General features: G+C 43.6%; 18 protein-coding genes and 4 long non-coding RNA genes across 41 annotated transcripts in view; 7 read left to right on the top strand and 15 right to left on the bottom strand.

The window, feature by feature from the left end:
* The first annotated feature begins 2,423 nt into the window (after positions 1-2,423).
* On the top strand, positions 2,424-3,706 carry LOC114138735 (hemicentin-2-like). Its single transcript, XM_028008131.1, has 3 exons — positions 2,424-2,459; positions 2,812-3,186; positions 3,259-3,706. Exons 1-3 carry the CDS (start codon positions 2,444-2,446, stop codon positions 3,540-3,542), a joined length of 675 nt encoding a protein of 224 aa, XP_027863932.1. The 5' UTR covers positions 2,424-2,443; the 3' UTR covers positions 3,543-3,706.
* A 1,182-nt stretch (positions 3,707-4,888) lies between these two features.
* On the bottom strand, positions 4,889-27,731 carry tg (thyroglobulin). 2 transcript variants are annotated; one of them, XM_028007898.1, is made up of 49 exons: positions 26,470-27,731; positions 25,748-25,856; positions 24,874-24,971; positions 24,258-24,410; positions 24,034-24,190; positions 23,307-23,413; positions 22,878-23,021; positions 22,521-22,706; positions 21,954-22,438; positions 20,298-20,679; positions 20,159-20,197; positions 19,806-20,039; positions 19,418-19,522; positions 18,732-18,806; positions 18,547-18,650; positions 17,485-17,596; positions 17,189-17,350; positions 16,905-17,096; positions 16,524-16,651; positions 16,285-16,432; positions 15,600-15,758; positions 15,380-15,523; positions 15,100-15,264; positions 14,929-15,033; positions 14,705-14,808; positions 14,527-14,632; positions 13,495-13,683; positions 13,254-13,424; positions 13,091-13,177; positions 12,956-13,021; positions 12,745-12,882; positions 11,936-12,112; positions 11,754-11,868; positions 10,861-10,940; positions 9,841-9,978; positions 9,690-9,755; positions 8,671-8,805; positions 8,414-8,596; positions 8,141-8,345; positions 7,966-8,053; positions 7,712-7,868; positions 7,401-7,585; positions 6,761-6,934; positions 6,553-6,687; positions 6,294-6,481; positions 5,648-5,752; positions 5,418-5,558; positions 5,168-5,346; positions 4,889-5,092 (listed from the first exon to the last, which is right to left on the bottom strand). In XM_028007898.1, the coding sequence occupies exons 1-49, from the start codon at positions 26,537-26,539 to the stop codon at positions 5,001-5,003; spliced, it is 7,167 nt and encodes a 2,388-aa protein (XP_027863699.1). In that variant the 5' UTR covers positions 26,540-27,731; the 3' UTR covers positions 4,889-5,000. The 2 variants fall into 2 exon arrangements, with proteins under 2 accessions (XP_027863699.1, XP_027863707.1); XM_028007906.1 differs by having other exon boundaries at positions 5,177-5,346.
* A 1,569-nt stretch (positions 27,732-29,300) lies between these two features.
* Positions 29,301-74,604, bottom strand: LOC114138521 (collagen alpha-6(VI) chain-like). 6 transcript variants are annotated; one of them, XM_028007840.1, is made up of 42 exons: positions 73,810-74,600; positions 73,279-73,771; positions 70,322-70,446; positions 69,450-70,037; positions 68,587-69,138; positions 65,451-66,056; positions 64,335-64,877; positions 62,989-63,546; positions 62,159-62,734; positions 59,658-60,281; positions 58,503-59,126; positions 57,348-57,971; positions 56,925-57,262; positions 56,234-56,312; positions 55,665-55,807; positions 54,087-54,179; positions 52,477-52,530; positions 52,300-52,371; positions 49,831-49,857; positions 49,670-49,714; positions 48,579-48,632; positions 48,394-48,456; positions 45,989-46,054; positions 44,559-44,612; positions 43,518-43,553; positions 43,384-43,446; positions 41,100-41,162; positions 40,882-40,944; positions 40,696-40,758; positions 39,568-39,618; positions 39,460-39,495; positions 39,329-39,391; positions 39,189-39,251; positions 39,075-39,110; positions 38,972-39,008; positions 38,882-38,893; positions 36,964-37,457; positions 34,896-34,980; positions 33,867-34,505; positions 33,717-33,795; positions 33,246-33,349; positions 29,301-30,299 (listed from the first exon to the last, which is right to left on the bottom strand). In XM_028007840.1, exons 3-42 carry the CDS (start codon positions 70,419-70,421, stop codon positions 30,127-30,129), a joined length of 8,643 nt encoding a protein of 2,880 aa, XP_027863641.1. In that variant the 5' UTR covers positions 70,422-70,446; positions 73,279-73,771; positions 73,810-74,600; the 3' UTR covers positions 29,301-30,126. The 6 variants fall into 6 exon arrangements, with proteins under 6 accessions (XP_027863641.1, XP_027863651.1, XP_027863677.1 ...); XM_028007859.1 differs by having other exon boundaries at positions 30,252-30,363; positions 73,810-74,601; XM_028007867.1 differs by having other exon boundaries at positions 30,272-30,360; positions 73,810-74,601.
* A 2,523-nt stretch (positions 74,605-77,127) lies between these two features.
* On the bottom strand, positions 77,128-79,009 carry LOC114138800 (uncharacterized). Of its 2 annotated transcripts, none has more exons than XR_003594307.1 (2): positions 78,382-79,009; positions 77,128-77,373 (listed from the first exon to the last, which is right to left on the bottom strand). It is a non-coding gene; the product is annotated as an uncharacterized LOC114138800 (long non-coding RNA). The 2 variants fall into 2 exon arrangements; XR_003594310.1 differs by having other exon boundaries at positions 78,363-78,457.
* Positions 78,085-81,824, top strand: rpp25l (ribonuclease P/MRP 25 subunit-like). Of its 4 annotated transcripts, none has more exons than XM_028008148.1 (3): positions 78,085-78,339; positions 79,030-79,145; positions 81,091-81,824. In XM_028008148.1, exon 3 carries the CDS (start codon positions 81,091-81,093, stop codon positions 81,703-81,705), a length of 615 nt encoding a protein of 204 aa, XP_027863949.1. In that variant the 5' UTR covers positions 78,085-78,339; positions 79,030-79,145; the 3' UTR covers positions 81,706-81,824. The 4 variants fall into 4 exon arrangements, with proteins under 4 accessions (XP_027863949.1, XP_027863964.1, XP_027863957.1 ...); XM_028008163.1 differs by having other exon boundaries at positions 79,016-79,145; XM_028008156.1 differs by lacking the exon at positions 78,085-78,339 and adding an exon at positions 78,413-78,492 and having other exon boundaries at positions 79,016-79,145.
* A 2,786-nt stretch (positions 81,825-84,610) lies between these two features.
* On the top strand, positions 84,611-95,139 carry LOC114138660 (gamma-aminobutyric acid type B receptor subunit 2-like). 2 transcript variants are annotated; one of them, XM_028008046.1, is made up of 18 exons: positions 84,611-85,111; positions 85,188-85,358; positions 85,677-85,778; positions 85,993-86,058; positions 87,111-87,299; positions 87,377-87,610; positions 89,402-89,462; positions 89,538-89,618; positions 91,060-91,210; positions 91,277-91,409; positions 92,149-92,247; positions 92,307-92,426; positions 92,905-93,015; positions 93,110-93,322; positions 93,982-94,131; positions 94,198-94,258; positions 94,330-94,399; positions 94,885-95,139. In XM_028008046.1, the coding sequence occupies exons 1-18, from the start codon at positions 85,028-85,030 to the stop codon at positions 95,030-95,032; spliced, it is 2,244 nt and encodes a 747-aa protein (XP_027863847.1). In that variant the 5' UTR covers positions 84,611-85,027; the 3' UTR covers positions 95,033-95,139. The 2 variants fall into 2 exon arrangements, with proteins under 2 accessions (XP_027863847.1, XP_027863854.1); XM_028008053.1 differs by lacking the exon at positions 92,149-92,247.
* LOC114138811 (uncharacterized) lies at positions 94,979-95,638 on the bottom strand. The gene is made up of 2 exons (XR_003594313.1): positions 95,240-95,638; positions 94,979-95,061 (listed from the first exon to the last, which is right to left on the bottom strand). It is a non-coding gene; the product is annotated as an uncharacterized LOC114138811 (long non-coding RNA).
* A 5,206-nt stretch (positions 95,639-100,844) lies between these two features.
* Positions 100,845-110,075, bottom strand: tmem116 (transmembrane protein 116). The gene is made up of 11 exons (XM_028008119.1): positions 109,286-110,075; positions 108,066-108,112; positions 106,830-106,890; positions 106,616-106,747; positions 104,497-104,601; positions 103,515-103,564; positions 103,356-103,439; positions 103,149-103,284; positions 102,265-102,409; positions 102,092-102,171; positions 100,845-101,307 (listed from the first exon to the last, which is right to left on the bottom strand). The coding sequence occupies exons 1-11, from the start codon at positions 109,358-109,360 to the stop codon at positions 101,152-101,154; spliced, it is 1,071 nt and encodes a 356-aa protein (XP_027863920.1). The 5' UTR covers positions 109,361-110,075; the 3' UTR covers positions 100,845-101,151.
* On the bottom strand, positions 107,694-155,920 carry LOC114138560 (sodium bicarbonate cotransporter 3-like). Of its 3 annotated transcripts, XR_003594233.1 has the most exons (26): positions 143,964-144,017; positions 142,559-142,640; positions 141,139-141,279; positions 140,927-141,065; positions 140,045-140,205; positions 139,469-139,657; positions 135,587-135,693; positions 133,969-134,126; positions 133,772-133,859; positions 133,538-133,684; positions 132,646-132,749; positions 132,389-132,563; positions 131,846-131,979; positions 131,311-131,556; positions 130,827-130,932; positions 130,581-130,742; positions 130,387-130,500; positions 129,718-129,879; positions 129,385-129,636; positions 129,236-129,304; positions 128,302-128,475; positions 128,099-128,227; positions 127,920-127,999; positions 127,722-127,829; positions 127,157-127,608; positions 107,694-107,711 (listed from the first exon to the last, which is right to left on the bottom strand). XR_003594233.1 is itself a non-coding variant. In XM_028007930.1 (25 exons), exons 1-25 carry the CDS (start codon positions 155,806-155,808, stop codon positions 127,527-127,529), a joined length of 3,351 nt encoding a protein of 1,116 aa, XP_027863731.1. In that variant the 5' UTR covers positions 155,809-155,920; the 3' UTR covers positions 127,072-127,526. The 3 variants fall into 3 exon arrangements, 2 of the variants coding, with proteins under 2 accessions (XP_027863731.1, XP_027863724.1); XM_028007930.1 differs by lacking the exons at positions 107,694-107,711; positions 143,964-144,017 and adding an exon at positions 155,767-155,920 and having other exon boundaries at positions 127,072-127,608; XM_028007923.1 differs by lacking the exon at positions 107,694-107,711 and having other exon boundaries at positions 127,072-127,608; positions 143,964-144,846.
* On the bottom strand, positions 110,767-117,167 carry LOC114138639 (endothelial zinc finger protein induced by tumor necrosis factor alpha-like). Of its 3 annotated transcripts, none has more exons than XM_028008035.1 (9): positions 116,896-117,167; positions 116,412-116,477; positions 115,113-115,786; positions 114,196-114,504; positions 113,512-113,593; positions 113,135-113,409; positions 112,504-112,572; positions 112,247-112,421; positions 110,767-111,564 (listed from the first exon to the last, which is right to left on the bottom strand). In XM_028008035.1, the coding sequence occupies exons 2-9, from the start codon at positions 116,467-116,469 to the stop codon at positions 110,966-110,968; spliced, it is 2,241 nt and encodes a 746-aa protein (XP_027863836.1). In that variant the 5' UTR covers positions 116,470-116,477; positions 116,896-117,167; the 3' UTR covers positions 110,767-110,965. The 3 variants fall into 3 exon arrangements, with proteins under 3 accessions (XP_027863836.1, XP_027863829.1, XP_027863821.1); XM_028008028.1 differs by having other exon boundaries at positions 110,767-111,567; positions 116,412-116,499; positions 116,896-117,166; XM_028008020.1 differs by having other exon boundaries at positions 110,767-111,567; positions 116,896-117,166.
* On the bottom strand, positions 118,187-119,496 carry mrps12 (mitochondrial ribosomal protein S12). 2 transcript variants are annotated; one of them, XM_028008198.1, is made up of 3 exons: positions 119,328-119,496; positions 118,788-118,841; positions 118,187-118,632 (listed from the first exon to the last, which is right to left on the bottom strand). In XM_028008198.1, the coding sequence occupies exons 2-3, from the start codon at positions 118,831-118,833 to the stop codon at positions 118,250-118,252; spliced, it is 429 nt and encodes a 142-aa protein (XP_027863999.1). In that variant the 5' UTR covers positions 118,834-118,841; positions 119,328-119,496; the 3' UTR covers positions 118,187-118,249. The 2 variants fall into 2 exon arrangements, with proteins under 2 accessions (XP_027863999.1, XP_027864005.1); XM_028008204.1 differs by having other exon boundaries at positions 119,274-119,492.
* LOC114138710 (ectonucleotide pyrophosphatase/phosphodiesterase family member 7) lies at positions 119,964-125,243 on the top strand. 2 transcript variants are annotated; one of them, XM_028008109.1, is made up of 5 exons: positions 119,968-120,267; positions 122,068-122,213; positions 122,293-122,916; positions 124,690-124,912; positions 124,984-125,243. In XM_028008109.1, the coding sequence occupies exons 1-5, from the start codon at positions 120,024-120,026 to the stop codon at positions 125,049-125,051; spliced, it is 1,305 nt and encodes a 434-aa protein (XP_027863910.1). In that variant the 5' UTR covers positions 119,968-120,023; the 3' UTR covers positions 125,052-125,243. The 2 variants fall into 2 exon arrangements, with proteins under 2 accessions (XP_027863905.1, XP_027863910.1); XM_028008104.1 differs by having other exon boundaries at positions 119,964-120,267; positions 124,690-125,243.
* A 9,480-nt stretch (positions 155,921-165,400) lies between the features above and the next one.
* On the top strand, positions 165,401-170,751 carry LOC114138694 (uncharacterized). 2 transcript variants are annotated; one of them, XM_028008092.1, is made up of 4 exons: positions 165,401-165,762; positions 166,122-166,177; positions 167,970-169,118; positions 169,380-170,751. In XM_028008092.1, the coding sequence occupies exons 2-4, from the start codon at positions 166,126-166,128 to the stop codon at positions 169,781-169,783; spliced, it is 1,605 nt and encodes a 534-aa protein (XP_027863893.1). In that variant the 5' UTR covers positions 165,401-165,762; positions 166,122-166,125; the 3' UTR covers positions 169,784-170,751. The 2 variants fall into 2 exon arrangements, with proteins under 2 accessions (XP_027863893.1, XP_027863886.1); XM_028008085.1 differs by lacking the exon at positions 165,401-165,762 and having other exon boundaries at positions 166,025-166,177.
* Positions 170,752-171,402: 651 nt separating this feature from the next.
* si:dkey-11p23.7 (V-set and Ig domain-containing protein) lies at positions 171,403-175,599 on the bottom strand. Its single transcript, XM_028009132.1, has 3 exons — positions 175,238-175,599; positions 174,151-174,555; positions 171,403-172,600 (listed from the first exon to the last, which is right to left on the bottom strand). Exons 1-3 carry the CDS (start codon positions 175,290-175,292, stop codon positions 172,182-172,184), a joined length of 879 nt encoding a protein of 292 aa, XP_027864933.1. The 5' UTR covers positions 175,293-175,599; the 3' UTR covers positions 171,403-172,181.
* Positions 175,600-175,850: 251 nt separating this feature from the next.
* LOC114138340 (uncharacterized) lies at positions 175,851-176,963 on the bottom strand. Its single transcript, XR_003594191.1, has 2 exons — positions 176,712-176,963; positions 175,851-176,054 (listed from the first exon to the last, which is right to left on the bottom strand). It is a non-coding gene; the product is annotated as an uncharacterized LOC114138340 (long non-coding RNA).
* A 94-nt stretch (positions 176,964-177,057) lies between these two features.
* On the bottom strand, positions 177,058-179,016 carry LOC114138346 (uncharacterized). Of its 2 annotated transcripts, XR_003594196.1 has the most exons (4): positions 178,820-179,016; positions 178,112-178,217; positions 177,302-177,371; positions 177,064-177,187 (listed from the first exon to the last, which is right to left on the bottom strand). It is a non-coding gene; the product is annotated as an uncharacterized LOC114138346 (long non-coding RNA). The 2 variants fall into 2 exon arrangements; XR_003594195.1 differs by lacking the exon at positions 178,820-179,016 and having other exon boundaries at positions 177,058-177,187; positions 178,112-178,315.
* Positions 179,017-185,288: 6,272 nt separating this feature from the next.
* Positions 185,289-188,018, top strand: LOC114142200 (uncharacterized; the record flags this gene model as incomplete). Its single annotated transcript, XM_028013343.1, has 2 exons — positions 185,289-185,487; positions 187,429-188,018. Coding segments are annotated over exons 1-2 (789 nt in total), but the record flags the coding sequence as incomplete, so codon positions are not given.
* Positions 188,019-191,044: 3,026 nt separating this feature from the next.
* LOC114142199 (uncharacterized protein K02A2.6-like) lies at positions 191,045-195,497 on the bottom strand. Its single transcript, XM_028013342.1, has one exon. It carries the CDS (start codon positions 195,291-195,293, stop codon positions 191,619-191,621), a length of 3,675 nt encoding a protein of 1,224 aa, XP_027869143.1. The 5' UTR covers positions 195,294-195,497; the 3' UTR covers positions 191,045-191,618.
* A 280-nt stretch (positions 195,498-195,777) lies between these two features.
* On the bottom strand, positions 195,778-198,005 carry LOC114139176 (uncharacterized). Its single transcript, XM_028008925.1, has 2 exons — positions 195,952-198,005; positions 195,778-195,820 (listed from the first exon to the last, which is right to left on the bottom strand). The coding sequence occupies exon 1, from the start codon at positions 197,903-197,905 to the stop codon at positions 196,193-196,195; it is 1,713 nt and encodes a 570-aa protein (XP_027864726.1). The 5' UTR covers positions 197,906-198,005; the 3' UTR covers positions 195,778-195,820; positions 195,952-196,192.
* Positions 198,006-199,337: 1,332 nt separating this feature from the next.
* LOC114142288 (uncharacterized) lies at positions 199,338-202,707 on the bottom strand. The gene is made up of 2 exons (XM_028013495.1): positions 200,039-202,707; positions 199,338-199,608 (listed from the first exon to the last, which is right to left on the bottom strand). Exons 1-2 carry the CDS (start codon positions 202,291-202,293, stop codon positions 199,575-199,577), a joined length of 2,289 nt encoding a protein of 762 aa, XP_027869296.1. The 5' UTR covers positions 202,294-202,707; the 3' UTR covers positions 199,338-199,574.
* Positions 202,708-205,628: 2,921 nt separating this feature from the next.
* On the bottom strand, positions 205,629-209,504 carry LOC114142287 (uncharacterized). Its single transcript, XM_028013494.1, has 2 exons — positions 206,836-209,504; positions 205,629-206,405 (listed from the first exon to the last, which is right to left on the bottom strand). The coding sequence occupies exons 1-2, from the start codon at positions 209,088-209,090 to the stop codon at positions 206,372-206,374; spliced, it is 2,289 nt and encodes a 762-aa protein (XP_027869295.1). The 5' UTR covers positions 209,091-209,504; the 3' UTR covers positions 205,629-206,371.
* A 5,272-nt stretch (positions 209,505-214,776) lies between these two features.
* Positions 214,777-215,449, top strand: part of cmtm7 (CKLF-like MARVEL transmembrane domain containing 7) — a 10,013-nt gene continuing 9,340 nt past the window's right edge. Inside the window, exon 1 of the mRNA XM_028013065.1 lies at positions 214,777-215,421. Within this exon, the coding sequence (XP_027868866.1) occupies positions 215,308-215,421 (114 nt within the window). The 5' untranslated portion in view covers positions 214,777-215,307. The remainder of the gene's footprint in view (positions 215,422-215,449) is intronic.

The raw sequence follows: 215,449 nt of genomic DNA, 5'->3' as shown, positions 1-215,449 counted from the left end.
AACGAAATTTCGTTGCCTACGGCTCAGGACAATGTTTTGAGCTTTCAATGTTGTGAGGTTACTCCAGAATAAAATAAAATACAGTATAAAATATGAATATAAATATGAATATAAAATATAAAGTGCAGGAATGACAGTAAAATATAAGTTATTTAGCTCTGTACATGTGCAAGGTATAAAGTGGAGACCAGATTTTGAGTGCAGTCCAGTTAAGAGTTCAGCAGTCTGATGGCAAGTGGGAAAAAGCTGTTTCGGAACCTGGTGGACCTGCACCGGATGCTGCAGAACCTCTTTCCAGAGGGCAGCAGGGAGAACAGTCCATGGTGGGGGTGTGAGGGGTCACTGACGATGTTTCGGCCTCGGGACACGCAGCGCTGGGATGAAATGTCCTGAATGGAGGGAAGGGGGGCCCCGATGATCCTCTCCGCTGTCCGCACCACTCTCCTCACGTTCTTCCAGTCGGAGGCGCTGCAGCTTCCACACCACACAGGGAGGCAGCTGGTCAGAATGCTCTCTATGGTGCTTCTGTAGAACGTCTTGAGGATGGGCGGGGGCAGGTGTGCTCTTCTCATCCTCCGCAGGAAATACAAACGTTTCTGTGCCCTCTTGGCCAGAGACGTGGTGTTCACAGTCCAGGTGAGGTCGTTAGTGATGTGCACCCCCAGGAATTTGGTGCTGCTGACCACCTCCACAGCCGAGCTGTTGATGAGCAGTGGAGCGTGGCTGGGCCGGTTCTTCCTGAAGTCGACGATCATCTCCTTGGTCTTGTCAACGTTCAGGATCAGGCTGTTGTCTCTGCACCAGTCCACCAGCTGCTCCACCTCCTCTCTGTAGTCCAGGTCGGTGTCGTCTCTGATGAGGCCCACCACCGTTGTGTCGTCCGCGAACTTCACAATGTGATTGGTGGCGAACCTGGGGACGCAGTCGTGTGTCATCATAGTGAACAGCAGAGGGCTCAGGACGCAGCCCTGAGGGGAGCCTGTGCTGAGGGTGATGACATCGGAGGTGTGTTGTCCGATCCGGACTGACTGAGGTCTGTCGGTGAGGAAGTCTAGCAGCCAGTTGCGCAGGGGGGTGCTGAAGCCCAGGTGTCCCAGTTTTCCTGCCAGATGCTGTGGGATGATTGTGTTGAACGCTGAGCTGAAGTCCAGGAACAACATCCGCACATGAGTGTTCTTCTCCTCCAGGTGAGCCAGGCTCAGGTGTAGGGCGGAGGAGATAGCGTCCTCAGTGGAGCGGTTTCGGCGGTAGGCAAACTGGAACGGGTCGAATGTGGAGGGGAGTCTGGAGACGATGTGTTCTTTTACCAGCCTTTCAAAGCACTTCATCATGATGGGAGTCAGTGCCACAGGCCGGTAATCGTTGAAAGAGGTGACTTGAGGTTTCTTTGGCACCGGAATGATGGAGGCAGTTTTGAGACAGGCTGGCACTGTGGCTTGGTCCAGTGAGGTGTTAAAAATGTCTGTTAGGACACCAGCCAGCTGACCTGCGCATTCCCTGAACACCCGCCCAGGTATGTTGTCGGGGCCTGGGGCCTTCCGTGGGTTGACTCTTTTCAGAGTCTTCAACACATCGGCTGTGTCCAGGCAGAGTGCCTCCTCTTCCTGGTGGGGAACAGTTTTCTTTGCCGGAGTACTGTTCAGTGCCTCGAACCTCCCAAAGAAGTTATTGAGTCCATTTAGAAAGTCGGCATCAACTTCACCCACTGGGGGGGAGGATGGATTGTAATCTGTGATCGCCTTTATGCCTTGCCACATACTTCTGGTGTTGCTGGTGTCGTGGAAGAACTCCTGTATTTTTCGACTGTGGGTTCGCTTTGCTAACCTGATAGCACGGTTCAAGTTGGCTCTCGCTGTCCTCAGTGCCTCCTTGTCGCCAGACTTGAAGGCTGAGTTCCGTGCTTTTAGCATTTCCCGTACCTCCTTAGTCATCCAGGGTTTTTGGTTGGCCCGGGTGATAATGTTCGTAGTGATGCTGACGTCCTCTGTGCACTTGTTCAGTTGTATAAATGCTCTGATCGTATTTTCATCATTAACAGAGGAGAATAATAATAATCATGGTTGTTTTCTGGACTTGTGTCTGTGGGTTTTAATCTACTTTGAACAATAAACTGATCTTATTGCTTTTGTTTGATAACAGATCAACAGGAAGGTGAATAAACTGAGACGATGGTTTTTAAAAAGCCTCAAGATGACATTTGAATGTGACTCTGCTGGAGTTAACAGGTCAGATCATTTAGTTTGTTTTTAAGATTTTAGATCATCTGATCTGATCTGAGGCTGGTTTAGTTCAAGATGTAGAGAGAAGCTACAAGAAAACTAAAAGAAAGGAGGAAGTGTGTGAACAGGAAGTTACATCATCACTGATCAGTTTTCTGACAGAACGATCAGCATTGAGAGTCTAAAAGCTCAGGATTTCTCCTTTAAAGGTTTCCTGGAGCTTCATGTTCCTGCTGACAGGTGAGAAGTTTGATCTTCATCAGGAAGAAAAAAAAACCTGGAAGCAGGAAATTCAATCTGTTTAATTTCTCTAGTTTTATTGACAGCAGTTTTTCTCCTTCATCTCTTTATTTCAACTTGTTGATTTTCTGACCTAATGATGTTTTTACTGATGCAGGATGAACTAAAACTAAATCAAAACTGTTTGGACCAGAAGTTACAAAGAGTTTAGATGTTTGTTTCTCAGTTTATGATAAAAATCTAAATTCATTTAGACCTGGTTTAACTGTTTCCTTTTTATGGATCGTCAGAAAACAAGATGGTTTCATCAGTTTTCACTAAGATAATCATTTTAAACTCTCTGTTTCTCCAGGAGCCGCGGCCCAAACCATCCGGTACCAGTTTGGATCGACCTGTGCAGTGAGAGGATCGACTGTCATCCTGCCCTGTTACTTCACTCCTCTGAAATCTTTCTCTCCTGAAGGAAGACAGATTCCTCTGAGGGTCGTCAGAGTTCGCTGGTGTAAGAATCATCCGATCTGTCAGGGAACGACTCCGTCTGTTTACGACAGCAACTCAACGGCCAGAGAGCCTCGGTTTCATTACCTGGGCAACATGGAGGCAAAGTGCACTCTGCAGATCAGAGACATTAAGATGGAGGACATGGGAACCTTTAGATTCAGGATGGAAGCAGATAATTCTGCTGGACATTTTACAAACCCGACTGGAGTCACAATCTCAGTGGCTGGTAAGATCAACATGTCACATTCAGACAATAATCACAGATATTAATGGAAACTAATGAGAATGTTTCACTTAGATCTGATCAAAATGGAGATAAAGAGCTCCAGCAACAAGTCAGAGGTCAGCAGAGGTCAAACTGTCTCCCTGCAGTGCATCACTTCAACCTGCACCTTCACTCACCTGGAGGTCACCTGGAGGAAAGATGGCCACGCCCTCCCAGGGAACGGCTCCGCCCTCCAGCTCGGCCCTCTGACCGCAAAGGATTCTGGGAACTACAGCTGTGCTCTGACGAGTAACATGGAGACCCAATCTAAAGAAGCAGAGGGAGGGAAAAATGTTAATGAACTGGATTTACTGTAACTCCTGAAAACAAATGAGACGTTTAGCCTGTTGAATGAACTGTGATGTGTTGTTTTCCCTCTTGTTGTGCTTCCTGCAGCGTCTTGTGATCATAAGAGAATCATTTTCATTTGAAGAAATGTCAGTCTGCTGTTTTCAGCTCCTCTCATAACGAGCTGTTTTAGGGTCTCTGTCACTTTAAATCCTAATATGCTGCTGCTGGCCACGCCCCCAACTCAATGTTTACACTCACTTAAGAAAATGGCTGCAAACAGAAGCACAATTATACGCCATACATGTTTGAAAAGCAGAAGAGGAGCCTCCTGTACAACCAACAAGAATGCAGAAAGTGTTTTTCGGATGGTTAGTCAACCACTAAACTTTTGTCTTTTCCAGCAGCCATTGTACAGCTGGGAAACCAGCTGACCAAACGTGCTGCAGCTCAGCTGTGGTTGCTAGGTAACGGTGCAGCGCTTATTAATTGGGAAATTTTTTAAATGGTTAATGTTTTAAAACAAAACATGGCTGAGTGTTTCTTTAAGTGCTTTGGTGGTTTTTAGTAGCAGGTAAGACCCAAATGTAAGGGTCCAGTTGCTTCAATGCAATTCCAGTCCATTTGCCTAGTCAAAGTCTGGTTCATTTAGTGAGGTGTGAGCGCTAATCGACCTCTGACCTCTGGTCCTTCAAACCTCGCCTGGTTTCACTTGAAGTGAACTCTGGTTTGGTTTGAATGTGAACGCCAAGCGGAGCGGGGACTGCTCCAAAATCAGGAAGTGGACTACAACGCAGAGCATTCTGGGTAAATACAGCCAAAGCTAATGTGCTAGCCTAGCGCTAGCAGCAAAAATGGCTCCTGGTCTTTAGATAGAGACTAAAGAGAAATCCTCCAACTCTAAAATCTGACGCCTCCATCTTGTTACCATCTGGTGAAACAGGAAGTTTTTGTGTCGTTTTCTTCAGTGGTTCTTGGTGCAGCGCCCCCACAGGCCAGGAGGGGAACAGGTTGGTTTGACTCAGAACCACAACAGCTGGAGGTGGAGCAGATGATGAGTTCTGGTTCCAGTAGAACCAGGTCAACTGGACTGAAGAGGAAAACATCCCGAGTATAAAAACCTGCAAAATGTTTGAATTTGAATAAGTGAGAACCAAAAACAGGAGGGAGAAGGTTGTAGGTTTGGTGTCGTTGTTTGCCCAGTGATCGGGTTCTGATGTTGTCCTGACCCGATCAGGAAGAGTCGGTTGACACTGAACCAACATATTATCAAAATATTAATAAATGTTTAATTTATATTCAGTGACTGGACACCAACCAGGGGACAGGATTTAATTTAACAGTTTATGGAAACAAATCACTCACTGAACTGCAGTCAGTTTTAGATGCTTTTATTGATTATTATGAACAAAATGATCAGCAGAAACTCATGAATCAAAGTGAATTATGGGAAATGTGGTGTGAGGGTTTCCATGTTGATGATGTCATCAGTTGTAGGCGTCCTTGTTGGTCTGTGACTGGCTGGGTGGTGCAGCCAATGGGAGCTCTGGGATCTGGACAGGCTCCGCCCCAAATTCACCTGGAGAGAGGATCAGAAAGCTAACAGCAGAAGAAGAAATGATCTGAACCCTGCAGACGTTCTCGCAGAACCGACCCGTCTTACTGGTCAGTCTGGTTCCCAGTTCCCTCCAGAAGGAGCAGGCGTTCTGCCTCAGGCCCTGCTGATGCTGCAGGGCGGGGCTTAGCTCCAAGTAGGTGGGCGGGGCCTCAGCGGTGACCGGCTGCCAGCGGGGCAGAACTGACTCCGCCCACACGCGGGACGGGTTTGGGTTCCTGAAACAGAACCAGGAAGAGTCAGAGAGCCCGTGAGCTGCTGGCGGACCCGATCCAGAAGTTGTCCTGACCCGGTCCGTATGAAGTTGGAGGCGTAGGTCATCACAGCCAATGAGAGGCGCCGATCAGACGAGGTAAAATGCTGGGAGCTCATTGGCTGGAGGGGAATCCCAAACAGGAACTGAACGTCGAGAGGAACCGAAACGTCGGCTCTGTGGAGAAGGAGCAGGAAAAGGTCCGGTTACATGACCCGCACACAGAACAGCTGTGATGTTCTGACCCGGTCCTCACTGCTCCCTACCTGTCCTGAGCGCTGGAGGCGGGCTGGTGGTACTGGAAGACGTTGGCGCCGCTGGCGGCCCAGTGGAGAGCCATCTGCACCGTGGGACAGACGATGAACAGATCTCTGCAGCCAGACACACAGACTGACGGTTATTAGTCCAGCTGGCTGGTTCTGCTCCCAGAACCCGGATCAGCCCGACTGAAGCTGCTTCCTCTGCAGGAACAGTTCTCTCTTCTCACCAGAACCGGTAACTAAAAAGCTAGCTGCGCTAACCCAGGAGCACTACCGCGTTAGTTCTGCTAATGCTAACGGGCTACAGCACATATTAACCAAGGAAGCTAATGCTAACGTGCTAATTTAAACCATGCTGATGTGTCACTGACACAAAATGAGAGGAAACAGAACTGCTGCGTAAACTCTTCAAAATAAGAGCATGAAGCTAAACAGCTAACTGCCTGACACATGTTGAACTTTATTCAACTGAAATTTTACTGAACAGAAACATTAAATGTGCTAAACATGCACAGAATTATCAAAATGCTAAGCTAAGAATTAGCTAAATTATTGGCACGTTAGTGGAATGCTCCCAACACTGACCTTTGACCTTTATTAACCTGACACTGTGAAACCCTGTTGTTGGTATTTTGTTTGGCCTGATGGTCACCTGGTGGCGTTGTTGAGCGCTCTGGAGAACAGGTTGTAGCCAGCAGCTGACGGTTCGTGGTCCAGAGTGTAGAACCAGGCCGCCGCGTCCTTCAGCAGCGCGTTTCCCGAGGCTCCGCCCAGAGAACGACTCAGAGCCTCGTAGAACGCCGTCTTCCCGTCGGCTCGACCCTGCAGAGCCTCGAAGTGCTGAGGACACAGTCATGAGACCACCGCTGAGTCATGAGACCATCTCTATAAAAACAACAGTGACCTCTGACCTTTATCCTGCGCGCTCTGCTGATCAGGCCGTCGTGTTCTGACGTGCCCAGCATCAGGTCCACTCTGTGGAAGGACTCGGACTCGAACCTGCGGACCGGAGCCCAGGACTGGAACGGACCGCTGACCGCCAGCAGCTGCACCACAAACAGACGGGTCAGACATGGAGGAGTCAGAGCGGCGGAACCGCCCGGATCTCAGAACTCTGACCTTTGTCTGAGCCACGTTCAGCTTGTGAACCGGAGTCGATCTGAGGCAAGCCACCATAGGGCCGTCATCAGAGGAGTCAGAGGTCATGCAGCCAAGCTCTCGAGCCAAATCCACTGCTTGACGTCTGCCGGCGGCAGCAGTTTGGACCAAAGATGGAGAGAAAACAGAACCTCCCTGCAGGACAACGAACAGATCACAGAAGTTCAGCAGCCGTCTGGTTTCACTCCAGATTAAAGAGACAGAACATTATTGAGAAAACAATAGGTTCATTTTTCAAAGTCATATTTCACCATGTTATTCATTCAACTAACGTCAGTTTCAAACTAAACATTTAATTTGGACATAAATCTTTAGCTTTAGGTACAAACCAATAATGATTTAGCTAACGCTTTAGCTTGCTAATTAAATATTTAGAAAGAAAGCTAAATGTTTGGTTTGGAGAAAATACTGACCTCTATGAATATTTGTTTTAAAACTTTCTAAATGAATGAATAAGGTGAAAATATGAACCCATTGTTTTCCTCCTGGAGGCTAAATAACCCAAATTATTGCTGTAATTGTCGGCAGTAGCTGTGCGAACGGCAGGAGGAAGTCGCTCTGCATTCACACACACCGTGTGTGTGTGTGTGATGCTACTCACCATCAGGATCATCCTGTGGAACGGCGGCGAAGAGGAGAGCAGAGTCAGGCTGCTGATGTCGGCGCCGCGCCGCTCCGCCCCCACCGTCACGCTCCCGCTGTCTCCGCCCACCAGGGAGATGTGGGCGTGGACCCAGCGCAGCGCCGCCTCCTGGTCCGACAGGCCGTAGTTACCATGGAGACCACCTGTAGTCACCATGGAGACGGTGGGATCAGACAGGTGTGTGTTTGGCTGCAGACCCATGTTGGTGTGTGTGTGTGTGTGTGTGTGTGTGTGTGTGTGTGTGTGTGTGTGTGTGTGTGTGTGTTCACCTGCAGTCAGAAATCCCAGCGCTGCCGTACGGTAGCTGGCCGTTACCACGACGACGTTCCCCAGAGCAGCGAGGGCGGAGCCGTCCAGCAGGTTCTGGTTCTGGTTCTGGTTGGCTGGAGGGTTGAAGAAGTAAACGAGGACCGGGACTCGCCCTCTCTGGTGGAGTAGAAGAAGAACATTTCCAGGAAACTCATCCATGTTTCTCTATAGTGGCCTGGTTCTGGTCGGACCCGGTCAGACGTTCAGGACTCACCTGGGCGGCGAGCGTGAAGATGTTCAGGTAGAGACAATCCTCGCTGGAAGCCGAGTCCTCATCGTCGCCGGGCTGAACACAGCTGGGCCTGAGAGCGAAACGGACCGGAGGGTCACTGACGGTTCTGATCTGAAGGTTCTGATGGTCCAGACAGGTCCTGGTTCTGATTGGCTACCTGGGCTTGGTGGCGTCCCAGGTCCCCGTCCAATCGGCAGGCTGCGCTGCCTCGAAGCGGAGCGCTCCTATTGGTGGACGGGCGAACGGGACTCCAAGGAACCGGATCACCGTCCTCCTGTCTGAGCCGACCGCAGTTTCCATGGCAACGCCCTGCAGCGTGCCATGACCGGGAACGGAGACGGACGCAGCCTGCGGCGATCGCTCTAAGGAAACGCTCGGGTCAGTGAGCCGCCACGCTCCGTTCTGCTCTGTGATTGGCTCATCAGCTCACCTGTCCTCAGGTAGACCTGGGGGGTGGGTTCTTTCACCACCAGGCGGCAGGAGGAGGCGGGGCTAATGGAGTCTGGGGCGGAGCTTAGCCCGCAGGTCGTGGTGTCAGGGTACAGGATGCAGCGGACCGCTGACTCCGCCTCCCTGAGCGACACGGCAACACAAGACTCCGCCTCCTGGCAGGCTGACAGGAAACACGCTTTTATTAACTTCACCTCTGACCTCTGCACCCTAACAGGTGATATCGCCTGCTGTTACCATGGAGACACCAGTCCCTGGTCCTTTCCCGGTCAGTGTCGATGTCACGGCTCACGTGGATGACATCATACGTAGAGAGAGACGCGTCAATCAGGAGCGAAGACTCTGAGAGGAGCCGCCAGTCGTCCATGGAGACTGAAACAGATTCAGGCTGTCAGGCTAAATCAGAGTCAGAGTTAGCAAAAGAAAACAACCATAAAACTGAAACCAGCAGCAAAACGTTTGTTCCTTACATAAAGTTTGTAAACTGCCAGAAAACGCTAAAGAAGAAGAAGAAGAATGTTTGTTTCACAGAATCTCTGGCAGGCGCTACGTTGTAGCACGTTTTGTTATTGAGACATGGTGGGTGTCAACATGATCGAATTGATCACCTTAGCACTGGCTTCTAGCAAATAACATGTTGACAGCGTGTTTTAGCGTTTAGCTTTTTAGCTTTTAGCGATCAGCTAGCCTTTCAGTTAACTGTGCTAACCCTCAAGTGCTAATCGAAACATAAGATGACTTAACACTGAAGTGCTATGCCAAAATGTTATTTAAAACTAGCGTTAGCGCTACGGCGCTAAATTTAATCATGGTGACACCACCATGTTGAAGTTGGTGCATTAGCTGGTATAGCGTTTTAGCATTAGTAGAGTTAATGTTCATTAGCCCTTTAGTGTCAGCGCAGCTAGCTTTTTAGTTAGCGGTGCCCATCAGTGATTGAGACGATCTGGATTTCTGAAGGATTTTTTGGCTCCAAAATGTAAAAAATGAGGCTGGATTGGATCGCACAGAATCTTTTTGTGGTACCAGACCAGACCCTGGTACCAGACCGTGGTACTGGACCGTGGTACCGGTCCCTGGTACCGGTCCCTGGTACCGGACTCTGGTACCGTTCCCTGGTACCGGACTGTGGTACCAGACCGTGGTACTGGTCCCTGGTACCGGACCCTGGTACTGTTCCCTGGTACCGGAGTGTGGTACCAGACCGTGGTACCGGACCCTGGTACCGGTCCCTGGTACCGGACGTAGAGTCTCACCGTTGTTCCTGCGGTCCCTCAGGCTGAACGGAGGACACAGGGCCGGGGACGACGTCCACTGATTGACTGAAAACACAAACATCCCATCATGACCTCGTCCTCCTGCAGGACATGTCTGAGCTAGCCTGTCTGTCTGTGGCGGGTTCGGTACCGGGTTTCTGGTACCAGCCGAACGGCTCCGGGGACGTCTCTGCTTCAGGAGGTGAACAGTCCTGAGTCGTCCAGGTGGAGGCGTCGTCTTCACTGCAGGTCAGAACGCCCAGACTGACCAGAGGCAGACAGAGCCGGCCTGAAACACACACCATCACCGCATCATCACACATCATGCAGGAGCAGCACCAGCAGCAGCAGACCAGGAAGCAGAGCAGCACCGCAGCAGCAGCAGCACCAGGAGCACCACCAGCAGCAGCACCAGCAGCAGCACCAGGAGCACCACCAGCAGCAGCACCAGAGCAGCACCAGCAGCAGGAGCAGCACCAGCAGCAGCACCAGCGCAGCAGCAGCAGAAGCAGCAGCAGCAGACGAGCACCCAGCAGCACCATCATCATCATCACCATCATCATCATTATCATCATCATCATCACTATCACCATCATCACCATCATCACCATCATCATCACCATCATCATCATCACCATCATCATCATCACCATCATCACCATCATCATCATCACCATCATCATCATCATCATCATCATCATCATCATTATCATCACCATCATCATCCTCACCTTCATCATCACCATCATCATTATCATCATCATCATCACCATCATCATCACCATCATCACCATCATCATCATCACCATCATCATCATCATCATCACCATCATCATCACCATCATCATCATCACCATTATCACCATCATCATCATCACCATTATCACCATCACCATCATCATCACCATCGCCATCATCATCATCACCATCATCACCATCATTATCATCATCATCATCATCACCATCATTATCATCATCATCACCATCATTATCATCACCATCATCATCATCATCACCATCAGAGGAAGGCCTGATTCTGCTCCTCTCCTAATTTTGACCTGGGTTTCATGGTTTGGTCAAACTGAACCTCCTCTGGTCCTTCAGTGCAGTTTGGGTCAGTTTAAAGTAAAACAGGATGGCAGTGCCCGGCCCCGACCTTAAACTGATTTACCCCTTGATTTGGTCTCGCGGACAAACCCGAAACCACGGCAACAGGGGTCCTCGTCGCAGCGGCGCTCGCACTCCATGAACCTGGAAACACGAACGGCTCGAGATGAAAACATGGCTGAAGGTTTGGAGGCAGACACCATGCTGAAACTGACAGAGACATTCTGGTTCTGACATTGTCTGTCTCTGGGTCTCATTTGTCCTCATTGTGTCTTATTGTGGAATGGGAAACATTGCTAAGAGTGATGCGGTTATAATAACCCCTAATGAAGTCCAACAGGCTGTAGCGTAATCGTGTGAGAACAAGGTAACAGGTTCTGATAGCATTGCAGCAGAACATCTGATATCTGCCAGTGAAAAGTGTCTGTGCTGCTTGCAATGTGTTTCTCTGGGTTCGTGATCCAGGGGCCGTTTCCTGATTCCTTACTATCTGTTCAAAGCTTATTGTACGTCTCTCTACACATCTCCTGTGTGTGTAAATTTAAAAAGCTAGCATGCAGAAGCTGAGGAAAGCAGGTCCAGCTGTGCAGTGAGATATTTAGTAACATGTCAGAATATTCCAGACACTCGTGAGAAATTTGATATACAAGTTTATGTGTCGTTTCAGCTCCAGTCTTATTGTAATGTTTTCACTTCCTTCTGTCGGCGCGCTAAGATCCCAGTCGGCTCTGTGGAAACATTGGTATGCAAATCTTTTCTAACATTTTATTTTATGTTGTGTGTTGTTGTGTATCATGTCTTTGTGGACCACGACTGTCTCACTTTGTCTCAGATTGTGTGAATGTGTTTTGTTGTGTCTGAATTTGTCTCATCTTGTCTCCTCATGTCCACCATGTTGTCCTGAATGTGCTGAGGTCAAACTGTCCCGACCCGTTGGTGTTCTGGTTCTGGTCTTACCCGTCAGGCAGCAGCTGGTTCTGTCCCAGCGTGGCCCGGTTCCTCACAGAGTATGAAACCATCTTCTGGAAGGGAACCCGCTCATAAAAACTCTGGACCGGTCCGTTCAGATCCACTAAAACAGAACCAGAACCGTCATTGTGTCCTTCATTCAGACTCGGATCCCAGAGCCTCATCCTCACCCTTCTTGCTGTAGGTGTTGTTGGTGGCTCTGTCCAGCAGGGGGCGACAGGAGCGTTTTATCGGCCGGTCGTAGCCGCCGCAGACTCTGGTGTCCGGATACAAAGAGCAGCGGAAGAAACGGTCCGACTCGGCGTCTCTGAGGTCGGCGACAGAACACCGCTCCTCTTCATCACAACCTGAAACACAAAACCATCACGGCTAGCTCAGACACGAAGGAAACAAACCTCTGCAGCTGGAGATGATTATTTTAGGAAATCTCTCCGACTCACCAGTTTCATTTCACAGAGCATCTACACAGCCAGAGGGCTCACTCTGTCCTTTTTCTACATCGTGATTAAAGAGTAGCTAAAGCCATTATATTTATGGTGCTATCTTTATGTCTCTGTGTAAATGTTAACCTTTTTGTGAAAACTTGTTTACTTCTGCAATATTTAGCCTAAAGCCGTCTCAGTGCTGCCCTCTTTGAGTTGACCGGCGGTACTGCAGTTGTATTTTACTAGTGGTTACAACGGTAATGGCATTCAGCGATAAAACCAGCTCACTGAAAGTCTAATATCACAAAAGGGTTACAAATCTGTTGATTGCCTTTTGGAAAATTCACTAATGGGTCTGAAAAGTTGCTAATTTGGCTACAGTCCCACCCTCCGCTAACCCCGCCCACTTTGACCTTGTTTGGGGGCGGGGCTAAGCTTTCACACAGCTGTTAGTTACGATTTAAAATCAAACATCCTGCAATCGAAGTGAAAGCTGGAATCAGTTCCCACAGAGGAGAGAAACCACACGTCTGTCAAAACAGAAAGCTGCATACGTGTGAGGCACCAGAGCAGGGCATTCTGGGAGCTGTAGTCGTTTTTGCTGAGCCAGAAGGAGAGAACGGGCTGCTTCCTCTGCGGGTCCACCAGGACATCGGCGCTGGACAGAGACTGGAACCTCAGCTGGACGGACGCTGCGGACAGAACCAGCGTCTTCATCACAACATTCATCAGGAAACCCATTGTCATCATCAGAGCGGATCGAACCGTTCAGAGGAGCCGGAACCTCTGCTGCACCGCAGGACGCTGATCCAGAACCACCGGCGGCTGCAGCTGAGACAACAGAACCCGGTGAGCCGAGCAGAACCAGAGCAAACGGGTCGGTCCAGGACCGAGGCGTACCTGTGTTCAGGTAGATGGCCTGGAAGCTGATGATGGTGGCCTGGTAGTCCTTCCTGGTCCTGCTGTCGCCAGGCAGAGCGCCGTCAGCTGAACAGAACCAGAACATTCAGTCTGGGTTTGGACCGGACCGGGCCGGTCAAACCGAGCTGCGTCGCTTTCTTACTGATGGTGAACTTTTCTCCGCCAAAGTCGAGCTCGAAGCTGCGCTGCTGCTCGCTGTAGCTAAGCCCCGCCCCACAGATCCTATTGGCCGGTCCCTGGCCAATCACGTCCCAGTCCTCGTCCTCACACATCAGAACCGACGGCGCTCTGAGCCAGCCACACAGCAGGGAGCCTTCATGGGTCACACAGCTGGTCAACATCCAGAAAGGCCCAGGTGAGGCTCCGTTTCCACGGCAACCCACCTCCATCCAGGACGTTCTGGTTGAGGATGAACCCGTGGCAGCAGGCGTCGCGGCTGCAGCCGTCCTGGCAGAACCGGCGCACATCGGACAGAGACGTGTTCCTGGAGGAGAACACATGAGTCCTGAACACACCTGAGACCGCCTTCCTCATCCTCATCCTCACAAAACTCTGCTGCTGAAGCTCCGCCCCTGGAACAGAGGACACGCCCAGGTAAACTCACAACAGGCTGAACCAATGGAGGCTGTTTGGAAAGATAGTCACAACTTAATCATTTCTATTAATCCGCCTGAAAACAAAAAATATTTTTACCGTGTTATTCATTCATTTATAAATGTCATAGTTTCAAAATCAATGTTTACCAAGCTAATTACTTAGCATGAGGCTAACCTTTTAGCAAGAAAGCTAGAAACTAAATAGTTAAATAGCAAGCTAACTACTTAGCATGAGGCTAACCTTTTAGCGAGAAAGCTAGAAACTAAATAGTTAAATAGCAAGCTAACTACTTAGCCTGAGGCTAACCTTTTAGCAAGAAAGCTAGAAACTAAATAGTTAAATAGCAAGCTAACTACTTAGCCTAAGGCTAACCTTTTAGCGAGAAAGTTAGAAACTAAATAGTTAAATAGCAAGCTAACTACTTAGCATGAGGCTAACCTTTTAGCGAGAAAGCTAGAAACTAAATAGTTAAATAGCAAACTAACTACTTAGCCTGAGGCTAACCTTTTAGCAAGAAAGCTAGAAACTAAATAGTTAAATAGCAAGCTAACTACTTAGCATGAGGCTAACCTTTTAGTGAGAAAGCTAGAAACTAAATAGTTAAATAGCAAGCTAACTACTTAGCATGAGGCTAACCTTTTAGTGAGAAAGCTAGAAACTAAATAGTTAAATAGCAAGCTAACTATTTAGCTCAGACATAAATATTCAGTTTACCAACTAAATATTTAGGTTGGAGGTAAATAAACAGCAAGCTAAGTACTTACCTCCAAACTAAATATTTAGTGGTCTGGTTGTCATGGTAACTGTTAGTTGCTCACCGTTCTTCCTGAGGACGAGCAGATCTGAAGCTCCGCCCCTCACGCTCAGAGAGCAGCGCAGCTTGTGGAACCGCTCGGCCCGAGGATTACCCAGAAACCCCCTGGCCTGCAGACACACACACAGCTGGAGCAACATTTGGGCTCTGATGGGCTGACCTTTGACCCGAAGCCTGCTTACCTGCTGGGAGGCGCTGCAGACAACGTTCAGAGAGCTGTACAGGTCACAGCGGGTCCGCCTGTCGAACAGCGCCACATGGTGGCAGGACGGCTCCGCTGCACATGCTGAGACAAACAGGACTTTCACAACCCAAACCAGAACCAAACCAAACCCCGACCCAAACCAGAACCAAGCCTGAAAATCAGGGGGAAAAAAGCTCAGAGGCAAAGTAAGTATATGGTTACCATGGAGACATGCAGAGAGGTCAGAGGTCATGGTCCTCAGTACATCCGTGTCTCCAGTCCCGACCATCAGGTCCGACCCGGGAACCGCCTGGAACAGGCTGAGTACTGAACGACAGAAACCAGGTCAGAACCTCGGAGAGCTGCGCTCTGATTGGCTGTCGGCCGCCTCACCTGAGCACTCCTCATCCGCCAGACGCTCTTCCCTGCTCGTCCACTCAAGCTCCGCCCCCTCGCTGCTGACACACCTCCAGCCCCCAGACAGGAAGTTGGGCTGAGCCGGCAGGAAGTCGCCTCGCTGTGTGCAGCGCAGGCCCCGCCTCTCGCAGTCCGTCTCACCTGAGAGGCAGACAGGTGAGGAAAGAGGTTACTGACTCACCTGAGAACAGGTGAATAACGCCGTAGCATCAATAAAACAGGAAACGAGTTTATAAGTTTTCCTTCAGAGACTCACACTGATTGGCTGCTGAAGCACCTGCAGGGGAGGAGCCTCTGACACACCTGGTGCAGAAGTCCCGCCCCTCTAGCTCCTGATAGGTTCCCTGAGGGCAGAGCAGACACGCCCCCTGCTGGTGGAAGCTGCCGGCGGGACAAATGACTGGAAACGAAACAATGGAGCCGTGAGTCTGCGGCCGGACAGACGGAGGCCCGCAGGGACAAACCGCCTCACTCACCGCAGCCTGCGCCGTCGCTGGACAGCCGGTAACCATGGGAACAGCCAAAGGTTGGCAGCGCCACCAAAACCAGTTCGGGGTCAGAGGTCAGCAAGGAGCGGAGATTACCCAGAATTCCCTGAACTCCTTCCAGAAGTCTGGATTCATTTAGGAATATTGCTGATGGAAAAAATAAAAACAGGATCATTTAATCAATAAATCAATAAATCCATTTTACATGAAATGAAGCTTTTCTGAGACACATTGCACATGTTCCAATGCAGCTGTCTTCTAAAAACCGTAACATTTAACACACCAGAATTATGAAAATAGATCTGCTAAATACAAACATTTCTAGAAAAAAGATTTGACTTTGAATCCATGGCATCTGCAAAGTCAGCAAAACGGAGAACAAATACGGAGCGATGTGAACAACATGATTCACATGTGACTTTAATTCAATTTATTATTTAATGGAAGTTTTTTCTACATTAGCAGAATATTGAAGTTTTGCTCTATAATAATTAAAGCAACCTTTACTTATTATAACTACTTTCAGTTTGGATTTAAATTTATGACATGATATTTGTTGCTCATCAGAAATCTGTCAATTTGAAGTTTTATTTAAAAATCTAGGAAGTTTCCACTGATATCTGCTTAGTGACAGAGAAGCTGAAATTTGAGTCTCTGTTTAGGGAATACTCGCCCATGTGATGGAGGTGAGGGAGGTCAGAGGTCGTGAGGTCAGAGAGGTCGGCGGTCCAGCGCAGCGTGAGCCTCACCGAGTCGCCGGCGTCGCACCGCAGACCCACCGCCGAGTCGCCGCACAGCGCCACGGACCGGCCCGACGGGAGCTGAGACAGGAAACGAGCCGGGTCAGAACCGGGTCAGAACCAACCGGGCCACCCAACTGCACCAGTTCCAACCCCTAACCCTCCAGCTCACCTGAGCGGAGCAGAGCCCCCTGCTGGCCAGGAGGCTGAACAGCAGAGACGACAAACTGCTGATCCGAGAGCAAGAGACGGAGAGAGACCAGATCTGAGAGGAAGAGAAAGACTGGAGGGGCTGGGAGACTGAGACACACACACACACACCCACACACACACACGCACCCACACCCACACACACACCCACACACACACACACACACACAGACACACACACACAGAGACACACACACACACACAGAGATTTCAGATTAAACCAAATTACACTAAATTATTCAGTTCATTTAAAATTAAACCAGATTAAATTTATATTGGTAAATATCACATTACCAAAAAAAGAAAACAACATAAAACCTGACTGACTGACTGACTGACTCACTCTGACAGGCTCCACTCAAAGGTCTGTCTTCTTCTTCCCATTGGCGACTCTCAACGCCACACAGGAAGCTGCTAACAGGAAGTGAGTTCTGGTAACCATGGTGACAGACAAGGTCACAGCTCTGCTGACCATCAGCTGCTGGACGGCACACCAGTGCACCATGGGTAATGTTGGGGGCGGGACAAAGAGGACCTGCAAACAAAGAGCAAACATTTGGACCAATCAGGAGCCGGAGCTGCAGTTCCACCCTCGTCCAGCAGGGGGCGGCCCTGGCTCAGACTCACGGTCACATGATGGCGTGCGTCCCGTTTGTCGTGGCGATCGGGTCCCGGCCACTTCCTGTCCGTCCTCGGAAACACACCAACAGGAAGTGACATCACACTGCAGTGGGTCGAAGGAGCCGTCGGGGCGACAGCGGAGCCGCTGCAGCTCGCACCAGCTGGGACCTGAAGGCAACGCCGAGTTTACAGAGCCACCCTGAACGCACCGCAGGCAGCACACTGCGCCTGTGTGTGTGTGTGTGTGTGTAGGTGTGTGTGTGTGTGTGCGTGTGTGTGTGTGTGTGTGTGTGTGTGTTTACAGGTCAGCTCTCCAGCGGCGCTCCTGGACGCCGACTGGAGCGTCTCTCCTGTCAGCGGGTTCACACACCAGCCTGCGGCGCCCCCTGTCTGCAGCACAGAGAAACGGCCATCCTGAAAACAGGAAAACAATTCAACCTTTATTAAAACAGGAGAGAAGAACAAAACAACGCATGGCAGCAAATACAGAAATGCAGGTTATAATACAGTTTGGAGAAAAATCAAAATACAGTTTAACTTTTGATTCCAGAGATCTGACAGCGGTTCATCTTCAGGTCACAGATTTTGTTTCTGCGCTATGATTTTCTGGATTTTTGTAAATCCCAAATTGTCTTTATTTAATCAATCATTTGTTCTTCAAAATATTGTCAAGATGCTTCCACTGCTGATGTTCATACAGACAAAGAAAAATGTGTCTTAGCTCCTTTCAGAGGAAGTCAGAGCAAATAGAAAAGAACCAATTTGGAAAACTTGGTTATGATTTTTAAAAATTAAGTAAAATGTAACAAAATAATTGGAACTAGTAAAATGTGAAAAAATAGTCAAACAACATATAAATGTTTTGTTTTTGAAAAAATAAAATGTAAAAAATAATAAGAAATAGTAAAATGTAAAATAAAATTATTTGAAAAGAATATAAAAACAATCGTTTGAAAAAACATTTTTAAAAATCACATTTGAAAAAATGAAATAAAGTCTTTGAATTGTATTTGAAAATAGAAAATGTGAAGAAAAATTGAAAAAATAAATCGATACAGTAAAATGTAAAAGCAATAATAGAAATGTATGAATGTAGGCTAAACACATTGTAACTCACTCAAAACATCTTTTGATTTTACAGAGCTTAATATTTGAAATGCATTTATTTTTTCACATTTTAATTTTTGAAGTGTTTTCTTTGGAAACTCTAATATTGGAAGAAATTTATTTGAAAGCCACAAAATCATCTTGAGGACTGCAAATGGCCCCTGGACCACAGTTTGGCCAACGCTGACCCACAGTGAGCTCTGTGTGTGTGTGTGTGTGTGTATGTGTGTGTGTGGGGGTGGGTGTGTGTGTGTTACCTGCTCACACTGTGGGTGGTAAGGCGAGGCGGTGGTGATGTCAGAGGCTTTCATCCAATCAGAGAGCAGAGAGTGAGCCTCCGCTCTCTGGCAGCGACTCCGACCTTCAGCAGGAAAAAGTTTTAATCAGGAAGAACCGACAGGAAGATGAACCAATCCACTTCCGGGTGTGAAAACCTTCTTACAGCGCGGCAGACGGAGCGAGCGGCTCAGAGACCCGGGGATGAACTCTCCTTCTTCATCCACACACCAGCACTGACCTGAACACACACACAGGTCACACACAAACATACACCGACGTTAACGACTCTGATTCCCAGGTCTGACCTCTGGGTGTGTGTGACCTCTGGGTGTGTGTGTGTGTGTGTGACCTCTGGGTGTGTGTGTGTGTGTGACCTCTGGGTGTGTGTGTGTGTGTGTGTGTGTGTGACCTCTGGGTGTGTGTGTGTGTGTGTGTGACCTCTGGGTGTGTGTGTGTGTGTGTGTGTGACCTCTGGGTGTGTGTGTGTGACCTCTGGGTGTGTGTGTGTGTGTGTGTGACCTCTGGGTGTGTGTGTGTGTGACCTCTGGGTGTGTGTGTGTGTGTGTGACCTCTGGGTGTGTGTGTGTGACCTCTGGGTGTGTGTGTGTGACCTCTGGGTGTGTGTGTGACCTCTGGGTGTGTGTGTGTGTGACCTCTGGGTGTGTGTGTGTGTGACCTCTGGGTGTGTGTGTGTGTGTGTGACCTCTGGGTGTGTGTGTGTGACCTGGTGTGTGTGTGTGACCTCTGGGTGTGTGTGTGTGACCTCTGGGTGTGTGTGTGTGTGACCTCTGGGTGTGTGTGTGTGACCTCTGGGTGTGTGTGTGTGTGACCTCTGGGTGTGTGTGTGACCTGTGCTGTGGTAACACTGCGTGAGCCTCCAGTTTCCGGCGGCGTCACACTGTGGAGTGAAGAGCTGGTAGGAGCGACGATGAGGAGGAAGCAGCATCAGAAGAGCTGAGGAAGAGCCGATGATGTCATCAGTGATGTCACTAATTCATATTCACTTCCGATGTGTGTTTGTTGTGGTAGTGATAAAGTTATTCCTTCAGTTTTTATTTTATCCTTTATTTAGGGTTTTTTCCTATAAACTATGGAACTATTCTTTTCTTTGTCTTGTTGTTTTTGTTGACAAACTGAATAAAACCATAAAATATTTCTCCAAACTGTTTCTCCAAAGGATCTCAAACTTTCTGCAGTTTAATCTGATATTTCAGGTTGAATTTTCTCCGAGACTCACTGGAGGAAGCAGCCAATCGCAGCGCAGATCTGGAGCGACTCAGAAACCTCTCCGACACCTTCAGCTCCTCTGATTGGCTGAGCCGCAGCTCCTCCTCTGATTGGCTCAGACTCAGACCTTCGGCCAATAGAAAGCCGTATCCCACAGGGAAGTGGGTGGAGTTAGAGAGGAAGACGAGGCTGTCCACTTCCTGTCTGAACGCTGTGACCTCAGCGAGAGCCTTGGAGCAGCGACCTGGAAGGTCAAAGGTGAAGGAGAGGTCACCTACATTCTGATGGAGCAGAATCTACAGGAAGTGAGGTGTGTTCAGACAGGAAGTGAGGTATTTCCAGGTTAAAAGTCTCTGCTCTCACCTGCAGACGACTGAAGCTCCAGCGTTTTATTCTCTGGACCTGAAACAACAGATTCGTTCATCTTCACTGATTCACTGAAGAAGAAATGAATGAATGAATGAAAGTTACTGTTCCTTCATGGTAAATAAACAGGTCTGACATGTGACAGCGCCCCCTGTTGGCCCCGCAGCCATCTTCCTCCCCTCGCCGTCCACGCAGAAGCAGCGATCTCCGATGCACTGAAGCGGCAGGAAGTCTCCGTCCTCTGAACACGCCGGAATGTGGATCTCGGCTCCGGCGGCCATGTTGGATTTCACCTTCATGGCCGTGGCTCTCGCCGTCTCGCAGCTGGTCGGGCAGTGCGCCGGCCGGCCTGCGGTCCGGGACCCCGGCGCCTCCTGACCCTGCGGGTCGACGCACCAGCACTCTGCATCCCGACACTGGACCGGCTGGTAGCCTCCGCTGGGCAAGCAGCGGGGGACGAAGAGGGACGAGGAGTCGTCCTCTTCCTCAGAGCAGGACCTCAGAACTTCATCCAGAACCTGAAACGGGACGGTTAGTTACTCCTGAAGTCTGCTCAGTGGAACCCGAGTTTAAGGTTCTGACCCAACTGCCCAACAAATCACACTGCCTGGCGTCTACTGTTGAGGAAAGGAGGGAATCGCCATGGCAACCAGTGATCAACACGCTTTGGGTCAGAGCTGATGTATTAGCTGTGCCTAACACTACGGCGCTAATCAGAACAGTTTCACTAACGCTAAAGAGCTAAAAAGCTAAAGAGCTACAGCAGCCTGGTAATTAGCTGAAGCTAATGCTAAATCGCTAGCTTAAACTACATTGATATCCACTATATGCAGATAACACAACATGAGAGAGGAAAGGAAGCGGAACTACTGATTAAACTCTTCAAAACAAGAGCATCAAAATAAACGTCTCACTACTTGAAAAACTCTCAACAGCCGATAACTTTAAAACTTCAACAAAGATGCTAAAATTTATGCTTACATTTTAATTTAGGGAAAGCTAAGAGCGCTAAACATTTTCAAAGTTAGCAAAAGCGCTCAGCTGAAAGTTAGCTCTGCTAGCAGCGGATTAGCAGATGTATGAACCTGTTGGAGAATTGAAAGGTGGCTAAACTCTTAAATATATAGATAAATATAAAGAAATAACGAACAGAGACGTGATTCTTGCTGCTGGCCACAAAGATTTCTTACATTCTTCCACGGATTCATCTTACAGCTTCATCAGTACAAAAACCAAAAATCTGCCATATTCTTAACATCACCTTTTTTATACAATCTCATCTGTACCGATGTGAGTGGGAAAGTTTCGACCAATAGCAAAACTGCCCTGGATTTACGGATCCTGGCCGCCACTGGACTGAGTGTTGGACTCCCTAGAAAATAATCTGGACCTCTTGACCTCAACATCTGCTCCACTTCAGAATTGCTGAATAAACCAAATCATCACAAATTGTTCTTATCTGTCCAAACAGCTTCCCTTCCCAAGTCCTATTTGGTCCAACTTTGTGCTTCGCATTAAAGGGAAGGTTGGGAGTCGGGTCCGTTTGACCCAGAGAGGCGCCAACAATCCTCTCGCAAAATCAACAAATAGTATTTCCTCTCTCACAAACCCAAAAGGGTCTGACCCGTTCTATATGATGTACTGTACCGAAAGGGGGAATCGCCATGGCAACCAGTGATCAGCACGCTTTGGGTCAGAGCTGATGTATTGGACTCATTGCGGTCAGAACTCTTTTTGTTAAATGTTGGTGTTTAGCGGCTTGTTTGGGTTTTAACAGGTTCTGATGTCAGACCTGCTGCAGGGACCCAGAGGGGGCGCCACTGAGACCCATCAGTGTTTGCCTCAGAACGGACAGGAAGGCGGGATCTTCCAGGGCCCGGCTCACGGACCGGACCAGGTCCCGGTTCTCCTGCAGGCTCTGAGCGGACAGCTGGTCCAAACCCACGGCTCCTCGAGGTCCCAGGACCCCGGTGTAGTTAAAGGCCGCCGCGTTCTGCAGGAACTTCCCTCCAAACAGGTTCTCCTGGAGGCGCCTGGCCGGGGAGCGGGTCAGCGCCTCCAGAGCTCCGCCCACCGAGGGGAAGAGACCCTGCAGAACTTCGACCAGCCGGGCCAGGAAGGAGGTCGGGTCCGAATACCCCAGAACTCTGAGAGGACGCAGGAGGGACACACAGGAAACTGCTGAACCAGAGGACGCCCGAGGGGGGCGGACCGGACCCGAGAACAGCCGGGACAGAGCCAGACGGCGCCGGGCGGGGCAGTCGGCTGGACCAGAACCTGGAGGCGGAGTTAGAGGAGAATCAGTTCTCCGTTTGGACCGAGAGCAGCAGCCGACCAAACCGACGCGGCTCATCCTCACCACAGACCAGGCCGTCTCCGGGCCGCCGCGGCCCAGTAAGCTGCCTCCCTGTGGGGTCCACGCACCAGCACAGCGCCCCCTGCTGGCACTGCTTCGGGCTGAACCGGCCGCCAGCTTCACAGGACGGGACGAAGACGCTGGACGAGTCCAGGGCCGCCCGGCGCTCCTCCTCACAGGGAGTCGGACCTGGTGGGGGCAGGACAGATCTGAGACCTGCTGGAACTGGGTCAGAACCAGTTCTGACAAGTAAAAACTGGTTCAAAACCAGTTCAAACTGGTTCACACTGGTTCAGACCAGTTCTAATAAAAAGTTAATTCCAGCACAAAGTTCATGTGGATATTTTTAAGTCTGTTTACATCTGAAGTGTCCGGTGAGGGCGAGACGAACTCCCAGCATCCTCCTCTGCAGGACTCTGTAGATGTTGGTCTGAGCGAAGGAGCGAGCCGAGCGGGAACCGGAGAACGCCGAGTCGTACACCTCAGACATGAGCAGCTCCACACCTGGACAGGAAGTCACACCTGCATCGTTACGTCCTCTAAACTTTTCCTATCTGGTCGACATGGAGCCACAGACGTCCTGCTGGAACATCCAACCGGGTCCAGGTTCCGCCCATCTGGGCCCCACAGACCCGCTCAGACGAACAGAAACTCCTGGAGAAACAGCGTCACTGTCCAGAGCAAATACTGAGCCTCCAGCTCAATACTTAGCTTGATAACCAAATATTGAAAATGGAAGGAGCTAAATGGTTGAACCTGGGTCCAGAACCAGAACCCGAGTCGGCTCACCTGTCCCCTGCAGCTCCCTGCCGCGGCCGTCTGAGCAGAAGCAGTACGAGGAGACGAGCGGGAAAAACTTCCTGAAATTCCTGAAGGTGTCGAACGCTTCTGGAGAGCTGGAGCAAAAAGCAGAAGATTGAACTCTGCAGACACTCAGGTGAGGACGGACAGGTAGGCAGGTAACCCAGAACTACTCTAAGCAGCAACAGGCTTTCACTCAGTAAAAGGAAAAAGTATCCGTCCCAGAAATTACTCAAGAGTAACAAAGTATTTGGTAAAAAGTCGACTGAGTACCGAGTTACTGATCCAATTATCAGTTACCATTTAATATTTAAAATAGATCATCAGATGAACCAAAATACAAAGTTAAGTGGAAAGTTATGTTTCTAAAAGGTGAAAATGACAATAACTCATAAAAGTAACGAAAAATAACAAAATCAGGCAAAATGAAATGTTTCCAGTAAAAAACTTGAACACAAACTGCAGGTGTGAATCTGAGTCTGGTGGATTTTCTGATTGTTTTTCATTCAGGGGAAAAAAATACAGAAATTTTACTCAAGTAAAAGTAAAAAGTACAGCGTAGCAAAAATAATCATAAAAGTACATTTTTCAAAAAAGTTACTCTGGTAAATGTAACTAGTTACTACAAACTCTGGGTGAGGACAGACAGGCAGGGTTGGGTAGTAACCAGGTGAGGACAGGGAGGACAGGTGAGGACGTCCAGGTGAGCCGTTACCTGCTGAAGGCCAGCAGCAGGTCCAGCTCCGTTCTGTCGGTCGTGTTGATGAATTTACACTGAACGGGCAGGAAGCTGCCGTCTGCGGCGCACTGAGGCGGCGAGGAGGCCGAGGAGTGAAGCAGTCGCCTGGACCTCACCTCGCAGCTGCTGGGACCTAAAGGTCAAAGGTTGCAGTGAGTCAGGGCCGCAGCAGGATGAAGGGTTCTGTTGCGGATACGCACAGCGGCGCGGCCTGCCGGCCTGTCTGGTGCCGTACAGCTCCATGCCGTCCTGGTCCACGCACCAACAGCGCCCCCTGGAGTCGCACTGCACCGGCTCAAACAGACCAGAGGGGGCGCACCGCAGCAGCGACTGCAGCTGGCAGGGGGTCGGACCTGGAACCGGACAGCTTCAGAATCTTCCTCCAGAAAGACAAACTAAAGAGCTAAGCGTCGCGTCATCAGATCAGACGGAGCAGCGCTACCTCAGGTTTAGCTCCTTTCCTGTTGCCATAGTAACAAAACCAAACCAGCTCAATCTTAGGATGTTTTTTATGAAATTCACAAAACTGAAGCCAGTTGTTTTGTTTCTGGATTATTGTTGTTTTGACGTGATATTTGGGGGCCTGTCCGGGATCGAACCCGCAACCTTTAATACCTTAAACATCAGACTTTAACCTTTTAAAGGCTTCGATCAGCTGTTGAGTCCATGTTTCATTTCATCTGGACTTTTATGTTAAAACATTTCAACCAAAGCTCAGATTCATTCTGCCTCTTGAACTAAGACTTTGAGTTTCCTGAAGTGAATCAAAATGCAACAAGAAACATTATAATTGTCATTTTGTGGGTTTTTACTCACAGTGAGGAATGGAGTTGTTGGTTCGAGTCCCGGTGACCTCCTGACCTTCAGAGTCAACACACCAGCACTCCTGACTCCGCCCACCGCACTGCACGGACCTGGAGGGAGGAAACCTCACACCGTTAAAACCAAACAGAAACTGGATGAAAGTTATTAAACATCGGAGCAGAATAAAAACTCAAATCTGTTTTTTAAATATGCAGAAGTTCTGCTTGGTGACGCCTGTAAAATTACCAGCAATAATTTGGGTCATTTAGCCTGAATAAGAGAAAAAAAGGATCATTTTCAGTCTAATTTTCTCCATGTTATTTAATTTATGGACGTGACAGTTTCTAGCTAAATATTTTGCTTTTTAGCTTGAAATATGCTGAATATGTAAATATGAAGTTAGCAAACTAAATCTTTACCTGATTAAACATTAACGACCAAGCTAAATGTTGAGTGCAGAAATGTAATATTTAACTTGATAGCTAAACATTTAGGCTAGAGCTAAATATTGAGTTAGCAAGCTAAATGTCTAGCTAAGAGGTAAATATTTAGTTCAACACAAAAATATGGAGCTAACAACTAAATATTTAGTTTGAAAGTGAAAATTTTAACTTTATGCTATTTTGTCAGCAAGCTAACTTTTGAATGTACAAGCTAAACATTTAGCTCGAAGCTACGTATTTAGCTTGCTAACTCAATTTTAATAATTGATTTAAAATTCGGTGACATTTATAAATGAATGACAAACTCACAGTGAGTTTGTGAGTTTATGGTGGAAATATGGGTGAAAATTAAAGCTGTTAACTTTAAACAATTTTTTAAAATGTCATCTCATGTATTTCACCCAGAGAAGCGGGAAGAGATGAAGATGTTGCGCTGCAGATACCTGAAGCTGCCGTCCTCCAAACAGTGAGGAACCTCTTCCTGTTTGGTTCCCACGGCAACGCTCCGCAGTATCTCACATCTGCTCAGCGCCTCCGACTCCAGCTGGTACTCTGACAGCGAAAAGCACCGACATGCTGGATCCACTCAACTTACTGATCATGACTGAACCCGAGTAGATAAACCAGAACCTGCGGCTGAAAACACAGTTTTGCGCTGAGCAAGCTCACTGGTACGGAGCTAAATTAGGGCCATAAAGTTTGGTCAAAAGGAAAAAAAAATAAAACTGAAACAAAAAAGATGTGAAACTGAAATATATATTTTTAAACGAAAATAAAGATTTGAAAGTGGAAAAAAGGATGTTAAACTGAAAAAATGTTCAAAACTACTTTTCAGGTTCACTGTTTTATTTTTTCAGTTTCTTTTTCTTGTTGTTTTGAACAAACTTTAAGGCTCTGATGTAGCTCCATACAATGACCGTCAATATTCCAGCCAATCAGAAGCTGAAGAAGCCGGTTTCTCTCTGAAATCAGGGATGTTTGGGTGAAAACTGGAGAGAGGATAAATATGTTGCTGCTGATCAGATAAAAAACATAAATATGATGGAAATTCAACTCATTTTTATAGATTAAAAAACTGTAATTTAAACACGATCATTCAACTGGTTTCTTTCTTTGCGAACAAACCAACCTGATGAACCAGAACCAGACAGACGGGTGTGCTCACCTGAAGCCCTCCCGTCCAGCAGGGCGGCGCCACAGAGCAGGATCCACACCGTGCAGAGCAGCCCGGCCATCGTCTCTGTGTGCTTCACCGCAGATCTGCTGCTTATAAACCCGAACACCTGCTGAGTCACCGAGCCAACGGGACATCTTCATCCCTCCTCCTCCTCCTCTTCCTCCTCCTCACCTGGCCGCTCAGGTGGAGCCGCAGCTCCTTGACCACGGCTGAGGGGGCGGGGTGACAGGCTGAGCAGCGCTCTGATTGGATGAAAGCCTCTCTGGAGCTCCTAGAGTTCAGGTTCACAGGCGGATCAAGAGTCTGAGTCAGCAGGTTTACGGAGATCCAGCGTCACGACCTGGAAGAGACGGAGAAAGAAAAACAACGTGCAGAAACTGCTGGAAAACAGGATCAGTCATTTATTCAGCTGCTCAAGATCAGAAACACATTTCAAACCAGATTCATTACTGCAGAGATCTGAAGTCCTCATAACTTTCAGTCATTAAATAAACATAATTAACTATAAAATACTAAACTGTTGCATCAGAAGCAGCTGCAGTTCAAAGTTCACAACTCAGACACAGAAACTGGGAAAGTTAAAGGAGATTGGATTTTTTTTACATCTCGACTTTTCAGGCATCCCGTAGAAGCAGCAGGCCTCAAACGCTGCAGCGTGTTTGACTTTCAGCCATTTGACTTTTCTAACTAAGGTCCATTTCTACGATGTGAGGAATAAATGCACCTTATGGGGCCCAAAGGTTGGGCCCCATACGTTTTTAACACAAGTTTCAGACCAAATGGGAAGATTTCTGAATTAAAAGCTCCATCAATTTTCTGCAGGTAAATCTATAAAGCCAATAACAAACTCATACGGTATTTTAAAACTCAAAATGTACATTTCACTTTAAACTGACAGAAGAAGAGCTGCTGAATAGTCGTTTCCGACTTTGAGCTCTCATTCATTTTGCAACATTTTTCTGTTGGATAATAAATTAAGGACAAACAACATCTGAAGATCCGACTCTTTTTAGTGATCGGAGCCCAAAGAGCCGGTTCTCTAGCGAGCCAGATTCCCCACGCTGCCCTGAGCCCGTCCGGTTCCCCAGCTCCGACCGGAACCAGAAAACCTCACCTGCACACAGAGACCCCACCTGCAGGAAAACAAAACTGAGCTTAGAGTTTTCGATTCGCAGATTGGCTAAAACAAAAACAACTGATTTATACTGAACTACAATGTTATGGAGAATTAGCTTTTTTTTTTTTACCCCTCCAGGGTCTTTTGTGGCTCTAGTGCCCCTTAAATGACAGCAGACTGACAGGAAACAGGGAAGACATGCGGCAAATGTCGTCGGGTCCAGGAGTCGAACCCGCAACGGCCGCGTCGAGGACTGAAGGCCTCCAAATACGGGTCGCGCTAACCGCTACGCCACCATGGCACGCCTGAGAATTAGCTTTTTATGTTTTTCTTGTTTATAGTCGCAGAAATTCTGTGTATACGACAGGAATTTTTAACTTTTGATATTATCGTCTTTAAATAAAGCTACAACCAAGAAATTAATTTTGTACTGAGGTTAGAAAACCTCTGCACAAAACAACAGTTTCTGATTTCCCCACATGTAGCATCATTTAACGTCCTTCATTAAATAAAACTGAACTGGACTGAAGCCCATTCTGTCCACACTGGAACTGAAACTGCTTCTCGTCTGATTTTCCTACCGTAGCACCGACAGATGTTACGTACGGAAGAGGATTAGGGCCACTAAAAATACAATTCTGTGTAGTCAGAGTATAATTTAAACAGAATAACAAAAAATAAAGATAAAAGGTTTTTTGCTAGACTGCCAATTAAAAACATCTAGTAAATGTGGCGTGTTCAGTAATGATGCCTGAGGAAAGAGCAGAATAAATAAATGTTTCCTACAGGGTAGAAATATTGTTCAGTCTAATAACACGTTTAATTAATCTAATCTAATCTGAGATGATTATAAAAACTACTTTTTTGTCCACCAGGGGGCAGATTGACTGTAGCTACTGGCTAACAGTCTAGTGCAGGGGGTCAAACTCCAGTCCTGGAGGCCCGCAGTCCTGAAACGTTTAGATGAGCCTCTGCTGAACCACCTGAACAGAATAATTAGGTCATCAAGGTTCTGGAGAACCGATCCACACCAGGAGGAGGTGATAAAGCCGTTTCATTCCAGTGTTTTGTACCTGTGGCTCATCTAAAACCTGCAGGACTGTGACTGGAGGACTGGAGTTTGAGACGCCTGAATTACACAATATTCTACTTATTTAGCTAAATTACAGCAATTACTCATTGAGAATTATAACATTGTTTATGAAAATAGGTCATCTGATCAAGTAGTATTTTAATCAAAAAAATAAAAATGTTAGACTGTTGATTTTATGAATAATCTGGACGCATGTGTAAAAGAGCATCAGTGACGGTTGGACTGGTTCTGATGTTCAGCCCGAATCTGGTTTTATATGCTGTCAAACCAATAAAGGACTCATTCAAATTCCATTTTGATTTGGATCAAATTATCTAAACATGTGACCCAGGTTCATGAGGCAGAATCTGGTGACATGTGGGCTGCAGGGGGCGCCGCAGAGCTTAACTGAGGTGAAAACAACACATGGATAAAATCTGCTTATTTGCTTTAATGTGTCTTCATGTTTCTATAAAACATTTTAACTCCAAACGACAACACAAAACTTTTAGAGTTTTTATTTATGAGCAGCAACTCACTGAAATGCCGTTCACCTGATTGGCTGCTGCTGGACTAATGACGGCACTCCACACTTTTCAGACTTTTAGAAATAAAAACACACTGAAAGCCTTGAGTTTTGTTCTTATTTTTTATTATTTCACAGTTAGCATTACGTTGTGTTGGTTATCATGTAAAACCTGCTGAATCTGGTTGCTTCAAAACAAAACGGAGGAAAGTTCAAGAGGTATGAAAACTTTTGGGACGTTATGTGCTTCAGATACAAAAAACTGAAACAGATCGATTTCCTGTTTCAGAAATATGGAAGAAACGTCTTTTAAAACCAAACTATGATCAACACAAACTGAACAGTCCAACAATCAACTCTGGCTGAAACAATGAATCGATTATTACCAACTCAGTAATCGATTTATCGTTAACAAACAGACTCTACAGAGGCAATTTGATGAAAAAAACCAACAAACCGTACAAAATACATAAAAACATTAAAAATTTAAGATAAAAACAACTGTGTCAAGATGTTTTACTCAATACTGGCATTTTTTAAAATTCACCCAACTCAAATTCACAACTACGTTTATTTTCTTTCTCAAAAACGAATCGAGTTGCTTATTTAATCTTTTAACGCTAAAATCGTTTAGCTGAATGGAAAATCTGCAGAATTTTAAACACAAGAAAAAAAAGAGGAAAAATTGATCGATTGCTAAAATAATTATTCCAGAAAACAGAAACAAAAATTCTTTGGGTCAAATTTTCTAGACATTAAAACGTGGACTTTAGGTATAGTTAAAGTATTTTATTACACAGGATGGAATCTGTAATGTTTGGAGCTGCAGTGAAAACAGAACCGCCTTCTTGTGGTTCTGGTCTGGTGATAACACCCAACCAGAACCTGATCACAACCTGTCCGGAACCTGACCGGAACCCGACCGGAACCTTAGCTCTTCGTCACGCACATTTCCTCGCACCGCTCGCGGGTCCGGAAGCGGTTCTGGTTGCCGCCGCAGCCGTTGTACAAGAAGAGGGCGCAGCGGCCGGTCCGGGCGTCGTGGTACCAGAGAACGGACGGCTTCCTGCAGCCGCCGCTGTTCTTAGCAAGGAGACAGACGTCTGCACAGAGGTCAGAGGTCAGCTTCTGGAGGGAACCCACTTTACAAACCAACAGGCAATGCTGCTAAACATGAAAAGAAATAATTTTTATACACTGTTTAATAATTATTACATCCATTCAGCAAAAATGTCTCATATCTACAGACTTGAGTTTTTTTTACTTCTATTCATGTAAGATGTTTATTAAAAGTTTCTGTTTTTAAAATTATTGATCTGCTTTGTGGGATTTTTTAAACTTTTCTGGGTAAAACTTTATTTGATGGGTTTTGAATAACACTGTCATAACACCGTCATAAACATGTCATAAATATTCATGAAGACTTACTCATGTTTATGACGGTGTTATGACAGTTTATGACATGTTTATGATGGTCTTATGACATGTTTATGACAGTTTATGACGGTGTTATGACATGTTTATGACAGTGTTATGACATGTTTATGACATGTTTATGATGGTCTTATGACATGTTTATGTCGGTGTTATGACATGTTTATGACATGTTTATGATGGTCTTATGACATGTTTATGACGGTGTTGTGACAGTTTATGACGGTGTTATGACGTGTTATGACATGTTATGACAGTTTATGACGGTGTTGTGACATGTTTATGACAGTTTATGACGGTGTTATGACATGTTTATGACGGTGTTGTGACATGTTTATGACGTGTTATGACGTGTTATGACATGTTATGACAGTTTATGACGGTGTTGTGACATGTTTATGACAGTTTATGACGGTGTTATGACATGTTTATGACGGTGTTGTGACATGTTTATGACGTGTTATGACATGTTATGACAGTTTATGACGGTGTTATGACATGTTTATGACATGTTTATGATGGTCTTATGACATGTTTATGACAGTGTTGTGACAGTTTATGACGGTGTTGTGACAGTTTATGACGGTGTTATGACATGTTATGACAGTTTATGACGGTGTTATGACATGTTTATGACATGTTTATGACAGTGTTGTGACAGTTTATGACGGTGTTATGACAGTTTATGACGGTGTTATGACATGTTATGACAGTTTATGACGGTGTTATGACATGTTTATGACATGTTTATGATGGTCTTATGACATGTTTATGACAGTGTTGTGACAGTTTATGACGGTGTTGTGACAGTTTATGACGTGTTATGACATGTTTATGACGTGTTATGACATGTTATGACGGTGTTGTGACATGTTTATGACAGTTTATGACGGTGTTATGACATGTTTATGACGGTGTTGTGACATGTTTATGACGTGTTATGACGTGTTATGACATGTTATGACAGTTTATGACGGTGTTATGACATGTTTATGACATGTTTATGATGGTCTTATGACATGTTTATGACAGTGTTGTGACAGTTTATGACGGTGTTGTGACAGTTTATGACAGTGTTGTGACAGTTTATGACGTGTTGTGACATGTTTATGACGTGTTATGACATGTTTATGATGTGTTATGATATGTTTATGACGGCGTTATGACATGTTTATGACGTGTTATGACATGTTTATGACGTGTTATGACATGTTTATGACGTGTTATGACATGTTATGACATGTTATGACATGTTATGACATGTTATGACGTGTTATGACATGTTTATGACGTGTTATGACATGTTTATGACGTGTTATGACATGTTATGACATGTTTATGACGTGTTATGACATGTTATGACATGTTATGACGTGTTATGACATGTTTATGACGTGTTATGACATGTTTATGACGTGTTATGACATGTTTATGACGTGTTATGACATGTTTATGACGTGTTATGACATGTTATGACGGTGTTGTGACATGTTTATGACAGTTTATGACGGTGTTATGACATGTTTATGACGGTGTTGTGACATGTTTATGACGTGTTATGACGTGTTATGACATGTTATGACAGTTTATGACGGTGTTATGACATGTTATGACAGTTTATGACGGTGTTATGACATGTTTATGACATGTTTATGATGGTCTTATGACATGTTTATGACAGTGTTGTGACAGTTTATGACGGTGTTGTGACAGTTTATGACAGTGTTGTGACAGTTTATGACGTGTTGTGACATGTTTATGACGTGTTATGACATGTTTATGATGTGTTATGATATGTTTATGACGGCGTTATGACATGTTTATGACGTGTTATGACATGTTTATGACGTGTTATGACATGTTTATGACGTGTTATGACATGTTATGACATGTTATGACATGTTTATGATGGTCTTATGACATGTTTATGACAGTGTTGTGACAGTTTATGACGGTGTTGTGACAGTTTATGACAGTGTTGTGACATGTTTATGACGTGTTGTGACATGTTTATGACGTGTTATGACATGTTTATGATGTGTTATGATATGTTTATGACGGCGTTATGACATGTTTATGACGTGTTATGACATGTTTATGACGTGTTATGACATGTTATGACGTGTTATGACATGTTTATGACGTGTTATGACATGTTATGACATGTTTATGACGTGTTATGACATGTTATGACATGTTTATGACGTGTTATGACATGTTATGACATGTTTATGACGTGTTATGACATGTTATGACATGTTTATGACGTGTTATGCCGTGTTATGACATGTTATGACATGTTTATGACGTGTTATGACATGTTTATGACGTGTTATGACATGTTTATGACGTGTTATGACATGTTATGACATGTTTATGACGTGTTATGACATGTTGTGACATGTTTATGACGTGTTATGACAGTCTTATTCACAACCCGTCAAATAACGTTTTATCTATTATTGTGTTTTCTATAGATAATGGAAAACTTTTTATCACTATTTGTTCAAATTTATTGTGATATTTTTAATTTAACTTTGGTTCCTAAATTATAATTTGTTTAAGATCAGAAATCGGTTCTGGACGGGTTCAGTGTTTCTGAGAATGCTCAGTACCTGCTGATCTTGAGGCTGAACTTTGACCTCTCCACGCAGCAGGGATGACCTCTTCCTGCTGACTTGACCTTCCAGCCTGGGGGTCATCAGCCAACGCCGTCTCTCTGGAGACAGACACACGAAGCTCACATTGGGAACACTGGGAGGACTGGGACCAGCTCATCAAAACCAAAGACTGGACAGCAGCAGCAGGAGGTGTCACTCTGACAGGAATCTGGTGGAGTCCTCATAAAGCCACAACTTTATTCTGTGATTATTATGATTTTATTCTCATGTTATTAAAACGTGTGATGTCATCCTGATGTCACTGTGACTTAATTCTCATATTAATTTAGTTTTCTATATCCTCCATCATGGATGTGGAAGCAGAAAACGTTTTCTAACTCTGAACATAAAAACAGGTTTTTGTTTTTCTGTCATGAACATGTTGGTGGTTCTTCATCCTGCTGCTGAGGATGAAGAGGAAGTTACCCAGTCAGCAGGTCGTCTGCCTCGGTCCGCTGGCTGCAGGTCTCTCTGAGAGACGGAGGAGGATAAACGTTCAAACCTCCTGGAACAGAGAAACCAGCGTTAAAGCGCCGGGCTCATCCTGACTCTTCTTCTGCTGTTTTTGGCTCTTACTGTTGAGGGCGGACAGGAAGACCCTGAAGAAGCGCAGGACGTAGCCGCGCTCCTCGGCCTGCAGCCGGCCGACATGGACCAGGTGCTGCCGGACCGGGAGGCCGGCCAGCTCCTCCACCTGCGTTCGGTCGTAGCGTCCGCCCACCGCCACCACGAACACGGCCACGCCGTTGCAGCGGGCCCTGAGGGCAGCACGGCGCAGCGCGGCGCCGTCCCGCCGGGCCGTCCGAGCCGCCACCACGGCCAGCAGCGCCCTCTTCCTGCGCGGCTGGCCGGCCTGCGGCGGCAGCGCCTCCTTCAGGGCCAAGTCCAGCATCAGGTCCAGCGCCGAGGAGCCGCTCCGCTGCCGCGCCGTCTGCAGGTGGGTCTTCATCCCGTCCCGGTTCTGGTAGGTCTGCGGGCCAAACTCCAGCATGTCGCCCTGCAGCGCCGCCACCCGGGCCTGGGCGCCGGGCCGGCGGGGCTGAGCGCTGACGGCCAGCTGCTCCACCACAGAGGCCAGCAGCAGCTGAGCGCCGGCGTACTGGTCCGCCTGGACCTCCCTGGAGCCGTCCAGAACCAGAGCCAGGTCCAGTTCGGCCTGCAGGGGGGCCGGCGGGTCCAGGATGAAGGAGCATTCTGAGGAGCGTCTGCAGGGGTCTGCAGGGACGGAGCGAACGCTTCAACAGGATGAAAGCTAACAGGCGGAGTCTGCGGCCCAAAATCTGACTTCAGTTTGTTCAGCTTAAAATGTCACCGACACGATAAAACATCTTTTACAAACACGAACATCTAAACTAAAGACTTAATCATAAATATTTGTCAGATTACTAAAGCTGCACAACGTTTCTGTTTTCAGTGACGCCGGCGCCATCTTGTGACGTAATGAGGGTAAAGCAAACCGTAGCTGAAGGCTGAGGACACAGAAGAGGAGGAAGATGAGAGGAGGAAGAAGGTGGAGTGATGAAGAGGAGGGAGCTGGTTCTACGGCGGCCATGTTTATTATCTGTAATAAAGCTGAAATGTGAGTTTCAGGCTGTGGCGTCTCACCGGAGCAGAGGACACACGTCCTGATCCGGTCCAGGTCCTGCTGTCTCCTCAGCAGAGCGAACACAGAGTTTCCCGAGTCGTCAGCCTGACAGGAGGAAACAGGAGCTGCAGTTATCTGCTGCTGACGTCTGAAACAAAACCCAAACTCTCCTAAACATCCAACGGCTTCAGACAGAAACAGGAAAAAGTTCAAGTGTTTAAACATCCACATTCATCAGCTCTGACATTAATGAGCTGCTGCGCAGAGGAAACCGTAAATCTGTTCAAACAGATTCTCTGATCCGCCAAGAAGAACCAAAGCAGAGCCCACAGAACGAAGAACGACAGAAAAAAGCAACAGCAGCTGGACTGGGCCGATTTCTCTCTTGATTTATTTGAGTAGGAAAATGAAGCAGATTTTACTGTTTAAAGCTGTAACTATAAACATGACATGTGAAGCAATGTGCAGATTAAAGAACAGATGTGAGATCATGTTAGCTTTAGCGAAGCTAACCATAAAACACAAACATCTGCAATAAAAACCTAGATCTGAGATTATAGACTTGATCTTGATTTATAGATCAGATTCCAGATTAAATGATGAATTCATTCACACAATAAAACGTTTTGATATAAATATTTCACAATTTAATGAATTATTTGTGTATTTATTTGTAGTTTAAAAAATACGACACATTTAGGTAATTATCCTATAGATTTTTTATTTTGGTAATTTGAGTTTGGGTCATTTAAAATGTTTCTTTTTTCATTAAAGCTGCTGGCTGAACATAAAGACACAGCGAGGAGAGGAAACAGAACTGCTGCGTAAACAGACTTCAAAATAAGAGCATGAATATAAACATCTAATTTATTAAAAAATCCTAAACGTCGACACAAAACAGACACGTGAATTAGCACTTTAGAAAAATTACTTTAGAGGAAGCTAAGTGTGCTAAACGTTTTCAAAGTTAGAAAAAGCTAAATTAGCTCAACTGCTAGCGGATTAGCAGAAGCTCAACAGATTCATCTCAGGTTTAATCTGGTTACTGGAGGAAACAAGTTTGTGTGAAAACACCAGGATGGAAACACATCAGCAGTGACCTGGGAAGGGTTCAAAGGTCATCGCTGAACCTGATCAGTTGCCAACCGTCCCGTTAAATATGGAAACGTTGCGTATTTGTTCCGTATTTCACACATATCAACAATAATGACCAAAATAAAACACAGGAAATATTACGGTCAGCTAAATTGTCGTGGCTACAGAACCGGACCGGACCGGACCGAAGCTGTTCTGGTTGCCTGGAGACGGACCTCAATCATCTCCGGAGGCTGAAATGGTCCAGAACATTTTATTACTGATTCAGTTTGAGCTTTTAGTACAATAATCAGTTTGATCATTTAATGTATAATAATATCAGCCAAAATAATACAAATGCTCATTTAAAAAACAAATCATACAAATAGATTAACACATAAATATTTCCTACTTTAATTCTTTATTTTGAAATGTTGATATATTTTATGAATTCAAATCTCTTATGTTGATACTCAGTGGTGGATTTTAATTTTACTTTAAGAATGAATTAAAAGTTATAGCGCTGTAAGGAAACAGAACCAAACTTTCCATCTGCCAGGGTTCTGCAACACGGACCTCTGCAAGTGGCTCTTTGGATCACTAATATCAAATGATGAAATATTGATGTGTTTTTGTTTCATTGTTTTCTAAGTGTTGCCATGGAAACACACTGACTTCCCTCTAAACCCAACTCCTTATTTCTATAAATATTTTGGTAAAACTCTTTATAACACCAGAATGTTCACATAACTTTCATACTCTCGGCTGTGTGAGGATACATAGTGAATATTAAATCAGGTGTTATGATAGTTACTCGGTAGTTTAAAGGTTAATTAAAGGTGTTTAAGGAGTTACTCTGACTAGACTAAAGTTTTGGATTCTCTAACCGACCTCTACGCCTGAACGCTGCTCACTTTTTAAAACCCTGCTGTAGAATAATGTCTCTGACTGCAGCGGACGTTTTGATTTGTTTTGATTTCTGAAAGGTGCCGACCCTACCAGAACCCGACCCACCTCCAGGGCCCGGTTGATCCTGGGCACGTTCCTCAGAGCGATGACGGCGGAAGCGACGTTCTGCGCCCGGAGCTCCATCACGGCGGTCAGAACGTCGTCGGGGTCCTGCGTCTGGCCGCCGGTGAAGAACACGGCCACCTTCCGGGTCGTCTTCCCGGGCCGGACCCGCTTGAAGACGTTCCGGCCCACGAACCGCATGGCGGCGCCGAGGTGGCGGCGCTCGGCGGTGCGCTCCCGGGCCAGGTTCTGCACCGCCTCCAGCAGCCGCGTCCTGCTGCGGCGCTCCTGCAGGCGGATCAGGTAGCGGCTGTGCCGGCTGAACGCCACCACCGACACCCGCGCGCCGGCCGGACAGTTGTTCTCCGCCATGTTGACGTCCTGCAGCAGGGAGAGGACGGCCCGCCGCTGGTCCTCGAAGTCCACCCCCGTCACGTCCTCAGACATGTCCAGGGCGAAGACCAGCTCAGTGGGGACGGCGGGGCAGCGGGGCGGATCTGAGGGAGGGAGACGAACCTTAGACCCAACAGAACCACACTGGAGGAACCGTCTGGAGGACCAGAACCACAGCAGAACATCCTGCGAAAGACGAACAAACGATGAGGAGAAAGACGGACCAGACGGGGTTCTGCCCCAGAAACCCAGAGAACTGACCAGTTCATTCACACCAGCCCTGTTCAGTCCGCTTTACCCTAACTCCAGTCCGTCTGTCTAGTCAAAGTCCGGTTCGGTTGATGAGGTGTGAACACTAACTGACCTCTGACCTCTGGTCCTCCAAACCTCGGTCTGGGTTCGGTTTGAATGTGAACGCCAAGCGGACTGGAGACCGCTCCAAAAGCAGGAAGTGGACTACAGCACAGGGCATTCTGGGTAAATCCAACCAAAGCTAACATGCTAGCCTAGCGCTAGCAGCAGAAATGGCTCCTGGTCTTTAGCCAAAGACTAAAGAGAAAAATCTGACGCCTCCATCTTGTTTCCATCTGGTGAAACAGGAAGTTGCTCTCAGTGTCTTCAGAGGTTTTTGTGTCGTTTCCTTCAGTGGTTCTTGGTGCAGCTCCCCCACAGGCCAGGAGGGGAACAGGTTGGTTTGACTCAGAACCACAGCAGCTGGAGGTGGAGCAGATGTTGGAGTTCTGGTTCTAACAGAACCGGGTCTACAGACCCGTTCACCTAGACTCACTGCACAGTATTCAGTGAGGATGTTGGAATGTTGGAATGTGTGTGTGGCTCGGTGTGTGTGGCGTCCACTTAGCTGGATAGCATTGTCCGGGCAGCTGTTGTTTAGCCATGTTTCGGTGAAAAACATGACATTTGAGTCCATAATCCGTCTGTCACTCCTGATGGATGGTCATAACTCATCCATTTTATTAGCCAGAGAACGGACATTGGCGAGGAAAATGCTGGGTAAAGGGAGCCGATGTGGTGTTAGCTTACGATTATATACGAATATACGATTATACCTAAAAATATTATAATATGCTTACTAACAAATACAAACCCTGGAAGGAGTGAAGGGATCAAAAAGGAATGAATGAATGAATGAATGAATGAATGAATGAATGAATGAATGAATGAAGGAAGGACATGGAGGAGGAATTGGGGAAAGATATAAATCAAAGCAGTAAGGACAGAAGGAAATGAGAAGTAAAAAGGAAGGAGGGAAAATGAAAATAATGAAGTGAAGAAGAGAGAGAAGCGAAATCGTAGAGGAAAATAGGAAAGAGAGGAAGGAGTTCTGGTTCTGGTTCTGGTTCACATGCAGCGACTCGCTGTTTCCTTCAATAGAAAAGACGGATTATTGTAGTTTTTCTGTTTTTGCCTTTAGATGAAAATAATGAAACCGAGAAGCTGAATTTCCTCAGAGGAGAAACGATTTTACTCACCGCTGCTGTTCTGGCTGACAACCAGCAGAGATACGTACCGTGGCAACAAGCTGTGGAGGAAGAAGAGGAGGTGAGAGAGGAAGGTTTTACAGGTTATCCTGGTTTTAGGTCCGTTCTGGTCCACCTACCACACTGGTCCCTGATGTAGGTGATCAACTCGCACTCCTGAAACGACACCAAGACGTTTAGATATCAGCCTGACAGCAGCTGCAGGATTTCAGGTGGATTTACAGTTTGTTCTGCGTTTCCAGGAACACCTGGCCGTCCCTGCAAACAGGAAGGTGAAAGGTAAGAGTTTGGTTTCCCACGGTAACGTCCAGACTGGCGAGGGAAGTTCGGACTCACTCTGCGTCCGGGGAATCCGGGCTCTCCGGGCTCGCCGAGCTCTCCGGTTCTGCCCGAGTTTCCCTGTGAAGCCAAACGGGTCGGCAGTTTTTAAAGCCAAATCTCAGGTTTCCTCTGAGAACGGTGGAGAACTCACTGACCTCGCGACCTCGGCTCCCTCTCCCACCCGGAAATCCTTTGGTTCCTTTCTCTCCCTTCGGACCCTGAACACACAGAACACTGTGACCCACCGGGCCTCCTGAACGGTACACCTGGTCGGGACCAGACTCACCGACGGACCGGGGTAACCAGGGAAACCATCAGACCCCTGAGGATTATAAAAGGTGAAATCAGCTGATCTGGTAGAAAACTTGAGGGTGACCTCTGAACTGGAGCTTACCTTTGCCCCTGCGGCTCCTGGGGGTCCTGCGCCGTCTCGCCCTTCCTCACCCTGAAAACACAGACAGGTGGAGCAGGAAACCCGCCCACTGCCACACCTGAACGCAGCAGAAACCCGGCAGGTTCTGCAGACCATCCCAGAGCACTTTAACTTCTCCTACATTTATTTCACTAACAGAAACCAGAAAAAGCTGCAGGTTTGAACTCTGCAGACTTCCCTCCTCGGGCGTCCGGTTCTGACCCAATCAGAACCCAGACAACCCGACGTCGATGTGAAAGATTACAAATAAGATTCCTGAAGAAAATGAGGCCAGAAATCATCGGGGTTCTGGTTGAACCGGACCCGGAATGGAGGCTGTTTGTGGAACTACAAAATAACAACAATCAGAGAAAAACAGGATCCAGTTTTCAGTCAATTAATTCAGTTGAACCACAGGAGTCAGTTTGTCACAGTTTCAAACTAAATGTTTAGTTAGCTAAGCATTTAGCCTCTAGCTAAATATTCAGCTAGCAAGCTAAATAACTCATTAGCAAAATAAATATTTAGTTAGCTAGCTATCTATTTGACCCCAAAATAAATATTTAGCTCTTAACTAAAGATTTAGTCAGCAGGCTAACTATTTAGCAATAAACTAAATATTTAGCTGGAAAGCTAAGTAATTAGCAAGGTAAATATTTTTGCTTCAAACTAAAAATTTAGCTGAAAGGTTAAATATTTCTTTAGCAAACTAAATATTGAGTAAGAAAGCTAATTATTTAGCCTCAAAAACCTAAAAAGCTAAATATTTAGTTTGAAAAGCTGGTTCTTCTGCATCAGGGAGTCAAACTCCAGTCGCTGTCCTGCAGGTTTTAGATGAGCCTCAGGTACAAAACCCTGGAATGAAACGGCTTCATGACCTTCTGGTGTGGTCCGGTTCTCCAGAACCTTAATGACCTGATCATTCTGTCCAGCTGCAGCAGCAGAGGCTCATCTAAAGGTTTCAGGGCTCCGGGCCTCCAGGACTGGAGTTTTACTGTTCTACATGGACTAAGTACTCAAACTAAATAATTTGGTTGCCAGCTAAATACGCAGCTTGGAGCTGAATGCTGCAGCTGCCTGAGTGACGCAGCTGCAGGCCTGGCTGCTTACCGGCGGCCCCAGGGGCCCCCGCGGCCCCGCTGCCCCCTGGGGGCCCGGCTCTCCTGGCTGGCCCTGAAACAGATCAGATCAGGAATTTATCCTCCTGTTGCCATGGGAACCGCAGCTAAAGCTCAGCTCAGGTCAAGACAGAACCAGAACCATCTGATGTTCTGACCCGGTCATGATGCTGCCTACCTTCTGTCCGTTGGCACCAAGTCGTCCGCCGTCTCCCGGTCCTCCAGCGCGTCCCGGGTCACCCTGTAGGGAATCACCAGAACCAGAACCTTAAATCTGACCCTGACAACCCAGGGTCAGAGGTCAGAGCCTGAAGCTCGGCCTCAGTTAGAAGGTTGAAGGTTAAAGGTCAGGAAACTGAACCAATGTGCGAACTATGAACATGAACTGATTCTTACCTGCCGTCCAGGAAACCCCGGCGTCCCTTTGGGTCCCTGCGGGCCTCTGTCCCCTCTGGGTCCCTGCAGAACCAGAACCAGAATCAAAACCAGAACCAGAACCAGAACCCTCCGTTTCTCTGCTCTGAGCCGTTCTACACGCTGCTGTTCTCCTGCTGGATTCAAACTGAACCTGAAACTCCAGAGTCGGCTGATTGTTCAATAACAAATGAAAACATTTGGGTTTTTTATTTTAGTCTTTTGCTGAGTTTTCGTTCTGACTACTGGTGAACCGATTGCAGTTTTCTGGCCGATCGCTGATTACCGATGTTTTAAAAAGCTTACTGATTCTGATTTCGGGCAAAACCATTTTTTTTGCTGAATTTGCAACAATGGGGCGACTATTAATAATGTTTATTTCTTCTTCCTGTTTCAGCCTAAAAACTCCACTTACGTTTTAAACCAGTCACAAGAATTAAGTTATTTCCAAATGATTCAGCTTTTTGATTTCTCAGTTTTTATCATTTCATGATTTGAGTTTTGTTCATTTTCTGTCTGTTTTCAGAGTGAACTCTAGAAACTGATGCTTTCTCAAACTTCAGGGATTTTTGCTAACCAAATGTTGCTGGTTGAACAGATTTCCCTGTCCAGGAATCATTTCTGCGTCAGACCGAAGCCACAGCTGAGACGTAAGCGTCGCTGCAGCAGGTTGGTGCTTTTCTTTAAACCCTCAGAGCTCAGGAATGTCCCCCTCCTCTGTTGGGATCCAGGTCAGATATTTCCACTGGTTCTGGAATCGCGCCTCCTGAACGGCAGCATGTGGAAACGTTTTAGTTTGAAGGGTCCCGAATGACCTGGATTCAGGCTACTGGTTTTAACTGGTTGCTTATCCAATGGGATTCTCTTGTTTGTACAGTTTACTGGTTATGATGCTAATTAGTTGCACCAGGAAAGAAACTTTATTGATGTGGATTTTACTGAAACTAGACTTTGAATTTGAGTCTGAACAGATGTTTCTGATCAGTCGCTGTGAAACTGAAAAGGTTTTGGCTGCAGTGGCTTCAGGATTAGGGTCCTAGTTTCTGAAGATACAACATGAAACATGAAATCTGTTATGAATCAAAAGTTTTTCAACATCAGTTTTTATCCTGCAGGGTTTAAAAAGCAGCAAAGTATTGAAACGTTCCTTTATTAAGCTGTGCTAGAATCTTTTAGCCCTGGATTAATTATAAATAATATGAAACTTATGAAAATAAATATTTATTCATCATTAGTTACATTTTATTTCTTTTACTCTAAGAATATACGATTATACCTAAAAATATATAAAAATAAATAAACGTTCAGACTCATGTCTGAACGTTTATTTATCTGTCGGTCACGCCTCTCTCCCAGGAGAAAAGAAAATCTCAGTGGTTGATTTTCAGACCTTTGCTGATGTTGATAACGTTGGTGGATAAGATCGGCTTCACATGTAAAATCGGCCGATCACCAATCAAAATGAAGGAAATCGGCACCAATAATCATGGCCCAATCGATGTAAACAGAATCACTTTTTGAATTCTGCACCTAAAAATAAACCAAAAAGGACTAACAAGAACCAAACGAGAACTGAATGATATCTAGCTAATGATAACTAATAATAACAAGCAAACACACTGTAAAAACTAAATAAAGCTAACTGAATTAGGCCAACAGAAAGTCTCCAAACAGCTGCTGGGAGCTGAGCGTTAGCACTGGCAGTTAGCAGGAAGTGTTAACAATTAGCAGGAAGCATTAGCAGTTAGCAGGAAGTGTTAGCAGTTAGCAGGAAGTGTTAGCAGTTAGCAGGAAGCGTTAGGAGTTAGCAGGAAGTGTTAGCAGGAAGTGTTAACAATTAGCAGGAAGCATTAGCAGTTAGCAGGAAGCATTAGCAGGAAGTGTTAGGAGTTAGCAGGAAGCGTTAGCAATTAGCAGGAAATGTTAGCAGTTAGCAGGAAGTGTTAACAATTAGCAGAAAGCATTAGCAGTTAGCAGGAAGTGTTAGCAGTTAGCAGGAAGCATTAGCAATTAGCAGGAAGTGTTAGGAGTTAGCAGGAAGTGTTAGCAGTTAGCAGGAAGCGTTAGGAGTTAGCAGGAAGCGTTAGGAGTTAGCAGGAAGCATTAGCAGTTAGCAGGAAGTGTTAACAGTTAGCAGGAAGCATTAGCAATTAGCAGGAAGTGTTAGGAGTTGGCAGGAAGTTTTAGCAGTTAGCAGGAAGTGTTAGCAGGAAGCGTTAGCAACTAGCAGCCTGGCAGGTAAAGATGAGATGGGGGCCGTTCCTACCTTTGGACCTGAAGCTCCAGGCACACCTGGTGATCCTCGTCTCCCTTTGTCTCCAGGTGCGCCCTGCAGAGAGCAGGTCACACGCTGAGCGCAGCTCAACAGTCGACATGGCGGCGGTTTGTTTGTTGTCCTACCGTGGAGCCGCTGGCGCCTCGCCTCCCGTCCCGACCCTGCGGCGCAGAGAGCAACTCGTCATCTACTGACGTAGCAACCTGAGACTTTACGGTTTCTGTTCGAACCGCTAGTCCCTCTGGTGCTGTGGTAACCATGGCAACAAGGTGTCGTTTTTACACTTGGGTGTGGCTAGCTTTAACATCTTTGAAAGCTCAAATAGCACCTGACCTCTGTCCCCAAATCCAGAGCAGTTGGGAAGGAGGTTTCATGGATGCAGAGAGAAGAGGAGGAAGGTGAACCTTCATCTCCCCTTTAGAGATTTAAAGAGGAGCAGCAAAAACAAAGGAGGTGGATTAGCAGAGACATGCTAACTGTTAGCATGTCACGATGGCTAATGAGAATGTTATGCAGCAACAGTCTTCAGTCAGAAGCTGCTTCAGATTCACTGAAACACTGACTGCTACTGGACATCTTTCCTGCTCACAGCATCGACTGATAAATTACTCTTTTAAGATACTAGCACTCAGAGGTTAGCACTGCCAAACAGTTAGCTCTGCTAATGCTAAAGCACTACACCAACATGGAATTTAATGGAAGCTAATGCTAACATGCTAAATTTAGCGTAAGACGATAAGTTGACTTCCTTTTGTTCCAAAATAAACACAACTTAATAAATACATCAATAAATGATTAAACAATTGTCATTAAATTAAATAATTTAAAACGGGAAACTAAATACTAAACAATAATTTGACACTTTTCTCTGTGTTGTGATGATTATCTGCAGTCAGACATGATTCCTCATGTGCAGTGGGCGGAGCTAACACTGCTCTGGTTGTTATGATTGGACTGAACCAGACTTGCTGTGCTGTCTAACCAATCAGAAGCTGAGAGGAAGTATTGAAGTGCTACAGTGATTGGTTAATGGATATCTGGCTGCACTGAAGAACATAATAATTAAATCAATATTTAATTAATAATGTAACTTTAACAGACACTCAGCCTAAGCGGGTCAGCGTTGGGTTCGGTTCCCGCCGTGTTCTGTGGCGTTAGAGACTCACTGGGTTCCCGTCCTCTCCGTCCGTCCCGGGACGTCCCTGCCGTCCAGGCGTTCCCTGGGGATGGAAACGTAGCCGGATGAGAACAACGACCAGATGTGTAAAACCTCTGGATCCGGACCAGAGGCCCAGCTGCTGGAAACCAGAACCCGGTAACGATGACCTGGTTCTGGTTCCTAATGTCCCTCCAGGAAACAGCGGAGACAGAAGCTCAGAGACGTTTCTGGAGTAAAGAGGACAACGTTCGCCTGAGAACGACTCGCCTTCAGATCCACTTCAGGCCTCAGATTAGATCATGATGTTAATCCAGGGAAACTCAATCCCTTCCAGCTGACCGGGGCAAACACATCTGCTCTGCTGAGAACGGTTAAAGATGGCCGACTTCATTATTAATAAGCAGGAAGTGTGTGTTTTAATAAAGAAGTCGTATCAACTCATGTTCTGCCAGTGAAACATAAAAGAGTTTGTTCAGTCCAAGCAGCTGAGGGACAGATTACAAACAGGATGTTAAATAATCTCTCCTCACGGAGGATCCTGATCGGCCAATAGGGATCCGTTACCGGGCAGGATGGGAAAATAAAACCAGATCGCTGCTCTCTGTCACACAGAAACAGCTTTCTTTATGTTTTCACTGCGGTGCCAACAGGCGCCACCAATCACAGGCTGATAGCGCTACGGTAAACGTTGCCACGGCAACAGGCGCCACCAATCACAGGCTGATAGCGCTACGGTAAACGTTGCCACGGCAACAGGCGCCACCAATCACAGGCTGATAGCGCTACGGTAAACGTTGCCATGGCAACAGGCGCCACCAATCACAGGCTGTTTCTAGATTTGATTCATTTTTATTCAGGTTTCAGCAAAACAATGAAAAACATAAAATTAGTCGATATTTGATGAACCGTTGCTGAACAGGCCGTCCGTCCGATTGGAGCCATTGTCCCAGATTTGGATCAGCTGATGTTTATCAGATCTTTATTTGTTTCTGTTTTGTTCCTGTGATTTTATGGGAGACTCTGTTATGTTTAACTGGGATCCATAAATAACCAGAATAAACTGTCCAGTGCCACTGAGGCCTGTGTGAGTCCAGTTTGCTTCCCGTTATGTCTGTAATGAGTTCCCTGAACCAGACAGTCCTCATTTCTCCAGTTTCACAGCAGCAGAACGTTTTCAGCCTGAGTCAGAATAATTGGCTGGGAAATTTACAGCTGCTCCAGGTTTCTGCAGGAAGTTTCCAGAAGATCGAGAGCCAAGCCCGACTGAAAACATGGCAACCCTTACAACACGCATTCAGACCAAACAGGATCTACCTGAAGGTTTCACAGATTCCTCTCCCCACAGAGCATCTCTGGCTTTCAGCAGAAGCTTTCAGAGGTTATCCTTCCACTGAACCTTTGACCTGAATGTTGGGCTGATAATGAGACGTTTCTTACCGGGTCCCCCTGGTTGCCACGTTCTCCTTTGGGTCCTGATGCCCTGTTGTTGCGCCCCGGCTCGCCCTGTTAAATAAAGCAAACGCTGCAGATGTTCAGTGACTCTGGATTCAGGAAGCATCCGCTCTGAAACATCTGGCACCCCTACATCTGAGATTCAGGTTTTGTTGATGTAAAGAATCAGTTTTCAGACTAATTCAGGCTTAAATCTCCCTTAGAGTCCAAACATTTACATTTGTCCAGAGAGGATTTACACATCTGAGCTCCTGAGTCGCTTCAGTCAGGATGAAATATGAATCTGTCAGGCAGTAAGAAGGAAAGCGTCCCGCCTGCGTTAGCCTCCTCAGCTGTGTTTATAAACCGTACTGTGGCGTTTTAATGAATGTTCCGCAACTATTTACTGTCTTGTCATATAAAGGCAGATAATATATATATTTTTAGCAGGAAGCAACAAGGAAAGTTTATTTTTGTGTGTTTTATAGATTTTCAGAGGGAATTTGACCTTGTGTAACGGGTTCCCGGGTTCTGGACCGTCAGCAGCAGATAAAGATGAAGAGCAGCATGGAGATGAGCAGTCTGCGTTACTCCAGCTTCTCTCTGCTTATTTATTAACAAACCAGCTCATCTAACTGTTAATACGACCCAATTTATAGTTCAGTAATATTATAGTTTGGGAAATGTTGCATTTACAGTTAAAAGCAGGAATTAATGAGAAACTTTAAACTCTGTTAAAGCTCTTTATTAAAATCCAGAATCTTGTGTTCACCATGTGCTGCCAGCTGAGGAAGGAACGACTGTATGCAGGTCACATCGAGAATCAACCTGATCTTCAGAAAATGGTAAATATGGCTCATTTCTGGTCGAACAAAATGAGGTTAAAGATAAATTGTGATAAAACTGAACTTATTCATTTACATTTTGCTTTGGGGCTTTTATTTGTCTATTACTAGAAAATAGAAATATTTGGGATTTATGGTGGATGAACATCTCACATTTGAAGAATGAATAAAAACACAATCAGCATTATAAACACATATAAACACATTTTGTCGTGTCAGCTTATAGATGAACAAAAAATATTTTCTGTTGGGAATTATCCAACAAATATACTTGGACTAGACACTTTGAGAGGTTATAAGAGGAAGTTGATTTTCAGTACGTTTATAGAGACAAGTTGAGATGTAATGTTGAACAAATTAAATGATTTCATTTTGAAGCTTATAAGTATAAACGGGTTAGTGGTATTTCAGGTAAACCAAAATTATATTTTTTGATTTTAACAAAAGGTGTTTATGGTACTGAGGTTTATGTGACAAGAAGTTTAACTGAAAACTTTGACTGTAGCTTTGGAAGCTGGCACAAAAGAAACAAACTAAATAAAACTGTCATTTAACTGTCACTGCATTAGCTCTGAAGAGGCTAGCAGCTAGCATGCCAATAATGGTCACCCATTGGATGGCCTACTTCCTCTGCTGTCCTTTAGCACAGATAGAGGAAGGCTAGTATTGAACAGGTTAGCATTAGCACTGGATAAGTTAGCAATAGCATTGGATAGTTTAGCATTAGCATACTTAGGCTGGTCACCCAGTGGATAGTTTCCTTCTACTGTTAATTAGCATGGAAAGGCTAATGTTAGCATTGGATAGACTGGCGCTAGGCTCGTATAAACTAACAGCTAGTATGCCTACACTGGTTATCCACTTTATCAGACTGACTCTTTTTCTTTAAATTAAACTTTATTAAGGAAAATGGTTGTCATACAATATCTGTGAATACATTAAATGCACTGACTTTACTGTAATAAAACATGACACCAAACATAAACATGCTGTACTACACGTGGCTGAATTGGCTTTTAAAAGCTAGATTTTGATTGTGACACTTTGATTTGATTTGTGAAAGTCAAAAACTCCTTTAAGTTCACAGCTCAAGTAAATAAATCACAACCTACGTTTCAAAAATTCTGATTTTAGTGTAGAATAATCTAGTCCAAGTTTGTAGAGCCTAAGTATTTAAATTTTTTAAATTAGAGCAAATTCATGTGAAAAATGAGATGGAATCGTCCTTTAGGGGGTGACCAGCCATGCTAGATGTTAGCCTAGCCAATACTAACACTAGTCTGCCTGTGCTAATGGACAGCAGAGGAAGAAGGCCAAGTGAAACACCTTTTCACTGATTTTGTTGGTGCAGTGAAGATCATGATGTTTAGTTTTAGTTTCAGGCCAAACATTTTCTGATTGCACTGCTGGACTCTGAGCTGGTTGTTGTGGCGCCGGATCAACTCCCACCGACAGAGTAAATGTCTGGGCTGCTGCTGACCCGGGTTGATAACAGCAACACGCTGGAAGCAGAGTGGGAATGTGGCTTCATATTTAACACCTTAAAGAAACCAGCAGGAAACTTACCGGATCTCCTCTCAGGCCTCGGTCTCCTTTCAGTCCTTCCTCGCCTCTGATCCCTGGGATTCCCTGAGGATGACAGGTTAGTCTGTAGAGCCCATAATCAACAAAAGGCTTCTCAGAATCTGAAGCCTGAAATGTCAGACTGGTTGGAGAATAAAAGCATTTAGATGGACATCATGGGTTTTTACCTGGCTTCCAGGATCTCCTTTCTGTCCTTTCATCCCATCCCCTCCCTCCTTTCCCTGAGAAGAAGAAGAAGAAGAAAAAGACAGCTCAGTTTACGGCAGTAAGATCTCCATCTTGCTGCTGCAGCTTCACATCAACAGTTTCTGGCTCTGCAGCAGCAGGAGTTCAGGACTGAGATAATATCTGAAATCATCTCCCTTTCAGGTCACACACAGCGCCACCTTCAGTTCACTGTGGTTTCAAAACAGAACAGCTAAAGAGTCATGCAAGTCTCTATCGTGACACTCATTATTTTAGGACAGGTTAACTTCGTGAGAGGATCGGGTTCTGTGGTGGTGCAGGGGCAAAGCATGACCCACGGATTGAGGTCTCAGTCCTTGTGGCGGTGTTCACAGGCTCGATTCCCGGCCTGGTGACATTTGCCGCATGTCGTCCCTCCCTCTCATTACCCTGTTTCCTGTCGAACTACTTTCAAACAAAGGCCACTAGAGCCAACAAAAACTTCATGAGAGGATTGGAAGTTTTAATCCAGGAAGCAGACGCTGCGTCTACTTTTAAGACGAAGTGGAAAACTTTCCTCTGTGATAAAGCTGACAGTTAGCTGATAGGTTATCCTGATCGCTCTCTGAAGTGAAGCTGCTATCGACACGTTGCAGCGTGACGACACACACCAAGATCCCGCCCCCAGCTTCCTGCTGGAGGCCAAAACTACTAGAGACAGTGCGTTACTGCTACTAAAAGGTGGAATAAACAACATTTGCCGATTGCCTTTTTCCCAGAGAAAAGTTTTTCTTCCACTAAACCTTCCATTATTATCCTTGGCACACTGTGAACAGCCAACGACTGAACCTTGTCCTCTGAGTGGAAGGTGTCAGTGGCACAAAGGTCTCATTTAGTCATTGGTCTGATGTCATATCCTGAATGCATAAGAAATTAAATTATGGATTTAAGTGAGATATAATCACCAAATTAACATAAATAAAAGCATGAAATATATCCCTGTGTGTTACACGACTTTAATTAGTAAAATAAGTTAATTTATGAATGAATAAACAAATAAAGTGTGAATTGATGGAGAAACATCAGTTCCTACCTGTTCTCCATCCACTCCATTCAGTCCATCTTCTCCATCTTCACCCTGCAGCAGAGAAACAGTCAGGCATCCTCAAATCCTACACTTTACATGCATTCTATGAATTATCATAAACGCTAAATGCATCATTTCACTCATTCCAGCAGAGTTCAGTGACTCGCCCTGTCTCCAGAGAAGCCGTGAGATCCCTGCCAAAGGAAACAAGACATCCATAAGAACCACGCTCGCTCAAAGTGCAATGAATAAACAGGAAACTGGGAGCAGCTGCATAAAGCTAAATGTTTAGCTCACATCTCCACATACCAGAAAATAGTTTAAATTAATACATTCCTGTCAGTAGGTTAACTCTGAAATACAGATGCAGCGCCGTTTGAACTGAATATGATAAATCTGTTACAGCAGATGGAATGAGAATTTGTTTTTGCAATTTAAAATGTAATACACATTTCATACAAAACCTAGTTTTAAGCAGACTAAAACAGACCGTTTACATTTTTACGACGGGCCTTGAACGCTGCCTAAATCTGTTTAGAGTGTAAATAAAATGGCGCACATCGCAGCAGAAGTGGGACAATAAGAGAGTAAATCTGTGTAATAAAGCGGTTAATGCTGAGTTATTAACCAGTAACAGACCTTAAGAAACATATAAAAGGTAAATCCCTTTGTATTTATGTTTTGAGCTGCTTCAGAACGATGCTAACTGCTGCTAGCGTAATAGCATGCTAGCGCGATGTAGCTAGCAGCCGCGCTAGCATTGATGCTGCTAAGGGATTGTTTTGATTAATTAATTGTTAATCTATTGAGTCAGTCATCAAATAATTTGTTAGCAACAATACAGAAACGTGACAAAACAGATCCAAAAACTAAATATTAGGATATGTAGGAAAGTATAAGTGGATAGTAAATTGCATCTAAATCCTTATAAATAAATACATTTATAGACTTAATGTCATTTCCTCATCAATTTCTTTTCAATTTCCACTTAGTTGATTTAACATCTAATAATAATCTGTTGATGTCAAGCCAGGTTTTCCCATTGTCTAATTTCATGCCAATATGAGGAAATGGCTCATTTATCAATATAATCTGTAAAAATAATAGATTTTAATAAGTTAGTGCTATTGTCGCCCCCATATAATCTATGAAATGGGGTTATGGGTTTGATGGGTTTGTGGGAAAATCTTTAAGCGATGGTTTTAGTTTAGCTGTTGGCTCAGTGAGCGAACAAGCTGCTTGTTTTTGGCTCCGTTACGTTTTTTCTTTCATCCAGCATTTTGTTGGCAGCCCAAGGAAAGGAGCTGGAGTCAGTTTTAGATTTCACAAACCACAGCCGAATCTATTCCACATTTAAACTTGTACAGTGCTGGCTCCTTCCTGCAGTGTCAACACCGCAGAGAGAGAAAAGTAATCAAAGTTCTCAGTATCTCAGCCTCAGGAAGGCTGTTAATATGAACACAGTTCACGTTTTGAAAAGCCTACAGTCTTGTTTAGTCAACAATTAGCTGTTGTTTTATGTCTGAAAGTTTTCAATTTTACGTCTGAAACTCCATAAAACTTCCAACTGAGGCTGAAACTTTAACACATCCATTTTGATTGGTTAATTCCACAGATTTTGACCCATTAATTCACGTTTTTTATTTGTTTTTTGCATGCAAAACTCCTGAGCCCTCATTGTTTCTGGAACGCCTGTAAATCTGACGCACAGCAACGCCTGCTGCTGTGGACGACAAAGACGTAAATTTCTGTTTCAAAAAAACAACGATCTGATTGGACGCTGGGAAAGTCTGTTCTTATGTTCAAGTTGTGCTAAAAACAGTTAGCCTATCAGCGAAGCTATTCGAGCCTAAAATGGGGTTAGGGTTAGGGTCTCAATGCTAAACCTGTAGCAGCAGCACAGAATAGTATTTTTCTTTTAACTCATTTTTCTAACTAAAATCTACGTTCAGTGTTTGGTTTATACATTATTTTAAGGTTTTATTGTTTCAGTTATTATAAGTTATTGGGACACAGTCAGTGGCTTTTGTCACTACGGAGAAAAAGTTAGATGTGTTCATCTGCTTTATGTGTGATGAGATCTGGATTCACAGTTCAGCTCTGTGAATATCAACTAAACCGAAAAATGCAGCTAAATAGTCTAATGTTAATATGATTATAATTTGACAGGTTAAAATAGTACCTGTCAAATTATAACGGGAATTAGTATACCCATTATAATAGTATAGACAGCATTTTTTTAATGCTGTCCCTCAAATGACAGAACAAAAAAGTGCAGCGTGGTGCTATATATATATATATATATATATATATATATATATGTATATCTCAAATGCTGTACATCGTTTTAACGTAAATAATAATTTTTTAAAAACTCGATCACAACATAGAGCATAGAACTAGACTGAATAGATCTGCCCTTATGAATCAGACTCATTGATACCCGATCTAGATTTTTTTTCAATATAAGAACCAACTGAGAGATTAATATCAGATCTCTAATTTAGTGTCAGTCCGTCACATAAAGTCCTGGAAGTCAACCTTGTAACGTGAGAAAGGGTGTGAATACTTTAGTAACTAAACCCTAAATCAGCAGAGAGAGTTTCCCAGGTTGCTGCAGCTTTTTCCCGCCGTACCTTCGATCCTCTGGTTCCCGGACATCCCTGGGTGCCCTGAGTCCCCGTCAGACCCGGAGGCCCTCGCCCGCCCTGCAGCAGCCAAACCAGGTGAGCCGTCAAACTGAACAGTTCATTTAAACCAAAAGAACAGCAGTATTTGAAAGCAGCATAGTGTCAGAGCAGATCCGTACTTACATGATAGCCTTCGTCTCCAGGATAGCCGCCGTGGCCCTTCAGACCAGGCGAGCCCTGTTGAGAAACACAGAGAAGCTCAGAGGCAGAAACTGCAGCGTTTTGATGTTGGGAACCCCTGAAGCAGTGAAACTCAGCTGCAGGTTCCTCGCAGTGGCAGTGGACGGAGTCAGACAGGCGTAACGTTCACCGTTCGGTCACAGACGGTGGGGTCAGTGTACTTCCTGTGTCTGAACTCCCGGTTCCCAAACCGCTGCTAAGATGCTGTAACGTGTTTTCCCGAGCCATCTTTAAACGCACTGTGAGCGCACGCGCGTGCTAATGGCGGTTTATACCTGTGGGTCAGCGACCAGCAACCAGCCAGCAAAAGGTAAAAAACATTTTCACACTTTCTTCCAATTAAATAAGTCAAGTAATATTGGTGGATCTAGATAATAACTAAGTTATGACTGGTTTATAATATGTCACATTAGGCTTGTTAAAAAGGTTACTAAAGTTGTTTTCTGTGTTCAGAGGTGAGTTGTAACTAGATCCAGTTACATTTGTGTAGTTTTCCTGCTCTGTGCTTTGAGTAATATTATTATAAACTATTCCTACTCTTACTTGAGTACAATTTCTGAATATTCTATCCAATAAAGTAACTTTGATGAAGAAAGAACAAACACATTTTAAATGTATTAGATTTGTTGTAGTGTCATTTTCTGTCCGTTGAGCCTTTTGTGTTGTTTGCAGATCAATGAGACAGAAAACATGACATGTTGTAATTACATTACCCTGTTCTGTCAGGTACACATGACCAAAGTATTATTTTATGGAAAGTTTGATATTGAAAACTTGTTTCTTCTGCCTAATAATCGTAGTATTTTTAGACTATTATATCTTATTTTTGTATTTTTATTTTAGTCTTTAGTTTTTATTTTAGGAGCCGAGTGGAAATATTTTCTGCAACCTGGAATAAAACCCTAAAAAACGAAAGGTAGGACTCTCTTTATGCTTTGGGCTTCATGAAATGAGCTTCGTCTTTCCTCTTCGCCAGCTGCTGGTTCAGCGAGTTTTGCATACAGACACTGATATTGTTGGAAAGAGCAAAGTTTGAGCTTTACATTCGAACGGTAGCTTCTTAAGAAGATGGAGCCTAGGTCTCTTGACTCTCATTGCTTTGTGTTTCTTTGGTTATCTGTGTTTAGCAAGCATGTATGTTTTTTCATCTAGCTGCTGAAATTGGGTGTTGTGATAGAAAATATTTTTTCTGTCATTTATATGAGCCTTTCCCCGTTACGTGGATTTGAAATATCCAAACCCTGGTTTATGTATATCATGTGTTTGGATTGATTTTGCTGGTGAAGGTGCTGCTGTTGGGGCTGACCCAGTGTTTCACTGTTTAACCCTGCCTCTCTCCTAGACACAGCTATCATCTGAACTACCACAAAGGTTTGCATCAGCTTTTCCCTACTTACCTAAAGTTACCGGACAAAGTTACTGCTGAGACCATTGTCCAAAACACAGGTAAGATGAGGAATGAGGTCGACTCAGTGAGCCTGTTGGACCTGACAGTGAACATGCAATCGAAACATTGCTGTAGTTCTGGAAACAGAGAAAGGTTTTCCTCTCACCTTTGTTCCAGGTTGCCCAGGAGGACCACGAGGGCCCGGAGGTCCCGAACATTTACACGAAACGTTGCAGCAAACCCGATCCGCTACAGAGCTCTGCAAGAAGTCAGACAGAAGATACAAACATCTAAATTCAACAATAGCAATCCAGCAAAGCTTTTATCTCAATCCTGTCCTGTGCAAAACAGTTTCCTGGTATAATGGTGTAAAGACATGTTAGCTTTTATGGTAGCAACGCCAGCTAACAGCATCTTTAGTTATTAATAAGACATAATGACCCTTTGCACGTGACGTCAGGCTCTTCAGAACGCCGCCCACTCCCCCATGATGGATGCCAAAACAACCCATGTGATCATGTGAAGCTTGTGAAAACCACACAGCTGGTCACCTGACGTCGCTTTTATTTAGTTCATTTTACTAAAATGCTCAGCTGGTGAGGGGGCTGCTCAAACAGGTAGGGGTGAAAACCAAACTTGTTATTTTATTTCTTTTAATGAGGGAAGATGCAGCGGTGATGGATAGCAGCCGTCAATCATAACGACTGTCAGCCTTTACAAGGTAAGAAGACTAACGTTCATATACTTTATAAGTGAGTATGATTAGAAAGATGCAATCAAATCTTGTATTATGGAGAAGGTACCGAGGTAGTAACCATGGAGACAATGCCTCACCGTCATGTAGCCTAGCATGTATGGAAAAAACATTCGTCCATTTTTGAATCTGCTCCAGTGTAAGGGAAAACGCCTCATGTGGTGGGAATTTAGGCCAAATCGGCAATTTGATCAACACTTCAGGAGGAAGGAGGGATGGGTTGGTTTCTAAGCTAGCTTTTTCCAACTTTTGTAAATACTGCTGTCTCTCAGCTCCAACCAGGTGTGTTACAATCACAGACACATTAGCTTGACTTGAACAAGAAGCCAGGAATAAGCTGGCAAAAACCATTAGGTAAAACAATCTCAGTCTCCGTTCCCAGAACCATGTTTTCCTCAAACAACACACAGACTCACCCGGCCATCCAAATGAAAGCAAGGAAAATATGATTATTAGTTAGCGGCAGGGACGTGGACAGGTCCGCAACCCCTTGAGGTGAAAAAGAGGTTGTGTATTCACAAACCTTTCTATCACAACCAGGATGTACATCAGCAGTTTGAGCTGCAGTCGTTTATGAGCTGGACTGGACCATCCTTCACTCCTCAGCTCCATGACTCTGCCGTTACAGATACTGACCAATGCTAACTAGCGTAGCTGCAGACATGGAGATGGTCCGACGCAGTCATGTAGTCCATCTTTATGTTTTTTAAACCATCATCTTTGGTGAGAAAATGACCAGCTGCTGCCGTACATATTCCACCTGCCGAACCGATCCACAACAGGGTAATGCTTCCCTGGTGCCGTCATTAAGCTGTCAACCTTAATAAGTTGGATCGTTGGGGACCGGTCTGTTGGAGCTAACTATTCCTTTGTCCAGTTTAGCAGAAGATTGGGAGGTAGACCTGTGACATCTCCCGTGACTAGACGTCTGGGTGCTTTCTCATTCACAAAACCTTTAAAATGGTTTAAAGAAGCTTTTTCTAAACTCACCATCTGTTGCAGGATGGTGCTACTGATGCTCAGGTCTCTGATTCTCAGAGGAGCCTGGTAGTAGTATCCCCGTCCGAACTCGACCATCTGGAGCTGTGCGGCAGTCGCATCCTTCAAGGCCACGGCGAACAGGGCGCTGACTCCTGCAGAAGACGAACAGCTAAGGCTTCAGTACTGATACTTTAAATCATGATTGTTCCTCACTTTGAAGTGTCAGTGAGTCAATCATTAGATGGAGCTCCACCTTCTGTTAAATAAGGTGATGATGTAACAATCTAAGGTCGTTTTTTAACTGCTGATGATGTCCTGAAAAGAAAAACATCAGTAGAAAAACCCAGACTACTGTTATCGGTGGAAAATGCTGCAGATCATAAGCAGCTCAATGGCTCTTCTTTATCTACAATTGATTAAATTACATGTCTTTCAATTCTTCATCATTTTCATATCAATATGATTGAATATATGATATTACCTATTATAACCATCACCCAAAGTTAAGAAGATGGAGAAAAGCGGCAGAAATCTGCAGCTGAAGTTCAAATGAAACTGGAAATATGTGGTGGTGTTACCAGAGGCTCTTAGCTGCTCAGATTCCTGCTTCAGTATCGCCACGTCTTCATCAAGTCCATCAGAGAAAATTAGCAGCACCTGATGGAAAATGTCCATCACATTAGAATAGTTAAGGTGTTAAGAACTCTGAAACCTGGATAAACAATACAGATCACTCCAAGTAAATGAAATGTCATTGGAACTGATTTTTATTTCAATAATTCAATTCAAACGATAGATATGGATCCATCCCACAGAGTAAAATATTTCACTAGTTATTTCTGTTTGGTTTGATGATTCCGGCTTTCAGCTTAGTAAAAATCCAACAGTTTCTAAAAAAATAAAATATGAAATTAGAGCAATATTTCTGGATTTTAATCCAGAAATATGGACCGACTTCACAGTGTGTCCAGGTGTCAGCCCAGCTTTTGCTATGCTTGCTGTGGAGGAGTCAGTGACTGTCTGCTGAACATCTGTCTAGTCAGTCCAGTCTTCTTCATGGTTGTCGGACATCTTATTACATAATTGCAAATTTGAAAAAAAAAATGCAATTATGTTCTAAGATGGAACTGTGTACCTTTGAAACAGATCACATCCTATATTTTCATTGCTAACAGTCATAGCTGCAACAGTGTCCTCAAGATATGATGCAGCTGATTGAACTCAATCTCAGATTTAGGAAGAACCGACCACATGAAGACATAACCTCACCTTGACCTTGGCTCTGGACTTGGACTGAAACTTGGCCCTGAAATATTTGAGCATGGCACGGTTGAGTGAAGTGGCCCGGGACCACGGAAAGTCCATGACGTTCCTCAGAACATCCTCCTTGAAAGCCTCAAAGTTTGTGTCGAACAAGGAGAGGCCATCGACACCTACGATACTGAAGGAGATCCGGGTCGGGACAGAAGCCGAGCAACACAGGTCGTTCACCGTAGCAACGCGATGGACGATTTCCTGGAGGGGCGTAACCAGTCTGAAAAGGGGCACATTGCTGGAACCTGCAGAAATATCAAACCCTACGGCGATGTCGATGGTGCACTTTTCAGCTAAAGGAAGAAAAGGAGGCAGCTTGAGTTCCATCAAGTAAACACAGATTGATCTGATGGACAGAAACACATTTTATCAACTTACCAGGGGGAGGAAAAGGAGAAACAGTAGAAATAACAGGAGGAGGAGAGGGAACAATAGTGGGAACAAGCTTCTCCTCCTTGCAGATGGCATCAACCACCTTGGTCTTGAAGTTTGGCAGGTTGTTTATGTCACCAACAGTGATAATTTTTCGTGGATCACCAGTGATCTGAAGGAGCTGCGTTCGAAAAACATCTCCAATTGCTACAGCAAATATATCAATGCCAAGTGCTCTGAGCTCATTGGCTGGCTTTTCCACATTGTCGTAAGAATTACCATCCGAAAGCACCACCAGAGTCTGGGGCACTTTTCTCTGGATGCGGCTGCCTCGCAACGGGCTGAAATAATCCTTGATAGAAGTCAGGGCTCTGCCGAGGTAGGTTTCTCCACCTGAATATGTTATGTCGTTTATGTGATCAACTATGTCCTTTTCAGAGTAGTAATTATTAAGGTAAAACTCATGTAGGAAATTTGCACTGAACTGCCCGAGTCCAACGTGTGTACGTTTATCACTGATTTCCCACTTGGTCACTAGTTCTGCTGTGAAGGTTTTCACAATATTGTGATTTGTGGAGGTGATGCTGCCAGAGTGATCAATCAGGAAGACCAGGTCCATCAGTTCACAAGCTGCCAAAGAAAAAACATCACATCCACAGTGAGAACAGCTGAGCAGAAGATTATCACAAAACATTGCTTTGACATTCACATACAAATATACATACTCTGGCCAGAAAAACCTAGAGATATTTGGCTTTCAGGTGAAATTTCAGAATGAACCAAGAATCCAATTGAACCTTTTAGGGTGAACTTAATGTGACCTTTCTTCTCTAAACGTCTGAATGCACACGTCTTACTGTTTACATCCTGACATCACGAGACCAAAGGTGCATCCACACCAGCCCCGTATCATCTGACTTCATCAAACTTGAGTTTGATGAAGTCAGTTTATCAAACTGGAGTTTCCAATGTGACATTGTCCCCAAACACACATCCCTGGTGTGTTTGGGAGGTGTGAATGTGGACCGAAAAATTGAACTCTGGTCCACCAATAAACCTTGGTCTCGTATTGGTAGAAGTGAACTCTGGCACGGTTTGAATACATTCCCATCTGTCCAATCAGATTGATCTGATGGACAGAAACACATTTTATCAACTTACCAGGGGGAGGAAAAGGAGAAACAGTAGAAATAACAGGAGGAGGAGAGGGAACAATAGTGGGAACAAGCTTCTCCTCCTTGCAGATGGCATCAACCACCTTGGTCTTGAAGTTTGGCAGGTTGTTTATGTCACCAACAGTGATAATTTTTCGTGGATCACCAGTGATCTGAAGGAGCTGCGTTCGAAAAACATCTCCAATTGCTACAGCAAATATATCAATGCCAAGTGCTCTGAGCTCATTGGCTGGCTTTTCCACATTGTCGTAAGAATTACCATCCGAAAGCACCACCAGAGTCTGGGGCACTTTTCTCTGGATGCGGCTGCCTCGCAACGGGCTGAAATAATCCTTGATAGAAGTCAGGGCTCTGCCGAGGTAGGTTTCTCCACCTGAATATGTTATGTCGTTTATGTGATCAACTATGTCCTTTTCAGAGTAGTAATTATTAAGGTAAAACTCATGTAGGAAATTTGCACTGAACTGCCCGAGTCCAACGTGTGTACGTTTATCACTGATTTCCCACTTGGTCACTAGTTCTGCTGTGAAGGTTTTCACAATATTGTGATTTGTGGAGGTGATGCTGCCAGAGTGATCAATCAGGAAGACCAGGTCCATCAGTTCACAAGCTGCCAAAGAAAAAACATCACATCCACAGTGAGAACAGCTGAGCAGAAGATTATCACAAAACATTGCTTTGACATTCACATACAAATATACATACTCTGGCCAGAAAAACCTAGAGATATTTGGCTTTCAGGTGAAATTTCAGAATGAACCAAGAATCCAATTGAACCTTTTAGGGTGAACTTAATGTGACCTTTCTTCTCTAAACGTCTGAATGCACACGTCTTACTGTTTACATCCTGACATCACGAGACCAAAGGTGCATCCACACCAGCCCCGTATCATCTGACTTCATCAAACTTGAGTTTGATGAAGTCAGTTTATCAAACTGGAGTTTCCAATGTGACATTGTCCCCAAACACACATCCCTGGTGTGTTTGGGAGGTGTGAATGTGGACCGAAAAATTGAACTCTGGTCCACCAATAAACCTTGGTCTCGTATTGGTAGAAGTGAACTCTGGCACGGTTTGAATACATTCCCATCTGTCCAATCAGATTGATCTGATGGACAGAAACACATTTTATCAACTTACCAGGGGGAGGAAAAGGAGAAACAGTAGAAATAACAGGAAGAGGAGAGGGAACAATAGTGGGAACAAGCTTCTCCTCCTTGCAGATGGCATCAACCACCTTGGTCTTGAAGTTTGGCAGGTTGTTTATGTCACCGACAGTGATAATTTTTCGTGGATCACCAGTGATCTGAAGGAGCTGCGTTCGAAAAACATCTCCAATTGCTACAGCAAATATATCAATGCCAAGTGCTCTGAGCTCATTGGCTGGCTTTTCCACATTGTCGTAAGAATTACCATCCGAAAGCACCACCAGAGTCTGGGGCACTTTTCTCTGGATGCGGCTGCCTCGCAACGGGCTGAAATAATCCTTGATAGAAGTCAGGGCTCTGCCGAGGTAGGTTTCTCCACCTGAATATGTTATGTCGTTTATGTGATCAACTATGCCCTTTTTAGTGTAGTAATTATTAAGGTAAAACTCATGTAGGAAATTTGCACTGAACTGCCCGAGTCCAACGTGTGTATGTTCATCACTGATTTCCAACCTGGTCACTAGTTCTGCTGTGAAGTTTTTCACAATATTGTGATTTGTGGAGGTGATGCTGCCAGAGCGATCAATCAGGAAGACCAGGTCCATCAGTTCACAAGCTGCCAAAGAAAAAACATCACATCCACAGTGAGAACAGCTGAGCAGAAGATTATCACAACACATTGCTTTGACATTCACATACAAATATACATACTCTGGCCAGAAAAACCTAGAGATATTTGGTTTTCAGGTGAAATTTCAGAATGAACCAAGAATCCAATTTAACCAGCCCCATATCATCAGACTGGTGTTTCCAATGTGACATTGTCCCCAAACACACATCCCTGGTGTGTTTGGGAGGTGTGAATGTGGACCGACAAAGTGAACTCTGGCACTGTTTGAATACATTTGTGAACACCAAGTGGACCGGAGACCGCTCCAAAAGCAGGAAGTGGACTTGAGAGGCTCAGACCATTCAGGACCATTTCCATTAGCGTGGTCTTCAGGCCAGGTGACCTGCAGGGGGAAGTGGACCACACCACCAGGACCAAGGAGCATTTACACTGGACCTGAGATCAATGGGCTTCAGTCGCTATATGCTAATAAAAGTTGATTGATGTTGAGCAGAAATGATGGCCACCAATGATGGGTGGAGATGGTGTCACCAGACCAGCCCTTAGTGATGGTGTTACAGGGAAGACAGTTATGTCTTGTCAATCCACCCTACATTTTGTGACATGCTACCTGAAAAACCTAATTTATCCGTCATTGAGCCCTTGTATGAGGAACACAGGCCTGATTTCATGTTCATGGACCACAGCTCTCCATCATGTTTCTTTTTGGGGGAGTTTTTCTGCCATAATTTGAGAGCACACATTTTTATTTTGAAAGCAGGACTTCATGTCTTTCTTCTCAAAACTTGTAATGCTTGTACTCAAAACTTCTGCTCTCTGTCAAATATTCTCTGTGCTTTCTCAAACCTTTCTCCTCACACTCAAAACTTGTCTCTGCTCAGATCAAATCTCTGCTTGCAAACCTCTCTACTGGCTTGCAAAACATTTTCTGCTCCTGCTTGGAACAGAAATGTACAGTTGCCTGGCAACCTCTCAGCCAATAGAATGAAAGTGTTGTACTTGGTAAGCTTGTTTTCTTCTAGTGGTTGTGCCTGTGTGACTGCTATCGATTGCAGCAACCTGCGCCACCCCAGATGGATAGATTAGCTAAAATAGGTTAAATTAGACAGACAGACAAATATCATGTTGTGACTATGTTGTAACACGGTTGATCAGAAGGCTGTTAGCAATCGGTAGCACACTGCTTTCAGATATTTATTGTAATTCGGAGCAGAAAGCTGAGGCCGTTGTTTCTCTCTCGATAGTAGCTACACAGGCTACTATCGAGAGAAGAAAGACATGAAGTCCTGCTTTCAAAATGAAAATGTGTGCTCTCGAATTATGGCTGAAAAACTCCCCATATCTCTTGGCTTCAGTACACCTAACTCAAATATTAGCTCATTAGCAAAGCTCCGTAGAACCTGACTGCATGCTAGTGAGATAGTTTCACCACTTATTTCAAGTGCAGGGACACATGTAAAAGTTGCAGGACTCTGCCCCTTGAGGAATGAAGTTTGAGGCCACTGCTGTAGAGGCTTGTAACGCTGGACCCCAAAACCTTAATGACCCAAGGTCTGTCTTTCAACAAGAGAGGGACGCCACGCCTCAGCAGACAATAAGACGAGTTGTGGACAGCAGGAGACGTCATTGTCAAACTGGAGTTGATGCTCAATGTCACATTAGACATTGACATGACCACCACTGCTGTAGGTTGCAGTGTTTGAGATAAAGGAACCACCACTATGTCAATACAGAGTGAACTTTTAATATTTTTCATCAATTTCACCTGAAAGTGGAATATCCAAAACCTTTTCTTAGTATGTATACATGTAGACAGCGTACGTTGTGTATCTGAACACCACACATTCATTCTCCATACTTACGATGTTTGGTGATACTGCAGACGACTCCAGATATCTGTCTGTACAGAGTCTCCAGCTGGTCAAATTTATCCACATAGAAGACATTGGATTGATTATTTCCCGCCATGATCAGCAGCTCATCCTTGTTTGCGTTCTCTACACCTATACTGAAGACAGTAACGTTATTGGCTCGCAGTGCATCCGAATTTTTTCCTAGGTTAGCAGGGTTTGTTGCTGCCCCATCTGTGATCACCATGAGAATCTGAGGAACGCGGAAACGTCTCCTGCCACCGTGTTCCTCGTTAAAGAACTGCAATGAATAGTCCAAAGCTTCGCTGGTGTATGTGTTATCTTTTGGCGGCACCAGAGCTCTTATAGCATTACGAATTTCTCCTTTGGAGTTGTAGGTTTCCAGAGTAAACTTGATTTTAGGTTCGTTGGAGAAAAGAATGGCTCCAAAACGGGTAGAGTCCCTACTGACTATGCTCCGGCTCACTACAGACTCCATAAACACTTGCATGCTTCCGAAGCGGTTTTCTATGCTTCCTGAGCCGTCCACCAGGAATATTATATCAGCCTTTTCAATCTTCTTACAATCTGTGAGTAGAAAAAGTGAAGACAACATCAACTTGTCTGACTGCTGTGAAACCCAAGCTGTCAACCTGATGGGGCTGATGACAGCAAGTCGTTCCTGGAAACATTTCATGACAGCTACGTCAAACAACAATGATTCAAACAGTGTAGTTGAAGAAGGATCCTCACCATCTTTTATTCTTTATCTAAGATAGAAAAAATTTATAAACAATAGAAAAAATAAAATACTTAAGCAGATAGTCATTGTTCAATCTCACCTCTGTGTGGATCGCAGAACTTCAAGGCCAACATGCCGTCCAGTTCACTTATTAGATCAACATTTGCTTCATTGATGACTTTATCTGAAGAGCTACTGATTTCGTACAGCTGGCTGTAGTTACTGTTCACCACTCCGATTGAAAAGATTAACACTCCTTTTTGCCTCAGAGCCTCTGCTGGACCTTTGAATTCATCGGTTGCTTTGTTGAAGGTGATCAGCACCAGGTTCTGCCTCAGTGTAGGACGTCCTCCTTCAGTCTCACTGAACAACTGTGAAACTTCAGTGAGGGCCTTTCCTGTTTCAACCCCGCCATTTTGCTGCTCCATGTTATCGATGGCTCCCAGTATTTCATCTTTCCTGAAGTACCGGTTCAGACGAAACTCTAGTTTTGTCTTAGTGCTGAATTGCATGACACCCACACGCATGTCATTCATGCCCACAATAGACTTGGTAACGACAGATTTCATAAATTCTTTCATTTTCCTAAAGTTTCCTGCAGAGATTCTCTCTGAGCTCTCGGTTAAGAAGATGACGTCGCTAGGAGCGTCCTCACAAACTGGAGACAGAACACAAGAACATCAGTTAGTACGATCCGGTCCAAATGTAACTGCAGAGTCCAGCTAAACAGTTCTCTGCTTCTCGCAACAGAAAACTCAATCAAGTTATCACATTCTCTGAAAGATTAGCTAGAAGTGCTCTTATGCATATACTCCCACACAAGATACCATTATATTTTTCCTCTTATGGTAAAAATTAACAAAGACAAAGATTTTAAAGTCTAATTAATTAAATGTAACAAGGGGGCGTGTAATCTAGAACTGAAACTCATCCTATAAAGTGCTGCTGGAATAAGTTTTAGTTTTGTTCTGTTTCACATGTTGCACTTAGATAACAAAATCTGACTTTACAGAGGAAACTGACCTACAGAGTCATGGCAGTTATTGTTCTCCTGAGTCATTAGACATTTTTCGTTTAAAGGAAAATATGAACACAAATCAGATTCTCTTATTTTTTATGGCAAAGAAAGCAATTTCTAAAAAGTATGGAAGCCTGTGCATTAAGACATATTAATCACGATAACAGAAATCTGCGTTGATTAGCATTGGTATTTACTCATCTTTGTCCAATATTAAAATTTTTTTAGGATTTGAAACATTTAAATATGACAGAAAAGGAAAAGGTAAATCAAAATGTTTGTTTAAGTCCTTTTTGAGACTTTATATTCCATAACAACTTGTACTGGAGATAAGCCACTAAAGTTATGTAATCTAACATGTTGATAAAAACAATGTGCCATATGTAGTGCATTTACTTTTAGAGAAATGTCTTTGCTAGTTTCCTCACCTGCTGGTCCACAGATTGGTCTTAGAATATCGTTTTTGATCCACTGAAGGAAATAGTAATCTCTGACTTTAAAGGTCCTGTCTGGATCACCAGAGATCTCCTGCAGTTGAGCTTTGTTTGACCTTTTTACTCCAACAGCAAAGACCATGACGCCTTGCGCCCTTATTTTCTCTGCTGGACGTGTGACGCTGTCTTCGGACTCTCCTGCAGTGATGACGATCAGATACGTCGAACCCTGACTGTAGGGTACCTTCTTGAAATATCTTTCCATGAATGTGAGCGCTCTCCCTGTGTTGGTCCGACCCCCCTCATGATTAACGTCATTCAGAGCTTTGCTCACGTCTGAGAGTGCCATCCGGTCAAACTTCAACTGAGCTAAGTTGGAGTATTTCACAAGCCCGATGCGAATATGATCAAGTCTGTCACGAAATTCTCCAAGAAAGTTAGTGATGAACTTCTTTGTGTCAGAGAGGTCAGAGGAATCGATGTTGTCTGAGTCGTCAATGAGGAAGATGATGTCTGCTTCATCCTTCTGATAGCATGCTGGAAACAGAAATGCTACAGGTTAGTGTTTGTGGTAAGCAGTGATGTTTGTCTGTCCTTCAGTCAGTGGACTGAGTTGTGTGACGCCACTAGATCGACCCTAACTCTACCTACAACTGACAGAACCTGACTAGAGGTATTTCTTTGGAGAAACTTAGCGCCCCATTTGCTAGAGAGATGTACAAATCTACAAAACATCTTCAACTGAAGAAAATTTACAATTTGGATGGGGGGACGCCTGATCTGATATAAGTCATAAAACTGTGGAGACAACTGCAGAGCGCGATGCCAAGGCTTGTCCGCTCAAACGGACTTGGAGAACCTCTGCAAGTCAGAGTGTGAAAATATTTACCAAAGAAAACTAAGTGATGAAATTAAATAAAAAGGTGCTTCAACAAAGTATTAATTTAAAGGACATGAACACAATTCAGTGAGGCTTTAGTAAGATACCATTAAAGGTAGAAAATATCATAAATTATTTATCATGGTCTAACTTTTTACTTCACAGACATTTCAACAGGAATCTACAGACTTTCCTGTAAGCTTGACCTTAAATATTGTGAAAGTTCCCACCTTCCTTGGTGTCGGCGCTGTTTTTAAAGGAGTTGACGGAGCCCTGAATGATGGCACTGCAGATACTCTTCTGCATGATTTTCCTCAAGGGTTTTAGTTGCATGAAATTGTCCACAGCAAAAACATGGCTGTTGATGGGATAAGATGCCATGTCGTACAGGTCTGGTGTCTTCTCATTTACTCCTATCGCAAAAACTCTGACTGGAAACCGATGTAGCTCTGCCACCGCTTCCTTCACGCTATCCTGGGATTTACTGTCTGTGACCACAATAGCTACCTTCTGCACATCCTTCCTTTTGCCCCTCCCTTTGAAGACTGACTCCAGAGTGAACCTCAGAGCAGCTCCAGTGTTGGAGCCACCGCCGCGGTAAGGGAGCAACTTGATGAACTGCTGAGCTTCTGTTCGGTCCTGGAAGCTGTTGAGATAAGCGTGGACTTTGGGAGCCTCATTGTAGGTAACAATTCCCACTCTGACTCCCGTCTGATTGACGTTCAGGCTGCCGATAAGTGACTGCACAAAGCTCCGGATGAGCTGGAAGTTGTTCCCGATGCCTCCTGACTCATCGATGATGAAGACGACGTCTGCAGTGTTGACTCTCTGACAGTCTGTGGAAACGATGCAGGAAGTTTATTAGATTGTCTTCTGTCAAGAAAATCCGAGCTCATCCCACTTCCCCATGCTGGAGATTTTAGTTTAACAGTAATAATAAATAAAGTTATCTTTAAAATGAATCACTCAAGTGACATCAAGGCCCAACAGTAGACTTAAGTGTCAATAAAATAAATCTAGTTGTGTGTGTTGTTTTTGTCTCATGCAAACTTTGCTTTAATTCTACTTTTTTCTATCTAATCATAAGAAATCATAGTCAGTCAGAGAGAGTCATTAAACAAGAAAAGCAGGTTTCCTGGAAAAAGAGGAAGTTTCCAGCCTGCAGATTTATAAAAATAGCTGAGACTATTTTAAAGCATGAAAGTTTAAAAAAATTAAATCTAAACATTTTGAGTAATTTGATAAGATTCAAAGTAAAATACTTATATTAATATTGATTTACTTGTAATAATACTTACACTTATATTTGTGAGAACACTTATAAGAAAAACAAGCAAATGTAACTTTGGTATCAAATAATTAGAATAATAGATTATTCTTGGTTTCTTTTCAGAAAAACATCTGTAATAACTCACATTAAGATCATAATAAGAGTAACTAATAAGTTATGGTTATAAAATCATAAATGAATGCTAAATCAGAGAAGCTAAAGAAAATAAATGTGATATAAATGTGATTTTGACATTGAACTTGAAATGGTGTAAAAGGTTGTAAAACTGCAATTAAACATCACTGATATGTTGGAGGTAGATGGTAGGTGAAAGGTGACAGGAAGGGAAAAAGGGGAACTAACAGGAGAGCAGAGATGATCAGCACCTTATATGGAAACAGGAGGTTGAGCAGCCCTGAGACATTGGCACAGACATCATGACATGATGTCTCTTAAGACAGTGACGGATATGAGATCATCTGTCTAAGCAGACAGATGAACCCTATATAAGGTGGGTGCAAAAGAGGAACCTTTTGTTGGATCCTCCGGGCAGCTTCGAGCCAAGATCGAGATGGACAAAGAACTCTGCAGCTGAAGAAGAGCCGGGGCCACGGAGCCGGAGACTGTCCTGCACATGGAGACCAACCCGTCTGGCCCACAATCTGTGGCTTCGAATCGCACTTCTCTCATCGGCTGGGTTCTGACCCCAAAGACAAAGATGAAGACAAAGACAAGGAAGAAGAACTGGTGCCTTTTTTCCTGCCAGCACCAAGTCCTGTGTGACCTCAGCATCCATGCAGAGAGGAGGCTCATCAGACCTGCGGAGATCCTGGCCTTCGTCGATCAACATCTTCCTCCTGTTGCAACACCTTCTTCATCATCAAGCCAGGTCTGGGGTTCGAGGCGCCAAACTCCGTCCGTCTCTCTCAAAGGTTCCCTTTTTTAGTTCTCAGTATCAGCAGTAGGGAAAGATAGACTAGATGATTGATTTTACTTATTTGATTATTTCTGCTACTGAATTAAGCTGTACTGACCCTTGCAAAAATGCCTTACTAATAAAATATTTAGCATAAAGAAAATCTAAAGATGTTGTGGACATTCAGTTAATGAGTCACCTTAAAGTTCTTTGATGGTTGTAAAATAGCTGTGATGTTTGATTCTGGAGAGGAAGAGGTGGAAAATGTTTTTAGGTTGCTGGTAGCCCATATTTAAAACCTCATCCTTGGGACTCGCCCGAGTCACTAAAACCTACCTGGTTCAATAACAAATGCAAGTTGCAAAATAGAGAACGAGCGACCGTTAACAGGTGTGCTCTGTGAAACTAGTTGGCTGTAGGCTGCTCAGTCTGGCTAATTCACAGGGGGAAGAAGGGTGGGACACCTGGATGTAGGCCGTCAGATAACCAGGCGAATCGTTTCTCGAAACCAGCTTAAACAGAGTTTACTTCAGTTCTGGATTAATCCCAGCAGATTTAGGAAACTCAACGGACCCGTTAGACGGAGAGCTGGTAGCACATCTCCCCTCTCAGAAGAGGAAGTACGAGAGTGAGAGAGTAGAGACAGAAAGGAGGGGGGGGGTGTTGCGCAACAACACTTCTTAAGATTCACAAAGTTTTAATCAACAGCTTGTTAAATTACCACAAACAGATCAACTAACATCAAATGGACATTGATTCATTGTAAATCCTGTAATTTACTCACATTACACCACAGAGATGTACATGTCAGTGAGACAAGCAGCGGATAGTCCAAAGGTAATTTTATCTATATGATGCTTGCGTGTCATTAGTGGAGGTGTTACAGAATGTGCAATTATACTCAAAATCATCAGTAAATCCTGCTTTGGTTCCACTCGTGTAGAGAATAAGTATATTGTTTTAAAGTCGTATACATGTGGCCAACTGATGTTAGCTAGCAAGATTAGCTTGCTTGTTTCTACAATTATAATGTAGAGACAAGTCAATGAACCATGACTTAAAAACTGAGTTTGCTTACAGCCCTAGTTATCAGTCTCTATTGTTGGAAGAGTTGGTGATCTGATTCAGTTCACTATTTCTGTTCAGCTGAGATACTTTGTTACAGGCCGATGGCTCCTACCTTCAATGGCTGTTTCCACTTCCTGGGTGGTGAAGAAATCCTTCAGCTGAGTGATCCTCAGAGTGTTAAAGGCACTGTCCGCAAAGCTTAGCATGTCACCCACCAGCACAGCCGAACTCATGCCTACAACAGATACCCCTTGGGATCTGACATCTTGACCGGCCAAATATAAGAGTTCCTTAGGCTTTTCTCCAAGAACAACAACCAAAAACTGTTGAGCTCCTTGGTTTGCACGGCCGCCATTTTCAGGCAGGAAAAAGTTTTGACCTGCGTACTTGAGAGCAGCTCCCAGGTTCGGTCCTTGGCCAGTTTGTGGCAGCTGTTGGATGCTTTTCAATGCTTTTGTGTACTGTTGTTTAGTTTTATGAGCGTTGAGATAGAACTCAGTCTGTACATCCTGGCGATACTGAGCCAAACCGACACGGTAGCTTGACTGTCCAGCGTCTATCTGGTCGATAAATCTGATCAACTCATTCCTGAAAAAGATGAACTGTCGCGGCCCTAAGGCACTGTCCATCAGGAGAAAGATGTCTGCAAATTTATTGGCCAAAGCTGGAAGAAGACAGAAAGAAAATCAGCTGAAAACCAAATCCAGAAAATTCAGTTCAAATTCCAAAATATTTCATTAATCCGAAAGGGAAATTAAATGGTTGTATATTCAGAAAAGTTCACTGCAAAAAATCATGTTGGTACAACCACAGTTCTATTAGGGTCCCAGCAACTGGGCTCAGAGGATGACCGGTCCGTTTTCATTAGGACAACTGATAGATTTCAAAGATGTGATGCTTTTCTTGTTCCAGTGTAGATATGGTGGAGGGAGAGGAGCTGAAATGAACCGAACCCTCAGATGGACGACACCTTACCTATTTTCTGGATCTCCAGGGAGGAGCACACGGTTTTCAGCAGAGTGTTTCTTAAACTCTGCAGAGTCTGGAAGCTGTCGGTGGTCAGGATGTAGTCTTCTGGTGGGTGGTTAGCGATGATCTTCAGCTGATCATAATTGTACTGAGACACTCCGATGACAAACATAAAGACATTGAGATCCCGGAGATGCTTGGCAGGTAAGGACACATCGTCGTTGGAGTTTCCATCAGTCAAGAGCACAGCGATCTGAGGAACATGCTTCCTGGCTCTGCTCCCGGCTTCAGGTGTGAAGTATTCCTCCCGGATGAAGTCCATGGCCTTGCCCGTTTTTGTGCCACCGCGAAGGAAAGCAATTTGCTCCACTGCGTCCAACACGGCCGTCTTGTCCATGTGGTCTTTCAGCAGGAACTCCTTTTGGGGACGGTCTCCGTACAGCGCCAAGCCGACTCGTACTTTATCAGGGCCAATGTCGAGGTTCTGGATGACATTTCTGAGAAAGGTGCGGACTATCCTAAAGTTTTCCTCGCCGATGCTAGTGGAGCTGTCGACTAGGAAGACGATGTCCCCCAATGTGGCGTTTTCACACTCTAGAAAGAAAGATCAATGTGATGAAAAATGGTTGATTTAAAGAAACAAAGCTCAACTCTAGGTTTATGTCTGTAATCAGCTTGGATTTCCGCTTTAGGAGCTGGAATATCGCGTACAACATCACCACGACCGGGAGGAGAATCTCCTCAGACATTTTTAAAATAGCAGCAGCTTCACAGAAAACTGACGGCGAGGAAAACCTCCGCCAGCCGGCACCGCTCCAGCAGGCCTTTCAGAGCAGCGCTGGAGGACAGTCGATCAGGTCAAAGGTCATCTTCCTCACCAGAAAGTTCTTTTTTAATTTCAAGTGTCGGCTGAGCAGAGACAGCCCAGAACCCGGCGGTGGCGGTGATGATGATGATGAGGACCACGGCCCCCTTCATGTTGGATGCTTGGTGGTTTCACTTCCTGCAGAAAACAGAGTTAGTGAGGATCTGGACTGAAGAACGGATCAACAGTTTCTATCAAAAACCAGAAAATAACTTCTGGTCAGATCTGAGATCTTCTGCTCATCGACCTTTAGACGACCCGGCTTTCAGTTTCCATTGTCTTCAATCCTCATTTCTTTGTTTTTAAACATCTATATAAATCATGGTGGTTGTGGTATTTTAATTCTGTTTCTAGTCGTAGCGTTTCCCGCTTCGCCTCAGCAGGATGTTTCTGTCCTGCAGGGAGCCTCAATGTTTCTGTTCAGGAGATTTCAGTGGGTGGTTTCTGGACACTGGTTCTGACGGGTCGGACAGCCAGCAGGTTGGTTTGACTCAGAGCAGAGAGAAAGAGAACCACAGCAGCTGAAGGTGGAGCAGATGTTCTGGTTCTAATAGAACCGGGTCGACCGGACCATCAGGAGGGAAACACCAGGTCACCTGGCCCAGGTGTTTGGTGTCTCCTGAACTGAGGTGTCCGCATCGTGTTGTTAATCATCTCTAATTTCGATCTTAAAGTTTCTATGAACTTGTTACCAAGTCAGGATTTATCAGACAGACAGGAAGCAAAGTTCAGTGAAAACATAAAATCTTTTCAAAATAAGAGCGATGAAGCAAACCACATCCATCATCAGGAAGAGAACTTCCTGAATCTCCGTTTAATCCTGGTGAAATTAAAATCAGCACTAAGAGGAACATTTACGCTAAATGTCTGCATCTGCCTCTCCATGCTGGGCTGCTCCACGTCTCCTGCAGCCAGAGCCTGGGAGGCAGGGCAGGCCCAAGGGATAAGTAAACCAAGCGGCCACTTAGGGCTCAGGGTCACTGGGGGGAACTGATTCTTATTTTTTTAGTAATGATTTCTTTCTGACTGTATTAACAAAAACACACGACTTCATTATAAAGTTTTGATTTTCTTACAATATATATTTGATAATGAAATCATTCTGTATATGGACAAAAATAAATTGTTCTTGGGTTCCCCCTGGTGGCCGTGGTAGGTCAGGCTTCCCTGTTCACATGAGCTGCATCCAAACCTCCAAAGCTCCGGTGGAAGAAAAGTTAGCAAAACGATGTCACACAAAGAACTTATTCTTCAGAGAGAGAGAAAGGGAGGAGTAAGACTTTAAAAGTCAAGATAAAGGTTTGTTTTCTCTTGCTAATGTTCATCAGAAAGATTATCGTGGAGCTGCTAACAGAAACTTAGCTTGGCAGCGACATGACCGGTCCGGTTCTTTGTGTTGATTCTCCCGGTCGGCCCGAAATGTTTCTGAGATTTTTTGGCTTCATGACGTTTGATAATAATTAAAACTTCTCAATGTTTGACATTGTAAGATGTTTTCCATCAGGCTGCATTAACACATCATGAGCGGCTCTAAGCTGCAGATAATTTGTGTCTAAAACAAACATTATTTTTACATCAACATCTAAGTTATGTGAAACTTCTTTTAAAATTATCTGAAGGCTCAGAATCAGCCCGGTACCGGTACCGGTCCACATTCTCAGGTGAGAAAGACTCACCTGGTATAAATACAATTTTTAGCTCTTGTAATTACACCTGAGAGAAATTAATTTAATAGAATGTCATGAATATGTGTGCATGTTTTCCCTCTGCAGTATGGCTGCACCGATCGCAGTTTTCTGGCCGATCTGTGAAAAGCCTGACCTGCCGATTCTGATTGGCAGATTTTTTAAATGTAGCAAGAAAGTTGCTGAGTTGGTAACATAATAATGGGAATAATGTTACCTGAAAACTTTCAGACCTGACCCGGTGGGTCGGTCCAACCTCTTAGGACAGCAGCTGACCTTTAACCCTTTGCAGAGGAAGATGAGATCAGTGGATGAGATCGGCTTCACATGGAAGCATCGACCGATCTCCGATCCCCCAAAGATCAGGAAATCAGCGCCGATAAATGTGTCCGATACGATGCAGGCATTCAGGATATGATGTAAGCAACGCTGCCAGAGAAGCAATAAGTTCATAGCAGGTGAGTGAAGGACCCGATCATCGGACTTCTGATTGCAGTCAGTCCACATTAGCAGAAATAAAACGCCCCAAAACCAAATACAGGAAACATTTCACTGTGACCAGCAGAGAGGAAGAACGACACGAAACGCTGATCTGACTGGTCATCAAATGAAACCTGCAAACCAATCAGTATCTGTCAGATGGAAGCAACTTTCTCCCTCAACAACAAACTCATCCTGCAGGTCAAAGGTCAGACTGTCATGAATTGCGGCGTGAGGTGGTGAGGACAATGCGATGAACCCAGGTTGTAGAGTGAAAATTATGATTTAATAAACCAAAAAAAAACAAATGGGAGGCAAATGCTCACACTGGTAGCAACAGGTAACATCAAAAGCAACACGAACAGAACTGACAGAACGGTACGACAAGAACCCGGCAGAGACACAGAGACACAGGTGGCATTAGATCAGGGTTTCTCAATTCCGGTCCTCAGGCCCCCCTGCCCTGCATGTTTTAGGTGTTTCCCTGCTGCCACACACCTGGTTTGAATCTTTGGGTGATTCACAGGCTTCTGCAGAACTTGGCGGCTGCAGAAGACGTCATGCAATAATTTGAATCAGCTGTTCTGGTATAGAGGCACATCTAAAACATGCAGAGCAGGGAGGCCTGAGGACTGGAAATGAGAAGCACTGCATTAGATACACAGAGGGTGATCAAGGAACGAGACACAGCTGGGAACAATCGAGGGGAAGACAGGAAACATGGAGACTCAAGACACAGAATCCCAAAAATAAACACACAGAAAACTCAAATCGACAGAAAAAACCCAATCCTGAAGTTACTCACAGTCGTGATGCTGCATCAGGACCAGCTGCTTTCCTCCTGCGCAGAGCTGCAGCACTGAGACTGGGTCACAGGAGGAGGAGGATGAAGGAGGCGCAGGGCCCAGGCTTCTGGGCGGGTCCAGGCTTCTGGGCCTAGGCTCCTTTCTGAACCCCCAGGGATCCTGCAGCGGTCAGCTGGGCCGCCTACGGTTAATGAGGCTGGACAGAAATGGCTCCAAACGTCCTGATTGGACGGCTCCGTAGCGAGGCGTCATGGCGGCTTCACCTCCTCTGATCAGTCGGTTCTGTCTGCAGGAGGTTTTGGATGTAAATCCCAGAGACGTTGATCAGGTTTCCTCCTGCACCCAGATGATTCTGCTTTCACTTTGTTGTAGTTGGAAACATCACAAGCAGTTTCTGGGCAGAGAGGCTGGATGCTGGCAGCCGCAGCACATCTGTGGTTTCTGGATAAAAGAAGTGAAAAGTGTGTTTGCTCACATGATGATGAGCAGAACCTCAGAGGAATGCTTCCCTGGAAATTCTGGAGAATAACCTCAGAGGAATGCTTCCCTGGAAATTCTGGAGAAAACTGAGTTGCATGATTCCAGATGAGCGCTGCCAGGATTTAACTGTTCCATCTTAATTCGCCATCGTGACAAACCGGAGGCCAAGTTCACCTGCAGGGTGGAACCACAGGGCTGGACGCAGCTGTCAGGATGACCAGCAGGGGGCAGAAGACTGAAGCCTTCATCTTACATCACCGCCTGAGAAAGTAATCAGATCTTTTAGCGAAGCAGAGGAGAGAGCAGACGGCGTCCATGTTTCAGTCTGAAGGGTTCACTGAGTCCGTCTGAGGAACAACTCGGATCATTTCTCCTGCTTGGGATTTGATATTTTTGTTTGTCTGAAATAAAATCTGAGGAGGGAAAAAGGCCCCAGTCATTAAATCTGAGAATATTCTGGGGGTCAAAGGTCAGAACGCCTGCATGGGAATAGAGATTTTTTTATAGCTAAATTTTTGGTTCATTTTCTCAACATACTCAGTCGTACTTCCATGTTCGCGCAAGGATCCATTTTTCCGACCGCGTCCTCGGTGTGGCACAGTAAACGTTCCCCTGGAAACAGTTTTCACATCGAACTGGTTTCATGTGACGCCGGGATGATAAGGGTTATACGAGTTCATGTTGCTCTAAAGTTGACATCAACATGATAAAAGTTGACAAAGTTTAGAAATGTAAGCAAAAATGCTTAACAGCAACAGGCTTTATGTCTTCAGGGGCGTCAAATCTCCAGTCCTCCAGTCGCTGTCCTGCAGGTTTTAGATGAGCCACAGGTACAAAACACTGGAATGAAATGGCTTCATTACCTCCTGGTGTGGATCAGTTCTCCAGAACCTTAATGACCTAATTATTCTGTTCAGGTGGTTCAGCAGAGGCTCATCTAAACGTTGCAGGACTGCGGCCCTCGAGGACTGGAGTTTGAGACCCCTGGTTCACACTAATATTGACACTGTGTCTAATGCAGAATTACAAGAACAAAAAACAGAACATCATCCCAGACAGCAGAGAGGAACGGATGAACTGATGAGCTCATTCTGGATTGCTGCACAAATTATCACACCGACTACAATTATGCTTTTGCAACATAATAAACTAAACTTATTGAATGGATCCCTGAATACAGCTGAAGCCAGAGCAGCCTGCTGCTGGACCTGCTGCTGGACCTGCTGCTGCAGCTGCTGCTGGACCTGCTGCTGGACCTGCTACTGGACCTGCTGCTGCAGCTGCTGCTGGACCTGCTGCTGGACCTGCTACTGGACCTGCTGCTGCAGCTGCTGCTGGACCTGCTGCTGGACCTGCTACTGGACCTGCTGCTGCAGCTGCTGCTGGACCTGCTGCTGGACCTGCTACTGGACCTGCTGCTGCAGCTGCTGCTGGACCTGCTGCTGGACCTGCTACTGGACCTGCTGCTGCAGCTGCTGCTGCTGGACCTGCTGCTGCTCTCTGACTGCAGGATGAACCGACATGATGCCGTTCTCTGTCCTGCACTGATGGAGAAACAGAGCTGGACGCCCACATAGTTGATCAAACTGCTAGTTCTCATTGGTCTGAAATAAAGGAATTTGTCAAAACAGAAGTTTAGGTAATCAGTCGAGTATGTGAGTTTTAATCTCTTATTTATCCATTTTTATCATTTCCAACTGCTTGTTTTGTTTTTGCTGTTTGAGATCTAAAGATATGAAGGAAAATATTAATAAAATCTATTATTAATATTAGAATGATGTCATATCTGCAGGTTGTTTGGGGAGGAGCTTAAAGAAGTCAGTGAAGAGTGTGAAAGCAAAGTGGGAGGAGCCAATATACAGCGAGGGGCGTGGTCAGGACGAGGAAACGCCCTGCTGCCAACTTAGTGACGTTTCCATTAGAAACGAAGAATCGTGGCTCGTTCTGCAGAACCGGCCCGTTAAACTCTGAGTCCATGTTCCTCATGAATCCCACATGATTACAGCTGAGTGAGGCTATCAATCAATGCTAACCACGCTAACTGTTCCTGCTCTGGACCCACCACCAGGGGGCGTGTCTGATTTAAACAGGGACAATATGAAACAAACATAAAGATCATTTGATGCTCTGATTATAGCACAAGCTAATTCCCATCTGCAGTCCTTTGACAAGTTAGAAAAAAGACAGAAAATACAACATCAGTTTTTCTAATCACAACACACACACACACACACACACAGTTAACGTTTACACAACTGGGCAGGTTTTAACTTTATTTTCAAGTGAGATTTGATGAATTGTGTCGTTGATGTAAGTTCATTTGTTCTCTTCACATATTTCTTCAAATAAAATTAATCTGCTGATGATTTTTTCCCTCCAAGAGTTTCAGGTTCAGTCAGTGAAGGAAACGTGAGGTTCTGGAACCGTTTTACAGATGGACTCGTTTTAAAAACTGCAGCCAGAAACATCAGTGTGTGGTCTAACGAGGGTTGAGACAAAGCGGTTCTGCTCCTGCTGGGACACAAACGCAGCACAAAATTCACTGGAAATTCAGAGGAAAAGTCAGCTCTCCCTCTGGTTAGTCATCACTGAACAATGATAGCTGTGTTTGAGCCAAACAGCGTTTTCAGGCCGGGACTGCTGCCTCAGGCTGAAATCATCCAAAAACCTTCAGAGGGGAAAACCAGAGCGATCAAAGCCCAAAACATCAATAATCACCACTGAGATCCATTAAGTTTATGAGCTTTTATCAGCAGATCCGTCTGAAACCCAACAGAACCACTTCAACGACCCGAAACGCCTCGTTAGATGCTTTCCTCACATCTGGCTTTCTGACTATTCGTGTCAGTAAAACATCGACGATCAGAACCGCATTAAATTTAAAACAGCTGGAAACGGATCCGGGTTTTTATACGAAAACAGAAAAACAAAAACTGAAGCAGAGAAAACATTTACACTAACTGAAGGAAATAAAACCTGCAACTAATGGGAAAAACTGGAACTGCATTGTGTTTGCAAAAACAAAATACTATTCAATCAATCAATCAATCAAATTATATTTGTATAGCACATTTCAGCAGCAGGCATTTCAAAGAGCTTTACATCATTACAAACACAGAATCACAAAGCAACATAGAATCAACAATCAAAACACGACATTAAGTGAAGTTACATCAATAAATTAGTAATTGATTACGTTTCAAATACAATCCTAAACAGGTGGGTTTTTAGTTGAGATTTAAAGGAAGTCAGTGTTTCAGCTGTTTTACAGTTTTCTGGAAGTTTGTTCCAAATTTGTGGTGCTGAATGCGGCTTCTCCTCGTTTGGTTATAACTATTATAACCCTAATATTAATCTCATTATGTTTATGTATTTTAATGCTGGGAAATATTCAATGTTAATATTGCAGGAGTTTTTTTGTAACTTTTTATCCGTCTACTGGTCCAAACGGACATCAGAACCACCATTAATGAAAACAATGAGCAAAGGAAACAAATCTAGGGATGAAAAAAGTGAGATTTATACTTTCTGATGATTTTACTCCCATGATGCTCCGTAAACGTCCACGAGTACGAAACAGGAAACGGCTCCAAGAGAGGTGGATTAATTCAAACCTAAAGGAGATAAAGACAGATAATACTGAAGCATCATAAAAGATTTTAAAACATCCGATCAATAAAACATAAAGTATTTAGATCAAGTGTCTGGATTATGATCACCTCAGATGTTACATTTCTTCTGTTTCATCGTCTGTATTTGTGTCTATTTACCTTTACTAGTGAATTTCATCAGAGGGACAATAAATTACATTTCTATCATTTCTATCTCTATAGTTTTCCAGTCACCAGCCAAACATTTGGACCAGGATGGAAAACCTGTTGTAAAACATTAAATTGCGCCCTCAAGCGGCGGCAAAGAGTCACTAGATCAGGAGAAGAAACCTTCAGTTTATAACCAGACTATTATTATTATGATTAGTAGTGGCAGTATTTTAATATTATTTACTTGTCTCTGTTCTTTCCTTCATCACAATAAGAAACATAAATAAAACTGAATGTTTAGGAGCCTTTTTTATTGTACTTTTTATTATTTTATTGTATTTGTTTTCTTTTTTATGAGGGCTGCACAGTGGCGCAGTTGGTTCGATTCCCGGTACGGAGTCTTTCTGCATGGAGTCTGCATGTTCTCCCTGTGCATGGTGGGTTCTCTCTGGTTCTCCGGGTTCCTCCCACAGTCCAGAAACATGATTGTCAGGTTAACTGGTCTCTCTAAATTCTCCCTAGGTGTGTGTGTGTGTGTGTGTGTGTGTGTGTGTGTGTGTGTGTGTGGTTGTTTGTCCTGTCTGTCACTGTGTTGCCCTGCGACAGACTGGTGACCTGTCCAGGTGACCTGTCCAGGCGACCCCGCCTTCCGCCCGGAACGTTAGATGGAGATAAACACCACCAGCCCTCCGTTTAGCTGCATTTCTGGCTCAAAACTACAAAAGCTAACGACAGTTTACGACAGCTACTGTCACCTTACGGCAGCGCCAACTGTCGCAACCGAAGTAAACATGTGGAGAGTCCAGTGAAACGTCACAGGTAAAAATATTAAGTTTTCTCACATTTCTTTGAGTAACTGACCGGAAGTCTGATGGTTTTTTTATGGCTCTTTGGAGAGAAGCAGGTTGATAACCCCGAACCGAACCCAGCTGCCGGTACCAGAACCAGGAGCTCAGGGAAACCGAGCCGCCGGTTGGTTTGAAGTCTTTTCAGCTGAATTTCTCCTGCAGGTTTCAGAAGGCGCCATGTCTTCCTGGAAAGCCTGTCGGTTCCGACTCGGTTCGGTCCGGTCCGAAGTTCAGAGAAAAATGAGTAGAATTTAAGGAAATCCCTGTAGAGTTCGATGAGCAGACAGAACCGGCTGGTTCCGGGCCAGTCCAGAGACAAAGAGGTTCGGGGCAGGTTTAGGTTCCCAAAGTACGGAGCGGGAACCACTGGGGGTCTCGAGACAAGTTTAAATGATTTTCAGAATAGTGATGTATGGAGGGCCAAAAGGGACAAAATTAATTACATAAATGTAGCATTAAAAAATTAGCATTAAAATTCATTTTCATCAAAGAAATTCATTTTAAAACTTGTATTATTTGACTTTGTATATTTAGTTTTACGTAAACAGAGGGAAATAATTATACGAGGTATCTGGCACCTTCATTTATTTCAGTCAGGTCTGGACTTTGACTAGGCCTCTTCAGCACCTTGGTTCTAATGTTTTCAGCCGTTCTGCTGTAGATCAGCTGCTGTTTGGATCCCGGTTCTGTTGACGACCCAGATGGAACCAGAACCACTCAGACTGGAAGTTGATCACGTTTGGACCTGAAGCGGATCATTTTGTTATTTTGTTTGAGGTGAGTACCGGGTCAGAACCGGGTCGGTCTGTAACTGGGCCAGGGTCCAATATGCCAACACCAGATGATTCATCATCATTAAGCTCCTCTGTGTGTCACATAGATGCTAGCATTAGCATAATTTGTGGTTAGCTTACATCCTAACAGCCATAGTTGTTTTTAACCATGGAGAAACAAACCAAACAAAATCAGAGCTGAATTTAGGTCGTATTATTTTAACTCGTTTAAAGTCACATCACCTGATAAATAGTTTGATATCTTATATTTCTCAGCAGAGACGTGTAGCCTCTGTGTGGCTACGTGTAGTGACGGTTCCAGTCAGCAGAACCTTGTTGCTCACTATGTCGGTTCTCCATGAATCCGTTTAAACGTTGATCGTCTGCATCAACATGGATTCAGGTGGAGGAACTCTTCCTGTTCTCCAGGTGGTGAGGGTTGGGGTTAGGTGAGCGACAGCTGGCGGTCAGAGCAGCTCGTTTCCTCTATGTCTCGTACGGTCGATCCCCACGGCAGCCATTTTGTTCTTGTATCTTTTTCTGCATTTCCTACCAAGATGGCATGTTTCATGTTATTTTAGGTGTACATACACTGCCTGGCCAAAAAAAAGTCGCCACCTGGATTTAACTAAGCAAATAGGTACAAGCCTCCTATTGGATAAGTGCTGCATAGGCGATTATCTTTCAGCTGGCAACAAGTTATTTAACCCCAGCTGATGCAATGAGTAACTCCTCATTTCTTAAACAACCATGGCAAAAGACACTTCCTGTGGTCGTGGAAAAGACGTTAGTCTGTTTAAGAAGGGTCAAATCATTGGCATGCATCAAGCAGAGAAAACATCTAAGGAGATTACAGAAACTACTAGAATTGGGTTAAGAACTGTCCAACGCATCATTAAAAACTGGAAGGATGGTGGGGAACCATCGTCTTCCAGGAAGAAATGTGGTCAGAAAAAAATCCTGAATGATCGTGATCGGCGATTACTTAAAAGTTTGGTCAAATCAAATCGAAGAAAAACAACAGCAGAACTCAGGAGTATGTTTAATTGTGAACGTAAAAGCATTTCCACACGCACAATGCGAAGGGAACTCAAGGGGTTGGGATTGAACAGCTGTGTAGCCGTAAGAAAACCTCTAATCAGTAAGGCTAACCAGAAAAAAAGGCTTCAGTTTGCTAGGGAGCATAAAGATTGGACTCTGGAGGAATGGAAGAGGGTCATGTGGTCTGATGAGTCCAGATTTACCCTGTTCCAGAGTGATGGGCGCATCAGGGTAAGAAGAGAGGCAGGTGAAGTGATGCACCCATCATGCCTAGTGCCTACTGTACAAGCCTGTGGGGGCAGTGCTATGATCTGGGGTTGCTGCAGTTGGTCAGGTCAAGGTTCAGCAACATTGTGGCCCAAAGAATGAGGTCAGCTGACTACCTGAATATACTGAATGACCAGGTTATTCCATCAATGGATTTTGTCTTCCCAAATGGAACGGGCATATTCCAAGATGACAATGCCAGGATTCATCAGGCTCACATTGTGAAAGAGTGGTTCAGGGAGCATGAGACATCTTTTTCATACATGGATTGGCCACCACAGAGTCCAGACCTTAACCCCATTGAGAATCTTTGGGATGTGCTGGAGAAGGCTTGGTGCAGTGGTCAGACTCTCCCATCATCAATACAAGATCTTGATGAAAGATTAATGCAACACTGGATGGAAATAAATCTTGTGACACTGCAGAAGCTTATTGAAACAATGCCATAGCGAATGCGGGCTGTAATCAAAGCTAAAGGCAGTCCAAGAAAATATTAGAGAGTGTGACCATTTTTTGGTGGCGACTTTTGTTTTGGCCAGGCAGTGTATTTGTCCTCATGCCAGCTTGGTGCTCTGGGGGGCCCCCTGGTGGTGCGAGCTTGACTTTACTCTGAATGGACCTTGGTTTGGTTCTGGTTCCAGATGGAGAACTACAGCCGGGCCCGGGTCGTGGAGCAGCCGTGCGTCTCTCCGTTCGCCGATCTTCCCGACACGCCGGAGGTCCGGGTCAGAGACGGCAGCAAGATCCGGAACCTGCTGCGCTTTGCCCTGAGCCGGCTGGAGGCTGGGCCGGGCCGGGCCCAGAAGGAAGGGGAAGAGGCCGGTTCTGGTCCTGGTCCCAGCCCCGCTCCGCCCTGCGGTCGGCTGCTGTTCAGCGCCAGCGGCCGGGCCGTTTCCAAGGCAATCACCTGCGCGGAGGTGGTGAAGCGGCGCCTGACGGGGCTTCACCAGCTGACCCGGCTGGCCCAGTCCACGGTTCTGGAGGTGTGGGAGCCTCTGGAGGCCGGCTCCGGCCTGGACAGCCTGACCGTCAGCAGGAAGCTGCCGGCCGTCTGGATCCTGCTCTCCCGGGAGCCGCTGGACCCGGAGCAGCCCGGCTACCAGGCGCCGGGGCACTACGACGCCCTGTGGGCCCCGGAGGGCGCCGGCGGGCCGGGCGCCGGGCTCCGCAGGAGGAGAGGAGGAGGAGGAGGAGGAAGAGGGAAGGGCTCCGGCCGACACACCGGCCGCTCCAGAGAGCCTGGCAAAGGACAGTAGAGGTTTCCATAACAACTGGACAGGAAGTGACTCCATGTTTGCGTTGACGTCCAGTTTGATGTTTTGACTTAATAAAGTTTAGCAGGAGAAAGTATTCACACCCCGCTAACTTCAAACCAGCCTGATTTTTACTGGGAAACTTTGTGACAAACTGGAGCTACAAATCTGAAAAGTGTGGCCTGCTTCTCCATTTTTTTATTTATTTCAAGTCCAGTTTCATGTTTTCTGTTCCATCATGATTTAATAAAGATTTACAGAAATCTATGAGAAAGTATTCACAGCAGTTGAACGACTCATCATGATAATAGTCGCGGTGACATCATAGTGACATCACTATGACATCACTATGACGCAAAATGCTTCACAACATCTTAGAGGCTTCACCAGCAATATTCACAGCAAACATTGACCCCCCTTCACTAAGTCTATTATGCAGAATTAAAAGAGCAATAAATCGATCATTCTTGGTGAGCAGCAGAGAAAAGTCTTTTTTTTTTTTTTCCCAATCACCGGCTGATGCTGATGATCTCTGGAGAGCTGCAGTATCACACAGTCAAATTATCACACTGACCACCATGGTGCCTTTGGAGCATCACAGACCAAACTTATTATGACCGGATCCCGTTTGGTTACAGCTCCGCCCGACGCGCAGCAGGACGCCCCGCTGATCAGGTGTCCTGGACAAATAAATCTGAAATTCATGATGTTTGATCCATAAAATCAGAATCTGAAAGGTTAAAGTCAGATTGGGTCAGTCGGATTTCATCCACCAGAACCTGAGGCAGAAACGGGTCAGGAGGTCAGGAGGAGAAAAGGAGGTTTGGTTTATGAGGAGCCCAAGATTAGATATTTATTTGCTAACTAATTATTTAGGTTTCTAGCTTCATATTTACCTAATATGAAAATTAGCTTGCTGATGAGCAGAAGTGGAAGTTCTGCTTCAGTTCTGTTGGGTTCTGCTTCAGTTCTGTTGGGTTCTGCCGGGCCATCTGGACCTGCAGCTGATCCGTTTATCTCCCAGCGTCTCAGAGGATTACTCTCAGGAGGATCAGCGCTCTGCGGCAGCATGGCTCGGTTTGGACCGCTGCTGCTCCTGGTCGGCCCGGCGCTGGTTCTGGCCGGGGTCCGGCAGCCGCTGCCCGTCCTGTTCATGGTGCCGGTCGGGTCCGGTGGGGAGAACCTGACAGCCAGCCTGCTTCCAGCCATCAGTCTGGCTCTGCAGGACCTGGAGAGACAAACGGAGCCGCTGGGGAAGTACCGGGTCCAACTGCAGCTGCTGGACTCACAGGTCGGTTCTGGACCGGTCAGTTCTGGGCTCACAGGTCGGTTCTGACTGGGTTCAGCTGAGCAGCTCTCTGTGATTATCTTTATCTGCTTTTGTTCCTGGTAGGTGAACGATATATCGGCATCAACATCGGAATTGGTCCGAAAAAATCAACCGGGCCGAACTCGGCTGATGTTTGTCTCCGTCTCGGTTCTGTTCCAGTTATTTGGACTTTATTGATGAAGAACTATGGCTGCTGAACTGAAGCAGAGGAGAAACACCAGCTGTGTGCTGAAATGTAGCCAACAGCTATAGTATTAGCAGTGGTTAGCTCAGTTCAGCTAATTAGTGGTTTAGCTAACTTTGAAAATGTTTAGCATATTTCCTCCAAGTTCAATTTATGGATGAATTCTAAAGGAATCATTTTTGTGTTATGTTGGTAGAGCACTTAGCACTAGCCTCCACTAATTGCTTTGTTCACATAGAGCTTTAGCATTACTGGAACTAATGGTTTAGTTAGTGTGTTAGCATTACTGGAACTACTGGTTTAGTTAGCGCATAGCATTACTGGAACTAATGGTTTAGTTAGCGCATAGCATTACTGGAACTAATGGTTTAGTTAGTGTGTTAGCATTACTGGAACTACTGGTTTAGTTAGCGCATAGCATTACTGGAACTACTGGTTTAGTTAACGCATAGCATTACTGGAACTAATGGTTTAGTTAGCGCATAGCATTACTGGAACTAATGGTTTAGTTAGTGTGTTAGCATTACTGGAACTAATGGTTTAGTTAGCGCATAGCATTACTGGAACTACTGGTTTAGTTAACGCATAGTATTACTGGAACTAATGGTTTAGTTAGCGCATAGCATTACTGGAACTACTGGTTTAGTTAACGCATAGCATTACTGGAACTAATGGTTTAGTTAGTGTGTTAGCATTACTGGAACTACTGGTTTAGTTAGTGTGTTAGCATTACTGGAACTACTGGTTTAGTTAGTGTGTTAGCATTACTGGAACTACTGGTTTAGTTAGCGCATAGCATTACTGGAACTACTGGTTTAGTTAACGCATAGCATTACTGGAACTAATGGTTTAGTTAGCGCATAGCATTACTGGAACTAATGGTTTAGTTAGTGTGTTAGCATTACTGGAACTAATGGTTTAGTTAGCGCATAGCATTACTGGAACTACTGGTTTAGTTAACGCATAGTATTACTGGAACTAATGGTTTAGTTAACGCATAGCATTACTGGAACTAATGGTTTAGTTAGCGCATAGCATTACTGGAACTAATGGTTTAGTTAGTGTGTTAGCATTACTGGAACTAATGGTTTAGTTAGCGCATAGCATTACTGGAACTACTGGTTTAGTTAACGCATAGTATTACTGGAACTAATGGTTTAGTTAGCGCATAGCATTACTGGAACTAATGGTTTAGTTAGCGCATAGCATTACTGGAACTAATGGTTTAGTTAGCGCATAGCATTACTGGAACTACTGGTTTAGTTAACGCATAGCATTACTGGAACTAATGGTTTAGTTAGCACATAGCATTACTGGAACTAATGGTTTAGTTAACGCATAGCATTACTGGAACTAATGGTTTAGTTAACGCATAGTATTACTGGAACTAATGGTTTAGTTAGCACATAGCATTACTGGAACTAATGGTTTAGTTAACGCATAGTATTACTGGAACTAATGGTTTAGTTAGCGCTTTAGCATTAGTTAAACTAATAGTTTAGTTAGCGCTTTAGCATTAGTTAAACTAATAGTTTAGTTAGCGCTTTAGCATTAGTTCAGTGAAGTTTTCAGCCAGCTTTGCTCCCTACTGAATGTTGATTATCAGCCATATCATATTGGATTAGTTATAAACGGTCAAAATTCTCAGTATTTTTGTTCCATTTTCAGACCGTTTTCATCCAGAAAAGCCTCAGCAGCTTTTCGGTGTCATTTTGTTCCAACTCTTCATCCTCCGGTGTGTTTACCCTGTTTTCCAGTGTGACCCAGCCAAAGCCCTGAAAGCGCTGTTTGATGCCTTGTGGGCGGGGCCTATGTACCTGCTGATGCTGGGGGGGGCTTGTCCATCTGTGACATCACTCATCGCTCGCGCTCTGCCGGCGCTCGGCCTCCTGCAGGTGCGCCGCGCCTCCTCATCGTCATCCTGTCGTGTTTCTGTATCGTCACCTGGTTTCCTGCTGTTCTGGGTCTCAGGTGTCCTTCGAGGCTCCGCCCCCCAGCCTGTCCAACAGGAAGTGGTACCGGCACCTGGTCAGCACGGCGCCGCCGGTCCGCGCCGTGAACCTGGCCACGGTGAAGCTGCTGCAGCGCTACAGGTGGAGGAGGGTCGGGCTGCTGACCCAGGACCGGCCAGGACTCGCTGAGGTGATCATGTGACTGATCACATGACCTGCTGACAAATTTACACTTCCTGTCAAAACAGTCTGGTTTTTCATTACAGTTCAGTTTTATTTTGATGTGAATTTCTGTCAAATTCAATTAGTTTTATTTAGTTTTATGGTATTTAGTTTTTATTTGTTATCACTAGAAATGAATCCATTTAAAAACAAAAACCTGAACATTTAAAAAACTGATGGATTGTAATGAAAACTGAAGGAGTTGCTGCGAACGTCCCTGTAGGAAACAGAACTAACCTGAGACCCAGCAGAACCTGACCCAGAGTCCGACCCGTTCTGTCTGCAGATGACCAGAGATCTGATCCGGCAGCTTCTGAGGGCCGACGTCCAGCTGGCCGCCGCCGAGCGCTTCTCTGGAGACGCCTGCAGCGGCCTGAGGAGGCTGCAGGTAGAACCGGGCCGGTCCAGGATGGAACCGGGCTGGGTCCGGGACAGTTCTGGGTCCAGGACGGAACCGGGCTGGGTCCAGGACAGTTCTGGGTCCAGGACGGAACCGGGCCGGGTCCAGGGCCACAGAACCAGGATGGCTCCAGGTCCAGGACGGTTCTGGTCCCGGTCCGGGTTCTGCGGCTCTTCACTTCCTTTCTGCTCCCGCTTCACAGGATGAAGATGTCCGCATCATCGTCGGACATTTTGAAGATGGTTCTGTGACGGACGTGTTCTGCTGTGTGAGTGAACTCCGAGTCCAGGTTCTGGTTCTGAATGTTTCACATGCTAACAGGGCCCGGCTATAAAAGACTGAAAGATTCAAGATGGCGGCCATTTATCAATGCACCAGAACTGCCAATATTTACCAAAGATGGAAACTTCTGGTGTCAGATCATTCACATTTGGACCATAGAAAACATATTTACTGATAATCTGATTATTTTTCAAGATGGCCGCCACGGTTGTGATGGATATTATTTTTTTGCGGTAAAATCTCCAATCAGATGAATGTGCTGGTGTCAAATCGCAGCATACATATTTTGAACCATAGAAATCAAACATTTCTAATTGGTCTTGCATTTCCTTTTTCTGTTGGACAAGTTTCAAAATGGCCGCCGTGGTTGTAATGGAGAATATATGTTTGCACTAAAATCCACAGTAGTTATTGCCAGTGGAGGACACAGCTAACCAAAAAGATAAATTCACTCTTTCATTAAACAAACGTCTTAGCTCATATGTTTAGCTAAACTGCTAAATGCAAAAGAATTAGCTCTGCTAATGCTAAATACATGCAATTAGTGTAAGCTATTGCTAAATCGCTAATCACGTTTAAAAAAATTTGTGTAAGCTAATGATAAACCGCAAAAGACAAAAAATGTGAGGATGCTAAACCTCAACTGCTAAACGCATAAAAATGTTAGTGCAAGCTAATGCTAAATGGCTAAATAGAATTTTTTTTTTTCAGAAATAGCTAAAGCTAACCGTTAAGATGACTGTCCTTCCAGATGACGGCTGGTGAGACTCGCTAACAGCAAAGTTCCCAGTTTCTGATTATTTTAAAGTTGTATTAACAGGAAGAGCAAAGTTGAAAACATAAGATGAGACAAAGTTTATCCAAGCTATAAAATGGGGAACCTTTTAAAATGGGGAAGTAATTGGTAAAAAAAAGCTCAAAGACGGCGTCCATCTTGAAATTCAGCAGGCTAAAATGTCTGAGGCTAATTCTTATCTAACCTCAAAGCAACATGCTGCCTGTAACCAGAACATTTGGACCCTGGTGACCTCTGTTCAGGCATTCAGACTGGGCCTGTTCGGACCTCGGTACCAGTGGATTCTGGCCGCTGGACGACCTTCTGGGTGGAGGCTGGGATGGCAGCCCTCCAGCTGCTCTGCTAGCAGCCTGCTAACGGCGGCGGACGGATCCTTCAGGCTGCAGGTCAGACAGCTCAGCAGCACCGACACGCCTGGAGTCTCCGGACGGGTCAGAACCTTTCTGCAGTGTGCTACCTGGCCCGGCTGGGATGCTGGCTAAAGGTTAAAGGTTTATCCCGTCCACAGACTCCTCAGGAGTACCTGGAGTTGTACCTGAAACAGCTGAACCAGGAAGGGTCAGAGGTCAACCCCCTCCATGCCTTCGCCTACGATGCGGTTTGGGTCGCCGCCCGGGTTCTGGTTCAGGTGAAGGAGACGGCGAGAAAGTTCGGCTCTCTGAGGAACGTCTCTGTTGGCGAGGAAGAAGAGGGGAAGATGCTGCTGGAGGCCGTGAAGAGCACACATTTTGAAGGAGTAACAGTAAGGACACACACACCTGAAACACACACCTACGACAGTGACAGGCTCCCATCTGCTTCCTTCATCGTCCACCTGTACCAGTTCTGCAGTGGTGGGCACCGCTAACTAAACAGCTAGCTTTAACGAAAGCTAATGCTAAAGCACTAACCCCACGTCGCAATTAGAACTTTACCCACATACTCATTAAAAAAGCAAAAGTTAAGAAAAAGCTACCTACGTAGTAATTAGCATAAGCTAAAGTGTTTAGCATAGGATAACAGTAAAGCACCACAGGTTGATTTTATACAGCGTTGTTCTTTACAAAAATAGCTCAACAGAAGGCACTGCTAAATGTTACATCAGAGTAATTAGCAGAAATGCTAAAGAGCAACACCAACAACTAAGTAATTAGCAGGAGCTAACACCAACACAGTAATTAGCAGGAGCTAACACCAACAAAGTAATTAGCGGGAGCTAACACCAACACAGTAATTAGCAGAAGCTAACACCAACACAGTAATTAGCAGGAGCTAACACCAACAAAGTAATTAGCGGGAGCTAACACCAACACAGTAATTAGCAGAAGCTAACACCAACAAAGTAATTAGCAGAAGCTAACACCAACACAGTAATTAGCAGGAGCTAACACCAACACAGTAATTAGCAGGAGCTAACACCAACACAGTAATTAGCAGAAGCTAACACCAACACAGTAATTAGCGGGAGCTAACACCAACACAGTAATTAGCGGGAGCTAACAGCAACACAGTAATTAGCAGGAGCTAACACCAACACAGTAATTAGCGGAAGCTAACACCAACAAAGTAATTAGCAGGAGCTAACACCAACACAGTAATTAGCAGAAGCTAACACCAACACAGTAATTAGCGGGAGCTAACACCAACACAGTAATTAGCGGGAGCTAACACCAACACAGTAATTAGCAGGAGCTAACACCAACACAGTAATTAGCGGAAGCTAACACCAACAAAGTAATTAGCGGGAGCTAACACCAACACAGTAATTAGCAGAAGCTAACACCAACACAGTAATTAGCGGGAGCTAACACCAACACAGTAATTAGCGGAAGCTAACACCAACACAGTAATTAGCGGGAGCTAACACCAACACAGTAATTAGCGGGAGCTAACACCAACACAGTAATTAGCGGGAGCTAACACCAACACAGTAATTAGCAGGAGCTAACACCAACACAGTAATTAGCGGAAGCTAACACCAACAAAGTAATTAGCGGGAGCTAACACCAACACAGTAATTAGCAGAAGCTAACACCAACACAGTAATTAGCGGGAGCTAACACCAACACAGTAATTAGCGGAAGCTAACACCAACACAGTAATTAGCGGAAGCTAACACCAACACAGTAATTAGCGGAAGCTAACACCAACACAGTAATTAGCAGGAGCTAACACCAACACAGTAATTAGCGGAAGCTAACACCAACACAGTAATTAGCGGAAGCTAACACCAACACAGTAATTAGCAGGAGCTAACACCAACACAGTAATTAGCGGAAGCTAACACCAACACAGTAATTAGCGGAAGCTAACACCAACACAGTAATTAGCGGAAGCTAACACCAACAAGATAAATGTTGCTGTTGGTGTTACTCAACTGAAAGTTTACCAAATAACAATTAAATTAACGTTTAGAATTTATCTGGAATATAATTTTGCTAAACATTTTCAAAGTTAGCAGAACGGCTAAATATCTAAATGTTTTTACCTTAAAGAACATGGTGATCTGACCAGAACCGGTCCAACGGGCCTTCTCCTGTCTGTCTCTGCCCAGGGTCCGGTTTCCTTCCGGAACGGCGAGAGAATGACGGTGATCGAGCTGATCCAGTTTCAGTGTGAGGAGAGCCGACCCGGTGCCGGTTCCGGTTCTGGCGCCGCACCGATGCTCAGCTCTGCCTGTTTGTCCTCAGGGGACAGCGGAGTTCTTGTGGGCGAGTTCAACACAAGTCACCAGCAGGTCCGAGTCCTGAACCAGCTGCTCAGGTTCAAAGGTCAGGACGGCTCCTCTATGCCTCCATAGCTCAGCTTCTGATCTATGGAGAGAAAATAGTCCCAAAATTATTACAGGCGAAGAACGCCTTTCAAAAATGTATGAACTTCTGGATCTAAAAATACTTTTTGCAGTAGCTGAACTCACAGTTCGCTTTATTTTCTCCAGATTTTATTTTTTAAAAATTTGACACGTTGCATTTGTTAAACACCGGCCAGCAGAAATGCTGCTGCTAACATCCGTTCATAGTGTCTGTGCAGCACCCATATAATTATTTTCAAAAAATTATTTGATTTTTTTTTCAAAATTATTTGGAAATAAAATAGTTTCAAGAAGAATTTTAAAAGGAACATCTATGTTTGCATACATGTTTGTGATAATTATGCAAACCTCATAAATGTTACTTCAACTTCTGTATAAACTTATTTTTTGATTGAAAAGTTTTTCAAAGTTTCACTTATGAAATGCATTTCTTACAAATTTAAATTATGAAACATTTTCTTTGCTTGTCATAAAGTTTATTTTGTAAATCCTTCCTGCCTCTCGGCCTGGAAAAGACGAGTTTCATCTGTTTCTCCTGGTTAAATAAATTTATTAGAATTGGTTTATTTCCACTGACTCAGTTCATCATAAGACAAGAGACACAACCAACATATTGTTATTATGATTATCATTGTTATTATTACTTAGTATGATTACTATTATTATCATTATTATTTTTATTATTATTATTATTATTATCATTATTATTATTACGTATTATGATTACTATTATTATTATTATCATTGTTATTATTATTATCATTATTATCATTATTATTACGTATTATGATTACTATTATTATTATTATCATTATTATTATCATTGTTATTATTACTTAGTATGATTACTATTATTATTATTATCATTATTATTTTTATTATTATTATTATTATTATCATTATTATTATTACGTATTATGATTACTATTATTATTATTATCATTGTTATTATTATTATCATTATTATCATTATTATTACGTATTATGATTACTATTATTATTATTATCATTATTATTATCATTGTTATTATTACTTAGTATGATTACTATTATTATTATTATCATTATTATTATTATTATCATTATTATCATTATTATTATTACGTATTATGATTACTATTATTATTATTATCATTATTATTATCATTGTTATTATTACTTAGTATGATTACTATTATTATCATTATCATTATCATTAATATTATCATTATCATTATTATTATCATTGTTATTATTACTATTATTATTATTATTATTACAGGTAAAATAAAACAAAAATAGCTGAATTCTGCTCTACATTCAGATGAATGTTTCCGGGTCGTTCCTGGTTCCCCGTCCCATTGATGGATGAGCAGGTCCAGAGGTCACTGTGTCCAAACTGACCCGGTTCTGTTCTGCAGGTCCGGGTCCGGCCAGAGACCAGACTCTGGTCCGGCAGCAGCCCCTCCGGGTCGGCCTCCTCCTCTACTGCGTCCTATCGGCAGCTGCTGTTGGAACCATCTTCATCACCCTGACGGTCCTCTGCATCATCATCATCGGCCGCTGGCGCTGGTGGGTCCAGGTCCGGTTCTGGGTCCAGTAGAACCTCCCAGAACTCAGCGGTCTGTCTGGTTCCAGGCCCCAGCGGCCCGGAGCTTCTCCCCAGGATGAGCTGCTCCTGCTGGGCCTCCTGCTGTCCTCCGCCTCGGTCCTGTTCTCCGGACTGGACCGGACCTCGCTGCCGGACCCGACGCTGGAGATATTCTGCTCTGTGAGTCCAGAACCAGAACCAGGTTATTCAAGTTATTATTAGTTATTCAACTAAAACAGATTGATAAAACATTTTAAGTGAAATACAGGAACCAAATAGTTTCTAAAGCGAAACCAAAACTGATTCTAGATAATTAACCTTCATTTGAGTTCATCAATCTTTTTATCGATCTTTTTGATCGATCTTTTTATCAGCCTTTCAAACTAACATCAAATAGTTTCTTTTTCACACAAACCGTTCACGGCAGCTGTCGGCTAATTACAGCTTATGCTAATTGCTAATGACATTATGGCATAATTATTGGTTGTCCAGCAATAATTGAATCTATTTTGTGAAAATGTTTCATCTGCTGAATATTCATTAATCACAATATTTTGACCTTTCTGAATTCTGCAGGTAAAAATTAACCAGAACATAAAAAACTACTAAAGCTAATCAATATAATACTGATCAGTAATAATAAAATAAAAACATTTTAATGACTTTTTATTTTTTACATTATCTGTTTTGTAGTTTCCTTGTTTTGTATTTATTGTTTAATTTGTTTGTTTAACTTTATTTTTATCCAGACAGATGAAAAAAAGCATTTGAGCAAAATGTGACACATTTATAGAAATATTAAATATTGAAAAACAAAGTAAATGAAACAAGAAGTTCAATTAAACCAGAAACTACAATGTAAAACCCAGACTGTTACAGTCCAGAACCAGAACCAGAACTCCTGGTTGCTGTGCTGCAGGTCCGTCTGTGGACTCTGTCGCTGGGTCACACTGTGGGCTTGGCGGCGCTGCTCACCAGAACCTGGAGGGTCTACTTCGTCTGCAGCGTCCGGCTGAAGGTAGGACCAGTCCGGGTCCAGCGGGTCCAGAGGGAATGCTGACATCTCTGTGTTTCCAGAACCAGCTGCAGGAAACGGGCCGCGTTCAGCTCTGGATCCTCCTTTTGGACCTGCTGGTTCTGACCTCCTGGCAGATCCTGGATCCGCTCAGATGGGAGGTTCTGCAGCACCGGCTGGAGGTGAGGAGCCTCCGGACCGGGCCAGAACCAGACCGGAGGCTCCAGAACGTCTGGACGTCTTCAGACGTTTAAAACGTTTTAACCTGAAAATAGAGAAACAGGAAAGTTTAGTTTTCAAAGTTGATTCATTCATTTAGAAATGTTAGTTTAAATATTTCATTAGAAAACTAAATATTTAGTTTGAAGTTAAATATTGAGTTAATTGTCTACCTCAATATTTATATTTAGGATACTAAATATTTAGTTTCTAAGCTAAATATTTCAGATTAAATATTCAGTTTCAGTCTAAAAATCTAGATTCTAAACTAAATATTTAACTAAATATGTACTGTAGCTTACCGAGTAAATATTTAGTTTGAATACTGAGTTAGTAAGCTGCTCAGTATGCTGTAAGCAAACTAAATATTCATCTAAACAGTAGTGATATTTAGTTAGTAAACTAAATACTCTGACATCCTGTCTGTGAGTTTTTCCTCAGGACTCGGCGGCTGATCAGGACGTCGTCATTCAGTCGTTCTCTGAACGCTGCAGCAGCGCCAACATGGAGCTGTGGCTCACTGCCGTCTGCGGATTCAAAGCTCCTCTGCTGGTCAGAACCTCATGAAACCATGACAGCACACAGGAAGGAGGCCCACGCCGTTTCCATGGCAACAGATCAAACTAACCCGCTGGTTCCTCCTCAGGGTCTGGGCTGCTTCCTGGCCTGGAACATCCGGGCCGCGGCGGTCAGCGGTCGGCTCCTGGCCGTCAGCATGTTCTCCCTCACCGGGTTCAGCGCCTCCGCAGCGGCGGGGTCGCTGCTGACCTCCAGTGACCCCGCCGCCCAGTTCTGTCTGTGCAGCATCCTCATCCTCAGCTGCAACCTCTTCATCCTCATGGGCCTGTTCGCTCCTCAGGTGACTACAGCTAGCTGGGTTAGCCCAACGCGCTAATCATGGACAGCTAACGCTACTGCTAAACCGCTACACCAACGCGGTATTTAGCTGAAGCTAATGCTAAATGCTAACCATACATAATAGTTCCACTAATGCTAAACCAGTACTGAAAGCTAATGCTAAACCAGTACTGAAAGCTAATGCTAAACCAGTACTGAAAGCTAATGCTAAACCAGTACTGAAAGCTAATGCTAAACCACTACTGAAAGCTAACGCTAAACCACTACTGAAAGCTAACGCTAAACCACTACTGAAAGCTAATGCTAAACCAGTACTGAAAGCTAATCCTAAACCAGTACTGAAAGCTAATGCTAAACCACTACTGAAAGCTAATGCTAAACCACTACTGAAAGCTAACGCTAAACCACTACTGAAAGCTAACGCTAAACCACTACCGAAAGCTAATGCTAAACCACTACCGAAAGCTAATGCTAAACCACTACTGAAAGCTAATGCTAAACCACTACTGAAAGCTAATGCTAAACCACTACTGAAAGCTAATGCTAAACCACTACTGAAAGCTAATGCTAAACCACTACTGAAAGCTAACGCTAAACGCTCCTGGTTGTTGAGCTTCGGCTTCATCCTGCTGCCACATTTTCTGAACCTTTTGTTTCCAGGTTTTCTGCTTGCTGAGCAGCAGCTGCAGCAACAGCAGCTGCAGCAGCGGGGAGCTGCAGCAGGTGGAGCTGCAGGCTGACGCTGCAGAAGAAGCGGGTGTTGAGCGTCTGAGGAGGAGAAACCAGGAGCTGCGGAGTCAAAGCGGCCAGGTGAGGGCGCTGCAGGTGACCAGCTGAAGGCTCCAGGTGTAACTTCGTCTCCTCTGGTTTCCGCAGCTGGACGTCCAGATGGAAACCATCGCCATGGAGCTTTCTGCCACGCTGCAGCAGGAAACGGGTACCAGCTTCGCACTCGCCCACAGGAAGCCACGTTTCTGCTGCTAACCCGAGTTTCTTCCGTTTCTTCAGGATGTGGAGCAGCGCCTCAGCTCTGCACGGCGAGAACTCCAGCTGAGGAGAACATCAACTCCCCAGAGCGGTGAGTGGAGCATCATCATCGTCATGACAACGCTCACTCTTTTATCACAGAGCCGCCATTTTGTTCCAGTTGCTTGGAGCTGGTGTTCCTCAGGGTGGCGCGCTCGGACCACTTCTGTTCCCAGAAATACATTTCTTCAAAACGTTTCTCAGCTCCTGATAACTGTTTCCTATTTCCTGTTTCTGAAAATACAAACGATGTTCTCAACCTTCAGCTCTCCTAAAATAAATCTTTTCCATACGACTAAAACTGACTGAATTTGACCAACAGCTTAAAACAGATCAAATAAACCAAAAATGTTTTCACTTTCAATTAAACAAACACAAATTTTATCCCAAAACCAAATTAAAATTGTGACCAATCAGTGAACGATGTTTCAGAAGAGCAGCAAATCAGACAGACTGTGCAGCAAGCACAGGGCGACAGTGGAGAACAGGTTCTGATTGGTTCCATTTGACCCGGTTTGGTTCTGTTTGGTTCTGCAGTGTCCGGCGCCGGCTCTCCATGCAGCTGCCCATCCTCCATCACTCCTACCTCCCTGTCGTCGGCGGCGTCCGCTCCAGCAGCTCCAGCCTCTTCGGTGAACAGGAAGTGGTCGCTCCCCGCCATCAGGACCACTTCCTGTATAGCTGAGGACAGGAAGCTGAGCAACCAGGAACTTCCTGTGGGACAATAACAGGATGAATATGAACTGTTGTTGAAATATTTAGACAGAATAAATTATTTTCCTTTGATTGTCATTATTTTGTAGAAATCAGTTTTCACTTCATCATGAAAGGTTTTGCCAAAAGAAACAAATTTAGTTAATGAAGAATTAATAAAAGCAACAAAAGGTCAAACCTGGATGTTTCTTTCATAAACTTGTTTACCTGAGAAAATAAAGTCTGGAAACGACCTTTGATGTTAAAGACGAGAGTAAATGTTGTTCCAGGCTGAAGGTCTCAGTTCTGATCGTTTCGTCTCTTTGCTTTGGCAGCAAATCAGGAACTTCTGGACTTATAACATCCAACCAAAGTTTAACTCTGAAAACTGCTCAGAACAGGAACCAGAGCAGAACCGGACCAAAACCAGAACCAGAGCAGAACCGGACCAAAACCCTCTAGCGGACAGGAGTGGAACTGCAACCCAAACCTACAGCAGATTTATGCTAAACTAGTTTAAAATGAAATAATCTGGATTATTCAGCCTGACATGACAGAAAAACAGATTCATTTAACAAAGTCGTGTTATTCATTCATTTATAAATACGAATTTAAAACCAAATAAGTGTTTCATATACAAATCAAATATTTAGTTAAGCTAAATATTTAACTCCATACTAAATGTTTAGTTTCCTAACTGTTAGCAGAGTCACCCTTCAGCACAGCGTTCAACGTGACAACATGAGACTCACACAGGTTATGGCTTTCGTGTTGAACCCTCTTTGCATGAAGGACACACCTTTTATTGTACACGAGTGTTTTCAATTAGACAGGTCACGTGATGTGACTCACAATAATCCAATAATGATAAAAACAACAAATGAGAGCACAAAAACATTCATACTGTCAACACTAACTAAATAGTTAGCTAGTAAAAGCTAAATATTTAGCCAAACGTTAAAGTTAAGAAGCTAGATCTTTTAACTAAATATTTAGTTTGTAAATAAAATGTAGTTAAAACGCTACATATTTAGCTTAACTGAATCTTGGTTAGCATGCGAAATATTTATTTTCCAATCAAATATTTAATTCATAAGTTAAATTTAGCTTCTGATGTAAATATTTAATTTAAAGAGAAAAATTTGGTTTGGAAAATAAAATTGTAGTTAGCATGCTAAATTAGGGTGACCATATGTTACTTTGGGAAAACCCGGACAACCTGCAGCGGGGGGGGGGCTGGACAGAAAGTCTAAAAGCGGGAAAACTCCATACATTTGCACTTTCGCATGTTGTTGGCGTACTGACAGCCATCTTCTGATTAAGAACAGGGCTGCCCGCACTGACGCGGCTCAGGGATGACGTCACACGCAGCGCCGTGCGCAGCGCCCTACGATGCACTGTAAGCTATGTAATGTGTTTGAGGCAGTTGACCAAAATCCCGGACGATTTTGAAATTTCCCCCGGACATCTTTTTAGGTCTGAAAAGTAGGACATGTCCGGGAAAAAGAGGACGTCTGGTCACCCTACATAAATATTTAGCTCGTAGCTAAAACAGTTTTAGTCACAAACTAGTTTTCAAACTAAAAAATTTGTTTGAACATGACATTAATAAATGAGTGAAGAACATGAAACTGAAAGATGAACCATTTTTCCTCTCATGGCTGAACGATCCAACAGGCTGCAGTTCGTTCCATAGAGGTGGTTCTGGTTCTGGAGAACCAGGTCGTGTTTTTCTGCCAGTTGGACTTTCAGCCTCTGCTGCTGTGATGAAATCTGCAGTGGAAAAGCCCAGCATGTGAGTGGGAGGAGGTTCTGGACTCCTTATAAGCTGGGCCGGACCTCCGGCCACAGACCCGTCCACCATGAAGTTCTGTAAAGTTCTGCTGTGTTCAGCCGCTCTGGTTCTGCTGGCCGGTTCTGTGGAGTCGTCGTCTGGAGGTGAGGCGCCTTCAGAGCCGCTCCGCCGTTTGCAGCCTGACTGACTGACTGTTTTCCCCCGACAGGATCCACTGGTCCCTTGAGCTACGACCTGTCCGGTTCCGACCTGACCAAACTCTACAACAAGCGGGTCCACCTGGCGGAGGCGATGCGGCGGCCGCTGGAAAACTTTCCTTTCAGACTTGGATACATCAGCCACTGTGGAGTTCGGTGAGAGAAACTGAAATCTGCTGATAAATGGAAACATTAGCAGAGAGGCTAGAGAACCGTCTGAACCGGGCCGAAACTCCAGAACTTATCAAAGTACCGCCAAAAGCATCAACATGTTCTCAACGTTCCACTGGTTATGGTTCTGCAGCAGCTCCAACCAGCCGCTTTTAGCTTTAAAGGAACTCAGTGTTTCGGCTGTTTTGCAGTTTTCTGAAAATTTGTTCCAGATCTGTGGAGAATAGAAGCTGAACGCTGCTTTGGTTCTGGTTCTAGATGCACAGCAGAACCAGAACCAGGAGCAGCAGATCTTTAATCCTGGAAAAGTTCTTCAGCTGATAGAACGTCTTTATGTGGCTCTGAAGGTCAGAGGTCATCCTGATTTCTAGTTTCCAGCTGGAAGAACTGAAGCTGACTCCAGATCTATAACTCCAGATCTATAAATCTAGAATCTAGATCCACAGCTTTAGATCTATATCTCTAGATCTATAACTTTAGAGCTATAAATGTAGAATCTATAAATCTAGAACCTACAACTACATCCATAACTCTAGATCTATAACTCTAGATCCATACATCTAGAACCTATAACTCTAGATATACAACTCTAGATCTATAAATCTAGAACCTACAACTCTAGATATACAACTCTAGATCTATAAATCTAGAACCTGTAACTCTAGATATAAAACTCTAGATCCATACATCTAGAACCTATAACTCTAGATATACAACTCTAGATCTATAAATTTAGAACCTACAACTCTAGATATACAACTCTAGATCTATAAATCTAGAACCTGTAACTCTAGATATAAAACTCTAGATCTATAACTCTAGATCGTTCCTCTTACCTTCAGTTTTGTTTCTGTTCAGGACGTTGTGACCCATCCACACATGTATCTGTCCTAACGTGGGTTCAAAGGTCAGCTGGTGACATTGTAATGTAGGGATGAGCATCATCTGTGTCGTCATGGTAACTGATCCTGAGAGCTCCTGGTTCCTCCTGGTCTGTTTCTCAGATCTGTCATTTAAACCCGGTTTGAGTCGTTGGATCCGGTTCTGATTTGTTCGGGTCAGAACTGATCCAAACAGCTGATCCGTTTTCTCTCTGGTGTCGTTTCAATGTTTCAGGAGTTAAAGGGCCGGTATCGAGTAAGTACCGCCATCTTGTGGTGAAGTTAGTCATAGCAATCAGAGGTAAATTAAACATTAAAGAGAATTTAGGCATTTTTACCATAAACCCAAACTCATGGTTCTGTTTGATCGCCAGTGTACTTCTCTGAGAAGGTCCTAGCGGATAGCTAGCAAACAAAATGGCGGCTGTGTAACCTTGAGAGGTGCTGTGGTTCCTCTGCAGAGTGACTCTGGCTGACGGATCTCGGTGGTTGATCCATAAAGGAGGCGGATACGGGATTTCCTCCCAGACGGTGGCGACCGACGCTGGACACATGAGCTCCAACTGGGAGGTGAGCAGCAAACACACCAAACATCTGAGGTACAACAGCGCCACCAAGTGTTCGGTGGTGGCTAAAGACCACACACCGTCAACAAGCAGCAGGACTGGTAAACGCTGTTTAGACTGGTTGGGTTTCTGGGATCCAACTGTTAACTGACGTTGAGGTCGGAGCTTCTGGAAGAACGTTCTAGAAGCCTGACTTTCCCCAGTCCAGAACCAGTTTGGACTGGTTTTTGAGACCAGTGACTGTGGACAAGCTGCATGTTTCTGCATGAGCGCTGCTCACCGTGGCAGGACAGGAGATCCAATCGAGTCACAGATTTTTCTCAAGTGATACTTAACTGGAAAAATTAACTGTAAACCATTAATGAATCAATGTTTAACCAACACCGAGGCGATTTCTGAGCCGAGCGGGAACTTGGTAACGTAGGCCCAGATAAGTTAGTGTTAGCTAGAAAGAGAAAAGCTTTCTTTGAACCAACGCTGCCTTCTTTCCGCTCACTTTGAGTCCTCTGCCTTCAACCATCGTTTAAGTTTGTCCTCACTGAGCTTCTGTATCGGAGAATCTTGAAAGGAAGCTCCAGAGACGTCCTCATGGCGCCATGCTGTTGGTGCTTCGTTTGTCCGAACATCTGGGTAACCATGACGTCATTAATTGATGGACCCGCTTCCTGTCTGCAGGTCATCAAGTCCAAGAACTTCAGGGGAACCAAAACGGTGTCGGACCTGGTTGGAGCCGGAGGCCCGAACTACCGGCTGTTCGGGGATAACTGCCACAATGCCTGTACCAACATCATGAATCAGTGAATTTTCATCATTTCTCATAATAAAACTGAAGCCTGAACGTGTTGTGTCATTTTTATTCCACTAGAGGGCGCAAAGCAGCAGAAATTGATTGGCTCAGAACCAAAACATGTTCCGGTTCTAAACACCTTATGTTCTGGAAAATACTTAGTACCTGGTCCAAGAGGGGCCAACTGGGGCTAACTGGGGCCTGTGACTCCAGCTACAGTCATGTTTCCATCCTCTGACTCAACTTTCAACTGAAATTCACTTTAAAAACAAATATTTTGTTTTTGTTGAATTTTCTCTGATCCACACAAACCTGAGCTCAGAAGTATTCATACCCCTGTAAGATTTAGATTTAAATTATTTTCAATCAACCGAGAATTTTCTCAAAATAAAACAGTTAGAAAATAAATATATCAGACCAACAAACCGCATCTTGAAAAGAATTTCCAGCAGAATGTGACACGCAGAGTGTCCAGCAGGGGGCGCCGCAGAGCTCTGCTGGTCCGCAGCCAGACCCGAGAGGGCCAGGTGTGTCTCACCTGTCCGGCAGGTAGAGGGAAGGAACTCTGGTTCCGGTCGGCCCGGTCCAGACGAACAGAACCAACAGAGATGGTTGAGAAGCTGCAGGCTGCGGGTCTCTGAGGTTCGTTTCATGATTTAGGTCAAAATGTCTGAATTTTGCTTCAGGATGGTGAGCAGAGGAAGTGAAGAGCCGCTGCTCTCTGATGGAAACAGGCTGGGGAGGGGCAGCCGGCTCTGAGCATGAACACGTTTTCAGTTTAATTTACGATATCTATAAAGTTTCAGTTTTCAGATATTATCTGTCTTCGACGTTTATGCAACAATAAGCATCTGAACTGCATCTGATTTTTTCATCTTTAACCAACGACCGACCAGTTTGACGTTTTACAGTTCATTTGATTTTTTTAATCTGTTTCCATCAATAATTTTTATTAGTTCTGAAACATAAAAATGACAAGATGTAAAGAAAAGGTGAAAAATAAATGCAACAATTAACAAGTCCAAACTTTTCTTCAAATTACAAAAATAAAGTGATAATTTCATAATGAGAGAATAAAGATAAATAAAATAAAATAATACAAGAAAGCCGGAACAGTAAAATAAAATGAGTCATAAAAACACAAGAATGAAATTGTAATACAAGTTGAAAGAGTGAAAATAAAATCAGAATAAATTTTATATTTAGTAGATTGTTGGGATTTTTACATTTTCAAATAGTTTGATTTTTTTCCAGTTCACATTTTTTTCTTGTGTTGCATCAATAATTTATTTAAAACTTAATAATTGTCATTTTTATTTATTCTGCCAACTTCCAGAAAGAAAATCTGCAAAATAAATGAAACAATTAAAAATGTAAATTTAAAGCAGTTTGTAAAAACCTTTCAGGTGATTTCTGGTCACTGAAGCAACTTTATTAGCTTAAAAACTACAAAATAAAAGCATTTCAGCCCAAACTGATGATTTCACTTCCTGAGGTCAGAGGTCGCTGACAGAGCTCGACTGAGCAACCATTCTCAACCCCCTTCGCTCTTCCTCTTCCTCTTTCCTCGCCTCGGTGGTTCAGGACCAGAGGTGGAAGATGCAGCCGCGGAGTTTTTCCTCCGGTGGAAAGCGAAAGTTAACGCCTCGAGCCTCTGTGGCAGAAAGCAGCAGAAAAGCCCCCACCCCCACCCGCTGCTGAGCCGCTCGCCCCCTCAGGTGAGATAGTTCCTGGTCTGCTGGGAGCGCAGCAGCGGCGTCTGCGTGTCCACGTCTCTGCAGAAGAAGGACAGGCCGGCGCGGCGGAGGTGCAGGCGCGTCCAGCCGTACACCAGACAGTTGAGGAAACCCTGAGAGGCCGAAGTGAAGGCCTGGAAAATACACACCGTCACTTTAAGAACAGAAACGGGAACAAAAATAACACAAAGTGACCTTAAAGAGGCAGCATCAGGTGTTTTCACTTTCTGACTATGTCACCTTCAGCTGCTATAAAAATTACTTCTTGAAATTGGATCTCTGTCCCTTTAAGAAGCTCCAGCTGACAACGTTCAGTTTTCTGTTCCAATCATTATTTACAGTGCAGATGAGCAACATTTCTTTGTTTTTTGAACTTTTCTTCCTGAACCAAACATCTGGATTTTACCAACAATTCATTTAAACTTTGCAGTTTTATGTTTTTCAAGCAACTGTTACCTTCAGTTGTCATAGAAATGTTATTAAATATGACTTAAAGGAAAACTGACTTCCTGATTTAGCGCCTTGAATTTGGGCCTCTGTCCCTTTAAGAAGCTCCGCCTCCAGGAAGTCATCCAACATGGCTCCTCTATTAACCCTTTAATGTTTTTACCAGCGTTGCTCCTATAAGGAGCTCAGCAGCTGTTTGCTAATTGCTGCTGGCTAGTCTGAAGGAGCTGAGTGGGGGAGGAGCTGCGCCTCAGAGGCGGGGTTAGGCCCACCCAGCTGAATGGTTGCCATGGAGATCAGAGGACTAACTGTATGTTTCTGATGAGCAATAAATATAACATGATGGAAAATCTGAAACTGGCCCTTTAAAAATCACAAAACATCCCTGGATTAAAAAGTGAAGCCTGATCAGTCGGAGCTCCAGGTATCGGCCCGGAGCGACCCGATCGGCGCAGAGCGCGGCGCACTGACCTCAGATATGTAGAGGCAGACGCCCGCCACACCGTGACCTGTCGACGGCTTCGCCACCCGCAGGACCGCCAGCGCCACGGCTGAAACAGAACGCACAGAGTGAATGAGGCGCCGTCGCCCCTAGCAACCACCACACCGAGCGGCGAGTGTCACGGGTCAGAACCGGAACACACCTGGACCCCAGCAGAACACGAACACCAGTGGGTACAGCAGCATCCGCAGGTCCATCACCCGGAACAAGGCCCACTGCTCGTTGCCTAGGTAACCGCTGGAAGTCACCGCCCGCCGGTAGACGCACCGCGCCTTGACTACCAGAACCTGGAACCGGAACCAGAACCGGCCTTTATCGTCATCGTACAGAAGCACAATGAAACTCGTTTCAGTACAGCCAATCCAAAACAAACATCATAAGACCTGAGTGGACGGGTCAGGAACCGGGTCAGAGGTCAGTTCCTTTCATTAATGAAGCCTTGAAACCCGATCCTGTCCCTGGAGACAGGATTTTACCCCTCTACGCCCAGGATTTACCCCTCTACACCCAGGATTTACCCCTCTACGCCCAGGATTTACCCCTCTACGCCCAGGATTTTACCCCTCTACGCCCAGGATTTTACCCCTCTACGCTCAGGATTTTACCCCTCTACGCTCAGGATTTTACCCCTCTACGCTCAGGATTTTACCCCTCTACGCTCAGGATTTTACCCCTCTACGCTCAGGATTTTACCCCTCTACGCCCAGGATTTACCCCTCTACGCCCAGGATTTACCCCTCTACGCCCAGGAGTTTACCCCTCTACGCCCAGGAGTTTACCCCTCTACGCCCAGGAGTTTACCCCTCTACGCCCAGGAGTTTACCCCTGTACACCCAGGATTTTACCCCTCTACACCCAGGATTTTACCCCTCTACACTCAGGATTTACCCCTCTACACCTAGGATTTACCCCTCTACACTCAGGATTTACCCCTCTACACTCAGGATTTACCCCTCTACACTCAGGATTTACCCCTCTACACTCAGGATTTACCCCTCTACACCCAGGATTTACCCCTCAGCTCACCGTGATGCCCAGCAGGGTGAGGAGGAAGCTGCTGAGGAAGACTCCGATCTGGTAGGTGTGCAGGAAGCTGCAGCTGCGGCTGAGCTGCTGCCGACCCGGCAGCAGGAACAGCGCTCCGGTGTGCATCAGCAGGCACCTGCTCCACAAGCACAACGTCAGTCCAAACAGCGGCGCCGCCGTGCTAACCTGTCTCAGGTGAGGCCTCACCTGTACGGCTCACTGAAGTTGACCTGGCAGTGGCCGAGGTTCCCTTGAACGAAGACCGGGACCATGAGCAGCGCCGGAACCAGACTGAAACGGGAGAAACGGGTCAGCGGGCTGAGAACGGTCCCGGTTCACCTGTTGCTGCTCTCAGCCTGCACTCACCTTGACAACACTGCAATCATTTTAGCTTTCAGCGACACCGTGTTGGAAAACTGAGGAAAGAAAAGATGCCAAGAATCAGAACCTGATCCAGGAACCAACAGATGTTTAACGGTCGGCTGGTTTTACAGCAAAATATGGAGATAAACATTTTAAAGACTGTTTGCTTCTTTAATAATAATTCTTCTTAGGAAGATTTTAGCTTTAGATTTTCTCTTCCTAAAGGCTAAACCAAGCTAAGTTGAAACATTTACAACCTTTTCTTTTAATATTATTTAAGAAACAGAAAGACAACTTAACATAAAGCTACTCTATGTCAATATGAATGAGTTGAACAGAGCAAAGCCAACATAATGTTTAGATAAAACGTGTTAAATTAAACTGTTATGATATTTCCAGCATCTCACAGTTACAACTTCAAATTATGACGTCCTGTTGGACTCTCATTTTTTCTTTCATGGCAGAAATGGCCTTCCATAGAAAGCAGATAGTAATGATGTCACTTCAAACAGAAGAAGATGGAAAACAGTTTAAGATTTACAGAAACAATAAAATAAAAGTTTTGTTGAATCTGATTAAAGCTTCTGGGTTCAGCTGCTTAATGGATGTTTAATGATGGTTCTGTGGAGCTACCATTCAACATGGCTACCGTTCAACATGGCTACCGTTCAACATGGCTACCGCTCCACATGGCTACCGTTCAACATGGCTACCGTTCAACATGGCTACCGTTCAACATGGCTACCGTTCCACATGGCTACCGTTCCACATGGCTACCGCTCCACATGGCTACCGTTCCACATGGCTACCGCTCCACATGGCTACCGTTCAACATGGCTACCGCTCCACATGGCTACCGCTCAACATGTCTACCGCTCAACATGTCTACCGTTCAACATGGCTACTGCTCCACATGGCTACCGCTCAACTTGTCTACAGTTCAACATGGCTACCGTTCAACATGGCTACCGCTCCACATGGCTACCTGTACGGAGTAGCCACTCAAGCAGCTGTTGAACTTCTCTCTGGTCAGCGTGTAAAGGTTCCACACGTAGTTCAGCGTGAAGAAGAAGGACGCCATGTACAGAATCTGAAACAGAACAAAACGGTCAGTCTGGTTCTGACAATATCGGGTTAAACCAGCAGCTCAAACAGACAATAATGTAGGTCAGGCGTGTTTTTGTGTCCTGGTTCTGCTGCTCCATTTCCTCCTCAGTGACCCAGTTCAGGATGAGTTCTGGTTGTTTGAGCCAAACGGGCCGGATCAGATCAGAACTTTCCCACCTGCTTCCTGTCCTAAAGGTCCAGTTCAGGTTCTGTTGTCCTGCTTGCTTTCTAACTTGGAAATGCATCACGTGATGTGAAAATGACGTCATGGCTTTGAAAGAGCTCTGGGTTTCACATCAGCATCCAGACCCAAACCGCGAAATACCGGAGCGGAAAGAGGAACCGCCGGTCCCAGACTCAGATCAAACCCGGTTTTACCAACAAGCAACAAATCAGGACAAAATGGAGGAAGAAGCCAACAAATAAAGGCCAAATGGACTCAGCATGACAGCTTCTTATAACAGGACCGAGTCGAAACGACCTACATACTACACGCAAAACATAACTGTATTTATATATTTAAAGTGATAAGCTTTTGTCTTCTTACTTGGTCCGTCTCCCGTACTTATTTTTATTCCCTTTTTAAGTTTAAGAGAAAAACCGAGGGTTAGAAATGGGAGAAAACTCCTTATCTAGCTAGCTTTGCTGCGCTTAGCGCCGTTGTTCACGCATGCGCAGTGATCTGTTAGACTTCTTCTTCTTTGTTATAATGACGGTTGGCAAACAAGTAAAGGGAACGTTACCGCCACCAACTGGTAAGGCCAACCAGTACATCATCAAGTGACAGATACTTTATTTTTAAATGACGGACTGACGTGTTTTTCATGTCATGTGATTTACCCACGCTGCCTTTGTGACTGACTATTGACCTCACAGGATTTAACTGCTGGGTTTGAGCCAGATGTAAAACTCAAACCTGCTGCTGCTGGGGTGGGAAAACCCCCAGACAGCAGCTTCCAGTTCAGCTCCTGGTGTCAAAAATAAAACCTGAAAACAGAAGACACTAAACTTTACTTTCAGAGGAACTTTTTAAAGCTAAAAGCATCTAAACCAGCCTGAATCTGAATCCTGAATCCAGCCTGAACAAACTGAATCTGAATCAATTTTATTCACTTTAAACTTTATTTTTACACCTGGTTGAACTGATCATTTCTCATCCTGCTACTTTCTCCTACTACTCTCCTATTTGCATTATTTGCTGACATTTCAACTTAGGGATGAGAATCTGTCGTACCATTTATAATTTATTTTGTTATAAATTATCAATTTTGATCTACTGTTAGGATAAATTTCAGTTACTGATGATAAATAATAAATAAATGTTATTTTTACAGTTTTTTCACTGTTTGTTCCATGAGGGCATCAATAAATTTCATCTTAGTTTTAGTTTTATGTAAGTGGAGTCTTGAAGGATCCTGTTTCATATGGAAATGTTTTTCCAAGAACAATATTTGTGTTTTTGGTTCACTTACCTAAAAAATAAGTAATATAGTTTTGTTTTTTTCTCTTAATCTTTATCATTATCACAATAATAGCAAAAAATAATAGCCTTAATTTAACATCACGATTTCTCAGTTTGTTTTCTCTCCATGTTGTGAATAATAAAATGAATAAAGAAATAAACTGAATTCAATTGGTTTTAAAATTGTCTGGTTCCTTTGCACGTTTCCATGTTTTATTCACAGATGAAGTTTTCTCCTCGTCTTCCATTGGAACCAAACAGAATTGAATCGGCTGAAAGTTTCCGTGTCGGTGTTTGTGTCCCAGGATGAGCCGGGTGTTTCTGCAGAAACACCCGGCGGGGCTCATCCTGTGCTTCTGATGCTGTTCGTGTCCAGGCTGCGGTTTCTCTCCGCCATTTGAGGAAGCTGAGATTTTCTAACAGTGAAGGCTTTGAGGAGGAAAAAGGAGCCACTTCCTGATAAAACTCATAGAAATCCCTCAAACTTCCCCAGAAATCCCGTCAGAGTCCCACAGAGCGGCGGCGCGGCCGTTACCTGCTCCACGGTGTGCAGGTTGTAGCAGAGCGCGCTCAGGTGGTCGCAGCGCTGAGAGTAGAGGACGGCGCCGATCAGCCAGCAGGTGGCGAGCAGCAGGTCGGCCACGCTCAGCTGGAACAGAGGCTGCAGCTGCAAACAGGACAGCAGAGGTCAGACACATGACCTCTGACCCCTGAGGCACAGCCGGACGCGCCTGTACGAAGGGACTGACCTCGGGCGTCTGACCGAGTCTGGGAATAATCAGGGAGATGATGGAGCCGGAACCAACAATGCTGCAAATATTCAGAGAACACGTTTAAAAGTGACTGAATTATTATCAGAGCATTAAAACATATTTTAATATTTCTCAACCAGGCTGGAACACAGGGTTAGGGTTTAGTATTGGACCCTAACCCTAACGGTACAGGCGCTGCTGAATCATTTTGGCCAAATTACCTAATAAATAGCTAATAAAGTTGTAAAATGGAAATGTCATTTAAAAGGCCAGTTGTAGGTTTTCCTGTTTTCATGCGTAAAATGTACAAAAACTGAAATAAATGTCTAAGAAATTAGCAAAGATCTTAAGATTCTTTTCAAATATTTTCTAAGGTAAAAACAAGCAAAGTTCAGATAAACGGAGATAAATTAAATGAAACTAAGATAAACTAAACTAACGTAGCTTTCTGCATGGAGGAACTTTGTCTTTTTTGTCAGTAGGTTACACATTTTGTGCTTTTTTAAGTTAATTTACTATAAACTTTCAATCTTTAAATAAAATATACAAAATATAAAACAAAAATAAAGTTTTATTTAAAAATATTTTAAAGACCTTTGCTTCTCATCTACTTCTGCACTAAGGCGGCATTTCATCTAAACTGTGTTCATCGCCATGGAAACGTCACCTTGGCCCAAAACCAGAACCAGATCAAAAAGTCCATCCATCCATCCATTGTCTGTTCACCCTTGTCCCTAATGGGGTCGGGAGGGTTGCTGGTGTCCATCTCCAGCTACGTTCCGGGCGAGAGGCGGGGTTCACCCTGGACAGGTCGCCAGTCTGTCGCAGGGCAACACAGAGACACACAGGACAAACAACCATGCACACACACACTCACACCTAGGGAGAATTTAGAGAAACCAATTGACCTGACAGTCATGTTTTTGGACTGTGGGAGGAAGCCGGAGTACCCGGAGAGAACCCACGCACGCACAGGGAGAACATGCAAACTCCATGCAGAAAGACCCCGGCCGGGAATCGAACCCAGGACCTTCTTGCTGCAAGGCAACAGTGCTACCAACTGCGCCACTGTGCAGCCCCAGATCAAAAAGTCCAGAACTAAAATTAGCTGGGGTTTTTAAAACAATATTTTCCTCAGTTTTAGCCTAAAGTCTCTTCCTTCCTGAAATGTTTTTAATGCAGAAACAAATAAAAGTCATTTAAAACTGAACAGAGAACGAAGCCGGAACCAACCTGAACGAGGCCATGACGAGCTGGACCCACCGGACGGCTTCGTACACCTGCAGGGGAAAACAACACAATCAACCCGCCGCTGCAACCCGACCAGAACCGAGCAGAACCGAGGCTGACACGAAGCTTCTCTTCACCTCCCAAACCGTTCATCTCACACGAATATTAACATAAACTAAATATAACGCTGGCAAAGTAAATAAATTTAATGATCAAAATATTTAAATAGAGCTAAATAAATAAATATTACGTGAGATAAACTTTTAGTTACATATTTAATTCGATAATTAAACTACAGCTAGCTTGCTAACTAAATATTTAGCTAGCTCACAAACTAGTTTCATCACTAGCTTTATATTTAAGATGCTAATTATTTAGTTAGCTTATCAATAATTTGATCACTAACTAAATATTCAGTTTGCCAACTAAAGTTAAATATTTACTTAGCTAGCTGTATGTTTACTTTCACACTAAATATGCAGATAGCAAATTAAATATATAAATTTGCTATTAAATTTAGCTCCTTTGCTAATTTTAGGATTTTGTTTTTGAGCAAAAATATTTAGTAACATTTCTAAATGAAGGAATAACAGTGAAAATATGACTGAAGAATGAACTATAATTTTTTCCTGTGACAAGTTTAATCATCCAAATGACTGCTGTTCATTTCTGACTATAACTTTACAAACGGCAGCACATACAGCTTCATTCTATGTCAGAGATCCAAGTTACTAAATCCAGTTTCTGGATCCACCAGGAAACTGAAGTTTCTGAGGAAAATCTGCTGGCGGTGCAGTGGTTCAGCGGTCCCGGTTCGATTCCCTGGGACTCCTGATAACTTGATCAGGATTCAGAGCCTGTCAGTCTGCGCGGAGGGAATAATGACCCACACGCCCCACAGCGTTAAAACTATTAAAATAAACGAAAAGAAATAAAGAACCAGGAACATTTCATTACATGTTTATTGGGTTTCGATACAAATGATAGAAAGATATGAAAAAAATCAACAATTTAAGAAAATAAAATGACTGAATTTTCAAGTTAAACTTTTATGTTCCAATAATCAAATGGAAAAACTTCCTTTTTCCAGATGCAACTAAAATAATGAGCGTTTTTGCTCCTTTTTCAGATTATTTCGCAGCTTTTAGAGCAGAAGTGATTGAATGAGGGAGTGAAAACGGACCGATAAGATGAAATCTCCTGATTAAATCAGCCGAACTCACCTGGGTCCAGTCCACGGCCGCCGTGGTGTTGGCCTCCGGGCTGCGGGGCAGGTTCAGCGTCAGCTGGGGGAACATGCTGGCAGGATGGGGTCTCTGGAGGAGCAGAACCAGGAACTGGAGCGAGGGGTTCAGCCGCAGGTTTTATCCTGCGGGGGGCGGGGCTTGGCCGCATTAACTCCGCCCACCTGGCGGAGCTGCAGGTTGGTCTCCGGTGTCAGGAGGTAGAGACTGGTTTTCTTATCAGCTCTCTGATTGGATCAGAGCCGTGCTTCAGCTCCCATCAGGAGGTTCTGACCTCTTCTGGAAACAAACCCGAACCACAGAGTTACTGTGAAAACGGATCATTTAATGAACCGAAACATCTCTGCTGGCGCCCCCTGCTGGAGGAAATTCCGACCAACTTCTGCCCTCATCAGTTCCTGTTTCCATCTCTTCTCAGTGAGTCTGAATTCAGCCTGGTGATGGCTTCCACTGGAGTCCTTCCATATTGTTGTTGTTTTTCTAATATTCATCACATTGGGGTTTAAAAATGAGTTTCTAGTCAAAGAACAGAAACTAGTGAAGCTTGGTGAGAAACTAAACGTTTCAGAGACTTTAGCTGCTTTTCTGCCTGGAGGTTAACTATGGATAGTTATGGAAGATCCAAACGTTACCAGATCTGAAATCAGCCGCCATCTGACGTCATTTACATTAATAATGATTTAGGATGTCTTTCCCTCTTGATGGTCCGGTCGACCCGGTCCTACTGGAACATCTGCTCCACCTCCAGCTGTTGTGGTTCTGAGTCAAACCAACCTGTTCCCCTCCTGGCCTGTGGGGGCGCTGCACCAAGAACCACTGAAGGAAACCACACAAAAACCTGTGAAGACACTGAGAGCAACTTCCTTCCTCACCAGATGGAAACAAGATGGAGGCGTCAGATTTTAGAGCTGGAGGATTTCTCTTTAGTCTTTGGCTAAAGACCAGGAGCCATTTCTGCTGCTAGCGCTAAGCTAGCATGTTAGCTTTGGCTGTATTTACCCAGAATGCCCTGCGCTGTAGTCCACTTCCTGCTTTTGGAGCGGTCTGCGGCCCGCTTGGCGTTCAGATATGAAACTGAATCAGAGTTCACTTCAACCAAACCCAGACGGAGGTTTGGAGGACCAGAGGTCAGAGGTCAGAGAGCGTTCACACCTCACCAACCCAACCGGACTTTGAGTAGACAAACGGACTGGAGTTGGATCAAAGCGAATGATGCAGCCTTAGGGAACCAGATTTGGGTCCAACTGGGAGAAAAGTTTCCACCTTCAGGAACCTGGAAATAGAGAATGTAGCACTGCGCCACCTGGTGGACGCCTCAGCACAACAGAACCAGCCTGGACTGTATTGGATTTGGTAGAACCAGCAGGGAAGAGCTTTTACGCCCTGATCTGGGAGTTGTAGGTAATTAAACGACCTCTGACCTCTGTGGATAAATGAGATTCAAACTCTTCATCAGAAACTTTCATTTGGATCAAATTTTTATTGTGGAGAATCTGATTATTTCGTGTTGAACGTCTTGGTCCGGCTCTCGTCGTGCCCTTGAGCAAGGCATCGATGAATCGGGTTGCTAGCTGGAGTCTCTGCTTTGTTTGGCCCTTCTGAGCTCCTGTAGGAAGTTTAGCAGCGAATCTCTCGGGTCACGTGATTCTGAGGTGACCTTCATTGGTTTTTTATCGGCTCCGCCGCCGCCGGGTCGAGCTTCGGCTCGTCGGACTCGTGCTTCCTCATGTGCTTCCTGAAGATGCGGGCGCCGCTCAGGTTCTTCTTGCAGACGCTGCAGTAGTAGGGTTGCGCGTCAGAGTGCACGTCGATGTGGTAGGTGAGCTCCAGTGCGCGGCTGAAGCTCTTGCTGCACAGCGGGCATTGGTAGCGGACGCCCGAGTGCGTCAGCTGGTGGTTCTTCAGGACGCACAGCTGCTTGAAGGTCTTGGGGCAGACGGCGCAGCGGAAGGGCCTGGCGTCGGTGTGGACGCGCTGGTGGCGGCGCAGGGCGCTGGAGAAGGTGAAGCTCTTGCTGCAGACGCCGCAGGTGAAGGGCTTCTCGCCGGTGTGGATGCGCTGATGCTCTGTCATGTGGACGTGCTGCACAAAGCTCTTCCTGCAGGTGGGGCACTGGAAGGGCCGCTCGCCGGAGTGGATGCGCAGGTGCTTCTGCAGCGCCGAGGCCTTGAAGCAGTCGCGGCCGCACACCGGGCAGCAGCTCTTGGATTTTCCCGTGGAGCGGCCGTCTGCCGGCGGGTCGGAGCGGATCTTTGGACCTGCTGGAAACACGAATGGTCAGTCAGGAGCTGCTGGAGTTCGACACGCCGCCGCCAGGAAGCTCTGCTGACGCATTTCGGAAAGATTTCAGTGACCTCTGACCTCTGGTAATGTTCTGATCCGGTCCCGATTCAATTTATTCCTAAACAAAAGCCTCTCAGTACTAAAATGATCCTACAGAAGGCTATCGGCAGCTTACACAAAGCTAATGCTAGAAAATGTAATGCTAACAGCAACCTATACTATCCTAAAGTTAGCCTATCCAAGGCTAACGGCAGCTTACACAAAGCTAATGCTAGCCTATCATGGCTAATAGCTGCAGATGAAGTAGCCAATCCAGTGGGTGACCAGGGTAGCCATGCTAGTCACTAGCTCCTCCAAAGCTAACGCTAACTGACTTTCTGCTCAGTTAGCAGTGCTGCTCCATTAGATCGGCAGCTTCAGAGTGGAGGTAGCCTCCTGCTACCAGGAAGTAGCCACAGCTGGGAGGAGAATCGTCTTAATTTTGGCCCTGATCTTGTGCCGTACGTATTTATCTGATGCAACTGGAACCTCAGAACTAATGAACAAACGGACCGGATCAGAACCGACCCAGCCCGCTTTACCAGTCTACTGGGAAATCTGGACCTCAGGCAGAACCATGTGAACCGGGTCGGAACTGGGTCAGAACCGTGGTCGTACCGCGGCGCTCCGGTTCCCAGCGCTCTTCCTCTCCATCAGAGTTGATCAAACCGCTGACATCCTCTTCCTCTTGCTGTTCGCTTTGGTTCTCACCCTGGTCGCCATGGTTACCGGCAGGCAGCCCGGCATCAGGGACGAGGGCGGGGTCAGAGGTGGAGGGGTCACCAGGTCGGCGCTGGAGGAAACAGGAGGAGGAGTTTCAGGCTCAACCAGAACCTTAAACCAGTTGGAGACTGGTGAGTAAACTGGTTCCTAACCTCTTCCTCCTTCATCATTATCACGGTTTTCTTCTTCTGGCCGCCGGTCCGCATGTGGAGCCAGAACACCTGGAACAGAACCCAGGTCAGTCCAGAACCCGGGTTGGTGTGGGACCCGGGTAGGTCCAGATCAGTACGGAGAGAAATCTGGTCCAATACTAAAACTTATAACCCACATTTATGCAGTTTGTTTTCTGTCAGATTTTTTTAGACACTGATTTGCTCCACACTGACCAATAGAAACGCAGCTGCTAACGTCGACAAATAGGAATGCACCTTCCTGCCACGCATCAGAGGAAGTCCCGCCCCCTAACAAAATATGCCAAATGTGATTTGAAAACAATACAATTTGTAAATCTGAAAAATTAAGGTTAAACTATTGCAAACATGTCATAAATTGCTCTCTAAATGTATTTTTGATAGAAATGCATTTTTTCAAATTGTAATTTTTGAAACATTTTCTTCTCTTTCAATAATTTTGAAACCAATTTCTCTCCGTAGATCAACAGAGAACTGTTGATGTTTTGGCTCATTGTTCTTCCGTCAAACCATCTGGAGGTCAAAGGTGAACAACTGAAAGGTGGATCAGATAGAAACTGTAAACCTGGACAGTTCTGATGGTTCTGGTCACCTTGTCGGCCGGGTCCGGCAGCCGGCCCTCCCTGATATGGACCCTCATGTGTTCCCGTAGCAGGCAGGGCTTCAGGAAGCTCTTGGAGCAGATGCTGCAGCTGTGGTTCCTCTTCTTCCTCGCCGCCGGACTCTTGCAGGTCGTCTGGGTCTCTGGACCCGGTGGTTCCGGTGGACCCGGCGGTTCCAGTGGACCCGGCGGTTCCGTTTGCAGGTTTTCTGAGACCTCCTGGGCCTCCAGGTTCTTCTCTGGCTCTGTCCTGGCAGGGATCGGGTCTGCAGAACCAAAAACACAAAGCGGAAGAGTCATAAACCCAACAGAACCAGCAGACCTCTGGACCCAGACGCTCCCTGAAGCCAAAGTTCTGATTTTCTCACCAGTCAGTGAAGGCACCGACTCGTCGCTGTGGGTCTCCACCTGCAGGGCGGCGCTGGTTCCGTCCAGAAGCTCGTCTGGGTTCTGGAACCAACAGAAGGTAAAATGTTTCAACCAGATCCAGCAGTTCAGATCCAAACTCATAGGAACTGTTATGGTCCATGTTTGTGACTTTTAAAGGGCCGGTATCATATAAAATTTAATTATTATTCCCTGCAGTGTTGCTTTGATTCTTCCATGTTTCAGAAATACTTTAATCTCCATGGCAACCATTCAGCTGTGAAAAATGCCTGGGTGGACCTAGCCCCGCCTCCTAGGCGCAGCTCCTCCCCCACTCAGCTCCTTCAGACTAGCCAGGAGCAATTAGCAAACAGCAGCTGAGCTCGTTACAGGAGCCATTGCTCAGGGCGATGCTGGTAAAAACATTAAAGGGTTAATAGGGAAGCCATGTTGGGACGACTTCCTGGAGGCGGAGCTTCAGGAAGAGGAGGAGCTTCTTAAAGAGACAGAGGCGCAGTTTCAAAGCGGTAAATCAGGAATAACTTTTTTTTTGTCATATTTAATACATTCAGCATTTTCATAACTACTGAAGGTAACAGAGTCCTGATTGTGCTATAAAATAGAAAACACATAACATTGCCCCTTTAAAGTTTAACGTTCAAACCCTCCAGTTTCTCTCTCCTCACCAGTTCTGGCGGATCCGGACCTCCAGGCGGCGCTGTGTGGGCCCGGCGGTCCGGCCGGCTGTGGATCTCCTGGTGCTTCCTCAGCGCTCTCAGCACGGTGAAGCGCGTCTTGCAGACGTCGCACTGGAACGGCCGCTCCCCCGTGTGGGAGCGCAGGTGGTCCTTCAGCCGGGACGAGCGAGTGAACGAGCGGCTGCAGATGTCACAGGAGAACCGGGTCACGGCGTGGTGCTGCCGCTCGTGATCCTTGGCCTCTTTGACGGAGGAGAAATGCTCCTGACACAGGAAGCAGCAGAGAGCAGCTTCTTCCTGCAGGATCAGAGAAGTTTTAGCTTAGCGCTTCAGCACGTTTGCTAACTTTAGCACACTTAGCTTCTACTCCATTTTTCTAGATACATTTGAAGGAGCTAATTTCCTTGGCTATAAGGGAAACTTTAACTTCAATCAAGTTTGACGTCTGTGTTCAGGTTTTGGTTATTAGTGGTTAGGATTTCAGAGCAGTAGTTTATATTCATGCATGCTCTTATTTTGAAGTATGGTTACATATCAACTCTAGTTCCTCTTCCCACATTCCCACTGATGCAGCAAATGATGTCATTCTCTACCCAGAATGCATCGCAGTACGTTCACAGTAAACGGTCTAAAATCTCCCGATGCTTTCTGACTGGATGCTGCTGCGGCTAGTTAGCAACAGAGTTAACAAAACTCAACAGGTCGGCGCGCAATGACAGATTTGACACACCTGCAGTCACACTAAGCACCATGTTGATATAACGCATTAGCAAAATTAATATTTATGTTAGCCGTACAGCATTGATTTTCAATAGTTATATATCGGCATGGTGCATTAGTGGAATGGTTCACACTTTACCGTTAGCTTCCACTGATTCATTTAATTGACCTAATTGACCTCTGACCTTCTCCAGGGTTCCATCTGCGTGTTTCTGCAGGTGTTTCTTCAGGAGACTCGGCCGGTTGAAGCTCCTCCCACACAGTGAGCAGGGGTGGAGTTTGCGTCCCGTGTGGTTCCTCACATGATCCCGGAACGACGACGCGGAGGAGAAGGTTTTCCCGCAGAGCGAGCAGGAATGCTGCTTCTGCTCCTGGTGGGTCTTCAGGTGGTCGGACAGGCCGCTGCGGGAGGCGAAGCGTTTGGGGCAGAGCGAGCAGGAGAACGGTTTCTCCCCGGTGTGGGTGCGCTCGTGCTGGACCAGGTAGCGGCGCTGGACGAAGCCACGCCCACACAGGGAGCAGCTGAAGGGTTTCTCTGGGGAGTGGATGAGGAGGTGGCGGCGCAGGCAGCCGCGCTGAGCGTAGCTGACGCCGCAGTCGGGGCAGGAGTACGGCTTCTCCCCGGTGTGGACCCGCTGGTGCACCAACACGTTCACCTTCTTGGTGAAGCGCTTCCCGCAGACGGAGCAGCTGTGTGGCTTGTAGCCGTAGTGCGTGGCAACGTGGTCGGCCAAACGGGCCGGGCCGGCGAACTCCCGGCCGCACAGCGAGCAGCGGTGGCGCCGTTTGGGTTTGTGTTGGTCCGAGGCCGGTTCTGGAGTAGAGCAGAAACTCTGGGGGTCAGGAGGCATCGGCGGGCCTGAAAGAACCAGAACCCGATCAGAACTTTCACGCTCCAGATAAGAAATTCTGATCATGTCTAAACAGAACTGGACCAGGTTCTGATCCAGTTCTGATCAACACTGAAGGTTCTTGTGGACTTTCACATTTCTAGCATTCATCTTTTTAAAATGTTCTGATTGAACAAAGTAAAACTAACATCTTAACTCCATTTTTTTGAAGAAAATTGTCGTTTTAAGTAATAATCTGCTTCACTGATGCTTTTTATTTTCAGTTGCTGCGTTTTACTTTAATGTTTAAAATGTCTTCCAGTTTAATGTTTCAGTTTAATTAAAGTTTATTTGTCTTGCACTTTCACTTTATGCCGTTATCAATATTTTAGCTGGAAATGGCCGCCTTCTTCTCCTGCAGCTCTACTCTTCCTCTGCGCCTGGAACCTGAGCAGCTCCACCAATCAGGAGCCGCGTCAGAGCAGATCCCACCTGTTTCTCCTACCTCTCATCCACCTGCGGTTATTCCAGTTAAGCTAATTTCTCCTGACTTAGTGTCTACAAAACATAATAATAGTAGAAACTACTAAGAGTGTCCCAGATGTGCTGCTGTTAGTGATTTTCCTGCATGTTTGGGCTGAATGCAGCTCTGACCTTCGTCTGCTCCTTCCTCCTCCTCTTCCACCTTCACTTCATTCATCTCTTCTCTCATCTAGGCCTCTGGAAAAACACACACATGTCTCTGAAGGGTAAAGAAACAAAAATCCACAGCTTGATCTCAAACATGTGATTTTAAATAACTCAAATGAAAAGGTGCTTTACAGCGATAACATCTAATAAAGAAACAATACTAACTGAGGTTTTTAATCAGATTAACGCGTATACATCTTTATTGAACCACATTAACCATTATTTAAACATCTGGCAACAAATAGAGCTTCAGCCAATCAGAGAACACAATAGAGATCATTTCAGCCAATCAGAGAGCATTAACAGCTATCACTATTACACCGCCAGCTAATTAGCGAATAAAAGCTGATTTATCTTAATTAAACCTCAGCGCAAAATCAGAAGCAAACCACAGCAGTAGAATGCAAAGTAATTATAGCCGAAAAATATCCACAACTGCCTCTTTTACCGTCAGAAATCCGGTCCACCCCGGCCCGAGCAGCTAGCGTGGAGCTAATAGGAACAGTTCGGATGGCTCCGACCGTTAAAGGTCCAGTTTGTTCCGTTTAAAGACGTAAACCGTCAGTTAAAGAGTTTCAGAGATCCGTGGCTTCATGTTGGAGGTTTTCTATAAACGACAGCAGAGAAGAAAGAAACCAGAAACGAAACAACTGCAAGTAAAAAAGTAGATGTTGGAGCTCATGGGCTCAGTGCTGCCACCACTGGCAGGAGGGCGGTACTACAACAACAAAAGTAGCGGTATAATCAGTAAAACTAAGTTCCTTTTACCAGTGAATGGAAATTTCATTTTTTATTACGAATAACGAAATAAGAACAATTATTTACAAATATTTTGGACGGTATAGTTACATAGTTTACATTCAGGTATAGTTTGATGATTTACCTAAGAGGAGATATATGGCGAGGTTTTTGAGACAAATATTTAAATGAACTAAACACTTTAGTGACACATTTAGTCTGGCGTTGCCTACAGACTCTGGAACTGTTTCATACTGAAGAAAGTTAAAAGAAGTTAAAAAGCAGAAGTGGTTGTGTGTTTGTTGTTCTCTTCATGTCAGATCTGCTCAGAATATGGATCAGTTTAAGAAATTCTTCACTAGCTTTTGATTGAGTTGTTTTATGCTACAACTTCAATATTATTCTTATTTTGTTTGCATTTTGCACTTTGGAGCAGATCTGTTGTTATAAAGTTCAGAATGAATAAAAGTGACATTGACTATTGTTGCTGTGGTATTTCTGGAACACAAGTCAGTTCTGACCTCAGTCTAGTCAAAGTAAATCCTGTTTGACTTTGATGCTGTTCATATTTATACTGTTTTCAGCCGGTTGGAGGGACTGGCTGCTCTTCATGTTCACATAAATAATGATTTCAATAATTATGAACCAATTATTAAAATAATTGTCAGCTAGTTTAGTAATCAATTAATTAACTGGAGCGTAAAGTCTCAAAGATCATTTTCTGAAAGAACACCCAGAACATTAAATCAAAACAGTAGAAATAAATGTCAATTTTACATGCAAGATGAAAAAACATTGTGATATATATATATATATGTATCACAATGTTTTTCATTGTGATACATGAAACACATTTACATTTCATATAAATGTGTTTGTGTGTTTCTGTGTAGTCAAATGCATAAAGGTGAGAGCAAATTAAGTCTGAATCCTTCCAGCCGACTCGCGTCTTTCATTATTAATAGCAGATTAATTCTTGTTCAGTTTCAGGCAAAATCAACTCAAGTTTGGAACCAAACAGTTTTTATTGATCATCTATAATCAAACAGCAGTGTGAGCCTCAGCTACTGCTTCTTCTTCACCACATGAGCGCAGTCATATTTTCCTCGAACCACAGTGAGTTTGACTCCGGGCAGGTCCTGGGTCCTGCCCCCCTGCACCAGAACCACGTTGTGCTCCTGCAGGTTGTGTCCCTCCCCGGGGATGAACACCACCGCCTCCTTCCCGTTGGACAGCCGCACGCGGGCGCACTTCCTGTTGGCCGAGTTGGGCTTCTTGGGCTTCCGGATCATCGTCTTCAGGACGACGGCTTTGAGCTGCGGCCGGCCGAACGTGGCGCCCAGAGTTTTAGGGGGAACCTTGGGCTTCCCCTGGCGGTGCATCTGGTTGAGAGTGGCCATGGTTCTGGAGAGGAGCGGCCCGGTCCAGGAGGAGGAGAGCCGGGTCGCTGCAGACACACAGAGCAGAACGAGAGCTGTTCATGTTTAACCCAGAAGAATTCTTCATCACAAACACCTCAGGGAAAATTGTTTCAGTTTCCTGGGATGTTTCTGTCCAGAGCAGAAAAACTTTTTCACCTTCAGCCTGCAGGAGGAAACTCACCGTGGATCAGCAGCTCCAGCGCCGGTCTGAGGCTCCAGAGGGACATTCCTGAAACTAAAACCATCATAAACTCAGAACCGGGATCAAATCAAAGACAAATCCAAACAACACAGGATTAAATCATCTGCGCGTATCCTAGTTATCCTTCATTCCTAATATCCTGACATTCCTCATCTCAAATTCTCGCTCCAGAAATATTTATCCAGAATAGAGTAAATCTGACGGATATAATTATTTCAGATTTGACCAAAGCTCATTTCAATTCCGGTACAGAACCAGAACCATAAGCGGTGGAGTCAGATTATTCCTGCTTGGACTCATTGGCTCATGTCATGTCTATATATCTCAAAATTAATTTCAGTTCACACATGCCGAATTATGAAGAAACACCGACAGAATTTAAATCAAGTTATTTTCTAAAGTTTCCTCTGGAGCATTTTGTCAGGTAAAGACGCATTTCTCTTCCTGGAGTCTGGTTAAGCTAACCTGTTAGCTTTCCGGTGCGGAACTCCGATGTTTTCTTCGTCTAAAGCTACAAACCTGCTCAGATGATCCGGAACAACCCGTCCGAACCGAACACTACTTAGACTCCAGAACCTGATAAAAACATTTCATTTAACACTTAAATGACGGACATCACGCTGCAGCGCGAATGACACGATGTCCTTCATAGGGTAAAGAAGCGCTTCCGGTGCGTTTAACGACAAAATAAAAGACGCAATTTCAAAATAAAGGGCTAATTTTCTTAAAAGGCTCGTGAGATCAATTCAAGTTAATATCAAAGCTGTTAATGCTGATGAAAATCTGTTTTGAGTACAAATAGAGCAAATTAAGAGTTACTGGCGTGATATTTGAGATTAAACGGATGAAATATTGTTTTATAAAAACTTGAAGTGGAAAATTTACTGCAAGAAATTTGAATTCTCTCTGTTTTTCCTCATCTGACTGGAGACAGGTCAGTACATCACAGGACAGAACTTCAGGTTATCTGGTCTTATTATTGATCAGATTATCAGCTTTAAGAATCTGATTGGTCCAGACTTATAAACACCAAGGACCAGCTTTCAAAGTCCATCTAATCATTAAAGTCTGTCCCGATAAGACCTATTAGTTCACAGTCAAAGGTCTGCCCCTCCATCAGCAGATCTGTATCAGGAACTGATGTTACTCATTAACCAGGGTCTCCTGCACAGGTGAGCACCAGCCAGATGGCAGGCAGTCGCAGTGAGTCTGAAGATGAGGCTGGAGATTTTCCTCGTGCTGATGGCGGCGAGCGGCGTCGGCGGGAAGCCGGTGAGCAGCAGGGAGGAGAAGAAGACCAAGCTGCTGCTGGTGTCGTTCGACGGGTTCAGGTGGGACTACGACCAGGACGTGGACACGCCGCACCTGGACCGCATGGCCTGGGACGGGGTCAAGGCCAAATACGTCACCCCCCCCATGATGACCATGACTTCGCCGTCACACTTCACCACCATCACAGGTCTGGAGCGCCGCTGGACGGCCTTAAACCAAACAGTCCTGCAGGTTAATTAGATTACTAGCAGCTCTGCAGTAAAGTCAGGAACAATTAGTTATGAAGAAGAAGAAGAGCTTCGTCAGTCCTCCAGGGGGGAAACCGACATTTCAGCTCAGAGCTACAGAAACCAAACATCTTAAGTTCTGGGTAGACAAGCAGCGAGGCTGCAGCACGCAGAACGCTTCGGAGAAAATCCCGTTAAGGAACCACATGTTGGTTCAAGTCATTTCTTCTGTCAGTCAAACTTTTTATTTGGGATGTTTTTAATTAAAATCAATAAATAAATTGCGCTTTTGTCATCGAGTCTTGAACCCAGAAATCCTCCTGAGGGCAGCTGGCGCTTCACCTTCTACTAATCTACAAAAATTGGCATCAAGCGTTTTGGTTTGTGCAGCACAAATTTTAAAGATATTAATAAAAACGTTTCCAGAGGTCATGAAAGGTCAACCTCCCTCAAACTTCTTCAAATCGGACAAAATTGGTGTCAAACGACTCGACTATGTTTCAGCAGCAAAAGTTTTGTTTGTGCTGCTTTTTATTAGCATCTTTAAAATGCTAATAAAAAATGAACATTTTTGCTGCACAAATGTTTGACACTGAATTTATTAGATTTAGAGAAGGAGACCAGCTGGACTCTGAAAATGTTCCGGTTCTGAAGCTCTGCAGATCAGAACCAGCTTACAGGATAAGAAATATAATCTAATCATGCATTCCTAGATTATTTCTGGATTATTGAGCACTGTCAGCTGGTCTGGGTTGTGTTGATCTTCCTGTCAGTAAGTGGAGGTTTATGGCCGCATTAGATACGATCAGATGTTTGCAAATTCCTGGCTGATCAAACAGGAAGTGAAGGTTTTCTTCTAAATGCGACTCTTTGTTTCCTCCAGGAGACGTGAGAAGCATCTGAGCCTGAATCACTCAGGAAAAACCTGGATTTTCACCTCAGGAGACTCGAAAATGTTTAAATCAAGAAACTTTCTGGCTTTATAAGAGTCATACAATTCCAACTCTTTAAAAAAATTATTTCTGTGCAGAAACATTTGCTGAAGTATCTGTTTTTGTTTAATGTCGCCCCTTATTTTAAAAAAGGCCATAAGCAGCAGATCAACATGAAATCCATCCTTCTGAAAACGGATTTGATATTGTTTAAAATCGTTTTATTCACGCCGTCCAACAGAGAGAATAAGTTTAGCTGTGATGAACTTTGAACTCACTGCTACAGACACAACATTGTAAACATGAATCAACTGAACTCCAGCAGGGGGCGCCGTTTGCTGGCTAAAACCTCCATCACACCCATTAAAGCAGCCCTGACTCACTGAACTGGTTTGACTGGGACTGAACTGCTGCGTTAACTGGGTTGTGTGTCGTTAAGTTGTACACAAGTCAAATTTTACATGATCACTCTTGAGATAGACAGCAATTATCATGATGATTCCTTCAGGGGCAGTGAAAGAAGCATAATGTTTGGTTTCAATCCCGGACGAGCCCCCAGTTAGAGATTATGCTGAGTCACGGTGAAAAATGGAGACTGAACACCGAACAATGATGCAACTAAATATTTAGTAAGCAAATGAATATTTAAACTAAGTATAAAAAATATGACACCTGGTAAATCCTTAAATGTCCCAATTTACCTGAATTCGATCTGATCACCACTGCTTCACTGAACAGCCAAATCTAACCACCAGATGGCAGCATAACAGTGGACCATACGGACGTTTCTTTTTCTCCTGAATCACAGAGCTAAATGTCTCCTCTCAGGTAGATGGATAGAAGACCACGAAGTTGTCCACAACTTAATGTTCAACGAAACAACAAACCTGAAAGTTTCCTTCAAAGAGACCCTGAAGAGGTCGGAGTGGTGGGACAACGGAGTGCTGCCGTTATGGATCACGGCTCAGAACCAGGCGAGTCGAGGCGAGCCGGCCTGCAGGAGCTCCAAATGTGACGATAAACCAGTAAATCAAACTGATCTCCTTCTTTCAGGGTCTGAAAACCGCTTCGTTCTTCTTCCCGGGAGGCGCCGCCGCCTACGGGGGTCAAAGGGTCAACAGAGTTCAGCTGGCAGAGCCCGGCCACCCTTACACCAATGAGACAGAATGGCGTGAGAACATAGACACGGTTCTGAGCTGGTTCGCGGAGGAGGACTTCGACCTGGTGACCCTGTACTACGGCGAGCCGGACTTCGTGGGCCACAACAAGGGGCCGGACCACCCGGACAGGAAGACCGTCATCCAGCAGATCGACCGCACCGTCGGTTACCTGCGAGACGCCATCAGCCGGCACGGCCTGGACGACAGCCTGGACGTCATCATCACCTCGGATCACGGCATGACCACCGTCAAGAAGCGGCCGCTGGTGGACGAGATCGTCCTCAACAAGTACCTGAACCTGATGGAGCTCGCCAGCTTCGAGATCCTGGACTACGGCGGCTTCGGCATCGTGACGCCGCGGCCGGGGAAGGACCAGGAGGTTTACGACGCTCTGTCCAACGCTCCCAATCTGACCGTCTACAAGAAACAGGAGATCCCGGAGAGTTTCCATCTGGGGAGAAGCAAGCGGCTGCCTCCCATCGTGGTCGTGGCGGACCTGGGGTTCAACCTGAACTCGGTAAGGCTCGCCTCAGGTTTGGTTCTTCACCAAAGAATCGGTGCTAGGAACGTCCGTGTGGGAACAGTCCTGGCCCCGGTGGTGTTGAAGAATTGTTTTATTATTAATAGAATAGAATAGAATTCAACTTTATTGTCATTGCACTGTCACAAGTACAAGCAACGAGATGTAGTTTGCATCTATCCAGCTGTGCTCTACGAGATATAAATATTTATTTACAGATGTACAAGACTATGTATGTATGGACTATAAGGGGTTATAGCAAGAGATATAGATATTGTGTATAAATATAAATATAGGAGCTATATGCACAGATTATACAGATTATACAGAATATACAAGAATGTTAGGGAATGGATTATATATGTATATAACATAATATAATATATATATATAATTAATACGTTGCTCCTTGGCTTCAGAAACATTCAGTTATCGTCTCCGTTCCTTGAACGACTTCCGGTTTATTGCGCTAATATCGCTAGTGACGAAGTCATCTACAAGACCATCGAGATGATTCTTTTAGCTAAAGTCCAATACTCATATTGAAGTATTTCATTATCTACTTTCAGCAACCTTTAAATCTGAAGAGGCAGTGGGAAAACTTCTGCTAATCTGCTAAAAGTAGAGCTAATTTCTGGTTATTTTACAACAGATTACAAATCAATAGTGTTCCTAAAGGCTACTTAAGACTATTTAAGACCATTATGAAGGAAATTTAAGACAATTACAGTAATGTACAAAAGTGGATTTTTGTATTTAATTACAAATAAAATGTGCAATTTAGCCGTAAGGTCCATAGTGCCAATCCTTTCAGCCCAGAATGAACGCAGCATCAAACGAGCTAGAACAGAAGTGAGCCAATGGGAGAGACGATCTTTCTTCTTCAAACTGGTGATTAGTCTGCACTTAACTCATTAAATATGAAAAAAACAACAAAAGAAACAAAACGCCAGCTAACTAGCTAGCAAGGGTTTATTAGCAGGTAGTTAGCGGTAGCCTCAACCACTACAGGCGCAGAACAAAATGAAACGTCTGCAAATGACTCAAATGTTGAAAAATAAAATTGCTACAACAAAATTTAAGACCGGTGATTAACGTGTTTAATTTGCATTTTAAATGAATTCAAGACATTTTAATTTCTTACTTTTACACAAATTAAGACTTAATGTGTGGACACCCTGTCAAAGTAAAATCAGATTTATACAAAATAATGAGAAACAGATTTAACTAGCTAGCTGGTTAAGGGATTATTTTATTCAAAGTAAAATAATTAAAGCTAGAGGGACTTTTAAACGAGTGACTGCATAAATATTCACTCAGTATTTAAAGCGCAGATGGATCTTTGGTTCAGTCATAGCGTCAAACTTCTGCTAAATTTTAGCTTAGCTAAAAACATTTAGCTAACTTTGGAAACGTTTAGCGCAATTAGCTTCCACTAAGATAATTTTTCCAGCTCAACTCTGAAGCACTAATTTACAGTTTTAGAAACTTTCAGTTGAATAAAGTTAAACATCTGTGTTTTGGTTTTAAACTATTAAGAATCATTCATGCTCTTATTTTGAAGTCCATTTCCTGACCTCACAGAAACAAAAACAGAAATTCAGTCGTTCAGGTCCAGATCTCATTTTAAGGACTTTCTGTTGCGTTTGACGTTTAATTAAAGATAAAATCAGGAAATCAGTTTTTTTAGGTGTAAAATTGTTCAAATGGAGTTTCTGGTTCCAGAGCAGCAGGTGAGGTCAAAGGTCACCCTGCCTCTCTGTTTCTCAGAGGTTCATCGTCTACGTGAACAAAGGCGACCATGGCTTCCATAACGGGGAGATGGACATGAAGACCATCTTCCGGGCCGTCGGACCGAGCTTCAAGCAGAACTTTGTGTCCGACCCGTTTGACAGCATCCACGTCTACCCGCTGCTCTGCAGGCTGCTGCGCATCCAGCCGGCGCCGCACAACGGGTCGCTGGGGGTCACCGAGGTCATGCTGCGGGCCGCAGGTGAGTCCGCTCCGGCCCACCAGAACCACAACCGGAACCAGAACCACAGATTAACCCGGGTTTGTCTGCAGGGGAATCCCAAAGGTCCGGTCTGTCTGCCGCTCTGCTGCTGACCGTCCTGCTGGCCAGAGTCCTCTGACCGGGCCAGAACCGCTCACCTGCAGAACCACAGAAGACATCAAAACGGACCAGAGGTTCTGGTACCAGAACGCTCCGTCAGGATTCTGCATGAAGCTTCTCCATTTTTCTTTAAAATCTGATGTTTGATTAATCAAAGCATTTGGACCAGAACCGAACCAAACAGAACCAAACTGACCAGAACCGAACAGAACCAAACTGACCAGAACAGAACAGAACCAAACTGACCAGAACCGAACAGAACCAAACAGAACCAAACTGACCAGAACAGAACCGAACCGACCAGAACCGGCCTGTCAGCTCATCTGGATTCAATAGTTTACAGTTTTTACACTAAAACATGAAACTGATGAATAAATAATAATTTCAAACATTCGTTGTTTATTATTAATTTTGTTTCATTAAAACCTTTGATGCTCTTCTAACAGAGAAAGTTCTGGTTCTGGTTTCTTCCTGTTAAAGCGAAGTGGTTCCTGTCCACCGTCACCCCCTGCTGGTCCAGAAGTGAACGACTCAAACAGAAATATTTATGATCAACAAGAAATTATTTTTCATGAATTCTGCTTTTAATAATGACCAGCTTTAAAAGTAACTTCAAACTATAATTCTTCATTTTCCATATTTATACAAACGACTGGCTTCATCCTACAAAATCTATTTTCTCTTGTGATTAATTTTATTTTAAAATATGAACATTAAAATAAATTTTTGTGTAAATTGTTAGCTTTCATAATAAAACATTTTGCGTTCAATTTAGAAGATTGTTTTGTGTTTCTAGGACTTTTATTTTGGAAAACATTGCTGAAATAAACTGAACTTGAGGCAGAAATTAGTTTTTAAAGTGCGTCGCAGTTTTAGTTTTAAAGTGCGTACATCTGCAGCCGCTTCACCAGGACGCGACGCAGGCAACCCGCCGCCATCACCAGACTCAACCAGAGCGGCGGCAGGGGCCACGGCGGGTCCGGGTCAGGTAGGGTCGGGTCCGGTCGGATCGGGTCGGGTCCGGTCCAGAGCGTTACCTGCTGGCCGTTTCTGAACACAGAAATAAAATCAGTTTCCTGAGGCAAGTCGGCTCCAGACCTGCAAATCAGACAAAATTGGTGTCAAACGTTTGTGCAGCAAAATGTTTTATATCATTTTAAAGACATAAAAAAATGTTTCTAGAGGTCATCAAAGGTCAACCAGCCCCCCCCCCCCTTCTTCAAATCAGACGAAATCAATTAACTCGACTCCAGTTGTGTAGCTTTCATTTTGAAGATATTAATTACAATGTTTCTAGAGGTCAAAGGTCAGTGAACATCAGTTCATGCCGGATCTGTGAATTTCATTTGAAATTGTTAAGTGCTAACCTACAAACATGAATAATTTAATGTTAACGTGGATGAAATTCGCTTGGTCTCATTTAGAATGAACTGGAAGAAAATAAACCTGTATTTTAGTTTCTGATCACCAGAGGGCGCTGTTGGACAAACTGTACTGTTGAAATATGAACAGTAGGACTAGAGCAAAACATGTCTAATCAGCTGTTTCCAGCTCAATTTCCTGATCAACAGTCATCATCAACACGACTTCAAATCAGTGCACAAACTAGCAGAAACTGTTTATAAAAGAAGGCGGGCTGGTTGACCTTTTGACCCCTAAACTTTAATTAATATCTTCAAAGCCAAAGCAGCACAAATGAAAAACAATTAAATTAAATCAATAACTTTAAATGTGAGCAGGGCCAGGAGAGTGGTTGACCTCTGATGACCCCTAGAGATCATTTTTCTTAATATCTTTAGAATGATGGCGGCACAAACAAAAATCTTTGCTGCACAAACGGAGCAAAAAAGTTTGACACTAATTTCGTCTGACTTGAAGAAGGAGGGGGCCAACTTCACTCAGGTGTGTCACCTACTGTGTTTACGTCACAAATCTACTTCACCAAGGTAAAAAAAAAACTACTTCCTGTCTTCGTCTTCTTCGTGGTTTCCTCCAGGAATCACTTCCTGTTGGTCATGTGACTCATGATGTGGAAAATGTTTCCTCTCAACTGATTTATTTTAAAAAATTACAAAGAAACTACAAAACATCTGCTGAGGTTTAACCTACAGGCAACATGGTGACACACACACACACACACACACACACACACACACACACACACACACACTCTGAAGTGAAATCAGCATGATAGATTAAATAAAACGTCCGTTCCGCGTTGGATCATGGAGGAGAAGCAGACACTGAAGGAGAAATAAATATTCGTCCTCTGAGTTCGCTGGCCGTCGGCCAATCAGAACGTAGCGCCAGGCAGCCGGCCAATCAGAGCACAGCGGTGGTCTGGCAGTAAAAACAAAGTAACCTGAGGATTGTCCATGTGAAACGATGAGGAAATAAAAGTCATGTCATCAGAGAAATGCAGCACAGCCAGGTGGAAGCTGATTGGTCCTCCGCCTCGTTCAGGCCCCGCCCACCTCGCCGTCCCGGTGGGGGATCATAACGCCGTCTCAGCGTCCACAAACCTCCGTCCGTCCTCGCTCTCCATGCTGATCTGGATGCTGGGAAGTTTCTCCTGACTGGACAGCAGAACCATTTCAGACCAGTTAGATCTGAGTTTATTGATTATTGATCAGGAATTGATACCAGAACCTGCCGGACCAATAGGGGCGGCCGCAGGCGGTGATGTCACCTCTTGCAGCGTTTCAGAGCCTTTCCTCCCTCAGAGTTCTTGGAAACGGATTTCCAGATTCCACTTTTGGCCATTTCATCAGAGATGTTGACTTCAGACGGGTCAGACCTGCAGGACCAACAGAACCAAAACCAGAACCAGGTCAGCGCCTGCAGCAGAGCGCACTCAGAGGGGGCGGGGCCACCGTGTTCGACTCACCTGTCCTTCAGCGACTTGATAGGGAACTTCAGGATGCTCTGAGGCTCGTCCTCCGCTTCCTCCATCATCCGCTGGGCGTCCTGCAGACAGCCAATCAGAACGCAGAGAAAATCAGAACCAAAGGACCAATCAGAGCTACAGGACCAATCAGATCTAAAGGACCAATCAGAGAGCCTCACCTCCTCCTTCTTCTTCTTGTCGTCGTCCTTCTTCTTCTTGCTCTCGGGGATCAGGTCGTCCAGCCAGCTCAGCTCTCTCTTGGTGAAGCAAAAGTCCAGAAGCTTCCGGATGAAGACGAGCGCCAGAACCTGCAGAGAGAGGCGGGACGGCGGTGAGCGGCGCTGTTCAGGCGAGGAGACGGGCGGGGGGGACGCGGCCTCACCATCATGGGGAAGATGACGGCGGCTCCCGACGCCTTGATGGCCCAGAGGATGATGAGGCAGGACAGCTGGACGGCGGTGAAGACGTGGACCTTCCAGAGCGGGACGTAGCGCAGGTAGATGAGGTCCGGCTGGTGCTTGGCCGGCATGCCGAACAGCTTGATCCGGTCAAAGAGCTGCAGGACCAGGAAATGTTCAGAGGAATGCAGGATTCACTCAACTTTACTTTATTAATGTGACACAGCAAAAACGTCTGGCTTCAGTATTATTATTAACATTTCTTTGCACTACTCACCAAGTAACTTCAGAATGAAAATATTTGATTATAAAATATCTTAATTTGCATGTAACTTTATAATATATGGCAGACAATATCATATAAAAATATTAAATCAGTTATTGGTTACCAAGAACTTTAACATTTCCACCAAATCCTGCTTTACTTTGACTGTTACATGCAGTGGTGGCTGCATGTGGGATTCCTCCCAGTTCGGGTTGCTGCTGAGCTCCGGCGGGTTAAGCTGGCCCAGCTGGTTTCACTCTGTCTCTTGATGAGCAGAGTATAAAACTAGCTGGGAAACTGACTTTCGGTGCCTCTTGGCCAATTGGGCAGCATGTGTGCTGCAAATGAGGATTTTGGTCTACTAGAAACCCTGGTTTTCATTGTTATTCTCCCTTTTCTTTTCTTGTAGGTTTTCATTTTCATCTTTGAGTTTTCTCTGGATCCCCCAGAATAAACCCTTTAATTTTACCCTCCTGGTTTTTGTCTCTTAATTTTTCCTGGCTTATCTATTGTTACAGCCCCCCCCCCTCCAAAACCTCTAGACTGCCTTGGGGATGTAACATTGACCAACAGCAAAAGTATGTTTTAGAGGTTCGACTCCCAGAGGACAAATCTGGAAATAAATTAAAAAGACAAAAAAACAAGAAACAAACCTGGATGCCTTTGAGTGACGACACTCCCATGTAGAGGAAGACTCCATAGAGGACGGGCATCGGGATCAGCTGGGGACCAACAGGACACGTTTGTTACTGAGTCCACCAGAACGTCCAGCAGAACGTCCCATGTCCAACCAGATGTCCACCTTGAGCGCGGACGTCATGAAGACGGAGCAGCCCATCAGGATGAAGATCATGAATCCCGTCACTCGTTGCTCCCGGATGCCCAGAAACTTGGGTTGCTCTCCCGGCGCGGCGCAGCCCGACTCCACCTTCAGGCTGTTGACGTGGGAGATGGAGAGGACGGTGGCTGCCACGAACCAGGGCAGGCCCAGGATGGAGCAGACCCCCAGCATGACTGCCACCACCAGCAGGTCCAGGTGGTACCCACAGCCCTTCTGCAGGGAGGCACACACCAGGTCAGAGCCACAGAGACCCGTACCGAGACCCAGACCGCGGCCACGAGCCGCCCCACCCACCTTCAGCTTGTTCTCCTTCCTGTTGATAATGATGGCGGTGATCTGCTGGTCCATGAAGATCAGGATGGTGCAGAGCAGAGCGGGGACGGCGGCCGCCAGCAGTGTCCACCAGGGGTTGGCGCCGAGTGGCGAAACCAGCCAGGACCGGTTGCTGGTGGTGGGCTGCAGACAACCCAACAGACGCCATTACAACCCAGTGGACCCTCTTAGAGGAAGGCGGCCGACGCCAACAGAGGGCGACCGACGAAACGAAGAGCCACAGACGCCAGAGGAGGGCGACCAAAGCAAATAGAACCCTATAATGGTACCTAGAACCAGATCCTCATCCAGATTATTCAGGAGGGAAGAAGACGCTAAAATGTACAAATAAAATTCGCAGCTTATTGCTCATCATACTGGAAATGGCTCTTTACAGTCGTAATCCCCTTAGTGGCTAGCGTTTTAGCACAGAGTGCATGTAGCATCGCAACAGAAGTCAGCCAACTGGAGACACATTTGCATTTAACCTATGATAGATGCAAAAGTGCTAAATAGCTAGCTAGCATACAGTAGCCTCAACTGCCACTAAGTAATATATTAAAGGCCAACGTACATTTTTCCAATCAATTTAAAACTTTTTAAAGACTTTAAGGAAGTGCGGACACGCCTCTGAACCTGAAGGTGGATCACCTCGAATCGCTCCGGGACTTCCAGCTTGGGAGAAGGAATTCCCACCAGGTAATCCAGCAGCACCATGACCATGATGGTCAGGAAGACGGCAAAGTCACTGATGGTCGACCGCACCTGTAGACAGAACCAGCGGGTCCGTGAAGCAGAACCAGCAGGTCTGTGAAGCAGAACCAGCAGAACACAGAGGTACTGACCTTGGTGGGGAAGTATCTCTTGGTCTTGAACTTTTTGAGGAACGAGGAGAGGAAGAAAGTGGCGAAGAAGAGGATGACGGACCAGAAGAGGACGTCTGGGACAAAGGGTCCTTTTTCACTGCAAGCCGACCCGATAAACTGTCCCTTCAAGTCCCGACAAGCCTGCAGACACGGACAGGAGGGTTACAGGCCGCAGTCCCTCCGGCCGCCACCGGGGGCCGCTGGTTGTGGACCAGCAAGCCGTACCGTCACGTTCAGCTGCTCCCACTCGATGCTTCCTGCTGTCAGGTTCCTGCTGCTCCAGATGTGCTGGACGTCGGCCGAGGCGTTGGAGGGAGAAGAACACCGACATCTGGAAGAGATGCAGACCGGATCAGAACCACCGGGCCGCTCCAGAACCATCGGACAGAAGGCATAAATCGTTTAAATAAGTACATTTAAAAATATTTATGTAAAGAAAACAGAAAAGAAAAAATTTTAAGAAAAAACTAAAAACGTTTTAAAAATTAAAGAAATATTTTTAGCAATAATTTTTTTATTTTAATTTAAGAAATTAAATAAGAAAAAACAGAGAAAACGAATAAAGTAAAAACTAAAATCAGTAAAAAAAAAATTATAAAAATACAATAAGAAATTAAGGGAAAAAAATTGATTAATTTTATTTATTTAAAAGTAAAAGAAAAAGTTAAAGGAAACAAATGCATTAAAGAGTGAAGGCCCGCCCCCTCACGTGGAGAAGGTGAGGTTGTTGAGCTGGTTGTGCAGGTTGACGGGGAACTTCTTCCCCATGTTGACCAGCTTGGCCAGAGCCTCGTAGATGAAGATGATGCAGATGAGGGCGGCGAAGGCTTCCTCGGTGAAGCGGGTGATGTAGCAGACCAGAGAGCTGGCGTCCGTGGCGACCAGCAGGACGCACAGGAAGGCCGTCCACAGCCCGATGCTCGTCCGCAGGGACAGGTAGGACAGACCGTGATTCCTGGGGACAGACAAAGAGACATCACACCTCACCAGGACGCCATCTTGGTTCTTATGGGTTCAGAACCAGAGCAGCCAACAAACCAGGGGTTTATGTAAGAGTTATGAAACAGATTTAAACCTCAAACAAAAGGATTAAAAGTCTAAAAGCTCCAGAAAATAAACAACAGAAGAATTAAATCCTAAAAGTTCTGATAATCTGTGACCCGTTTGGCTCTGCGGCTCTTATCCAACAGCCTGAAGGCTCAGAAATGAAGCAGCCAGCAGGGGGCACTGCGGTTTGGACTCACTCGCAGAAATGGAAGAGGATCTTCTCAAACACCAGAACCGGGCCGGTGCTGCCCAGGATGGTGAGTGGCTGGCCGGCGAACAGGGAGTAGGTCACGCCCGTCATGGACGCCCCAAACAAAGACTCCATGGTGCCCTGCAGAACCGAGAGGAGATGTTACTGCTGAGCACACCGCGGGAAAAACATCAGCAGGTCCCACAGAGCTCACTAATTCTGTTCAAACATTTTATAACTTATCTTTTTCCACTTTATTATTATTACTACTATTTATTTAATTGATCACTATCTGTTAGCTCAGTGTTTTTCAAAGTGGGCGCCACCGGAGGGCGCTGTGGGAGCCTCAGAAAACCATAATGTTTTATCTAATACTAAACTTTTCTACCACAGAACTCATGGCCATCTAAAGCCAGAAGGTTAGCATTTATGCTAAATGGATGTAAAAATAATGGATTAGTGAATATAAAACATTCTGACGTTTACATATGTTGTCGCATTGACTGTGGGTTTGCTGTGGGGGTCACAGGTCAGAGTTTGGGAACCTTACTATGCTGCCCTGGGTGGCCTCCCCCAGCAGACCGCCGAAGGTGACGACAGGCGACATGCAGGCGCAGTACAGGAAGAGGACAGATGCCAGACACTGCAGACTCAGCGCGTCTTTGATGTCACTCCAGTAGAACGGCGCTTTCCTCCGAACGTCGTTCACCAGGCCTCCGAAGATCCTGTTGGATTAGATCAGCGTCACCTGAGCATCACACACACACACACACACACACACACACACACACACACACACACACACACCTGCCCGTCCGCTGCAGCTCTGGGCCCGTGTGATGCTCCGTCTCCTTCACAGCCTCTGAGCAGTGGGCGGAGCCATTAGGCTGCGCCGCCGTCTTCCTCTTCTCCTGCAGACACAGATGGACGGTTGAAAACACGGATGTTGCTGCTCTTAAACAGAAATATGCTAAATTGGAAGTTATAACCTTTCTAGCTTAGCGCCGTTTTAGCATAAAACAGAATTATGCTACAAAAATGTAATTTCTTCTAAAATGGAAGTTTTGCTACAACAGACATAATGCTAGCATTCCGCTTTAGCATATTTCAGTTTAATGCTGAAACATAAATTTAGGATGAACTTGCTAGCATAATTTCCGTTTTAGTCCAACTTCCAATGTGTTAAAGCTGCAGTATGTAACTTTAATAAAAATATGATTTTTATGTATTTGTTTAATCTGTCACCATGTCATTAGTTTGTTATGAGTCAGGAATCTGTGAAAAGATCGATCTCCACGTAGACAGACTCAACAGTTTTATTCTACTGAAGCTTTTTTTTTTCTACCCCTCCAGGGTCTTTTGTGGCTCTAGTGTCCCTTATATGACAGCAGGCTGACAGGAAACGGGGAAGGAGAGGAGGGAAGACATGCGGCAAATGTCGTCGGGTCCGGGAGTCGAACCCGCGACGGCCGCGTCGAGGACTCAAGGCCTCCAAATACGGGTCGCGCCAACCGCTACGCCACCACGGCACGCCCTTACTGAAGCTTTAAATGGAAGTTATGTTAGCAGGTTTATAGTTTCTTAATTTTGTTGTAGCATAATTTCACATAATGCTAAAACACAACTTCTGCTAATTCATCATAACTTTACAGGGCGAGTTTCTGCCGACCCTCCTGGGCCTCGCTGGGCCGGTTCTCACCTGAGACGGGACGTTTTTCGGAGGTTCGATCCGGATGCTGGGGTCCCACTCGCCTGGCGGCAGAACCGTGACCTGGTCCAGGAATTCATCGATGCCGGACAGCAGGTCGTTCCGGTCCTTGGCCTTGTACGCCACATCATGGAAGACCTGCGGCAGAACCGGGAGGATAGAGAAGGTTCCTCTGTTTGGGTCGCACCTGAACCAGACCAGAACCTCCTGCGTCACTCAGCTCACCTCGTCGGTCATCAGCGTGGCGATGGAGCGTCCGATCTCATGGTACTGCAGGCCTTTCCCGAACGGACCGAGCAGCAGGAACAGAAACCTGAAACAGAACCGGAGAGACGCTTCAGAAGCAGCTTCTGGTTTCACTGTGTGGGTTTGAAATGGACCGGAGTTGCCATGGGAACCAAGCCAGCAGGTTCTGAGCTCACCTGGTCGGTACCGGAACCTCAGTGAGGCCCGTCAGCAGCACGGCCGGCGCCAGGCGGACGAAGGCGATGATGGGCCGCTCCAGGAAGTCCACCTCTCCCACCAGGACGTTGGAGGCTTCGGCGCCAGGCGGGATCTTCTTCATAAAGTTCATGTCCACCTGGAACAGAACCAGAACTCAGACTGCTGGACCGGATCCTGGTACTGCTGAATCATTACTCCTGTTCCAGTCAGAACCATGAGCCCCTTCAGAACCGGAGGAACTCAGCTGGACTTTACGTCCGCTGAAATCATTTTGACTAAATAACATCTGAAACAGGAGGAACATGCCAGGGACTACTTTCAGAGGCGGACTGATACGGCTTCAGATGGAGTTCTGTTGGGTCCAATCCGTCCCAACACCTCAGATGTAAAAACACAATGTTTGATTGGTGACATCAAAATCACAGCCGACAACAATCACTGAAACGACAGCGAGCATCGACCAATCACAGAGCACCAACCACGACACAGGCCTCTGATTGGGCGACGGCTGACTTACTGCGGGCTTCCTGTCGGCCGCCGGCAGCAAACACACACAGTTACAGTCCTGCAGAGAGACGAGCCATCACCCTCTGACACACACACATATTCTGATTGGACCAGCCCTGGAAGGTCCCAGGTTCTGATTGGACCTGCAATGGAAGGTCCCGCCCCCCAGAACCACCCTTCAGAGTTTAAATACAGAAAGTTGGACTTTGTCCGACCCAGATATCGTTCTCATTCCATCTGCAGTTTTTCCACCATCCCAGTTTAACTGAGGATTTTTTCAGCTGATGGTTCTGACCCGATGGAATAACCAGAACCTTTTGGATTTAACCAGTCTCTCTGTCCAATCGTAGGTTTTTCTGTCTCCCACAGCTGGAGAATTTCCTGTTTTCTGTCCAATGAGAGCCCAGAGAGCAGAGAGCCACGCCCACTCTCCTTCCCTCCTGTCAGATTTCAGCTCTGGTTGGTTCTGGAGAACCCGGACCTGAAGGCAGTGTTAATCTGTCCCTTTCTGGACCCAGAAGGTTCGGATGATTGAGCTTCAGGATTCGGTTCCATTTGGGTTTCTGGTTCTGATTCCAGAAGAAGCGGGAATCGCCATGGCAAACAGTGACTTAGCAACTTTTTCTTTCTTATTTTAAAATGTTTGCAATGACATCAAGAATCAAGAGTAACCATGGCGACAAATGCAGAACGACTGGTGAAAGTGAGTCTACAAAAAAACAAAACAAAGCTAACATCGGGTCTGTCCTTAAAAATAAAACTAAATGGAGAACAGAATTATGATTCTACTTCAGAGTTGGTACAAAATGCCCGAAAATGCATTAAAAAAAATAAAAACCCAATCCGCCGTCAGTCGGCAGTACGAAACGTTGCCATGGAGACGGGACGAGCACAGAAAGCACTAAAACAGAGGAAGCCACGAAAATGAAGGATTCATTTGGTTTTCACCAACAAAACATGAATAATTATGTTACTAATATAAATATATAAAACAATTTTCAAACTAATTTTCCCCAAAACTCAGAATTGAATCAAAGATTCCCACTAGCTACGGAACTGGGCCGCCAGAACCGGGCCTGTGCTGCTCACCTTGCTGAAGTCCACGGTGCTGTTCTCTCGGCTGCCGGCGCTGATCCGGCTCTCGCTGATCTTGTTGTCCAGGTTTCCTGGAGCCGACTGCGGCGACGCCAGCAGCCCTGCAGAAAACCCACAGTCTATTTCACCGGGCCAGAACCAGAACCTCTTTCAGTCCACTCTGGAGACACTTCAGTATTTATTCATTAAATCTATTCTACATGTGCAGAGGCCTCATGAATAAAACACTGCACAGTTTTCACACTAAAACTTGGCGAAGGGAAAAATGTATTAAAGTTCGGCAAACAAAAAAACTCGGAAGCATAAAGCCGTGGCCGCGCACGTGGCCGCGCACGTTTCCTTTATTAATTTCTTTATTCTGTGTGTGTGTGTGTGTGTGTGTTAGCTTATTGTCTGAGGATAAATGTCATGGTTTAAACACTAAAATATTAAAATCATAAAATCATGGGGTTTGATGCTTCCTGGTCTAAATAACGGAATCAGATTTCAGTGGATTTAGTGAGTTTTGACTCTTTCTAGCTTATTATTGTCCACAGAAAAAGTTTCCTGGCTGCTGCACATTTTCACACCACTGAAAAAGTTTACGTATATTTACTCAAACTTTGATGCAAAGTTAGTTTTTATACATGCCGACTTGTGCATAAGATATGGCTGCACATTATTTGTGCGCAGGCTTTATGCATGAGGCTCCTGATGATTTATCATCATTTCATCTTTTCACCAGAACCAGTTTGAGTTGAACCTCATCTGAAGGTTTGGCTCTCAAAGAATGACCTTTGACCTGATCAGGTCGGATGTTCACTTTACACACTAGTTAAAACTTTTTAACTTTATTCTCTTAACATTAAATTATATTAGAATGATTTCAACTCTACTGCTCCGATACTTCGCCTGATCCGACAGCCGACATCTGAACATGAAGCTCACAGGGCATGCAGTCTCACACACACACCCCAACACACGCACACACGGCCCAGAGTCCGGTTACAGCTCAGTGGACTCCATGTCAGGGCGCTGGAACGCTCGCTCCACCTGACTCCTGAACTTTAAACCAGAGCAGAGGGACCGGACCGGACCGGACCAACGGGGTTTGGGCTGAGTAAGGGGAACCGGTCCAGGAAGCTGCTGACTCTGCTGGCTGTCACGCTCTGACTACTTCCTGTTCGCTTCAGAGCGACCTCAGAGATGACGAGTCAGCGCTCCGATCGGTTAACAGACCAGTTCTGGTCGATACTGAGCAACTCCAGCGGCTCATTAATGGACCGGTTCTGGTTCGTCTTGTGACAGTTGCAGCTCTGAAGTTTAATTTGGCGGGTCAGGCAGTAGTACGGTCTCTTTAAAAGCTGCAGAGCCCTGCGGTTTGTGAGGGAAACCCCGTCAGCTCCACTGCGGTGTTCCTCAGGGCTCGGTTGTTGGACCCGTTTGTTCCTGCTGGACTCCACCTTCAGAACCGACACTCAGACTTCCTGCTACATTTACACCAGCGTTCACACACAAACAGAGTTATTAGCCACAAACCCGAGTTCTAGCAGAGGTCAGTGGTCCAGCTGGCAGCTTTCCTTGCTATGAAATTATTTTTGCCTTTTCATAAATTTTCATGCAGAACCGATGAAGAGTCAGCCTGGTTCTGGTCTTCATCAGTCCCATAGTCGGAACCACAGAACCACCAGAACTGTAGTCCTCTATCCATCCAGTCACTGGACCTGAATCAGAACCGGGTTGGGTTTAGCAGAACCAGGCTGCTTTTCCAGACCAGCTCTTTAAATTTTAACGAGGGCTGAAAAACTGAGTGACAGGTTGTTGCTAGGTAACCAAAGAGAGACAGAGTGAGCTGATGCTACCCAGTTAGCTCGGCTCGATGCGAGAGGTTTAGCGGCTGAAGCCTTTCCTCCCAGAATGCCGTGCGGTTCTGGAGTTCAGTAAATATTCTATAAATATTCTATCAGGTGTATTATCGCTTCATGCTGATCATGTGTCAGTTATTGATTTACTGCCCAGCCCTCAGCTGATCCCAATCAGTGAAGGAGGTTCGTTGGTCCCCAGATGACCTCTGACCCCAGGCCTGGTGTTAGTAGCAGCAGCTTCATGCCTCTTATTGCCTGTTTGGCTCTCAGGAGTGCCATCATCCATGTGAAGGTGCTGCTCCTCCTCCGGAGGGAAAACCACCACCTGGATCCCGGCTCCGCCCTCCAGCGTCTCCGGCGCCGAGCGGCGGCGCAGCGCTCCTCCTGAGGGGGCAGGGTCCAGAAGGGGCGGGGCCAGACCGGGTGGGCGGGGCTCCGACAGGTGGCGCTCCTGGCGGTACAGGGTGGGCGTGTTGGGAGGCAAGGAGGCGGGGCCAGAGAGGAGGCGACCAAACAGGAAGGACGCCCGAGGGGAGGGGGGAAGGGTGGCGGCGTCGAAGGAGAACTGAGAGGAGCGGCGGAGGAGGGAGAGGCGAGAGGAGGACACGCCCTCCCCTGGAGAGAGGAGGGACAGGAAGAGATGCTGACATCAACAGAGTCACGCTAACCAGCAGGAGGCTCTGGGTTTCCATGGAAACCACCTCACTTCCCATTACTGGGATAGAAGCAGCGGGTTTGGACGTCAGTCAGAGATGGAAAGCGTTTCTACACGTCGGCATAATCAGGAATTATGACTTTATCCCAAAATTATCACGACTTTCTTGCACTTTATGACTATTCTCTTATTACAATTGTTCTCATGAACAACTTTATTCTCGTATTGTAGACGATGTTGCTGTAATATTAATTATTCTCATATTACGACTTCTCACAGAACTTTATTCTTGAGATGAAAGAACGGTTTTTTAGCCTGAACCTTACATGCGCAAAAACGTCTTGCTGGTATTTCTAAAGCAGCGCCACAAAAAAATGATTTCTTTGCAAAACATCCAAAATCAATGGAGCAGGATGACAGTTTTTGCTTTTAATTATATTTATAAATGACATAAAAACCGTTTAATGCTAAAAATGTTCATATAAACAGGAAAACTAAATTATTTGACTGCTTGCGTGTAAAAATCGAGGTTCTGATTGAGTCCAAACCCATGAAGCTCCAACTCAGCTCCGTCAGCAGCTGATTATTAACCCGTCCAATCAGCACACTGGTTAGTGCTGACCAATCAGAAAGCAGCTTCTGCTGATCATTAAACACTCGGTTAGTGAATTAGAGACCAACACGTGTGTTCATGCAACACGCCACACCAGAGGCCCGACACCGCGTCATCCCATTACCTCCACCAATCAGATTGCACGGACTGAACCGAACTCTGCCCGGTGACTCGCAGATCTCAGGGAGAAAACAGAACGTCAGAACCAGGAAACCAAAGGTTTGGGTCAGAACCAGAGGAAACTAAACGGCCTGTCACCATAACAGATGCTGCTGGACGATAAACTGCCCCAGAATTATCGCGATAAACGATAATATTGAGAATGTTCCCAATATTGAGACCATTTTCAAATAATTTAATGGGAATAGCATTATATTGCAAGAACACATTCTAAAACCTTAAATTCAAATAAACATTTAACATTGGAACAGGAAAACCTTTTAAATATAACAACTGATTAAACAATGAACAAATTGAATGGATTACGAAGCCCAAAACTGTCCGTCCAAAAAAGGTCCAGTTGAGGCCAAAACACCAGATTAACATCTTCGATCATCCAGCTAAATCAAGAAAATGTTTTAATTTATAATGCCATTAACTGATTTATTGCGACAGGCCTAATGGATAAATAAAGACGGCGAAGTGTGAAGACCTTTGGGATTAAATGGGACCAGAACCGGATGGTGGTTCTAAACCCGACTGGTTTCTGTTGGTGGACCTGCGAGGTTTGACGTTCAGGGATGGCAGCAGCACCGCAGCCTCACCGTTGCGCTCCAGCAGCGTTGAGTCGGAATGCTTCTTGCCTATGTCTGCGAAGGAGCGGACCAGCGGGATGCGGTTGCTCAGCTTCTTCTCGTTCTGATGATGGTGGCGCTTCAGCAGAGCCTCCCTCACCTTGTCCTGCTGCTCCGCCTCCAGCTGGCCGGTCGCCAGCATGCTGTCGATCACCATGTCTGGGAGGGGGGAGCCGCAGGGCGTTAGCATGTCGTTAGCACATCGTCAGAACGTTGCAAACATATTTTTAGCGCGTTGTTAGCATGCTAGGATGTTGTTAGCACATTGTAAACATGCGGTTAGCATGTGATTATGTATTTAGCGGGTGGTTAGCACATTGTTAGCGCCATGTTAGCATGCCATTAGCAGGTCGTCAGGGCGTTGCTAGCCTGTTGGAACATTGTTAGCGCTTGGTTAGCATCTTAGGCTGTCGTTAGCATGTTGTCAGGACATTCTTAGCATGTCAGTAGCATGTCTTCAGCGCATCATTGGCCTGTCGTTATCGTGCCGTTAGCATGTTGTTGGTGTGTCCCCAGCCTGTCGTCAGCGTGTGGTTAGCGTCTAACCTGCGATCTCGTCGATGGCGGCGGCCCTCATGTCCAGCAGCACGGTGCCGTTCATTATGCAGGAGCGAAGCTCAAACAGGCTGTGCAGCGACAGCGTGGCGACGTACGGCTTGCTCCAGCGCTCGCCGCCGTCCTCCACGTCTTCCTCGAACTTCAGCCACCTGGACACAAACATGACATCATCACCAACTTCCTGTCTGCTCCTCCTCAGCCCGACTGGTAGGGGAACCCGACCGGTTCTGCAGGTTCTGTTTGGGTCCAACGTCTCGTGACCCGGTTACCTGAAGCGAGACTAAAACCAGAACCCAGAAGACTTTAACCGCCACAGCTGGAAAATAAATTCAGGAGCTCGTGATGATGAGAAGCAAAACAAGAAAAGTTTGTCGTTGAAATAAGTTTTACATCTCGTTTTAAATCTCATTGAACTTAGAGGAACTAATTTGAACACGTTCAGCGTCTGTCTTAACCTGAAACTCTGGTTTCTTTTGCATCTCATTTTAACAGGTTTAGAATCTGGTTTTAATGACGACAGCATCAGGTTTCTCTTTTTAACAAGCTTTGCATCTTTTTAATATAATCTGGTTTTGCTGCTGATTTTAGAGCTGTGGCAGTTTAACATTTCCTTAAGTTTGAACCAGAACCCAGCAGGAGCCCCGCCCTCTTTCATTCTTCTTCTTCTCTCCAGAACATCGTCTGACCCGGTCAGCTTCAGGAGTTGATCCCAGATCCCTGCTGCCGCACACCTCACCGCCGACCCCCTGCCCTCCTTCCTGTCCTGCTCATCGTCCCCCTGCCCTCCTTCCTGTCCTGCTCATCGTCATCAATCTACAGCAGAATCACCGAGTTCTGTGATCGGACCGATTTACCCGATCAGAACCTCACCTGGCCGTTTCCTTCCACACCTGGACCTCTCCGTCCCTAAAGGCGAGCTCGTCCAGCTCGGTGAACAGGTCGTGGGGGATGTGCTCCTCGTCGTCGTCTTCGGTGCCGAGGAGGAACTGGACCCTCTGGGACGGCGTGTCTGCGGCAGGAAGTCAGACTCTTCATCATCATCATCAGATGTGTCCTGGCGCAAGAATCGGATTGGTACTGACCGTACGCCGGAGACTCACGGCCGTCCTCGCAGTCGTCCCGGTCCCGCCGCCTGCGGTGATGGCGGTGTCCGCGGTGCCGGTGCCGCCTGCGGCTCTGCCGGCCCAGCGGGACGTGAACGCCGACATACACGGCTCTGTGGCCTGGCAGGAACACACACACACAGAGGAAGTGATTCACACCTTCACAGGATCAACAAATATCCACAAATACTAACAACATGAAACCCATCAGAACCAGAGTTCTGATCGGGTCCAACAGGACCGACGCGTTTCCTCCAAACTTCTACAACATTTTATTTCTCAATGAAGCTGATTGAATATTTGGGTGAATTTTAATTTTTTTATGTAAAATCCCATCTGCTGTTTCTTTATGACTGATGATTAATTCTGTTTGATGCTTTTTGTTTGTAATCGTAATTTTAAATCAGAATAACTTTATTGGCAAAGACCGAGGCGCAAACTTCAGTTTCAATATAAATATTTAAATTTACAGGAAATAAAATATATAGATGCATTTTCAGCCATTTTTTAAACATAATAAATAGTTTTGCATCTTTTTATTAAGATGCTTTTTTTTTAGCATCTTCATACATTTTCCACCTAGTTTGTACAAGTTTTGCATTTTTATTACAGTTAGAAAGAAATAATGGACTGTAAGTCCAACAATTTGTGTAAATGGGAGAAGAAAAAAAGAAATAATGAATTTTGACGCCTCCACCTAAAAACATGGACGCATTTAATGGATGGAAAAACTGCATTTAAATGACAAACTGGCCTTTATTTACACAAATTAAAGAATATCATATAGAGCAACATGTACGAGGAGAGATATGCAAATAATATTTATTAGGTTTTACTGATTCATTTCTATGGCAAAACAGGATTTTTAGGTTCCAGTCACCAACCATTAGAACAGAAAGCTTAAAAAACATAAATGAAAATAGGCCTTCGCAGCGCTTTGCTGCTCGGGCCTAATTAATTTTAATTAAACTCATTGTAGACTCCCAGAATCTAATAATAACTGACAGAATAAAATCCGCCATAAAATCCAACTGTGATGCTTAAACTCATAAAATCAGCAGGTAAGTGTTAATTCAGAAAACTTGGAGAAAACTGATGATTTATGATTGAATAATAAAATAAACCACGAAACTGTGACTTTTAGTGAAAGTGGAGCAGAAAATTAAGCTCCAGGAAACAGTGAGGTCCCTGATTAAAGTAAATTAAATCAAAGTTTCCAGAAGAAAAAGTAAAAGAGTTAAAAGTTTTTCATGGTATTTAATGTAACGACCCAAAAAGAAACGTTTTGTTTAAACCCAAACAGTGGAAATACGGGCGGAACGATTCGCTACTTTCTGTTTTGGCTGCAAATAAAGGCTGCTGGTGTGTGTGTGTGTGTGTGTGTGTGGGTGTCACTCACTCTCCAGTTCCTCTTTCTCAAAGTTTGTGTGCAGGGAGGTGCTGGTCTTGCCCTGGTCCAGAACGGCCTCCTCATCGTTTCCCTGCAGAGAAACAAAACCTTTGAAACATGGAGGATGAACGACGTCTAATTTCGCCTTCAGCCTCTTCGCTCCAACTCACTGAGACAAACGAAACCAAACGGAGAAAACGGGGCGGAGTTAACGGGAACACATCACAACATCCATGTGTAAACACGGTGGAGACAGCATCATGCTGTGGGCTTGTCCAGCAGCCTAACGGAGCTGCAGTCTCAGAACCTCCAGTTCTTTAGCTACGAAAGCTGGACCAATCACAGCCCTCCGTTTGCTGCTGAGCCACAGGAAGACAGGGCAAGGGGCGGGCTCAAGGGGCTCAGCAGCCAATCAAAACGCTGTCATTTTTAAACTGACAAATTTAAATTTAAACTGAATAAATGAATAAAAATAAACAAACGATAAAAATAAAGGTAAATAAACCAGCCAGTAAAACCAGTAAAACCAGGGCGCTTTGATGAGAATAAAACATGACCAAATAAAATTAGAAACAACCTGAGAGTGAAAACTAGAACAGCTTCAAAGAGGCTCGATTCCAGTTCTGGATCAGAACCAGAACCTCGTCCAGCAGATTAGCTGCTCCTACATGGTTCTGATCCGAACCAGACAACCAGAACCTGACGGACCTCTGAAGATTCTGGAAAATTTCTCCTCAATAATCACCATAAACCTGAATCTGACTGAAACAAACCCAACAGAACCGAACGGTACCGGGTCAGATCCCTGGTAAGCCAAACAGACCCAGGAGGTTCTGGTTCTGTTTCCATCTCCATGTCTGTTGGACTCCAGCTTCCTGGTTCTGGTTGCATGAACCGGGTTCATTTCATTTTTTATTTTATTCTCCATAATAAAAATGAAAACCAGCAGAAAGAAATTTAAGATCCATTGAAACCAATAAAACATCGGGTCGCTCGGCGCCACGTCGCTTCACTTCAGATTCAGACCTTCGGGTCGTTTCCTTCGTTCTGATCGTTTCTCTTTCACATGTTTTTGTTTTACCGATCTGCTCTGAATATTCAGTTTCTCCCTGGAACCGACAGAAAACCGGATCGGAACCAGAACCGGTTCTGGACCTGATAAGGTCGGTTTGATTTAAGATACGATGCAGCCTGGAGGAACCGTGGTTCTCTGCAGGCCTGACCTCTGACCTCTGCCCCCGCCGTGCAAAACACCTGGATGTTTTTCTGAGCCGGTCCAGCAGCAGCAGCAGCAGCAGCGTTTCTGGCAGATCTAGACGTTCCGTCTCTACGCTCAGCAGGATGTTCGCTCCTCTCTGCTCTCACTTCCTCAAACGCTGCAACATGAAACTGGAGACGCAGCACAGATACGTACCAAGAGTCCTCTGGCCACGCGCTGAGAGGCCGCGTCTGCCCAGAAGTCTCCCATATCGGACCGGAATCAGAACCTCGCAGGACCGGACCCAGAGCAGAACTGTCTGCTGTAGCTGCGGTTCAGATATTTATAGCAGAGAGAGTTTCCTCGTCAGCAGCAGAGCCTGACGCTCTGCAGACAGACAGCAGGGGGCGGGGCTTCAGGGCGCCGCCCTCCTGGACAGGAAGGGGGCAAACAGAGCGGACCAGCTGAACTCCTGACCCGGTCCGGTTCACCTGCTGCAGCTCGACTCACAAACAGTTCACTGGGAAACGAGGCAAAGAATGACACAGGAAGCTGAGAAACCAGGCTGACCTCTGACCTCTGAGGAGCCGACTCAGTTAAACTGACCCTGCTTTAAGATGATCAATCAGAATAACCAGAGGAGACGTCACACTGGGTGGAAGAGGAGCCGTTTATTTAGCCCAAACAGGAACTAAAACCCAAACTGAGCAGCAGGACCGGCTGAGGCAGAACCGTTTGCTCCGAGACTCGGCGTCTGCAGAGTTTGGGAAATGTGTCTCATCCTGCGTTAGCCCCTCCCCTCGTCCTAAGCATTGGCCACGCCCCTCGGTGTACCTTGGCTCCACCTGCTTTTGGGAAATGTTTTGTTCTACATTTATCCGAGGGCGGGGCTTGGCTTTGAGGGGCGGGGCTTGGCTTTGAGGGGCGGGGCTTTGCTTTCAGGGGTTTTAACTCATTCAAACAGAGCTGCTCTTCAGCGTTCACTGATCGCACAGGATTTATCAGCAACCGGTCGGACCAACCGCTGAGCTGCTGAGTCCACAAGAAACACCAGAACCAGAACCAGGACCTCACAGGAACGGACCCAAAACCAGAACCAGAGGGTGAGTCGGGAAGAACCCGGCCTTCCCTCCAGCTGGACCTTCCCCAGTAAATGGTGTCTTTGTTCCTTTAAGCCGGCCCAAATCTCTGCTGTAATTCAATCCAACGGGGCCCATTGTCTCCTGACCTCTGACCCCTGCAGAAGCCTTTTAATCTGTCCCGACTCCCTGTGGGAAAAAACCTCCAAGAAATCCAATTAGTTGAAGTGGAGACGGAACCTCTTGGCTTTCTCTGCATCTTATTGGCTCCTGATTGGCTGCTGCGCCGCCTCCCGGCTCCTGATTGGCTGCTGCGCCGCCTCCCGGCTCCTGATTGGAAGCCTCTCTGTAAACTGCCCCAGTTCTTCGTCTCCCTGGCTGCTGGAGCCTCCTGGCTCCCAGTTTGTCCTCCGCTGGCTCAGGAATTCTGATGAGGAACAACGAGCCCGGACCGGATCGGAACCTCGTGACCCAGAAGGTTCTCCTCACACAGACTCCCTGATGATGAAGCCGACATGGCGTCAGATACCAGTCAGCCCACATCTGAGAAAATTGTTAATTTTATGCTTTGGCTTTTCATTCACACTAAAACTCACTAAAATTATTTTTCTTTAAGTTCAGAACAAACTGGAGATTTGAGAAAATTTATATTTGTGTTTCAAACATGGAGATTTAGAGTTTCTCGCATTTCAGTCTGCGATGAATAAACCGCCAATAAATTTACAGATTTGTTTTGACATGATTCCCAATAAACATCGTTTTTAATAACTTTATATTCTAATACAGTTTAAAGCAGCTTAACCTATAAATGAACCTCATGGCGCCATGTTTGATTGCCAACAGGAAGTGCTGACTGTTTTGAAGCAACGTGATTGGCTGACAGGTTTAGCTTAGCGCTACACTGCCCCCTGTGGGTCTGGTATGTTGACCAGTGGATCAGACAGACAGGAAGTCAGCTGTTCTTCATTTTCCATCTGATTTCTGTTGTTCACCTTTTCCTGATTATTGTAGGATTTTTCCAGACAGAACTGTCAGCTTACATTTTTTATTTATTGAAAATGTCCAAAAGGGTAAAACATCTATTTAAAAGATATTTCATGTCATCTGGAATATTAACACACTCAGAAAGAAATTAATGTGATAAAAACAAACGACTCGGCTGGATATGAATCACAGCAGCTGGATTCCACAGAGACGCATCTCCAGCCTGATCTGCTGCTTCCATATTAGGAAAACTCGGCGGGAGGATAACGTCTGGCCTGCAGCAGAGTGCAGCAAGCCCAGCAGGAAGTGTGGGAAAGTTCACACCAGGCAGCAGAAAAACTAAAACATGGGGCAGAAAAACTGAAACATGCAGCATCAGGCAGACATGTGCAGATGCACCGCAGAGCGAAAACCAGATCCTTACCCACAAACAGCTGCATGATTGACTGCCAGATACAGGAAATAACCAGAGCTGCACTGACTGCAGTTTTCTGTCCGATCGCAGATTTCCGATTTTTAAAAAGCCCAACCAGCAAATTTAAATTTTGGCCAAAACCAATTTTTTGTCCGATTGTTGCTGAATAAAGCAAGAAAGTTGCTGAGTTGCCAACAGTGAGGTGACCATTAACTGCAAACATGCAGACATGACCGCCATCGGACCGGTACCGCTGTGTTAAACGCCGACAGAGATCGGTCCGGTACCGCTGCATCCTGCATCCCAATGTGAACGCATCTGGTTTTTAATAAACTCAAAGCCAATAATATGTTTTCCAGCGTCTGTCTGCAGACGGTCCGTCAAACGGAGCAAAACTCCGGCAGCTGAAGCTTTCTGGAGTTTCCATGGCCTGGTGATCAGGTTTGGTCCTGGATGTTTGGAGGAATGCTTCAGGTCGTGAAGTTTCTTTCAGGTTTTCTCTGAATGATCCCCAGTATCAGAACATTGAGATTCATGTTGGAACCATTTTCAGGTTCTCAGTAATTCGTTAATTTTGTTTTTAGAAGCAGACGTTTCATCCAACGTGAAGGTTTCTTCTTTCATGCAGCTGATCAGTTCTGACTCAGTGAGGTTTAGAAATCTGTCTGTTTGCTCCAGGAGGGCTTTTATTTTGGCAGGTCAAAAGGGAGACGTTGCAGAGGAGTTACCTCGTTACAGGGCCCGTTGCCGGGGGAAACGGATTCCTCATCCAGACCCGTTCTCAGAGTCTGACAGAAATCAGCCTGTTTTGGTTATCGTTTCCTCTAAACCTCGTCCAATCAGAGCCTGGCTGGGCTGTGACATCACCATGAGTCATCGGGCCAGTGAACAGTTCAGGCTTTGTTCATGGAGTCAGTCCAACAGTCATGAGGAAGAAGAGCTGATTCTGGTCACATTACGACCAATCAGAGCAGAGCTGGATTTTTAACCTTCTGCTGGTTTCAACCAGTAACTGGAATAAACTGGAAACTAAACTGGTGACTAATGATGCTAAAAGCACCGAAGCTTTTAATTATTTAGAGAGACTTGATTAAAATGTTTCATGAAGTTCATATTAGAGTCAGGATTTAAGCACAATTGATTTAAAATGTGTATTGACAAAAAAGCAACATTTTCAATTCAAATTACTGAATAAATAGACAAATTAAACAAATATATTTTAGTTTTTAATCAGTTCATCAGGTCGGAGTAAAATATTATTCTGGTCATTCAACTTTCCAGAGTTCAGGCAGACCTGATGAGGCCAGTCCGATCAACCGATCAATCAATCAATCAATCAATCAATCAATCAATCAATCAATCAATCATTTCACATTTCCATTTAGATCTTCAGTCTCAACTAAACTTCTCTTTTGTTGAAGGACAGTTTTGTTTGCAGAATCTTCATAATTCATTTTATTTTTTGTTTTATTTATTTTGGATGTTTAAAACGGCTTCCAGTTCCACAGTTAAACATTCATTTGAATTTAAAGTTTGAGAATCAAAACAACAATATTATCGTTTATTGCAATAACTTCTGGGACGATTTATCAGATCATTCACTGAGCCTCTTTACAGGTCTGGACTGCGAACGCTGACATTAGAGCTAGATTTTACATGTTAGCACTGCTAGCATAGCTCTGCTGACAGGCTAACTCCTATTAGCACAACAACAGTGTTTTCCAGCGTCCAATCAGATTGCGTAGAAGCAGAAATTAAGCCCTGGTTGGTCGATGGGAGCAGCTGGTTGAGGTTAGCAGAAACACGGTTCCAGACGGATGTTTTGAAAAACTGACTAGTTGTGTTGAAGTTTTAAAATCGATGTAAATAATGAGTCAAGATAATGAATCAAATTACTATTATAATCCTGAGTCCGGATCATCTGCAGCTGTGGAGAAACGGATGGTAGAAAACGAGGCTGAACGTCGCTTCAGGCAAAATATTCAGACTTTCTTCATTTTCTCAGTGGAGAAATTTGTGTGAGTGAAGTCGGCCTGCTGCCGTCTTCACATCTAAGAATGTCAGGCATTTCGGGTGCATTCAGACCGGATAGTCCGGTAGACTCGGTCTGATTGGGGACTAAAATTGCAACATTTGTTACATTTTCAGAACTCTAGTTCTCATTCACACTGCACTGAGTCAAACGACTAAAACTGAAAAACCTGTTCCCCCCGTCGCCTGTGGGGGCGCTGCACCAAGAACTACTGAAGGAATCGACACAAAACCTCTGAAGAAGAGCAGCAACTTCCTTCTTCACAAAAAGCAAACAAAAAGGAGCAGTGTCAGATTTTAGCGGTTGTAGGATTTCTTCATTGATCTACATTACTAGTCTGGACATCGCCTGTTAGCCGCTAATGCTAGCGGCCTGTTAGCCGCTAATGCTAGCGGCGCTCCTGTCCACTAAACCAGGCTGTTCCAACGCGGGATGAGCAGGAATCACAAAATGATCTCAGCGCCTTTATTTCTTACCCGATTTCTATAAATATGGCTTAAATTAAAGCAGAGAAATTTGCTGATGTTTGTAAGTTTTCTCCCTGGATATAAATCTATAAACAGTTTGGTTTCTGTCAAGATGCAAGAGAAGACTAAGCAAATTCCTCCATCCTATTCGATGATTATGTTTAAACAAACGAGGCAATTAGTTCAGTTTTTGTCATTTATTACAGGTTTAAAAATAACAGCAGCTGCAGAGCGCCACGGCAACGGGACAATAAGCTGATAAAAAGTTGTAAAACAACTTAAACCATTTATATTCTGCTTTTCCTTGTTTAGTGTCGGCATGCAAACCCGTTGATATGACAACCGACAACATCTGCGTTAACCAGCCGCACAGAGAGCAATAAATGACCAGAATGCCCTGCACTGTAGCCAACTTCCTGCTTTTGAAACGGTTTCTAGCCAGGTTGCATTCAGACAGGTTTTCTACCGTTTTAGAGTCCACTTCAACCGGATCCACACCGAGGTTTATAGGAGGATCAGAGTTCGGTTTTTAAGTCCGTTTTGGAATTCAAATTTGCTTTCAGAACTCCCCAAAAACTCGGACTTTCTAGAAAAGGGATTAGTCTGATTCAGGAATCTAATCCTGGTTGGTCTGAATGCACCATTAGTTTGTGCTGCGTTTGTTTTGAAGAAATTAATGAAAGTTTGAAGGTCAAAAGGTCAACCCCACATACCCATATTTAACTACATTGGTGTCAAATATTTGTGCCACGTTAGTGCCGCTATCATTTTAAAGATATTAAAGTTTCCAGAGGTCGGAGGTCAACCCCATCCCTCCCATCACGCTTTCAGAATCAAACTAATTTAATGTCAGTCACCTCGGCTGCGTTTGTGCTGTAAAAACTTTCATTTGTGCTGCTTTTGCTTTGAAGATATTGACGATGAAACCAGAAGTCGGGACGAATATTAAAAACAATTCAGGAGTGGAATAAAAAGTTTAAAATGCTTTTCACTCTTACAATAAAAAAATCATGAGCTAAACAAATTCAATAAGGTTTGATTATTTTATTTTACAGATTTGTTTACCGACTCAGCAGAAATTCCACCAATATACAGAAAATAACCTGATTTGTTTTTGATGATGCTTATGAATAACACAGTGAAGCCATCATAAGCTAAACTTTTATTCGGTCCACTTTGTGTTTTTGCTTCTGATAGACATTTAAATATTGTTTATCTGTTTCTGCACTAATTTCATCTTGTTTTTTCCTCAGTCGTTGAAAGTATTTTTTACTTTAATTTTGACTTGTGTATGGAAAAAATGACTGATGTAATTGATGGCGGCTCAAACGTTTGACACCAACTGTGTTTGATTTGCAGGAGGCATCAGCTGGAGAACCAGCATCAGCCAATGGGAGACTGAGTTAGCCGAAGCTACGTATTTCCTGTTTTCCTTCAGCTGTGAAGGAAAGTCAAAAGATTCACTCGATGGAAAAGTGGAAGGAGAGAGCGAGCAGTCGGCCGATAAAACTGACTTATTAAATATGCTGTGATCAGAAGAAAAGCAGGAAGGGAAGAGAGAAAATGTAGAACATAAATATGAAATCAGCAGAAAAGAAGAAACTGTACAGCGTTACATAAAATCCATTTTTATTCAGTTTTCCATCATGTCATTATAATATTCCCTCACCACAAACATACCTGCAGCAGAGCGGGCCGATAATGAATTTTATCACCATAACCTATTGTTAGGATAAAAACCAAACATATGGTTCAGATTGAACCAGAACCAGACGACCCAAACGGATCGGCTGAGGAGTCGGATTGTTTGGCTTCAGGTTAGCATGTTGATGCTTCCTGTCATTCCCCTCGGAGACAAACGGGACGGCCGACCCGACCCGGCAGCAGCGTTCAGGGTGTTGTTGACCTGAGGGGTCGGATCCGACTCATCGCCTCTCAGCATGTTTTACCACTGATGTAACATCATTACAGAGCAACTCAAAGCTGTGCATGAAGGAAAGGGATTCCCACTCTGTCCGTCTGACGCATCAAACACCAAGAGAAAAACCTCAGAAGACCTCCAGGCCTGCAGGGGGCGCTGGAAGGCCAGAACAAACCGTCTCACGATCACTGATGGACAACATGGTTGAACAATGCATCACGACATAACAGTTTCATATCAGCGATACGTAATTATTGATTGTTTTTTTTTTTTTATATTTGAAATCCTGTCAAACTGAAAGGAAAACATTTCCTGTTTTATCTTCATGTTTTTCATTTTAAAGCAGTTATAAGGAAAGAATGCTGGTCAACAGGCTGTTGCTAGGCAACCAAAGGGTGACTGAGTTAGCAGAAGCTACGCAGCTAGCTGGTTGAGCAATTAAAGCGTTTTACTCTGCCTACGTCTCCCAGAATGCTGTGAGGTTCTGGACCAGAGTTCAGTGAAATTATTGAACATTTTTTTGAATGTATTTTTTTATTGATTGCCTCTTGTGATATACATCATATTTTTATATTATGTTATTATTGCCCTGCTCTACGCGGTGCCCAAAATAAAAATTGTGATTGACTTGAATTCTCATTCACTACGATTCAGAATTGATTTAAAACGTCCCAAAATCAATAAAATGTAAAAAGAAATCAGCCGCCTGTCGCCATCCATTTTGTAGCTAAGCATGACGTCCTGACGTCGCCATGGAGACGGTACTGACTGGAGACATAGTGGAGCGGCACAACACGGAGGAAACCGTAAAGATCAAAGCCAGGTTGAAGCAGCCATCTTGGTTGAAGGAAAACATTTGGACTGCTTTTGGTTTTTACTGAATTCCCGGGAAGAAAACGTGGATCTGAGCCTCACCATGTTCACGGTTCACCAGGCTGAGAACTTCAGGAGCGCCGTGAATTAAAAGCTTGAGCTCATACTTACACTGCCTTTCCTCCTCTGTCTTTTTATTCTATGGTGTTTGTTGTGTGGTAGTTTATCCACTTGGTTTCTGTTTGTGTCCTAAAATGCTTCATCATTTCGTTCAGCAGTACGTCTCTGACGTTGATATTTTTCCAATGTGTGAATCTAAAATCTGAGACCTGCCTTCACTTTGCTGCTGGTGAACCTGAAACTCCCTCCGAGAAAAAAAAACTTTTTCTTCCTCACATCTGAAACTGGAACTTTTCTGCTGTGATGTCATACTTTAATTTTTCATACTTTATATTTTTCACTTTGGTGCCGTTTCAACCTCTTAAAGAAACAGATACGTTGCAGCGTGACATCAAGCCCTTCAGCTCCCTCTGAAGTCAAAACAGTAGCATTAGTTTTAGCTATCAGGTTATCAACAAAACACGCTAAATCTTAAATGTACGCCTGATATGAAAGAAAAAGGGATGCAGTGCTTTGCTACACTATGACAAGTAGATAACAAGGACAAGAAAAAGTTTTAATTATGAATAAACTAGCAAGGGAGAGGGCGGTAGTTCAGTTATGCTAGCTTGACTATGACAAACGTAGCATGTAGACGTGCTGTGGGATTCTGTCTGTTACGCTTCAGTTAGAAAACAAAAAAGGCAACCTAATTACCGACTCTGGCAGATCATCAGTCTATAATAGCCAATCAACCGCCGCTGTGTTAGCTTAGCTAATAGCAGCAGTCGCTAATCTACCACAGCGATCACTTACTAGTAATGGAAAAATAGACCTGAAACTGTAACGGACTGAATGTTGTGGTCTCTGTGTGGGAAATGTCTGAGTGTTTTTGGTGTTGAATCCTGAAACATGCCGTGGCGTTGTTGGCATTTACAACGGCGCAAAATGTCAGAATGTAAACAATGACATGTACAAAAATAAAACTGACATTCTGTTTTCTGTTACATTATTGGCACCCTGCAGTTTAGAGATCTTCACCTGCTGCGTCTGCAGCGTAGAACAATCTAATCAATTGATTTTACTAATCAATCAACGATTCAACAATTTATTGGATAAAAGAATTGGAACATTCTGCAGATAAAAGCTTTTTTACACATTATAAATACAGTAAAAGATGCAGATTAATAACTTGATTCATTTTTTAAAATAAGACAACATTTTACTGCCTAAAATGTAACAACTGGATCCGTTTACTAAACGTTTGATTATTGGTAGCAAAGATGAAGCTGAAAAACTTCTTTTTTTTTTTTACAGTTTTGGCTTCATAACTGATCTAAGTGTGTTGTTCTTTCAGCTAATGGCATTTTCACAGTCTGAACACTGCAGCTGACAATTTATAAGTTAGTTAACAATTATTTCAATAATCAATTAATCCGATTAATCATTTCAGCTTTTTCCACCGTTTTATCTGAATTGATCCCAGTTTCTTGCTGCTTCAGCATCAGGTTTGCTTCTAAACGTTGTTGTCTGGACAGACAGTCCGACTCTCAGGAAAGCACGGTGGTGGAGGCATGATGGTCCGGGCAGCAGCCATGGGTTAGCTGGCTCTGCTAAAGCCTGATCAGAACCTCAGGGTTAACACAGAGTGTGTGTGTGTGTGTGTGTGTGTGTGGGAGTGTGTGTGTGTGTGGCTCCGTTTGGGCCCAATTAAAAAGCCCCAGTAGGATTGTTGTTCCCAGTGGTTCCTGTAACTAAAGCCACAGTCTGAGCTGCTTCATCACTGCAACAATCTCCAACCAGATCAGGAAGCATTTCATCTGTTCAGCTAAAAAATGCTTCAATTTTACAGAAAACTGGGAAAAGTTTCCAAACTCAAAGCTACCTCCAGCAGATATAATCACATATATTCCCAATAATCAATCAGCTGCATGAGTTAATTTACGAAAAACACCAAATTGACTCAACATGTCCGCCTCGGTTCACACCAAAGTCAAACTGTTTCAGGCTATCAGAGCAAATTAAACATCCAATCTGACAACGACTAAAATAATTAGAAACATACGAGTTAAAAATACAAATAAAAATTAAATATTGACCAGAGGTCAACAAAAGATTTAGAAATTCACAGAAAATCAAAAACTAAAACAAATACATGAACATTGAACAGCTTCAGTAAAACTGATAAAGTTCAGAAACTGTACATTTTCTGAACTTATGTTCAGAAAATTAATATAATCAATTATAAAATACAATATAATTTATTATATTAAAATAATATAATTTATTATAATTATAATGTAATTATATTAGAATTAATAATATTAATTTATAAATATAAACAAAGTAAATTAAAATTACTGTAGTCCTAAAAATTAACCCAAAAAGAAAAGTAATTAATTTTGATAAAACTTAAATAATAAAATTTGAATAATTTAAATTAAATATTAAAATTCTGACAAAACAAAAAACAAGACAATTTCGATATTTAAAAGGCTTCATCTTGGGTTTCCTGTGAAAATATTTCCCCATTTCAGACTGGCGTTCTGAACTGAAAAACCAGTCAGTAACTGAACGCCTGACCAACGTTAACCAGCCAAGAAGAAACCCGTCTAGTCGGGTCGCATCCATGCAGCCTGAGCATCAGACCGGCACCAACAGAACACAAAACTATTTTAATTATTACGACACAAGTTTCTCCTCTGGATTAAACATGGCTGACCTGCTTCATATTCAGATGGCAACCAGAGTCGCTCAGCTGGTCCGACCGCAGAAACGCTTCCCGCACAGACCTCAACAAAACCTTCAAACGTTATCCAATCATCCCACAAAACACGGACAGGTGGAACTCTGAGAGTTATATCACCTGGTCACTATGGCAACAGACCTGCCAGGTCTTTCCCATCACCTCTGCTGAAGTTTCATCCAGCTGACCCCCAGCAGGATGACCTCCAGGCTCCATGTGGATCAGAACCACGAGGTCACAAAACGTTTCCTCCAGAAGAGCCTCAACAACTCAGAGCCACCAGCAGCGACCTGCAGGTCAAACCAGGCAGAAACCAGGCTGGAAACAAAGCTGGAAACCAGGTTGAAAATCAGGCAGAAATCAGGCTGGAAACCAGGTTGAAAATCAGGCTGGAAACCAGGCTGGAAATCAGGCTGAAAACCAGGTTGGTAACCAGGCTAGAAATCAGGCTGGAAACCAGGCTGGAAATCAGGCTGGAAACAGGTTGAAAATCAGGTTGGTAACCAGGCTAGAAATCAGGCTGGAAACCAGGTTGGTAACCAGGCTAGAAATCAGGCTGGAAACCAGGTTGAAAATCAGGCTGGAAACAAAGCTGGAAACGAGGTTGGAAACAGGCTGAAAATCAGGCTCGAAATCAGGCTGGTAACAGGTTTAAAACAGGCTGGAAATCAGGCTGGAAACCAGGTTGGTAACCAGGCTAGAAATCAGGCTGGAAACCAGGCTGGAAATCAGGCTGGAAACAGGTTGAAAATCAGGTTGGTAACCAGGCTAGAAATCAGGCTGGAAACCAGGTTGAAAATCAGGCTCGAAATCAGGCTGGTAACAGGTTTAAAACAGGCTGGAAATCAGGCTGGAAACCAGGTTGAAAATCAGGCTAGAAACTAAGCTGGAAACCAGGTTGGTAACCAGGCTGAAAACCAGCCTGGTTTCCACAGAACCAGACTTGAGGTTCTGTGGAAAATTTCTGCCTCACCTGAAAGAAGAGTTGGTAGTGATCTGGGAATGACAAGCAAGCCGGAAGGAAACAGGAGCTGTTTCAAGACAAACAGCTAATCAAAGTGGAGACATTATATGCCGATTATAAGTTTTGTGTAATGAGAGTCTGACTTGTTTTTGATATCATTTTCTCCCGCTCCCAGAGGAAGCAGAGAGCATTTGAATCTAAAATCGGGCTTTTTTTGACCGGAGTTCGCGGAGCTCTCCACTTCCTGCCATCAACGTGCTCCTTTAAAAACAAAGCGCTCCGCTGGCAGCCTTTGCTTCCCCTCGGTCAGAACATCTCCGCCTTTAACCAACACACACCACCAAGTCCTCTGAACTTTCTGGACTTTCCCGAACTCAAACTCTGTACCGGGTCCGGACCTGCCGGTTCTGTTCGGCTCTCCGGACCCCAGAGGGCTGAGGGGGCGCTAGCCTCCAGCTAACAGGTTCCCCAGAGAGGAGAGAAAGAGGGGGGAACTTACAGATGTGAGGAGCGGTCTCATCTGCTCCATGTTGTCCTCCATCACCAGGAAAACCGGGAAAATCTCTACTCAGCTTCTCCGGGATCCTCCAAGTTCAGCTCCCAGCCCCCGCCGCCTCCTCAGCCGTTTCTCTCCGCCACGATTACGCGGCTGCCCGGAATATATTAACTCTGGTAGTAAGCCCCGCCCTTTCCCGAGCGGCAGCTCACTCAGCCAATGACGTTTCAGACAGTTTTTCAGTTCCACCAATGACGGAGTTGATATGTAAAATGGGCGTGGCTTTACCGGTAACAAAGCACGGGAGCTTCTCATCAGTTGTTCCAGACTGATGGTTCCAGTTGCCGGTTAGACATGAGGTTTTCCAGGCTGCGAAAGACAAACCAGTAACTCCTGTTATAAAGTTACTGAAACACATTCACAGAAACATTTTTAATTAATGGCTGTGGTTACTTCTATAAAAAACGTGCGATCTTCATGAAATGTTGGTTAACTTCCTGGATCTACAGACAGACCATATGGATAAAGTTACACAGTCAGAAATGAACAGCAGTAATTTGGGTTATTTAGCCCGTTTTAGTAGAAAAACTGGGAGTTTATTTTTCACCAGGATGTTCATACATTCATAAATGTCCCAGTGCCAAACTAAATAGGTAGTTTGTAAGCTACATATTTACAAACAAATTTAAAAAAATAATAACATTTAGGTTACAAACTAAATATTTAGTTTTCTAATTTAGCTCCAACTTATTTAGTCTGAAACTGACTTTTCTGAAAGAATGAATAACATGGTGAAAATATGACCTAGAAAAATCAACACCCATTTCTGTCAGGGTACACTGAAAAAAAGAGACTGAAGCTCCAACTTAAAAAAACTGAATTCATTTGTTACATAAAGTTTCTCAAACTTTATTTCAGTTTGTTTAACTTAAAATAAACTTACTATATTTACTTGGATAAACTTAATTTGATTATTTCTAACAATTTACATTCTAAGTTGGATCACCTATTTTTTTCTTAATGTAAATAAATCAAAACGTTGACTGTCACTTTACAAACGGCCCTTTTAGCACAGACCTGTCTGTTAAGAACTTATTAAGTTTGCTCCAAACTAAATATTTACTTTACAAATAAAATATTTAGCTCCAAATTAAACTTCATTTGTAATCTGTTTAGTTCAGGATGAAATATTTATATTGCAAACCGAACTGCCATACAAATGTTTCTGAGTTTTCCTGAGATTTCTGAAAATGAAATCTGGAGTCTCTACCAGCTTTGCTGCTCAAACATCTGTGAACATCAGTTTTCTCAAATAGACTCAGGTCTGGACTTTGACTAGGCCACTTTAACACATGGATCCACTCCATGATGCTGGTTGTTCTCTAAAGACCCAGATCAGCTGCTCTTAGCTTGGCTGACACTGGATGTATTTTGGGGTTTCAGAGTAAAAAAGGTTTGAGAAACAAAGGTACGCCACACTTTTCAGATTTTATTTGAAAAGTTTGTGTTGTTCTGTCCAATCAAAGCCAGTAAGACTGAAGGTTAATTCAGAACGAGACAAAATGAGGAAACGGTGGAGGGAGTACAAACTTTTTCAATCCGTCTGGAGAAATGAAGCAAAACCTGAAGCAGAAAGAAGGCAGCTTCTTCATCCAACCATCATCCAACCATCATCCATCATCCAACCATCATCCAACCATCATCCATCATCCAACCATCATCCATCATCCAACCATCATCCACCCATCATCCATCATCCAACCATCATCCACCCATCATCCATCATCCAACCATCATCCATCATCCAACCATCATCCATCATCTGTCCATCATCCAACAATCATCCAACCACCATCCAACCATCATCCATCACCCAATCATCACCCAACCATCATCCAACCATCACCCAACCATCATCCAACCATCATCCATCCATCATCTATCCATCATCCATCCACCCTCATCCTTATCGGGTCAGGAGGTTCTGGTGCGAGAGTCGGGGTCTCCAGTCCATCACAGCTGTTTGGTGTCCAGGAGCCATTTTTACTGATTTCACTATGCTGCAGTTACCCAGAGAACGAACTGGACCCAGAAGGCCCGGTTCTGTCTGAGGGAGGCCTCAGCGCTTGGCTTCCAGCCGCTCTAAGCCCTCCGATTATTTCATGATCAAAGTCCTTGTTGTTCCCCTTTGGCCGACCCGCAGCGTTCTCCAGGTTTCCTTTCAGAAAAAACACGAGGAAAATGTTCTGACTCACTTTACTCCATCATCTGAGGAAAAACGACCAGAACCGGGCCGCTCCAGATGAGTCCAGGTGAGTCCAGGTGAGTCCAGTGAGCATATGTGAGTCTATGTGAGTCCAGGAGAGTCCAGGTGAGTCCAGGTGCATTCAGGTGAGTCCGGGTGTGTCCAGGTGCGACCAGGTGAGCGCAGTGCATCCGGTGGAGGACCAGGCTTTGACTAGGCCTTTGATTCCTGCTGCGTATCGTTGCTGTGTTTGGGTTGTTGTACTGCTCCATATTTCAGGAAATGGGAAACTTTTTTTAAAACCATCAAATACAACAAACATGGTATCAGCATCAGATGTAAACAAACCTGAAAAACGTGAAGAAGCCGAACCAGGCTGGTTCCTTACAGACAGGAAGGACGAGAGGAAAGAACCAAACAAAGCAAAACAACAAAACAAACTAACAAAAAAAAAACATCAGGGGTTTTCTATCAGTTTCAAATAGTTTATCATATTTTCCAGATCTGCATCTTGTTCTTTGTCCATGAATTGTAGAGATAAGAAGAGGAGGCAGAGTTCCTTATGAGAAGTTGGGAAAGATGGTTTAGCTTTAAGAAAACCACATTTGTGAATGAAAAACATCATAATTATTACATTTAGTAGCCTTTCAAATTTCTTTTCTTTTCTCAGAGTCCCAAAAATAATGTTTCTTAGAAAATTCAGGTAAGTTTGGAGTTTTAGGGAAAAGCCAGTGATGAACATCATAACAGAAAACGTTGCTATAAACACATTCATAGAAAAGATGTTCAGTCGACTCGATGTCACCGTTACAAACAGGAAACTTTCGGTTATTTCCTGTCCTCTGATGATGACTCAGCGTTCAGCAACGATGGAACAATAAAGTTTCAACAACTCTTCTCATGATGAGTCAGAGTCACCAAACCCTGGAGAGTTTTCCTGAGAGCAGAAAAAACCAGGTCCGGTTTGGACCGCCATCAGAACCATCACAACCGGTCTAACCGGGTCACAGGAAGCTGGACTTGTCCTGACCCAGTTATCTTTCTGAACTCTTTCCCAGTTTTTCCATAATCCCAGTTTAACTCTGAGGATTTTCCCAGGATTAGCTCGGCGTGGTGATGGTTCTGACCCGGTTAAACCTTCAGAACCTTTTGGTTCCAAACATGTTCTCCATCCAGCAGTTCCTGTCTCCCACTGCTGGATGACTTCCTGTTTTCTGTCCAATCAGAGGCCAGACGCTCCTCAGGTCACATGTGTTTCATATTTCCCATCATCCACTTAAATTTCAAGATGTTTCCAGATGGCTGCCATTTATTTGAGCCTCTCAAACTAATTCTTGCCATGAAATGTTCCCCATTTTTATGACTCATGAACTTTATGCCACATCATCTGTCCAAACAATACTAAAGTGATCAAATGTAACAGAATCAGAAAAGGAGAATGTTTCTGTTAGCGAGTCTCAGAGCAGGAGAAGAAGAGAGATCAATGTTTTAGCGTTAGCGTTAGCTTCTGCTAAGTATAAAATGTGTATCAGTTTGGCATTAGCATTTGCTATTTTTGAATGTGCTTAGCAGTATAGCATTAGCTTCTGCTAACTGTTTAACTGATTCTCTGCAAACATTTATTCTTCATTTGACCTTTGACCTGGTGGGAGCTCCATAACTCCATCTGCTCTACTTTAGGTCATGGCAGCCACCTGCAAAACTGCACAATCCAGAGCAAAAACTGGATTCTTCCAGTTTAGGAGCCAGATCAGGTTTCTGGGTGGAGCTTCAAACGGAAATATTCTCAAAATGTGATTAAAAACATGTTAAAGAATCATTTAAAACCATTTATTTGAATTAAAAACATGTTAAAAATAATTTAAAACCATTTATTTTAATTAAAAACATGTTAAAAATAATTTTAAATAATTTAAAATCATTTCCTCATGAAAACGTCGTGATTTCAGCTCCTTTGAGTTCTGGATCTGATCACAGAAACAAAATAAAGCAAAATGAAGAGCAGCAGAAATATTTATTCACTTTACATCAAGCAACTACATTTCCCATGATGCAACTGCAGTTTTCTCTAGAACCATAAAAACAGAAACAAATGGACAATATTAATTTCTGATATTTAAGAAATATCTTACATTACACATTTTATTTCCAGTAATTATTTCAAATTTTACTATAAAATATGATAAAAACATCTTTCTAACTTTGCTCCAGTTTTCCAGTCAGACTGAAGTGAGATTATCCTGAATAAATGTTTTATTTTAAACAAACTCATGTAGAATCAGGTAACAAATAAAACGTGAAAAGTAAATCTGCTCCTGTTTATTTTATAAATATCATATTTTTAATCATCCTAAACATTACATTAAACATTTATTATAATATTTGATCTCCGTCTACAAGTTTCCATGTTGACCTTTGACCCTGAAGATCCTCCCTCCTGAGGAGGTTCTGGCTCTCAGGTCCAGATCGGGTCAGAGTTTCCTGGCAGTCTGTGGCGCCCCCTGGTGGCCAGCTCAACACCAGCCGCTGTACGTGGCAGGTCAAAGGTCAACAGGGTGGCTGGAGGCCACTCTCCCCCCGGTGGGCGGGGCCAACCATCAGCAGCCGGCCCAGGTGAGTCAGAACCAGGTGCTTCACGCCGCCGGGTGGCTTCGCCCGGGTTGCAGCGATGCATGCTGGGAGATCCGGCCTGGAGGAAGGAGAAGTCAGACCGGAACCAGGACCAGAACTGGAACCAGAACAGGAACCGGAACCGGAACCTGGTTCTGGTTCTGATGTTGGGAACTGAAAAATAAAATCTGAATCTAAAACGTCGCTCTGAACTTTTTTGCTGTTTTAAATATTTTTAAAATTTCAAATATTTTTTTCTGTTTAATTTTTTATTCCATATTTTCCGGTCAGCTGGTCTCTGGATCCGGGGAGGTTCTGGGATCAGAACCAGAATCCTGAGGAGGATAAAAACCCGGATTTCTTGCTGAGAGGTCTTCAGCAGGAGAGCCAATCAGAAGGCATCAGGAAGCAGAGTTGGGGTTACCTGGCCACCCTGTGGAGGTGGGCAGGAATGCGGCGGCCCCCCAGGGCCTCGGGCCCCTCCGGTCCCCCGGGGCGCCGCAGCCTCCTGGACAGCATGGACAGAGAGTCTGTGTAGACGAGGCGACGGCGGCTGGACCTGATGGGACAGAGGGGACAGGTGGCCAGCTGGGGACAGAGACACGAAGAGGAGACGCATCAAACCCAAGCAGGCTAATGATGCTAATGATGCTAACAGAGCAACAGCAGAAACCTGGTAAACATGCTATTCATTCACAGCTTCCCAGCAGATATTCAGATATCAGAGAAATTTCTGGAAACAGAGAAGCTAACTGAATATTAAGATCAGCTAAATACACAAATATGAAGCTGATCTACAAACATTTAGCATGCTAAATAGACAATTAGCTGAGCTAGAGATTTAGCTCAGCTAAATAGACAATTAGCTGAGCTAGAGATTTAGCTTTGAAGCTAAATATTTAGTTTGAAGCTAAATATTTGGCTAATCAGCTAAATAATGAAATATTTATTCTGAATTGAGTTTCCTTATATTGCTCATGTGAGCTGTGATTGGACCAACCACAGGACATCAAGTCTGGGTTCAGATCCGATCTCCGTTTATTGAACCTGACAATCAGGAGACATTAGCATTAGCACATAGCATGTGCTTCAGCTCTCCAGCCTGTTCTATACAAAATAATAGTGTTAGCATCCATCAAATGTTATAAAGGTGTAATAGCAACTCAAATGAAACTATTCAAACGCCTATCATTAAGGAAAATTTAACATTTGAACAATATAAATGAAGGGATTCCAGTGGATTCTAAAACTTGCTTCTCCGCAATGGAACGAATAACAAAAGGGAAGAGAAAATGAATAACTTGATATTAATGATCCTGGAGGATCCTGAACAAAAGAAGAAGAAAATGAGGCGGAGCTGGAGGACCAAACCCAGAGGAAGAGAAGAACAAATACATTAAAGAAAACGTTTATTCTTACAGACCTTCTTATTCCTACATTAATTCTACATTAAAATCATTAATGTAGTCATTAAATAGATTTATATTAATAAACTATTTAGCTACAGATTTATAGCTAAATGTTTAGCTAAAACCAAAGCTAAATATTTAGTGTGAATTTAGTTTTCTTTGTTTTCTGCTTACTTTTCATTTGCTGTTTTATTAAAATAACTAAGCTGCTTAAAGTAGTGCTGTATTTATTTCCTGACCTGCTGTAATCATTTTATTATTTTTGTTATCGTTTATCTCCCTCATTAGTTGTGTAAAATACATCAGTGGATAAATACAAATTGCATATTTGGTCATTTAATTTTAATTAAATGTATTTTTTTTTAATCTCAACCTGAATTTCTTAAACACAGAAAGTTTTGTGTTTGACTTTTGTCACCATTTTTATTTCAAAATGTTCTTACTGGTTTTTGTTAATAAAAAAGCTGGACTGCATTAAAAATGAATGACATATTTTAGCAGATTTTAAACGACGTTCATAGAATCAGAAACTCATCAATGCGCCTCATGTCGCTGCAGCTCCACCGCCCGCCGCTGGGGGGCAGCACCGAGCCGGAGCCTGTTTCCGGTCACAGAGGCTGTAAATCGGGCCGTGTGGCCCCCAGGGCCCCGCCGCAGCCTCAGACCTACTTCTGCTTTAATTGGACCGTTCCTCAGCTCCAGAACTTTCTCTGATCTGTTTTATTTGGCTCTGATTTTATGTTGTTGCTTTTCGCCTGCAGCTTTATTACTGTAGAAACATTTTATATATACTGTATATTTAATGTAACTTTAGTTTTCATTTTAATGCAAAGTAGAGTTTAATTCATAAAATAGATTTTAATTACAAAAGATTGGCAGGGTGGCATAAATAAATCAATTAACTTAGAAAACAGAGTAAAAATCAATCAATCAATAACAAATACATTCAGACCAAAATATTCTCAGGATTCTTATGTTCTTATGCAGGAAATTCAAAAAACGCCGAGCCAGTTTATTATAAATAGCATCGGTGACCATAATATATTCTTTATTAGGATGTTTTTGTGAAATGTGTAAATTATTTTGTGACTTTCAGAAAAAAACATCCTGTTCTCCACAAAACCTAAACTTTCTTTCATAAAATTGTTTTGTTTGTGTTGAAATAAAAACAACATTTCATTGATCATAAAAATTGATTACTCACCAAGACGAAGGTTGCCATGGCGACGCTGCTGCAGCTGCTCTCCTGATGCTGCGGAGGAGAAAAGTGATGAGGAGGACGGACGCAACCCCTGGTTGCTGGTGCTGCGCTGACGTCATCGGGGGCGGGGCTAAACACAATGATGTAATCATGTGAAAACTTCCTCGGATTAAGGATTACAGTCATAATCCCGCATATCTACACTGTAAAACAGACAGAAACACTTTGCTTTGTCCGTCCTGCAGCTCAGTACATTATATCTCCATAAGATTATTTTACCAGTAAATATTGTTGGACATTTGAAGAACTTTGACATTTTATTGCTGAATTTCAAACCTTCCCAAACATGGAGACACATTTTAAAAATCTCTGCAACTTTAATTCTCTTCCCAATTTCCATAAATATCCCAACTTTCTTCACAAATACTTTTACAAAGTATGAACAAAATAAACATCCTCATATTATCCCTTTACCTTGTTAGCAACACACCACACTTTTCAGTAAGCAGCCCCACATTCAAAATAATGTTTCTTTTCAGATATTTCTGTACAAAATGTGTACAACACATTTCTGGAAAATGTAAAAGTTTCAGTGGGAAGAAATGAAACTTCATTTCTAATAAAACGATGTTTCTGAAACGGCAGTAAAGCTTTGCGGTTTATGAAGCTCCATGTTTCTTCTTCTTCGGGTCCGTTTGTGTTTATATGATCATTTTTACCAGAAATGTTTCTCCATATCATGACGTGTCTGTTTTTGTTCCGCTACAGGAAGCAGAGCAGCAGATTGACAACGGAAAGGAAACCAGAACCGGCCCGCCGGTTATTTTGTTCTGTGGGGTTGAAGTTTCAGGCCAACCGACTCGATCCGTCGTGGCTAAAATAAAAAACTTCACCGTTTCTCTGTAAGGTGAAACGCTGCGTCCTGGCTGCCGTCCAATCAGGTCAGAGCGTTGTCACTTCCTCTCCTGCAGCTGGACTTTGGTTCTGTTGATTGGTGGAGCCACTGACAGCTGAACACAGCATGATGCTGCCACTACCATGCCTGACCAGTCCAGCTGCTTGGTGTCTGTTTTATCGCAGCAGCTTCTTCCTTTATCTGGGAATAATAACATTAATAATAACATTAATAACAATAATAATAACGATAATAATAACGATAACAATGATAATAATAATAATAATGATAATAATAATAATCTCTTGACGGATAAAATAGATCCTTAAAGGTCTTAAATGAAGGCAGGTTTGATGTGTTCATGATGAGTTTCCAGCAGATTTAAATTTGTTTTGGTTACATTTGTCCCCCCCCGTGTTAGAAAGTGGATGGATGTTAATATGCTCGTTCTGCCCCCTGCTGGCAGTCTGAGGAACCAGCAGCTGCTACTTTGACTCTCAAAGCAGCAGCTGCTTTCAGCCGACGCCCCGCTCAGCTTCCTGCTGCTCCTGCTCCACAGAAACCACAGAAGAAGAACTCCAGCAGGGACGAACTCCGCACGCAGAACCAGGAAGCATCAAACCCGATCATAAACCTTCATCAGAGATTAGAATCTGGATTAATCATTTCCAAGTTTAATGAGACTGAGAGGAAAAAGTCAAACAGCTTTTATTCCCTGTAACATCTATTCTACCTACATCTAGATCCACAGATTCCTCTCAGCCTGGCCCGGCAGAGGTCAGAGGTCACACGGATACGGAGAGAAATTTGCTCCAATATTATTTTAATTAAAGAACATGTTTCAGAAATTTAAATTAAAAAAAAGAAATGATTTAAAAAGTTAAACTTTATCAAACCTCTTAATCAAAACATACATTTTTATGCTATAGTTGAACTCATTTATGCAGTTTAGTATTAATTTTTTCAGATTTTATTTGTTCAAAAGTTTTTTGAGACTTTCTCCAAACTGACCGGTAGAAATATGTCACCTAGAGCAGAGGAGCAGAATCTGAAAAGACTGCAGTTCTATCATAAACAATGTTTAAAATTATTACAAAATTAAAATTAATTAAATTCTTAATTTAAAAAAAACTTATTTAAAGATAATTAGAAAAAACAAAAATAGAAAAAAATTAAATCTGAAATTCTTTATTTGAATAAATTAAATCAGAATTTTTTAAAAATCAAACTTGATTTTTTTTTCATTTTGAACATTTTGTTTGCTTTTACAATAATATTGGAACGATTTCTCTGATGCTGCGTTCACGCTGAAAAAAATCCAAAACGCTCCAGGTGGGAGGAGCTTCGAGTCAGACATTTTCCTCCAGACGAATATTTAACATATTTTAAATATTATTCCAGAGAATCGCAGCAAATTCTACAAATGTCGAGTTTTATCCAAAGATTTTAAAAGCTGAAGATGTTCTGCTGTTTCACCAGGAAGGAACGTCTTCAGGCGCCGTCACGTGACCTCTGACCTCAGCTCCTCATGCAAACTTCTTCCAAATCAGCTGCTGACTTTGACTGACAAATGTTTCATTTCCATAAGAGAAGAAGAAGGAAGCGTCTGGAGGACAGACCGCCAGCGGCCGCACAGCAGGTCAGAACATTTCCTCCTCAGGAATATTTTTGTTCTTATTCTACGGGATTCATTTTTATCATCTGATTTTCTGAGTTTATTTCACAGGTTGAAGATATTTAAAAGTAGATAAATATTCCATCATTATTTGTTTAGATGAGAGTTTATTCAGCTGACGTTTGGTGGAAAATTCAAAAAAGATTTTTACATTTTAATTAAAAAATTACTAATCAAATGAAACACTAATAAAAAAGGTTGATCCAGTCAAACTACGTCAAAACAAACTAAATCCGTCATTGTTTTTATATTAATGAGAAGTTTAACGTTTCCTGAAACTTTAATTGTTGTTAACATTGTTGTTTTTATTTCTGATTTTCCAGAGCCATGAGTCCGGCGCCGCGCCTCGTCGTCCTGCTGCTGGTGGCTCGGATCGCAGGTAAAACATGAAATCTGCTTTTCGGACGGTTTCTCTTCATTCAGCGGTTCGTCCTGGACAATCACTGACTGACCAAACATTTCCTCTGGAAATAATCTCATATTATTATTGATCAGGTATTTCAGCCTGTCGGCTGAAGGGCTGCTTCCATACGGAGGTAAATTGGGGCCAAAAGGTTTGTTCAAAAGAAAAAAAAATCAAACTGAAAAAGAGAATTTCCCAAATTAATTTTCAGATTCAAGTTTTTATTTTTGATTTGCAAAACTTTTTTTTTTTCGGATAAAAATAGTTTCTCAGTTTTTTTTTAAAGGTTTTATTGGCTCTAGTGACCTTTATTTGACAGGAAAGAGTACGAAGCCGTTATTTCACTGGATATTTCTTCATAGACTGACACAAAAATGCTAAGGCGCTAATTTATTTGGCTGCTTTGTAAACTTTCAGTTAACCATTGTTTATATCATGCTCTTATTTTGAAATCCGTTTACACAGCAGCTGCGTTTTCTTTCTTTACTGAGCAAATGGAAAATATTTAACAGACGAATGAGGAAAAGAAAAACTCAACACCGAAAAAACAAAAAGGCAGGAAGTTCATTAGACAAACATGAAAAAACTCATCAGAAGTCATAGAGCCTCGAATGTCGCTAAGAGCTTTAGCATTAGCTTCTGCTAAATACTGTTTTTTATAGCATTTAGCATTAGCTTCTGCTAAATACTGCTTTGGCATAGCATTTAGCATTAGCGTCTTCTAAACACCATTTTGGCATAGCATTTAGCATTAGCTTCTGCTAAATACTGTTTTTTCATAGCATTTAGCATTAGCTTCTGCTAAATACCATTTTTTATAGCATTTAGCATTGGCTTCTGCTAAATACTGCTTTGGCATAGCATTTAGCATTAGCATCTTCTAAACACCATTTTGGCATAGCATTTAGCATTAGCTTCTGCTAAATACCGCTTTGGCATAGCATTTAGCTCTAGCTTCTTCTAAATACCGCTTTCTCATAGTGTTTAGCTCTAGCTTCTGTTAAATACAGTTTTTTCATCGCATTTAGCATTAGCTTCTGCTAAATACCGTTTTGGCATAGCATTTAGCATTAGCTTCTGCTAAATACCGCTTTGGCATAGCATTTAGCTCTAGCTTCTGTTAAATACAGTTTTTTCATAGCATTTAGCATTAGCTTCTTCTAAACACCGTTTTGGCATAGCATTTAGCTCTAGCTTCTGCTAAATACCATTTTGGCATAGCATTTAGCATTAGCTTCTGCTAAATACCACTTTGGCATAGCATAGCATTTAGCATTAGCTTCTGCTAAATACTGCTTTCTCATAGCATTTTAGCATTAGCAGAACAATTGTCTTTGAGTATTGCTATAGTGTTAGCCCAGCTAATGTTCAGCTAGCAGTGCCCACTTGTTGGGAATCGACCTGCGGAGGTTTGAGCACGATTCCTGTGGAACGTTTTAAAAATTCAAACTGTAGTTAGCATTATAAAACAGACAGTTGGTTCTGAACACATTCACCGGTTACAAAGTTTTCATCCTGAAGGTTCAGGGTCGTTTCAGAACCGCTGCCTCGGTTCTAAGAACCTCCTGGAATCCATTTAAACCAGCTACAACCCAGTTACACACAGTCAGGTTCAGTTAACTTCCTCTGATGACGAAGACTGAAGGAAAAGACACCAACCGATCACCAACCAGTCCTGACGGTTCTCTGACTTTCAGAAAACCGTAAACTGGATGAACATTTCTGATGCTTTGAGTTTTAACTGCAGCAAATCTTTTCTCCTTTACAGCATCTCAAACTCTCAGCAATGCTGGCCGGAATTTCACAGTCGTTTTTCCAGAAAACATCGCCTACTACTACCCTTCTGATGCCCGAAACAAGATCTGGGTCACCGCTCTGCATAACGACACATCCGTCATGGTGTCATCAGCCAACAGTCAACTGAACGCTGGTCAAACTAAAAGTTTTACTGTGACCCAAGAACTCGGCAGGCTAACGATTAATGAGACGAACGCTTCTGATCCGTTCAAGGTTTTCAACATCTCTGACAAAACCGTTCATATTACCAGCAACAAGGACATCATCGTCCAAGCCATCAGCAGCAAAGGAAGAAGCACGCAGTCGGTTCTGGTAATACCAACGACCAAACTCAGTAACAAGTACTTCATCCCACCGGTACCTGAGATTGAAGGAACCACTAGTGGAGCGTCTCCTGTGGCAAATGTTACAGAGAGAGCCCCGTTCAGACTCATCATCGTCAACCCTAATGAACTCAAAGCATCTGTGACCATTAAAGGCGGAGAGGAAATCTCCATAGACATAGAGTCAGGCAGTGCTGCTCAAATCTGGGTGAAAAATGACAACAAGACTTGGTATGTTGAAGCAAATAAAGGCGTGGCGGTCTTCTTCAGCCACCCCTGTGCCGTTCAGCACCAATGCACCTGCGGCCTACTGCATGCCATGGTGCCTCCGGCCAAGAACAACACCATGAGGTTCCCCATTCCTCCGGTTCTGGACCAGCCAGTGTCCATTCTGCGGTCCGATAAAGAAACCAGAGAACGGATTACTTTCGGTTCTTCCTCGGCGGTTGTTGAATCGGCAGGCACGGCCATCGTCTACTGGCCCGGCCTACTCCTCACACTGGTCCCAGTAGAAGAGTTCGGCAGCTGTTTTGTGGTCCAATTCATCGAGGGCAAGGAAAACATTCTCATCATCGTGGTCAACAAGAATCACCAGCAGGGAATTCACATCGGGAACGATCCTCTGGAGGGTGCAGAATGGCAGGAGCTGAAGGGAACCGAATACTCCTCAACCAATCGCAGCATTTCATCCACAACTGTGGTCTGGCACGCTGCCGCCAACATGACCGTCTACCAGATCTACAAGCAGAACGACACCTGGTTTGGGAACCCAGCAGCTGTTATCAGTGCAAACCCAGGTGAGGATGAACACCGCGGCCCAGTTCCTCCAATCAGATCAGAATCACCTAGAACTCCTTCCCTCCCTCCCTCCCTCCATCCCTCCATCCATCCATCCATCCATCAGGATGACTCTCCCAGTCCTTCTGGAAGAAGTTCTCCATTTTCCAGTAGTAAAGATGGCCGCCGCGGTGGCCATCTTACGCCCTTGGGATGGATGTTAGTCCTAGTTAAAGCCTGAACAAACACTGGACCTTCTCTAACTTCTGTGTTCATGTCAGATTTCAGGGGCTGCGTTTCGACTCCAGAGGTGACGAAGATCCTCCAAGAAGCAGAGAGCTGGCAGGAATCGATCCGATCCTGTAAGAACCAAACCCTGGATCTCATCAGCCTCCCCAGCGAAGCTCTCCAAAAACAAACCTGCCAAAATCTGCGTGGAAACGACGCCAAGCAAGTGTGGATTGGCACGCGTCGCAGCTCGCTGACCGGAGACTGGTACTGGCTGGACGAAAGCGACTTCAACAACACCAACTGGGCCGGCAGCGAACCCGGGGACGTCAGCGAAGGCCAGTGCGCCGTCATGAGTCTGGAGGGCGACGGCGACTGCGGCTGGAAGGACCGCAACTGCTGCGAGGATGCCCGACCTCTCTGCTACGCCGCTCCACAAATCCTGCAGATAAACTGAATTAGAGGCTTCCTGCTCCCGGTTCTGGTTAGGTCAGAACCGAGCCACTGATACCATCATTAAAGGCATCAGAAAACTCTGGCATAGATAGTTAAACCGGTTTATTTGGGTCTACAGAGGCAGGCAGAACACAGACGAGCCGTTATTGTATGGAGGGCTGAGCGTGACGTAAAATATAAATATATGAACAGCTATGATACACAATAAACTACATCAAGCAAGCCTTAGCTCACAAGCTACATATGTAGCTAGTAAGCTACATATTTAGCTCCAAACATAGCATTTTGCAAGCTAAATATTTAGATTGGAAGCTACATAATTAGCCAGCAAGCTAAATAGTTTGCTTCACACTAAATATGTAGGTTCAAGCTACATATGTAACTAGCAAGATTTAGCTTTCAAGTTGTATACTTAACTTGGAAGCTAAATACTTAGTTTTGCAAAACTATTTAGCTTGGAAGCTGCATAGTTAGCTTTCAAGCTAAATATTTAGCTCCAAGGTAAATAAGTAATATCAGCACATGCTGATAATGAAACATAAAGAAAATACAGAGATGGACCAGAACCAGATTTTATTTTTAAAATCATGATGTCAAAACTAACTCAAAGTTCTGAGTTAAATATTTAATTAGCATGCTAAATATTTAGCTTGCTAAATGAATTATTAGCTCCATACTTTAACTGTGCTGTATGTAAATTATATCGATATTTTCCCATAACGTTTGTCATTCCTATTAAAAGATCTATGGAAGACCAGATTTTAGATTAAATTTAAAGTTCAAATTATCTTAACGGGTGTAAAGGAAGTGACATCAGACACTGATCTGGAAACTGGTCAATTAAAATTAAGATGAAAATCTGATCAACAGTTTTCCGATTTTGTTTCAACGTTTTTCGCTCGAGTCAGATTTAATATTTTATCCCATTTAAATAAGAAATTATAAAGCAATAAATTATATATTCTAGCATAAATGCAGCTTTTAGATTTAAAAATCTCATAAATGGTTTAATCATTTTATTTATTGATTTTAGGGTTTTATTGATCTTTTATGGTTTAAGATTTAATCTAGCAAACAATTAATGTATTTAGTGTGATTTGCTGTGAATGTATCATGTAAACTGTATACATAAAATTATGTATACATTTATGCCAATAAATCATTTATGCCAATAAATCTGTTTTCATGTGTGAAACTAAACTTTTTATTTTCTTTCTTTCAACAAAATTTGATTAAAAAAATGAAAATAATTAGAATTTTGAACAAGAAACAAGAGATTGTTTTGTTTCTTTATTACACAGGAAGCTGCAGATTTCAGTAGATCAACGCACTGATGCTCAAAGTGTGGGGTGTGGACCCTGGGAGGCCGCCAGGGGGCGCTGTGGCGGCCTCAGAAAATTACAGAGAAGATGAGGAAAAAAAGCAAAACAAAAAAAAAAAAAACAAATCTTATAAATCATTTAATGTTAAAATTTTCATCCTAATTTTTCTGTTATTCAATCATTTTTATGTGTTTTGAACAAATCTAAGCTCAAATAATTTAAATGTTATTTGCTTTGCTCCTGAAGCTAGCAGCTAGCAAGAAACAGAAAAGCTTCTGACAAAAACAAAAACCAGAAGAACTGTGGGAATAAAATAACATTTAATATTAAATATTACATATTTTCTTATAATCAAAGGAGAGGATTGGAGTGAAATAATGTATCATCTGGTAATAAAGTCATAATAACTCATCTGATATCATTTTCTGAACTCCTGGCTATTTAAAACCAGAAGCTTTGAGATTAGCATTAATGCTAACTGAATGTAATAACGTAAAAATTACTGAATAATACAATAACATTCCAAAAGTTCATGTTTCTTTATATATTTTGTAGCAATGTCTGGGGTTAGCAAACGGGGTCAAAGGTCAAATCTGTTTGGGGTCATGAGTGGAAACGTTTTTTCCTGACACACAGGTCCATTTTATACATAATCTACTAACTATAAAAATACTGCATGTATCAGATTCCTGATTTATCACCTTGAATTTGGGCGTCTGTCTCTTTAAAAGAGACAGACGCCCACAGCTTCAGCTCTTTCTGAAGCTCCGCCTCCAGGAAGTCAACATGGCTCCTCTGTTTAACAACGTTTTCACCAGCAGTAGCTGCTATCATGAGCTCAGCAGCTGTTTGCTAATTGCTGCTGGCTAGTCTGAAGGAGCTGCTCCTCGGAGGCGGGGCTAGGTCCAGCAGCTGAGAGGTTGCCATGGAGATGAAAGGATTTATGAAAGAATCAAAGTGAGCCTGCAGGGAAAACCATGATGGAATGGTGAATAAAGAATTTAGATGCTGCCGGCCCTTTAAATCAGATCAGATCAGTAATGAGAACAACAAGTGGTCTGATCGGGAAGTGTGAGGTCACTTCCTCCAGCAGCCGACGCCCCGCAGAGCCCCTCCCTGCACCATCCACGCCCCGACGCCCACCAGCAGAACCAGCTTGGTGCCCAGAGTCGCCGCCAGCAGCAGCAGCAGCGGCGGCGACCCGGCTGCCGGCGGCGACGGGCGGGGCCGCAGGACGAATAGGGCGGCCTGCTCCCGGCCCAGCGGGTTGGAGGCGCTGCAGATGTAGCGCTGACCTGGCTGGACGTCCCTCAGCTGGCTGACGGTTCGGTACCGGCCCGTTGAGCCCAGAACCGGCGCCGGCGAGGAGCCCTCTAGCGGGTCGTCCGGGCCGAGCCACTGGATGTCCGGCAGCGGCGAGCCCTGGACCTGGCACACGGCGGTAAACCCGGCCGGACCGCCGCCCTCCACCGACACGGCCAGGATCTTTGGAGGAGCTGCAGGGACAGACAGCAAGGGTTAGTCTGACCTTTGACCCCAACAACCAGAGGAAAGATGGCTGTCACACCCACAGCATGATGCTGCCAGGCCGTAAAACCATAACTGATACTGGACGATAAAGAAGTTCTTGCAATAAACATAAAATAATTATAAATATTATATTAATAAATTCTGATGAACATTTAAAACTGGAAGACAAATTCTAAACAAACAAAACAAAAATAAAAACAAATTATAAGATTCTGTAAACAAAATCATCCTCCATAAAAATGTTTAGTTGAGAAAAAACCTCCAGAAACTTTATCGTCTGGTTTTGTCTTAAAGCTGATCTGATCTTCATCAGCAAAGGTTTAAAAATCATCTCTGTCCTCTTCTGCTCTGCAGTGAGACGTTTAACTGACAGACCGACCCACCAGGTCTGAACGTTTACAGCTAACAATATTCACCTCATTGTTACCAACTCAGTGACTTTCTTGCTACATTTCAGACAAAAAAAAAATCATATCAGCCAAAATCAGCAGGTCAGGCTTTTAAAGATCGGTAACCAGGGATCGGCCAGAAAACTGCAATCGGTGCAGCTCTACACATATTCATGACGTTCTTTGATTAAATTCATTTCTCTTAAGTGTTACTCCAACAGCTAAAATGTTATTTACACCAGGTGAGTCTTTCTCCTCTGAGAATATGGACCGGTACCGGTACCGGACTGATTCTGAGCCTTGATTTTAACAGAAGTTTCTCATAACTTAGAAGTTGATGTAAAAATAATGTTTTAGCCACTAAATGATTTTGCTCAGCAGCAAACAACATAGAGCAGCTCATCATGTAGCAGCTTGTAGCCTGACGGACAAACATTTAGCTAACAATGTCAAACATTGACAAGTTTTAATTATTCTTATTAAAGATGGTTTGAAGCCAAAATAGCTCAGAAATATCCAGAGCCACCATGAGAATCAACTCATTTAAAGTTTAAACTCTAGCATAAATGTTTACTGCTGAACTGGACCGGTCCAGGTTGCTATCAAGCTAATGTTCTGTTAGCAGCTTTACTAATCTTTTAATTACATTTCATTAGCAAGGCTCATTAAAACCTTTATCTTGGCTTTTTCTATTCTTCCTCTTTCTTTTCTCCCTCCCTGAAGGATCAGTCCTTTTCTGAGACATACTGTAGTTTTACTAACTTAACTTCTGACCGGAGCTTTGGACCTTTGGATGTTCTGCTCGGCAGCTCGGTACCGGCGAAGCGTGCGGTACCTACCGCGGCCACCAGGGGGCCCAAGAGAATTTATTTATTTTTCTTTTTATCCATAAAATAATAATTTCTACATAGATTATCAAATATATATTATTGTAAAAACAAATCACTTCATATTGAAATTGTGTGTTTTTGATATTATAATGACATAGAAATTATTATTATAAATAAATAAATCAGCTCCTCTGAGGGCCCCGTAGTGGCCCTGCATGGGGCCCTAAGCGGCTGCTTAGTTTGCTCATGCCTTGGGCCGGCCCTGACCGTACCGTTTCGTACCGTGTCGTCTCCTACCTTCCACTCGCAGCCTGGTCCCCATTTTATTCTCAAAGCTGACGTGTTCTCGCCCCTGAACCTCCACTCTGCAGTAGTACCGGCCGTTGTCCTGCAGGGTGGCGCCGTTGATGCGCAACGACAGGTCGTGCTCCCTCGGGTTGCCTTCCAGGCGGTACCGCTGGTCCTGCTGCGGGTCGGGTTCGCAGGCCGCGGCGCCGGGCCGGCTGGTGCAGCGGTACAGGACGGCGGCGGCCGACCCGTGGCCCAGCCGCCACATCACCTGCAGCAAGGAATGCTGGGAATGCTGCGGGTGGCTGAAGGTGCAGGGCAGCACCACCGGGTAGCCGTCCATCCCCCGGACCTCCGCCTGGACCTCCATGGACCAGCCGTCGTCCCCGGAGCCGCCAGCTGCAGCGGAGAAACCTTCACACAGAGTCAAGATGAGGCTCCAATAAAATATGAGATATTAAATAAAAACAGCAACTATGACCCCAAACAGTGTTGACCTTTGATGATCATCGTTTAAACAATAAAATCATCGGATTTGCTGATTCTTGGTCTTAATAACTGAATGTCGTCAGATTTCAGTGGATTTATCTCTGTAGTTTGATATTGTTCACATATTTAGGCAAAATTAATTTTTATACCTGCCGACTTGAGCATAAAATAATCGCCGCACATTTTTTATTCAAACGGCGCTTTAGACATGAGGCTCCTGGTCTGTTAGCTGCAAACAAAAACTAAATCTCTAACTAAAATGTTAATTTAGCTAAACATTCAGCTAGCAACCTAACTACTAACTTAGATATTTAGCTAACTGCATATTTGGTTTGGAAATTAAATAGGAAAATACATTCTTAGTTTTTCACTAAATGTTTAGTTAGCAAAATAAATGTTTAACTCAGATTTAAATATTTAGATACAAACTAATTTTTTAGCTTTCAAATGAAACATTTAGTTTGGAACTCTGACATTTATAAATAACACCAGATGTTTTTCCCTCCATGACAGACTAAATCAACCAAAGTGCTGCAGTTGGGTTTTTACAGTGTAGATCAGCAGGAAGCTCGTCATCCTGATTTAACAGGACCAGAAACTTTCTCACCTGCGGCGGCCGCCAGCAGCAGAACCAGAAAGCGTCCGACCCACGGAGCGTCCATGAGGAGAGCAGAGCAGCGGCGAACCCAGAAGCCGACTGGTTCGGTCCGGTCCGGTGACTCAGAACCTCCCAGACGGGTCCGCGTGTTTCCGTCCCTTTCTGGACACTTCAGCTATTCCTGCTGCGTTAATCATCAGCTGGTTGGAAAAACTCAGCCGGTTCTGATCCAAACTTCCAACAGATTTATTTTCAGTTCTCTAAAAGTAGAACAATAAAACGCCACAGGCAGCCGCTAGGGGGCGCCGTTTAACAGCGTGTTATGTTTTACAGTGTGTTGTAATGTTTTACAGTGTGTTGTACACTGTTAGACCTTTTATTGTAATTACCATTCTACAGTACCTTTACTGTTATGATATTTCACAGTTAATTTTTACTGTGAGTGTGCTTTACAGTTATAACTGCTTTACTGTAAATGTATTTTATAGGAAAGCTGGTCTACTGTAAACTTGTTTCACAACATAATGTCAGAGTTTTACTGTAAATTAAAGTTTACATTTTTTTAAGATAAGAATATTTTACCATAAACCGAAAAATTTCATAAAAGAAATTTTAGTCCAAGTACTGTGAATAACAGGTATTTATTTTCAGCAGATTTGTAGAAATAAAATCCATTTACATATTCGCAATGTCATAAAGAACAATGTCACAATACAATATAATGTGCTGTAAAACAACAAAACCATAGAACACATTTCCTACATCAGAAGAACTTTTATTCCATTCGTCAAACAAAATCAGTGGGATCCATCTTGTGGAAGCTGAACTGTAAAGAATAAGACAGACAATGTGGGAGGTCATGAGAGGGTCAGGAAGTTATCTACATTTTCAAATCGACAGGAAGGTTGACAAATTAAGCTGAAGTGACAATGTTCACATGCATAAAATCTTTGTCATAAAGCAGCATTAAGTTGATAATTTGTTTTAAAAAAATCAATTGGACTGAAGTGATAATAGAAGCTGCATAAAGAATGAGCAGGACTGGCTTCACTTCAGGTTTTTGGATTGTTTATGGCAAAAGCAGTCAGTCAGTCTTCAGTAATTCAAAAGATTGTGTCCTACAAATGTCCCCAAGGGGACGATGAAGTACAACAATCTTTTTAGTCATTTTGTTGGTGCTGACGGATTACTGCAAAGGTGTGCCTAATAAACTGAAAACTGCATAGTATAAAAATACACCACACTTAAACGACTACACACTTATATATTTCTGTGATTTATTAAGAGATGCAGCAACATCCACTTTTTACCACGGACACAGAAAAGATGCAGGCTACTCTAAAGGGCTATTGTGTAGGAATCACATGTCATTTATAAATAATCATTAAAATCAGATTAAAAAGGCTAAAGTAAAGTCAGAGCATGCAAGATAGGAGGAAAAGACAACAAAATAATAAACATTTACATTTGGTAAAATACTTACCTAGTTGGAAGTCCTCCATTCAAATTCAGCAAGTTGTTGGAAGAAGGTGGTGATCTGGGAGTTGACACTGACTACTTTCCTCTTGACAAGACTTCCCGTCTTGCAGCTTGTATCGACTTTGGCTGTGCATTTGGTACCAACATCTGGATTGATCCTCACAAAGAATCTTTTAACAGAAATAAAATATATTAATTGTATTTTTTAATGAAGACGTACAATACAGCAATCAGCTATGGTTCTTCATCATCAGTCAAACTGTCATTAAATTGAATTCATAAATGGCTTGGTGTAGAGTACTTGCCATTGTATCATCTCCAGCGTGGTGGATGCTGGATCCTGATACTCCAGATTGAAGACATAATATGACCCAAAAAAGACAGCAAGGACGCTGGCAAAGTCATGTAGTTGGTCTGGCTGGAAAAATACCTTCTCCTCCATACTGACCATCCACCGGGTTGCAGACATCAAGCTATTTCCTAAAATAGACAAACCCTTGTCAGGCTAACGCTAGTGAGTAAAAGTACAGACTACCATAACAATTACATACATTGCTACAAAAAAATTATAGTGATAGAAAATATTCCTCTTACCAAGCATGATTACCCTTGGTGTAGTGGGCAAGGTCATTTCCATTTCAACAGACATCTTGGTGGAAGATACCTTTAAAACATAAACTCTCTTAAATATGAATTACTGGTAGTAATTTATATTTAAAGGGCCAGTTCACCCAGATTACAACAGGTTTTTGAGAACCTCATCCCGGAGACTATACTAGACTTTACCCCTACATCCTGCTACCACTCTGAAACAGCGGATGTGAATGACAGTTTGTGGGGCTAAATGCATTTTTTAAAGCATTACATTCCACAAGTGTTCAGTCTGACTTCTGCAATGGCGGTGACTCCTGTGCATGTGGGACCTGAATGCAGAAAATGTTCTGAAGGAAGCAGGACATTGCTCTATTCCACATGCAAACCGATAATTAGCTGTGTGTTGATGTTTCTTCACATGACTACAAAATTCTGTAAATTCTGAAGTACAAATGCTGCAGAATTTACACATGTACATAGTTGCACCTGTTAGTACTGACTTAACTTTAAATTTGCAGGAGCATGGTTTAAACATGTGAACAGTCCTTATATGTAACCAGGGTTGGAAATTAACTTTTTTTGTCCACCTGCCACTGTGGCTGAACAAACTCAAAAAATAACAGAAACTACTTTAATGTTTTTCACCTTGTCCTGATTTACAGACTCTTATACACTATGTTGGAGATGTAATGGTACTTTAGCAGGCTAACCAGCTGTAGCAAGCTCAAAGTTATAGATTAGGTTAGCTGCTCCTCTACATTTCCAGACTATTTTGTGGCTTCAAATATGTTTGAAGAGTTGTCTTTTTACCTGTTGTCTTGTCTTTTGAAGAGATGAAGCTATGTTAGCAGTCAGCAGGACAGAACTGCACAGCCACTTGGAGGGAAAAAGCTTGGGAGTTAAAACAAAAAGTCATCTGAAGAAAAGAAAAAAAAAAGAACAACGTTAGAAATTCATCCTTGCTGACCTACGTAGCTAATCTGCACTTTTAACGTTTGCAAGGTCATGGTTTAAACAAATGAACAGTCATTAGATGTAAAAAAAACAAAAAAAAGAAAAGGGGGGGGGATCAATTATCAGTTAAGGTTATATAAATACAAAGGATGTAACACCAATGCTAACAGACACTCAGCACTGAGCTCATCTCAACCCAAAGCCGCCCGAGGAAGATTAAGCGGCAAAAGTCAAGCTAAAACCTTCAACGGTAAAATTAGCACCTTAGCTAATGTTAATTCCGAACCAGCTCAAAAAATAACACCATCATATTTTCCTTTCTTTCACCTCATTTACAGACACGTAACTTATAACGTTGCAATATGCCAGTTATATAAAACACCAGAGTTAATAACGTAAAGGTAACGTTATGTTACCAGGCTAACCAGCACAAACCAGCTCATGCTATCATGCTAAGTTATAGCATGATAGCTTGATGCTATAAGCTACGTTAACTCCATCTAAAATGTACATTTCCAGACTAGGTTTTGGCTTCAAACAGTTTTCTAAGACGTGTTTTTTTACCTGTCTTGAAGAGCTGAAGCAGTGTGAGCCCACAGCACGGAGACAGAGCTGCACTTGGAGGGAAAAAGCTTCGGAGTTTAAAACAAACGTCATCAGAAAACAGTTGGAAGCGAAGCCACGCTTGATGACGTAGCTAGATAAACTGCATATTAATGTTAGCTAGGATGTGAAAAAAACAAAAGTACATGCTCTCTTTCTGCCTTCTTCTTCTTCTTCTTCTTCTTGTTTTATGGCGGTTGGCAAACAACTTACAGGTGCATTACCGCCACCTTCCAGGTTGGAGTATGGATCACACGCTTATAACCTCCCCATAATACCCGTCCTTCTTAGAAATCTAAAAACACTCTCAAATATTATATCTCCTGACGATTTCTGAAATATTTCTTCTATATCTAATTTACAATTATTCATCTCATTAACCAACATCTCTCTCTCCCTTACATACTTATTGCATTCTAAAAATACATGCTGTATTGTTTCCATCTCTCCACAATACTCACAACAACCTGTACTGTGTTTATTAATTAACTTAAGAGTACTAATTAACCTTGTGTGCCCAAATCTGATTCTAGAAATAATATCTTCTTCCCTTCTATTCCTATTACCTTTTCTATACCCCCCAACTCTTTTTTGAAGTTTATAATAAAATCTCCCTTTTTCTCCTCTATCCCACTGCTCTTGCCATTTTTCCTTCATATACTCCTTTACAACACTCTTTATCTCATTTCTACTCATTTTAATATTTAATTCAACAATGTCTTTAATAGAAGCTCTCTTAGCAAAATTATCTGCCAATTCATTTCCTACAATACCAATATGAGCAGGAATCCAAATTAATTTAATCTGAGATCCTTTCTTCTTAATCCTGAAAATTACCTGAAGTATATCCTCTATAATATCTTGTCTAACTTCCGATTTCATTCCTTCTATACTAATTAATGCACTACTAGAATCTGAACAAATTACAAACTTTCCTTGTCCTATTCCCTCTATCCATTCTAAGGCTATTAAAATTGCCATTAATTCACCTGTATACACTGTTAGTTTATCACTAATTCTTTTATTTTCCATAACATTTAAATCTGGAGCAATAAATGCTATCCCTACTTGATTATTTGACTTTTTTGAAGCGTCTGTATAAACTTGGATATACTTTGAATATTCTTTATTTATATAATTTTCCACTTCATTCTTTTCCATCTCTCTTCCCTTTTCCAATAATTTTAAGTCAACTTCAGCCTGTTCTAAAACCCATGGTGGGATGGCAGGAGAGACAACTACTGAACTAACTTGAACTTTATCAATCCCAATTTCTTCTATTTTACTTAAAATTACCCATCCAAAACTATTTGTATTCTTCTTTTCTTTTTCCTGACATGGTTTTAGTGTTAAATATGGAGGATAATTTTTGCTATGACCTTTAATATTCGCCCAATATGTTACTGCTATTTGTTCTCTTCTAATCTTCATTGGCATCTCACCCATCTCAACCTGTAGAGCCGAGACTGGAGTTGTTTTCATCGCTCCGCAGCATAACCTTAACGCTTGATATTGTATTTTGTCTATCTTTTCCAATAACTTATTGGAAGCTGAATTATATAAAATACATCCATAATCAAAAATAGATCGAATTAGACCAATATAAAACGTTCTTAATGCTTTCCTATCAGCTCCCCATTCTCTGCCTACTAGACATCTTAAAATATTTAAAATTCTTTTACTCTTTACCACTATCTTATCTATGTGTGTTTTCCATGTGAGTTTTTTATCAAACCATATCCCTAAATATTTAAATTCATCTCTCCTTTCTATTATACTCCCATAAAATTTAAGTTCCACATTACTACTCACTCTCTTATTTGAAAAAACAACAAATTTAGATTTAGATGTTGAGAACCTAAATCCCCATTCTAACGCCCATGCTTCTACATTATTTAATGCTTCCTGCACTTTCTGTGTTATATATTCAATGTTCCTTCCCCTTTTCCAAATGACACCATCATCTGCAAATAGTGAAACACCTAAGGATTTATCTATATTACTAAAAATATCATTAATCATTATATTAAATAACATAGGACTTATAATACTCCCTTGGGGAGTTCCATTTTCCACTTGATACTCTGAACTAATTTCCCCTTCTATTTTCACTCTTAACTTTCTGTCAGTTAAGAAATTTCTAATCCATCTATACATTTGACCCTTTATACCTGTTAGCTTTAATTTAATCAGCAACCCTTCTTTCCACAACATATCATAAGCCTTTTCCACATCCAAGAACACTGCTATCACACTCTCTTTATTAACTTGAGCTCGTCTAACTTCATGTTCCAAACATATTGCTGGATCAATCGTACTTCTTCCTTTTCTAAATCCAAACTGGTATTCCTTTAACTTCCCCTTGGATTCTAAGAAATATACTAACCTATTATTTACCATTTTCTCCATAATTTTACATAAACACGACGTTAGGGCTATTGGTCTATAACTTTCAGTTAAACATGGATCTTTCCCAGGTTTGCATATAGGAATAATAATAGCTTCCTTCCAGTTATCAGGCAAAACTCCTTCCTCCCAACTTTTATTAAACAGTTTTAAAATTTTTTCTTTACTCACAGCTCTAAGATTACTCATCATATTATACGTGATTTGATCATTACCAGGTGTCGATTTTCTAGAATTCCTCAACACTTTATCTAATTCAGCTAAGGAAAATTCCTTGTTACTATAATTATCATAATTCTCATCATTTTGAATTAATTCTATATTCCGCTGTTTGGTAGTTTCACGTCCTAATTTTTCCCTATTATTTAGATTCTCTGTACTATGTATCTTAGCAAACATCTTTCCTAATACCTCAGCCTTACTTTTATTATCTATAATATTATTCCCATTCTCTTTAATTATTGGGAAAAAAAATTCTTTTGAATTCCCTGACATTTTTTTAATAGTATTCCAGACTTTATCTAATGCTGAATTCTTCCCCAAAGATTCACAATACTTTCTCCAATAATTTCTTTTAGCACTTTTAATAACTCTTCTAACTTCTGCCTGTTTTCTTTTACAATTTATCAAATTCTGAAAGCTTATCATTCTTTTCAATATCTTAAACGCTTTGTTTCTCTGTTTAATAACTATTGAACATTCGATTGTCCACCAAGGAACTATTTTTTTCTTTATTCTATTCCCATTACTTTTGGGAATACTTAATTTGGCCGAATTTATTATACCCTTGCTAATTTCAGAATTAACCTCATTAATTGGATTATTTATATCTACCTTTTCCAAGCATTCTTCACTCATAACTCCAAACATACCCCAATTTGCTCTCCCAAACTTCCACCTTCCCTCAACTTTTAACTGTTCCTCCTTCATAACTACCCCTATATTAATGATTATTGGGTAATGATCACTCCCCATTGTATTTTCTTTGAGTATTTCCCATCCGCATACATCAGCCATAGATTGAGACACCAATGTCAAGTCAATAGCAGACTCTTTGCCTCTAACAATATCCACCCGAGTGCCTTCTCCATTATTTAAAACAATCAATCCTTTTTCTTCTATGAACTCTTCTACAATCTCTCCATTATAATTATCTTGATCACCCCATAATGTGCTATAAGCATTAAAATCCCCACACCACACTATTTTCCCTCTCCAATTTTTTAGGACTTCTATAAGTTTTGATTTTTCTAATTGCTTACACGGGTTATAGAAATTAATTATTTTAATACTCCCTTCATTTGTCCATACTTCAGCACCAATAATTTCTAAGTCTGACACCATTTGTATTGGTATTTGAATAAATTTTATGTTAGTTTTGATAAAAATAGCACACCCTCCTCCATTTTTATTTTCCCTGTCTTTACGTAGAACTGAATAACCGTTAATACTAAACTGTAATGATGACTTGAGCCAAGTTTCTTGAACACATACTATATCCGGTTTTGGATTTAAATTACTAATGAAACCTTTAAATTCTTGACCATTTGCTATTAAACTCCGAGCATTCCACTGTATTATTAAAATTATGAAATTGTTTGAGACGCTTCAAGATCAGCTGACCCTTCACCTTGTCTCAGCTCATCATGTATTTTTTCCCAAGACAAATCTTTTACCTTAAAAAATTTAGAAGCTGCTTTCACTATAATTTTAATCTTCTCAGTTTTATTTCTTGCTTGTTCTGAACAGTTAATAATATACGCAAGAAATGGAATTAATTTATCTAACGTAATATTTCCCTGATCATTTTTTGTCATTACTTTCCTTTCCTGACTTACATTCAAATTACTATCATCACTTCTCACCTGTTTCACTGCCTCATCATAAGTTACTCTCTTTTCAGTTCTAATTTTTTGAACTTTAGCTGCCTCTTTCCTTACATTGCATCCTCCATATGCTGCAGTATGATTTCCTCCGCAGTTGCAACATTTAACAGGATTATTTCCACATTCTCCATAAGGGTGTTCTCCTCCACATCTGCCACATCTCTGCTTCCCTCTACAAACATTTGCAACATGTCCATATCTTTGACATTTATAACATCTAACTGGTGATGGAACATATTGCCTTACATTGTAACTTAAATATCCAATCATTATCTTATCAGGCAGAACCCTATCTTTGAAGACCAATAGTACAGATGTACTATCCAATTTCTTTCCATCCCTAAAAGCTTGTAGTCTCTTAATTTCTGTAATTTCTCCTCCTTTAATCATTTTCTTCAACTCTTCCAAGTTTTCTCCTATAGGGATTCCTGAAATCACCCCTTTCACCCCTTTTACCTCTCCCACCACCTTTCTTTCTATCACTTCCTTTTTACACACCATTTGTAGCTTAAGAGCTTTATTTCTTTGTTCAGCATTTTTACATATAATTAGTAAACTCCCATCTCTTATCACCTTAGCCAGCTCTACCTCTCCAATAGCTTTCATAAGCCCATTCGACAAACTAATAGGACTTACCCCCATCAAATCCTGTCCAGTTTTAAACTTTAATATTACTTTAAATTCTTCCATCATTGCTTTCTTTCTTATTTCAGTTGTTTCTTCTTCATCTTCAAAAGATCTTTTCCCATTACCCAATCCTTTTTTCCCTTTATCTCTCCCCCCTCCCCCTCTTCTATTTTCTACCATTGACCAACCTGTATCCATATTATCCTCCTCCAAACTTCCCCCACTACTACTAGCCATCTGATCCACTCACAACCCAGATTATGCCACAAACCGCTTCTTTTTCCAAATATCAGCGTCTCTTCTCCAGAGCTCCTCCTTTCCGGTACAATCGTTGACAGCAGCGTCCCTAAGTCTCTTTCTGCCTTAAAAATATGTTAACCATTAAAGGAGTAAAAATACAGAAACAGGGAACCACGATGAAGCAGCTATGATGACCGTTGGACATCAAATATAATTCTTACTGTATATTATAAGTACAGTACCACTACTGCAATGTGTAAACAGTAAATTACTGCAAATTCAAAACATACAGTAAGTTACTGTAATACTATGTACTATACCCATAATGCAATGCAAATTACAGTAACTATTTGTAAAGATGTCTTATGGTAGTTTTACTGGGCATTTTGTGGTATTTAACTGTAAAAAATACAGCAAAGGCTAACGGTGTAATGTTTTACAGTGCGTTGTAATGTTTTACAGTGTGTGGCAATGTTTTACAGTGCGTTGTGATGTTTTACAGTGTGTGGCATGGGCGTAGGTTTGGGTATGGACGGTCGTGACATTCAAGGGATATAAAATAGTCCCGACCAATTTTTGCCATATTAATTAAAAAAAAAAAAACATATGTATTTTTTAACAAAAACAAAATAAATAAACGAAAATCTACACTGATTAGTTTAATATTTCAATATACTACGCAGTGGTAGCATTCATTTTAAAATTCGTTGTTATGAACTATGACGACCCGCCATTGGCTCACAGAACGTGGATCTACGTTCTTTGATTGGCTGCACCAGGCGGCGGCCAGCTGGCCACACGCGGACCGGAAGCTTGGTCCACGGTGCTGACAGTGAACGCGTCTCCTTCTGAGTTTCACATTTATTATGAGTCTCCATGTCGCCACCAAAAAAGAAAAGGACGACAGACATTAGAAGTTATTTCGCTGCCTCGGCTGTAAGTACAGTGAGGGGACCCATAAGTTAGATATCTATCACACAACGCATTTGTTGTAAAGTCCGGTGTTTAGTAAGGTCAGCACTGAATGTGAGGAAGATCGCTTCTCGGCCTTTTGGCTCAGACAGCGGCCCCCTCCTTTGGGTGGTGATAGCGGTAGTCTTTGTGACTTGGCTGTTGCCACAGATTTAGAGGTTCAGTAAATTTTGTCTCCGGTTGAGATATTGACCACTAAGTAGTGGAAAATATCTTTTACCTTTTATTTGTATTTATTGGTGACGGCTCTATGGCCTCTCGTATCGATTATTTCTTCATCAGGGATTGCGCCCTAACTGATGCTAGATTGTCACCGGCTTTCTTTTCCGATCACCTCCTTCTGTCCTCCTTCACTTACTTCAGGTGGTCTGTGGAAACTCAACCGCTCCCTGCTGGAAGACCAGGTTCTGGTCGGCCAGTACCGGGAGCGGTACCGTGAGTGGCAGACCCTCCAAGACCTGTACGAAACACGAGCACAGTGGTGGGAGATGGTGAAAGGTAGGACCCAGACTTTCTTTCGACAAGCAGGGAAAAATAAAAAGAGAAAAGAACAGAGATGCATGATGGGGCTGCAGAAAAGATTACAGAGATAAAACATTTTAAACCAACAGGGAATGGATTTTAATAAAGAAATAAGAGAAATAAAAAAAGAAATGAGCATTTTAGCAGAAATAAAGAGCAAGGGAGTGATTTTAAGAAGCAGAGAGAGAGAAATAGAAGGAGAAAAATGTACCAGATACTTTTTAAAGAAAATTATAAACAACCCAAGTTTTATTTCTGATTTAAAGTCAGAAAATGGAAACATTGTTTCTAACATAGAAGAAAAGAAAAAAAGTAATTGAAAAATACTATAGTGATTTGTACTCAGAAAAAATGGTAAAAGGAAAAAATATAAAAGAAATTTTGAATTTCCTTGAGAAAAGTATAGAAGACAGCAGTTTTTTAGAGCAGGATTTTACCCTTTTAGAGCTTTTACAGTCTTTGAAAAGTTTTAAAAGAGGAAAGTCTCCAGGCTCAGACGGTCTCCCTGTAGAATTTTATTTAACCTTTTACGATATTTTAGCACCGGATTTACTTACTGTTTTTACTGATTTTAGCAAACTAGACACACTCCCCGATAGTTTTAGAACAGGAATTGTTACACTTTTATATAAAGACAAAGACAAGACAGATCTTAAAAACTGGAGACCCATCACCCTTTTAAACGTTGATTGTAAGATTTTTAGTAAATGTTTAGATCTAGTGGATCTAATCCACCCGGATCAAGCCTGCGCCGTCCCGGGAAGGAGGATCACGGACAGCCTGGTACTGATCCGAGACACCATCTGTTTTGCGAGAGACAGAAACATTCGGCTGATAGTCCTAAATCTAGATTTCGAGAAAGCGTTTGATCGGGTCTCGCACCAGTACCTCTTCCAGGTACTGCAAAAAATGGGTTTTCCTGGGAGGTTCGTAGCGTGGGTGGGACTGCTGTACCGAAACATCTCCAGCAGATTCATGGTTAACGGGTTTCTGACAAAAGCAGTGAAAGTGAACTGCGGTGTCCGTCAGGGTTGTCCGTTATCCGCCCTTCTCTATGTGGCCTGCGTCGAGCCGCTGGCGCAGATCTTGAGAAGGGACCCACAGATTTTAGGTGTAACGATACCGGGGAGTGGAGGGCAGGTAGCGAAATGTCTTTTATACATGGATGATTTTAACATTTTATGTACAGATCTTTTATCAATAGATAGGATTTTTCAATTAACCGATTGGTTTGGGAAAGCATCAGGGTCAAAATTAAACAAAGAAAAAACAAAAGCACAATTTTATGGACCATGGAAGGAGAATGAAAAAGTAGGGTGTCAGTTTCAAGTAACGGAAGAAGAACAAAAAATACTGGGAGTAAAATTTGACAAACATGGAGAAGGAAAGACAAACTGGACTGAAATAACAAGAAGAGTAAAACAGCGACTGGGATTCTGGGGGATGAGGAACCTTACGATAGAAGGAAAGATTTTAATAGTTAAAGCTGTGATTTTACCAGTGTTTTTACTCACCAGTGCTGTTTTTATCCCTCCTAGGAGAGTGTTTTTAGAACTACAACGAGCCATTTTTTTATTTCATATGGGACTCCAAATGGGAAAGGTTAAAAAGAGAAATTATGTACAAACCTGAGGAAAAGGAGTCCCAGACCTTCACTTGTTTTTAGGCAGCCACTATACGAGCACTCACCTGAAACAAGCCATGAACCTTTCCAGCAATAACAAAACAAACACGATGACCAGATTCTGGTGCGGGTCCTATCTTAGAAAACTAAAAATGATAAAAAGTGATTTTAGAACTCCAGTAGCTTTTAACTTCCCTCCTGCATTTATACGGAAATTTTTAGAGCATTTTAAACTGGAAGGAGAGGAGAGCAAGATTTTAACTAATCATCGTTTTATTGTCCCTGTTGTGCAGGACCGGGAACCAGTGACTCCAGTGCGCGGCCTCCTGTATGGAGACGCCTCCACCGTTTGGCGCAACGTGAGCCATCCCGTCCTTTCAAACAGACTCCAGGATGTCATGGATGGTGGCTCATGGGATCCTGCCGGTCAGAGCTGTTATGCTCCCGCGGCATGTCTGCAACGTCCATCTGCCCCCGACCCGGTTGTGGCGCGCCGGAGTCGGTGAGGCACCTGCTGTGGGAGTGCAGCGCTGCTGTGGACCTGTGGGCGAAGGCCGGCTCCTTGCAATTCCCACACTTGCCAGCAAGGGAGGTCCTCCATGGGCAGCTAGTGCTGTACGGGGTGAGCCAGCAGAAAATAAAGAAAAAGGACTTCGCTGAGATGTGGCTCACCCTCGCCACCATCAAAGACGCCATTTGGACCTCCAGAAACTTGCTGGTGAGCAGGCGCAGGCAGATGCCCCCGGTGGCTGTGATCCGGATGACGGCAGCAAAAAGGAAAACATCAAGGGCTGCAGGTGGCGCGCCAAGGACACAGCCACCAAGGAGAATCGCCTGCGCCTACGTGGACGAAGGAGCCGGTGTTATGCCCAGAAATGCATGCCTGCCGGAAATTGCATCCCCTGTCGCGGGAGCGCGCATCGCTCTAAACTCTCGCATATTGATGAGAAAACGGACTGAAATATGACCAAAGAGGACATTTTTGAAGATATTTGTAACATCATCACGTTTCTTAATCATGTAAGACATAAAACGGTGGGTTTTATTTCGCAGATTAATTGAAATAAATACGGTTTTTATAGCTTTATTGAAACATCTGAGTCGAACGTTTTTCAGTCAGTGTCTGATGAAAATGGTCTCCGCAGATGGTTTGAAATTCCCCGATTTTTCTTTTGACACAATAATGGCTTAAAGCATTACAAAACAGAAGCCCGTTGTGTAGAATATTTTATATCACCCTTTACTGTCTAGTCTATTAATGTAAGGGGGATGATTTTAATTTCTGAGCCTGACAATATTTGTATCCCCTGTCTATTGTCCTGTTGATATGAAACTTTACAGAAGTAGCTCAGAGAACAAGTGTCATTACGTAGAAAAGGTAAAATCCCTCTTAACTCTTTATTTCTCCATTTTAGCAGGGGATGCATTTTACGGCAAAGCCTATTATTAGCCTGCCAAAATATGCATGCCCCCTCTATTTTCCTCAAACATTATAATATTGATATGAAACTTATACCAGCAGTTCATAGAACAAGTGTGATTATGTAGAAAAAGTTATTCCACTCTTAACTCTTTATTTCTCCATTTTAGCAGGGGATGCATTTTTTGGCAAAGCCTATTATTAGCCTGCCAAAATATGCATGCCCCCTCTATTTTCCTCAAATATTATCCTATTGATATGAAACTTATACCAGCAATTCATAGAACAAGTGTGATTATGTAGAAAAAGTTATTCCACTCTTAACTCTTTATTTCTCCATTTTAGCAGGGGATGCATTTTACGGCAAAGCCTATTATTAGCCTGCCAAAATATGCATGCCTCCTCTATTTTCCTCAAACATTATAATATTGATATGAAACTTATACCAGCAGTTCATAGAACAAGTGTGATTATGTAGAAAAAGTTATTCCACTCATAACTCTGTATTTCTCCATTTTAGCAGGGGATGCATTTTTTGGCAAAGCCTATTATTAGCCTGCCAAAATATGCATGCCCCCTCTATTTTCCTCAAATATTATCCTATTGATATGAAACTTATACCAGCAGTTCATAGAACAAGTGTGATTATGTAGAAAAAGTTATTCCACTCTTAACTCTTTATTTCTCCATTTTAGCAGGGGATGCATTTTTTGGCAAGGCCTATCATTAGCCTGCCAAAATATGCATGCCCCCTCTATTTTCCTCAAATATTATCCTATTGATATGAAACTTATACCAGCAATTCATAGAACAAGTGTGATTATGTAGAAAAAGTTATTCCACTCTTAACTCTTTATTTATCCAAGTTAGCAGGGGATGCATTTTACGGCAAGGCCTATCATTAGCCTGCCAAAATATGCATGCCCCCTCTATTTTCCTCAAATGTCATCCTATTGATATGACATTCATACCAGTAGCTAAGAGGATAAGTGTAATTATGTAGAAAAGGTAAAATCCCTCTTGACTCTTTATTTTTTCAAGCTAGGAGGGGGATGCATTTTTTGGCAATATCGAATTTGAGCCTGCCGATATTTACATGCCATACCTATTTTCCCCAAATATCATCCTATTGATATAAAACTCATACCAGCAGTTAAGGAAACAAATGTGATTATGTAGAAAATGTTATTTCTTTATTATCGCTATTGCAAGGATACTGAAGGAAATAAATCTGACAATGCATCTTTGCTAAATGTAAAGCATGCACAAACTATTTTTATTTTGGTTTAACATAAAAATTAAATCATTTTTTTCATTAATTTCAACAAAAGAATATTCATAACAATAGGTTTCCTTAACTCACTTGGAGAGTCCCAAAAAGATGTGAAAAAACGTTCAAAAAACGCTGACTGAAAAACGTTCAACTCAGATGTTTCAATAAAGCTATAAAAACCGTATTTATTTCAATTAATCTGCGAAATAAAACCCACCGTTTTATGTCTTACATGATTAAGAAACGTGATAATGTTACGAATATCTTCAAAAATGTCCTCTTTGGTCATATTTCAGTCCGTTTTCTCATCAATATGCGAGAGTTTAGAGCGATGCGCGCTCCCGCGACAGGGGATGCAATTTCCGGCAGGCATGCATTTCTCGGCATAACACCGGCGCTCCACAAGCAGAGGTCCAAGCAGCGGCGGCCTGGCCCTCCGGGTGAGGCAGGAGGGAAGGAGCTTCAGGGCAGGCTTCCCCTCTGAGCACCAGCGCTGTCTGGAAGGTCGGGACGGCTCCGGACTTTGGAAGGAGTCACCCGGTCCTGCTCAACTTTTTAACACACAGAGATTTTGTGTTTTATACCCTTGTTCTTAGCTCCTTTTAGCATAAATTGACGAACTTGAACATTTTTTGAAAATTTCTGTATAACTGCAAAAATGTAATGTTTTTTAAATGCTTACAGTAACAATAAAAATTTTCGAAAGAAAAAAAAAAACTGAATGTGAGGTAGAATAGGTCTGTTAATTATGTAATATTTTTTCACATAGGATGCTCAGACAGCAGAGCAGAACGATGGAGAGGTGGCTGGAGCTTCAGGGCTCCAGGTGTGAGGTGTTAGTTATACTGTGAAATTATCTCAGTAAATATGGCATTTGAAGTGTTAGTCTTAAATTAAGCTAAGCTAGTGTGAATACAAACCAGGTTACGCTGCTGAATTTTGAAAAGGAAAAAGTAAAGTGTTCTTGAACTGATCTGTTGAGTTTACACAAGATGGATGATCAAGTTATGGTTATGGTTGGGGGGAGGGGTTATTAAGCCAATGTGGTGCCCCCCCCCCCCCCCCCCCACTGGTCAAAAATGGTCGGTGTGTGTGTGTGTGGGGAGGGGGGGGGGGGTTGGTCAGTAAGTTGTAAGGTCCCACCAAAACTTAGACCAAACCTACGCCCTTGGTGTGTGGTAATTGTAATGTCTTAAAGAACAGAGGAGGCTCGAACTGTGTTCGTAGCTCTTTATTGTTGTGCTATCCTTCTGGTAACTACAGGGAGCGCGCTTGCACGTCACAGAATATAAGGACTGTACCAACTCAGGTAATCACAGGGGTAAATACACCACATCATCCCCCTTTTAGATGGAAATAACATTTTCATCTATATTAACTAAAATAAACTAAAGATCACTCATTCCAGCTTAAGTGCATTTTTATGTAGAACCAAACAATGACCCAAATGTATATTTACTTGATACTCAAGACTTTTTTTCTTTCTGTTTACCTCTGCATCTAACTCAGATATAACCCTTAATGCAACATGAATCATAACAGAACATAACATGCATAACTATTATGCCTAGATAAACACAAGGCTATTCAAGATATCGTTTCGGCATCTTCCGTGGTCGTGTGGAACGCCTCACAACCACTGAAGCATCTGAGGAAACAGGAGGGTGCACCCCAGAGTCCAGAGCACTTTGTTCCGGTGTAATGTTCACATCATTTTGCTCTTCTGTTGGTGTTTCAATGTCCTTAATATCTGGTTCAACTCCAGCTTGGGTACGAAGCTGATCTCCATGTCATCTGTGCACAGTGTTCGAGTACCGCTCTTTTACTTCATAAGAGACTGGACCAGTTTGTCTTACAACCTGTCCAGGTGTCCACTTGTGAACTCCTCCCCCTGTGTTGCGAAGATAAACAGCATCATCAACAGAAAAGGAACGGTCCACGGCTGTGAAGTCATGTTGAGCCTTTTGTCGATACTGCTTCCTGCGAACAGTCTCCTTGATGTTAGGTTTGATGAAATCCAGTCTGGTGCGGATGTGTCTGTGCAAGAACAATTCAGCTGGAGACTGGCCTGTCGTGTAGTTTGGCGTAACATGGTACTGTAGCAAAAACAATGAAAGTTTGTCCTCAATGCTGCCTGATTTGCTGGCAAGCTTTTTCATCCCTACTTTAAATGTCTGCACATATCTTTCAGCCAAACCGTTTGTGGGAGGGTGTCCTGGTGCACTTGTGTGCAAAATGCCATTTTGCACAAACGTTTGGAACTCTGCAGATGTAAAAGTGGTGGCATTGTCTGTGACTATTTGTTCAGGAAGTCCATACGAAGCAAACAGTCTCTTCAACCTTGTAATCGTGGCTTGTGATGTGATGTGTGGCATACGAAATACCTCCAACCACTTCGAATATGAATCAACCACAATCATGAACATGCTTTCAAGGAAAGGTCCAGCAAAGTCGATATGCAGTCTCTTCCAGGATTCACCAGGGAACTCCCAGGGATGCAATGGAACATGCTGCGGCATCTTCTGTTCCAGCTGACATGTTTCACATGTTTTGCAAACCTGTTCCAGGTCATAATCCAGATTTGGCCACCAGACATATTTGCGAGCTAAGGCCTTGGATTTTACGATGCCTTGGTGACCAGAGTGAATCTCATTTAACACAGCCATTCTCATTTTAGAGGGTATAATCACTCTGGTTCCCCACAAAACACAACCCCTCTCAGTTGAAAGCTCATTCCTCTTGTTGTGATAAGCCTTTAAACTCTCATCTGTAACAGTGGGCCAACTTTCCGTGACATACTGGTAAACCTTTGACAAGTCCATGTCTCTGCGTGTGGCCCGAGCAACCTGGGTCGCATTTAGTGGAGCTTCCTCCATATGCGCAATTAACAGTGAGTGTACTGCTGCTGAACTCAATGCTGTTCCAGTGTCGCTTGTTTCAGGCAGAGGACAGCGAGAGAGCCCATCTGCATTGCTGTGTTCTGCTGATTTTTTGAAAACAATGTGGTAATCATATGCCAACAATATGATAGCCCACCTTTGAATGCATGCTGCAGCTAGGGTAGGTAGGTTCTTGTGCTCACCAAAAAGCGTCAACAGGGGGCGATGGTCTGTTGCTAAGGTGAAATGCCTGCCCCAAAGGTATTGGTGAAACTTTTTTACTCCATAAATCAGACCAAGAGCCTCTTTTTCTATTTGAGAGTACTTTTTTTCTGCTGGGGACAGTGTTCTGGAAGCGTATGCTATTGGTCGCTCCTCCCCACTTGGCATTGTGTGCTGTATCACCGCACCGATGCCATATGCAGAAGCATCACATGCTAAAGTGAGGGGCAGGTTGGAGTCATAATGCGCTAGCAGCCGATCACTTGTCAGCAGACCTTTGCACCTATCAAACGCTGCCTGCTCTGGGTCGGTCCATCTCCAAGTCACACTGTCTTTTAGTAACATGTAAAGTGGAGCCAGGGCCATGCTTTGCATTGGCACAAATCTCCCATAATAGTTAACAAGTCCCAGGAACACTTGAAGTTCTTTCACATTAGTAGGAGCAGGAGCGTCCTGTATTGCCCTCACCTTTTCTTCTGAAGGGTGGACTCCGTGTTCATCCAGGATGTGTCCCAGATATTCAATTTGTGGCTTGTTAAACTCACACTTGGAACGTTTTACTCGCAGACCATTCTCCTGAAGGCGCTGCAGGACCTTTTCCAGGTTGCTCAGATGTTCCGCTTTTGAGCATCCAGTGATGAGCAAGTCATCCAGGTAGACCACCACTGGTAACCCTTCCATTATGTTTTCCATAATGCGCTGAAAAATCGATGGAGCTGTGCTGATTCCAAAAGGGAGCCTATTGTAAACGAACAGTCCTTTATGAGTATTGATAGTTGTGTACTTCTTGGAATCCTCATTCAACAGTACTTGTTGATAGGCTGCTGCCAGATCTATCTTTGAGAAGTACTTTCTCCCCCTGAGTGTTGCCAATAGTTCCTCCAAACGTGGTAGAGGGTACGCATCTGCTTCAAGGGCTTGGTTCACTGACACTTTGTAATCCCCACATAAGCGAATAGAAGCGTCGCGCTTTAGCACCGGCACTATAGGTGCTGCCCACTCGCTGTGTCTCACAGGTGTGATAATGTCACACTTTTCCAGTCTTTCAAGTTCTTTTTCCACCTTTTCCTTCATTGTGAATGGAAGAGGCCTGTGTTTATTAAATTTGGGCAGCATCTCAGGTTTGACCACAATGGTAGCTTTAATGTCTTTCAATGTGCCTAACTCCTCCTTGAATACATCACTGTAAGTATCCAAAAGCTCATTGAGTGATAGTTGTTTTGGCTCACCCACGTACTTAATCTGCTGCCAGTTAAGCCGAAGTTTTGTCAACCAGTTCCTTCCACACAGTGATGCGCCATGTCCCTTAACAATCAACAGTGGCAAATCCGCAGCTTGGTCTTCATACATCACTTTTGCTACAAGCTGTCCCAAAACACAAATACGTCCTCCATTGTAAGCTTTGAGCTTTACTTTAGCTGGCTGCAAAGGTAGGTGAGAAAACTTTTTCAAGTATGTGGAATGTGAAATGACACTTTTTGCTGCTCCTGTATCAATTTCCATTTCCAAATCAACATTGTCTATTGCAAATGTTGCTTTATATCGTTCATCATCTTCAGCATTAACAGTCAAAATGGCTAACTCCTCCTCTGGGTCTTCCTCAGCTGTCACATACTTTGTCTCTCTGCTGCCCCTGCTTGGCACATTCTTTTCATGACTCTTTTGCACTTTAGTTCGACATGCTTTCCTAATGTGTCCAATCTTCCCACAATTATGGCATTTAGTCTCTTTGAAATGACATTCATGTGCATTGTGATTTTTTCCTTTGCATCTGTAGCACATATTTGTTTTTACTGGCCTCACCTTGTGAATGTTTGCCTCACTAGTCCATTCACCCTCTGCGCCTCTAAGCTGTCGAGTGTCTCTGTCTGCTGTCTCCATAGTGAGAGCAATCTCAAAAGCTTTGGCGAAGGTCAGCCGGTCCTCTGAAAGTAACCTCCTCTGGCACGCTTCGTTTTTAATTCCACTTACGAACCGGTCCCTCAGTGCCGAATCCAGCGACGCACCAAAATCACAGTTAGCTGCTTGTTGTTTTAGCTCTGCGACATAGTGGGCAACAGTCTGACTCGTCTTTTGGTTGCATCTATTAAAACGGAAACGTTCAGCAACTAATATGGGCTTGGGTTCATAGTGTTCTTTCAAAATGTCCACAATCTCGCCAAATGTCTTGTCTTTTGGTTTTTCAGGCTGTACTAAGTTTCGTAAAAGTCCGTATGCTTTAGCACCCATTACACTTAGCAACACCGCCACGTGCTTTTCTTCGTCAACGTCGTTAGCTTCCAGGTTCTGCTCCAGACGCTCGATATAAGCTGTCCATGGCTCAACCTCTGGTCTGAAGTCATCTATTTTGCCAACCTGAGCCATTGTACTCACTAGTACTGATACTTGACGTCGTCTCTCCTCCGAAAAGTATCCTCGTCGCCAGTTGTAATGTCTTAAAGAACAGAGGAGGCTCGAACTGTGTTCGTAGCTCTTTATTGTTGTGCTATCCTTCTGGTAACTACAGGGAGCGCGCTTGCACGTCACAGAATATAAGGACTGTACCAACTCAGGTAATCACAGGGGTAAATACACCACAGTAATGTTTTACAGTGCGTGGTAATGTTTTACAGTGCGTGGTAATGTTTTACAGTGCGTGGTAATGTTTTACAGTGTGTGGTAATGTTTTACAGTGCGTTGTGATGTTTTACAGTGCGTTGTGATGTTTTACAGTGTGTCAAGTTTTTAGTCTCTACAAAACACCTTAGCTTCTGCCCAAACTTGACAAGGCTTGCTCCCATCAAAGAAATCCCGGACCAACTCTTCTCAGTGTCATCTTTTTATTTTATTTCTCTTTTCTTTTCTTTTCTTTAAATCACTGTTCTTTCATGACACCTGAGCAGGTTGAAAACCTACAAACACACAAAGTACAAATTACTTTTTGAGTCATCAAAAGAAAATAAACAAAATGAACTACTTTCATAAATCCATTTTGTAAAGCCAGCAAGATCCTCTGAATACAGATTTAAAGTTCAGTTCCTACCAGTGGTGTTCTGCAGGAGCTTGAAGATGAGATCTTTGTTTGTAGAGATGATCTCAAACACAGGTGTGCTGAGTTGCTTTATAGGCTCCTGAAGGCCTGAGTGGGAGAGACGGGTGTGCTTGATTTTCTGTGAGCCACGTGCCAGCTGGGTGGAGATGGTATTGCACGCATACAAATACACCATTTGCTGTTTAACTTGACACCTCCCACTTGAGCTCCTGGTTTTTTGAACCCAAGGAGGTCACGCCTCTCTCTCTTCACCAGATCTTGTCCCAGTAGGGTTTTCTTGCTCTTCTATTGGCAATAACACAACAATGCGCCTTACATCTCTGTGAAGTATTGTTGAGGGTATCTTCATTTGAAGTTCCTTCCTCGTCCTCCTCGTTTGTCCTCTAGCTCTCACAAGTGGTACAGGGTAACTTGGATAAGTTCGTACATGTACATCTCTTACAGTCCCCTTTCCGTCACTGTTTACACTGATCACTCTGCCAAGTTTGTACTGACTTCTTAAAGCATTTTGGTCTGCAAGCCAAATAATATCTCCGACAGCAACATTTCGCTTCTTTGAATGCCATTTACTTCTGACAAACAAATTTGGTCCAGCTAGTTGACTCCATTTTCTCCAGAATCTGTCCACTTCTGTTTGAATGAACTTTAATCTCTTGAGTGGATAACTTTTAAAGTCAAATCCACAGTTATCACTTTTTAGATCAGTTCTTCCAAGCAGCAGAGAGTTTGGCGTGATGTAGCTTATGCAATCTTCTCGACTTTGAGTTCTTGCATCTATTGGTCTTTCATTAGCCAGATTAGCTGCCATATACAGGAATGTTTGGAATTCACTCCATGTAAAAACTCCATCTGATCCTAGATTGTGCAATGCTTGTTTGACTATCTTTACAGCTGCTTCTGCTGCCCCATTCCTATGGGGGGAGTCTGCAGGGTGTATTTTCCAGCTCCATTCAGTTCCATGTTCCAAAGCTTCATGTTGAATTTGCTCTTTGTTTAGTTGGTCCAAAAACAGATAAAGATCAACCAGGACAGGTTTAGCTCCAATAAAGTTTTTTCCGCCATCTGACCATAACTTCCTTGGATGTCCTCTTAAGGCTGTAAATCTTTGGTATGCTAACAAAAAGCCTTCACTTGACTGATCGCTTACAAGATCTGTGTGAATAGCTCTAGATGACATGCAACAGAAGATGATGCCCCACACTTTCAGTTTAACTCTTTTCCGGGCCTCATCCCTCACTTCATAAGGTCCAAATAGATCAATAGTAGTAAACTCAAATGGTCTGGCAGGCAGTGTTCGTTCTGGTGGAAGATCACCCATTATCTGTTCGCATCTTTTTGCCCTGATTTTCCGGCACGTCACACAGTTATCCACAACTTTTTTAGCCAATCTTCTGCCTCTGACCACCCATGCTTTTTTCCTCATCTGCAGTAATGTTCCAGCAATGCCTTCATGATTTACTTCATGAGCTTCAAGAGCAACCAATATGGATACCCATGAGTCATATGGTAAAATGGGAACAGCTCTTTTGTCTTCATTAAAGGATTGAATACGACCCCCACAGACCTGAAGTCCAGAATCTTGTTCTTTAAACACAACTAGTCTGTTTAAAGTTGTGTCATGAAATGAGGTATTCTCTTGTGCAGCCAGAAAAACCTCTCTCAGTGCATTCTCACACTCTTTAATACTAAGCCCGGGATGGATGGTTAATTGTTTGATGTCTGTTGAAATTTTTTCTTTCACTTTTCTGCCACTATGGTGACTTTCTAAAGTGAGTTTCCAGTTTTCAACAGCTCTTCTCACCCATGCAATAACTCTGACTAGTTTAGAAAGACTGCTGTATCTTCTCTCTTGAATTAACTGCTTGGCAATGAATGTAAGAGGTGAGATTTTGAGCTCCCTGTCCCTTTCCTTACACTTTGTAGCTTTTAGAGCATTCTTTGTCATCTCCTCATCACACAATGTTTCTGTAGTTTGCTTAGACTGTGCTCTAGTTATTACTGCTGAGAAAGCTTTTCTTTGGAGTTTTTCAACCCCTTCCTTTGCACTTATAGTCTTTGGCAGATCTTTTTGGCCATTGGTCAATAGGTTGCAACAAAAATTTTGGTCCATTTTGCCACTGTGAGTCCTCTTGGAGGTGCTCAGGACATGCTCCTCTTGATGTAATGTCTGCAACATTTAGCTCACCTGGAATCCACCACCAATCTGCGACAGGCCCAGTTTTCTGTATTTCACCAATTCTGTTAGCAAAGAAAGTTTGGTACCCATAGCTGTCACGCTGAATGGCTCCTAGCACAGTTTGGCTGTCTAGAAGATGGTACCAGCCTCCAATTTCCATCCTACTGTGCTTTTCAACATACTTCCTCAGACGAGCTGCAAACACAGCACCACAAATTTCTGCTTTTACAGGTTCTCCTTTCTGGTCGAGTGGAGTAAGTTTTGCTTTGGATTCTACAAGTCTCACTTGGATCCCTTGCTCTGTCTCCCATCTGAAGTATAGAACTGCCCCATAACTTTTGTCACTCCCATCAGAGAAAGTTATTCCAATGGGCTTTCTAATCCAACTGATTGGTGTTAAACTCCTGTGAAATTTAATTTGGCCCAGGCGAACATACTCCTGGAACAATTCAATGGCTTCATTTCTTAGCCCATCAGAAAGTGGTTGATCCCAAGTATCACCTGCTTTGCCTGCAGTTCTGGTTTCTTGAAAAGCCTTTCTCACTAGAATGGCTCCTTTTTGTTTGGTGGGTGTGACTAGCCCAATGGGATCAAAAAGACTAGCTACTTGGCTAAGGAGTTCTCTCCTAGTGAGAGGATTTGGAGTATTTACTCTCACTTCTCCTTCTTCTAGGTTTTGTCCCATCTTCATTCTTTTCCTCCTTTTTGAGAAGTTAATTGATGTCATCACATATAATTTATCCTCCTCCACCAGATATCCCACTCCCAAAGCCTTATTATCATCCTCTTTCAACTGATTAGGGAGTGTAAGGATTTTGTCTCTGCTAGGTAAGGACATGTTTTGCCTCCCACTTTGACCTGATAGGACCCATGGTTTCAAACAGAATCCCCCAGCTTGTAAGATCTCTTCCACCTTCTTAATGTGTTTATGCAAAAGTTCTGGGTCATTGTCAGATGTTAAAATATCATCGACATAACAGTCTTCTTCCAGGATCCTACACTCCTCTTTACAGCTGTCAAACATGGGCAGTTTTGCCGTCTCTCGCATTGCTACTTGGGCAATACATCCAGCAGGTCGATCCCCAATGTTAACTCTGGTAATGGCAAACTCACCGATCTCCTCTTCTGAGTCGTCTCTCCAGAGGAACCTGCGCAGATGTCTCTCCAGATCCTCTAGCCAAACAGAGTTATACATTTTTTTTAATGTCTCCCAGGGCAGCATGCAGTCCCCTTCTGAACCTGAGTAGAACAGCACGAATGGGATTTAAAACATCAGGACCTTTCATCAGAATATCATTCATACTTAGACCTTCAAATCTTTGACTGCTGTTCCATACTAAACGCACAGGAGTGGTCACAGAATGAGGATTTGGCGCCACCTGATGGTTTACATACCATACTGGTCCTTTCCAGTTGTTTAGAGTGTCTTCTGTTAGTTTTATTGCTGCTTTTCTCTCCACCATTTCATGCACCTGATTTGCATAGACAGTTTTCCATTCAGGCTCTTTATTTAATCGTCTTTCTGTTCTTAAGAAAGTTGATTCAACACTTTTCCTGTTATTGGGAAGACAAGCGGGTTCTAAAATCCAAGGATACTTTGCATCCCAGTGGGGAGCATCACTGTGGTTATCTGCTTGCACATAGGTAAGACCTTGTTTAATTATTTCAAGTTCTTTCTCCTCCATTAATGTCATATCTTTCCCACCTGGTTGACATGTTCCACAGCGACATCCACCACACTTTGGTTCACAAGCTGCTCCTATGCTCTCCCACTTCCACCAATCAATGAACTCTTTATCGGTAGTTGTGTTTTTGCTTTCTGCTTTAACTTCTTTGAAACTGCAGACTTCTTTATACTTTACAGCAGCAATGCGCATAGAACGAGCAAAGTGCGTTTCTGACCTGTGTGCTGCCACGTCGACGTCTTCACAAAGATCCGGATGAGCTCCTCCCACGGTCATGCCGAGTGGACTGTTCCACAGGACCAGGTCTCCAACAACCTTGACTCTTTGAGGGGCCAGTCTGCCTTCTCTGTGGCTTATTAGCAGCTCAATGGTATCTGGTCTTTTAAGGTCTTCCAGGTCAACATCTGGGAAAAACTTTTGCAGCTGCAGTGGTTGAATGACTTTATGCACTTTAGCAATTTCACTAAGTCCATAACAAATGAGTTGGTGAGCTTTCATTGTCCCTTTGGGGGTCTTAACTCTCACTCTTAACAGGTATCTCTTTGTTCTAACTTTGACTGACATTCCCCCAACACCATGAACAACTAATGTTATGTTTTCACCTTCTAGGCTCAACCTTTTAGCTGCTTGATGAGTAATGTAATTAGTATCAGAAGCCAAGTCAATCAAAGTTCCTATTTTCTGGCCTGCGTTCGTAGTGACTTCCAATAGCATTAGAATGACAGGTTGCTCTTTTAGTCCATATGACTCCATAAGCCCAAAGGCTTCACACTTTGTGTTTTTTGTTGAAGCAGTCACATTTGAAAAGGCTTTTCTGCATTCTTCTGCTAGTTCTGGTGAAAGTCCAGCTATGAATTTTTCCTGCTCTTCTGTCAGTCTATTTTCCCTTCTTGGTTTAACAGTCTCAACCTTTGTAAGCTCACCCTTTGGGCAAAGGAGGAAATGGTGATCTGAAAAGCTTCTTTTCTTACAATCTTTATTTCTACAAAGGTAAGTATTGATGCAATCAGCATCTCCATGCTTTCTCAAACACCTTTTACATGTGTCCAACGTCTTTACAATGTTGAGTTTTTCAGGTAAATTCATTGCTTTGAACTGTTTGCAGAAGAATATTTTATCTCCATGTCTTGCGTCTCCACACACGATACAGACATGATTCTTTCTTGTGGATCGAGTAAAAGCATGTCGTTTCTCAAACTTCTTCTCAACCTTTTCACTCACTCCAAGTTGCTCCAATTTCTCTAGAACTTCCTCCTGTGTTTTTAAAAATTTGAGAAGACTATCAAAATGGTTATCTGGTGTAACTGCATTGGCAGGATTAACCATAAAAACTAGCCAGTCTCTCTTTATAACATCAGGTAGTTTACTCTCTAGAGATTTAATAACCAGAGGATTTTTCATCGCTCCAATGTTACCTAACTCTGTTAAGTCAGCTAGAGCCTTTTCAATTGCTTGAATAAGATCTATCACTTTCCTTGGCTGGTTTGCTTTCAGGGGTGGAGTCTTCTCAAGCTCTTCAATAATTTCTAAAGCAATGCTTAACTTGTCGCCATACCTATTTTCCATCACTCGGAACATATCTGCAGCAGTATCATAAGCAGACAGATGTAATTCATTACAGATTCTTTCATCCACACTATCCAACAACTGAAACTTTTTCACTTCCACTGAGCCACTTGGTTCTCCCTGCTTCTGCAGGCTTTCCCAGTCTTTTCTCCATCTGTGAAAGTTTCTTTTACAGCCATGAAATTTTGGTAGACAAATGGGTCTAATCTTTACACTGGGTGCAGGTTGAGCTTGTATAGGAAAAGATGTAAGGTCTGATTGAGCAGCATCTGATTTCCTCTCCTCCTCTGCAATCGTTTGTGCTATGGCAAACTGCGATTTTCTTGTTTGAAGTTTATTTTTCATCAATTTCATTTGTTTTACTCTGTCTTCTATATTGTCCCTTTCTTCTACTGGAATCCACATTTCCCAGGTCAAAAAACTTTTGATAGATTCCTGGATCACATTCTCCACAAAGGACAACTGCACTTCATATGCGCTTTTGTACACAGTTAAAACTTTTATATCAGAAGCATCATTACAGGCCTTTTCTGCCTCTTGGATTGCAGTATAGAGTTCATCTTGACCATATTTTTTCCACAAATTAGACTGAACTATTTGTTTGACTTCTTCTAATTTTAATTCACAGTCAATAATAGTCTTTTCCAAATCAGTTTTTTGCTGTTTATCAAGTTCATCAGCTTCATCTCCCACCTCTGCCAATAGTCCAGCTTTGTAATCATCATTTGAATCACTTACATGTCTGGCATCAGAAGTTAGCTTTTTAAACTCCTCTCGCAGTTCCATCTCTGTCATGTTGGAAGCTTTTCTGCTCAGGAAGTTTGCTTGCTTGGTGAAGGAAGACTTTGCCATGGTGCGATCCAGCTTCAATTGTTTCACTGACTTTCCAAACATTTCTTCAGCCATTGTGGACTGTATAGATGAGATGACCTGATGTTCCTCCTTGAGTTGATTCGTCGAAGCTCTTTTCTCAGGTCTTCACTTCCATCTGATCTTCAGTTGGTTTCCAACTGGTTCCCAATTGGTTCGAACTGGTTTCCAGTGGTTTTCAACTGTCAAGTTTTTAGTCTCTACAAAACACCTTAGCTTCTGCCCAAACTTGACAAGGCTTGCTCCCATCAAAGAAATCCCGGACCAACTCTTCTCAGTGTCATCTTTTTATTTTATTTCTCTTTTCTTTTCTTTTCTTTAAATCACTGTTCTTTCATGACACCTGAGCAGGTTGAAAACCTACAAACACACAAAGTACAAATTACTTTTTGAGTCATCAAAAGAAAATAAACAAAATGAACTACTTTCATAAATCCATTTTGTAAAGCCAGCAAGATCCTCTGAATACAGATTTAAAGTTCAGTTCCTACCAGTGGTGTTCTGCAGGAGCTTGAAGATGAGATCTTTGTTTGTAGAGATGATCTCAAACACAGGTGTGCTGAGTTGCTTTATAGGCTCCTGAAGGCCTGAGTGGGAGAGACGGGTGTGCTTGATTTTCTGTGAGCCACGTGCCAGCTGGGTGGAGATGGTATTGCACGCATACAAATACACCATTTGCTGTTTAACTTGACACCTCCCACTTGAGCTCCTGGTTTTTTGAACCCAAGGAGGTCACGCCTCTCTCTCTTCACCAGATCTTGTCCCAGTAGGGTTTTCTTGCTCTTCTATTGGCAATAACACAACAATGCGCCTTACATCTCTGTGAAGTATTGTTGAGGGTATCTTCATTTGAAGTTCCTTCCTCGTCCTCCTCGTTTGTCCTCTAGCTCTCACAAGTGGTACAGGGTAACTTGGATAAGTTCGTACATGTACATCTCTTACAGTCCCCTTTCCGTCACTGTTTACACTGATCACTCTGCCAAGTTTGTACTGACTTCTTAAAGCATTTTGGTCTGCAAGCCAAATAATATCTCCGACAGCAACATTTCGCTTCTTTGAATGCCATTTACTTCTGACAAACAAATTTGGTCCAGCTAGTTGACTCCATTTTCTCCAGAATCTGTCCACTTCTGTTTGAATGAACTTTAATCTCTTGAGTGGATAACTTTTAAAGTCAAATCCACAGTTATCACTTTTTAGATCAGTTCTTCCAAGCAGCAGAGAGTTTGGCGTGATGTAGCTTATGCAATCTTCTCGACTTTGAGTTCTTGCATCTATTGGTCTTTCATTAGCCAGATTAGCTGCCATATACAGGAATGTTTGGAATTCACTCCATGTAAAAACTCCATCTGATCCTAGATTGTGCAATGCTTGTTTGACTATCTTTACAGCTGCTTCTGCTGCCCCATTCCTATGGGGGGAGTCTGCAGGGTGTATTTTCCAGCTCCATTCAGTTCCATGTTCCAAAGCTTCATGTTGAATTTGCTCTTTGTTTAGTTGGTCCAAAAACAGATAAAGATCAACCAGGACAGGTTTAGCTCCAATAAAGTTTTTTCCGCCATCTGACCATAACTTCCTTGGATGTCCTCTTAAGGCTGTAAATCTTTGGTATGCTAACAAAAAGCCTTCACTTGACTGATCGCTTACAAGATCTGTGTGAATAGCTCTAGATGACATGCAACAGAAGATGATGCCCCACACTTTCAGTTTAACTCTTTTCCGGGCCTCATCCCTCACTTCATAAGGTCCAAATAGATCAATAGTAGTAAACTCAAATGGTCTGGCAGGCAGTGTTCGTTCTGGTGGAAGATCACCCATTATCTGTTCGCATCTTTTTGCCCTGATTTTCCGGCACGTCACACAGTTATCCACAACTTTTTTAGCCAATCTTCTGCCTCTGACCACCCATGCTTTTTTCCTCATCTGCAGTAATGTTCCAGCAATGCCTTCATGATTTACTTCATGAGCTTCAAGAGCAACCAATATGGATACCCATGAGTCATATGGTAAAATGGGAACAGCTCTTTTGTCTTCATTAAAGGATTGAATACGACCCCCACAGACCTGAAGTCCAGAATCTTGTTCTTTAAACACAACTAGTCTGTTTAAAGTTGTGTCATGAAATGAGGTATTCTCTTGTGCAGCCAGAAAAACCTCTCTCAGTGCATTCTCACACTCTTTAATACTAAGCCCGGGATGGATGGTTAATTGTTTGATGTCTGTTGAAATTTTTTCTTTCACTTTTCTGCCACTATGGTGACTTTCTAAAGTGAGTTTCCAGTTTTCAACAGCTCTTCTCACCCATGCAATAACTCTGACTAGTTTAGAAAGACTGCTGTATCTTCTCTCTTGAATTAACTGCTTGGCAATGAATGTAAGAGGTGAGATTTTGAGCTCCCTGTCCCTTTCCTTACACTTTGTAGCTTTTAGAGCATTCTTTGTCATCTCCTCATCACACAATGTTTCTGTAGTTTGCTTAGACTGTGCTCTAGTTATTACTGCTGAGAAAGCTTTTCTTTGGAGTTTTTCAACCCCTTCCTTTGCACTTATAGTCTTTGGCAGATCTTTTTGGCCATTGGTCAATAGGTTGCAACAAAAATTTTGGTCCATTTTGCCACTGTGAGTCCTCTTGGAGGTGCTCAGGACATGCTCCTCTTGATGTAATGTCTGCAACATTTAGCTCACCTGGAATCCACCACCAATCTGCGACAGGCCCAGTTTTCTGTATTTCACCAATTCTGTTAGCAAAGAAAGTTTGGTACCCATAGCTGTCACGCTGAATGGCTCCTAGCACAGTTTGGCTGTCTAGAAGATGGTACCAGCCTCCAATTTCCATCCTACTGTGCTTTTCAACATACTTCCTCAGACGAGCTGCAAACACAGCACCACAAATTTCTGCTTTTACAGGTTCTCCTTTCTGGTCGAGTGGAGTAAGTTTTGCTTTGGATTCTACAAGTCTCACTTGGATCCCTTGCTCTGTCTCCCATCTGAAGTATAGAACTGCCCCATAACTTTTGTCACTCCCATCAGAGAAAGTTATTCCAATGGGCTTTCTAATCCAACTGATTGGTGTTAAACTCCTGTGAAATTTAATTTGGCCCAGGCGAACATACTCCTGGAACAATTCAATGGCTTCATTTCTTAGCCCATCAGAAAGTGGTTGATCCCAAGTATCACCTGCTTTGCCTGCAGTTCTGGTTTCTTGAAAAGCCTTTCTCACTAGAATGGCTCCTTTTTGTTTGGTGGGTGTGACTAGCCCAATGGGATCAAAAAGACTAGCTACTTGGCTAAGGAGTTCTCTCCTAGTGAGAGGATTTGGAGTATTTACTCTCACTTCTCCTTCTTCTAGGTTTTGTCCCATCTTCATTCTTTTCCTCCTTTTTGAGAAGTTAATTGATGTCATCACATATAATTTATCCTCCTCCACCAGATATCCCACTCCCAAAGCCTTATTATCATCCTCTTTCAACTGATTAGGGAGTGTAAGGATTTTGTCTCTGCTAGGTAAGGACATGTTTTGCCTCCCACTTTGACCTGATAGGACCCATGGTTTCAAACAGAATCCCCCAGCTTGTAAGATCTCTTCCACCTTCTTAATGTGTTTATGCAAAAGTTCTGGGTCATTGTCAGATGTTAAAATATCATCGACATAACAGTCTTCTTCCAGGATCCTACACTCCTCTTTACAGCTGTCAAACATGGGCAGTTTTGCCGTCTCTCGCATTGCTACTTGGGCAATACATCCAGCAGGTCGATCCCCAATGTTAACTCTGGTAATGGCAAACTCACCGATCTCCTCTTCTGAGTCGTCTCTCCAGAGGAACCTGCGCAGATGTCTCTCCAGGTCCTCTAGCCAAACAGAGTTATACATTTTTTTTAATGTCTCCCAGGGCAGCATGCAGTCCCCTTCTGAACCTGAGTAGAACAGCACGAATGGGATTTAAAACATCAGGACCTTTCATCAGAATATCATTCATACTTAGACCTTCAAATCTTTGACTGCTGTTCCATACTAAACGCACAGGAGTGGTCACAGAATGAGGATTTGGCGCCACCTGATGGTTTACATACCATACTGGTCCTTTCCAGTTGTTTAGAGTGTCTTCTGTTAGTTTTATTGCTGCTTTTCTCTCCACCATTTCATGCACCTGATTTGCATAGACAGTTTTCCATTCAGGCTCTTTATTTAATCGTCTTTCTGTTCTTAAGAAAGTTGATTCAACACTTTTCCTGTTATTGGGAAGACAAGCGGGTTCTAAAATCCAAGGATACTTTGCATCCCAGTGGGGAGCATCACTGTGGTTATCTGCTTGCACATAGGTAAGACCTTGTTTAATTATTTCAAGTTCTTTCTCCTCCATTAATGTCATATCTTTCCCACCTGGTTGACATGTTCCACAGCGACATCCACCACACTTTGGTTCACAAGCTGCTCCTATGCTCTCCCACTTCCACCAATCAATGAACTCTTTATCGGTAGTTGTGTTTTTGCTTTCTGCTTTAACTTCTTTGAAACTGCAGACTTCTTTATACTTTACAGCAGCAATGCGCATAGAACGAGCAAAGTGCGTTTCTGACCTGTGTGCTGCCACGTCGACGTCTTCACAAAGATCCGGATGAGCTCCTCCCACGGTCATGCCGAGTGGACTGTTCCACAGGACCAGGTCTCCAACAACCTTGACTCTTTGAGGGGCCAGTCTGCCTTCTCTGTGGCTTATTAGCAGCTCAATGGTATCTGGTCTTTTAAGGTCTTCCAGGTCAACATCTGGGAAAAACTTTTGCAGCTGCAGTGGTTGAATGACTTTATGCACTTTAGCAATTTCACTAAGTCCATAACAAATGAGTTGGTGAGCTTTCATTGTCCCTTTGGGGGTCTTAACTCTCACTCTTAACAGGTATCTCTTTGTTCTAACTTTGACTGACATTCCCCCAACACCATGAACAACTAATGTTATGTTTTCACCTTCTAGGCTCAACCTTTTAGCTGCTTGATGAGTAATGTAATTAGTATCAGAAGCCAAGTCAATCAAAGTTCCTATTTTCTGGCCTGCGTTCGTAGTGACTTCCAATAGCATTAGAATGACAGGTTGCTCTTTTAGTCCATATGACTCCATAAGCCCAAAGGCTTCACACTTTGTGTTTTTTGTTGAAGCAGTCACATTTGAAAAGGCTTTTCTGCATTCTTCTGCTAGTTCTGGTGAAAGTCCAGCTATGAATTTTTCCTGCTCTTCTGTCAGTCTATTTTCCCTTCTTGGTTTAACAGTCTCAACCTTTGTAAGCTCACCCTTTGGGCAAAGGAGGAAATGGTGATCTGAAAAGCTTCTTTTCTTACAATCTTTATTTCTACAAAGGTAAGTATTGATGCAATCAGCATCTCCATGCTTTCTCAAACACCTTTTACATGTGTCCAACGTCTTTACAATGTTGAGTTTTTCAGGTAAATTCATTGCTTTGAACTGTTTGCAGAAGAATATTTTATCTCCATGTCTTGCGTCTCCACACACGATACAGACATGATTCTTTCTTGTGGATCGAGTAAAAGCATGTCGTTTCTCAAACTTCTTCTCAACCTTTTCACTCACTCCAAGTTGCTCCAATTTCTCTAGAACTTCCTCCTGTGTTTTTAAAAATTTGAGAAGACTATCAAAATGGTTATCTGGTGTAACTGCATTGGCAGGATTAACCATAAAAACTAGCCAGTCTCTCTTTATAACATCAGGTAGTTTACTCTCTAGAGATTTAATAACCAGAGGATTTTTCATCGCTCCAATGTTACCTAACTCTGTTAAGTCAGCTAGAGCCTTTTCAATTGCTTGAATAAGATCTATCACTTTCCTTGGCTGGTTTGCTTTCAGGGGTGGAGTCTTCTCAAGCTCTTCAATAATTTCTAAAGCAATGCTTAACTTGTCGCCATACCTATTTTCCATCACTCGGAACATATCTGCAGCAGTATCATAAGCAGACAGATGTAATTCATTACAGATTCTTTCATCCACACTATCCAACAACTGAAACTTTTTCACTTCCACTGAGCCACTTGGTTCTCCCTGCTTCTGCAGGCTTTCCCAGTCTTTTCTCCATCTGTGAAAGTTTCTTTTACAGCCATGAAATTTTGGTAGACAAATGGGTCTAATCTTTACACTGGGTGCAGGTTGAGCTTGTATAGGAAAAGATGTAAGGTCTGATTGAGCAGCATCTGATTTCCTCTCCTCCTCTGCAATCGTTTGTGCTATGGCAAACTGCGATTTTCTTGTTTGAAGTTTATTTTTCATCAATTTCATTTGTTTTACTCTGTCTTCTATATTGTCCCTTTCTTCTACTGGAATCCACATTTCCCAGGTCAAAAAACTTTTGATAGATTCCTGGATCACATTCTCCACAAAGGACAACTGCACTTCATATGCGCTTTTGTACACAGTTAAAACTTTTATATCAGAAGCATCATTACAGGCCTTTTCTGCCTCTTGGATTGCAGTATAGAGTTCATCTTGACCATATTTTTTCCACAAATTAGACTGAACTATTTGTTTGACTTCTTCTAATTTTAATTCACAGTCAATAATAGTCTTTTCCAAATCAGTTTTTTGCTGTTTATCAAGTTCATCAGCTTCATCTCCCACCTCTGCCAATAGTCCAGCTTTGTAATCATCATTTGAATCACTTACATGTCTGGCATCAGAAGTTAGCTTTTTAAACTCCTCTCGCAGTTCCATCTCTGTCATGTTGGAAGCTTTTCTGCTCAGGAAGTTTGCTTGCTTGGTGAAGGAAGACTTTGCCATGGTGCGATCCAGCTTCAATTGTTTCACTGACTTTCCAAACATTTCTTCAGCCATTGTGGACTGTATAGATGAGATGACCTGATGTTCCTCCTTGAGTTGATTCGTCGAAGCTCTTTTCTCAGGTCTTCACTTCCATCTGATCTTCAGTTGGTTTCCAACTGGTTCCCAATTGGTTCGAACTGGTTTCCAGTGGTTTTCAACTGTCAAGTTTTTAGTCTCTACAAAACACCTTAGCTTCTGCCCAAACTTGACAAGGCTTGCTCCCATCAAAGAAATCCCGGACCAACTCTTCTCAGTGTCATCTTTTTATTTTATTTCTCTTTTCTTTTCTTTTCTTTAAATCACTGTTCTTTCATGACACCTGAGCAGGTTGAAAACCTACAAACACACAAAGTACAAATTACTTTTTGAGTCATCAAAAGAAAATAAACAAAATGAACTACTTTCATAAATCCATTTTGTAAAGCCAGCAAGATCCTCTGAATACAGATTTAAAGTTCAGTTCCTACCAGTGGTGTTCTGCAGGAGCTTGAAGATGAGATCTTTGTTTGTAGAGATGATCTCAAACACAGGTGTGCTGAGTTGCTTTATAGGCTCCTGAAGGCCTGAGTGGGAGAGACGGGTGTGCTTGATTTTCTGTGAGCCACGTGCCAGCTGGGTGGAGATGGTATTGCACTCATACAAATACACCATTTGCTGTTTAACTTGACACAGTGTGTGGTAATGTTTTACAGTGCGTTGTGATGTTTTACAGTGTGTGGTAATGTTTTACAGTGCGTTGTGATGTTTTACAGTGTGTGGTAATGTTTTACAGTGTGTGGTAATGTTTTACAGTGCGTTGTGATGTTTTACAGTGTGTGGTAATGTTTTACAGTGTGTGGTAATGTTTTACAGTGCGTTGTGTCCTGTCAGAATGTTTTTTAGTCGTTTCATTAAATCAGGAGTAAAATTGTATTTCATTAAAAATCGACTCAAAGATTGAGAAACTCTTCTGAACGTCTGAATTAATTTTTAGAAATTTTATCTCATAATTACCAAAATGTGAAGTTCTGTCTAAACTCTGATATTTTAAAGATTAAAATGACTAAAATAATCATATTATGCTGTTAAAGCTGCTTAATACATAAATTATTCATCTGTTTTTCTCTTTATCTTTGAAGCTATTCGTAATGTTTTCATTTGATGTTTATAATTTTTCCAGTTTTTATCTAAAGGTTTTTGTAAACAGCTGCCTTCCCCTTCTCAGCCAAGAGGGGGCGCCAGAGTGTCGCTTCAGTTAAACAGAAAAGGGAAACTTTTCATCACTTCCTGGTTGATATAACAACAATAACTCCATCGGAGGGAGGAGCTGCTGCGGCTCCAGACCTGGAGAGGTCGCCAGTCTGTCGCAGACAATAATAACTACAAAATTTTACATATTTTATTTAAGTCAGATTATATAATCTGATAACAAAACTCATCCATCTAACCTGGATTATTACATAACATGAAATAATCTGTAAAATGTTTTGGTTGTGCTGTTGCTCCTCGCTCACACCATCCCATAAACCCAGTCCAATTAAATGAAATGAAATCAGGTTCCATTCTGGTTTATTTTGAAGTGAACATGCTGGTTTTACCTGTTCAGTGATGATGCAACATGTTTCCAGTTTTTCATTCAACTTGATTCATTTAGTTTCCAGCAGATTTTATGATCCAATAAACTTATTTTAATAATTTCTTTCTAATTTCATCGTTCATCGTAACTGGAATATTATGATTTCCAACCAACATAAATTCAGTTTTATTTAACTTTAATGGGTTTATTGCTGTTAAATAAATATTTTAATCTGATCATATGATCATGTGACCGTGTGACCATGTGATCATGTGACCGTGTGACCATATGATCGTGTGATCATGTGACCGTGTGATCATGTGACCGTGTGACCATATGATCGTGTGACCGTGTGACCATATGATCGTGTGATCATGTGACCGTGTGATCATGTGACCGTGTGACCATATGATCGTGTGACCATGTGATCATGTGACCGTGTGACCATGTGACCATGTGACCGTGTGACCATATGATCGTGTGACCATGTGATCATGTGACCGTGTGACCATGTGACCATGTGACCGTGTGACCATATGATCGTGTGATCATGTGACCGTGTGATCATGTGACCGTGTGACCATATGATCGTGTGATCATGTGACCATGTGATCATGTGACCGTGTGACCATATGATCATGTGACCATGTGACCGTGTGATCATGTGATCATGTGACCGTGTGATCATGTGACCGTGTGATCATGTGACCGTGTGACCATGTGATCATGTGACCGTATGATCATGTGACCGTGTGATCATGTGACCGTGTGACCATATGATCATGTGACCGTGTGACCATGTGATCATGTGACCGTGTGACCATGTGATCATGTGACCGTGTGACCGTGTGATCATGTGACCGTGTGACCATGTGATCATGTGACCGTGTGACCGTGTGATTATGTGACCATGTGACCATATGATCGTGTGATCATGTGACCATGTGACCATGTGACCATGTGACCGTATGATCATGTGACCGTATGATCATGTGACCGTGTGATCATGTGACCGTGTGACCATATGATTATGTGACCGTGTGACCATGTGATCATGTGACCGTGTGACCATGTGATCATGTGACCGTGTGACCGTGTGATCATGTGACCGTGTGACCATGTGATCATGTGACCGTGTGACCGTGTGATTATGTGACCATGTGACCATATGATCGTGTGACCATGTGACCATGTGACCATGTGACCATATGATCGTGTGATCATGTGATCATGTGACCATGTGACCATATGATCGTGTGACCATGTGATCATGTGACCATATGATCGTGTGATCATGTGATCATGTGACCGTGTGATCATGTGACCATGTGACCATATGACCGTGTGACCGTGTGATCATGTGACCATATGATCGTGTGACCATGTGATCATGTGACCGTGTGATCATGTGACCATGTGATCATGTGACCGTGTGATCATGTGACCGTGTGATCATGTGACCGTGTGACCGTGTGATCATGTGACCATATGATCATGTGACCATGTGACCATATGACCGTGTGACCGTGTGATCATGTGACCATATGATCGTGTGACCATGTGATCATGTGACCGTGTGATCATGTGACCATGTGATCATGTGACCGTGTGATCATGTGACCGTGTGATCATGTGACCGTGTGACCAGGCGTCTCTCTGCTGAACTCGGACAGCTGCCTTCTTCCTGCTGCTGTGAAGGTGTGAATTTAATGCTGCTGTGTTTCCACCGACGCTGCATCTCCAGGATGTGGTTACACGTGTGAAGCATCGCGTCTCCATAGCAACAAAAAAAGCTGTCAGAAACCTGCACCAGAATTAAAACCATGAAATAAAACCTTCCTGTTCAGATCTGGAGTGTTTTTTGGGTTGTTTTCTTCAGCTTAGCTCCATTTTTGCGCTGCAGAGCGTCTGAGTGTTTCCTTCCGTCTGAAGGTCAGAGCTGCAGCTCCGGCTGCGTTTCACACCTTGCCCACCTCACAGCCTTGCTGCCCCGACTTACTGGAAACACTGACACAACATTAGCCGCCTTAGCTAACCCGGCAGGAAGTCTGACCAGGTGGCAGTTTCACACCGCAGACAGAAAAAAGATGGTTCTGTGAAACTGCAGAGGAGACGAGGCTGTGATGATGATGATGATGATGATGGTGGTGGTGGCGGCGGCGGCGGCGACAACGGTGATGATGATAATGACGATGATGATGATGAACGTCGCTCCCTCTGCTGTTTTCACCAGATTTGGTGAAAACAGCAGAGTAAAAACTGGTGTAACTCTTCAAAAGGAGGGTGTGTGTTGTGTGTGTTGTGTATGTTGTGTGTGTCCTGTCCCTGACGGGTCGACCCGTTTCTGGCTGAACTCTGAATGATTCATCAGAACTTTGAGCGTTTTGGGCAGAAGGTCCGGATCTGCCTTTGGATCGATCCGCTGCAGCGTGGACCCGGCCCGGTCCGGATCAATAACCTGCTGTAATCAGAAAGCTGCGGCCGTCCCGCTGACCACCAGCAGCTTCAGGCGAACCGAGCAGGAAGGATCTCCAGTAGCAGTCAATGTTCCAACAAATGTGAAACAGCCTCTGACTGAAGACTGTTGCTGTATGACAGATCAGTATCTGATCAATATCTGATATTCCACATGAACACAACCAGTTGTTAGCTAGCTCTGCTAACCCAGGGGGCGCCGTTCCAGAAGCTCTGAGGCTGAACAATAAACTTCCTGTTTCCTTTAGTTTACGTCGATCAGACCAACCAAGATGGCCGCTCTCGTCTCACTGCTGGTTTACACGTCTAAATGAGAAGCAAAGTCCAGCTCGGATCTGGTTGTCATGGCGACTGCCGGTCACATGACTTCTCATCACATCCTGACGGGTAACAGAAGTCGCTCTGATTGGTCAGCTCCATAGCGGTGGATGAAGCCCCGCCCACGGCCCTTTGAGCCGTTTGATTGGACAGAAAGTTGGGACCGGTTGGTTCAGTGAACTCCTGGAAAACTGAAATGTTTCCAGAAAAATGTCTGGAAATCCTGGATCCGTGCAGCCGGATCTGGATTGGATTCCTTCATGTTTTCATCACCTGACCTCTGGGTGACCTCTGAGCTGAAGCTGCTGGAGCTGCTGAAGCTAGGCTTGGTTAGAAAATGCTGAATGTGCAACACCGTCCGGTCCGGTTGCCCAGCAGAACTGTCCGGTCCGGTCCGGTCCCCCGGTGTCTCTGCTGGACGTTCCTGTTTGGACTGAGACTTCATGATGAGGATGATGATGAGGATGCTGCAGTGTTTCCTGATGAAGGCCACACCCACCTGTCAACCTCACACACCGAACCGCCTGAACGCTGCTCACACAGGATGTTCCTTTCAAAATAAAAGCTCCTCGACTGTTTTCTTCACAGCAACAATAAAAACGTGATTTAAACATTAAAACCGTTTAATGAAAATTGATTATTAGAATTTATGCTTCTTGATGTTTCTGTGATTTTTATTACATTTCTGTTTTAGTTTTCTTCTCAGTGCGCTGCAGTGCTTTTATTTTTAGGCTGCTGTAATGACGGGACTTCTGATAAAATTAACTTATTTTAGCTAATTTTCATGATGATTAATGGGAATTATTGTTTAGTAATAAACTAAACTAGTTCAAGTTAATGAAAAGAAAATAAGTTTAGGAAATAAGTTTGCTTTAAATTGATGCTAACAATTAGCCAGTAGTGACGTAAGAATTAGTAAAGTTGGAAGCAAATTTTAAGATAATTAAAAGATAAACAATCTTTACATTGAAAAATTCAGTTTTGTCTTAATTGAGTTTCTTTATCAACAGGTTTCAGACAAACTGTTAGAACAAGGCAGGGATTGGAAACGCCTTTCCCTTCAACCACTAGATGGCAGCAGCTGTGACAAACTGCACCTTTAAAACACGTTACAAAAAATACAACCATTCATACAATCTACACCAAATTAATAAAGTGAGTGATGATGAAATTTAATGGATTTCCTCTCAGCATCACAGATCAGAACCTGCTGCTGGCAGAGCCCCGTCTACTTCCTGTCAGTCTACTTCCTGCTTCAGACTGAGGATCACTGAAGCTCCTGTCTCCAACATTTTGAAACGACGTCACTAAGATCTACTTTTAGTCTCGGGATTCTTCGTCTTCCTCTCTGTTTTCAGGAAGCTGGCGCGGCGGCCATTTTAGGTTTTTATCATCCAGTTTTCTACCAAAAACTGGATCATAAAAGTCTTCAGGTTTGGTCTCAACTAAACCTTTTTTGAAGTACACTTTTGTTCACAGAAACTTCATAATTCCTTTTATTTGTTGTTTCTGTTGTTTTATTTACTTTGGATATTTAAAATGTCTTCCAGTGTTAAATGTTCATTCGAATTTAATGTGGTATGCTATTACCACGATGTTAGTTAAAAATGGTTGAAAAACAATTTTATCTGAATAACTTCTTGGACGATTTGTCATCCAGCATAACTTGTTATTGTACCGGCCATATTTAGCCCATAACAGAAACAGAAGACATGAAGCTCTTGGATTTTATTGTGAAAGTCCTCCCGGAAGTGTCCGGGTGTATCTGCGCTAGCTTACCTGCGGAGGAGAAGACGGTCCGCTCCCATCGACGCTCCGCTCCCTGCGGTTAAACTTCGCTAAAAGCGGTCATTTCCTCCGCTGGAGCCGCCAGCCGCCGCCATGTCCCTCACCGCCATCAGCAGCACGCCCTCCGGCGGCAGGTCCTCCGGGGACGGCGGCCTCAACCTGGGATACAGCCGGACCATCCCGGGACTGCTGAAGATCGGCCAGCTGGTGAGAGCCGCCGCGCCGCGCCGCGGGG

The sequence above is a fragment of the Xiphophorus couchianus genome, chromosome 3 (assembly GCF_001444195.1).
Source record: "Xiphophorus couchianus chromosome 3, X_couchianus-1.0, whole genome shotgun sequence".
NCBI classification, from domain to species: Eukaryota; Metazoa; Chordata; class Actinopteri; order Cyprinodontiformes; family Poeciliidae; genus Xiphophorus; species Xiphophorus couchianus.
Note: the sequence above shows the minus strand (reverse complement) of the source record. Positions and strands in the feature narration are given on the sequence as shown.

What these genes read in the sequence shown, in the direction of transcription:
- LOC114138735 (XM_028008131.1), top strand. An exon ending in AGTCACAATCTCAGTGGCTG is followed by an intron (nt 3,187 to 3,258) that starts GTAAGATCAACA and finishes TGTTTCACTTAG; the next exon opens with ATCTGATCAAAATGGAGATA.
- tg (XM_028007898.1), bottom strand. Translation starts at nt 26,539, where the DNA reads ATGGCCGGGCTGCTCTGCACGGTGTGGATCCTGCTCTGTGGCGCCGCC. An exon ending in CGGAGACGGCCTGGTCTGTG is followed by an intron (nt 22,439 to 22,520) that starts GTGAGGATGAGC and finishes CTCCGCCTCCAG; the next exon opens with GTTCTGGTCCAGCCGACTGC. An exon ending in GCGATTGGCTGCTTCCTCCA is followed by an intron (nt 19,523 to 19,805) that starts GTGAGTCTCGGA and finishes GCTCTTCCTCAG; the next exon opens with CTCTTCTGATGCTGCTTCCT.
- LOC114138521 (XM_028007840.1), bottom strand. Translation starts at nt 70,421, where the DNA reads ATGAAGGGGGCCGTGGTCCTCATCATCATCATCACCGCCACCGCCGGG. An exon ending in GCACCATCCTGCAACAGATG is followed by an intron (nt 54,180 to 55,664) that starts GTGAGTTTAGAA and finishes GACTTCTTGCAG; the next exon opens with AGCTCTGTAGCGGATCGGGT. An exon ending in CCGGATTCCCCGGACGCAGA is followed by an intron (nt 39,111 to 39,188) that starts GTGAGTCCGAAC and finishes TCCTGTTTGCAG; the next exon opens with GGACGGCCAGGTGTTCCTGG.
- rpp25l (XM_028008148.1), top strand. Translation starts at nt 81,091, where the DNA reads ATGGAGAACTACAGCCGGGCCCGGGTCGTGGAGCAGCCGTGCGTCTCT.
- LOC114138660 (XM_028008046.1), top strand. Translation starts at nt 85,028, where the DNA reads ATGTACCTGCTGATGCTGGGGGGGGCTTGTCCATCTGTGACATCACTC. An exon ending in TGGGCCTGTTCGCTCCTCAG is followed by an intron (nt 93,323 to 93,981) that starts GTGACTACAGCT and finishes TTTTGTTTCCAG; the next exon opens with GTTTTCTGCTTGCTGAGCAG. An exon ending in TGCGGAGTCAAAGCGGCCAG is followed by an intron (nt 94,132 to 94,197) that starts GTGAGGGCGCTG and finishes TGGTTTCCGCAG; the next exon opens with CTGGACGTCCAGATGGAAAC.
- tmem116 (XM_028008119.1), bottom strand. Translation starts at nt 109,360, where the DNA reads ATGTTCCCCCAGCTGACGCTGAACCTGCCCCGCAGCCCGGAGGCCAAC. An exon ending in CTCGTCATGGCCTCGTTCAG is followed by an intron (nt 106,891 to 108,065) that starts GTTGGTTCCGGC and finishes GAATATTTGCAG; the next exon opens with CATTGTTGGTTCCGGCTCCA. An exon ending in TCTGCCTCTACATATCTGAG is followed by an intron (nt 101,308 to 102,091) that starts GTCAGTGCGCCG and finishes TGTATTTTCCAG; the next exon opens with GCCTTCACTTCGGCCTCTCA.
- LOC114138639 (XM_028008028.1), bottom strand. Translation starts at nt 116,469, where the DNA reads ATGAGAGAAGAGATGAATGAAGTGAAGGTGGAAGAGGAGGAGGAAGGA. An exon ending in GTCCGGATCCGCCAGAACTG is followed by an intron (nt 113,594 to 114,195) that starts GTGAGGAGAGAG and finishes TGTTGGTTCCAG; the next exon opens with AACCCAGACGAGCTTCTGGA. An exon ending in CTGGGAACCGGAGCGCCGCG is followed by an intron (nt 111,568 to 112,246) that starts GTACGACCACGG and finishes TCGTGTTTCCAG; the next exon opens with CAGGTCCAAAGATCCGCTCC.
- mrps12 (XM_028008198.1), bottom strand. Translation starts at nt 118,833, where the DNA reads ATGTCCCTCTGGAGCCTCAGACCGGCGCTGGAGCTGCTGATCCACG. An exon ending in GCTGGAGCTGCTGATCCACG is followed by an intron (nt 118,633 to 118,787) that starts GTGAGTTTCCTC and finishes GTGTGTCTGCAG; the next exon opens with CGACCCGGCTCTCCTCCTCC.
- LOC114138710 (XM_028008104.1), top strand. Translation starts at nt 120,024, where the DNA reads ATGAGGCTGGAGATTTTCCTCGTGCTGATGGCGGCGAGCGGCGTCGGC. An exon ending in ACACTTCACCACCATCACAG is followed by an intron (nt 120,268 to 122,067) that starts GTCTGGAGCGCC and finishes GTCTCCTCTCAG; the next exon opens with GTAGATGGATAGAAGACCAC. An exon ending in GGATCACGGCTCAGAACCAG is followed by an intron (nt 122,214 to 122,292) that starts GCGAGTCGAGGC and finishes TCCTTCTTTCAG; the next exon opens with GGTCTGAAAACCGCTTCGTT.
- LOC114138560 (XM_028007923.1), bottom strand. Translation starts at nt 144,017, where the DNA reads ATGGGAGACTTCTGGGCAGACGCGGCCTCTCAGCGCGTGGCCAGAGGA. An exon ending in ACAAGAAGAAGAAGGAGGAG is followed by an intron (nt 128,000 to 128,098) that starts GTGAGGCTCTCT and finishes GGCTGTCTGCAG; the next exon opens with GACGCCCAGCGGATGATGGA. An exon ending in GCTCTGAAACGCTGCAAGAG is followed by an intron (nt 127,609 to 127,721) that starts GTGACATCACCG and finishes TCTGCTGTCCAG; the next exon opens with TCAGGAGAAACTTCCCAGCA.
- LOC114138694 (XM_028008092.1), top strand. Translation starts at nt 166,126, where the DNA reads ATGAGTCCGGCGCCGCGCCTCGTCGTCCTGCTGCTGGTGGCTCGGATC. An exon ending in GCTGGTGGCTCGGATCGCAG is followed by an intron (nt 166,178 to 167,969) that starts GTAAAACATGAA and finishes TCTCCTTTACAG; the next exon opens with CATCTCAAACTCTCAGCAAT. An exon ending in TGTTATCAGTGCAAACCCAG is followed by an intron (nt 169,119 to 169,379) that starts GTGAGGATGAAC and finishes TGTTCATGTCAG; the next exon opens with ATTTCAGGGGCTGCGTTTCG.
- si:dkey-11p23.7 (XM_028009132.1), bottom strand. Translation starts at nt 175,292, where the DNA reads ATGGACGCTCCGTGGGTCGGACGCTTTCTGGTTCTGCTGCTGGCGGCC. An exon ending in GCTGCTGGCGGCCGCCGCAG is followed by an intron (nt 174,556 to 175,237) that starts GTGAGAAAGTTT and finishes CTCTGTGTGAAG; the next exon opens with GTTTCTCCGCTGCAGCTGGC. An exon ending in GACCAGGCTGCGAGTGGAAG is followed by an intron (nt 172,601 to 174,150) that starts GTAGGAGACGAC and finishes CTGTCCCTGCAG; the next exon opens with CTCCTCCAAAGATCCTGGCC.
- LOC114142199 (XM_028013342.1), bottom strand. Translation starts at nt 195,293, where the DNA reads ATGGCTCAGGTTGGCAAAATAGATGACTTCAGACCAGAGGTTGAGCCA.
- LOC114139176 (XM_028008925.1), bottom strand. Translation starts at nt 197,905, where the DNA reads ATGACAAAGAATGCTCTAAAAGCTACAAAGTGTAAGGAAAGGGACAGG.
- LOC114142288 (XM_028013495.1), bottom strand. Translation starts at nt 202,293, where the DNA reads ATGGCTGAAGAAATGTTTGGAAAGTCAGTGAAACAATTGAAGCTGGAT. An exon ending in GTCGACGTGGCAGCACACAG is followed by an intron (nt 199,609 to 200,038) that starts GTCAGAAACGCA and finishes TATGCAAATCAG; the next exon opens with GTGCATGAAATGGTGGAGAG.
- LOC114142287 (XM_028013494.1), bottom strand. Translation starts at nt 209,090, where the DNA reads ATGGCTGAAGAAATGTTTGGAAAGTCAGTGAAACAATTGAAGCTGGAT. An exon ending in GTCGACGTGGCAGCACACAG is followed by an intron (nt 206,406 to 206,835) that starts GTCAGAAACGCA and finishes TATGCAAATCAG; the next exon opens with GTGCATGAAATGGTGGAGAG.